This window comes from Vanellus vanellus, assembly GCF_965231255.1.
Source record: "Vanellus vanellus genome assembly, chromosome: 5".
Lineage (NCBI taxonomy): Eukaryota > Metazoa > Chordata > Aves > Charadriiformes > Charadriidae > Vanellus > Vanellus vanellus.
The window spans coordinates 82,236,770-82,524,447 of record NC_138910.1 but is presented as its reverse complement, the minus strand read 5'-3'; the positions used below and the strand labels follow the sequence as shown (position 1 = coordinate 82,524,447).

At 46.5% G+C, this 287,678-nt stretch overlaps 5 protein-coding genes across 5 annotated transcripts; 2 read left to right on the top strand and 3 right to left on the bottom strand.

Annotated features, from left to right (window-relative positions):
* Positions 1-47,329: 47,329 nt before the first annotated feature.
* On the bottom strand, positions 47,330-56,255 carry TYW3 (tRNA-yW synthesizing protein 3 homolog). The gene is made up of 6 exons (XM_082484492.1): positions 56,068-56,255; positions 55,873-55,953; positions 50,998-51,096; positions 50,081-50,152; positions 49,675-49,808; positions 47,330-48,804 (listed from the first exon to the last, which is right to left on the bottom strand). The coding sequence occupies exons 1-6, from the start codon at positions 56,239-56,241 to the stop codon at positions 48,582-48,584; spliced, it is 783 nt and encodes a 260-aa protein (XP_082340618.1). The 5' UTR covers positions 56,242-56,255; the 3' UTR covers positions 47,330-48,581.
* Positions 56,256-58,697: 2,442 nt separating this feature from the next.
* Positions 58,698-66,288, top strand: CRYZ (crystallin zeta). The gene is made up of 8 exons (XM_082484425.1): positions 58,698-58,817; positions 59,085-59,237; positions 60,944-61,107; positions 61,921-61,972; positions 64,252-64,401; positions 64,817-64,918; positions 65,012-65,107; positions 65,361-66,288. The coding sequence occupies exons 1-8, from the start codon at positions 58,707-58,709 to the stop codon at positions 65,520-65,522; spliced, it is 990 nt and encodes a 329-aa protein (XP_082340551.1). The 5' UTR covers positions 58,698-58,706; the 3' UTR covers positions 65,523-66,288.
* Positions 66,289-80,916: 14,628 nt separating this feature from the next.
* Positions 80,917-111,488, top strand: ERICH3 (glutamate rich 3; the record flags this gene model as incomplete). The annotated part of the gene is made up of 16 exons (XM_082484081.1): positions 80,917-81,077; positions 81,416-81,509; positions 82,919-83,044; positions 83,654-83,725; positions 85,533-85,661; positions 86,882-87,037; positions 88,306-88,524; positions 89,143-89,323; positions 90,789-90,975; positions 93,291-93,586; positions 96,026-96,247; positions 101,885-102,385; positions 107,951-108,097; positions 110,259-110,326; positions 110,735-111,112; positions 111,435-111,488. The coding sequence occupies 16 exons, from the start codon at positions 80,917-80,919 to the stop codon at positions 111,486-111,488; spliced, it is 2,991 nt and encodes a 996-aa protein (XP_082340207.1).
* An 8,857-nt stretch (positions 111,489-120,345) lies between these two features.
* On the bottom strand, positions 120,346-212,733 carry LOC309672917 (serine/threonine-protein kinase TNNI3K; the record flags this gene model as incomplete). Its single annotated transcript, XM_082484539.1, has 25 exons — positions 120,346-120,422; positions 124,468-124,547; positions 130,542-130,711; positions 132,326-132,385; positions 145,279-145,388; positions 150,214-150,346; positions 151,534-151,586; positions 153,034-153,086; positions 173,470-173,574; positions 173,941-174,135; positions 174,252-174,309; positions 174,395-174,487; positions 175,535-175,591; positions 176,818-176,904; positions 178,960-179,109; positions 179,754-179,848; positions 180,503-180,607; positions 180,699-180,843; positions 187,736-187,874; positions 189,358-189,456; positions 200,289-200,399; positions 203,883-203,980; positions 205,517-205,602; positions 211,964-212,072; positions 212,694-212,733. 25 exons carry the CDS (start codon positions 212,731-212,733, stop codon positions 120,346-120,348), a joined length of 2,508 nt encoding a protein of 835 aa, XP_082340665.1.
* Positions 212,734-223,867: 11,134 nt separating this feature from the next.
* Positions 223,868-228,720, bottom strand: FPGT (fucose-1-phosphate guanylyltransferase; the record flags this gene model as incomplete). The annotated part of the gene is made up of 4 exons (XM_082484540.1): positions 223,868-225,901; positions 226,725-226,817; positions 228,353-228,520; positions 228,642-228,720. 4 exons carry the CDS (start codon positions 228,718-228,720, stop codon positions 224,451-224,453), a joined length of 1,791 nt encoding a protein of 596 aa, XP_082340666.1. The 3' UTR covers positions 223,868-224,450.
* Between the last annotated feature and the right edge of the window lie 58,958 nt (positions 228,721-287,678).

Sequence of the window (287,678 nt, the reverse complement as noted above, 5' to 3'; positions counted from 1 at the left end):
CAACATGCAGCTCACTTTTATTGTCAGAGCATTTGAGCTACATACTCTTCTTAGGTTACACCCTCGCTTATGCCTTAAGTCCATATGATTTAGATAATAAGGGGTGTGAAATGACTCTTGTACTCAGTGAAATAGTTGTTTTGTTTTTTAAAGTCCCCTGGTTAGGGCCTCAAGATGGGATAAATTGTATTTCTGCTTCAGTGGCCAGAGGAACTTCAGAGACAAGTATCTTCATTAAAAATGATGTATTTATTAAGTTTCTATCAAATAGACATCTATTTATTTATAAATTGTACTTATATTTGTATTTACTTATAGTTATAAATTATATTTATTTATAATAGACCAGTCTATCAGACTGGTGTGTCTGTGGGTCTTGTAACGGGTGGCTGTTGTCCCTTGTGCTGGCGTTCCTGCGTTCTCCCTGAGGAGTTCTCTCGCTGTTTAGCTGGTGATAACCTGTCACTGAAGGTTAACAAACCACAAGCCTGAGCAGCATTTGTTGTAGGTGCTTTCACTCACACCAGCTGAACATTTACAGAAGGCTGTAAGCAGCCTATTACCCCAAAGAACTCTAATAGTCTAAGAATTGATTAACAGTTGATAGAAATGTTTTTAATTGTTTACCAGCTTTTATGAACTACTCATAAATGGAACTTCTGTATAAAGTCTGATTTATTTATTTTTTTAAACTCCCTAGAAGGAACTTAAAGTCCATATTTAGTGGGAACTGATACAGCATAGAAGCAACCGCAAGACAATAAAAATACAGTGATGTAAATTAAAAGCATGAAATCCTAGAATAGAGTGATTGTAGGGAAATATGGTATAACTATAGGAAAAAGCTAGGATTTGCCAGGAAAGGTTTCAGCTTTTGGTTCTAGGCTGATCTTCTATGTGCTGTGAGGAGTGTCGTCATGCAGAAAGTGGCATATTAAAATTGAGATATGGCTTAACTGAGTCTATAATGACCTACTGAACTTACAAGCTGCTGATCACCACGGGCAATTCCTTCTGTGTTTATTTCTGCTTCGGGCCACATCATATATCTGGGAGGAATATCTAGATATTTTCCCAAACTCTTATATTTGCTGTTACTCCTTCCAGTTGACAACCAGTGAATTCAAGTTGTGTGTGGTATCTATTCTTGTTCAAAATCAGTTGAAAAGCACTGAGGATTCTAAGTGGGACAACTCACTTGTTTAAAGCTGCCCATTGTAAGACCTTGCTGTATCAAGGCCAAGTAAGTCTAATGGTCTAATTTTGGCTGTATCACTTTACAGTTTAAGGGATTTGTTCTGCTGAGCTGTGTGATCGTCTGCTCCTCCTTCCTTTTTCCTTCCGCCTGCAGAACTCCCCTGCGCTCTTCTGTACATGCACATCAGCCTGTGCCGTGCTGCTCCACCATGGAGCTCCAGACAGCGCAGCCTGGGCTGCCTGCGGGATGAGCTGCAAGCCCATGGCTTTCTTCTGCCGCAGCTGGAGACCAAGGCGGCACCAGCACCTTCCTTTTTGGCAAGATTCATCAATATAAGGGGACTCTCTGGACTGTCAGGATGGAATTCTTCCTATGTTTCCAATTCTGTGATAGCAGAGGATGGCGCTTTTGACTTTGCGATGCTATTCGCATAGTTACTGACCTGTATAATTATTATTTGTGGTAAATATGGTTGGTGCCATTTTAAGATCCAGATAAGGACTAGGGCTTATTGTGCTGTGCACTTGACTGAATATATATAATAAAAAAAGATTTCCTTCTTCCAAAACCATAGCAAGGGAGACTGCAGGGGGTGCTTGAGATCATCTTTTCCAATCTTTCAAAAATATGCTCCCTTTTCCATTCTGGCCTTCCTTTGGGCTTCAAGACCCAATGCCCTGCAAATGCGTTCTGCACTCGTTAATGTTTTATGTTACTTGTAGGGCTGAGGAGTGACACTGAGTTGCTGATAATGATGCAAATATCAGTTGCCGATGCAACATATTACTTCAAACTCACTGTCTTCCCTTTGCCTTCTCTTGGAAGTGAGCTCTGCTCCTATCTGCTGTGGTTGCTGGAGGCTTTGGCAAGGAGTTCCGGGATGACTCACCAGAGGAGCAGCAGAAACAGAGAGAAAGCAGATGAGAGCTAGATGGCTCTTTTTTTTTTTTTTTTTTTTTTAAATATGAGTTTATATGAGAAATTGCTCTTTATCGGGCTGGGAGGGAAAGCAATGATTGGAATTGTGTCCTGTGGCTGACTTCAGTGCCTGCCCTTAGGCTAGTTACAAGGGAGGGGATTTGGTTTGAAGCAAGCCAAGGCTTCCCATCCAGCTGAGCTTTGTTATCCTCAGTAAGCGCTGGCTGTGTTGAGGTTTATTGGGGATGGCTCTTCATAGCCCTCCACACAATGTATCATACCTTCGTCATTTAAAGAAGGCATAAACCTCTATGTCTATAAGATTCTCTAATTCTGTGTGACTGTGAAGATCCAAGTCCTTAAAGAAAGGAGGTCTTGGGAATGAAGACCTGTCTGCAATACCGTTGAAGGTTTTTCAGTATCCATGAAGACCTGTGTGCAACATGTCCTTGAATGGACAACGTGTTGAAGGGCAACATCCTTGTCATCCCGGAGCATATGCTTAGCTGTTAAGGGGAATTTGCTGGTGTGGTCTGTGCCAGACAGCCTTCTGGGTGACTAGCCCTGTTTTTCTTGCTCTTCCTGGACGCATAAATGCAATTGTTAACTGCTGAAGATTTAAACTTTGTCCAAAAGTAATTATAAACAGCAGATATGTGATAGAGTAACACAAAAGCAAAGAAGAATAATTATTTATCTTTGCAAGTAAAATATACATCTGTGACACTAGGGATATGACCTATTTCACTCCTGGTGCAAGCCCTACAATTTAAATAAACAACACAACAGATGCATCTGGTCCCAAATCTTTCTATTTGTCACCAATGAAACAATGCGTATCCACAGTGCTTTCACTGTCGGCGTTTTCTGCCATTTCCATGCAACGATCCTTTCATGGTTAGTGCCTGCACACATCGAGACACAATAAAATCTTTCCTTAATGGGGGAAATTTGTAAATAGAAACAACCCAGCCAGGAAACAGCTTCTAAATATTAGGGAGCTCTCAGTCCCACTTGCGTGTCACATAAATAGGGGCCTTGAGTTTTACACACAGACGTGACCTGGCCAGCAGTGGTGTTGCAGTGGCAGCTGGTGGAAATCACCAACTCGGGCCAGTGAGACCCCTCTCGTTCTTCCACCCCTTGTGTTCTCTCCTAGAACTTGGTCTTGAAGTCAGTGGTTTTCAGTGTGCAGGAGAGCCAGCAAATTCAAAGCCGAAGTCTGGGAGCGGCAACCAGGAGCAGTTGGCTTGGGACTGACATGGTAGCAACTTCTCATCCCTGAGGGAGTGTGTGTGCACATGTTTATCTGGGATAGCATTGCACACTAACGACCTGGTGGCTATCACGAACAAAGGAGGGCTAATGTGTATCAAAACCAGAATTAGTCTGAGACTAAGTCATTTGGGGAAAGGATGATATAAAAGGCTTTACCGGGGTAGTGCCGGGTATCTGCTGTAGGCCCTCAGGGTTGGATTTGAAAACGGTGAGAGATCTCCCCAGTGTTATTAGAGAGATAAGTAGTACCAGTAATTGTATCATTATGGGAGACTCTTAACTTTCCAGATATAGATCAGAGAGCAAATGCTACTAATAATTACAGGGTCCAGATATTTCTGCTTGTGATGGTCTCTAGGTTTCTTTGTATGTGGAAGAGCTTTGTCATTTCTTTAAATCAAAAGTGTGAAATCTGTCTGGAATCTGTACGGCAGGCAGAGAAAACAGTATTGTGGGGAATGACTCCAGACTGAACTGGATAAATACCTGAAAAGGACACTATGAATAAGTAAAGAGCCTACAATGAAAAGAAAAAATATTAATTCAACAAAAAAGTTGCGCCTTAGAGATACAAAGTGCAAGATAAAGTGAAGATTACCAAAGGCTGTGTGAGCTACATTTTTATGAGGGAAATATAAAGTTTCTTCAATTGAGTCTGCACTGGGACTGGAAAATGAAGTAAAAGATAATTTAAAACATAATTTTTTTTAAACTTATTAATCATAAACTGATATCATAATAAACTAACACTTTGTCCAAGTTTCCCATAAATATTGTTTCAGCCTTGTGGGCAGATGCTGGATGGCTAACGAGACAAAAGGACAGGAAAAAGACCTGCATTAGAGAAGTCTTTGGTGGGTTGACCCCAGCCAGGAACTAAGCACCTACCAGCCTCTCGCTCACTCCTCACCCCGCAGCGGGACAGAGGAGAGAACCAGAAGGGCAAAAGCCAGGAAAATTAGAGGGTATAGATAAAGACAGTTTAAGTGAAGGGAGGATTAAAAAAAAAATTATATATATATACGATGCAAAGACAATCCCTTACCACCTCCCTCCAGCAGACTGATGGGCTGTACTTTAGTAAAACTGCCTGGCTGAGGCGGTGCTGTGTGACCAGAGACTAGTTAGTGGTTGTGGACCCCCAGGAAGAATGAGGAGGGGTGCAGAGGAGGTGGTCGATGGCTGCTTGCTTGTCAGCCAGGCCAAGGGAGCAGAAGAAACTTTACTTTGGAATGGATGATGGGATGGAAGGTGTGGAGGTAAATGACAAATGGGATAAAATACAGCATGAATTTAGCAAAGACAGGTCATCCCAGACCAGCATGATATCTTTTGATTAAACAAGGATCCTATTCCTTTGTCCATCCCCGGAGATATTAAAAATCCAAGTGGTCATGGGCCTGGGCAACTGGCTCTGGGTGGCCCTGCTTGAGCAAGGGGCTTGGTCCAGGTGATCTCCCGAGGTGCCTTCCAACTTGAACCAGTCTGCAGGTCTGTGAGAAGGACCATGCTTAGGGTAAGGCAGCGAGGTGGTCACTGGGCTGTATGTGCTGACCTGTCAGCCTCCTCGAAGGGCTGTGTTATCATCACTGAGATCTCCCAGAGGGACCGGTTGCCCCAGGGTGTGTAGGACTGTAATGGTCCCACACAACCAGAAATGGGCAGGCAGCCTCACGCAGAGTGGAGTTGTCACTGGTATCAGGAGGTTTTGCAGAAGGATGTGTGGGGTAGCACCTCACTCAGAAAACTAGTGTTACAGAGGATTTTGGTGACTCAGTTGCTGACATGTGTGACTCCTTCCAGCCCAGGTGCCAAGAGGTGCTGGGTGAAGTGTGTTCATGTCCCAAGTCTATATCTGAGCCCTTTTATGAAAGCGGAGCAAGAAATTAGCTAGAACTCTTTGAAATTATTTGTTCAAAATGGTTTTTTTGGAGGGAAACATCTTTCTTCCAATTTTTTCCTCCGTTAAAGTGCAAGTTTACACAGGGGATAGTCACTTGCAGTTAAGTTCTAGGGGTGTTACCACTGAGTGGAAAATGATTTCTCAAATGATTCAAAGATGGAATATCTTCTCCTTGGGTATTTCCAAGACCCCCCCAAAACTACTGAAGAAACATGTTCAAAGAAAATGAAAACTTTGCCACTTTTGTTCTTTCCCCCACCCCAGGAACTGAAAACAACCCTTGGCCAGGCACAGGCCTCTGCTATTGCCTGCTCTGGCATAACAACGCCACGCTCTTCCCCAAAGCACCGCCTTGAGCAGTAACGGTTACAGCAATGTCCAAAACCAGATGGTGGCATTGGAGCCTAAATGACTCACAACTGAAAAGCTTTAGTCTTAAATTCCTCCCTGATGTTACTCCATCAAAGCCAATTAATTTGGCCTCCTGAGCCAGCATCCTCCTAAACTTTGCCAAACCTCTTTGGCTTGTTAGTGTTGCTTGCAAATGGTTTTAGAACAAGCCCTCTTCCCACCCCTCCAGCCTTGTGGTCAGAGAGCATGGTCAGCAGGCAAAGACTTGGTATTAGGAAAAGAGCTGTCCCCACCGAGAAATCTGCACTCAGCCTGAAGATATTTTTTGTTATGTATTAACAGTGGGTCTGATAAAGGTGGAAAGTTTTTAGAGGCAAATATCTAATTTTTACATGTTTGAATTTGATACTTTTTGCTTGCATCAAATTTTGCCAGCTGTTACGAATGCTCTCTCCTCTGGCGAAGGGAAAGTAATACAGTGAGAAGACTAACTCGGCACACTGAGAAACTCTCACATGACTATCTTTTCTTAATTTTTTTTAAAGCAAATTTGCTGCTAGAACATGTATCTTTTCAGTAATTCCAGTATTTAAAAAAAATAAGAATCGCACTCACTGAGGTCCACAAACATTTGGCAGCAGAACTTCTGCTGAGATTAAGCAGCACTGGATGGCTCAGCAAACACCAGCCGGACAAGGTCCCATCTCTCCTGGTCACTGGTTCAGATCCAGACCACATCGACAATCACCAGCTGCTCTCCCTGGGGGAACACGGTGGAGCTACTCAATGTGGGCCAAGTGCTGCTGGGGAGTGGTCCTCCCACCTACAGCCCCCCCTGCTGCTAAGGCGGTCTTCAGTCTCGAGGGCAAGGCTGCGGGTTGGAAGGCGAGTGGGCTGAGAGAATCACGGGGAGGATTAGGCAAGTGTCAGAAGGGGTTGGAAAGCTCTCCCTGCCAGTATCACACTTTAAATTCATTATTTCCATTGTAGATGCTTTGGTAAGTACCAGTGTCCCACCCAAAGGGTGCTGTACAACTTCGTCTCACAGGCACGGAGAGAAACTGAGAAACTGTTCCCCCCCCCGGCTTTTTTACTTCCCACCCAGAAGTAACTCGAGTGAATTTCCTGGAGTTGCTCCAGTTAGAAATTGGAGAAATAGGAGAGTCTTTGTTTAACGCAGTTCTTCAGAAATGCCATTTCTTGTGGCTTATGTCACCTCACAGTGCCACATGACTCATCATGTAGTGTAGTAATACTATATTGATTGGAAATGTTTCTAACACTATAACGCTAAAGTCAAAGTAAAGTGGAAGAGAATGTGAAGGGCTTAACGCTGAACTTGTCTCCAGCCAGGCACGTGTGTGGGGTGAGGGTGTTTGTTCTTGCGCCCGGTATTTTTTTCCACAGGCTTCAGTTTGATTGTTCTTAGACTTTTAAGAAGCAGCAGTACCCTGCCAGGCATTTCAGGTGCTTTTCCCCTGTGTTCCAGGAAGGAATACAAAACCATAGCACTGGTGCCGAAGCAAACAACGGGCCGAAATGTTTTGGCAAGGAGTGATCCTTCCACCCAGAGAGCCAGGGCTCACGGTGGGGGGTCAGGTCTCTGCTGGTCTTGGTGCCCCTCGTATCTTTCTGTAATGCAATGCTGCATTTCCCTTGTGGAGGGGGAGAATGGCGTTACATCTGGTAATGATGTTATTCTTATTGCATTCGTGTGTTGCACTGCTGTACAGACCTTGAAAATATACATCCAGCCATCTGATCCAGCTTTTTTTTCACTATACACATTCACTTACTCTTGAGTTCTGAGGCATATTGACTTAATTCCCTCTGTTTTCTAATGCTGTGTGTGGTTTAATCACATCCCCAGGAAGAGGTGTAATTATTAAACCACAGGAAAGTTAATGACTGGTATTTGCTCTTCAGCATAACCCATTTTGGTGTCCGGGGTTTGGCACGTCATCCAATGGGAAAACCAGCTTGGGGACATAATCCTCAAACCACACATGATTTTCCAGTGATTTATACATCTTTCTCCCCCCCCCGCCCCCCGCATACTAGTTAGAACAATAGTTTTGCTGGTTATTTTAGAAAAGCATGTTTTCTCGATCAAGCTGTGCGGTGCTTACTGTGCAGCAGAAGGTAGTACCTGCTGAAAATTCTTCCCTGGAATTATCCCAGGGTTTATATGGGGGATGGGCATTTCACCATATGCAAAACTAGATTTTACATAAAATTTGCATACTTGTGTAAATGTTGCCTACAGTACTTGTCATTACACAAATGCATAATTCAGGGTTTTTTGTTAAATCAAGAGCTCCTAATGTACTTTTCTTATTATGTATAAAATCCCGAGGAAATTGGCTAACAATTGCTCAACATTTTCTTTACTGATGGGATTTCCTGGCAGTCTAGCAATAGCAGTTGGTTATTAGTAGCTCTGTGTATGTCTTATGAATTCTGTTTAACTAAAGATCCACTGAACTGTATCAAATTTTATATTGGTCATAAGGAAAGGAATAGAACCCCTTAGAAAACAGCATTTCTGCGTTTGGTTGGTATTTTATTTAGGAAATGATGATCTGGAATCAGATCTCTGCTTTTTGTCTATGAGGTTTGTTAAATTATAATAATAATAAAAGCTTAGAAACAGGGCCTGTTTAGTCATCTCTGTTAGTCCCCACACGAAGTTTGCAAACCAAACCAGAAACCTGTGAGCCAGGAGCACCTGAAGAGGTGCCGCCCCGATGCCATCGCCGCTGGCCTGGGGCTGAGCCTGCCCCTGCCCGTGCTCCGTCACCCACTCAAACCCGCAAACCAGGCGCTGGGGAAAGGCTTCATGTACGGAGCGTCGGGGAACAGCCAGGGTTTTGCTTTAGGGGTGAAGGAGACTCGTGCAGGGGTTGTGCTTTGTTTGTTAGGTGTGAAGTCCTAAGGTGAAGAGGGAAGGGCATACCGGTGATAGACAGTGTGTTCAGGGAATAATTGTGTGAAATCAGGGAAAACACCCATGGAATAAGGTGCTATTCTGTGTGAGTAAAGGAATCAGAACCACGATGAGTAACCTCAAAACAACCCTGCCTGTTTAAAGGGACTGGTTAATAGTTCTGGCAATGGAGGATTAGCAGTATTTTCTGGAGCAAAAATGGCCATGGAGCTGGATAAACTAGAATTCAACTGTGAAATTACTCAGTTGCACACCGACAGTTCTGCTTCTTGAGCATTTGTGAGACTTCTGCTCTAACTGTGCACGAAATTCACTTTCTCCCCTGTTTAAGATGTTTAGTCTGAGCTTTATATGGGACTGCTCTTAAAAACTACAGAAACTTTAACGGGCTGGTTCAGAGTTCACGCACAAATGACACTAGTGATGATCACTACATTTGCTTTAAGGACTGTTTCTGATTTAATATATTTCAGTTCGAGAACATCAAGATTCCTGATTTAAACTGGCCTTGAGGTCAAAAACAGGCTTTAAGCTTTTGCTTAAGAATTTATTGTTGTTTGTGCATCGAAGGGGGCATAAAGCCTTTCCACAACACAGTGGCAGACTCTACATGGTGTAAAGATTGCGTGTGGTCTGGACGCTGGAGACTCAAGCTTGGGCTAGAAACTCATCCTCCTGAACACCTCATCCACCTCCTCATCCCGGCAACTTAGTGAGGACAGGTGAAGCATCCCCATCACTAAAAGAATTTCCCCACCCTTTAGGTACAGGTGAATTGCATCAGTGAAGGTGGTCCTCAAAGGAGGTGCTGCTTCTGCCCATCCCCTTTGCCAGGGATGGGGGCCAAGAGAGCCGACAGGCAGTGAACCTGGCTGCACGCTGTCAGGGGTGTGAGGCGGTGCAGAATCCTAACTTGAGAAAATCAGGTGATTTCTCAATGAAAATGTGCATGGCACAGGAATTGCTTCCATGTTTTGGGAAAGATGAAATCTAGGAATGTGCTTTTGTTTTTCTGCAAATGGGGCTCAAAATAAAAGAATGTCTTTGGGGAGTAGGGAAGCAGTTGCTCAGTTAGAAAGTTTGAAACTTGTTTTTGAAGCAAGAGAACATATTGGTTTTTTTTTTCCACTCTATAAATAACTCTTGGCAGGCAGAAACAACCTTGATTGCATGAGATGAAGTAGAGCAACCAGCAGGCTCTACAGCAGAATAAATGGCACTGTGCCAAGAGCTTCATCAAATGAATAATAGCTTCCACTTGACAATCAGTAAAGTGCCTCTTCTCCTGTGGATTTAGTTTTTAATGATGATTAGAGAGGATGGGCCCCTAAAATTTCTCTGGTAGAAATGACCTCCTATTAATTTCTGTTACTTGAAATGCTGAATTTCAAAGCTATTTTACAGCTGCAAAACCAAAGGCACTGACATAAAGGAACTATTATCTTTGTAATTGTAGCAACAAGTACTAAATTTGTCATTGATTAACGCAGACTTTTTAACTTTATGATCCTTCTGTTGGCTATGTCCCTTACATAATGTTCTGAGCTTTCCAGATCGCTGTCCTTTGGAAGTAAAATGTTTGTTAGAGTGTGAAAGTAGATCTTGGAGACTAGAAACCCTTTCTACACTACTGCCTTTTTCTAATTTAATTCCGTCGTATGTTTTTTTCCAACATTTGGTATTGATCCTTGTGGGTAGCAAAGGGGGTGTTCCCGTGCGTGCCATGCTCCCCAGGTGTGTTCAGGGTGGATGTGCGTTCCCTGGGGGTGCCTCACAGACAGCCAGGATGAATGAGTAAACCCCGGTTGTCGTTTGCCCCGTGAACAAAGGGATCTTCCCTGCTCCACTGAGTAAAGAAACGCGGGGATTTTAATGCAAAAGGAGTTTAATTGCCTTGAAAACCTGGACCTGCAAACACATCCCATGCCTCCTTTCCTTGTTTTGTTTTGTTTTAAGCAAAGTTACCCTAATGCGGTTATGGCCTCCATGATGCTGTTTTAGGGGGGAGTTATAAGAAAGGCTGATTAGGTCTTACCTCTTGATTAAAACGTAGAAGCACATTACAGTCTTGTCTAGGCTTCTGTCCTTGGGCTGCTGCTGCTGCTGGTTTGGGATAACGTGCGCTGCACAGTGTTTAATAACACAGAGTAATTTTACAAAGCCATAAACCACTTTGCAAGATCACCCCAGTGTTTAAATGTCCTGGAGGTGCCCATGTCCTTGCTAGCAAGGAGCCAGAAGTGCTCTGTCGCCGTGTCAGCCTCTGCGCTGATGGGGCCAGCTGCCCTGTGCCTGCGCCCCTCGCCGGGGTTGGAGAGTGGGGCGCGGAGCCCCTTCTCCTGCCCTGCCTCCGGCTCGGAGCAGCCGTGGGGCTCCAGGCTCCATGGGGAGCCCGGCCCACCCGCAGTGCTCCCTGTGGGAAGGAGGGAACAGGAGAGATGAGAGTGAGAAAGAAGGAGCAAATATTAATTAATGGTCGTACAGCATAAGGCCGTGCTAAGTGAACAAAAGAAGCGCTTGAGGGAGGTAAAATAAACTTTCTTTTTTACATCCAAAAGGGGTTCTGGAGTGCTGTCTCCATGTGCCACGCTGTGACGGAGCATTAGCAGGCGATGAGGTAAGGAGCATTGTAATGGCAAGTTTTTGTCAGTGTAGGTACTCAGCCACATTACACGCAGGGATGTGAGTGGCTTGAGCATGTGCACCCTGAGCCCTCGGTGCTTGTCTGGATTGTGGTGACAGGAAGCTTCGACAGCTACTGATGGTACTTAGAATGCTGCAGGGAAAAAATTATGAGAAAAGACTTAAGGCAGTTACCCACACTTGTGGATGTAAAGTTAGGATGTGAGGAACCCCTGAAAATAAAAAAAATAAGGCAGTCAGTTGTAACCATTTGTTTAGAATACTATAAAATATTTTGTGATTAATTTCATTTTTTTGTTTTATTGCTTTATGTTACATTTTTACTATAAGTGATCACATTTTCATCGTAAAAAACTTGCTTTGAACAAAAAGTTGGACTTTTTCATTTAGACTATTGAAACTGGATTTTGAATTGGAAACTGGCAATTTGTCATAACCGACCTTTTTCCCTACATAAAAAATCAGTGTTGATGAATCAGCATATTTTTTAAATAAACATTTCTCTAAAAAGTCTTGGCAAGCAATATAGGTATACGGAGCAGAGCATGCAAGCAGAGATAGTAATTTGTTTCTGGAATGGGTCATTCTATATGCTTACCATGGGAGTTGTTGGGATTTTCTTCAGTTCTGCCATGAGTGAAAATTATTTTGCAAATCTTTTCTGTAGATACTTGTTCTGGCTGCCTTTGTTTGCTGCGCGATGTTGTGGGTTTTGCCAAGTGAACAAAATAGCTCAAACTAGGCATTTTGGAGTAAGAGCAAGCTCTGTTTGCACATTCAGCTGTAGGGAGTGTGAGCCTTGCTAACCTTGGTGGAGAAGGTGCTGTGTGTGCGGTGCCCACTGGTGCGGAGTTACACAGCATTTCTGTGGAGAGCAGTCTGCAGGGGACTGTGGCAGATGGGGTGAGGCGGTGGTTCCCCCGTGACGCCGGTGGCTGTAGGGGACTCTGGCTCTGCTGGGGGCCGCAGGGAGACTGGTGGAGAAGGGCTGAGCTCCATCGCTGGCGCGGGACAGGACAGGCAGCGTGGGGGTGGTGGGCTTGCTGAGGGCCGTGGGCACTGGAGGGGCTCGCGTGGCGGAGGGGCCAGGGCTCGGTGCTGTGTTTTCATTAGGACACAGCAGTCCTGCCAGCTGTTAACCACTGGCCTTGGCTTTCGGTTGCCTCTTTTCTACCCGCAGTCTCAGAGACTTCTGGAGACAGCTGGGCGGCTTGTAGGCACCCGGCAGTCGCTGTCTGCAACACTCAGAGGTGACATGGAGATGCCCAGAGCAGCATTCGCTATGACGAGTTTGCAACAAGGGGACTCGGTATCTTGGGATGGTGCATCCTCCCAGAAGCAGCTCTGCTCACTGGACTGCGGTCTGTGCCTCCACCCAGCATTTGCAATGGGGTTACAGTCTGTTTTTTTCTCCTTTAGCTACTGGGACCTGTATTAAACACTTGCACAATTATATTTTTATGATTATTGGTAGAAGCTGGCTTTCACTTAGCAAGTAGTGCCCTATCACTTCATCTAGAGTTCTCTCACAAATGATGTGTGATCAGCTAACGTGTTTAAATTACATTTCTATGCTATCAGATGTTTAACTCCGGGGAACTTTCACTAAAACTGATGGAGCTCTTATCAAGGTTTGGAGAACCCAATAGAATATCCAATGCTGACAACACTGAATTGCTTTTGTGAGATGCCACAACACTTAAAAAATCTTTTCCTGCTTTAAATTCATAGAAATATGGCACTGTCTTGGACACTGCTGTGCAGTGGCTGTTGATAAATACTTCTTTTACCACAGTGACTTGTGTGTGACCAGGGCAACACCAGGCAGCACGGAGACAGGAACGTAACCTTGGTTTGCGGTTGAAGGGCTAGGGAGGAAAGGAAGGCAAGCAGAGGCAACGGTGCATTCAGAAAATCAGGACTTGCTTTCTCAACAGGCAGAGGCTTCGTAGCACACCCCGTAGATCTACAAAGTTCATGCTCAAACAAGATGGTTGCAAGAAGAGTGCTTTTACAAAGTCCCTCCTAATGATAAATGTCCTTTGCATACTCATGCATCTTCAAGAAAATCCAGCATTTTATTTAGAAATTCATGACCCACTTGTCGTTTCTTTTTGCACCTTCATCAAAGAAGGACGTGCCAGTATTTACAGTGCAAATGTGGGCACTGTCGGGACACGCTTAGGAAGGCTGTGGCAGCCTAATGTTTGTGCTTTAATATAAAATCAAATATACCGGCGCTATCTCAAAGGCATTAGCATTGTCCATGGAAATTTAAAGCACTGTACATCTGTGAAAGCCAAGTGAGGTTGTGGATACCCTACCAGGGATGCTGCCAACACTGAGGAAAATTAATCTCAAATATGTTAAAGTTTGAGTTTATTGTTTCAAGTTATGAGTATAGCTTTAATTAAAGACAAAGATAAGAGCCGAAAGCACGTTAATGTGGCTTTAAACCGCACAAGAGTTTCCCCTGTGATTTTTTTCTGTTTAAGGTTAGTTGGATGAAATAATCAAAATACTCTGTAGGAATGATTAGCTTTAAAGTGTTTTATTCCAGTACTGTGGTTTGGATAATTTGTGTCAGCCTGGAACTCAGAAAGTGGTCAAATAGTTTATTGCAGGTATTAGGAATAAAAATCAGCTTTAGAAACCAAACCCTTGAGAAATTCTTGTGATTTTATCTTGTGGAAACTAATTGGACTAATTTGAAAAGCTTTATCACAAACATAGATGTATTTTATAGGTGGTCAAGTTTCAGAGATAATTTCTAATTTTTCACAAGAAATCCAACCCTTCTCTATGTCTTCACACTTTTTATAATCGTTAAGAACAACTGTAATTATTTTCCTTGAAGACTCAATTTCTAAGCGACCTTAAAGGAAAAAAAGCGATTGGTCAATTGTTTCAGAGACTTGTAAAGTCCTGAAGTTCTCTGAAATCTAAACAAGCAATACGAAGGAATCGAGAATTGAGCTTCCCACAACAATCTTCCAACATCTTCCTCAGCTGGAGACTGATACCCTGGGAAGTTCTGTGCTGCTGTGAGTTGTGCTGCAAAATAGAATTACAGTCTTGAGGTTCATTCTTTTCCTAACTACAGCTAATTTTCATGTTATGGAGCATATCCTTCTCAAACAGATGGTCTTAGTCCTATTTTATCAGCTGGAGATCAAGCCATGGAAATTTCAGAAGATCTGAATGCAAGTGGAACTGAATCTACAATTTTATTATTTTGGTTTTAGCATCTTTTCTACAGGTTTTATAGGTCTGAGCTACATTTAGCCACCAAAGTGAGAGACTTTCTTCTCAGGGAACGACATACGTGTTAACAAAATACAATCAAATGCTCCGTCAGAGTCTCTGCAAGGATCTGAAGGGCTGCTTGATCTTTTTTGATGCCTAAGACTTGTATTTCCTCTTAATAGGCAGATTTTTTCTTTGCAATACGCACAAGATCTTGACATTAGGAGAAATTCAACCAAGTACAACTAAAGACAGAAAGGAAAAATGTAGGGCCAGATCTTTGGATGCTGTTAATTAGCTTATTTCATTGACTTTGTTACAGCTTTTTGGCTGAGGGAGGTGGACTCTGGTGTATCTGTAACCCCGAGTGCCTACATCTGCCAGTGAATTAGCTGGCGATCTTAACTGAAATGAAAGCCACATTATTTATCCGTCTACTTTGGCATGACACCTCCACATCACTGTTCCAGAAGCACTTCAGAGGTGAACTGGCACACTGGAGAACTGTCTTTGTGCTTGAGGTGGGTGTGCCCTACATTAGCAGCGTCTCCTTCCTTGGCATGGCTGGAGGTGAATGCCACCCTTGCTGCTGAAAAGGGGACGAAGATTTGGCTTCACTGAATAAATGGCACCAAAGTCTTTGTTAACTTCAGCAGACTTTTGCTGGTCATGCAAAAGCTTCTTTTACAAGACTGCTTATGAATCTTGGCTTCTCCAGCGTTGGTATTCCTGAAAAAGTGCTTAAAAAGATGCTTAAACCTCATTGAGGATGGAGTTTAATCCTTGCCATTCACAAGCAATTACCTCTTGCTACAGGACAATTGCCTAAAATGTCCTAATAGTTTCCTGAAGTCAGTATGAATTTGTCTTGAACTGGTGAACTGCAAAGCCATAGTATCTAGCAAGAGGGACGGAACAACAATATTCCCGTGGAGCCCTGAGTAACAAATGAACATGTTCAGGGCTCTGCTTTGTTAATATGGGAGTAATAATAGATGTTCGTTGTGAAATTTAAGATCAGAACTTGCTGCCCTTGCTCTTGCTGTGGTAATCAAATGATTATATTTCCCCGGTATCATCATACCGATCTTCCAAAACGTGAAAGCAGTACATGATGCAGCTCAGTGACTCACCCCAAAGAAAACAATGCTTAATTATCTTTAATAAAAGCTGCATTTTTCAGGAAATTTAAGCCCCAGAACAGCCATGTTAAGGCAATATGGTATTTATCAGTGAACAAGGCCCCTTGTGGGGCACGTAAGTGTTTGCCACGATGTGTGGGGAAGAGCTGATTGATCCCTGACTGTCCGCATCCGTGGGTGGGTCTCCAGAGGGTGCTCAGCGCTGGCCACCCCTGATGCTGCCGAGTCCCCCATTTCATCCCTGTCTTTGCCCGTGTTTAGCTGTGTGAGAGCACAGACAGCAACAAGCACTTAAAGAACCCTACCCACTATAGAAAGCTGCAACCACTTGAAGACCTGCCAAAATTTAGGCTAATTATTTACTAATAAATTGCTAATTAATTAGATGGCAGAGGTATCTTTGAGGAAAAAAGTGTGTGTCCAGGACTCCCGCTGATAGCAGGGCTGTCACGAGCCGCGTTCTGCTCGCTGTGGCTGTGATGTGCGAGCACCTCTGTGAAAGGCTAGCGTGAGTCACCAGCTACCTGTCACTGCAGCCTTATTGTAAGGCTGCCCAAATGTCTAAGAAGTCCTCTGCCCGTTGCTCAGTCACACGTATGGATTGTTTGGTAGCAGCAATGCCTGTCCTCTTTGTGCTACAGACGAAGCTGATGTCTCCTGCTCACCAGACACAGGTGGTTCCTCTTGCCCCTGGGACTTCCCTTTGCCTGTCCCTGCACGGTACCATCCCCTGGCTCAGTAACGCGCTCACTGAGTGAAAAATATAGTAAACCCATAGTTTTTCCTGTTAACAGAGAAAGAACTCTGATGGTTTTTGCAGGTTAGGTTGACTGGAAATAATATGTCCCCAGTCTTCAAACAGCGCGTAGTCCTTGTCCCCAGGTACTCCTGAACTCACAGCTTCCTGGGCCGCTGTGGTCTGGGATGAAAGCACAACAAAAGTAAGAGGCACTGAGGTTACGCCCGTGATGCTGCTCACAAGGGCTGCAGGACTGGCGGTAGCCGCCGCTCTGCACTGGCGGCGGTGCGTACCCTGCTGGCCCTGCAGGATGGATAGGTGTTACCATGGGAGCGCCCTTCGGGGGAGTCAACCAGCGCGTACGTCCCTGTGCAAAACCAGAAAGCTGATTCCCAAAGTGCCCAAATCTTTCTCCTTGCTTTGGCACTGATTCTTAAGGCAGGGCACACGCTCCCCTCTTTGCTTCAATGGGACTTTACTATGTGATTAAGGTTAAGCACATGCTTAAGTCCTTTCGTGGGTTAGGAACCACTGAAAACAGTCAGAATGTCTTGTATAAGGGTGTGTAAGCCAAAAGGATGGTTGGCATGGCAACAGCTGAAAAATTCCCCCAGTGCAAAAAGGTGGAGAACAGTGAGGAGAGGAATGCTTCTTCCCACCTCGGCTGTGTAGCTGCTAGCTGCAGGCGTGCTCAGCCAGCCGCCTCCTCCTCCCAGCCAAACGTGCTCAGCTTTCTCCCCTCGCTCAGGGCTGGATGAATGGTCAGAGGCATCAGAGCCTCTCTTTCTTTTTGGCCGCTTTTGCTCATCACCGTGTTATATTAATGTAATCCCCAAGTGGACCAAATTTAGCCTTCACTCAGGAATTTTTTGTGTAATTGTTCCTGTCTATTAAGTTAATTGTATGCATTCGATCATGGTTTTGTCAATAGCCGTAGAAATATCCAGTGCAGCTCCCACAGGTTCTCAAGAAGACCACTATATGTCCTTCTCAACTGACAAGTTTACATGCTTTTTAAACATAGCTGTCATGGGTACATTTATCTTTGCCCAACAACATGTGTAGAATCATAGAATATCCTGAGCTGGAAGGGACCCATAAGGACCAGCGAGTCTAACTCCAGTCTCCACACAGGGCAACCTAAATGTTAAACCATGAATCTAAGAGCATTGTCCAAAGACTTAACACTGACAGGCTTGGGGCCATGACTGCTTCCCTGGGGAGCTTGTTCTGGTAACAACAATATTTTGCTTAGGGTGTTGGTTGATTTTGGTGAAAAGCTGTAATCCAGAAAATCACTGCAGCAAAGCTTTATCTAAGCAAAGCTTTACTTAAGTCTTAGATTTCTTTCTTTAACTTCTATCTCTCTGTAATATACTTTACACACACTAAAGGAATCTTTTATCAGTTTCATTTGCAGAGAATTTTTAAAAAGAGTGATTGAGGAGCCAGGTTTGCTTTAAAGACTGAGCCCCTGGGACAGCATTATTCACCCGGCCGTGTTCCTCTCCTGGCGGTAGGACGCAGTCTCCCGATAGTCTGGAGTGACAGGGTGACAGTGTGAGCCATCACCTTCTGAGAAGCACTTATGAGTTCTCCAGGATCCCTCTGCTCTCAAACAGGAAAGGTGGAAGAGATGTGCTGAGCCCTGTAGTTCATCTCTGCTGGGTTCAGGTGTGCATAGCTCCTTTCTGACATGGATTTTGTAATGCTGTGTGTGCACTATTGTGAATAACAACACAGTGTAAACTCATTTTCATTCCCACTGTTGAATCCATTTTTTTCTTTGTAGTGTGCTCTAGCAAAGATAAGCTTTTATGCTTGCATTGAGAAACACTCAGATAAAATCTCTCACAGCATTAGTAACTAATAAAATTGTTATTTTTTGTTGTTCTAAGTAGCAAGTATGCAATGCTCTGTGTTGGCATTAGGCAACTATTCTATAGGTAAGGTTGCAGCACTCAGGAGTATACAGCCTAATTCCTGGGGTTTAGAACCAATAGAAATAATTAGTGGTGATTGAGGTTGACTCTTTTGTTCAGCTGTTAATATTAACTTTTAACACTGAAGAGCAAATAGGGGCCTGGCAGTCAAAAATGCTGAATAAATTGAATTTTACGGGAGATGCCATGATGAACAATGCTATTGTGACCTTGCTGTTTATTGGGCTGGGTTTGCAATACCACAGTGTTTTGGAAAAATCATTTCCATATGAGTATTGGTGTGAGATTTTACTATCTGAACATAGCTTCCTCAGTTTGTCATGGGTTTCACTGCCATAGAGCTGTGAGTAGGAACTTATCTGTTTTCAATTGGTTGCCAGAATGCTCACATACTTAGAATTGATTTATTTTGTGGATATGAGGTTGCAGTTACGAAGTTTTATTGAATAGTCATCATCGGTAAAGAAAAAGCTCAGACACACTGCAGAGAGATTAAATACCTCTGAACCCATGGGCTTTGGTCTGACTGATGAAATAGAGAGCCGTCTTCTGTTGTCCCATGGAGAAGGGCCTGGGACACTCCGTTGTCAACCTGCTCGGAGCTCTCAGTTTCATACTGAGTGTTGTGGTGTAGGTGGTAATGGATGTTGGAATATTCTGAATAAGGTCAAAACCGCCCTTTGCCTTTCTTGCCACGGCCCTTCTTTAGAAGGAGCTGTGCTCCTTAGCCAGGGTACCACCGCACTGAAGGAGCTCTGTTCCTTAGCCATGGTACCACTGCACTGTGTGTCAGAGTAACCTGAGCTGGGCCACCGATGGTTACAGCTAGAGGGTAACTTAAAACATTTCTATGCCTCTGCTTTTCTGGTGTTTCTTGCTGGACTGTGTGTGCCTTTGGGCACAGGTTGGCTGTGGAGAATGGCCTTGTGTTTGGCCAACAGGCCAAAGGCTCTGGACATCAGAGTTCAGTCTCCTGCTGTGGCACGGCTTCCCGTGTGCCCTCGGGTAAATCATTCAGCTACTCCCTATGCCTCAATTCCTGTTCTGCAGAATGGTGCACAACCTTAACTCTTAGGGGTTTTATAAGGAAAAGTATACCAAATAGGGTGTGTTGTGCAGCTTCTATGGCAATGCAAAGTCCTGGAACCACTATCAGACCTCCCCTGGGTCCCCTGGGCGTTTTGCTTCTGCTGATGGTAGCAGGAGTTCACAGTCACTCAGCGCAGAGGAGAGGTTCACATTAACAACTGTGTATTTCTTACGCTCCCATTCATCTGTCATCTTTGCTCAGTCTCCCAGCATGATTAAGTCATCCAGGAATGGGTTGAAAGAGCTGGGTTTGCAATTAAAACGGGACCACATGGCTGAGTTTGCTTTTACCTGTTGCAGAACATGGAGCGCAGGGCATGTAAGACATGAATTGGATGCAAACGGCCAGGAGGAATTGAGTAATCGTGTTAGTGATACTGCCCGTAGCTCACTCACTGGCTTTTGATGCAGCTATGGGATTACCAGAGGATTGTTCGCCTCTCTGTGACTGTTGGGATCCTGGGATTTTGATGACATTTTCTTTCATTGTCTATTTCTCTTCTATTCATTTGTAAGAGCACATAATTTTTTAGTTTGTTTAAAGGAGTCCTAGTGATGTTTTTCCCCCAGATTCTTTCTCAAGGAATCAAAACTGAAAAGAATAGAGTCTTGACAGCATTTTGGCTCCAGTCTTTGGCAGGTATTGAGTAAAAATACGGTGTGAAAAGTGTAAGCTCACACTGTTTACATCTACAGTGAATAGCTGATAATGGATTGCAGTATTAGGCCAAGAGCTGGGTCCTGCCCTTGGGTCACACCAACCCCATGGGCCCTACAGTCTTGGGGCAGAGTGGCTGGAACGCTGCCCGGTGGAGAAGGACCTGGGGGTGTTGGTCAACAGCGGCTGAATATTAGCCCGCAGTGTGCCCAGGTGGCCAAGAAGGCCAAGAGCATGCTGGCCTGTATCAGGAACAGTGTGGCCAGCAGGACTGGGGCAGTGACCGTCCCCCTGTCCTCGGCACTGGTGAGGCCCCACCTCGAGTGCTGTGTTCAGTTTTGGGCCCCTCACAAAATGACAGACATTGAGGTGCTGGAGTGTGTCCAGAGAAGGGCAACGGAGCTGTGAGGGGTCTGGAGGACACGTCTGGTGAGGAGCGGCTGAGGGCCCTGGGGGTGTTCAGCCTGGAGAAGAGGAGGCCGAGGGGAGACCTTCTCGCTCTCTACAGCTCCCTGAAAGGAGGGGGTAGCGAGGGGGGGTCGGGCTCTGCTCCCAAGGAACAGGCGATGGGACAGGAGGGAACGGCCTCAAGTTGCCCCAGGGGAGGTTTAGGATGGATATTAGGAGAAATTTCTTCAGGGAAAGGGCTGCCCAGCACCGGCACAGGCTGCCCGGGACAGTGGTAGAGTCGCCATCCCTGGAGGTGTTTAACAGAGGGGCAGACGCGGTGCTGAGGGACGTGGGTTAGTGGTGGGTTTGGCAGGGGTGGGGTAATGGTTGGACTCGATGATCTTAAAGGTCTCTTCCAAAAAAAATGATTCTGTGATTCTATGAGTATCAGTTGCCGTTTGCAGTTCGAACTGCACCAATTGCAAATGTCTTACTGCTGGATTTTTCTGGGTTAGGTTTGGTTGGCGGATGTACAGGTACCTAGTAAGCTTTTCAGAAATGTCTGTAACTCCAGCTGGTATTTTCCTGGGTGAGCAACAGAAGCCTCAAGGTCATTCCTTATGGCATGTTTGTGTGTGCGGGTACTCCGTGCCCATGGCTGGTGCCTAGGTGGTGCCACGTGTGGTACCAGTGCCTGACAGGCGGTGAGGCTGCCCCGTCTCCCTGGGGTGGCCCTGGGGTTTCCCAGCTGGCACTGGCACTGCCCCATCCCAGCCAGTGACAGCAGCGACCCAGTGCTCAGGCCGACCCACAGGTTGTCCTCAGATAAGACTGTAATTTGGACATGCTTTGTAAGAGCTCAGCCTACCTCAAAGACCTCCTTGAGAAGTCTTGATACCTGATGCTTGCAAAGCAGCCACCCCACTCTGCTCTGAAGACATCTTCACAGAGCACCATGCTGGTGCAGGAGAACAGGATAAGGCTGAGGTGTCTGGTGCTGCGGTTGTTATTAGCATGTGTTTTACCTGCTGCTTTGGGTGTAACGCAGTCACCCTTTGAGAGTAAAGCTCAAGTTAAAAGGGCAACTGTAGTTTGAGGTATGGAAATATGGGCAAAATACAGCACCAAAAACATGGGGAATATATTTAAAGTCGCACAGAGAATCTACAGGAAAGTGAAAGACAGAAATCAACCCTCCCAAGTCCTGGGCCTCAGCTATAATCACAAACCTGTTTCACTCTCGTTTGCTTGTATCATCATCAGGAGCTGATTTATTAAAATCCCTGAAGACCACAGTGCTCCCTATAGCAAGAATGAGACAATGCAACAAACTATTGTCTGCTGTACTTGCCACAATCTGATATAATTGTTTGTGTTAGCATTTATGTTTATTTATATACCTAGGAAACTCTTTTTACAGTTTACTTTTGCTTGCTCCAGTTGTACATTCTCAGTCAAATAACTAAACCTCGATATCCCACTGGAAACCACCATCTATCCTCAGTTTACTCAAAGAATGACCTAAGTGTGAGGAGTGTTTTGGTATAGACCCCAGGCTCCGTCTCTGCGGCTGCGTACCTCGCTGCGGCTCCGGCAGTGCTCCAGGGTGGACGTAGGACTGTGTTGCGGGAACTCGGACAGGCGTGCTCCGTTACGGGTGTGCATTCGCTACCGATGGCACACAGATTTAAGCTAACATAGTGGAAGAATTCAGAGCCATCCTTGGTAATGTCAGACAAAAGATCAGTAAGATTTGCAGAACCAAAGAAGTATTTTTGTTTGTGAAACGTCCTTGTCTTGGTTTTGTCCTTAGTCGTTTTTCTGGTTATGAAGGAAGGCCATTGTGTTTTTCCCTTCGGAAGGACCCTGTGCTCAGGGAGAACGTTGGTCTGGGGGCTACATCATTGTGTTTGACAGCTTGTGATGTGTTGTTCTTTATGGACACGAGCAGCCGCTTTCTGAATCTACGCTGGAAGCATTTGTCACCCTGAGCCACGCTGGCAGCACCCTCCCCACAGGACTGCATGGCGTGTGAGGAGTATCGCCGTGTGGTTTTTGGAACTTGCTGCCTGGCGATTGCATCTGGACCTCGCCACCCTGCTGGCTACTGGCGGCAGCGAGGTGCCGGCCCCCCTGCACCTTGGGTTTGCTGGTGGTGGTCAAAGCCGGCCCTTGGCTTCTGCTCGCCTGGCAGCCCTTTTGTGCCCGGCGACCCTTGGGAAGTCACCCGCTCCCCCGGGGCGCTCCGCAGGCCCCGGGAGCAGAGCTGGGCAGAGCTGCTGGGCCAGGGCAGGTCCGGCCACACCAGAGTTTGGCCCCGCGGCCGCTCCGGGCTCTGATGCTCCAAAGAGCCAGCAAAGATTTTGTTGCTTTTTAATTATTTCAGCCATGGCTTTCATTTTCATTGGCAACAGTGGGTGACCCATGTTCAGATGCAGGGGGAAATAATTTTACAGAAAATACAAGCGCTGCTTTCACCTGGTCTGGAAGGAAGAAGGTGGCTGCCAGAAACAGCACAGAAATTAGCGAGATACCAAAGTCGTGAGGAATCGGCTTGTGTGGCTCCTTGGACAGCAACAGTGTCTTAAAATGTAGTTTGCACGAGCGGGGAACAGTTTACTCATTTCACAGAGAGGTCAGCACTGACCACGGGAGTCGTTTCTCTCTTGGGGCTGGTGCTCCCGAAGGAGGGCGGAATGTCACCCCCCACCATCGCTGGGGTGCTACCGATGGGGCTGCCAGCAGACCGCTCCTCCGTGGAGACGGGGGATGCTCTCCAGGGACACCCCTGGCCTGTGCTGGCGGCCCACCACCACCATTGCCCCTGCAGCGGGGACAGGAGAGCTTGTGCTGCGCAGCACCGAGGTGGCTCAGCAAGTCCCACTGCCAGGAGGGAGCCTGGCCCGGCCACGGGGCGCCGTGACTCCCCCCGACACCCCGAGACCCCGGCCAGGCAGGGGGGCTGTGGGGCTGTGGGGGCTGCCTGTGTCTGCCTGTGTCAGAGCAGAAAACAACTGGATTCAGGTTCAGAGACTTTCTTTTTTCCTTATTGGACTCAAAAACTGAAAAAAAGGAAGAAGAAAAAAATGTTTCGTTTTGGAAATTTTTTATGCTTTTGCCTAATGATAATGGTATTTATGAACATAGACCTGAAATTATTTGGCTGAACATTTTTCACACAACTCTAATATTTTAAGCTTGTATTAAAATGGAAACTGCTGAACAAACATTTCTGAAGTGCCACATCCGTAGCTGTGAAGAAGATCGACATCTTTTCCACAGAGAGGTAGTATTGCTTGCGCCTGTCATTTCAGATTTGACTTCTGATCTTTTAAAATGCATTTTTCCAATGAATTTGTGTGCTACTTCAATTTTCTATTGTCCACATTCATAATAGTAATTATAGTTCCAAACTATTATTATAATAGTAGTACAAAGAACTTGTGTTTACTGTCAACTGTAGGGAGAATCGCAGGCATATCTGATTTGAAACTCGCTGAAAATAATATGTCTCTAGATGACAAGTAGATCCAAAAAAGGTGGGTTTGGATTCAGCTGTTTGAGTAAGAACCTATGTTCAATTTCTTGTAATTCTTAATTTTCATATTGCTCATTTTGTATTTAATTTGTGAAAAAAATAATTTTATTTTCATCCTTACTACTTCATTTTTGCTACTTACTTCTGCCAAAGCCTAGCTTTTCGCTTGGGTGTTCTTCCAGGCCCCCGACTGCGCTGCCGGTGGAGGGGAGGGTCCGAGGAGGTGACCTGAGTCTGCTCAGGGACTGGGCATTTGCTATTTTTAATCACTCCAAGCTTCAGGAACTGTGTTTTTTTGGTTTTATTTTTGTTTTCACCGCGGCAGGGCAGAGCACCAGCTCACCTGGGCAGTCATCCTGCCCGTCCCTGTGTCTCATGCTGCAGCCGAGAGGCAGCGTGGGTTTGGGAGCGGTGCTGCTGGCAGTCGGCATTGCTGCTCGGCCGGGGCACGGGCACGCTGCTCTCCCGGGAGGCCGCGCTGTGCAGCTGGTGCCCATCGTGCCACCGCTGCTACCGGCTGTGCCGCAGTGGGTGGTGGCTGGACTCACCCTGTCCCTTCCTGGCGTGCAGAACACTCAGCCGCTGTCTGTCTGCGCCCCGAGCAGCAGCGCTGGGTTTATGGCTCAGGTGCTTTTCTCCTGGCAGCCTTGATGAGATCTTCAGCGCATGTAATGAGGATGTCGTCATCAACCAGTTCTCAATGCACCTGGAGCCTTCAGCTCTTTTTGGGTTCAGAGAAAGGGAACAAATAATTTTAGCCTTGGTGCTAGCTTCCAACAGGCAGTCCCAGCTGCAGAAGCAGGCCGGACAGGGAAGGTCATAGCTCAGTGGAAGCAGAATTGCCCCAAAAGCAAACAGAACAGTATTACAAGTGCAACTTTCTCCATATTTCAGTGCTGCCAGTGCTGAGCCAATGTAGGCGTATCTGCAAAAGCTGCTGGAGGTGACATTTCAGCTAAGCCCCCCACGTGGGGACCGCCTGTCCTGCTCAGAGCAGCGCCTGCTTCCCCTCCGTGTTTGTCAATCCTGGCCTGTCAAACACTCTGCAGAAAGCTCAGCTTCTTTGGCTTCTACTGACCAAGTCTCCGGGGACGAGGCTTCTCTCAGAAGAGGACCCTGCTGCCTCCAGGTCTTGACAGAGTTCCCTCTGCCCGGGGGGTGGCCACCCATCTTGGCTGGGGGGCACCTGCCAAGGTGAGGGGTTGAGTGCTGTGCCAGTAGTGGTGGGCACCCTGCCTTGATTCTTTGGTCCACTCACTGCAAACACTGGTGAGGACTATAAAGTCCTGACGTGGCTGGTCAGAGACACCAGGATTTTGGAGATCAGCTCTCATGCTACCCTTTCCCGAGATAAGGAAGGCTGACTGAGGATGTCTTCTGAGTTGGCAGGGTGAGAAGGCGCACGTTTGGGCGTACAAATCCCAGTTGCAGTTCAGCACAAAGGCACTGAGGAAATGTTACTGGACACATACTGGTGCTGTGCTCGCCTGGGGGTGTGCTGAGAGAAAGCGCGGAGCTACGGACTGCCGGGTTAGTCGTATGAAGTGACTGAAGGGCCGATGTGGCTGCAAAACATAGCGAATAAACTGTTCATGACACTAAAGACAAGGAAGAAGCCTGAGTTCAGAACCAAACATCTGAGGAGGGGTAAGGGGAAGGGAACGGTGGGCCAGCCACTCCTGAGAACATCGCCTTGGAACCCGGCTGTCCATGAAGTTACTTGACTGCACATTACTTTACAGGGTGTTACTCAACAGTGGCTACTGTTCAAAAGGAGAAACTGCAGCTGGTTTCTGGAGGAGAAACACATTCACATCTGATACTGGACAGGTAAAAACCCACTATGCAGTTCTACCAGTCTGATCCCAGGCTGAAGGTCTGGAGTTTCCTCCCTGTCTGGTTGCTGGAGGAGTACATTGATCCTCAGGCATGATGACAGTCTGATTCACTTTACATAAAAAGGAAAGTTAGACTTTTATGAAGTGTTTTAATTATCATCAGTAAAGCCCTTTGCTGCCACAGTGAAAGCCAGCTGGGGCCGTGCTTTGGGCTAGTTCTAGCCACAGCCAAGAGAGCCGGTACACAGGCAGAGTCATGAGCCCCAGGGAGAAGGGGATTTCTCAACCTCTGCCTCTCCCTTCTCAGTTCTTTATGTGGAATAGTTACACTTTCCAGAGTCGCAGTACTGAGCTGCGGCCAGGACCACTGATTTCCTTGACATCATTTTGTCCCAAGGTTAATAATATCCCACTTTTTTGTTTAAAACTACTAACAGCATTCTCTGTGTGCACTGGGACTTGGGTGTCTGAATTACAATGTCAACAGCCTCAGCTGTTGTACTTCTGTGGAATGAACTGTAGTTACCAGAACCCAAATTACTCCCTCCGCTTCTGCTTTTCCTCAGATCTCTCCTGCGCTGCCTTTCTTGAAAATTAATCTGCCGGTCCCTTCCGTGTTTCCTCAGAGCCCATTCCTGATGCTACTGTGGAAATGACTGTGTGAACTGGGGATGCTCACACAGCTGCTTTGTTTATTAATTAAAGTCAAATGACATAGGCTGCAGATAGTGAAGACAAATAATGATAATCATCAGGCTGTTCTTCTTTCCTTTCAACCATTTACTTCTGTCGATATTAAGAATTTGGGGCTTGGAGCTGAGACACCTTTGCTGTGCGGGGCTAGAACGAGCTGGCAGGTTTAGGGCACAGCACGGTTTGCCTTTGTTTTAGCTCAGTTTTGGAGATAGGTTTTGTATCTCCATATGCCACTTAGATTGATTTATCTTTGGTTGTTGCCTCTTGATTTTTTTAAAAGTTTCCACCTTCCTACTTTCTGACTATGTTTTGAAAACACACATGCCAGAAATTTTCCATGACAGAAAGTTCAAACTCAGTACAACGATTTCTTCTTGGAAAATGGTGTGCCCTGAAGATCAACAGACCTGGATGCCCATCAGTCAATGACAGGAGATAATTCCAGAGCTGGGGGGCTGAAAAACTCCATCTTCTGCCCCAGAATAGTTGAATTCAATGGCAATGAACAATGAGATGGTATGGAAATCCCAGGATCTCTCAGTGCCTGTGCTGTATAAGACCTTAATTAGATTAAAACTGAGTGAAGGCTGAGGGAAGATGTTTAGGGGAGTTAGGCTGAAATGAGTCTGCTATTGATATACGTACTTGAAGAAGCTATGCTGTTTAGATGACTTCGGTGAATGATAAACTTAGCTGAGAGATTTATAAAGATATATAAGAACATGTCTGGCACTTCAGAGTATCTGAAATTTCTACCCTGAATTTTTTATTGGTTCCAGCTCTAAAATAGTGCAAGCCATTTATATAACTCTCTGAACACTCTTGATATGGAGTAGCTATACATCCTCTTCCTAAACAACTCTGCATGAAAAGCGTTTTTCATTTGACTCTGCAAAGAGGCTGGAGAACTCCACAATGATACGTTGCAGACCCTTGAAAATTAGTGAAAGTGGAAAAAGAAAGGTAATGCAACAGTAAATCACAGATTCAAGGGGAGTGAGCTAGAATAGTAAATCCAAAATTATTGAATGAGGGTTCATTACTATGTGTTGTGAGTGCTGTGCGATTAAAGAATTGGGCCAGATTTCCTGTGGTATGCTGGCATAAATCACAATGATTGTGTCACAGCTATGTTAATATAATGCAAAGGAAAATGTGACCCTAGAAATGTTTATGATCAGGTGTTAGTAACTCAAAGGAAACAATCACATTGTGTGGCTTCCAACGACACAGAGCTCCTGGTGAAGTCAGCAATTAAAACTGGTGTGTCACTCCAAGGAATAACGTCTGTGGATGGGAGTGTCAGGGAGCAGCGAGGGCTCGGAGTACCTCATCCCGTTAGGTCTCTCTTGCATCAGGTCCCTGCTCCCAGCCCTGACAGGTATGCCTGGCAACACCACAGGGTTCAGTCCTTCAGCCGCAGACGAACAGTGAACATCCCAAGTGAGTTATGCAGAATGGCTCACCAAATACTGGCAGCATCTCTACAGCATTCATGGCAATCACAAGAGTTTGGAGAGCTTAGTTTTTGGTCATATCTCTGCTTTTCTATAGGATTGCAAAATTGCAGCAAGCTGTCCAGCACTTTTGCAAGTTTCTACATTAAATTGGATGATAATAAACCAAAATCTTTTAGGAGACCTGTGCATGTCAGTGCGTTTTTGTAGCAACATGCCTCCATACCTCCTGTTCCATCAATAATGGAATTTCAGCAAGTGGCTTTTAGCAACAGCAGTAATTCCTTGTGTCTGTAGGAAGCCCAGTGAACAAGAATATGCCACGCAATTGCAGACACCTGTGATCAGTAACGTCATCGATGTTACCTGGTTGGCTAAGGCATACAACGTTCCTATCGTACATCGCTTTCTCAGACCTGTGCAGGCAGCGGCTGCAGAGGCGCTCAGGCAATGTGTTTATTCGGTCGCTTTAGTTAACATCAGAAAGCTCTACTCACTGGGACAATCTACAACCATTATGAGGAATTTTCAGCCTTACTCACTGCACATTCTTTTAGAAGGATACAGGCTAGCAAACGGTTACTTTTCAGTCTGATATTAACCAGAAAAGCTGAAACCAAAGGTGAGAGAATGGATCTGTCAAAGTCTCAAAAGCAAAGATTCGTGTTTGCTTATGTTTCAACTCCCCGTGGAACAGTCAGTTTGTTGTGATCAGTAACTTCTGTTCATCTGATATCCTGAACCTTCTTGTTGAATCACTTTTCCTCTCTGATTTAGAGTTGCTAGTTCTTTTTTTGAGCTCAGGTTAACTCCAGCTGGCATTACATGCCACTGCGTATTATGTTAGAAGTTTGTTTAACTCCACACAGAAATCTGTGGTGACAGACTGAGCTCATTGCTTTCACCTGTTCTCCAGCCTGACACTTTGCTAGCTATTGGAGACCTATTTTTCAACAGGGATGGTGGATGCTACCAGAAGTTAAGGTATTTAAAGGGGAGAGTCAACAGTCTCATGCTGTGCCAGCTATGTGTACTGCCAAAGTAAACTATCATGTTAAAGGAAAATACATTCTAGACTTTTTTTTTTACATGTTATTTATTGACACTAGAAATGACCAGTACATTCAATGGTACAAAATACGGTGCTAAACTCTGCTCTTGTTTTCTTCTTAAAACACTCTGTGGCCCTTGTTCCTAAGGAAACTCTGCTGCTGTGCAGGTTTCATGTCTGACCTCTGCCTCCAGGTGCTCGCAGAACCAAGTGTTCAACACTGACCCTCGTTAATGCCAACAAGCGCTGCTGGCCAAGACCCCCATTCGAAGGGGAGGACGTACTCCTTTGTCTTTGAGGCTGTTAAAGGGCTGCATGGCTGAACAGATGCGGCCACATCTGCCCTCTGTGGCAGTGCCCGTCTTGAATGCAGCCCTGTGCTGTGACCGTGCTGCCAAAAAGCGGGGTGCAGCCCTTACTTCTCCATGGGGACTGCCAAAAAGGTTCTCGCACAGATCTTGTTGATGTGTGATTCAACACCACTGCTTTCCCTCTTTAGACCAGCAGCCTAAAAGCCCACACACTGCCTTTTGGCAGGACAGCCCCGTAGTGGGGCTCAGGCAGCCCCAGGCCGTAGGGAAATGTGTTGGGGTTCACATGCACTTACCCTCCTCAGGCCGAGACCACGCTGGTGTCTGTCTGCTGGGGATGGCCTGGGGGGCCGGGCACCGCCGGGCTGAGATGGGAATGCAGGGTGGTTAGAGGAAACTGGGCTCCTGCCCTCAGGGGAGGGCTCTGCGGTGCCCGTGGCTGGGAGGAGAGACCTGCAGCTGGGGAGTGGGAGGAACCTTTGATGGAGGGCCCGCAGGTGAGCCAGGCACCGCAGGGGAGCACAGCGTGCTTGTGTGCTGCTCACAGCATCTCTCTTTCATCTTCTCCAGACTGTTCACCGCTGCGTGCAAACAACTGTATTGGACTGGGACGGCTGACACTTCTCTCCTGCCCTTCCTGGAAGAGGATGTTTATGGTGCTGGTGGCCGCACGTGGGTAAGTCGTCCTCCGGAATGAGCTGAGTGGTCCTGGTGCCAAGCTCTCCCACCCAGCCCCATGAAGTGGTGTGTGCTCCAGCGGCGGCACGGAGCGCGCTCTGGCAGTGCTTCTCTGCTCAGGCGCAGTTCGTCCCCTCTGCTACCATGCCTTTTTTCAGCAAGGGGAATTGTCACTGTCTGGTCTGGATTTTACTTTTGTGTGAGGTTTCCAGTCTTGGGTAACCTGCCTGCTCCAAGAAGTTACAAGTGCTCTGTGTCTGTGGACGTGGTCGCACCCTTACCTGTGTGAGCTCTGCCTCACTGGCATGTATTTACAGGCAAAGTTCTTTAAATGCCAACTCTCACTGGTGAAACAGAATAACGACTTTCCCGAGTCATGCCAGCCAGAGTGCCACTGGCACCTACTGCAGTTGAGGGCCATAAATTAGCAAATGACACAACAAATAAACAAAGGTTAAGGGTGAAAACCTGGGCGCAGTGCGCGGTCTTGCTGAGCGTACCTGAGCCTGGGGATTGCCAGGCTTTTATGATGCAGTTTGGGTGGCTGCTTGAAAGCCTATAGTCCCGGAGAAAGGTGGAACCCCAGAAAGACAGACTTGTGTTCCGTGGGCCAACAGGCAGCGCTGACGATCCCAATGTGCAGCAGGACTTGATAGCTTCATCCCAGTGTGCTCCTCTGTGTGCACTCACGCAGACCAGGGATTTCTGCCTCTGTGCTCACCTTCCTGGCCTGACACTGCAGCGCTCAATGGGAAGAGCTGTGTGGAAAACAGATTTTCATTCTAAGGGGGGCAGAAAACTTGTTACTTAGTAATTTTTTGGGTCACTTCTCATGTCTTTGAACTTTGAACGTTTAGACACTGGCACAAGTGAATTTTTTTGTTATGACAAAAACGAATTGTGTAAAGGGAAAGTTGGAAAGTGGATTGGGCTTCCTTAATATGTAGAACACTGTCAGTGGAGAAAAAAGTGGAGGACACCAATCAATTTGGCATGTCTGACCATTTGAAGGAATGTCTTTAACAAAGAGCAGCTCAAGAGCTGTAACTGGATCACAGAAAACCCATAAGTCTTAAAATAGACTTCAGAAACTGGTTGAAAACAGCACAAGGACAAACTGACAAAGGACTACTGCCTCGACTGGTAGGCTTGAGGTGACAGTCTGGTTCTTGTTGCAGACAGGCCTTTAAATCCCAGAACTTCACCTCACTTGCTTAAACCATGGTAAACTATGATAAAAATGAGGTAACATATTAAAAATAGCTTTAATAGAGTGATTCTGGGGTAACACTGTTTTTCTTTATTTCTCTGGGCTGGATTGATGCAAATGGAAGCCCCTCTGATGGGCACCGTGCTGGCTATCTCCTCTGGGAGTGTGACGTGGCCTAGGAGCTGCAGAACTCCTGCTCTGCACGTGGCACTGTGTCCCCCCTGCACTGCCGAGCGCTCTGCTCTCGCTGCACGTGCAAGCGCCCAGCGGCCTCTCTGTGTGGTCAGCGTGGCGGTGCCACGGCCAGCGGGGCCTGGGGCAGGACAGGCGGATGAGCCGCCAGGGCTGTGATGTGACGGACGTTTCAGAAGCACGCTTCCCAAAGTCGAGTTGTAGCCAGCCGGCGTAGCAGCGCTGCTGGGCGAGAGCAGAGCCAGCAGCCAGCGTGCCGGCACTGAGGAGGAGGCGAGTCCCGAGCATTCCTACCTGCATCTCCTGGGTCACCGCCAGCCAGCAGGCACGGCCGGGGCATCGCCCTCCATCCCTTCGATGCAGTGTCCCTCTGCGTGGAGAGGCACCGGAGTCGCTGCGGGGGAGGGAGAATGCCACGGGGGTGGGAACCGGCTCTTGGGCCGTGGAGAAGGGCGTTTGACAGCCCTGGGACCTGTTCCTGGTGTCCCACGCTACTCCTTTATGCTGCCTAATGCAGAATAAAGTTGTCCTGCTGCCAGACCCATGAAGCAAAGGTGTGGGTATTTTTCCTGGGGAAGCGCCCAGAAGTTAGAGTTCGCAGTACCGGGCTTGTTGTTACCTTGGGTCCAGGAAAGCGTGTCAGCAACGTGCTTTTTGTTAAAGGAAGGTTTGCGCTTTGTGCCAGACTGCAAGACTATCTGTGTGGTGTGAGTCATTCCACCAGAAATAGACCCTAAATGACCAAAAGCTCGTTGCGCTGTGTCAGGAATAATGTTTGGACCGGAAACAGAGGTTTTTTGGCTTCAGCAGACAAAGTGAACCCCTTGTGAAAAGAATTTGCAATTTCAAGTGGAAAATGTGGAAGGAGGGAAGAATGTACAAATAATGCCAAGAAACAGACTCACTTCTCTGGCACAAAATACGAAGAAGTCTTTCCAACTGGTGGTGGGGGACCCAAAAGCAGCGCAGTGGTCCATAGTTAGTAAACCGAGTTGTCTTTTCATTCTGGTTAGTATGAGTAATTTTTAAGTAGATTTTGAGGACCCTTCAGTATGTTATAAAATCCCTTTTGGGTGACAAGAGCAAGAACAAAAAGCAGATTCTAAGTTTGTCAGAGGCATGTATTCATGTTTCGCTAGTGAAAACAAACAGAAGGGATAGTTCTTTGAACTTGGGTGTAGGTGTATACAATGAGCTCATGTAGATCCAGGTGCAGCCATTAAGGAAACATTTGATATTGCTAAGTTCCCTGAACTTCAAATGCCGGTACTTGTAGAAAGCGTGTTATTTAATGTAAGTGTAAATACCAGGCAAGAAAGGGAACTGCTTTTTATAGCTTGGGAAGTCATGTGCTTTCTCAACGATAAATACAATTAACTGTTTCATACACTTTGCACACAAGAAGAGGGTTTTAATGATGTAGAACCCGTGACATTATCCCTCTGTACACTGCTGATACATGAAACTGTGCAACAGTGCTCACCTACCAAAAGCCACGCTTGAACTGGCTTCTGCCTACGGAACATCCCCCCCAGTTCTGGGGCTGTTCCCAGCTGTTTCTTTGCAGAACTCATCTTGGTGATTTTCCTGCCTTCATGCCTTTGAACTCTGTCTTACAACCAGCTTAGGAAAGTGTCGAACTCACTCGGTGTGCCGGCCGGCAGCTGCTGGGCGGGAGGGAGCGGGACAGTGGCTGGCCGGCGCGGGGGCGGAGGTGGTCCTGGCTGGGACCCCCATAGCTGTGCCTGGGGAGGACCGACCGTGGCGGGGGCGGCTGCCGCAGGGGCTCGGCTCGTTTCTGTTAGCGTTAGGTTTCGGTGCGGTACAGCCAGTACACTCCCTGTAAGAAAAAGCTGATGGTTCATGTTCGTGAATGTGTTGAGAGCCAGTCTTGAATAAGAAAATTACTTTGGTTCAGGCTCAGCAAAATATTAGTACAGTATTAATAACGAAGACGGGCCTCCTCCTGCACTCCAAATTCATGTGTTTCAACACTGGAAAGCAATAATTCATATTCTTTTCACTGTTTTCTCTCCTTTTTAAAATTATTTCCAACTTTTAGCAGCCTCTAAAGTTGGGAAAGAATTAAGGCAGTAAAAGGTCTACCTTTGTAATGGGGTTAAGTGTTGGGGTCATCAGCATAGTTTAACGTGTTTGTGGGGGGAACTAAATGACAGATATCTGGTCAACAAAACTTTAGACTAAACTCTACTATCTGCAGATGTTTATCCTGTGAAATGCGGACACAAAATCTCTTCAGATTTTAAAGGCTGCATTTTACACTTCAGTTCCTCAGTTCCTAGTATTAAAGACAACTTCTCACAATTATTGCCTAAAATTCATACGTTCTCATCTTCATTGATATATTTAGGTCCTGAAGTGTATTGATCATATCTCTTAGGTTTCTTTGTGCAGGACTAGAAATAAATTACCCTAGGTCAAGTTCTGTTTATACAGTGGACTGTTCTTGCAGAATTACCTTCTTGACTTAATAGCTTCCTTTTGGATGACATTTCTGCCAGAAAGAAGACAAATTGTCTAAGGTCAGCATGCAGATCAGCTCAGAGTGTAGGAGGAAATTGTAGCGGATCAGCTAAATTGCAGCAGGTCTGGCCGGCAGCGTTGGGCAGCACGCCGCCGGTCAGCGCAGCGCCGTGGGAGCGCAGCCCCCCCGGCACAGCAAAGCGCAGCAGGAGCAGTTCAGCTTTTGAACGTTGTGGTGCGGTAGTTTGTCCAGTTCAGGCTGTTCTTGAGGTTGACGAATTTAACTGGTGTGGTGACAGTGGATTAGATCAGCATAGCTATCCTTTTAGCTTAATGTTGACATGTTCGGTGGTGCCCCAGACTCCTTGTATTAAACCTGGCAATTACCTGGCCGCATCTGTGGTCGCGTTTCTCTGTGAATGTTACATGGTGCAATTTTCCCTGCACCTTCCCTCCCACTCATTCCTGCAACCTTCTTTGAAAGTGTTGTCTTACAAATAGTTGGGAGCTGAAACCTCACAGCCGAGTCTGCTCTCGTAATTGCCCAATGGCTGTGATGTTGAATTTGTTTCCTGATGTGTAACATCAGGGGACAAGACTGAAGGACCTGATGCAGATCCCATAATCCAATGCTTGGTGAATTTGATGCTGGTCCATACGTGTGTGTATATATATATCTATGTACGTACTACAGAACACATTATGTTCTATGTAACATGTTATATAGAACATATTTTTTATATGTTATATAGATAACATAATTTGTTTTACATATATATAAGACCAGATAAATATGAGTTGATGGAGAATAGTTCTGCTGAAGTTAGTGGCTTTATATTGTATGAAATGTACGGTAAGAGAACAATCGGGGCTGCAGGCACTGACCAGAGCAGCACCAAACCCTCTGCGTTTTACAGATGTGCTTGAAAAGCTAAGCTAAATCTTGACTCCATGCCTGTCTCACGACAGATGCTGTTCATCGCGGCAGGGGTCAGCCGGTTTCTCTGTTGCCTTGCTTGTTGCCGCGCCTTCGCTCTATTTAACGTGAACCTCCAAAGCCCGTGCACGTGGGGGGGGACCTGAAGCACAACCGCGTCATATTTAAAACAATGGAGTTACCCTTTCCCTTTCAAATTCTTCTATTTATTCTGTGTTCTACAAGAGAAGAAATACAAAAGTCTCCTTTTAATTAAGCTCTTTATCCTTTGAAGTTATTTTGGATTTTTTTTTCACATTGGTGATGTAATTTATGTAAATAATCATCTATCTATGAAAGGAGTGTGTCTGTCAAAAGCTAAAATAAAAAACATCCGTCATTTTGAAGTGATTAACATTCTCCAGATGTTTAAATCATCAGATTTCAGGAGTTTCCCTTTGTTGTGATAATGATATAGTATCCAGAACAAGAATGTTTACTTTTTTCTATGGGTCAAACACAGATTTTTCACAATCCTATTAAAGCATGCAGTTTATTGTAATTGTATGTGCAGATGAAAGCATATGCAGTTATTATTATTTCCCTTAATTGTAAACTGCTGCTGGTAATTTTACTGTAAAGCTGAAACAAAAGGAGCGTACTTGAAAGGACCACCACTGGCCGCTTATGTGATCAATTTATAGATGTCAAGGTTGCACCGAGATGGTTATCCCTCTCTGCTAGGGGACCGGTGACACGCTACCACCCGGCAGCGCCCTCTCCCCCGCCCCTGCTTCGGGGGAGTTGCCTGGGCGTACAGTAGATGTAGCCGATAATGTTAAGTGACAGTTCTGAAACGTTGTAGTCAAATGTGTTCAGCTTTAGACTTCAGGGAGGAAGTAAAACGTGCATTCCTCTCTAATGCGATGGACCTCGTGGCTGATCAAGAGAGCTTTGCCCGTCCTCCGCCGGCCAGCTCGCTATGGTAACTGGAGCCACAAAGCCTTGCTGGAGGTCAAGGGGGGGTTTATAGTCAAGGAAAGTGGCTACACATGTACGAAATGGATCATTTCCTTTCCCTTCTGTAGTCCTTGCAGAGCAACACCCTTCGGTTCGTAAAACCAGCTAACGTACGAGACAAACGGATGGGTCTTGCGTGTTACCACGCTGGCGAACTTTCCTCAGAGCTGACAAAATCCACCTGGATAAAACTCTGACTGGGCTGCAAGATGATGGCAACTAGCTGATGTGTTTGTTTTTAACAAAACTTCTCTTGAAATATAAATTTTGAAAAGATTCCCTCGAAAAATAATAGATAGTTGTACCAGATAAATAACCCCTTTTTCTTCCCCAAGATTTCATTTGAGCTGAAATGTTAATGAAACCATTGTTCAAAGTCCTTCATTTTTTCAGTTGACACAAGGTTCTTGTCAAGCGAACAGATACACCCTGCAGGGATGTGGCTCAGGCAGCGACAACCTCCGCTCTCTGCCCTCCAGCACCCCCCCGCACAGGGCTCGTTTTAGCACCCCTCCGCTCAGCAGCTCCCGGCAGACTTTTCTTGGAAAGAGCCACAAACCTGTCAGAGCGATTTCTTCCTTGTCCCACCCAGAACTTGCGTTTCTCTAAGCTGTGCCTGGATGGGGTCCGCAAGGGGGAAGTGCAGCCGTGTGCCAATCTCGAGTGCGTGCTATGAAAAACATGCCTTTTCCCAAGCATTATCTCATCCCCCTCGCTGGCCTTGACACCGCTGGAAAGCGGAAGATCAGTGAAAGCTGCGTTTTGTGGAGGATGAGAAACCAGAATTTCTCTCTGTTTCTCTCCAGGGGGCCCCTTAAGACACATGATTAAGTCTCTAAAATGCTTGTCTATTTTTTTTAATCTGGCTCCTTGGATCTGATCTTCCCTCAGGCAAGGTGAAAGAGAAAGCTCACCAAAGTGCAGCTTTTTAAAGGTCTAAGCTGTCCTGAAGTAAGTTTTCTGCAGCATGCGACCTGTACAGGGTCATCAATGTACTTGCTTAGGATGGCCAAAATAATTTATTCAGGTCTTCAAGATTTATTTGCAAATAAAACGGCTTATTCCACCAGAGACTCGCTCTGCAGCCAAAGGGCTGAAATGGTGAGCCAGATCAGCCAAGGAGCTGAGATGCGCGGGGAGAAAAAATGTACACCCGTGGTCAAAGCTCCGAGTGCTGATCCTGGAGCGGCTGGAGAGAGGAGAAGGGTCATGGGATGGAGGGCAGCGTGGTGGCACGGGTGGGAGGGCGGCAGCTGGCCACAGCAGGGGAGGACCGGCAGGGGCATGGGGACAGCAGCAAGACAGGGCATGGGGAGACAGGGCGTCGAGCGGCGCTGGTGGAGCCGTCCTCTCCAAAGGGCTGGGGCTCTGCCCGGCAGCCCCGGCACACTCGATTCCCCACTGCTCCCCTGGGCAGCATGGTCCCCACCCCCACGCATGTGGCCTGGCAGCAGCCCTCTCGTCAGCAGATCCCTGTCTGCAGGGGAGTCTCTGCGTGGGCGAAGGCCGTGGCTAACCCTGGCCACGCCACCGAACCATCCTCGCCAAGCAGAGACTGCTGCAGGCGCTGGTGTGGGATGTGAGCAGCTCGCGTGGGATCATGCTCTCAAAGGAAGATGTAGGATTTGGACACCTGGTTTGCCTTATGTGTTGTGCAGTGTTGAGCGAAGCTGGCTGCCCTGTGGGGAGCGCTCGCCCCGCTCGCTGGGCACGCGGGGCAGTGGCCGGGAGTGGGGTGTCCCTGGCCGGCCACAGTGCCCAGGGCGGGCAGACCCCCGGGGTCTCAGGGCAGCACCGTGTGCCCGGGGGCAGTCCGGCAGAACCTGCCGCTCACTGCCAGCTCCCGTCGTTTTTCAGAAGTGCTGAGCAAAGCCCCTGACTGAGAAAGTCGGAGCCTGGGGCTTCTTCCCAACCGTGTTGCGACATTTTGATTGCTCTTGCGTTATTTTTGCCATGACAAACTTGCTGGTAATTTTAATTACCTTAGACAGGAGAGATGGACAAAGGGCAGCTCTTCTGGGTCATGTTTTGCATCATTTTCCATCTTTTTTTTTTTTCTCCAGTTCTGTTGGCTTGATTGCAATGGGCGCATTAGTGCAACCCCTGAAGCTAGCAATAGCGGGGCAGAGCTAGCTGTGGGTTCCCTGAGCCCTTGCCCACAGCGGAGACGGCCATGCCAGCGCCACCGCCTGGGGTCTGGCTCTCCATCCCCAGAGCTCCTGTGGGGCCCAGATGCTCCGCCAGCTTCCCTGGCACAAAACCCTCCCCACTAAGTGCGGCCGTGAGGAGCGGGTCAGACTCCTCACCCCGTCCAGTGTACCCGCACCCTCCCTAGAACCCCGTGTGCTTCAGAATGTATGTCATCAGCTATGCAAATGCGCCCGTTACAGACTAGGTGAGCCGCTCTGATGGGCAAGTGCGACTTGGCACGTGTATGCAGGTGGGATGGGTTTGGTTCTTAGCGCTGGGATCCACTGGGAATGAAACAGCTCTCACCTGGAGAGTTACATTAGCGCTGTCTAGCATAAATGAAGGATGAATTAAAGGCAAAGGCTCTCTTCTGTCCTTGTCCTACCTTGGTACGCTCACATAACGGTCCTGTGCAGCTCACTCTGGACTTGGTGCTAATTACAAATGTAAAAAGAATGCAGTGCAGTTTTTCTGAGTCTGTATTTTGAGTTTAAGCGTGGTTTGTAATGGAATGTAATTTTGCATGTACCATCCTGGTCAGAGACCTGCCTTTTTTTGTCACTGGTTAATGGTGTACCTGGTTGTGTCTTTCCGAGCTGGCTGCCCCGGGCTGGTGGCGCTGCTTTGCCCTCTGGCAGGTTCTGGGGCTCCTCGCCCACCCCCCAAAGTGCAAAGAGCATGAAGAGCACGCCGCCTTCCAAGCGCAGGGGGAACCCGGGGCTGGCGGGGCAAGGGTCTGGCCGGGGGCACCGGGAGCCCGTGGGGAGGACGGGCTGTGCTTGGGGGGTGCCAGAGGGGGCAAAGCCAGCGCTGCCGAGCCTCGGGAGGGAAGCGGGGGTCTGAGCCGTCACTGACCGCCGCCACAGAGACACCTTTGTGGGATGACCCTCCTGGGCAGCGGTGGTGCGCCGAGCAGCGATGCGCAGCGCGGGTCGCTGGACACCAGGGTCCCCTGTGGGTGGCTGGGCAGGACGCTGGGCAGCAGCATCGCCCTGGTCCCCCGGGAGGATGTGTCATTCAGGTTATATTGGCCCTCTCCCTGCCGCTGCACTGACACCTTTTGGGGGAAGGTGTGAGTTGGTGCTCGACGAGAGCACACTGTAAACACAGGTTGAAGAAAGCAAATAATTCTTGTCACTGCATTTTGGCTTCGCTGTGCATTCCCAGTGAGTCTGACTAACATGGCTTTTTCCTGGATAACGCTGAAACAGATTCTTCCCTTTTCTAAAGTAATTTCTTCTTGTGAGCCTTCCATTACCTCATTCACATGAGTTTGCTAATTGGGCTGAAATGTGAGCCCATGGTGGAGCTAATTTCCCCCTTGATATACTGGACCCTCCAAAATGATGGCTTTGGAAAACAAATGACTGCTGAACAGCGAGGGAGTTACAGACCTGCACTCAAATACCCGTTCTGCTGCGTTTCCAGTCTCTAGCACCCGGAAACTTCAGTTCTGTTATTTCTACCCTTCCTGTGCTCATGCACAGCAGCAAGCGCTGCCTTCCTCTCCAGCACGATGTTACATAGCACCAGCTGGCTCCTGCCCCCCAGCGCCTGGCGCACCGTTGCTGCCATGGACTGGGCAGTGTTTTGGTGTGAAACCGCTAGTTTTAGGGGTATGCCAGTGGGCCAGGGAAGAATGTTTCATTTGGTTGGTTGACATAGAGTTTCTGCCTGCAAACACACTCTGAAGCAAAATGCAGCTATTTCAGAGCAGTAGCAAAAAAATAAATACTTGTATTTGTTTGAAAGGTATTTGTGGCTCCGTACCAATGGGTGTATGTGTTTCTGACCCCGGAGAGCCTGTGGGCTCTGCGGGGCTGCCCCGCAGCGGGCCGTGCTGCCTGCTCCTGCCAGCTCTGCCCGGCCGCTGCCATGGGCAGTGGGCTGGAGCAGCCGGCGGTCTGTGGTGCTTGTTCCCTGCCCCAGGACCCCCTCAGCTGGGCTGCACACCTCTGGAGTGAATTTGGGAGGAGCTGCAAAACATGATCTGCCGGCAAAACAGATGATTTCTGGAAAGAAATGGTATAGATGGAAGTTCTTGGCTTGAATCTGTTTTTTGAGCAAACAAAACTCTGAAGGCCAGCACGTGGACACCCGGCAGGGCTTTTGGTTGACTTCAGTCATTTGAGCAAGTCACTTCGTCTCCGTTTCTCATGTAACTGCCGATTTGTTATGTGCTGTGGAGTCCAGGTGATGCCCCAGCCAGCTTCAGCAGTCTTCTTTCAACTTCAGACTTGGAATTAAAGTTCACACAATATTTTTATCCCCCCGCCTCACCTCCCTACCCCCCTCCCCCCCCCCAAAAAAAAAGGAGGGACGGGGAAAAAAAAGGAAAAAAAAAGGCAAGAAAAAGGGTGAGGAAGGAAAGGGGTGGGAGGAAAAAGGACAAACACAAAATGCAGTTCACTTAAAAATATCTCTGCTTGATGGCGGCTAAAAGGTGGCAGCTGTGCCAAAGTAGTGGACCCTAAATCGCTGAGCAAAAAAGAGCAGGGAAAGCTCTGATTGCTCCTGGTACAGTAGTGAATGTGCGCTCTCAGCCACAAATCAAGCAAGCTTAAAAAAAAAAAAAAGACTCAATCAAGGCAATAATGGCCTCCACTTCACAATCAGACAAGTGCTTCTACTTCAGAAATCCTACCATTTATGGCTGATTGCTAACCCTGGCCTCATTTCTAATCTAAAGGGCGAGTAATAATTTGGAAAAGGAATTATAACAACTTCCCAACCATTTGGTAAATCGTTATTATTTTAAAGGGGTGTTGGGAGGCTGTTGCTGTTTGTCAGATATTTTTTTCCTGCTGCTGCTCTACCACTTCCACCACACTGATTCTCGCCAATGTCACGCTGGAGGGAAAGTAACGTACAGTGGAAATACATAAGAAAGAAAAGCCCAGGGCGATACTCTGATCACAGGGCTTCAGCGTGTTACAAGTTTATATGCAGGCACACAAAGAGAGATGAAATGGCTCTTTCCCTTTGTTACCGCAGTGGTGCCCAGGGTCTTGCATCGGGGCTGGGGGCTGCGCCGAGCAGGCACGGGGACGCTGTTCCCACCCCGGGAGCTGCCGTGTGAGGTGCTTCGGGTGGGCAGCCTTCTGCCTTGGAACCTTCCCGAAGGAACGGGCAAGGGGCAGCGCTGCCCTCGCTGCCACGGGAGCACCCTCGCAGGTGGTGAGGGGCTCCCCGGGGAGGGTCTCTCCGCCCCAGCACTCGCCCTCCGTGCTCAGGGGCTGCCCAGCCTGAGGGAACCAACGCTTTGCTGTGCTAACCCTGCCGATGCTGCCTCCTTGCAGGCAGTGGAATGAGACAGTGTGCATCATTCAACCCCTGGGTTATATGCAAGTTATATTAGTCTAGAACCCTGATACCTTAATTGCATTTATTGCACCTCTTTTTCTGTTTCCAGCATGCAGAACCGCATATCTAAATATTTCTGTATTTATGTAAATATTTATTCCAACATCTGCAAGGCTGCTGTGATTTTCACACATGCATTTTCTAGGGAGCAAAGGCTGAAGGGGAGGGCGCAGACTGGCCGGGGTGCCACCCTTGCCCTGGGTCAGAAGACAGGATTTTGTCTGAGCGTCTGCCCTAAAAGACAACGTATTTAAGCCCACACGCAACGTGACACAGAGCAAGAAACCCAAGGGGGATCTGGGCACCGCTCCACCTGGGTTACCTAATCCTGTTGAAATCATGATAGTGTTTTGCTAATAGCAGGCATTTGTGATCAAAATACCTCTTATTTTAGTGATCGAGGACAAAACGGGATGCCATCATTTCCCTCGTGAATGTGATGTGTTTTGTGAAAGGGATGATCAGTATATTTTGGAGGATGGCAAAATTTCATTCACTGACTCAGGAGATAAATGCAGGCACGGCTTTAATGCAGCGTTACATGCCTCGTCTCTGGTTTGTGTTGTGAAGATGTCTGTTGCCACAGTTATTTAAGCCCATATTTTAAATATGATTTGAAGAGAGACTGATTCAAAAATTTTCAATGACCCAGTGAAATCTGAACTACTTATTGCAAGGCGGAAAGTATAATGCTTCAATCAAAATAACAACTTGGAATGTGTTTTATTAAATGGAGTTCATTTAATATTACCCTAGAGTGCTGTGTATTTGAAAGCACATTCTTGAATTTGAACTTTTGTATCGAGGTAATAGGAATGAGGGGAAAATGTTGGTTTGTAATATTGCACATTTTGGGCCAAATTCTGATCCCGCATAGAACTAGCCATGGTGTTCCTGCATATATTTTCCAAAAGCGGTGTGTCCTCGGGTCCTGTCTATCATTCCGAGGCGAAGAGGGTGCAGGGAAAAGACGGGGATTCTGCACAGAACTCTGCATAAATTCTGCTGTATTTTGCTTCCTCATCACTGCTATATTTCTGCAATATTTCTGAGGTGAGTGTATTTCCAGTGAGCGAAAACAAAACTAGGTTCAGCATCAGTGGAATGGAAGAAAATTCTGGCTAAAATATGCCAGTGAGGGATGAAAAATAATGGAAAAAAAGTAGATTATATGCGTAAACTGTGGGTGCATTTCACTTGTAAATATTCCTTGATTTTTGTCAGCAATGTTATGCAGAGATATTTAAATTAGTGGATTAGAAAAGAGCAGTTTAGCGTTGATACAGAATTGATGACAGCCGCGGAAAGCGACGGGGCCCGTGAGCGCCTCTGCCAGAGGCAGCTGGTGGCCGTGCCCGGCAGAGCAGGTTTCCCGGCCCCGCGGCTCGGGGGTGAAGGGACCCCCACGCTCGCAGGGCCCACGGGCGGGACAAGTCACGGCAACAGTCCTTCCCGAGAGCGGCCTCAGCCGAAGCGGCTCCGGGGCCACCGCGGCCCGTCCCGGCCCGTCCCGGCCGTCCCGTCCCGTCCCGCCCCGCCGCGGGCTGTGGGCGCCCCGCCGCGCCGCCCGGTGACCCGTCCGTGTCGCTCGGGAGTTCGCAGCCTCCGGAGTGGGAAAAGCGTCTTTTTCTCTCGCCGTGAACGTGCACCGCCTGTGCCGCGGGGGGACAGCGCGGCAGCACCCCCATCACACCTCACCCCCCCCCAAAATGAGCGCGGAGAACCGGGGCCGTTTCCGCGGAACGCGCCGAAAACGAGAACTGTCGGTTTGTGTGGGTTTGTCCCGCGCGGGCCCCCTCCGCTCGCCGCTCCGCCGCCACCTGCGGGGACATTCGGCGCCGGAGGGGTGACAGGCGTTCCCGGTCGCGACAAGCCCCGTCAGGGCGACACTCCACATTTTCCGGCTTTGCCGCTGCGTCCCGCGGGACTGCCGAGAACGTGTCACGCACCAAACCCGGACCCCGCGCGCGGATGCCGCCGGAAAGGCTCACCGGGGGGTCAGCCCGGGGGACCCCGCCCCACCGGGCCACCGGGCGGCAGCGGGGGCGAGCGGGCCCCGCAGGGGCGGGCAGCGCTGCCAGCTCCGCTCCGCTCCGCGCCGGGCGCGGGTCGCCGTGAGGCGGCCGAAGGCCCGGGCCCCGGCCCACGCGTGGAGGGGGGGGGGGGAAGGGTCCGGGCAGCCCCGGGGGGGCCCCGCGGGCAGCGGGGGTCGGGTCGGGCACGGCAGCCCCGGCCGGGCTCGGCGGCGTTCGGCGCCCCCGCTGCTGCCGCGGCCCCCGCCCGCCCCGCTCCGCTCCGCCCCGCCCCGCTCCCTGCGTGGGTCCCCGCGCGGGTCCGTGTCCCGCCGGGCAGCCCCGGGCGGCGGCACAAACCCGGAAAGTTTTGAAAACCGACGGGTGAGTGGAGGAGCAGAGCGAACATTTGCGAAGCGGCGCTGCCCCCGCCGCTGCGTTGGCGGTAACGGTAACGCCGCTGCAGAACGCACCGGAGAGGGGCGGGTTCGGAGGAACGAAAAAGGCCCTTCTTTTCTGCAGGGAGCGCACGGCGGCACGCGCGGAAATCGGCACACGCTCTCAGGTCAGGTTGTTCGGTCCCTCTCGCCGTCTGACAGCGGGCGGCACCGGGCGGATGGCCCCTGTCCCTGTCGCTGCGCGGCCCGCGGCGCCCCCACCCGCGGCCCCGCACACTCCGCGGCCGCGCGGGGAAACCGCCCCGGGACCGCCGCGAGGGGCCGCGCGGTGCCGCCCTGTAACCGGGAAACCGCCAGACTGTCCGCTTTCGGGAGGCTTCTTCAAAAAAGTCTAATTACAGTAACTAGAAAACTTGATTACAGCATTAGTCGAGGAAAGGGATTATGTTCGTTTTGATAAAAATTCAATTGGTTTGGAGAAGAATATTTCTCTTTTCATGGGGTCATGCAGAAAATGAATTTTTTTTTTTCTCAGTATAAAATTGACTGAAGTATTTTATCTGCTCAGTTACCATAAATAAACTGCACCCAGAAAGCAGAATAAAAGCTTAGGTGTAATTTCTATATGGAATTTGGATATTGTTCTGTCTTTAAAGAAGAGCAGAAGACACTCCGATCTCGCTGCCTAGATGGCCGCCTGCTGCTGTCACACCAGAGCTGGCAGCTTACCACAGGCATTCTTACAGGCTTTACTTTCTCTCGGCGTAAAGGAATTAAGCGGCAGCTAGGAACATTTGGGTACATGATTATTTTTTTTAAAGACTCAAATTTCCTTCCAAAAGTTCTTTTAAAAAATGCACAGGATGCTGCACCAGTGTTATTGTCAACTGTTGGCAGATCAGAAGTTAAACGTTCTCCTTAATATCACAGTATGTAAAATCAAATTGACAAGATATTGCAAAGTACTCCTGTGTTTTCAGAAACCAAAAGTACTGAAGACCTAAAGCTCCAGCACACAGTATATTTAATAGTACAAAGTTATTTTTTCATTTTACACAGTTGCATGTTGTTAAATGCATAGCAAGTTCAAGCAAAGCATTAGTAGGAGCAGTGGCTGAGAAGCCCTAAGCCGTCCTATCCCGAGAGTTTGAACTCCGTTTGTACATAATGCTTTCCGCTGCAATCGGATACTGCTACTGTTGGCCTCTTGTAAACTGATTTACCTACTTAAGTTTCAGAGGAAGAAGCTGTTTCCAGCAGACACTTGTGCTTGTGACATCTGTGATTTGCATGTATAGCATTATCCTGGCGAGTCGGTGAAGTGACCTCGGTGCTGAAGCGCCTGTGGCTGCCCTTTGCGAGCACAACCGGCTCATGCTTTGGCTCTGATTTGAGGAACGACAACTTAAAGTGATTTTCTGGTACGGATGCTAAAAATGACGCTCAGTCACTGGGGTGAATGAATACATCTGCCTCCCCAGAAACAACTGTGTGCAAAGTGAATGAAACTGATTTTACATGTTCCAATACTTTAACATAGCAAAAGCAAATATGAAAATCGGGCTGAAAATACCTTTTTTTTTTAAATTAAGTGGCTAAGCACACTTACAAAAGGTAAAGATCTGCCAATTTTTGGAATCTTGTTGCTTACCACTATTTTTTTCTGCTGCCCCAAACCCCAGAGCTACTGTCCATGAGGCTGCTGCCTCCTGTCGCGTGCAGCCTTTCTGTCCCTGGGGACGCCTGTGCTCTGCACCTGAATATTGCGTTTAAAGCAACCAGAATTAGTTATATGGGCTGGAAATAAAACACAGCTTGACAAAATTAATCTTAAAAGGGAGTTGTGAAGCCAGGGTGGAAAGCGGGTGTCCCCGGCCCGGGGGCAGTGCGGGACAGGGCGGTGCTGGGGCTCTGCATGGTCCCACACAGCTGCAGGACCAGCGGAACACCACCTCGGTGCCACCCCCAAACCTTCGGGGGGGGGTGGGTGTCAGAAAAGCCTCGTAAAAGCTGTTCAGTATGTGAAGCAGTGCAGTAACATGATTCCCTGCTCTTTCACTGAGAATCAAGTGACTGTTTATTTTTCTTGTTGAAGGGTCTTGTTTGGTTTTTTCGTATGAGGTTCCCAACAGTCTGCAATAATTGGCGTAACAGGTATAAAGTAACAAGAAGGCAGTAGTCAGGGTAACCTCTCTAGTTTACAACTGTCAAAAAATCTTCCTGAATTGCTATCATTTTGAAGAGGAATGTGGGATCATATCACACAGCAGTTTCTGACAAACTATATTTCCAAGAACACACAAATCCTGTACATGCTGTTACATACTGTAAGGGTTTGGGCCATTATTGTAGTGCTTGGATTGAATTAAAAAAAAAAAAGTAAAAGAAAAAATAAGCTTCCCCAAAAAATGAAGTAGTTGCACTGAATACCCTTTCCTCCCAATATGCAGCCCCACAGCGCTGCCCTTGAAAGCAAATGAAGTCCTGGTTTATGCACAAAATTAGTATCTGTGATCCCTCTCCTGCCCTACAGCGATGCGTTCATGGCTGCACAGCCGGAAGGTCGCCGTCTCGGAACGCCTGAACGGGCCTCCCCTGTCGCAGGTGTACAGACTCCATCTGGGGTTGAAGGCTGATGTGGTTCCTTTGTCTCTCTGCTTTTTCTGTGCTGAATTTTATCTTCCCGCACATGGGGCATGATCACAGTGCTGCAAAGTGTGTGGAACCCGCTCACAGTCGGTCCCGGCACCTGCGGTCACTGCAGTCATTGCCAGCAGAGCAGCGCCAGCCCTCCTTTGGGCTGCTGAAACATGGGGAATGGTTCCGACTGTTCTCAACAAACTCTCTGAATCCACTCCCTGCTTTTAAAAGCACCCACTGCCTCCTCTGCAGGCAGGAGCTGTGTGTCCGGTTGGTGAGGAGGGACCTGCGGGGGTGGTGGGACCCCCGCCAGCGGGGACGGGGACAGGGACAGCTGATGGGCTTTGCTGGGGCAGCTGGCCAGCGAGAGCCCCCCCCCCTGCTCTGAAGCGGCTGTTGCTGTTGGGTGATGGAGCTCTGGGGCTTTGGTTCAGCAAAAGGCAGTTGTGAAGGGCTATGGAAACTTGACTGCGAAGGACTGACAAGGTCTGCGGCAGAAGCCCCGTCCCCACGCACCGAGGAGCTGCTGTCACTGTGTCCTGCCGCGGGGACCCCTGGCTGCTCCCGCCTGCGTGCCTGCTGTCACATGGGCTGCAGGACTCTGGGTTTGCTGGCCCACATCCCCACTGTGGTGGCCCCCCCATGTCCCCATTGCTCGCTCTGATGGTGGCAGCCGCGTGGTGCTTGCCACACGCCTCCCAGCGAGCTGCTCTTCAGCTTAGAAATGGTCCCTTAAGCATTTGACACAACTGCAAACTTCTTGTGAGAAGGACGGAAGCACATTGGCCTCTCACTGTCCCAAGCCCCAGCCAGATGCTGAGCTCTCTCAGCACCAGCATGGAGGCAGGCACGCCAAACTGCTCAAGCTACAAGTTAGTAACACAAACAAGCAACACAAAAGGCTCAAATTTATTTTTTTTGGCATGCCTGCTACTGGAAACACAGCCTAACACGTCTTTCAGAATCTATTTAAAGCCCCCAATTACTTCTCCCTCTAGCTGCTACCTGGTATGCCAAATTTTTACAGTGGAATTAAAAGGTCCCCAAGACATAGGCTTATGTAATGGAAACGATGACAGTGCCTTACCTACGTGGACTGGGAGTTCCTGTACTGAACAAACCACGTCCTTCACTCAGGGGCTTGTCTTGCAGTGTCAGCCACCACTGGGTCATGGCAGGAAGGGCTCAGGATCCATTGCTGTTAAGGTTTATAAATTCACCATTTTTCTGAAAAATACACTACGCATATGGAGTGACTTTTCCAGTGGTGCAACACAGCAATGCCCAAATTATTGCACGGTGCTATGTTTAACACACATTCCACATCAGTGGTTCGCAGCTGGTATGAAGCCCATTACTGTACTCCTCGGCTGAGTGTCTGCCCCACAGCTGGAGCTGACGCTGGGCGCTGGCTGCGCAGAACGACACATCACTGAGCTAACGAACTGCCAGCGTACAGCCTTGGCTAAAGGATGCAAAGAAAGCCAATGCTTAACGGCTGTTGGCCAAGGCAAGCAGAACACATGAACACAGAGGGGCTGGAGCATGGAATGGAGTAAAGCGCAGGAAAACAGCACCAACCGCAGCCCAGCGCGACAGTCGGGAAGGATCCTGACGCACCCGCTGGAGCTGGTGTGGAGCAGTACGTAGCTTCTACTCCTCTCGCCTAACCTCTGCCCTGGGTACTGCTCTTTAGCTGACTAATACGTGGCTTTGCGTTGTTCTGAAAGGGAGCACACTATATTGGTGCACGCTGTTCCACAGACGGCCTACAGGATTAAAAATGTTCAAGGGTAACAACCCACTTGTTAGAGTTTCTCTGCTCTGCAAAAATCAGAAGGCCCATACCCAGCATTTGGAAGTGAAACACTTCCACCGAGAACACGAACAAAGGCTGCAGCAAACCAAACCGACTGACAAAGACTTAATTCAACAGTGCTGTTAAAAAAAACCCCAAAACATTCTAAGGTTTTGTTCTCCGTGCTTCGGTGGCATTAAACCTGTTCACAATTCTGCTTAATTAACTTTTTTCTACTAAATGTCCATGAAGTATTACTACTTAGAACAGAGCAGTACTTGTAGCTCTTACAAAGAGCATTACAACTATTATTCAGTTTGCCATTGGCTTTTGGATGCCTTCGTCTATATCGTGATTTCAGCAAAAATATCAAGGTTGCTTTCTGTATCATCCTCAGGCTCCAGTTCTTCATTGCGGTCCTGTGGAGAGGGGTGTACGTCTTGTTCTTTAACAGTCTTTCTCTTTCTTCTGCGAACATACACAGAGTGATTCTTCTCCACCTCCTCAGAAGGAGAGTTGGCAGCACTGACAGCAGTTTTCAAAGCTAACTCTAAGCTTTTGTAGAATCTAGAAAGAAACAATTGTGTAGTTATTATCTTTGTAGGTTTGCTCAGGATCTGCAGAACTATTCTGAGAAACTAATGCTTTTGTAATATAATTAAAACGTGCTAAGAGAAGAAAATTGCTACCAACATTGATGTATCAACACGTATCAGCCCACGTCCTTGTGTGTGCCATGCCACCTCCCTGTGTAACGCCTCTGTGTCAGAAATCAATTGGTGGCTGTACTCGCCTGCCATTAACACCCTGTTAATCTTACAGAAACTATAAAATGGTACCAGGTTAAACGGCTGACGAATGATAGCATTAATGATCAGATGGACTGCTACTATCAGCAATTACTTTTAACTTTAACAACTGCAGAGATTTTCAATGGACACATAAGAATAAACTGGTCTGAGGCCGTGCACATGTCTCCCCAGCGTCTTTCTGATTCTCACGCTCTCTGGCTCTTCTGCCCGGTCTGTGCCTCAGCTGGAAACAAGTGTAAAGACCCAAAGTGTGTGTAACCTTCCACCGCCTTCAGAAATCATCAGGTTTGGGAACTACACAAAGCACTTAATGGATTAAAGTGTGCACTGCGATCTGAATACTCCTGAAATGGTCACTGGTTAGAATAACAAATGCTGTTATCATTAGAGAAAGAAACTGAAGCTCTACTCGGTAACAAAGGCAGTCTACAAACTTATGTTGTTTATAGGTTTTTGTTTAAACAGTTTATAGTCTTCAGAGCTCAAAAAATTAAGTGAAATTGTATTTTAGACTTTGGGGGTGTTGTCTGGTTTTGGTTGGGTTTCTGTGTTTTTTTTTTTTTACATAACATCTCTCACTTTTGCATTTAGATGTCATGAACAGGATTGGTGCACTTTTACAAACCTGTCAATCCTCCTTATGTTTTCTTCCATTTTCTGATTAGCTACATGTACCAGAAACTCAATATATTCTTCAGAGACCATCAATTTCCCCTTGTGGCTCAATGGAACTTCTAAGCAATGACTGCTCCGGACAGCCTAAAAACACACACAGAAGGATTTCTCTAGAATAAAGATTTTTATTTTATGAAGGTCATTTAAATAACATGGGGAGTTCATTACAGAAAAAGAAATGATTATCCACACAATTGGTTAGTTTGCTGTCAGTTAGAGCAGAAACAAGCTACAGCATGCCCTGCGACAGCTGTCGAGCACTTTACAATTCAGATCTTGGCTCATAAAAAAATCAAGGTTAACAGTAACGATATGATTTTGTTACATTCCTTACAGGTAAGTAGAAAAGTCCTTACCATCATAATTTTTCCTCCTCTGCCAACTGTAATACCAGAGTTCCTGAACCCAGAATCGACAGCCACAGAATGCTGCAGAACAAATAAATGACTTAAACAGGTCTCATACACTTTCACAGCAAGAAATAATTATGGATAGGTTGCAATGCAGTGTATAATCTCAGTTTTGAAAAAAAAAAAAAAAAAAAAAATTGTTCAAAACCATCTCCCCAAATTAATGCAATAATAATTACATTAAAATGTCTTTAAGATCAAACTCATATAGTATCACAGATTGTGGTTGGTTCTCCAAGAACCACAGTCAGTCCTGATTGTCTCATCGTCCTCCCTTAGTGCAGATGGGACATGAACATCTCTCTGGGCACTGCGCTGTTTTGCCTTGAAGAGCGGGTAACCCTCTATAGAGTCGTGCAACGCTTTTATAGCTAAAAGTGCAGCAGTACTATGAAAGCAGCTCATCAACGCTCTTCTACATTAATGAAGGAGCAAACCCATCACTGTTACTTTGCGGAGTCAATCTGGAAAAGCAGAAGGCAAATGTACTACTCAGCTGAAACAGTGAAGCCAAACGGCCTGGCCAGTGGCAAAGCGACGTCTAAAAAACCATCACTTTCAGCCAGTGAAAGCAACCCAGGCTCAAACACCGGGAAAATTTTTTTACCAGGCAGCCTGCTTCAGCTCAAACACTGAATTGTAGTTGAGTAATTTTGTTTTCTAAAAAGCACAGCAAAATTGCTACTAAGTTTAAAGCTGTGTTTTCTTCATTAGCTTACTTTTACTACCCTAGTTGTTAAACATACAGCACATCTGGGACTGTTATGAAGAGCTAAAGCTTACTCGGGAGCCAATACTTTTACTTTTACAGCAAGGAATATTACAGAATGACAATGTAACATTGTAACTTGATGTAATTTCACCAGAAGCTGGGCATCTCGCAGCTCTTGACAGAGCACATGAAGAACAAACGGTTCAAACTTGAGCACAACGTCACCAGTGGCTTTCTGTAGTGCTGTCATCTGGAAAAGACACCAAAATTTCTATATTAATACTGCAAGTGTGTACTGTTACAAAAAAAAAAAAAAAGAAAGAAAATAATAGCTTGTGTGTGAAACAAGCATTAAGAGCGCAGCAAATGAGTTCCAAGCAATCAGGTTTGTTCAGCTGCTTTTGATTTTTCATTGCTCATAATACATAGAAATTCCATGGATTTCCATGATTCTCTTTGCTAAGCTGATTAGGTTTGATAGAAATTCATGCAAGATAAACTTTAAAAACTTGAAAAAGTGTGTTTCCCTGTTTAGTTCTTTGTACATTCACCCGAATCTATACAGTCAGTACAGCAAGGGCAGAGGACTGTTTTACTGCAATCAGATGAAACCTGAGCAAGTTTTTTTATTTTTTTTTTTTTTCTAAATGTTCTTTAAAATCAAAGACATTTAGTTTCTGAAGTACATTCCTCAAATTCAGAAAACTTTCTGGGGTTCAGCAGATTAAATTAATGGCCTAATACACTTGATCACATTTTTATCCTAGTTTAAATAATAATGCATAGTTTACTGTGTGAGTTATAAAGATAAAAAAAACACAAACCACATCAGCTTGAAATTAGAGGCATAAACCCACAAGACAAGAAAAAAACCAAACCAAACAAGTAACTTCAGAATTATAAAATCCAAGAAATCACCTTCAGACCCCTCAGTTCTGCTAGAAGACTGAGATGCCAGTGGTAATTTTTCCACGATTTGTGAGTGTGGAGAAGGCTACAAGACATTCTGCATGGCTTACTCTTACAATTTCTCCACTTTTCTATGCTATCTTTATGCAGAGAGATCTTAAGGGCTGACACTACTTTCTTCGACTCAGAAAGGTCGCTTTGAGGCAGTTATATTACTTATTTCATTGTATGATTACTTAATCATCATCGCCATTTGCCTGCCCTTCTTGTTTGCCTTCACTTGCTTAATTCACAGCACTAAAAAATTTGCTATGTTAACTTGAGAAATTTCCGCTGTTTTCCCATACTTTTTTGTTCTCTCTAGCTCTTCCCATCTTTCTTGTAAAATGAAAATATTCAACAGAATCCTCAGGAAATAATCAAATCCACATGCTTTTTTAAGACATGATGGCATAAAAGAAAACTGCTGAAGTAACGCTCTCTCCTTTCCTTTAAACATTGAAAAGTATTTAAATGTATTTATGCAGCATCTCCCCCATAAAGGTTCTTATTTTAAGTTGAAAGCAGGTCTTTCAGAATGGCTAAGTTTGTAATTTGTGCACCAGATTTTAAAACATGCCCAAGTAACCACAGCTGTGCTGGAGCTGATGAGAAACAGAAACCATCAGCGCTGCATAATGCGGTGTTGTACAGAAATACCGACACTAACTTATTTAGCATTTGCTCGGGCCTGGCAACGAGCAGTGTTGACAGAGCACTCCACTGAGGTGAGCTCACTGGTGTGAGCGCGGGCAGGGTCAAACCGCTGCCATATCCAAAGCGGGCTCTGCATCACACAAGGCAGGCTGCGCGCGCCGTGGCCCCACTCTGTGCAGTGGCTGCCCGGGCTGTGCCCATCTCCGCAGGAACACGGACACAGGCAGCAGCCGGCACTCACGGTGCACAACACCAGCTGGGACTGCCACGGGCACGTGTGTTCCTTCTCTGGGCATCTTTCCCTGCTCCCTTTCCAGAGGCTTTCCCACGCCTGAGCACTCTGTTCCAGCCACCGGAGCAACGCCTGATCCTGCTTCAGCAAAACCATCGGCATCCGAGTTGGGCGGACTGGTCTCTGACACAAGTATTATAACAGAGAATGCATTATTAGCTGCAAGCAGCATGTGCGATATTGCTGAGGGTGTTGCTAAAGGTTTCTGTTTCTCCAAAAAGGCTAAGTAATTTAGCAGATGCTCTAGAGGCAGTTTTTCAGTGAGAATACAACTAGTTACGAAAGTCATACTGACTGAAACCATCTATCCATGTCAGCACTGCCCCCAACCTGTCCTACAATACTTGTTTCCTTGAAAAGCTTATTCATGGAACAAAATTATTTTCAGTAAAGGTTTTTTATTATCTTACTGCAGCTAAATCATTAATTTCCTGCAAACTCAATTTAATAGGGAAATACTGAAAGTAATTTTCTATTAAGTCTACGCAGGCTCTGATTTGCTCCCAGTGAAGCTCATGGGAAAACTCCCAATGGGAATGGGATTTGACTCTTTAGAGATGAGGGGCCTAAGTCTAATTGCTGTCATGAAATGACAGAAAGTGCCTGTCAGTGATATGTAAAAAAGCTCACACAAATGAAACCCCCTCTATTCCAAATGCAGGAGCAATCGCTAGAGTGATACGAAGCAGAAAACAATGGGCTGTGTTTAACGACTGACCACAGCAGCATGTTTACCATAATGCAGAGAGCAGCCCTTGCTCTTGAAAGAGCGTCGTTGCTACTACGGCAAACGCTTTCCCTGCCACGGCACAGCTGCAGCCACGATCCCAGCTCCGCTAGCAGTTACGGTGCCATGAGGGCAGTGCACAGCCCACCGCGCTGGGCAAAACCTGCACAGGAGAGAGGGATGAGGTGCCCCCTCACTCACGAGATGTGCTGTCCTGACACTCACGCGGGACATTTGGAAGGTTTGTCAGCAATATGCCGCAGCAGCAGCTGACAGGTCTGTCAGATCTTACAGGTCCGTCCATACAGACATGTGGACAAAACTATGTGTGCACAGGTCTGGGTAGAAGCAAACACTCTGCACACGTGCATCTTAAAGTCTTCAATGGCAGCTGGCCCAATTCTGGTGTAGATACATCCCAAAATCCAAAGCTGAAGGTGGTCAAGACTCACACCAATAGTGTGTCAAGGAAAAAAATACACCACTTCAGTTTTACACTGTTGTGCAATTATGAAATTATATTTGTGTCACATCAATGACCTCGCAAAGAGGTACTTCGTAATACATGACGCTTTTTCTCTAAGCATTGGGAGGATAAAGGGATAAAAATAAATTGCAAAACAAATATCCCATGTTCATATAGTTGAGGTTAATAAATGCAGTGAGGACAAATGATCTGACAGCCAAAAAGCACAACACGCAGCATGCAAGATCCTGACTTCCCGTCTTGTTTCCTAAGTACTGCAGTAGCAAAGCTTTATTATACATTAGAATATATCAATTTAAAAATTAATCAAAGACCTTTTTCTTATACTTGCAATTCATGCATTTAAAAAAAGCCACTCTACCTGCTACAGGGAACAGGAAAAATCAAGAGTTTTAGTCTCGTAAAAGCCAGCAACAACCTCCTGTGTCCTACTCAGCCTGAAATTTGCCGACAGAAATTTCAGCACACTCTGCTTAGCTAGAACAAATACTGATGAAGACAAATACTTCGGAGGAGATTTTTTTGTGCATGTGTAAGACTGTATGCATATGGTAAAGTGAGCTATGAATTGAGTGAGAGAATTTTGACCTTGTAGCCACTTCTTTTTGGGACAAAGCAAAGAGATGTATGCAGAGAGCAGGCTATTTTCAACACATACTAAAAGAACTTCACTGTATATACATATATATTTTAATTTCAGGGGATTTTAAGATACTAAATTAAAAATGCAGCATAAGAGATTCACTGTTACACTAGTTTCAGGTGTCTGTAAACGAAAGGCTGTTAGCACAGCCAGCTGGGCTCCAGACAGTTTTATTTAAACTCCAGACGGTTTTAACCATCTTGAAGGAGTTACTACTTACAAAATGAACACGCTCGCTGGCATGCCTGCCTGAACACACCTACATTTAATGGAAACAAAGGGATTCATTTGGGTGCCTTCTGGAATGGCTGTCCAAAGCAACAAAGCAAGAACGGCCATAGCTTATGAAACAGTTAACGAGGACAACACAAAATATTTGTTAATCACAACCGACCCATTCTGAAAGAGGTATTCCAATTACTGTGTTAATGGTCATGTCAGGTTCGAGCTGTTGGAGAACGGGATAAAGGCCACATTATCCTGCATCTCTGTCCTGAGGGGACGTTGCTGCTTGAGTAACCACCTCAGGTGCTGCCTGACACAGAACTTCTGCCAGGCAGACGTGGAGCTTCAGGCAGCAACTGTACTGCGGTGTCAACAAGGAATATACGGTTGTCATTTAGCCCCGCACAGTCTGCCAGTGACTAGGTCAGCACTGTCCAGGCACCAGCAAGAAATTAGGCTTATTTTACTTTTGTATAGGAAAGCTTTTAAATCAAATCCCGTGTCCAGCTGATACCTTGCTGGCAATCCAACAAGAAAGGAAAACAAAGAGCAGATAAAAAGCTGCAGAGATGAAAAACACATGGCTATACTACTGGTAATCTTTCAGGAAAGGAAGATCACTTGCTTAGAGCAGCATCATCTCCGCTTACTCTGAACGAGGAGAGGGCTTCGACAAATAATAACCACCGTATATTAGATTTGCAGAAATCGTATGTTGAACAACAGGCTCCTGCGGTAGAAACAACTGTAATTACTGACTTCTTGTTGAGCTATTGTGATGTGGAGATTATTCAAGTTTCGTATCAGCTGCATTTACAACAGAGAATTTGGTATAAAGCTTAAAAGCATTCTCTTCCAAGCAGGTTTTGAGAATTTATTAAGTAGAAAACCTAAAGAAAAGTTTATTTTGAATTCGGAGCATCATTTCATCTAACAGGAATAAAAAACCCCTTAAAAATATCTTTGTATTTTACCCGACGCGTTTTCCACGACATTAGGAACACCGCATTAAATAAATACACAACTTGCGCCGCGTTATCCTCTTACCACATCGCCTTTGCCGCACAATTCGTGCGTTACCATGAGCCACGTGCAGTTTCCCTTGGCGATCTCCCCGCCGTTTACATCCTAGTAACGAAGAGACACGATTAAACGCGCACTACGCACAGGTGGATGCTGAATCTTGGGTTTTTTTTTAATATATAAAAAAAAAGGCCCCGCCTCAGCTCCCAGGCCCCTCACCGCGGGGCGGCCCTGCGCCAGCACCAGGCGGCCGGAGCAGGAGCTGGTGGTGCAGAACTGGGCTCTCCCGTTCAGAAGCTGCACGACGGCGACCACCCGTTCGTCCAAAGCGCCTTTCCTGCTGCCGTCCGCCCGCCTCAGCCGCTGGGCCTTGCGCTGAGGGAAGGCCGCCATGACAGGACGGCAGCCCGCCAGGGACAAACCTCCCCGCGGGGCGGGCGGGGGGAGGCGGAGACAGCCGGGGGCGGGGCGTGGCGACGTACGTCGCCACGCCCCGCCCCCGGCTGTCTCCGCCCCCCCGCCCGCCGCAGAGGTAAACGGTGAGCTGCCCGCCGGCCTCCGGGACTTGTCGTTGCCCCAGGCGGGACGGCCCTGCCGGCGGGAGCCTCGGGGCCTACGCCTACGCCTACGCCTACGCCTACGCCTACGCCTACGCCTACGCCTACGCCTACGCCTGCGGCGGCGGGAGGGGAGGGGAGGGGCGGGGCGGGGCGGGGCCTGGCCTGGCTGCGAGGGACGGGGTCTGGAGGCGAGTGGCGTGTCCGGGGCGGGGCTTGGTGGTGAGTGGCATAACCGGGGCGGGGCTTAGCGGTGAGTGGCGGGCCTGGGGCGGGGCTTGGCCGTGAGGGAAGCGTCCGCCTCGCCGGCGCTGAGGGAGCGGCGGTTCCGGTTCATCCTCTGCCGCGGTTGCCTTTTGCTGCCGAGCAGCCGGTGAGCCCCTCCGGAGCCCGGTCAGGCCCCTCTCGTCCGGCTGTGCCCCTGCTTGCGACGGAGGCGGAGCAGGCTCCGCTTCCCGGCCGCCCCGCGGCCTGGGCTGCCGCTCTCGGGTGGGGAGGGCCCCGACCAGCTTGGGGCCGCCGCGCTCCTCTCGCCTCCCCTGGGCCGCCGGGGCACTCGCAGGAGCCCGGCGTGGTGCTTAGCTGGACGCCGGCTGCCCGCGGCCTTCCCGGCCGCCTCTGGCCGCTTCCCCCTTCCCGCTTGAGGCGCTGCGGCTGCGCGCGCCCCGGCCGGTCTCTGCTGAGCGCGTCCCGAGGGGCCGCCGCGCTCGGGGAGGCTCATCGCGGGCTCCGCCGCTCTCGGGCCCCGCGGGGGCAGAGCCCGCCCGCAGGTCCCGCTGCCTGCCCTGCTCCCCCCTCCCAGCCCCGGAGCTCCGCCGGCCCCCGGTCGCTGTGTCCGAGGTCCCCCCGGTGAGAGGAGGGCCGCGCTCCGCCCCGGCCCCTGTGCCAGGGCACTGCCGCTCGGGGGCCGCCCGCGTTGCCTGGTCCCGCCCGTTGCCCCTCCGGCAGGCCGCGGGGCTGCCTCCCCTCGCCCGGGGAGGGCTCATCCGAGCCGTCGGGCACCGTGCTGCAGGGGCGTTTATTGGAGCCTACGGGTCCGGGTTTTTCCTGTGCAGAACAGAAGCCTTCTTTTAATTTGGTTTATCATCACTACATATAAGAATGACCTATACGTCAGAAATTACTTCGCAGTGTAGGCTTTCGTCATGTCCTAAGGGAAATGTTAGTAGTGTATATCGCTGTGACTGATACTCTTCCTGACTTGAACAAGGAACAAAAATGTGAAGCCGTACAGACTGTGTTAGTTAGGAGAAAAAAAAAAAATAGTGATTAAGTACTTTTAACTGTAATCATCTAGCGGAAAAAGTCTACCTCTGGCTGCTGCCCTAAAGTTCTTTAGCCGGAGTTGGCCAAACCCATGATCTCTTAGTGTATTTAAGGTTCCTGTATGCCTGTTTGCTGTCCTGTGGTTATTTGCTGGGTACCCGGTAAAGCTCTGTGTGAATCGATCAGATTCCTGGAAGAAGCGTGTCTAACTTTTCCTGTAGTAAGAGTAACTTGCTCATGGTATTTTTTTAGAATACCCCACAAATGAATGCAGTTGAAATATTTGCGGCTTCACGTGTTGATAAATTGTCATTGCTTCCGTTAACGCATGCAAAGCTGTGAGCTGCAGCAGCGGAGGGCTCTGGTTCTCTGGTGCACACAGCTGCCGTGGCAGAATCCAGCTGGAATTAAGGACTGGAATCTGGAATGTCTGCATTTCAGTTTTTCCTCACTTGTTTTAATGCCCTACGGTATCTTCTATTTTGATAGCTGATAAATAGTTTTTTGATAGCTGATAAATAGTTTTTTGATAGCTGATAAATAGTTTTTTGTTGCTTTTTCTATATATAAGTAAGCAGGAGCAGTGACTGGAATGTCACTTGGCTAGATTACCCAGTTAGCCAATGTACAACAGGCTATTTTGCCAGAATGTAGTAGTAAATTGTCGATGTTTTTTCCCTCAAAAAAAACCTGTGCATATCTGCATATGTGATAGCAGTGCAGCGTTCATAGGAGCTACTGTAGAAATACTTCTACATATAAGAGAATCACATGCAAATAATTCAACAGCCATAAAGTCCTGCAAAAATGGTAGGGTTAATTTTCTGCCTTTTGCAAGATTTGGGGGGAAAAAAAACCAAACCCAAACAAAACGAAGACCCCCCACCCCCCTCAATTTAAATCAGGAATGAAGCCCTATTTAATCAGTTGCTTTACAGGTGGTTATTTGATTTCTTTATTTTGAAGATGCAAAATAAATTATGAAGGCAATATAATATTACTGTTCCTCCTCTGCCCCCAGATATTCTGATCGCTATGGCAGCCACAAGAAAGGTGATGAGAGCTGTCAGAGTTCTTGAATTTGGTGGCCCTGAAGTGCTTAAACTCCAGTCAGATGTCTTAATTCCTGATCCAAAAGAAAATCAGGTATGTATGAATTCTATGAACTGAAATAATGATACTGAATGATAATAGGTACACTCAGAACAGAATGAAGAATACAAAACAAAGCTTTTAATCTTGAATAAATTGGCTATGTATTCCATATAAAAGATTCCCTGAAAATAGCTTCAGTTCAACACCAAGGTTTTGCTGACTCTGTTTAAGAATTTAGTTAAAATGTCATGGTGCTGTGCTGTGAATTCAAGCTTTAAATCTGTTTAATTACTGCTTAAGAAACATCTTTTCTTTTAGGTGTTAATTAAAGTCCATGCCTGTGGGGTAAATCCTGTTGAGACATATATTCGTTCTGGAAATTATGCTAGAAAACCAGCTTTACCCTATACTCCTGGCTCAGATGTGGCTGGTATAGTAGAAGGTGTTGGGGAACACGTGACTGCATTCAAGGTATTTATACGTTGGGTTTTAATTCATTATTGTTTATTGTATCCTCTTTGTGTGAGTGCTATACTACTGTTCCCGTTCTTATTGCTTATAATCCTGTAATCTATTTGGGGCGGGGGGGGGGAAAATCACCTTCATTGACTGGGAAAAGCCTGCAGCAAGATCATATTGGCAGTCCAATCTACAGAGTGAACTGTAGGGAATTCTTTAGTGCTGTTCATCTCCAAGAGCTAAAAGGTCTCAGAAGAGGCACTTCAGTTTGTGTCCTTAACGTGATGATGTCAGGTGTTCAAAAGTTGTGGTTCAGAACTATTTTTATGGCATTGCAGAAATAGTTGAAGTTGGATGCTTCCTGTTCGAGGTAGTAATTTCACACAGAACTGAAAAAATTTCTGTAAAGATATATATATATATTTTTTTTTAAATGGACATAGCTTTTATGTTACTGACTTATAGAACCCCATAAGTTACATATATGTTGTTAAAACTGCTCAAATACTTTATTATTCCAGTCTAGTAGTTTTACTTAGACTTTCTCAGGGGGAAAGTCTTGGGACAGGATAAGGCAATTAACAGTTTGCTAAAAGGTATCTACGAAATTTATTTGTTTTTTTCATCTGGTCTTTCTTTCAGGTCACTAGACTGTTAGTCTTGGACAAACATAAAAAAATGTAGTTAAAATTTTGTTGGAATTTCCTGACTTGTAATTCATGTAACTATTGTGGGAGAGATGAGAGATTTGGTTATCTAGAGAGAAGAATTATGTTTATTCATATTTTCTTATCAGTAATATGCTATATCTGCTGTGTGTGCTTTTTGTTTCTTGTGAAAATCGTGATGCTTTTTGCTTGAATGCAGGAGAGAGGCAATGAGATCGATATGTGCCACAGACAGACATCCAGAAAATGCTGAGTAGCCAAGGTCATTCACTGGTGTACTCATAATGCTTGAGAAACAGCTATGCTGATCTGCAGCCCTCTGCACAGTAGTTAATACCCGATGTCTGCAAACTGAACTGACATAGTGCACACGCTGTGTATTTATCGAGACCAACATGCAAATAGTAGAAAAATCAGAGCTCGGTGACTGTTAACGAATACCGACACCGGGCTTGTCGAGGGCTGGGTGCTGACCTGGCGCACGGCAGCTGGCGCAGTGCTCTGTGCAGGACTGGGGCGGCTGGGCACACCCGCACAGCACGCTGCCCAGCAGGGCATTGCCTCTGTCGCCTGCTCAACCCCTGCTTTGAGGATTCCCTGTTGAACTACAGCAGCCATATTTAGTTACCTTAGGGTATATTAAGTGTATATCTTTTTTTTTAAATGTTTCAACAAAAATGATTGAGAAATGTTTCTTTTGTGTTTGTAAAAGCTTGTCAGGTTTTGCATTTGAAATCTGTGGATGGATGTTCAGTGTTCAGGTTCATTAAGGTTAATAATAATGAGAGGGAAGGTTTTTGTGTTACACTGTAGAGCAGGGGTTATAATTATGATACTTAGATATAAGTCTATGAAATTATATGGTTTGTGTTGCGTTGACTGTATGTATTAGCACTTACGAAAATCTTCTCTGTGAAAAATATAACTGGTTATTTTTAATAGGAGAGCTGTTAGAAATAGCCTAAATTTCTGTGAACGGATTCTTAATGTATATTAAGAAAAGAATAAGGGAGATGATTAATTTCTGTATTTTCTTTCCCTCCTTTCTAGAAAGGTGACAGAGTTTTTACCACTGGTACGATCTCTGGAGGATATGCAGATTATACAGTTGCTGCTGCTAATAGTGTCTTCCCTTTGTCAGATAAATTGGACTTTAAGCAAGGAGCAGCGATTGGAATACCCTACTTCACTGCGTATCGTGCTCTTTTCCACAAGTAAGGTGCCAAATCTAAGTTTGTGTGTTTTGCTTTTGAATATTTAAAATGCTGAATCCTGTATTTTCAATGTCCTGGGGGGAGATCAATGAGTGGGAGGTGTTTAAAAACACTTGAGTTAAATTTGTTCTACTGATGGAATTGTCAGATAACTGTTGTCTAGAAGCTAGCAACTGTATTTTTTTGTTAAGTATTTCTTCTTAGGAGAACAGACCTGAAAGGCTTCCTCAATAAGTATCACATAACAAAATGTATAACTTTTTTTTAGTACTCACTGATATTTTAGCTAGGGAAGAAAACCAGGAATTGTTCTAATTTCTTAATTAAACTGACAATGTGCTGTAGAGCAGAGCCTCCTCTTTTCTTCATGAGCCTCTCTGCTGGAGAGACTCTGGGTGCACTCCTGTCTGTTGCCATAGGATGGGGTAACGGTCAAAGCCAGACTTCCATGTCAGCCAGGTGAGACCTTAGGGCTGGAAATCTGGTTTAGTTTGATAGAACAAATGATGCAAACTAGTGTTATTTATTTTAAGATCTGTGACAGGTGAAGATCTTGAACTGGGGTTCAGTACCAAGCTGTTACTTGCTGCTAGTTGCATGTTGACGTAATTGCATGTTACTTATGTTTGTAAATGATATGGTTTATTTTGCCTCCCTGTTTTCCCAAAGAGGCTGATTAGACCTGTTTAGCTGTAACGTAAATTGGAAATAATACTGTGTGAAAGGTGAGATTTGATGTCAGTATACACAATCTGATGCTTAATGATTATGTACTGCAATCCTAATGACAATATTTTCTGTTTTGCCATTCAGAGGGCGTGCCAAAGCGGGGGAAAGTGTGCTAGTGCATGGTGCCAGTGGGGGAGTAAGTATTTTGAGAAGGCAAGTTATTAGAAATTCTGTTTTCTGTCCTTGTATCTGATTTTGTCTGTGATATGATTTATGGTCACATTTATATCAATCAATAGATTAACAAAATTAGGTTCTTACTTCAGACACTTTAGGATCCTTTTTTCTTAGAGCAAACCCCGTTATTCCAAGTAACTATGAAACTGCATGAGTGATTGTGTAAGGCCCGTAATACAGAGGCTCACGTAATAAACACACTGCCGCAGTTGGAAATTGGTGCGGAAGCCTTATAACTGGTCTTTCTGCGATAAAACTAATAACAGAAAGCTGCAATTTTAAGATATGTACAAATTGTTCTCAGTTCTGAGTGTTAATCACCGGTGCATAGCAACTGTGTGTTTCTGGGATTTTTTTTACATATTAGCTATGAGTAGTGGCTGAGGGCCCTGGGGGTGTTCAGCCTGGAGAAGAGGAGGCCGAGGGGAGACCTTCTCGCTCTCTACAGCTCCCTGAAAGGAGGGGGTAGCGAGGGGGGGTCGGGCTCTGCTCCCAAGGAACAGGCGATGGGACAGGAGGGAACGGCCTCAAGTTGCCCCAGGGGAAGTTTAGGATGGATATTAGGAGAAATTTCTTCCTGGAAAGGGCTGTCAAGCACCAGCACAGGCTGCCCGGGGCAGCGGTGGAGTCGCCATCCCTGGAGGTGTTTAACAGAGGGGCAGACGCGGTGCTGAGGGACGGGGGTTAGTGGTGGGTTTGGCAGTGGTGGGGTAATGGTTGGACTCAATGATCTTAAAGGTCTCTTCCAACAAAAACGATTCTGTGATATAAATTCATGACTGAATACTATGTGAAACTGAAAATATAGTTTTCTTTTGTTTTACATGACTAGCTAACTTTAGATCTTGTTCACACAATATTCTAGTTTAATTTATCCCCTATACTCTGCACGTTGCTCAGCTTCTGCTGGTGCACCAAACAGCTGCTATAAACGGCCAAAGTTTCCTTAGTTATTTGGTGGACAGCAAAAAGGTGATTATGACAGTCTCATATGAGGAGGAATTCGGATTTCATTCTGAGATACTAGAATGACATTCAGCATCGTAACTTTTTTTTTTTTTTGAACTAAATGTAGTGGTTCTATTCTTACTTATTTTATCTTTCTTGAAAAGATATATTGCCTTTGGTTTGCAGAAGCATAGAATGCAAATCTGTTGTTCTGTGGACCTGTAAGCTTTGTTGTAGGAATATTTGTGGAAACAGTGAGATATGTATGGGTGTGAAGCACATACTGAATGTGATGAATGGTGTTTGTTTTTTCATTTAGTTGAAAACTGGTGATCTGCTACTGAGAAAACAAGGTCACATTTGGCAAACAGTTTGGGTAGATCCTGGCCAGACAGATTTTTTTTTTTTTTTTTTTTTTTTTTTGAGAAGCCTGTCCATTTATTTTGTGTTATTCATATGTACAGATTTAAATTGCAGAACCACAGGATGGAGTTTTCATAGTCACTTTTGTTTGTGTATTTATTTATTTGTTTGTTCCCCCCCATTACAAAGTGGGCATATCCTGGAGGAGGTGCCCAGCTGTGTGGCTGGTACAGTGGGCTGCCCAGCCTGTAGCCTCAGGAAGCTGCTCAGCTAGGACAGAATCCCAGGGAGGCATGGTACGTGTCAGCTGGTCCCTCGTTTTGATTTGCGTTCTGTCGCTGTGACACAAAGCAAACCCAAGAGATGGCATTGGTATGCCTCAAGTGAGCATTGGCTCCAATGTCAGATTTTTATGGAGGTGTCCCTCACCTCTGAACATCCTCTGAGGTGCAAAGCTGGTAAGAGATGCTGAGAATCTGGTTTCTAAAGATATCATTTAATCTGTTTGTGAAAGATGCGGAAATAGTGTTAATAAAATCTGTGCTTGCTGATTCTCTTTGCAATATATAATGCTGGTATCAATAGCAGGTGATTCTGTGAAGAGAAGAATTTCCTTGGCTTTGTATCAAATATATATGGCCCAACTTTAACAGTCAGACAACATTCTACATGGTTTTACATCAAATCCTGATAGCCATAAAAACCTACAGAACTTTACTGTGCCTCTGTAAATATCTTTTCCTTGTTTAAAGACTATTTGGCTATCTTTAAGATCCAAATTACTTATTGTGGTTAAAAAAATGTTGCCAGACCAACTTTATAAATGGGTAAGTTCCAAGTTGCTGTAGAATATGTAAAATTTAAAAGGCTAAGAGAGAAAGAGAAGAAAGACTCTTTTTGTCTTTTCTCTCCCCCTTCCCCCCTCAGGTGGGAATAGCAACGTGTCAGATCGCCAGAGCTTGTGGTTTAAAGGTTTTGGGTACAGCAGGAACTGAGGAAGGCATGAACATGGTTCTGAGAAATGGTGCTCACCAAGCATTTAATCACAGAGAAGCTAATTACATCGATAAAATTAAGGTAAGCATGTATCAAGGCTAGTTGGTGCAGAATGTATTTTTCTTACTAACAAAATGTGAGCAGTTGTTTACAGAAGTTTCTTAAAGCAGATTTATGCGGGAGCAATAGTGTAATGCCTTTTTCATTTCCACGCAAGGAAAAACTTTTCCAGGCTGGAAGAGCTGAGCTTTCTTCACCAGCAGTGGCATTCAGAAACTCTTGCATTCCAGCAAATTCCAATATGGTAGCATATCGTAATTCAACATATCAGAACATGCTGAAATTAAATTTATTAGCTGTCATCCTTAGTACACAGGCTGTATGAAAAATTTAAACAATTAACTATAAAATGTCTGTTATCTGTAGCATTTGAAATAAACAGTGGTACCCAAGCACTAATTGGAGTGATTTAAATAACGCATTATGTCCTGTATAGGAATACACAGGGATGGAAGGAATCAATATAATAATAGAAATGCTGTCTAACATCAATCTTGCTACTGACTTGCAACTGTTGTCCTATGCCGGAAGGGTGCTGGTGAGTATTTCTTGTCACTGACTTTAGTTTGTGCATTTCGCAATGCAATTCAACAGTTACAACTTGAACTATCTTTGAACTCATTTGTAACAGGTTGTGGGCTGTAGAGGTCCCATTGAGATAAATCCAAGAGACACTATGAGTAAAGAATGTAGCATAATTGGAGTTAGCCTGTTTCTTGCAACTGAGGTAAGAAACATTTTAATTTTAAAGAATGTTTTATTGGCTTATTCCAACACCTCTCTCCAGTTAAAATTGTTTGTAGGGATGAAAGCATAATTTCACTGCAACTCGTTTGTTCATTCCTTTACATTTTGATTTAAACTCAGAACATCATAACATATTTTTGGGTTGTGAAATTTGTTTTAACAATTGTATAAATAGTCAATACTCTTCTAAAATGTAAAGACCTTGTGGTAAATGCTGTCTTTATTGCATGCAGGAGGAGAGGCGTGAATGTGCAACAGCACTCCTCGATGGCATAGAAGTTGGCTGGCTGAAACCGATCGTAGGCTCTGAATACCCACTGGAGAAAGTAGTTAAGGCTCATGAAGACATTATTCATAGCAGTGGTGCTCGGGGAAAGATGGTGCTCCTTCCATAAAGTCTCTTTCCAGTAGCTGTTCCAACTGCACCTTTGCTTATGTGATTCATTGAATGTATGTTATGAAACATACTTTTGATCAGGTTTAGCAGTAACAACAAGTGCTAACTTACATTAATTAATTACATTAATTAATTAATCTCTTTTCTTTTTGTGATAAGCAGAGTTGTGTATACTTTAAAGTAATTTTTTTAGCTTTTTTGGCTGATGTGGAAATAATACATTTTCTCTGCTGGTGTGAGGAAAACTTTCTGTGCTGCAGGGGAAGCTAATGACCAGGAGAGAAGTTGGTATCGTGCTCTTTGTGACGCAGTGGTGAGGCCACTGTAGGTAGTGCAAAATGAAGTCTGCTTTTTTAGCAGATACGTGAAAGAATAGAACCAGCTATATGCCTATAACTAGGGCTCTGTAAATTCTTTAGCTGAAAAAATTGTCTTAGTCATCTTTTGTCATAATTTACTTGAAATAAAAGCTTTTACTCTCAAAATAGTTCACTTTCCAGCTCCAAAGATGGTCGAAGAATCTCTCAAATATGAACTGTTTGGAGGCAGAGGCAGTTTCATTTTGCTATGCCTGACTTAGTATTTGAGGTGAAAGTTTCCCGGTTAAGCTAAAGGGACCCTAACTCTAAAGCTGCACGCTAATATTTGCTACTTTGCAACTGATGGCATTGGCAGAAGCAGCTGACTCCTTCATGGTAAATGGCTGGGTAGTGAGGATTTCCATTCTTCCTGTCACCTTTATGAAATTTAAAGTCAACTGAATCCCTGGCTGCAATGAGGAAAAAAGAGCGGCTGCACTGCTTTCACGGGTACTGAAAACTCATGTTAGTTCATAAATGAATGTGTGTACATTGGTGACTCGTTCCAAATACAATCCAATTAAGAAAGGACAATTTCTTTGAGTGTAAAAACTGACAACATATCAAAAAACTGTTTGGTATTACAGGCACTTCCTTCTAATGATATAATTCTCTAATGAGCAGTGAAGTCATCACTTGCGGAAGAGTTTTCTCAACTTCAAGGATGAGCTCTTCTGTTGTCTTGAGCAAAAGTGAGTCCTTACTAAACAGAAACTTTTCAGAAGTATTTTTGTTTGTGAAGATTACTTACTTTTTAACATTCAATGTGGATTCATTTGGTTTTATACTATCATAAGTCCGCACACGGTCTCTGAATCTGTGTACAGTTTCCTCAGGGTGGCAGCTTCATCACACTACCATTTTCTAAGCTGTGATTTTTATTTTTTTTTTCTGAACAGACATTCATTTCTGCTGATGTTTTGCTTAATCTAAACTAAGAAAATAATTGGCAAAATCTTTTGAAATGTCTAGATTTCTCCTCTGTTTGTCATCCCTTGTTAAAATCTTAAGGTAAGAGAGGGCCCCACAACCTGTCTCTTTGTAAGCCTTTTGATCAGATCTTAACATTTTGCTTTAGTGCTTAAGTGACCACAATTGTTCTGTGTGTGGTTGGGAGAAATCAAATCCTGACACACTACTTGTCTCTAGAGCCTGAAATGGATTAGTTATTTTACCTGTATGTCCTCTAGGATCAATTGGCTCCTTTCAGAAAATTGGACACTCTTCACGTTGCACTTTTGCTGACGTTCGAGTGTCTCCATTGTACTTGGCAGATATGTTTAAAACAAACCAAAAACTTATGCCTCAATTATGGTTTTGCACAGTGGGGTTTTTTGTTTTGTGTTTTTTTTTTTATTAGAGTAATTAGAATTGAAATATTTTCCAAGCTTGTGGCCATGTTAACATATAAATACTATGGATACTAAAAAAAAGAGGTAGAAAATTGGTGACTTAAACAGAAAATGTTACAGGTGATAGCATCTGTCACCTATTAGATCCTTCTTGCCAAGTGACTTCCCCTTGGGGGAGACCAGGAATAGTTGGATCATTAGAACTGATGCAGTGCCAGCTGGTTTAAAATCTGTCTCAGAAAATACCAGGTCTTTCTGCTTGATTTTTCTCATGTGCATAGCTATGCAAAAAGATGCAAAATACTTGCTTGGAAATGAGATCACATGGCTTTACTTCCTCACGCTTCCCACGGGCGGTCTCAGTAGACCTGGAAGTGTGTCCCTGTGCTGTCACTGCTAAATGGATGGAAATGTTTGGGCACCTTGCTAATGGAAAATGGATGATTGATGGTAAGTGGTGGAAATCAAGAGAGAATTTTCTTTAGAGCTCTAGCAAAAAGACTATTTTTTTGTCATTGTAGTTGTTTTGAATAACCATAGTTGAAGTATCATGGATAGAATGGTTTGGGTTCGAAGGGACTTGCAAAGACCATCTAGTCCACCCCCCTGCCCTGGGCAGGGACACCTCCCAGCCCAGGTTGCTCCAAGCCCCGTCCAAGCTGGCCTTGAACACCTTCAGGGATGGGGCAGCCACAGTTTCTTTGGGCAACTTGCACCAGGGGCTCACCACCCTCACAGGCAAGAATTTCTTTCTTAGGTCCAACCTAAACCTACCCTCTTTCAGTTTAAGACCATTGCCCCTTGTCCTGTCAATACAGGCCTTGGTGAAAAGTCTTTCTCCGTCTTTCTTATAAGTCCCCTTTATATATTGAAAGGTGTTATAAGGTCTCCCTGGATGGAGCCTTTTCTTCTCCAGGCTGAACAACCCTGATTTTCTCAGCCTGTCTTTGTGGGAGAGGTGTTTGTTGAGTACATCAGCCTTTTCCATGTCGGTTGTCACCAGGTCTCCTGTCTTATTTACTGGAGGTGGTACATTTTCTTTAATCTTCTTTTTCTGGCCAGTGTATCTGTAAAGGCTCTTATTATTCTTTGCATCCTTCACCAAATTCAGCTCCAACCGTGCCTTGGCTTCCCTAATCCCATCCCTACACGTCTGGACACTGTCCTTATATTCTTCCCAGGACACCTGTGGAAGTATGTGTGCTCGTGCTACTTTGGCTAGCATAGTTAATGAGACTGTTGGGAGCTGTTCTTAGCCCAGGTGCACTTTGTTATCTTCTAACTTGAGAGAATGTGAGATAGAAAAATATCAATATTTAGTATTTAACTTTTTCATATTCTACATTGTAAAATTGATTCTAATGCTCGCACTCGCTTTTGGGTTAGCAGTCAGTGATGGGAGAGACTGGTGTCAGATCAAAGACAGGTGGCATCTGTCCTTCAGTTACACCTAGGTTAATGTTTTCTTTTTCTTAAAGGCACTCGGAAGGTCTCATTGGAGGGTGTTTTCATCATTTCTGTCAGCTGGGAACTGAGACTCAGGTCTGAGACGGGACATCCTGGAGACAGATATTGTGCAAACTATAGTGCGTTGGGGGAGGAAATTAGTATGCTTTTTCAAGAATGTGAACTTGGGAGCAATAACCAAGCACATAGCACAAAAAAGGAAAGAAGATCTTTACAGTGAGGCTTATGAAACAACTTCTATTAAAACTGATGAGAAAAGAGCAAGGTCTTATTGTCAAATGGGGCAGGAATGCTTTTCTTCTGCAAGGTTGAGTAATGAAGGAAGACTTTGTCCAGCACCAAGTTGGTCCCTGTGGAAGTGTATCTCCTGTGTTTTACACTAACTTATAGAATCATAGAATGGTTTAGGTTGGAAAGGACCTTGAAGATTGAGTTCCAACCCCCCTGCCATAGACAGGGACACCTCCCACCAGACCAGGTTGCCCAAGGCCATGTCCAGCCTGGCCTTGATCACCTCCAGGGATGGGGCCTCAACAACCTCTCTGGGCAACCTGTGCCAGTGCCTCACCACACTTAAAGTGAAAAATTTCTTCCTCATGTTCAATCTAAACCTGCCCTCTTCCAGTTTAAAGCCATTCCCCCTTGTCCTATCGCTACATGCCCCAGTAAAAAGTCCTTCCCCAGCTCTCCTGTAGGCCCCCTTTAGGTACTGGAAGGATGCAATAAGATCTCCCCGGAGCCTTCTCTTCTCCAGGCTGAACAGCCCCAACTCTTTCAGCCTGTCCTCCCAGCAGAGGGGATCCAGCCCTTAGATCATCCTTGTGGCTCTCCTCTGGACATGCTTCAGCAGGTCCATGTCCTTCTTATGTTGGGGACTCCAGAGCTGGAGGCAGTACTCCAGGTGGGGTCTCACGAGAGTGGAGTAGAGGGGCAGAATCGCCTCCTTTGACCTGCTGGCCACACTTCTGATGCAGCCCAGGATATGGTTGGCCTTCTGGGCTGCAGTCTCACACTGCCGGCTCATGTTGAGCTTCTCGTCAATCAGCACCCCCAGGTCCTTCTCCTCAGGGCTGCTCTCCATCCATTCCCCGCCCAGCCTGGAGTTGTGCTTGGGATTGCCCTGACCCAGAGGTAGGACCTTGCACTTGGCCTTGTTGAACTGCATGAGGTTGGCTTGGGCCCACCTCTCCAGCCTGTCCAGGTCCCTCTGGATGGCGTCCCTCCCCTCCAGTGTGTCTACTTCGCCAAACAGCTTGTTATTATCAGCAAACTTGCTGAGGGTGCACTCGACCCCACTGTCCATGTCGCCGACAAAGATGTTGAACAGTACAGGTCCCAGTACCGACCCCTGAAGAATGCCACTCGTCACTGCTCTCCACTTGGACATCGAGCTGTTGACAGCAACTCTTTGAGTGCAACCGTCCAGCCAGTTCTTTATCCACCGAGTGATCCATTTGTTGAATCCATGTCTCTCCAATTTAGGGACCAGGATAACTTCTTAGTAGATGGGGAAACCACTCCAAGTTCAAGATTCAGGTTTGCAATATCAGGCTTTTTCAGGTATGGAAAGGTCTCTTAATGCCATGTTAATTTTATTTGGGACTGCTACTCAAGTGATAATTTAAACTTAGAATGGAATAGTTTTTTTGGCATACCATAAATAGATACACATCTCTACAAAGACGTACGTACTTTCCCAAAAGTATTACTCAGCTAAATCTTGCTGAATTATTTGTATTGCTGGTGAGGGTGGATGATGTTAAGATGTTATAGCTTAAAGTCTCATTATTAAACACAGGACTAAAGGGATATGTTGGACCTCTGAGTTAAGTCCTCATTTCTTTCAAGCAGTTTGTCACATAATTGGTTTTGTGAACTTAAGCTCCACCTTCTAAAGCGGGTGGGCCATAGTACTGCTGCTTCTGTGCAAATGTAAATGTGAGGTTGTTTTGCTGTTATACTGAGTTGTTTAATTGTTTCTTCTTCTTATAGACCTGAAACCTACGGGTTGGTTTGCCAGGGTAGGGCATCGAGTGTTTCCGGTGTTAATGATTGCAGTAAGTGCTTCTGAAGATAGTTTCCAGGGCAGAGAAGGAGTAGGCAGGCTCAGCTGCAGCAAGGCATTAACTTGGCACCCACCGCCTCCTCTCCTCCCAGGGGCGGTGGGATCCTGTGCAGAGGAGCTGGTCTCCCTCTTGGCTGCGCTTCCCCTAGGAGCAGGGGGCTGCGTTTCTACTTAATCCCAACGTGAAGGTTTAAGAATGATGAAGGTAGCGCAAGCCATGTGGGTAGGTGGTTTTTCAGCTGATTATTCAGGTAAAAAATGTGATTGTTCCTGTTCGTTCAGGCAGAGCACAGTCTGAGGCAGTGGTGGCACGCAGGGAACCTGCGATGCTGCTTCACAGCACTGTCAGAAAAAGGAAATGATCTCTTAAGGTACTGAATAGCAGGTTAAGAGTAACAGTTAACGATGGATATCATTATGGAGATAATGTGTGTATAAAAAATATGCCTTTTCTTTATAAATTGTGTGTTTTAAAATATTTAATTTTTTAACTTGGCCTTTGGTTAGAGGGTATTACATGAGTGAGAGGCTTATGATTGACGACGACTCCTCTCTTGCTCAGCGCTGCCTCTGCGTTGTAGCTAACGCTCGGAGGTGAGATGCAGAGCTGAGTGTTCCTGCCTGCGCACGCGTCGCTGCTGTTAGCGAGGGTAGCGTTTGCCACGGGGCTTCTCGCCAGAAGATGTCAGAGTAGTTCTGTTTCTGACATTGCGGGCTTCTCCCTCCCGAGGTAACCCAGCAGAGTGACAGACTAACTTACACTGCTCTGTGAAGGGATGTAATATCGCGCATAAGTCTTTTGTCCATTGTTGGTGTATCATACAAACGGAAGAGCTTGTTTTAATTTTGGAAAAAGTGGTGTGAATAAAACTAATGACATAGCGCTGGACACACAGTGCAGGAGAAGCTGCAGTGGCTGCGGGCAGGAGATGCATTTAAAAGACCTGGATTGCGCTGCTGGTGTTGCCCCAGAAGCCCGGCCGGGCTGCGGCTGGGGGCTGTCACTGCTGTCCTGCTGGGGGTGGGGAGCAGCGGTTTGTCCATGGCTCAGATACAGCAGTCTGAACCTCGCGTGTGAGTGCAAACCCACCTTTGCCATCATGTGCCAGGGAGGGTGGTTGAGATGTTCATGGGTGTTCAGGCGGTGCACTCTGTCAGAGACACTGATGGGCAGTGGAGGGAAAATCACCTTGGCTGGGGAACTTCTGCAGCTGAGTAGCTTAGAGCTGTTATGTCACACTTCTGGGTAATCTTTCAGGTGTACCTGGTCTGTGCAAGCTGCCTGCCCAGAGAACCTGTCCACCTAGTGAATCCTTGGGCCAGCTTGCCTTTCAGGAGGCGCTGTCCCCTTGGCAGAGCGGAGAGGGTGGTGGAGGAGGAGGAGGACCACAGGCAACTGAATTAGGGCAGAATAATTATGTCAGGTTGGTTGGTTTTGCATAACTTGTTCCGATACGATCGGATGGGGTTCCCAAAGCAGTGGCTCCCAGTGGCAGCCTGCTCGGTGCTGCCATGGGGCTGGGAGAGGTTGTGGGGGCTCTGGGGTTCGTGCTGGCCTTGGTGTGCGCCGGCGGGGTTGGGGGCTCAGAGCGTGCTGTTGTGGGCACGTGCCACGCTCTGGGAACGGCTGCTGGGCGAGTTGTTTTGAAAAGCAGCTGCTGTTTGTTAATCTCATTGCGCCCCAAATAAACGCTGCCTACACTTTCTAGTCGTTAAAAGCATCCCCTCTCCTCTGTAACTGCGTGGTCCCGTGTGCGTTCCTGACTTCTTTGTGTGCTACAGCATGATACAATGAGTTAATGGGGCATTAATTACAGGCTCGGGAAGATGAAAAACCAAGAGGATATGATGTTCCTGATAGTCGCTTCCTTTACAGGAGGCAGTTCCACGCCAAGCGCAGGTAGATCCTGAGGCCGGAGCGAGGCCCCCCGCGCTGTGGGGGCAGGCGGGAGGGCTGTCCCCCCGCTGGCCGCGGCCGTGTATCCCCGGGGAGCGTCGCCCCGTGGGGACGGGCCGGGGCACGGCGGGGGGACCGCGCCTCCGCTGCCGGAGCGAACCCGGGGGTCGCCGGGACGCGTGCGTTGGAGCGTCCCTGTCGCTCGCAGGGCGGGGACGGTCGGGGGTGATGGTGCGCCCTCTCCCCTCCTGCTCGGTGTGGACGTTCGCGGGGCCGCCTTGTACCGGAACGCCTTCTCCGCCCCCGTCGGGCCCCGGCCGCTCGCCGCCGCCGCGGGGCACAGTCCGCCGCCGGGGCCCGGCGCGGGGGCGGGGAGGGAGCCCGGCCCGCCCCGCCGTGTCTTAGCGACGCGCGGGGACGCGGCCGTTACCGGCGGGCAGCGCCGGGCCCCGCACGACCCCCCCGCCGCCGCCATGAGCCGCCCGCAGGCCGGGTGAGTGGGGCGGGTCTCCGGGGGCCGCCTGCACCCCCCAGCTGGCCCGGGGGGGGGGGGGGGGAGGGCGCGGGGCCGCCGCGCAAACGGCCCCCCCGGTGTGCCCGCGACACCGCGGCCGGCCGGGAGCGGCGTGAGCGGGGGCTGCGCTCTGGGGACGGGTATGCGCGGGTGTAACGCCGTGACAGCAGTGGCACTGCACGGAGCGCCGCAGGCGGCCGGGGGGGCCCACGGCGTGTTCCTGCGCCCGGCGGCGGGCTGGGGGGGTGCGCTGCCCCTCGCAGCCCGGCGGTCCCGGTGCGGAGGTGGGCGAGTGCTCTGCGACCCGGGCCCCCCGCAGCCCCCCGCAGCCCGAAGCACTGCGTCCCGCCCACGGGCGGGAGGAGGCGCAGGGAATGGGGCCGCTGGCTTCGGGCGGTTCCCGGGGTCGATGTCCTGCTTGCGATGCGCAGGCTGCGAGTCCCCAAACCGCCCCAGGCGGTGCGAGTTACAGATGCCGAGGGGCTGAGGACTGTTACAGGTCCCCGTCTCTGTGACAAAATTTGACACGTCCTGTTTTGGTGGGTGATGTTCTGAATAAAGAAATAGCGACATAACTTGCTCATAGCCATATAACCCATCCGCAGCAGAGCAGGAGTCTTTTGGCTGCTGTCTAGTCTAGGCTTTCCACGTCCAGTTGTGTTCAAGACTGGAACAGCCGGTGGCCAGTGGTGGGGCAGCAGCTGCCTGTTGTCACAGGGGACTGCAGTGGGAAGAGTCAGCTTGCCGGTGTTACAGCCCTGTCTCCACACAACGCCAGAGCCTCCTGGTGTGGAGATGGGGTTGTGTTCCTGGCTTGTCGTCATCTTTCTCAGCGAGGGAGGAACGCAAGCGCGGCAGTCACTGGCCGCATTGACTTGGCTTGAGCTTAGAGGCACCAAACACAACGGGCGTTTGTGTTGAATAGTGTAATAAAGGCAGCGGCTACCTTCTGAATGCCTGTGCTGGTGAGCAGGCGACAAAATCCCATGATTCTCCATGATAGAATTGTGCCATCTTTGGATTCTGGGGCCCACAGGTGCCTGTTAGGCTGTTCCCAGCCAGGATTCACAAAGCCCTGACCTTCAGGACTCAATGCCGAATTCCAGTTCTGCAGAAAACCACTTTGCCGCCATCTGGTTCCTTCTCTGGAGCCCCTGACAGCGTTTTGTTTGGAAGCAGGATGCACCTGGTGGTGGCTGAGGAGGCTCCTTCGGGAGGGAACAGTGCCCGGGTACCTGGAGGGTCTCCTGGGAGTAGTCTGCCTTTGCTCCCGCAGGGAGCGCGCTGGGCGGGTGCCTCCGTTGGTGGTTGGCAGCCCGTGGTGAGGTTGGTTCTGCCTGATAGCTGGACGAGCCTGTCCTGTTGCGTCCCCAGCAGGAGCAGTGCAAGATCCAGCAGCTCGTTAGGGCGAGGAACGGTCTCCATCAGGGACAGGATGGTTTGTGCGACTGGAGGGGCAGCAAACTCCTGCTGTAACATATGCCCGGGGGCTGTAATTCCCTGTGACACTACCAGTCAGTAACTAAAGCTTTGGTGCTCTCTTAGATGATTTCTTTGGGGAGCAGTCACTGATTTCATTGCACTGTAAATTAACTCTGAGGATTTGCTTTACAAAACTAATGTAGGACACCTGCTGTGACTTTGTCCCGATATCCTTTCGAATGAGTAAGAGAGGTCTTAAAAATCATTGTGATACACAGCGCTGGCTCCAAACACAGTGCACTGTGTGCTGTAAGCTGACAAAACCCAGATACTGTTAATAAATAATAGTGGCAATGGTAATGCAGTGAAACTCCTGAGGGGTACAGAGTTCCAAGTGGACAGTTCCTTCTAAAAGGATTTTTACTAAATTTTTTACTAGGATTTTTACTAAAATCCTATTCCTCAGCTGTTGCGTGTTTTGTGCTTTGCACTGTCATCTGCACAGCTGGACTCCCCGCAGCTGCAGTTGTAGTCCTTCCTGGCTGTTTTGGACTGATGTGCTTTACTTTGGGCCTCAATATGGTTTTTTTTGAAGCAAAATAAATCGTGGCTCTTTTGGTTTCCGTGACTCCGTTCTGCTCGTCAATCTGTGTATTTGTACTTGCTTTTATTAATTTGCTGCTTTTGTTAATGGGGAAAAAAAGAAGCGTTGGCTCCAGTGACAGCAGTTTATTTTCCCGAACGGGCCGTGAAGGTGTTGCTGTGGGAGCGTAAATGGTACTGAAGCGTGAGCGGTACGCACCCGGGCTGCTGCATCCCTCCAGTGACTGGTCCGCAGTTGGGCGCTTCTCCCAGGTGCGGAGTTTCTCCAGGGTGTCCATGGAGAGCATGTACTCCACACGTGATGGTCCCTGCGTGCCCCGGGCAAGTCAGTCACCTGGCCTCGCTTCCTGCCCTTCTGGTGGTCCGGGAAGTCTTTGTGCTCAGGTGGCTGCAGGGATGAGAGTTACGGCTGGCCTCACCCGACGGGCGCGCTCCTTGGCACCTCCTCCCCACCACGCTACCTGACTCCAGGGGTTTGCTCTGCTTCCGTAGAACTGGTCAGTTAGGAAAATTCCCCTATTTACCTATACCTTTTATTTTTTCCTATGGTATATGGTCCCTCACTTTAAAACTCTAGTCAGGTGAGAAGCAGGGAGATTTTTGATGGTTGACTTTCTGCTTTTAGTCATTTGAAAAATGTAATCTCTAGTATAATGTAAAGTGTATTCTCATCTCTGATAGTAAGCAAGATAAAGATCATTTAGTAATAAAAAGTGGACGCCCATTGAAAAGTTATTGTTAAAGTAGGATGCCAGTGTTTCTCAGTGAGTCTGTAGTAACAGTGCTGTGTCTGGAACATCCCTGTTGAAGAACTGGAGGAGATTGCTTCATTTGAGTCAGTCTTGATTGGGCATGGATTTGGGGAACTTGGCTCAAGTTTAGATGCAAGTGAGGGAAGATTTTGAGCAAATTAATGAAAAAAAAAAATCAGGATCAAACTGCGTACATCCAAGCATTCTAAATAATCTTAAATATGAAATTACTGAACTAAGAGCGACATATAGTCGCTGGCTGTGATACCAGAGGAACAAATGTGATACTAATTTTGAGAAGAGCTTCAAAACCAGTCCTGGAAACTGCAGATCAGTTAGTCGAGCTTCTGTGCCAGGAAAATTGTCTGCAATTCTAATAAAGACCTAGAATTTGTAGAGAGAAGAACAAACAGGCAGAGAAAAAGGAGTCCCAGAAATATCCAGAAAAATGGGCTTTTTGGACTTGCTGCAATATGACCCTAATGAACATTTGGTATAGTACTGTTTAAGACTGATGCTTTTCCTTTGCTCTGTGTTTTTCTAACGTGCTTTTTTGTCAGTTTTGCACTTCTAGCTGTGGTAGAGGATTTAGAGGTGACATTTGTATATAGCTCTTAAATATTTAATTCTCTGGAAGAAAACTTATCAGACACGAACTTCTGTTACCCTTTGGTTGATGTTGTGTGCAGGAGCAGAGGAACAAATGGGACCAATGGTCTGCTTTGCTGAAGAGCATGTTTCTGACAGTCAAGTTAGGTCATTGATGATATTTCTCAAATAACTTGCTATTAGGAACCCCCCCAGAAGTCAGAGGCTGCATTATTCTGTGACGCTAACAACGAACCCACATCAGTGCGGCAGCGGTTCTGTTACTGTGTCTCTCTGAATAGTCTGCCTCTCTGTTTCATCCTTGTCGTAAGCAGCATTCTGCATTTTATCTCCAGGTGCGATCTGCAAGTCGGCAAAGGCGAAAGGCAGTTGTGGTGCCGAATGGGGCACGGTGCGGGGGTGCCGCTGGTGCCCTTCCCAGCATGGCACGCCTCCGTGCCACTGTCATCTGTGGGCGCACGGGAGCACACAAGTCTCGCTTGAAGCTCGGCCTTGACGATAAGTTGTGTGCTTTTGAGTGCACTGCACAGATTGCGTTTGAAGGGTCAGGTCTCACCCTGGCTGCCCTTGGGCTGGAAAGCGTGCCTGCACCCCGGCCGCTGCAGCACTGAGTGGGCCTGATCCCTGGTGTCGATGGGATGCTCCGGAGGGATTTGGGCCAAGCCCAAGCATGGTACCAGTATGGCCCACTCCCAGCTGAGCTGGCCTGAGGTCTCCAGGGGGAGGGTGAGCTGGTCAGCTGAAATAAGGAGGAGAGCTGGCAGAAACTCCAGGCGAGCGCAGGCTTGCAGGGCCAGCCCCTGGAGTCGCAGTCAGTGCCCGGGGGTTCTGCCTGGCTCTCTCCGGGCTGGTCTTCAGGTGGACGGAGGCGCCCCCCTGGGCAGAGAGCTCAGGCTTCCCCGGGCACTATGCCTCTGCCAAAGCCCAGTGGGTCCAGTGGCATTCTTCCCAATGGCTTAATGGGTTTTGATTCAGGCCCAAAACACTTCCTTATTTTCTCCAATACCCTTTTGAACTTTGAATTTAATTTGGCATTTTTGAGGACCAGCCTGTTCATAATTTAAATGAGAAAATACATGTACAGAGACTTTTTTGAAACTGAAGTTGCTATATCACTGTGCTCAGACAGGAGTTGCATTTTAACTAGTTATATGGTCCATGAAATATTAGATGGAAGGAAGTAAATGAAAAGGAATTGGATTGAGTTTCTCCTCTGCCTCCGTGTGCAATTGCCAGGTGATAAGTCAATACTTAGCACAGTTGATGTAATCTGGTGGTTTCAAATGCACATGCAAACAGTGGATTAAAAAAGTAAGGTAGAACAGTTGCTATAGTAGCAGTTGTTAATCAACACGCTTAACAGGGTAAGCTAAATTGTTTGTTTAAACTTTATTTATTGTTGGCAGGCTACCTGTGAGATTATTGTGAAACCCCAGGTAAAATTCCTGTAAATCCATGATCTCTGTTTTTTTTTAATTTCGTTTTTTTTTTATTTCTTTTTTTTTTTTAATTTATTGTTCTTTCTCTCCTTGAGTATACTTTTGTAACTCAGCCTAGACGTTTATCTTGAACTATCCCGTTGAAAGATATGTGGCAGAGGTACAGTGGCATTTAAATCTAAAGCCAAAGGAAACAAAGGAGATCAACCTCTTATTGTGTAATTAAAACATATCCTGCCTGGAGAGCCCAAAGGTGAGGCTGAACATATTATGCAATGTTTATCTGAGTGTATACAATTTACAAATGTGAATGGATTCAGAGTATTAAAAACGTAAGCCTGCTGTCACAGACTTTGTTATGCATCCTGTTTTCCAGAGGCTGAAGTAAGATAAGGTTGTACTAAACTATTTAAAAATATATCTGCTAATGATGGATGCTTCAGGTTTTGTGTTCAACTCTCATATCTTAGGTTCCGTTTTTGGAAGCTCTTTGGTAGCTGTGATGAGTTAGCTCTGTTAGCTTTCCAGAGATGCATGATGTTCCTTGGGTCGAGCAGGGGAGGGCCTTGCTTGGGTGTCTGCACGGTCTGGTTCTCCGTGTTTGTTTGCCTTACAGTTTTTCACCAATAAGTAGGAGAGAGATGCAATTTGTTCTCTTTGGATTGTCCAGTGTATGCATTAAAGACAATCTTTAGTCTATTGAGCTCTGCAGAGAGGGACCTGGGAGTCCTGGTGGACCACAAGATGCCCATGAGCCAGCAATGTGCCCTGGTGGCCCAGAAGGCCAATGGCATCCTGGGGGCATTAAAAAGAGCATGTCCAGCAGGTCGAGGGATGTCATCCCCCCCCTGCTCTGCCCTGGTGAGGCCGCATCTGGAGCACTCTGTCCAGTTCTGGGATCCCCAGCTCAAGAAAGACAAGGAACTACTGGAGAGAGTCCAGCAGAGGCTATGGAGATGCTCATGGGACTGGAGCATCTTGCTGCTGAGGAAAGGCTGTGAGCCCTGGGGCTGTTCAGCTGGAGAAGAGAAGGCTGAGAGGGGATCTCATCAATGCTGAGCAATGTCTCAAGGGTGGGTGGCAAGAGGTTGGGGCCAGACTCTTTTCAGTGATGCCCAGCAACAGGACAAGGGGCGATGGGCACAAACTGGAACATGGAAAATTCCATCTCAACGTAAGGAGGGACTTCTTTCCTCTGAGGGTGGCAGAGCACTGGCACAGGCTGCCCAGAGAGGTGGGGAGTCTCCCACTCTGGAGACATTCCAAACCCGCCTGGACGCCATCCTGCGTCCCTTCCAACCACTGCCAGTCTGTGATTCTGCGACTTGGGAACTGGAGAAGACTTGAGAGGTTCTTGCATTTACTATTGGGCCCATTTTTATTGCTCTGGATACAGAAGAGGACTCGTGCCCCCCTAGGTTAGGGGTCTTCAGAGGGCTAAAGATGAGCAGAAGGTAGTGTAGCCCAACTGTTCTGGCCACAGCAGCGGTGTTGTCCCAGGAGTCTGTTAGTCTGAACGGCACTCGGGAGCCGTCCTAGTACGGCTGCTTGGGCTCTCTAAAATTGTGGGAGCGCGGTGTGGCAAAAGGGATCTGGGTCTTTATCTTTGTCCTGCGCAGGCTGATGTCCACCAAGCGATGAGTTGTCTGGTGTCTGTGCTTCCTACTGCGGCGGGGCTGGGCTCCTGTGGGAGCCACTGTCACCACTCAGCTGTCCTCTGCTGCCCAGGTTGGGCGAGGGCTCCTTCCTGTCCTTCCAGCACAGCCTTCTCCCCTCAGAAAGACCGAGGCGGTGGGAAGGTGGCAGCTTGCCGAGTGCCGATATTCACGTGGAGACGAGTGTGCTTGCTGGCCATTTGCGCAAACTTTTTGGTTTCCTGCAGAGTACATTTGTTTTTTGATCACATAGAGTAGGTCTGATGATTTTTGGTAAAATGTAGTAGCTGTATTTAGGGAGGGGAAAAAAAGCATTCTCATCAATGCAAGTTTTACTTCAGACAAAGTGCTGCCATGGGGACAGCCAGCAAAAACATACTGCAGTGACATATTTACTCTGTAAATACCACAAAAGTTATGAATCTTGCCCTGTGCAAGTTCTGTGCAATTGAATTTATGAATATGTTTGTGGGGCAAGCGTTCCTGGCTGGTTATGTCAACAATGTTCTGGGGTCACTGTTGTGTGGTCCCCGAAATAGATGGGACAGTTCCTAATCCTGCTGTCATGGGTTTGTTTTCCTGAGTGGTTTGTGAGTTCTGTTGGTGTAAAGGCCAAATGGAGAGCTGGTTTTTGAAACAGTCTTTTTTGTTCCTGGTCAAATTACTGCTTGGGCAGGCAACATTTTAACAGATGCGTAGCTGAATCCTAATTAACGAAATGGGTCAAAACAGGAGGGAAGTCTTAAGCATATTCTTTGACACTTGAAATTGAAGTCACTTAGGGGGAAGTGCCATAAAGAAATGGATGAAAATGTGGATGCTGAAGGAGGCTTTGGCTGAAACACCAAATAAGTAGTCTTCATCAGAGCAAAGATTTGTACCCAAGTTAATGAGGTGTATGCTAACTCTCAAGCCAGTGAAAATACTATGGAAACAGCGTCCTGTCTTAAAAATATGTTCTGGTGCTAGCAGCTTCTGCTAACATACGTAGGCTGAAGAAAGCCATGCTTTATGTTAGGAAGCAGACAATAAAGGCAGAGAGCTGGCAGTGAAGCCACAGGAAAATTCCTTTGCGTAGGTAAAGTCAGATAAATGACATGGCTGGAGCCGGAGGTTGGGCTAGATGGCCTCCAGAGGTCCCTCCCAAGCCAAGTTGCTCTTACAGGCCTTTGCAAAAGCTGCCAGACACGCCGTGGCTCCGGCTCTATCACTAGTTTGGAGGCAGCAGAGGGAAGGGGATGCGGGCGGGAGGTGTGCCATGGTGCAGGAGCCATGGGACGTCTCCCTGGCGATGCACCGGGTACTCGTGCCCTTCCAGCAGGGCCCGTGGTGGCGCGGGCAGGGAGCCGGGTCCGTGTCAGGACCCCAGCCAGGAACCCAGCTCCAGGCGCCGTGCGGCACGACACTGACCTGCCGCAGGTCAGGCTCACTCTCTGAGGAGGCTGTGGCAGCAGTTGGTCCTGGAGAATACTTCCAGGGCCGGGCTCTGTTGGACCCTGTGCCTCGGTGCGGGTATGCCGTTCCACGCTGAGCTGCTCTGTCTTATGTAGCAGTCCCTTGGTTCTGATACCAGCCTTCCAGAGGCAAAAAGGTGCTGCTTCTACATAATCTAATGGGCATTTATCTGACAAAATGCTGGGTGTGATTCATCAAGACAGCATTGTGTGCAACCAGCTATTGGGTAAGTCTTCATGACCTAAGCTGTAATAATTTGGCTGACAAGGGGATTACATGCGTCTGTATTGATTTTATTTCAGATTTCTTGCAACCTACAATAGCCTTACAGACAAACACCTGGTTGGATATTTCAGCAATACCAGGATAAGACGACATCTTCAGAGATCGGGACTGGTGAGATTGAAAAGTTTCTTTTTCTGAGAAAAAAGGAATTCTTTGTTCTTTTAACATTGCACAAGTCAAACCACTGATGGTTCTGTTGTTTGTTTGTGAGAGGTGTGTGTTGTTGTTGGTAAGAATTCAACCAGCTAGCAAAATGCATGAAGTTATGCTGTGCCAGATTGAAGCCCCGCGATCATACTGAGGCTGAGGGTGGGTTTGTTTAATCCAAGTGTTTCCCACTGCATTATTGTCTACCGTTGGTCAGCGAGATATCGCAGGGACACAGGGCTGTGGTGCATGGGGCTGCGCTACTGGAGTCAAAATGACAGAAAGACAGGTAAAACCGAGCTCGGAGCTTGGCTCTGTGTGCCAGGTGGGTTTGAGGACACTGGTGACAGCTGAGGAAGCACCGTGGCTGGCCCTGAACGCGTTTCAGGATGTCGAGGCCCAAGGGCCACCTGGGCTATGAAGATGCTAGCGTGAGGGCTGCTGGTGGATGATGATTCCGCACGAGAAGCGGTGTGCTAACAGTCAACGTGGAGGACATATGCCATAGAACATCAACCTTGCATTTCCACTGCACCTTCTGTAATGCAGCGGTCATAATACTTGTCTGCCTGAAACCGGGAGCAGTGGCTGCCGCGGGTGGGTGATGGCTGCAAACACTGGAGAGCCTTGGCTTCGCCCTGCGCTCCTGCCCAGTGAGTTACCACCAATGGCGCTGTATCGCTGCACAGTTACGGTGATGGGAGAGTGTTTGTCAATCTGCTTGTATTTCACATCCAGGCAGAGAAAGATATGTCATGGAGGGGTTTTGATAAATTCAGAATGTTTTTATGTTTTTGCTCCATGTTTCTTTTTACTTGTGGGAGTTTGACTCTGCAAAATCTTTCAGTTTGCAAATGTACAGAATCACATTGATTCTCTTAGTTTTTTTTTTAAACTGTGAAATCCAAGCATCTTTGACTCTACTAGCTGTTTAAATAGCTTCAGTGCTATTTTTCAAAAGTCTTTAATGGAAAACTGCAGGATTTGGTGAATGTGCTGAGAATTTTTAAAAATACTTACGCACTCGTAGGTGTGACGGTTTAGCACAGGCAGACACAACCCTTACACGTAGAAAGGCAAGTATTTAATTTCCCTCCACTGGCTTGGGCGATGGCCCATGAAGAGTAAGGCTGAGCCTTCAACTGTTAGAGATGTGGCTGCTGCTCTCCTGCTCTCTTTGTTTGGCTGATGGGGCCCACAGGGTCAAAGAAACTACAATTCTGTGCTGGGAAGGTGAGTTCCAGCACCGTGGCACAAGCAGAGGTGGTGGCTAACTGGGAGGAAAAATTAGTCTTTCTGGGAAATTGCACTCTGTTTGAAAACATACTTTATTCTGTCTTCTCCTTATATTACATTATATTTCTTTATGGCAGATCTCAAAGAGTGGAAGAATAATATCTGAGAAAGAATACCGGCTAAATGCTATGAAGAGAGATCACCAAAGATATGTGCAGGAGTGCCTGGCTCGGGCCATATTTCATAAGGTCCTTGACATGGAGGTACGCGTTTACTAGGGAAGTGTAAGCTTTTTCAGAGACTGCCCTACTGACAGCCAGGGGCTGTGCCCTCGTACCAGACTGTTTTCTGTAGCTGTGCCCTCATACTCCCCTGAAAGGTGCTCTCCTGATGGGAAAAAGGACAATCTTTGTGCTTGACGTCCCCCACGTGAAACCTCCACTGGCCTCTAGTTGTTGAACTGTACTGTTGTTAGAACATACGCTGTCCTGGCTCACTTACTGCACTTCGGCAGTCGTCACAGCATGGGATGATATTCACAGGGCTAGTTTGCTTAAAACAATTCTGATCAAAACACAATAGTTTGAACATGGTTATATATCTTATCTGAGTACAAAATATGGGCACGTTCCTGTTATGTATCAAGAATGGAGTTGGTCCCTACAACTTTACGAATGCTCAGTTGTTCCCTTGCCAATGTTAATATACGCGGGTGTAATGCAAGTGGATTGAATCAACAGTAGTTTTATAATAGGGCTCTCTGAGGACCAGGGAGCAGGCGAGGGATAAGCAGAACAGCAGCAAGTGTTCTTAGATTCATTGACATCACATAATGTCCATTAATGAGGTTTCTCTTTCTCTTACATTGATAGCGTCATCATCAGCTGGAAATAAAAAGGAAACTTGAAAATTCCGTGAGGAAGGAGAGGGTGCAGAAAATCAAGGTAAGGCTGGAGAGCTACTGAGTGCTGATGGGACACGGCAGTTTTGCCCTGTGTTAAATAACAGCCATGAGTCGGGCCAGAGATTCATTGAGCCAAGTGTCCCGTCTCTGGTGTTCGTGGGAAAAGTGCAAGAAACAGGCAAGCAGAGGATGATCCTGCCCCAGGTTCCATCTCCTTTGTCTATCCAGCAGTTCAGGACCTTCCATTCATGCACATATTCCTTCTGAATCTACTTATTCATTTGGTTCTGCAGTGTGCTCGGTTGTAGAATTCAGTTATGAGTTTATGAAATGGGACTTCCTTGCATTTCTGCACAATAATTAATGTATCTGCTGTCTGATAGTTCTGTTCGATGCTCCATTGTTCTTGTTATGAAAAAAGTTGATAACCGTTCCCCTTTTCCAAAGCATTTGTGGTTTTACATACCTTTTTCGTATTCCTCTTCAGTTTTGCAAGCTGAAGACCCTCAGTGTATTGAATCTTTCCTACATGAGCCATTCCAGTCTTCTCACTGCTGTTGCCATTTTTTTTACCTTTTCTAGTTCTACTATTTCTGCTTTGAAATGGGGAACCAGAACTGGATGAATAATTTAAGATACGTGTTGCAGTTCTCCTAGTAATTCTAGACACGATCCGCTTTTGACTGCTGCTGGGCACTGAGCTCACGTGTTCAGCTCTTTGCCTCTCCATGTGGTATTTAGCAGAACCAGCATGTAAGTAATGAAAAGAGGTTTCGGAAGTCTTCACTCTGGTGTCTTGTGCGTAGAGCTTGATTCTGCAGTTGTTATAGTCATGGAAATCCCACAGAAGTCAATGGTTCTTCTCCCCATGAAGTCACGTGGACTCATATGGGAAAAGTTGTTGAGTATATTTCAGCCAAAATGAGAACATCTTATTTCTGTATTGGGAGCCTGCATACATCCAGAAGAATGCACGGAGAAGCTAGCTGCTTCTTTGAGCAGTTGAAAACCAATGTCAAATCTTTTTAATTTTAAATAATACATTTATGAGCAATTCATCAGGTAAAGAAAGGAGGAGATTTTCATGAAAACCACTGATCGCTATGGTAATGGCAGAGGCATTATTTACTGACCGAACTCCTGCTGGTAGAAAGTCGTCACAGTGGGAGCAGCGACTATGGCCCCCTGTCAAGGGATTCTGGACTTGGATAATTTTGGAACACAAACCAAAACTGCTTCCTCCCGTGAGAAGTGTAAGGGAGATGCCTGCAGATATGCGATCTGTGTCTTTGCTGTGATGCCACACTGGGACAGAGGAACCTGGCTGGAATTAGCAGTGTAATTTAATTCTCACCTCATACATTCAGTGAATTTGGCTGAGTGGCTGATCTAAAAGGAAAGGAGAAAGACAGATGACTGGGCAAGGGAGGATGAGAGACATAGCTGTCTCTTTCCAGAAGGGCAGTTGGCCCGGTGTGGAGCTTCTGAGAAGAAAAGGTGGAGAGGGGCAGCAGTCAGAGCAAGGAGGTGGCAGATGCACTCTAATTTAAAAAAGAAGGAGACCTTCAACCAAACCGAGCATTGGGAGATAGGCAGAAAGAGGCAGATGAATTGAATCTGGGGGGCCTGCAGCTGGAGAGGGGAGAACACGTGGAGATGGGAACACATCTCTTCCCTCGTCCCTCTCTCCTCCCCTTGATTTCCTTTCCTTCCTTAACCACGTGTTCCATTGGGGCTGGGCAATCTGGTTGTCATAAATGTCCGATGAAAGGCAGATGGAAGGCAAGCTCAAACGTTGCTGTTAATTGCCTTTAGTACCTCAGATACATATATTTCTGTTCTTTTAGGTGGAGCAATCCAGAAGATCAGTGGAAGGTGCTGGCCACATGCGCTCCCCACATCCACCACTTGGTCCAAGAAATCGTCATGGGCTCCATTCCTTAGTGGCTGGAGAACCCGCCGGTCGCTCGCAGCTGGTGAGTGTCACCACATACTGCATATTCTGTAACGTAAGCACACACGGCTGAAAGCCTGCGTGTAATCCTATGGCACCTGTGCTCAGCCTGGAGCATTGACTGCCCTGAGTGCTCCGGATTAAGGCCTCATCCTTCATCTCCTGAGGCTGATTACCTGTTTGCAGGATGGTCTCATGGAAGAAAAATCTCAAGAAGCTGATGTTGCAGGAGAGGCACATCAGAACTTACGAAAAAATAGCTTTGCTTATGATAAATCTGCTTTAACCTTTCCCTTTATCTGCCTTGCTGCCCAGGGTTAGGCCAGTGTCAGTACGTTAAGTCAATGAATACCGTGGCTGTAGGTAAGTTTAGGGATGTTGTAAAACCCTGCAAGCAATGGAGGGCTTTCAGAAAAGAGAGCTGAAGGGGTGCAGTAAGAGTAAAGCTCGTTGTGGAAGGCTGTACTTTGGAGCTCTGGCTCAGAAGCCTCTTACTCTCTGTGAACAGGCAGAGGAGGAATGTTAATGTACTGATACTGAAGGCAAAGGTCAAAATATGGTCTACTTTTAACCGGTTCTCCATTTCAATAACAATAATTGGTGCAGACTGAAGAGAGGCTTTCAGTGCTGAATGACCTTCTCTTCTCCTTCCCATACAGAGGGCCCCTGGACCTGTAGGTGGTTATAACGGTGGACGTCCGTCGCAGCAGCACCCGGCCAAGGAGCCTGCCTTTTCTAAGGTGCTGCGTTAACTTGGTTAACCAGTCTTTTTAGGCTTTAACATTTTAATTCTGAAGTGTATACAAGGAAAAGATGACATTAAAAAGTCAGGAAAATGCTGAGTCTTGAACAAAAACAGGCGTGCTTTTGTTGTGCCTTCTCTCACTGTCCATGTGCTGAAGTCACCAAAACACAGCACACTGCCACACGTTCTGTGAGTTCGTTATGTTTGCTTCAGGGCCACACTGTGAAGAGACAGTGGGAAAACCTAGATTTGTCCCCAGGAGTCATTTTGGATGCTGTGGTTTTTGGATGCTCAATCAGAGATGCCTAAAGGGTCTGGCTCCTCAGAGGCAGGCTAGAAAATTTCATTTCCTGAAGGTACCTGAGAATCACTCATCACTTCCAAATATCTTCTTCAGTGCTATTCTTTTTTTTTTCTTTTTCTTTTCTTTATGATGCTGCTCTGCACTGGAAACTATACACTGAGATTTTGTAGCTGTTTGCTTTTTGCTTTTCTAGACTTCCTGGCGACCAAATACAGCTCCAGGAAACATGCAGCGCCCGCTTCGCCTCCAGCCGCTTCGCAGCTGTGCTGCAGTGGGGTCTATACCAAAGGCTTCCAGCTCTAAACAAAAGTGCCACACACTTGAAAATAATCAGCAGTTTGCCAGTGAGGTGAGGCCGTATTTCATCCTGAAAATAATATAATTTTAGAGACAGCTTTAGAATACTGCTTTAGTACTGTAGTTCCCAGAACTGCCTACTGCAGGCAACATGCCTACCCAATGGTTATCAGCTTTTATTTAAACTCTCCTTTTTGACCTCTCTTTAATTTTCAAGACACTTTCTTATTGGCTCAATGCCCAGTTCTTGGTCACAGCCAGGAAAAATGTCGTGACTTCTCTTTCATAGTATAAAATCTCTCTGCACTAAAGTTTTCTGCCTCTGCATAGATTTTTCTGTTATGTAGAGAGGGAGGCAGCCACTTGGTTAACACCAGTTACTCAGGAATATTTTCAAACGGTCTTACAAGTTTTCATCTTCAGCTACAGCTGCCAAGTAGCAAAAAAAAATTGTTTTTTTCACCATTCCTCTTACTGAGTCACACTAGTGGGTTCAGAGAATGAGAGCTTTTTGGAGTAGCCAAATGTGATCTTGATATGTACGCAGTTACTTTCAGGTGAGATTTGGACTTGTCTTCTGTTCTAGAAAAACATAATGTAAATGGCTTTGTGTTAGGAGTTCCATGGGGCTGGAGGACTTTGGAATGGGGCTGTGACCTGTGTGAATAGCTCCCTTCTGCCGTGCATTTGCTCTGCATTGTGATGGTCATGACACTTTCTCTGCTGGCACTATCTGTTTCTACTCAAATTATGAGTGATTTAAGTGGTTTCTTTAATGCTCACTACTGACACAACAGCTAAATCAGATCTAGAGCGTGTACCATTTGCAGAATTTGTTCTCTAGAGATGTCTTGCCTGTCAGGGCCCTGGTTCTCTGAATTTCACCCTGAAGGAGGACTAAACCTCCACTACAAATGGGAAAGAAGCATTTTGAACCACATCTTGTATAATTGGTGCCAAACGATGTTGCTGTTGGAAGATTCTGGCTGCTTTGGAATTAGCTCGCCAGCTGAGAGCGCGCAGCAGTGCTGCGGGGCTGTGCAGCGTTCTGTCTGTGCGTGGTCAGAGCTCTGCAGGGTTGCAAGTTGTACCTGGTTTACAGTGTTGTATGTAGCATTCTGCCTCTTGCTTCGCAAATTAAAAGAAAGGGGTTTAGCACAGAGATGTTTTCATGACCAAAACTGCGAGTACCAAGTCAAGGAATTGTTCTAGAAGTACACGTGTTACTAAATGCAAAGAGCAGTCAAACCACGGTTAGTTCAATGTGCCCGGTAGCTATTTCGGCGTAACCTATTTAACCTGGTTAAAATGTCTTTGCAGGAGGAGAGGAGTGGGTTAAGACTTATGAATTCAATGGAATATGTGACCGGTGTATCTCCGTATCAACTCCCTGTCATTAACAGTCATATGATACCGGTGCCACCTCCTCCCCTGCAAAAAGGGGACAAGAGCGTAAATGCAGTGAGAAATGGGATGCCCAGAGGCAGACGATTTCGTCCCACCACTGCACCAAATGGCTTAGAGCAACTTTTAACAAAGGTAAGCTGTCTCTGCCTACTTCTCACTTTACGTGTAGGAATATTACCTTCCTCACTGATGTATTCGCCTAATGCTGAAAGAGGCGTGTTCCTAGTTTGCATAAAGATTCACTGAATTATTGAAAGGAAGAAAACTTGTAACTATTAAAGTATTTAACTGCCACCCATCTCTCTGTATACTAAAACATTTGAGGTTTTTCATCAGCTGGGGGGAAAAAATGGTGCTTGAACAGAAAAAAACATAGGAACTCCTATTTAAAGCCTTCTGTCTTCGTGAATCTGATCCCATCTCTGACCATATCTAGTACCAGAACTGCAGAGGAATATATGAAATGCCTTCAGCGTGTGAAAACTGTATCTGTTACACCATAGCTCCAGCCAGTTTTGACGCCTGTGAAGGAAATTGTAGGAACCCAGGACCGAGAGGGATGATATGGATCTTTAAACCTGATCCCTCCAATTTTGGGCTGTTCAATGCAGTGGATTTCAGTCCGAAATATTTTCCTGCCCTTCTGCATGTGACAAGGAGTGGAAGCCTCCAGTGTACATATGTATCTTTGTGTTCACCCTTTGTTAGAGTTGGAAGCTGAGTGCATTTTTTGTGTATTTCCTGCTGCAGAATTCTGGAGGATTCCCTAAGCCCTCGTTACGCAGCAACGCATTTGTTACCATGGTCTTTCTAGGAAAAAGTGTGCATTTATCTCACGATGGCGCTGATTACAGAGATGAAATCAAAGTCTATCAGCAGCATTGTGGAGGAGAAAACCTTTGTGTGTACAAAGGCAAGCTGTTGGAAGGAGGTGAGGATAAAGAGTCAAAGGGTTCATATTGATTCTGGCAACGGCTTTTTTTTTTTTTTTTGGCTAAAATGCTGATGGGATAGCAAAATGGTTTCAGCTGAGCTCAGTCAAGATATATGCATCCAGGGATTTTTATACCATCTGCCTCCACACTAAATCTGGATCTACTGTTTCATGGTTGAAAGTGAGGTTACAATTACTTTTGCAGATTAGGGTAGAATGAATTTAGAGAACAGATTTAACAAAATACTGCAGCTTAGATGAATTCTGTGTAGAGATGCATGCTTAATAAAGTAGTCGTAGCAGTAAACTGTCCTTAAATAGGGGTTTTCTGTTTCTGACTTGCTATAATAATACATCAGTGCATGTTGCTTATTATTCCAGAAGGAAGCGTACATAGTGGGAGCCCAGTTCCCATCTCTTTTACGTGACAGCGATTCCATCACACCAGTAAAAGGCGAATTGTGTTCTGGGAAATTGGGAAGAGGAGATGGCTGGGAGACTTTCACTTATGAGGAAGAGTGATCCCACAGATCGCACCCCTCATTCCAGCTCGCAGAACCCACGGCGTTTGCGTTCCCCTTTTCCCTGGGGTTGGGAGGGTGGTGCAGCGGCCCCTGCCCGTCAGCCTGGCCCCTGAGGTTATGGGCGCGCTGCAGTGCGCCCGCACATCTGCTTAGGGCCTTTGTCGCAGCCGTGTCCCGGCTGTGCGGAAGGTGTCCTCGAGGTGTGGAGCCCCATTCTCACCTGTGAGGGAACCTGCTGGAGTTCAGCGTGGGTTCTTCCCTGCGGCTGCGCGCTCGGTTCCCTTCGGAAGGACACTGTGACTTGTGGGTGAAGGAGGTATGACGCAGTGCCCCCCGGCACGGAGCTGGGTGCTCCTCAGGGCCATTAAGGTCTGGGTCCCAAATGGTGTCCTTGCAGAGTCGCCCAAAATGGCCCCAGAAAAAGCATCTTTGAGCAGCTCAGGGTTGCTCTGAGTACGACCGCATTAGTGTGGGCTCAGAGCTGCTAATACTGCAGCACGGCTGCAGCCTGCGAGGTGCTGTGCTGAGGAAGGCATTACCCTGCAGGAGCTCTAACGTACCGCTGCACTGCGCCACGGAGACACGCGCCGGGAATCCTAAACCTGTGCATAACGTGCGCTCCTGTAAGGCAAGCGGCAGAGTTAATTATTTTGAGACGGACTCTCTAGTCCCTGTTCCGCTGTAGCAGTGAGTGCCACGCTGCCGATGTGTTAGCTGGTCACGGGGGTGTCCAGTGTGGAACTCCTGGGTCGGAAAGAGACAACGATGTTGTGTGGGAAGGAGGAGGAGTTTTACCAACTTATTAACAGGTGAGAGCCAAAGTACCTGACCTCAGAGGGCTGGGTGCTTTGGAGGTGATGCAGATGAGGTACAATTGCAATAGGCTGACAGTAAAGCATAACCTTTTCCTTTGAACCCTCTCCTTTCTGTGATTACAGAGACCTTTCAGTTCGTCTCGAAGAGGCACCATGGTTTCCCATTCAGCCTCACCTTTTTTCTCAACGGGATGCAAGTGGACAGGTTGAGCTGTTGCTGTGAGTACAAACATCAGAAGCGTTCCAGGCTGGGAGGCAGACACGGACACTTCGGGTTTCTCGGTGTGGAGGGAGCATCTCCTTGCTACAGGTATGGAGACAAATACGCTTTGCTCACAAGGACGTAGCAGCCCACCCGCCACCCTGTGGGCAGTGTTTGCGCTGGATCTGTCAGTTTGTCAGGCAGCTCTTCCTCCGCAGCCGAGCAGGGAGGAATAGGTGTGGGGTGGTACACCTGTGCCACTGGCATGATTCTGGTGGAAGTGATAGCGAAATAAATATCAAGAGTGCTGCTGAGTTAACTGCAGTTTTCAGGGTTTGTTTTTGTGATTGTGAGAACAAGGTGATTTATTTTTGAGCTGCTCTGCCTCTAAGGTGAGAATCTGCTGTAATACCCCTGGCTGCGGAATGAGGCAGTATGGAATGTTAGCCATGTTTCACACAACGAATCTGGGCTGAAGGTTCTTGGTTTTGGGCAAAAGTCGGTGCTGTGAGCAACAGCTGTGGTTTTGCCAAGAAGCTTTAATTTTAATAAAATCTTCCTTCTGTGCGATTACTAAGTCATGCCAGACAAGTAAATTGCGCACATGGATAGTTTTAAAAGTTTTTTGTTCTCTTTGTAAGGAATTTTTAAAAGAGCAACAAGCAGTTGGAAGAACAGAACCTCCACAGAGCTATACTGTATTTTTTAGATAAGGACTGAATTCTAAGAAAAAAATTTCTATGTTATTGTACCATATTTTTTTTACTCCAATCTAACATTGAACATGATTTATGTAAATGTATTACTTAATAAGTTCAAAGTAGTGAAAAGCATCTGAATTCAGAATGGATATAGGGCTACAGAGTTTAAGAAATGCCCAAATCTCAGCTTTTGTGTGATTTCTAGAAACATTTGAAGTGAATTTTCTGAATTAATATAGTCTCCGGAAATTGGATAATGTCTTCCTGAGTCACCCCAACCTTCTGTCCACCTTCCACTCTTATTCTTAGTGATGCCTCTGTTTTCCTGTCTCTTGTCAGTCCAGCCAAACTTATCTGCTGACTAGAAAACATCTCCATTAACCAGATTCTCATTGTGAATTCCAACTATTTTCACATCTCCTTCAGGTCAAATGCAGTTGTATTTGTTTCCTGTTTTGAGTATGACACGCATTAAACATCTACTCTGATTCTGAGGAAAGATCCCAGCTGATTTTCCCTGTTGGGTTAAGGCTTTGGTTTGCAAGGAAGCGATGCCGCAGTGATTTCTTCACTGATGCTGTGATCCTTGCACAGAGTGTTCTGCTCTTGGTCCAGCATTTCTGCACAGTGGAAGTGCTTCAATATCTCAAAGGTCCCCGAAAAAAATACCACGAATATATAATTAAAAGGTGGGACTCTTTTCAGAAATGGTCACGTTTACATTTTGTGCCCTGAAAACGAAAGGATTTCTAGACTGAATGACTGTAGGATATCTCACAGTAGTTTGCAAACAGTTGGAATGTGACGGGAATTGCAGTCAAACCTTACATAAAAAAAGCAGCTTTTTTGGGGGAAAGGTTTTTAAGACAAAGTTGTCTGTGAAAAAAATATGGTTTTCCAGAGAGACTTGTAAAGTGAAAGTTGCAGTTTCAACCTCTGCTGGCAGACTTGAATCAGCGTAGGACACCCAGCACAGTGTCCCGGCACTCCTGGGTGGTGCAGGGGGATCTTCGTGGCTGCAGGTAACGTCAATCAGGAACAGGAGCTCTGGTCTCTTATGTGACCCTCCTGTCCGTAACACAGAGCGGCTGCCACACCACGTCATGCAAGAAGAGCAGTCTCAACAAGTCATTCAAAATGCTTTGTTTTCCCACTGTTTGGGGTTCTGTCTGGTAGGAAAAACAGAACAGAAACCGAAAATAATTCATTTTCAATCTCTATCTTCCCCCACAGTTACTAGACTCAGCAGACAAATTGAAAAAAAAAAACAAAAAAAAGGTCTTATCCAGCAAACCTGAGTTATTGCTTTACTGGGTGTTACAGCAGGAGCTGGGTCAGGCACACCTCTGACTTGGAGCTTCTCCACCTTTCTCAGTGATTGTATCTTCACAGATCATGCTTGGTGTAGCTTGAAATTAATGGACACATGATAATTTAGATTTTAATCTGTTTATACTTCAGTTGTCACCTTTAAGTGCAGGCCGTGTTACTCCCCTTCAAGAAGGAACTGCATCTGTGTTTGTGGAGCACTTGAGGATTTTAGGGTGCTTCTCCAAGTACGTCATTGTCAGTCACCTTGTTGTCTGAGTGGCAATGCAGAGGCAGATGGGGACCCGGTTTTACTGCCGATAATGACCTGAATAAGCTCACTGTGTCTGCTGCCCTTCCGTTGTTCACAGAAAGAAAAATGTGACACTTCCAATTCTTCTTGGTTTTTTATAGGTGCATTATAGCAATGGGTCTGGACAAAAAGCCATCCCCTCCCAAGAGAAAGATGGAGGACCTTGAGGAAAAGCATGTGGGTTCCTGGAGAGATGGAGTGCACAGTGAGCTAAGTAAAAGCAGTCTTCAGCAGAAATCACACAAAGATTCAGTGTTAGTCATCATACCAGGTCATGAAGTGAGTGTGGAAACTATTGAGGACAACATGGAGACTGGAGAGGAGCACAGAGAAGAAGAAAGGGAAAAACTATCTGATCATGAGCATGAAGATAGTCAGGAAGACACCGGTAAAAATGGTACAGTATTCCAAAGCACAAGTGGGGGATAAAAAATGGGCGGGGATGATTCTGGAGAAGGTATGGAACTGTGGGCTTCCAGCTTCGCCTGGAGCATTCTCTCTTAGGACACCTCGCATGTGAGAAATGTGGTGATGCCTGTGTCTGGGCAAGAAAATTAGTGGGTCTCCTTTCAGCCAGGAAACAGGATGAGAGGGTTTTGCAAGAGCCCAAAGTGAGTACGGAGGGTGTGAGAGGCTGAAGCGGGAGCCTGAGGTGGGTGGGAAAGCAGGAGGAAAGTGGGGGACAGTGAAGGGACAGCAGTGAAGAAGGAGAATGGCAGCAGGTGGAGGACAAGTAGAGCAGAAGTAAGAAGTGGGACTGGGTGTGGGTATGGAGAGTGTGTCTGAGGTGAGCTCTTGAGGGAGACAGGACGTCAGCATAAGGTTAATGGAGAGAAGACGGTGGCCACGGGGGCAGGAGGTGGAAAAGAGGAGGGAAGGTGGGAAGAGCTCATAGCAGCAAAATGTCAGCAAGGTTTGGCTGGTTTGAACTATTTCGGTCTTTTCTCCTCTCTGTTGCCAGTGGGAGTGCGATGCTTTGTTCACCTAAGGCTCTTCCCCGTCCCTTCTCCAGCACACTGCCCCAGGCGCTGCTTGCCCGACACCTGCCCAAACCTCCAGCTTCCTCGCTCGTCTGAGCGTTTGTTCCCTCTGCTCCAGCTCCCCCAGCTCCCCTTTGCTGCCTTCTCTGCTCTGAGCCCCCGGGCCATCGTCCTTCCCCTTTGCCGAACGCTCCCGTAGCCTGTTGTGTCCGCCCAACCTTGCCCTGGTGCTTCAGTCCCATCTCCTTTCTGTTGGCAGAGGTTTAAAAGGAAAGACCGGAGAGAGGCTGCCCTTGCTGAAAGTTTGCCCAAGGGGTGTTCCTTGCAGCAGACAAAGATAATATCTGTGGTATAAAAATGATGTGTGGCAGCTCCAACTGCACGCTCGGAGCGTGCCATTTGCCCAGTGCCACCTGAGGCCAGTCCCTGTTGCCACCAGGCTGCCGCTGCCCGTCCCTACAGGAAGAGACGGTGAGCGCGGCCCGAGCCTTCGCTCAGTCCTTATTATAGTGCCTTTTTCAGAGTAAGTCCAATTGAGAGAGAGATTTTAATTCCTACTTCCCACTCCTATTTTTACTTTCATAATTCTGCAGTGCCACTGCTCGGCTCCCTCGTTAGTCCCTGTGGATCGCGTCTGTGATTCATCAAGCCTTTTGCCTTCCAGGCGCTGGGCACCTTTCTGACAGTTACCTAAGGAGGCCTCACTTCCAGCAGCGCAGTTGGAATCTCAACTGATTTTTAATACAGAAGATAAATCTCCTTATTCCCTTAATTCTCATTGTCTGGGTAATTGTTTATTTGCCTAATTGGTTCTGCATCAGATACTCTTCATTTCTGTCCCTGGCATTCTGTCACTTCAGTACTTTAGAAGCGCTGATGGAAAGGAAAAGAGGTGAGCAGTAAAATCTGAAAGGTGAGAAAGGATGGCCAGGAGGGACAGCTGGTGTGTCAGCAGCGACAGCTCTCCTTCACAGCTGAGGTTTGTTGTCTCCGCTGCGTGCGCAGCGAGCTCGTGGGAGCAGTGGAGCTGCGGGATTTGAAATGGCAATCGGCGACAGCACTGTGCATGCTGGTGCCTGGGATTTTAAATAGCGCCGCCTTGGCCGGACGGGAAGGGTTCTCTAATGCGTATGCGTGAAGACAGTCTTTACCTGTAGATCTGAGCAGTTACCTGTCAAGTGTTACAACCTGTCGTGCGAGTAGCCTGGCGTGAAATCCAGACCTGGTGGTGTAAAAATGGTAGTTCTGCCATAAGCCTCATTTGTACAAGGATTTCACCTGGGACTTGAGGGAGCATCTTAGACCAGTGCAATAACAGACTGTTCCTCCGCAGCACCCTTTGGCTGGATTTCATTAATTCACTTAGTTTGTAAGCCACTTCTTTGCTAATTAGCCGTGTCAACCCACATTTATCTTACTTTGCGCTTCAATATATTGTCTTTCTCCAGCTTTCTCTATTGCTTGTATTTTTTTTTCCATCGCAACAAGTTTTTCTCCTGTAATAAGAGACTGTCTTGCATTTTATTTCTGAGTTTGCCCAGCTCTTAACTTTTCTAGTCCTTTCAGAGGCTAATGATTTTGTTTGTTTTGTTTTTAATGTATTAATCATACTTGGTGCATCATTCAGCAGCTTTACTGCATTTTTGCTGCTCTAGCTATGAAGAACATGATGCTTTTTTATGATAATGTGCTCTTATGATTTCTGTCTGTGGTCTTAGATTCTCTCATGGCTTTAAAAGGACCGAGCAAATGCAAAGGCAAAAGGAGATCAGCGAAGTTAACCTCTGTCTGCTTAAAAGGACTTTATCAGTTGTGAATTCCGTTTCCTGTCTCTCAGTGTGATTCTTTTATTTTAGAGTACGATGAAGATTTTGAAGAGGATGAAGACGTTAATGAAGGGGGACAGACTGGTGATCAAACGAATGGAACGTCAAAGTCAACCTCGGATGATAAACCCCATAATTTAGGCTCTGAAAAGGAGAGTAAAAGCTCCTCACAGAAGGCACTGCAGGACTCTGACAGTGAGAAGGATGAAAGTGATGGATATTCTGACAGTGACTCGGAGGATGATAAACAAGGTTAGTTTTTTTTCATGATGAGGCTTAGAGAAGTTGAGCTGCTGCGCGTTTTAGGTTTTGTGTGTGTCCAATACGTATATTGAGTCTGCATAGGAAAAAACATGCAATTCCTACTGAATTGGTAAAAGAGAGCTATTTTATCTGTTATAAATTCTACCTTCCATCACGGAAATCCAGCCACTGGTGGTGTAAGCGTGTGCCAGCTCACAGCAGACTGCTGAACTATTCAGTTGCGGAAATGGAGATGGAGCCAGTCAGCAAACGAGCTCCGAGTCCTCGGGGCAGCTCAGCACTTGATGCCAGTGGTCACCGACATCCGTGGAGCTGTGACCACTTACACCTGCGGAGCATATGCACCTTTAGCTGAGGATTCACCAGGAAACCCAGCACACCACCTTCTATTTTAGAAGTGCTGTCCTTAACGCCCCCGAATAATCTGAAGCTCAGCTCTGTCCCCTGGTCCATCACTGGCAGCCGGGCAGCCCGAGGGTCCCTCCCCAAGTCTGGCTGAGAGTCAGCAGGGGTCGGGGTCAGGAGGATGGTCTGCGATCCTTGATCCAAATGTAGGTGCAAAAGTGTGCAGTGAAGTGCCCGAAACCATTATTATTGTTAATTCAGAAAGATTAAACTGTTCTGGAATACGCTTTTGTAGAATAAGTAGCATTTTCTGCCATTCAGTTTTTCGGATCAGTGCTTATAATGCCTGGTGTTTTAATTATGGGCCTTCACGCAGTCCGAGCTGTGCATCTTCATAAATAATCCCCCAGAAAACTTGCAGGCAATTTCTCATTTATTAGATGAAGAATAGAATTCCGTTCACCACGTGGTGAATAAGTGGGAAGTGAAGTGCCTCTTCCTTCTGGCACGGTGTTTTATTTCTCTAACATTTCTCCTCTATGGCTTTGTTAGATCCTGACCTGACTTATGTGCCTCTCTCTTGTCATAATGTACCAGGATTTCTCCATTTACCTCTGTTTTAAAATTAATTATTTTATCTTCCTTACATTTGACAGTCCTATTGTGCAAACAGTTTCTCAAGTTAAATGGAAACATTACTTTCACATTTGTATTTCTAGGTGAATTAAAGAAAGGTAATACAGCTGTTTGTGAAAAAGTTGCAGCTGCAAGAAAGATCCAGACTTTTTATAGAAAGTACAAAATCCAACAGAAATTCAAATCAGGTTTGAGACATCCTTGCTTATAAAATCATTGCAGTGATCAAAAAGAATCAATTTTTGTTTTCTCACGATAATCGGAAATAGCTTGTGATTCATGAATAATCAGTGCAATTAAGCATTCTTTTCTGCTTGTTAGTGTGTGGCATTACCAACTTTTTTGTGACTTTGATTAGCTGCTTCTCAAGCTCGAAGGGTGTGTGTGGATGCGCAGGTGCGTATAGGTGAGCAGGGGACTGCAGGGCCCTTCATGGCTACCTATAGGTTAAGGCCTTCGATAGGGGCCGCCCTCACGCACCTTTGTACTGCGATGTAGTCGTGCTGCGTGCACCAAAACTCACTGATTCAATATGAATTTTTCTGTGATGAGGAGGAAGGCTGTTGGGAAGCCATCAAATCTTGACGTAGGGACATTTAAGCTCAGCAACGAATGCTGTAAAGCAGCCAGGCGTGGAGCCCATCAGCTGCGAGTGCGTGTCCCTTCCTATTTGCCGTGGCTTTGCTTCCTTCTCCCTTACTGCGGTAGCTCAGGACAGGCATTTAAATCATTGACATTCTCTGTGGTTTTAAAGAAGACAGGTTTAACCCTCTTTCTTAGCAGCTCCATCTGCTGCTTCTGTCTTTTCTGTCAGCACAGTACCACGGCGTCCATCGGTTATTGTGTCTCGTTTGGCAGTCAGTGGCAGGCGGGGGGTGTCCGGTGCTGGGCAGCGTTGCTGCCGTGGAAACGGGGGAAGCTGCTTTCAAAGAAGCTCAGGACTTGGAATCACTTCTCCCTTTGGCTCACGTGACCCTCTCCAGTGTGCCATGCACAGAATGCGCTCACAAACAGTGAGCAGTGGAGCCCGAACTGGCGCAGGGCATTTCCTTCTGCGTGAACAGGGAAGGAATTTGTTGTAGGAAAGGTTTGTCATCTCCCAAATGTCCATTCACTGTGTACCTGATGGTATCGGAGTCCTCATCTAGTTTTATCCAGATTTGGTTCCAATCTTTTAAAGAAAATGATAGCTTTTATTCATTGTTTTTAACCACTCTAGGCATTGATACGTTGAACACAAAATGCCTGTGATTTTTTATTCCTGATTCTTTTTTCTTGATTTTTGATATTTTCCCCTTTGTAATGAAACCTTTCTACTTTTTTTCCCCACCACTGATTAGAAGAGGTGGAGAGAAAGGATAAAAAGACCAACTGAGATGTAATAATAAATTTATGAAAAATAAGAATTCATTGGTAATTTTGAGGACAAGAAGAGCTTTCTCTTTGAATGAAGGACCCTTACTCTCTGAAAATAGTCTGCATAGAAACACTTCAAGCAACTTCAGTAGCAACCACTAGTTTCATTTTTTATTTTAAAGTCCCTAATAGGTATCAACAGTGGAAGACTTTTCTGGATATTAATTATTAAAAATAGTTGTCTTTAATTTAGCTCCATGGTTTTTAGTTATGCCTTTTTGCACATCCTTAAGCAGCTTTTTTCCCTTCTTTATGTTTACATTTACAAATTCTCCAAGACAGCATATCCCCCGCCTGAGCCACCATTTTCCCAAATCCTACGTAGTTGTTCTCTTATAACTGAATTCATATACCTCTTTAATATCCAACTCTTTTCCACTTACCTGAATTGCCGCTTCCCGAATGTATGTAGTTGTGTCAGAGAGATCTAGCAATTAATCTACGGTCTCAGGGGAAATGTCTGTAAAGGGGGTCCCTTCCTCAGCCCCTTAGATTTTCTAACGGTGGAGGAGTGGTACTCTGAGTGGGGTTCTTCAGCTGTGGTGGTAAGATTTCCCTGTACACCGTGTTTATCTGAACATGCTGTTCTGCATGGGCTACGGTTGTGGCACACGGATGGCACCTTTTCCTGGAGTCAGGCAGAGCACGCAGAAGTGCACCCCTCATGTCCTCAACGCTCTTTTCTGTGTGACAGAACCGAGGTTGGGGCCCCTGTGCAGATGTGTGCGAGATCCTCCAGCCCCCAGTGCTCTGCATGCCGAGGGCTGGGAACTGCGTGGGCGTCCTTGCCGGTGGAGGTCAGTGAGGATGTGTGATCCGGGAGCTGTAACCGATGGCGGCAAATCAAACCTGGGTCCTTCCCTCTTTGGTAGTGTAGATGTACCTGTAGTGCACGTTCAGAGTAGCCCTACTGCCGTCTCTGTCCTGTCATTAATGGTGCTGGTCCCTCGCAGATGGTTTTGGGAGTTGCGTGGCTGTTGTCTCTCTCAGCCCTAAGGTGTGCCCCGTTTCCCCGTGCTTTGAAACTGCCTTGCCCCCGGGCTGGCATGGCTCGCAGCAGGCAGGCAGCTCTCCAGCCCTCCGTTGCACAAACAGCCTGTGGCTCGGTCTCGGCAGTTAGCGATGTCCAGGTGAAAACTGTGGAGCTGTTATTCATAGGTCTCCTGGAGTCAGTCAACATGGACATTCGCCCGTTTGATCTAGTAAAACGGGTTTTTGTGGGAGGCGTTACTGGGGCATCGTGCTGGGGATGGTAACTCATTTTCTCTTGACTTGCAGAGGATAACAGAGCTGTGGTGGTATTTAGATCTGTTACCTACAGTTCAGCTATTGAATTTGTCTTTCGGCACATAAGTGATTTTGTTTACGAAGTTATTGAAGACCTGTGGCTGCAGTTAATGTCCGCGGCTGCTCAGAGCCCGGGAATCATCTGCTCCTCTGTGGTGTGGACGTACACAGTTAGGTGGCCAGCAGAACGGGTTCAGCTAAAACTTTTAGGGAAGTCCTGCTTCCAGCCTTGTTATTTTTTTTCTTCTTTCTTTTTTTGTATTGTTGTTAGGAGAATGTCTGAAGTGTAGGTGAATTTTTTGTAGTGTGTGAAATTTGTTTGATGCAGGTTGTCCCTACCTCACGGTGGTGTGGTGGTCACTGGTAGTGGGCGCTTCCTCCCTCTCGGGCTGCTAGAGGCAAACATGAGCCTGTGACCGCCTGGAGATTACCCACACTATGAGTTTCTGCGTAATTTAACTTTAATTGTTGCTAGCTTCAACTTTCAACTCCGTGTCACCTGAAGTTCCGTGTGCTTTGCACATGTAGTGTGCCTTGACTTCATCTGCTGAGCCGTGGACCTGTGACTTTTTTGAAGAACCCCTCCCTGGCTTTCCGTTCAGCACGCGCTCTCATCGCCGCTGCCCGGCTCTGGGAAGGTGGCAGCGGCAGGACGAGCGTACGCCTGAGCATCTTCCCCAGAGAGGCAGGCAGCTTCCTCACACCGCCAAAAAGTGGTGCTGGCAGGTGGAGTTGCACTCTGCCCCTTCTCCTTTGCTACTTTTAAGGAAAACTGAGGTGTTTTCTTGAATTGATAGTCTGGCATCTGTACAAGGCAGTCCAGTATTTTAGAGTTGCGCTTTCCGTTCAAAACACACCTTTGTTCTTGTTTTAAAATTAATGGGAGTAGGTGACATATTTTAGGGAAGTTTTTGCTTTCATATTTGAGGTTTTTTTAAAAGCAATCCTGCAAAGTTTTTGTAATACATCACGTATGAAAAGGATAATTTCAAATATTACAGAACACTGCAATGAGCCTTCCTCAGATCCGCGGAGGAAGACGAGGCGCAGAGGCTGCTGCACAACTGTGGCTGCAGGCACAGATTGGCTCCTGTGGCTCTGGGAGCAGCTGTGCAGGGACAGACCGTGGGTCCAAATTCTACCTCTTCCCTTTGACCAGCAGCAGATGCCCAGGGGAAAATATAAGAAAAGGCCAAGAATGCTGCGCTGCTTCTCCAGTGTGTCTTCCCACCCCTGCAGTGAGCGTCAGGGGTGGTCCCTCGTGCTTATTAGGCCTGACTGCATGTTTCTTCCTTGAGTTTGACTAGTCTCTTCTTGAACCCGTGCCAGCTTTGGACACCAGCAGTGCTGTGTAGCAGTAAGCTCATCTCTTCACCTAAATGTTAGATGAAGAACGATTGCTATTTTTTCCCCACAAATTTTCCATTTATGAATTTCATATGATGGTCCCTGTATGTTTTTTTTAGAGGAGACAGTGAACTTCATCTCCAGTTCAACTTGAATGGTTTACACATGATTTTGGAGACCTTTATCATATTCACTGAGATAACGGGCGTGCACTAAAGGACTGTTGCTGTGGTTGAAATCTTTTATAACATTGAGCTCAAGAAACTGCTCTAAAACCTGTCTGAGTCACATTTAGAGGTGCTTTTGGAGGTGTATTTCTGTGTGATTGGTGGAGCTAATCTGGTTAATTTCCATTATCAGAAAAAAAAATATGTTAAATGGCTTTGATTTTTAACACTTCGATACATCTATCTGGGCAATGTTCTTCTATTGCACTCATTGGAATTTTGTCATGATATTCTCAGATGGTGTAACCCAGAGACTGGTATCAGACAAGCGTCTGTCCCTTTGCGCAAAGCAAAGGCAACTAGTGGCCAATGAATGCAGATGTTTTGGTGACAAATACTAAAACAAAATTATGTTTGCTATTTCTAGAGAGGCGTCCTGCACACTCGCTCTCATCCGTCAGTACTCAGTACAACAGTGAAGATGATTCTCATGGTGAAACAATGGAAGACGATGTTAAGGGCAAAGAGGAGTATAATATCGAAAGGGCATCTGATAACGCAGCACATGCACAGTATGGAAATGAGAATGGGGAGAATAAACTGCTCGGGATGGAGGAAAATCAGGAAACTTTTACACTGGAAAGGGAAGGAATAGATGAAGCAGAAAAGGCAAAACCAGAAGATCTAACAGCAAGGGAAGATACTGGAATTTTTAATGGAGATATAATGGCAATACAGCATCAAAGCCCTAAAGTTAATGTGGAACTCGAACGGGCCGGGTCGGTAGAAAGTAACACAGGGGAAGATGGGGAGAGGAATGCAAGTACCAGGAGGGGTGATGGGGAGGAAAGTCTGGTGCCTTTGGCAAGCAGTATGACGGACGCGGAGGACAGCAGCGACGAGTCCGCTCGGAGTGACGACGGAGGTGGTGAGTATGGTCCCTCTGCACAGCTGTGAGTGACTAGTGCATGCGCGTGGTGCTGCGTTCGCCTTACACTAAGCCACGGTGCGCGCAGGCAGTGCGGCCGTGGGACTGTTTTCAAGCTGCGAGACTACCCTGTGCTGCTGCGAGCTAAGGAACCACCCAGAATGTAGCCCTGGCTTATTGCTTCTTTTCTGGCGTTTCCAGTGTTCTTTTTCACTCCAGTGTTTCCGGTGTTTCACTCCAGTGTTTCCAGTGTTCTTTTTCACTCCAGTAGCTGGGTTCCATGTATCATGCAATTATTGTAAAATCCATACAGGATTTATTACCTGTAAGGTCTCCGTATGCCAGACTGGGGGACTCTGTTTATAATACTGAATACTAGATTCAAAAAGAACACCAAAAATCACCATGGGAATCATGGTGAAGCAAATGAAGATCAAAAGTATGTCAGTTGAGTTGTGGTTGTGTTGTTTCACTCCATCATGGATTTATTGGCAAGGAGCAGATCAGTTAATTGTGTGACACCTCATTTTTACTGTTGATAAAACGGGCATCTTGCAGTGTCAGCCTTACCTCTGTGGGTAATGGGCAATTAATAAAAGGTTGGCCACACAAGCAAGGCTTTGCATTATTGTATCTGGGGAACAGGGAAAAAATGTAAGCCCTTGCTCTGCAGCGTCGTCAAGGTCACGGGAGAAATGTCTTGGATGCTGTTACATGAGGTGGGATAAAAGAATAGTTGTCTGTACTGGTGCTGATGTAAAGGAGAGCCACAAGCCAGGGCAGATGAAATTTCCAGTTGTCTCTCTGTCTGCTGGATTTGCAGTGGAATGTAGAATGCTTTTCCTTTATTTTGATAGAATTTTTTGGTTCTGTTTCTGTTGCTTCCTGTTCACTGCAGAGCATCTATCTAAGAGAGCCGTGTCTGGAATAAACAATACGAATGCTGGTGCTCGATGCTTTGCAAGCCTGTTGCTGCTGGGTTTCTTTGACTGTCTTGTGCATTGCTCTTGCTTTGCTATGCATCCAGAATTGAGGCAGTAAATACAATAACATACTATTCATTGAATAATGCTGAACTCTTCAAAGATGTTTGCTTCTGGAACCCCTCTCTTCACTTGTGTGAAAGAAACTTCAATTTAAGCACTTTCACCACTAGGCTCAGATGAGTTGAGCAAGCACGACTGAAGAAAGAATTAAAAACCTCAAGGACAGAATATTATTCTGCAATACAAAACCACGGAAAGATCAATCGAATGTGTCAAGTTAGTAATCGGGCACCGAGTTAGCTGAAGACAATAGTGGTGTTCTTTATCGGCATACATTCCTGTGTGCTTACGTTCAACACGCATGGTTCCATGGCTGGAGGTTTGAAGAGAGGTCCTCTGTCAAACGTAGAGAGATTATCAAATATGGAGAGATTGTCCGAATGTTATGTAGGTGACAGCGTTTACTTCTTGGTCAAGTCCTGCATCATCTCTGCGGCCAGGAGACTGGCTGAGGTTCAGGGACAGTGCAGATCAAAGAAGGACAAGAAAAATCATTGAATCATAAAAATTACAGATGGGAACAACTTCCTAAATTGCATACTGAATTTTCCCTGTCTACGTGGGGGTTGTCTAGGTAAATTTCATAGCAAATAAAGAATTGCCAAGAAACTGTGTAGAGCAATGAAAGAAAAAGATAATACCCCTTTTGAGATATAATGACTGTGGTGAAGAAATATTGTGGGGTAACAAAGGTCACATGGGAATCTTATCTCCTCTTAGCACAGTTGCTGCCATGGTAAAGATTCTAATTAAAAAAATTAAGGATGTCTACAGCCTTAAAGAAATGCCGGATGGTTACAAGCCCCTCTACTCCAGCCCTCCGAAAGGCTGAGGGCCAGCAGCCTGCAGAGGCGCCCGGAGGGCTGGAGGAGCTCAGTCCTTCACTGGGACTGCAGAATTGGTTCTCAGTCCGTTCTTGGGCTTCCCTGTTTTTTTCACATGAACTTCTCAGTGGGGCTGGTCATTCTCATCAGCCGTCCGGCCCGTGTTTGGGGGAGGCTGTCTCAGCCTGGTTTGGTTTTGCCCCGATGACACCTGTCGTGCTCTGCTTGGGACAGCATTTCTCCTGACCGGTGCCATCGTTAACAGTGCAGGACTAATTCACCGGAGAAAATCGTGTGTGCTGAAGAAAGCAAAAGGTGCAAAACGCTCCGCTGGGGTTGTCCAGTTGCAGGCTGAGTCTGGGCAAATCTCAACCGGTGGTGTGAGCGGCTCTGTCAGAAGCGTGGAGATCCCCGGGATGGGCTCCTGCTGCGCCGTGTCTGCGCTTGCTGTGCTCGTTGTGACAGGAGACGCTGCTGATCCGGAGGGAGGATGGCTGTGAGCAGTGTTTGTCACCCTCCCCCGAGCTCTGCGTCTTGACGGACTGTCAGTTCCCGGTTGTCAGCCCTTGCGCAGGCAGTACGCGGCGAAGAATGGGGACTGCAGCCTCAGGCCTATAATCGGGTCTACGTAAAATATGTGCACCACAGCTAGCAAAGCACGTGGCGTTTCAGCAGGTCGAAGAAAGGGCTGCCCGCACCTCTGCGTGAGGCAGCCAGGGCATGTCCTGGAGCAGAGAGCTGCCTGCCTTCTCCGCAGAGCCGAGACCTCAGAACCACTCGAGCAGGCTGCGCACTGTTGCCCAGAGACCCGTGTCAGGATCCTGGCTCCCAGGAGGAACCTTATAAATGCTCTCCCGGGACCTTCCCTGCTCAACTTCCATGCTCCCTCGCAGAGCGGATCTTAGAGCTTCACCCAGGTGAAGTGTGGCAGCGGGGAGCGAAGCCACCGCTGCCCTTCGGGACCTGTGGTACAGGCAAAAAGGCGTTTGTGCTGAGCCAGTGCCTTTTGCACTGCAGGCTGAAATGGTCTTTTAATTTTTTTTCTCACATTTCTGCTCAGAGCTGTGTGGGTGCAGGGTACTGATGGGGTAGGAAGGATGGGTGTAAGCAGAAAGTAGGAGGAACCACAGGAGGAAGAAGAAGAAAAAATAAAAACAAAAGTGGAAAAAAAAAAAAAAGAAGAAACACAACACATACAAGAGTGAGTAGAAAGAATCAAGAGCGTAGAAAAAAACGAACCTCATAGGAAAAGGTGAGAGAGCACAGGGTGCGCACTGGCAAGAGAGAGGCAGGGATTTGGGAAGAGAAGGGTGCGAGGCTGTCATAGGGAAGACTGTTAAGTCACTGCAAGCCAGTGGGACCAACACCTCTCCCACTCCTGGACCTTTTGGTGCCCTGGCTGAAGCAGCAGGCAGATTAAGTCCCGTACACACAGCTACATGTTTAAAAAAAAAAAAATCAGTCTCATAAGAGTTGATAGCCCTTTTTCTTAGCAAATGGCTGGAGGGAACATCCTGCCACATGCAAGGACGCGTGATCTCAATACACGGTGCCCAGAAGTGACAGTGATCCATAGAAGACCTGTTCGAACGCTTTGAGGAGACACAGTCTTTCTGTGGGTTAAGCAGGCAATTTGGATGAGACCAGTGGCCAGGTCCGTCAGTCTTATTGTGCTTATTTTTATGCAACCAGTTTTCTTCAAGCAGAGCTCCTAGTAGCTAACTTTGGACGTGCCCGACAGATCAGCCCAGAGGCACATCTCTGACAGCGGTTTGTGTCTCCCCGGGGCCAGAGAAGATGCTGTTCATGAACACGAGAGGCTCTGTTTTCTGAATTTCACTCATTTCACAGCTCTCCCCGCTGTTAGAAACAAACGCCTGCCCAGTCCTTTTGTCTCCGTTTATGGATCTGATGCCCACGAGTTTGTCTAGTGTGTTTTTGAACGTGCTGGTAGTGCCAGCCCCTCGGGCTCCTGCCGCAGCGGGCTCACTGCCTCTCTCCTGTCCATTCTCTATTAAGCCCAGTATTTTGGGTACCTTCATGGCATGCTCTACTGCAGAGTGGCCCAAAGTCAGACGGTTCCTTGCTGTGGGAGCATTAGCTTTTTACTTGTGGCTCCTTCTTTTTATTTTCAGAGAAATTGAAATGAGGTGTTGCTTGAAAGTCAAGATATCATACTGTGTAGCACCTCTTTGCGCTGTGAGTCACGATTTAGCCAGAAACATGTGGAGTGGTGTGTTGTGGTGATTGGTTTCAGTCTGTATTTTTGTAATAGAAGGCCAAGTCGGGATTCAGATCTTTTTTTCTCGCTGGCTGAAACCCTCCTCTACTCTCAGACAAAATGCTTTGTCTCAATGAAATGCCATAGGCTGATCCTGGGAAGATCATTGGTGAAGGTATCCAAAAGTGTCCGTGCTCTCACTGGCCCTTGACGTAGGACTTGTCTGTAGACATTCAGAAACTGAAACTTGGAACGAGTGTCTCCGCAGCACTTCCACCGCGTAGATGAAGCCAGCCAGTCTACTGCTTCATGTCCCGTACAGTAATACCATTGAGAAATGCCGCGAGTGTCTCCTTTAGGATCTGAAGGTTATGCTTGACATAAGTATGGCATACAAGCAGTTGTCGGAGTTCCTCCCTTTCGATCAAAGGCTGGATTGTTCCGAGCTGCGGAGGAGCAGTCTGAAACACCTGACCACTGGCACCATCCAGGCAGCAACAGGAATTAATGGAGTCTCAGGCACACAACCCAAACGAAAGCGGGCAGCTGGATCAGAGATGTGCCTGAGTGTCTGTGGTTCCGGAGGGACGCAGTACGCTGGCAGTAGAGGCCGTTCGGCAGTAAAACCAAGTGTGAGATTTCACTTTATTCTGTCAGTCCATACCAATGGCGAAGTGGCAAGCTCGTCGTGTAAAAGACTAAGCCAATAACTGCAACAGAAAAGGAAAGATACAGAAAACTGATGGAAGTTGAAGGGAGGAGCCTGGGTTGCTGGAGGGAAGAGCTCTCGGAGGCGATGCTGAGGGGGTTGGGCGGCGTACACAGCTGGAATACTGCGCATAAAGAAGTTGTTTAGTATTACTAACTTGGAAGCCATTCATGTAGTCATTCAGCAAGTCATAAAGCAAAACCAGAACGGATAGCACAATCTTAACAATAATGTCAAACATACGACTTGAATGTGAAGCATCTCAGTCATTGCAGTTACAGAGCAGAAAATACTTCCCCGCTTATTTATAGATAAGCGAGGCCTTCAGTCACTTATGGTAGTTTGGGGAACTGAGGAATCATAAGAACCGTAGTTGGGAGCTTAACACAGAACTATTTTTTTAAGTATTCATAGAACAATAATAACTTTATGTCTATAAAACACTGTTGTTGCTCGTATGTTGAACCCCCTCAGACTGCCTGACAAAAGCGGTCTCACTGTTGTGTGGAAATGTTGTGGGAGATTGCCGCTCCAAGTTTCAGCAGATGCTCCTGCATGATTTTTCCTTTGCATTTTTAATGGTTGTCCATTTGGTTTTAATCTACTTCAAAGAACTCTTGCTGGTGAAGCTTTACATGGCTCCAGTCGGGTCTGCCCTAATATTTCAAATTTTAGACCAAGCTGAGCTGGCTGGATGACTTCTACTCCCCTTTTGCTCTTTAATGGTTTCTCTTTCTTGCTTCTTCTTTTGTAACTTTGTGATAGTTTTTGCGGATTGCCAACCAGTCCAGGAGGAAATAGCAACGGCAATTGGAAACGATCACCGTGTGAGTTCTGAACCTGAACCTGATGATTCCCGTGCAGCAGAGGAAGAAGAGAACATAACAAGTACAGAGCGTGATGCCAGTGAAGGTGAGGCTGGCTGTCAAACAGGGACATGGATTAAATCTTATTCATCTGAAGTCTTTTTGTAGAAGTGTTTGCTCTTTCCTTTCTAGGCTATCAACCCCCCCTTGTGCTTTTCTTTCCTAATTTGTATAAAATCGGGTGATGACTAGCTGGCTTCTGTAGTCATGTATGATTAATGCTTTTTTGGCAGTTATAGTGGTCCTAGGTAAAGAATCCAGGCCGTGAAAGGTCTGGCTGCCAGTCAAGACGATAGCTGTGGGAAGTGGGAAGCTCCTGAGTTCTAGCGCGGCGCCTCCTTGGGAAGTGTGTAGTCAGGACAGGCAGGATGGGACCGGCAGACGAGGAGTGAAGCTGAACTGCAGACTCCATCTCCGTGCTGTACCCGGTTTGTCTCCCAAACTCACCTCCCTGTTAGCCGTTGGCATTATTGGCAGTGAGGACACTTCAGCTTGGTCTCGGTTCCCTCCAAGAACGTTTCTGGTCCTTGCAGCCCTGGCAGTTTATTGCTGGGGACTTGGTGTGCCGGAGAGAAGAGCCTTGCGTGTTGCAGAGGGGGTACTCACGCCAGCCACCTGCCGCGACAATGAGCCCGGTGACAGTAACCATTAAGATTCTGCGGCACAGCAGCAATGAGGCTGAAAAGAGAAGAAAACCATAGGTTAAACCTGGCTTCAGTCTGCACCGGTGCTCTTCCATTTACTTCTTCCATCCTCTGAGAGTCTAACAGCTGGCAGGAACAGGTCAGATAATGTTTTTAAATTGCTACTTGTGCACGGTCTTTGGCACATTAATCCAGGGTGTTCTAAGTTTTTTTCTGGTCAGCCGGGAGCCTTTGGATCTTCTTCCTCTCTGTAGTCTAAGAACTTAGTCTCTTAACGTTTGTTGTCTTCTTCCATCCAGAAGGTGTATACAGGAGGCTGGAGGTTCCTTCCCATCTCTGGTCTGTCAGTAATGGTCTCTTCCTCAGTAAATCTTTCTCGGATGAGCTTGTGTCTGCCTTGGTCTCATCAGCTGATGGGAAACAACTGTCTGTAACATTTAATTTCAAAGTCCAGTAGTCTTCACGTGGTGGTCCTCACGAGGATCCGTGTTTGTGATGCGCAGGCCAGGGCAGAGACCAGGTAGTTCCGGGGCAGTCTGACTTGTGTGTCAGTTGTCCTTGTTTGCTTCCCAGGCAGGTGGTCTTTGGAAAGCCTCAGTCTCCCGGCTGTTGACTTCTCAGGGTCACACAGTGCCTCATTTTGAATACTTTAATGCTGAAACAACTTCACGGTTGCCGTTATCGCTCCTGCCCAATGCGGGACCTCACTTGACAGAAGGGAATGCTTTGTAAGCAGCAGCCACAGTAAATTAACTCCTCTCTCTGCTAATGAAGCAGGTGAACATGTAGACTGTACCGTGCACAACACGGCATTTGGTTTCTTTTAGACAAAGTGAAAAAAGCATCTATTTTACAGGGAATGGCAAAATCCATTACATCAGACTCAGTCCAATATTCGCAGCTGGACAGTTCAGGCACTGTGCTTTTGTGGAGACAGTAACGTTTAACTCTGAGTTGGGATGACGGTTCGGGATGTTTTATTTCATTTTGTACCACCACTTCCATTGGATATTTTTAAAATGGTTACGTGGTACTGATTTTGATAGCGGGCCCGAGCCCTGCCCGATCCAGGAGGCAGGATTTTCAGTGCGAGTGCTGTAAAGATATGATAGTGATTGGTAACTGATTAATATACATATATGTATAAGTGAAGAAAAATTTTAAAGTATAAGGGACAGCAGGCTAGCAGTAACCAAAAGCAACAAACCTGATGCACCTATTTCTGAATTTTTTAATGTTGCTGTCGAGCTTACAGCTATTTGATACACACACCCGAGCTCGCTGCGAGGCAGGCAGGGAGAGCAGGCAGGGCAGGCAGAACTCTCGGAGTTGAAAGCTGGTCACGCATCAACAATTTCGCTTAAATGAGTTATGCCATATGCCAGAACGGCAGCACTGGAAGTGTAGTCAGGGCACAGGTGCAGCACGGCAGGTTTTCTTCTCATCACCATGCCCATGTCCCATTGCTTGGGAGAGATAGCATCTTTAATAATAAACCTGTAAAACAGCCCTAACATTAACACAGTTCTCAATAAAACTAATGTTTTGATTATTTCTTAATAGCACCAGATGGACCTTTCTTGGCAGAAGGAGCACAAGCACTTGACACGGAGAAGGCGGCGGAAGAAGTGGTAGGGGAAGGGCCGATGGCAGGGGAGAGACGAGCCCTGGGGGAGGACGACCTTGCTGCGGAGGGAGGAGATACTGGCGCTGAAGAGGCAGGAGAAGAAGTGGCATGGGCAGGAGATTTGCTGCCTAAGGAAGACACAGCAGCTGTGCTGCGGGCAGAGGGACAGCTTGCGGTGGAGGGAGCTGCACCTGAGGAGAGCGCCGTGGCAGAAGAAGATCCCAAAGGAAAGGGGACAGGGAAGGGAACGGAGCCAGGCACAGAGGTGGCACCTGGGGAGCAGGAGGGGGGGATGGAGGGGAGGGAGAGCGAGGCAGCACTGGGAGAGGAGCCGGCAGGGGCACGGCGAGGCGGGGAGGAGGACGGAGCAGGGTCCAAGGAGGTGGCTGTGGAGGTCCCTGGGGGAGAGGAGGTGGCTGCGGAGGTCCCTGGGGGAGAGGAGGCTGTGGAGCAGACCTCCGAGGCAGAGGAGGCTGTGGGAGCCACAGGGCTGGCGGTGAAGGAGGTGGTGTGCGAGGCGGTGGCTGAGGCAGAGGAGGCTGTGGAGGAAGGAGGTTTCGCAGGGAATGGTGTTGTGGCAGGTGCCGTGTCGGAGGGAGAGGAGGCTGTGGAGGACACCCGCTTGGCAGAAGAAGGGGTTGCCAGGGCAGTTGGCCCTGGAGGAAGAGAGCCTGTGGAAGAGGCCATTTCTGAAGGGGAGGAGGCTGTGGGGAAGCCCGGGGCTCCCCCGGAAACATTAGGGGATATGACCGTTTGCACAGGAGAAGCAATGCTTGGAGGAGAAGACTTTGTAAAGCCAAATGTGTGTTCCCAACTGCAAGTGTCAGGGGAAGGGGGGACGGAGATGGGGAAAGCTGCCATAGGAGCAGCAACTTCTGAGACTGGCGCGGCACCGGAGGTAGAAGGGAACTCTCTCCTGAGGGCTGGGGACGCGGCAGAGGCGGCTGCGGAGCCTGGCACGGGTCCCCTGCAGCAAGTAGCCCCTGGGTTAGAGGCACTGGTGGATGCTGGAGGGGATCCCATAAGCAAAGGGTCTTCTCAGTTGGAGACCACAAAAGCGGAGGAGGAGGAGGGCTCAGCAGAAGTGCTTTTGAGTGGAAACCCATCTCTAGTCAGCAAAGCAGAGGCAGAGTGTGCAACGGAAGCAAAACCTGCAGGAGGGGTGATGGCGGTGTCTGCGGGGACAGGCAGAGCGGGGTCAGGAGGTGGAGAGGAGGTCGTGGGTGGAGCAGCAGGTCCGCGGGAGCTGGCGGCGGGGATGGAGGGGCTGCTGGCGTGGGCTAAAGAGAGGGGGAAGGAGAGGGCTCCTGGTGATGCCTGGGGTGAAGCAGCGCTGCCTGCCCCGGTGCTGTGTGTGCACCGGGCAGGCGAGGCAGGGGTGGTGGCCATTGCGGTGGTGGGTGGCCACGCTGGGCCAGGGGCCATGGCTGAGGGGGAGGCGGCGCTGGCTGGGGATGGCAGGGCATCCCCACGGCATGGAGAACCGTGTGGAGCGATGTCCCTCGGGGAGCAGCTGATTGCAGACCTCCCCCCGAGCACCCCTGCGCTGGGGCACAGGGCAGCGGAGCCGAGCGGGAGAGGGTCCACAGGAGACGAGGGGCTGTGCCCGCGCACACAGCCGCAGCTGGCAGCGTCCGGCACGGGGACAACTGGGGACAAGGACGGGCCACAGGAGGGGACAGAGCAGGCGGCAGTGAAGGCTGAGGGGGGACAGCCAGGCCTCTGCGAAAACACCGGGGAGAGAGAGGTAGCGGGTGTCTCGGAGGGTGCACGGGGTGTTCCCGGGTTCAGGGAGCAGAGGAAGGACAGTCCTGCTGGAGGGAGCCCCGATGCCCCGGGACCCGCCGACGCGGGTGAGAGGAGCCGCAGTCCCCGTGGGGTGAGTCCTGTGCGCGTCGGCCGCTGCCCCTGCGCCCCCTCGGCTCCCCAGAGGGGTCCCTCCCAGGAGCAGAGGGTGCACCACTTTGTCCCGTTTCTTATACTTTCCTTAAGTATCTGCTGCTGGTAGCTGGGGTAAGGGGCGAGAAATCCTTCTGGGTGGCAGCTTCTGCCTTCTTTCCTGTTCCCAAAATCTCGTTGCAAATCTCTGCTGTGGTGCTGACGCTCGCAGCCCCGCGCTCCTCTCGCCCCTCGCACCACACAGAGCAGCTCCCAACACCCCACGTGCCGCCCCTCTGCCCGGCACTGGGGGAGCGGGTGACGCTCCGGGTCGATGGCAGCACTCTGCTTCTCTGGTGACTCTGGTGTCTGCTTGTGGGAAACCTGTTACAGCGGTATCTCAGTAGATAAAGGTTTAGCACATTTTCTGTAAAGCGAACATTTTTCTCGTTGTTTCCTAGGATGTTGCAAACCCAGATGCAGTTGTCGTGCCCTCGGTGCAGCCCCAGGATGGGGAAGAAACTCTCCTCTGAGCATTTTCTGCAACTCCTTCAGTGCTGTGTCCCGCAACATTTACACAAATCGCTGTAGGTTTGTGCCGGTTGGGATGCTCACTCCTCCTTTGTTTTACTCCACGGCTACCCCAACCGTCTGCCATGGTTTACTGGAGCAGCTTCTCAGCGTGCAGCAGACAACTGAAATAGCCCATATATGCCACCCAGGAAACAGCACTTCTTCGGAATTGTGAAGATGATAATTGCAAGGATTGTTCCACAGCTGTCATGCTTGTTCTTCCCAAAACACGTAAAAATATTGGACTGGCTGAACCTCCCCTCCTACCCTCGGCATCCTGCGCTTCTGCGGGCGGAGGGGGGGGCGGGCTGCGGGTGGGTGTGCTGTACGTGTTCCTGCGGACAACAAGTGTGTCTGTACCGCGTGCCCGTGTTTGAGTGTGTCTGTGTCTGCGTCCTGACTGTGTTTTTCTGCGCGTCGTTTGCCTTTCTGAACTGCAGACTTTTCACTGCGTGTCGCAGCAGTGTCTTCGTTGCTGTGCGTTGCTCGCGCACAGTAGTGCTTTGGTCCTGATGAGGGCATCGGGGGGTGCCCGGCGGAGCCGCGGCTGACGGGGGAACGGTGGCCTGGCACGGGGGTTTTAGCGCCGGGGCTGCCTCCGCCCCCCGGAAAGGGCTGTTCTGCCCTGACGCCAGGGGAGTGCAACTGGGCTGTCAGGGAAACGGAGCTAAAACGAGCGGGAGTTGAGTGGATTGTTACTGTAAGTCACTTACAGTCAATATACATGGGATAGGAAATTTAAACGTGACCAAGTAATTCGAGTTTGTTCCCTCCTGTAGCAAAGACGGCTGCGTTTGTATTTCCAGCCTGGAGACCGGGAAGTGCTTGAAAGGGAAAAGTAGACAAAAAAGACGAACAACAGCTTTACGGTCCTCAGCAGTTTAAATGAAAGCATTGCATCAGGTGATCCTGAGTGCTGCAGTGCAAATGTTTATTCTGTGCAAGATATGCAATATTTGCTTAAGAGCACATATTTGACTTTTGACCACTCAGCAATGGTCTTTTCCTTTTAACCAGGGAATGTCCACAAAATCAGGAGCAGCTGATTCACTGGACCAAGACACTTTCACTTTCATTGTTGCTCAACATAAAAAAAGTGCAGTAAACAGATAATCAGTGTTTACATACAATACAGTTGAATACACCCGGTATGTGAAGTGTTCAGAATTTAAATTCCTGCTAACGACCTTCTCCAGAGGTTTGTTTTTTCTGCATATATACGCACGCCTGCACGGTTACTTGGGTCTATAAAAAAACATGTAAAAGTCTGTGTAGTTCCTTAAACCTTTGCAAATGATTTCATTGCAAGAATAACACCCGCCAGCCGAGCAGGGGCTAGGCTCGGCGTCGCTCTCTGCTTTCGAACTGAAGGACTCGCGTTGGGTTATTTGTGCCGCTAAAACCGCATGATGCGGATACCTGTGCAAAGCAAATGCCTGTGGCGTGGGGGCACGGCTGTACCTTTCCAAACTCACGCTCGTGCATGTGGGCAGCAGTTCAGGTGCTGTAGGTGAGCACAGGCAGAGGGAGGCGGGCAGGGGTTTGCCTTGGCAGGGGGTCCCTGGCAGCGCCGGGATTAACGCCACGGCTGTGCTTGAGCAGGTCCTGGACCACTCCGGCTGCTTTGTCATTCAGCTGCGTTGGGAGCGCAGGGTGACAGCCAACAACCGGAGAGGTAAGCGGTGCGGTTCATTTGTCGCAGGCACGTGCCGGAGTGACCTGCAGAGCGTCTCAAAGCACTCCGAACAAACACTGGTGCTCTGCAAATGGCGCACCGGGAGTGGGGTCCCCACTCCGACGCGGGCTCTGGGTGGTGGTGCGGGAGCTGCAGCCTGGCAGGAGCCCCGGGCGGACCCCCTCTGCCTGGGGGACATGTCCCCTTCGGGCTGCCACCCTGCCCCAGCGCCTCCTTTCAATGCCCAAAGCGCGACGGGAGTGCAGCGCGGAGGCGGAGGGCTGAGCCCCGGGCAGCGCCGCGACTGGGACAGGCAGTGCCGGGGCTGGCAGCCCTCTCTCAGGCAGCTTCTCTTGGAGCAGCCTCTCGCCAGCCGCTGGCCTCCGCTCCAGCCCTGCAGCCAGGAGGAGGGTCCTTCCCTGTGCGTGGAAGCTTCCTTTAGTGAGACCCGGCATTCAGAGCATGCTGCGGATGGTTAAGTGGCCGTGTGAGTTTGCAGCAGCAGCCGCTGACTCAACCGGGTCCACTTCAGCCTTTTAGAGGAGGTGGCGAGAGCTGGTAACCGCGAGGCCGCTGACCTCCCGAGGCGCTCCGGCGCTGCAGGAGACCCGCGGCACCGGGGGAGTCCCAGACGAACAGTGCAGTAGTGATTGCAAGGAACTGGAAAGCTGACAATTCAGTATTTAAAATAGTTAAAATAGTTATAAATGGCACTTGTGCCTATGATTTTAACAATTAGGGAAATGAATCCTTTGGTTAGGAACATGCTGACTCATACAGGGTCTTCTATTGCTCTAAAAACCCCTCACTCCAAATACTCTGCTTTTATATACTGATAGAAAAAAAAAAAATCCAATTTCCCAAGAACACTGTGTAATTTCTGAGCTCCTACCATATTGATGAGGTCATCTGTTTTCTCTTACGTGTGTTTGAGAGCCACATCTACAGGATAGATACAGGTGAGGTTTATCTGCGGTGTGGAGAGAGCCCTCCCCCCCTGGGCAGCGCTCCCCGCGAGGAACCGCAGGGTTCCCCCGCTCACCTCGTCCCTCTCCGGCTGTGCGCACTGGCCGTGCCACGGCAGCGCCAGACTCCTGCCTGGGGTGCTGCGTGCCTGTTCACCGCTCTGGGGCCTTCAAGGCAACTCACCTCCAAAATGGTCAGAGGACTTTGAACCAGGTATGGAATTGAGCTGAATTTGCCAATTTTGGCTTCAGAGAACTCTTTGACTCCACTCCCTCCCCCCCCCCCCCCCCCCGGTGTGGCTGTCATAGCGGTACCATTTGTGTAGTTTCGAACCATGGGGATGGCTGCAGCCATGAAAAAATGTAGGTGGCACTTATGGAAAAAGAAGATGTGCACCAAAAAAAAAGAGAGACTAATTATTAAACAACATATGTGAGAAAAGCAAACTATCTAAGAGTGTTGCCACTGGCAAGACTCATTTTTGGCTCATCACAAAGGCGTTTTTAACTCCCTGAGCTGTCAGGCATTCTCGGTAGCTTGTCACTGGCTGCTGGTGGCTGTGCCTCAGAGGTGCCGTCGCTGCCTCACACGGCTGAAATCATCCCGCGTGCCCTTGCGTGGGCTGAACAGATGCCTTTCACCAGCTGGAAGACACGGCAGCCGCGTGCGGCATGGGAAAGGCTGTTGGGAGCGCAGGTCCTGGCAGCGGGCGCCCCGCCAGCGGCACCGCGGGCAGGGCTGTGAGCTGGCAGCCGTCGCGGGGAGCGCCGCAGTGGGGAGCGCCGCATGGGCATCTCTTAAACAACCGCTCGCACTCCCGGTGGGTTTCCCTGCCGGGGAATTTTCTGCGGTGTTTTGTGGGCTCAGCCACATCGGTGAAGTGGGGCCGTCGCTGTGCCCGCCTGGCGGGGCTGTGCCAGCCCAGCCTGCCCCGTGGCGCCGCCCTGCCTTGGGCTCGCTGGAGCTGCCCGGGGCCGCCCCGCAGGGCTCCGCCTCCGGCCCCATGGGCTGCCCCGGGCCAGGTCCCGGCGGGCACAGGCCTGCCCCCCCCCGGGCTCGCGGCACCGCACTCGCTCCTGGTTGCGGTGCAAACCCTTGTTTGGTTTGAAACAAACCGGTGTCCATCTAGATCATCTGTTACTGGTGTGTTAAACAATTTGAAACGTTGCCACAGCTACCAGGCACCGGCTGGTCTTAAGATCAGGGTAAGAATCCTCGGAGTGCCTCAGTCTTTATGACCATTTCAGTGTGTTGGGCTTCTCTGGGAACAGCACTACCTGGTTCCATTCCCACAAACAACTTTAGAGCACGTGCTATTCAGTAATTTACATTTTTAAGAGTTTTCATTTGTATTAATAACGGATCACTCCTATGAAACACGCTTTCCCCCGAAGCCTGATGTTTCTTCTATGGGGACCAATTAACTAAGACATTGTTTTCTTCAAGGAGCCAGTAATTTTAATTATGAGTAAAATTATTTGCAAGCAGTTGGCCTTGTAAAGAACTTTCTCAACTATAAATGTTTTGCCTTTAAAAGCGTTCTGGTTTTTTTTTTTTGTTTTTTTTTTTTTTTTTTTGTTGTTTCTGCGTGGCCACTTCTGCCACGTCCTGGGGAAGCGCTCAGAGATCCCACCGAGGGAGTGCGCAGAGGTGTTAGCGCACATGAAATCTGCTCACCTTCCTCTGTCTTCTCTTCTCTCCTCCAGTTTAGCCTCTGGGTTCCAGGTACAGCTGCTGTATTAATGAAGAGTCACCGTATGATTTAAGTGATCTTTAGAAAGACAGTGCAGAGGTGTTTTTAAGAAGAAGTTCCTGTTGAAAAGGAAACAATGCTGGAACTGATTTTTCAGACATGACAGTGGACCCTTTCCACCCTGTTCGTGTCTCGTGCACTGGCCGGGGCAAAAACCGAGGAGTGAGCTCCGATCTCTCTCCACCCCTCCCTTCTCCAGCTTATTCCCTCCCTGTGCTTCAGTAGCTCTACCACATGAACCATCCGGGCAATTAGAGACTCGGGTAGGGAATTTTCATCAGTGTCCCAAATGCACCTTCTCCTGTCTGCTCTGCACGGCTCTCCTCAAAGCACACCTCGGGCCAGAGGCGCTTTTACTTCTGGAAACAATATGACGTATTTCCTCCAGCTGCAGAGAACTCTGGGTGTTTTGGTGCGGTTGACAACGTGGATGTTGGATTGTCATAGTGGAAGGACAACAGACTCTCCGAGCTCAGCGTGTGTTGGTGATGTCGCGTTTGAGCTGGAGGGTGTGAGCACCAGAGCCAGAACTGTTTGTTAGAATGAACTGGAATTTGCTCAGGGGACACCTCCTTTTGTTCCCCGGTGATTTATCCAAGTGGGCAGAATACTAATTTCACTGTGGTTTACACTCTTTCTCTGCTTTCAGGATCCCAAAATGGGAAATGATGGAGGAGGACGTTTTTAACCTGAACGCATTCTGGCTGTTTGCACTTTGCGGCGCAGCGCTGCGTGCCCCGGGCTGGGGTGCTGCCGCGTTCCTGTGTCTCCTGCCTCCTTGGCTAAGCCTGGTGGAGCCATAAACTCCACAAATTCTATAGCCATAAACTCCACAAATTCTATAGCCATAATGGGAAATACTCCTGCCAGACAAGGCATTTACAAAATAACAAAGTTAATCATCAGTTTGAAAAGTAACCAGGATGTTTGAGAAAGACTGAAGCTTCCTCCTGCTCCTTTTTATTAAATCTCTTCGCAATTTGACAGCATTGCCCCTGTTGGGACATTCACTTATTGCTAAAGCTTTGCAAAGACCGGGGGGGGGGGGCAGTTTGCTATGGATTTTTCTGGAGGTGTGTTCGGAGCAAACAGTCATCATCCCTGAAAGCCGTGGCAGTGCCCGGGGAAGAAGAGTGGCTGCCAACACCTCCCTTCCCGGCCTGAGCAGCGCTTAGTCCCCCGAAACGCTGGTCTGCGTTTCTGCATGCTGCACTCATGCTTTCTTTTTTTGCTGCCGTGATGCGTGGGTGGGAGTCGGGGTAATGACAACACTGTGTGAATGTCAGTGTCAGAGCTGCTGGAGCTCTGCCGCAAAGAGGAGCGTGCGCCAGAGAGGGTGGCGAAAGCGAGCGCGGCGCCCTGCGAGGCCCCTCGCCGCGGCGTACGGGTGTGTTTCTCGGCGTGCCGAGGAGGCAGCTCCGCATTAGCGTGCGGTGGGGGCGCAGAGCCTGCGCTGGACCCCAGAGCTGGTGCTGCTGTGGACGGCGCTCACCGAGCGGCCCCTCGCCCCGGTGGGATGGTTTCCCAGCTCTGCTGCTCACAGGGGTCGGGGGACTTCATGCAGCGTCCGACACGTCCTCCAGTGAGCTGCGGCCCTGACCTTTCTTCTACCACGTGTGGTGGCCCCACAGGCTGCTGGTGTAAACGAGAGTGGAATGGGACGCAAAACAGGGCAGGAATGACCCCGGGTGGTACCAGGGGCTGACAGCAGATCTGCAGCGCCTGACGTACAGCTTTATTTCCTTTTCTCCCCCATTGCATTTTCCAGAAAGTAAAACAAAACAAATGATAAAACACGTGTAAACGGTGATAAGTGAAATCTTCCCTGTTTTTATTGCTTCAGGATTGTGAAAGTAACGACGCGCACGGGAGATGTGAGTTGGCAGAGGCTACTGCCTGTGTACGGTCCGTGTGTGCCACACTGCATGACGCCGCATCGCGGACCCCGTCAGGGATCAGAGTTGTAAGAAACCAACATCCTGAAAAATATCCACAGAGCGACACGCGGCAACTGTGAGTGCGGATTTCTGCTCAGCCGGTAAAGCAGCTGTGGCTTTGAACCCAGTTAAGGAATAGTATTACAGCAGGGTCACTTGCAGCTAAATTTTGCTGATTTGAAAAAAGACCCCAGAAAATAACAGCATAAGGAACTCAGTAATTGCTTCTAGAAGAAGAGTTCGAGTTCTCCTGCCCCTCCTCCCTCCTTTTTTTTGTTTAATTCCCTGTGCTGGGATGCTGTTGCAAAGCCTGACCACGGCTCTCCTCTGGCTCAGCCCGCGCCAGATGGCACTCTGCCGCAGGTTTGCTTCAAGTCAGAAACGCGACTTTCACTGTGTGGAGATTGACATGTTTGGGACACAATTCTGCATATTTTCCTTCTGGTTTAAAGGTTGTTTTGGAATACCTGTGTTGCTTTCTGTAAGCAAATGTCTGAGCGAAAGCTTACACTCTTTGGGGAAATGGGTCACAAACCAACACAAGGAAGTGGATAAGACAACACAAATGTTTGGGAGAGTACAATGAAGACGGCCGCCCAAACATCTCTTTATTCTCAGCAAGCGGGAAAGCATCCAAAGACGGGGGCTCTGAAGGGCTGCAGCCGTGGGCTGCTGTCCTGGGGGGCTGCGCGAGCCCGTGGCGCAGAGAACGGGCCATGGGACATGTCTGGGATTGCGGAGAACTCGGAAGGGAAACCAGACCTGGTTCAGGAGGTGGGAGTAGCAGCAGCTTCGCCTCCACCGTGCTGGGGAGTGACCGGCTGCTCCTCCGCTCCAGGGGGACCGGGCGGGCGGCTCCCTGGCCGGGGGGGCTGCTACCCCACGCCTTAGCGCAGCCCAAGGTAACGCAACTTGCCTTGGAGCTCTGAAACTGTGACACGTGCAGTTTTACTTTCGTCTCTTCAGATTATTAATGCTCAGGATGAAAGTGCAGCATTCCTTGTGGGCTTTCACTTTGTTAAAGAACAGATGCACACCACCAAACCCCAACGCCTCAAGCAGGTCAGCAGGGAGAGATGCTGGCGCAGAGCTTATGACAGGGACATTTGCCATCAACAAATAAAGCTGTTCGGTTTAGGGACTCTGGTGTGACACGTGGTGCCAGGGAGCTACGCTGGTACGGTGAGACGCGTCGCTGCGGGTTGAGGACGAGTGTCTCCGCGGGTGGAAGGTCTGTGCCATCAGCTGCTTTCTTCAAAGCTGCCGCTGCTGCTGCAGGAGTGAAACCTCATGGTGCTCATGGGGTCCGACACGTAGCCTGCAAGATGCAGAGAGACGTTCATGTGTGGCACCGCATAGCAGCGCTTCGCCCCACCCTCCCCTGCGGGAACCGCGTCAGCACAGTAACGCGCGTATCGGTTTGAGATCGAGAGGCACAGAGCACGCTGACCCCTCTCTGCTGCCTCCAAACTGCCGTTCCCTGTCATCTGCTGAGGAAAAGCTTAAATGGGAAGTAAACAGATCCCCTCATTCATGCAGTGAATTGACAATAATCAAACACAGAGAAGCTTTGGTGACTGATACAAAACCACAAATGTCAATGTTTTAATAACACAGTGGAAGTTTGCCATTAAAAAAAAAGTATCGTTTTGCCCTTTCAACTAGAGCTTCAGAGAGCTCAAAATAAGCTTGCCGATCAGTGTTTTTAAAACATTTTAATTCTACACTACAAACCAGAAAACAACTGCTTTTGTCAGCACTGTATTTCCCATGAGCTGCTCCAACCGTGCCAAAGAAACAGAAAGAAAGTTGGGAAACTTTGATGGTTGTTGCAGGAGCGTCATGAGCTTGTCTGAGCGCTGCGGCAAGCGAGGAGAAGCCCAAGTCAAAGTTAAACTCTGTGTTTACGCCTGTCTTAAGTTTTAGAAGCCATACAAATTTCTTTGGGCATGGTACATCTGTCCCGTGTGACTTCACTGCTTTCAAGGTGCTGTTTAACCCGTAATTTGCGGAACTTCCCATGAAGTGTGGGGCCTTTGCTTTTGCTGAAGAAGTCAGAGCTGTGTTTATCTGTAGAATTTCTATTTTCAAATACACTCAATGAAGAAAATTGTTCACTGTCACAAAGGCTCTTGCAGGAATGGGAGGAGGGTGCTTTTGGGGCTTTTACTGAGAAAGGAAAACAGTGAATGTATTCTCTGTTGTTTACAGACTGCAAGCGCAAATGAGGATAATGGAAAACATTAGGCAAAAAGCAAACAAAGAAAAAAGATCAAAATGGACATGAACAGGGAGAGACAGCAGAGAAATTGGTTTATGTGGCATAAATAAAGAGTGCAAATATTTGCAGTCATTAGACCAAGCACTCGAGTAAGAAAGGGCTCGGGGCTCTCCGGCTCCTGCTGTGCCGCTGTGCGCGGCAGTGGCTCGGTTGCTCCGCAGACCCCGCAGCCCGCGATGCCGTCAGAGCGAGCGGTGCTGGGCTGCGGAGCACGGCGGGGCCTCCAGAGCTCCGCAACAGGAGACGGGGACGCTGCTCTTCCTGGAGATACTCATCCCGGTGACACTGCAGGACTCAACCTGGAGCTGCAGCACCCTGTTGGCGTGAAGCATGTGGCGAGGAGTAGCCTTTCCACTCCTGCCGTGTCTCGCAGACAGGACCATGACTGCCTCTGTGCCGCCCCGGCTTTTCACACCCTCCCCTGCGTTAGCGCAAGGCTCGGCTTGGCCAGCTCGGGGCTGCGCCACACCACCCTCCGGCTGTCCTGACCAGCGACGTGGAGGGCTGGCGGGGGCCACCTCCCGTCCCCCTCGCACGCCGTGGTTCCCTTCTGCAGAAACTATAATTCCAGGAACAGGTGTGTTTGAAAATAAACCCTGAGGTCTCGTGAGTGGAGGCTGAGATCACTCCTTAGTCCCACAGGTTAAATGCAGCCACGGAGAGGCTCTTCTCCCCCAGCCCTTCATTCCCTCCTCTCCCTTTTTAATACAGACTTGAGAAACCCTCTCCAGCCTCCCCTGGATGGTCTCACTCTAGGAGGTCCCTAAACATTGCTGGTTTGTTCCTGTTTTCTTCCTCATCGAATGTTCCGGTCGCAGGATGCCCGATGGGAGCTGTGCCCCGAGCAACTGCTCTCTGCAGCTGTGGAATCTGCACATGATGTGTAACAGCAAAGTTTTGTTCTTTTTGAAGTTTCAAAGGTCATTACCTCACTAACTTGTTATGACTTTGAGGCTGCTGTTTGTTAGCACTGTACTCAGTAAATATTTATGTGACCAGGTTTTCTCTTTTTCTCACCCAATGTGCTCAGTTCAGGGGAGGGGAGGGAGTGCGAGAGTCATGCTGAGGCCAGTGAAAAACAGCAAAGACAATGAGTTGATGAGCTTCAGCTATGTGCTTCAGGCAGAGCAAACCACTGAGTTCTCCTGGTGACAAACCGGGTTGGGAAGTGGCAGAAAAGCGCGAGCAGATGCCAGGAGAGGAGTGAGAAGGCCCCAGGGACAGCAGCAGGCTCTGAAGGACGATGGCAACACCGTAAAGTCAACATATGTAAGTGCAGAGCATACAGGAGAACTTATGTTTTCCTTGTACGTACTCAGCAAGGGTGTCTCAGAGAAACTGAGGCAGTTCAGAACACCTCTGCCCACAGCGAGCAGAGACCCCTCCTGCGGGGTGCTCCGGTGGCAGCGACCGTGCTGTACCCCTCTCCTTAGAAGTCTGTGTTGTCCCCCCAAGGCCAGCCCTGCTCCTCGGTGCTGAGGATGCGCTGTTGTTCTCCGTGTCAGCCTCACGTCTCCTGCCGGTTTTGTTTGCCTCCTTTCTCCATCACAGGCCAAGGTCTGAGAGGAGTGTTTATGAGAAAAACCTCTACCCAGTTTTCGGAGCAGACCCGGCCGGCACAGGCAGTGCCAAAGCCGCATCCTTTGCCAGCTCCGTGGCGCTTTTGTAAGAGTGTGTCAGAGTCCGGTCTGGCATCTGGTGTTGCCAGGTGTCCTGCACTGCTCTGGTAGGGTCATCCCTCTAGCAATGGTTTCAGAGAACACCTTCTTGCATTGCTTGGTCTCCAGGGCTCCCTGGACTTCCACACCTCTCCGGGGGTGATGAGATCCAGAACACCTGCACAGCTCTGGGCGGATGGTGGAAGCGTGGTCTGCGGTGCTGCCATCGGGCAAAGGTCGCCGCAGATGCTGTGCTGATGTTTGCTGAGCAAACAGCAGTGGTGGCGGACAGGCCCTGGCCGTGTGTCGGCACTGGAACGTGGCAGCGATGTCCTGCTCATATGGCCCTGGAGCAGCTCAGGAGGTTGAGGTCAGCAGATCAGCTGGTGGTGGTGGCAGGGGCAGCACCCACTCAGGATTTGCCGTCCCCCCTCAGCGTCGCTGCACAGAGTTATGGGCTGTGCTGCGCTGCTCTTTCACACCCGAGCACTGAACACGTCCTGCCCTGGCAGCACACGCTGGCAGCGGCCTCCCCGCAGCGGCGGGTCCATCAAGGAGGCGGCAGCGGAGGCTCATGTGGATGGAGATGGGCACCAAGGTGAGACTTGGAGTCTGACCTCCGGCTCCACACCAAGGAAGAAGGATTTACCTGAGCTGTCTGAATCCGCTCCGCCTCACACCACCCTGTTGCCAACTACATTTTTGTACACTCTTTCTTTTAAGGTTTTATTTACACATTATGCTGCTGGGCTAAAGACTGCTCTAAGCTGATAACCATTTTGTGCTTGGGAAACCGTCAAGAAACGGCCAGTGAGTTATCAGCCGTTTAGAAAGGGTGGGCGGGAAACAGCTCCGGAGGAGGTGCCGGCAGGACGAGACCTCAGCAAAGGATGTTTGGCAAGAGAGGATGGTTGAACACAGGCGCTGGGAAATGCTGGAAAGCTGCTGGTGTGGCAGTGCCTAAACTGACACCCGAATGCAGAAGGACAGAAAGGCAGGAAGGCAAGCGGCAGAAGCAGTCGGGACATGTCTGTGCTGGAGGGGAGCAGGGCGAAGGGACGCCCTCTGAGAGAGGACTGCGAAGGGCGTTGTGTCATTTTATGCTCCTGTGGTGCTCCAGAAACGGGACTGCCTTGACCACTTTGTGCAGGAGCAGCCTTGAGGATCTAACGCCACATCTTCTCCTTATTCACAGATCCACACACGAGACAGCAAGGACGCTCCCAACTCCGAAGTGCCCGGGGCGCATGTGCAGTGAACGCAGCCGAGCGCTGCCCGGGGTGAGACCGCGCTGGCGGACCACAACCAGCAGCCTCCGCTCAGCCTCGGTTTTCTCGTGGGACTTTTTGGTACCTCAGGAGGCTGTAGCTCTGCACTGGTTAAACACACCACGACGCTCAGAGGAGTATTCTGCATTAACTCACCGTTTTTGTCGATTGGTGGGTACTGGAAGTTTCTTCTCATGTCATCCAAAGACAGTCCCTGAGGAGGGTGTTGCCCAGTGCTGCAGATTAGACAGGAGGTGGCAGGTTAGGTAAGACTGGTAAGGTCACATCTCCATACCATGAGAACTTTTTCTACAGGGTTGGAAGGAAAGGGCAGTAACATGAAATACATCAGCCTGATGCCCAGCCACTGGCATCTGCAGTAAACAAAACGCAAGGAAAAGTTATGAAGCAAGAACATGAATCACATACATACTCTCATTTCATCCATTCTCAAAGTAACTTCCCTCAAATATACTGTTTTGGGCTTCACAATTGCTTGCAGGTTGCTATTTTAGAAGCAATTCCAGGCATCAATCTGGGATCATTGTAGTGTATTCTATGCATCACTGCTAACAGATTCCTGCAAATAAGTTTCTGTGGCATGGAGGATCCCTGAATTATCTTCCAGTCATTGACCAAACCCACTGTCCTGCCAACGCGTTATTTATCCCCCATCCTAAGGAGCCACCACTGTCCTCGACCAGCTCTGCACGGATTCCAGGCAGACAGAAACCAAGCACACACAAAACCAAGAAGCCCAAACTGTTGTCATTTAGCCCTTAGTTCATTTATTTCCCAGGAGCTGCCAAAGGGATAAAGCAAGGGATAACAGTTACAGTGACACAGCCGGTGGCACGGGGAAGCAGAATAACACACACAGGTGCTTCAGAACAGTTTAGATATGATGGAGAGCCCACGTCTGTCCGACCCCATGTGATACTTGACTGGGGGAAAAGAACCTGAGAGTGCTGTGCTTTCATTCGGCGTGCCCTCACTGCGCGCGCACCTAAACCTTGAGAAACCTTCTAACTGCAAATACCATCAGCCACGGTTCTCGGGCTCTGACGCTTTTCACGGTGCAGGCAGAAGGCACAGTACTAAAAAGAGCTTTGAATCAACTTACTTAGATGCTGTGATTATTATTTACCTCAAAACATATTTAAAAAAAAGGTCTGTCACCACTAGACTATCTCAACAGTGTATTCACAGCTTCTGGCTTCTATTGAGGAGCCACGAAAATGCTCTTTCTGGTGGTCTCTTTGTGCAGTTTTGACAAGATAATAGGATTAGGTTTGCCAAATTCCACTAACTGTGAAGTAACGTGACATCAGCTTCACTTACTTTTCAAATATTTTCACTGGCAAAACTGATCAATTTTACTTTTCAACCTCGAAAATGTGAAGTCATGAAACTCAGTGCATCGTCCAAGCAGCAGAACAGGAAGCACGGATGCCAGCTGGCAACGGCAGGACATAGGCTGTTGTTTCGGGTTTCTCTGGGGCTCGTCTGCTTTTCTGCCCCAAACACAACCATTACTCTGGCCCTGATGCAGCGCTGGGAGGCTCAGGACGGGTCCTGCGGCTCTGCCTTTCTCAGCTGCTTTAGGGCACATCTTTAGGAAGGAGGGACGGACGTGGGTTCCCTATAGTGATGGTGCCTGTCGGTGCCTGGAGCGGCACCATGGCCTGCGGGAGGAGGCCGGGCAGCTGCCTGGCAGGCTGGAGGTAAAGTTTAACAAGAATTGGGAGTACCCTGAAGGTGCAGGGAAAGCTCAACCGGTACCTCTGGAATATTGTTTCTACCCAGCTTTTCACTGTCCCGTCCTCCTCCGCACTGCTCCTGACTTCACTCTCCTGGCACCATTCACCCCTTTCCCACTCTGCTGCCCGCCGTCCCAAAGAGCTGTCCCTCCTCTGCGCCACGTGGCTCCTCCACCACCACCCATGCACCCACCCAGCCGCTCGCCCCGCTGCCAGCGCAGCCGCCGCTGCCCCGGCCCTCGCCTGCATGTCGGGGACGGACAGCCCTTCGAGGGCCGACCCGCAGTGCTGTGGAACGTACACACTTACTGTATCACTTGCATTATTGAAGCTTATTCATAATTAAGGACCTGGCCTGTCACTAATTACAGCCGGCGATCTGAGCGCGCCAGCCTCTGCAGGACGAGACCTGAGACAGGAGTGACCCGCGGTGGGGACCGTCTCTCCTGCTGGCCTGGAGGGACAGTGCCCAGCCCGGGACGGGGCCTTTCCAGGGCAGACCCGCGCCATGGCCCACGGGTCCGGGCTGGGCTGTGCCATCCCACCCGGCTGCAGCTCCACAGCCCCAGCCCCGGCAGCGCTGCCCCGGGGCCCAATCCTGCCCCGGTCCACAACCTGCTCATGGGGAGCAGAAGGAGATGATGGGTGGCACTGCTGCTGGGGACCACCTCCTGCAAAGAGCCGCGGACAGACGGGCTGCCAGCCAGCGGGACAGACGAGTGACCACCCCACTCGCCCAGGACAGGAGCTGGTGCGTGCTGGTGGATGGGGACCTGTGCTGCCTGCATGGTGGGGTCTGTGCTGTGCAGCCACACTAGGGCACCTACAGCTCATGCTGCTCAGCAGGATGCTGCTCCTGCACACAGGACAGATGTGCACACAGCTGGCGGCAGCTCGCGTGTCCAGCTGGTGAGCGAGGCTCTGCCTGCACACACGCAGCAGCGGCTTCATGGCAGAGAGAGCGACGTTTGCTGCACGATCCCTCTGTTCCGCACAGAGAGGGAATGCTTTTGGAACACTACAGCGTACCAGGACACACAGACACGCAGTCGCTAGTTGCGGCCACCTGTAGCACAGGCTGAAGAGGAGCCTCTGCCAAAACCCTCAGACGTGTTATATCACTGGGCAAAGGTACAACGAGAGGACACTCCAAATGTTTCTGACTTGGCATAATTGAGAGCTACTTAAACAAGAAAAGACTATTCTTTTGCAAATGATGTCCTTGGACTCTCTGGGAAATGGCAAAGGTGTAAAGAAGTAGAAAATCCACAGTTAAAGCTTCTACACGGTGACGAGTTGCCACGTCAAGCTGTCCTGTCAGAGAGACAATGAAAAAGCACTGCTATTGCATTTCATTCATCGCGAGGCTCCTGCATCGCCGGAGCGCGATCTGACGCTAAAGTTACAGCGCAAGAAACAAACAAACAACTTCAGTGCCACGGCTGTGTAACCCCATGTGTGGTACATGGAGGCTTCATCAGACTAATTGCTTCTGCCATGGAGCGGAGTTGCGTGTTGCGGTGTTTCACAGGACGTGAAGTAGTTGGGCAGATGGAAACAGGAGGCAGCCCGGGAAACATAGTCCAGCTGGGGAAAACCCAGCTGCCCTCTGAAAATGCCCACGCTTACAAAAATGAAACCCGAAGAAACAACTGTCATTAGTAAGAGAAGTCATTAATCATCTCAATGTGTTGTATATTGAAAAACTACTGAAACTGTGGAAACCGTTCCCTTTTCATTGAGTGTTGTGCCTCTGGGCGAAGCTTTCTGGGTGCTATTTATAGATTTGAGTGTTGTTAGATTGTGTGGCGGAGCATTTGATAGAGGAATCCACCTTTAAATACCCGCTGGGGTGACAGAGGGGTCCCTTTTGGTGGGCTAACGAGCCTCAGCGCTGCCCGGGGAACACTGAACTACAGTGGGAAGTGCCCCTTCTCTCTCTCTGGTGTCTGCACTAACCCAGATGTGTCACTCATTAATTTCATGCAAATCTATTACACTCAACAGCAAAATCCGGCCCTTTACAGAAAATACAGCTGAGACTGCCTTCATCCTGACCTCAGTGCCCACCTCCAGCAGCACGGGACAAAAGCGATGCAATTACGCAATTTATAGGATATCGCATTTTGCCAGATGAGCATTTCGGGTCTGATCTGTATTTTCATGTGAAAGATGTCAGTGTCTGCCTGCAGGTGTTTGCCTTCTGCCTCTCCAGACGAGTCCCTGAACAGGCAAAGCATCGATGCATTGTGCCTCTCCATTCCAGCTCCCCGTTTTGGCCGGTTGTATTTCTGCCTCTGCGCATCCCGGGTACCAGGGAGGTGTCGGGAGGGCAGAGCTCTGCTGTTACTGCCTCTGACTGCTGAGTGGTGCTAAAGGGTAAAGTTTAGACTGAGTGCACCGCTTCCCTGGCAGACACTAAGAGCACCATTTCATTTTCACTGTACTCTGGCTGCCCGTGGGACAGAGATGGGAGATCGCTAAATTTGCCCTCAGAACCAGGTGTCCCAAGTGGGAGGGCCGACTGCCTCAGATATTAACTTAATGGTACAATAACATAGAGAACCCACGTGACTTTGCCTTAAAATCATCAGGAGTTCTTCTTATCCTTCTATGGTCATGAATTGAACAATAGGCAATTTTTAGGAGGGACTCTGGTAGGAACAGACCCAGCAATGCTGACTCCCACCAGTCTCCGGAGGCTGAGCTCCTTTTCCTCTTCCTGAAGGAAAAGGGACTCAGCATTTGTACCTCCTGCCCCTGTACCTGCTGGGACAGCCCGCTTTCTCTCTGTCTGTCCCTGCCCGTCTCAGCACGGATGCCGTCCCCTGCCGGGAGCGCAGCCTGGGGTCTGCGATGGGCACAGGTGACGGCACCCGCTGGCGGCGCTCTCTCCTGGTACCGCACCACCATCCTCCAGCAGCGCAGCCCACTTCATTCACTCAACCCCATCACAGACCAAGATGGAAAAACCAAAAACTAAAGTTCAGACCTGAGAAACACAACATCAAAAATGGCATTTTCAGTTACTTCGCTTTTCTGCCGCAGCTGCTCTCTGGGGTCGCTGGTCTCTCCCCGTGTTTTGTCTCCATCACAGGCTCTTACGGGCAGGGACCTGTCTGTTCTTCCCATCCGTAAAACTCCCTCTCACTAAATAAACTCCACTGATACCAAGAATCTCACAGAGGTGAGGGAATGTTAGAAAATAGTTTTGAGATACTCGGTCAGACACACACTATACACTCCACAAAGAGGACATATACATACTAATGTATCAGGGAACAAAATTTCTTATACATAATGACCATACTGGCATTTCAATGTGAACTTTCTTCCCAAATTTGCTTATTTCTAGGATTTTCAGATGGCTCTTCCCAAGTGCTCCCCGTTCCTCCTAACCAGAAGGACACGCCTGTATTTTGGCAGAGATAACAAGCTGTGCCTGGGATATGAGGCAGCAAATACACTTACCACGTTTCTGCCGGGCTTGGACTTCTGCTGGGTGAGGTGAGCTCACTGGGTAACTCCGGCCCCTTACAAGGACCAGCAAATCCTGCCCTCCTGTTGTGGAGTGACGCACTAACACAACCTTCTCCATTTTCAGACAATACCTAGAGGTTATGCTGGCTCCAGCATAACAAACTGGTCTGTCAAACCCCAAAAAGCTCCTCCAGGAGTCAGCTTCCCTAAATGGCATTATTTCACAGAAGTAACTGTGTGAGCAGTTCTCCGAGGGTGAGCAGTGCCCACGCCGTGAAGGAGACTCGTAAGGCTCTGTGCTACAGTGCCACCTGATGCCTCCAGCCATGTCATTTGGTATGAAGTGCTGCCCATGGGCTAACCTGGATTTGCCATCCCGTCACGGATGCCATGCACTGGAATAGTTTTTGCTTTGTTTTTTTTCCCAAAGAAAAACGTGCCCTTTATCTTTTCTTTGGTGAAATGTTTCAAATGGAAAACACGTTGTGATATAAACACTGGCCTTCCCAGACCTGCCAGCAGGTAGTGAAGGTACATCCATCTAGTGACCACATGCCTCCAGCCCCTTGGATGGGCAATCATCTGTCTTTTGTTTCATGCGATAAAGCAGTGGTACTCTGTGCAGAACCCGTGCACGGCAGGGCTTGATTTTCTACTATTTTTATGTTGCTCATAGTGAAAAATGCAAATGCTTAGCTGTTGTCTTGGCAGCAGGACGGCTTCCACAGCATTCGATAACCTAAACACCCTGTGCTACGGCAGTTACAGGGAAGACGGGACTGCAGAGGTGCTTTGCCCGCCTGGCCCTGGCAGCGGACCAGCCCCGGGGTGCATTTCCACCACCGGCTCCCCACGCAGCCGCAGCCGCAGCCACATCCCTGGTGGGGCACAGTCCCTGCTGCAGGCACGGGAGCCAGGCAGTCTTGGGGAGGACCCTCCTGTCCCTTCCAGACCGGGGCTCTCCTCGGCCCTGCCATCACGGGTACGTACCTCTGTGACCAGACAGCATAAGCTCGTGCGTTCAAGGCGTATTCCAATTCAAACCGACTGCGCAGCGCCGCAACGTGACTACGGCCAGGACCTCCCCGTGCAACGAGACAGTCCGAAGATGAGGAGGGAGACAGAGAGCCACTGCTATTGCTGGAGGCTGGAGACATTAACTGGATTAAAAAATAAGAAGGCACCGTTAGTACATATTTACAAGTCTTTCCTCAGCTCTTTCTCATAATTTGTGTCCCGCATTTCCGTTACAGTTTGGCTGAAAAAAGCAGTGCCTCCTGACTTTGATCAGCTGAGGAGAACCAGACGCTGCCTGCCAAAAGAGCAGTCAATTCATCATTGCCTGGAGTTTTCAAACTGGGGTTGGATGCCTCTCCAGAAGACATGGTTTAGCTCAGCCATGAGTTGTTCAGCTCGCGAGCATTCGCCGTGCAGCTGAGAGCCATCGCTGCCTCCCCAGCGGGAGCCACCGGCTGAGACTTTCCCATCTGCGCTAGAAAGGTGGCAGAGCTGCCTGACCACAGCGGTCCCGTCTGAGCATCCCAGGGCCAGAATTCAGACCGAGGGGGCATTACAAATGCAGGGCTAGAGCATCAACACGTGTGTTTACACATATGGACCAACCACACGACACGGGTACCTGCAGCAGCAGACACCCCGACGTGCTGGCACAAAAGGTCCCTGCCACTCCTGCTTCAGAGATACTTAAAAGGAGCAGAAATGATTTGCTGAGAGAGGAGAAAAGAGAGGAAACAGAGTGAGGTGGAGAGAGAAAAGACTCCGCCGTCATCCTTCATTGGCCGCAGCACTTAACTTAGTAGAGATCTTCTTCCTTAAAGCTCCTCTCAAACAAGGCTCTGCCCTGCACGCAGTGGAGCTTCGGGCTAACTCCCCAGCTAAATAATGCTTTCTTATTTTCTTTTTGTATGTAAGCTCTTGCCCCAGATTTCTTCCCACATGCACTGCTGCCTATGTATCACAGAAGTCAGGTCTCCCATGAGATGACACAGTTTCTGTGATATAGGGCTTCACGTTCTTTTTCCACTTAATAGCTTCCACCTCCGCACAGAGCAGCCAGCTGCAGTCAGGGCACGAAGAACTGGAATAGATTGTGGGTGTCTTTTCTGACCCTTAAGCTCAAGAGCAGTGATCCATTTTAAAAGCAGTTGTGTTTTTTTTTTTTTTTTTTTTCTTTTTAAATCTTACATGCATGCACACATACAAACACACAGAGAAAATATAATTTCAGGAATTGTGGCCCTGAATCATTTACTTTCTGTTTGACCACTTACAGCAGGCTGAAGGCTGTGCCGTCCGTCTGTGTCACGGCCACAGTCCAAGGCAGGAATTGCCTTCACATTTATCCTTCTTATGCTTTCTCTTTTTACCTTTCTCCCAAGGGTCTTGGCCAGTTTGTCTTTCTTCTGTTTAAACCAGCAGTCTTGAATGGGATGAATGGGAACACAGATTCTGCCCCGGGCTGCTGTGAAGCGCATCCCCCCGGCGCTGGTCGCGCTCTCTTCAGTGTCCCTCTCTGAGCAGCCCCTGGCACTCCCGGCAGCCTCTGGTCCCTGCCTCCTCCTCCCGGCCCCCGCACAAACCACGACTGACATCGCGCCCTAAGACCACAGCGTGTCGGCTGCCCACGGGACCGGGCAGCCCCGGCAGCTCGCGGGCTCCGAAGCCACCGCTTCCCTCAGCTGGTCCTCTCCCCACTTGTGTTCCCGACCTGCGGCACAGCCACAGGCACCGCGCAGTGGAAATAAGGCCCTTACCTCAATATTGCACAGACATTCTTCTAATTTTGTGACCACTTCTGAGAACTCTGGTCTCCCCTGTGAGCACAACAGGAAAAGCAGAGCTGTGTTAAAAACAGACGGGGGGCATGTCTTCTGTGATTAAACTGACTCATGGATATGGGATGAATCACACCTCCCCTCCGTTTCCCTTTCTCCGAATTTCATGGCATTGCTTTCAGTCTGCTTGGGAATCTGATGGGAATTGCAAGTTCAGTACTAAGCTATGAAACTAAGAGGTGTGTGGATAAAAACTTTAACTGCATTATTCTTCTCTTTTTCCATAACAATTGGATTTAAGCTAATAACGACTAGATCATAAGATTACAAAAATACTAACAACAAATCCTCGGCTCTGCTGTACATTAGGTGTGGTTCCTCCTTGTCTGTAAACAAGCCTTTGACCACAGCAGCAGCGGTGAAGAGCAGCGGACAAGCACTCACGGCCACTCTTGTCCTTCTCTCACTGATGTACTCACACCACCGAACATGCGCCGCCTCCGCAGCGCTGCCCACCGCCTGCCCGGCCCCTTCCCGGACACGCGGCTCCATCTCTGCGTGCTTTGTGCGGCGGAAGAGTCTGTGGAGGCCGTGCGAGGGAGGGGGTCAGGGCACTGAGGGGGATGACAAGTACCCCTCCCTGTTACTGCGGGTCAGTGGCCCGTTCCAGTTCACAGCAGAGCCTTCCCAGGGAAGTCCAGGCTTAACTCAAGTGCTGCATGCAATGGTGTTTGAGAGAGGGACCGGGAATACCTTAATTAAGTAACTGTTAAACAAACTCCTCACTCCCATCACCACATCTTCCTCCACAAGATTGCCTGCCAGAGGTGGGCATAATTGCGGAGCTTTAGGACAAAGTCCTACAGCCCTCACATCTACGAGCGACAGCAGAAGGATAATGCACACAAACAAGACTTCAGGTTTTGGCCCTTTGTGTAAATAGGTCTTAATTGCTTTTCTGTCTCAAAAGGGTAAGAAAGAAAATGACCGGTCCCTTTAAGCTCCATAGTCCTGTCCCTGTCTGCAGTTACACGGGGAAGGGAGGGAGAAAAGCGTGTTTATTGGTGTCCACAGCAGTGTCTGGGCTGATACTGCTCCTGGTGGTAGTGGCTTAAGGCAGTGAGACAGTCCCATCCTGCTCCTGCCTCTGGCCACCAGCGCTCCCCCGGCGCGACAGGATCAATTCCCCTTCTGAACGATGCTGTGATTCCGTGAAGAGGAGCTGTGATGGGCCGGTCTGTGGAGAGCCGGGGCATAGCCCTCCGCCGATTTCTCCTGACCTCCACCAGCCTTCCTCTGAGGGTGAAAGCTGTGGTGAGAGGCAGTCCCCTGGGCGCCTCCTTCCTCAGCCGGTCTTTAAAGCCTTCTGCTCATCTGACGACTTCAACCCTCTGCCACAGGCTGCCAGCCCCCACGCTGAGACACTCCCCTTGAAACCACGCTCTGGAGGGACCCTGTCCCACCAGGACCTCAGCCTCCAGTAAGCACGGCTACGAGTTACATACGCCGAGGAACGTGTTGGGGAACACTACCACGGCAAAAGCACCTTCTGAACGCGGAGCCCTTCCCAGGGACAAGGAGTCCTCAGAGTGGCTCTTCTTTAGCCAGGGAAGGCTGGTGGGAAGGAGGGAGATCCCACCTGATGGCTGGGCAGAAACTTCATTGTGAGGTGATTTCAGTGGTTCCTTTTATAAAGGATTCTGTTACAAAGCAGTATATGATGGCATTAGAGCATCCCTGAGCTCTGCTCTACAAAGTGTTGAAGAAATACTGCATTAATTGCACCTGATAAACTCTGTCACCCTCAGTGGAACTTGACTGGAGCCCATTGGATTAGCCCAGCGGACACCATGGAAGAGCCGACTGTAACATTAGAGTTGTACTTAATAAAGCTAAAACAATGTTTATTTTCTTTAAAGAACTAAGCCCCAGGTACTGTGGCAATACTTTGACTCTAATTAAAGCTTACAAATTAAAATCCTAATGAAAAATGCTGCTTAAGAGACACTGTCTAATTTTCTACTCATCAGTTTGCCTTTGGAAACAACTACTGTCAAAAGTTTCTGGAAAACAGATGGCCAAGTACCTAATAAACAGCAACAGTGACATGACAGGGGGGAACGAGCTTTCTGTTGGGGTGAACCCCGAAAGAAATGAAAGACAAATAAAAGGATAAGTTTTTAAATTGGGAGACGTTTCATAGACATCCAGCAAAATCCATACAGATATACTCCATTTTGTTGCCCCCTCCCCCCTCTTTTTTTTTTTTTTCACTGAGCAAACCTCTTGGACACTCACTGAGCCCCCAAATTCACCATTTTCCCCTAACAAATAACCTCTCATAAGTAAATGCCTTTGTTTATGCATCTACAGTGAGATGCTGTAAAATGGACATGGATGTGGTGATACTTTTAATCTTTTAGATATTTTGCTCATTCTGCTTGTTGCCGTGTTTCCCTGACAGCGTTCTGTCCCTCCTCTCGAGTGGGCTGCTCAGGAGACATCACCGTGTCACGGACTGTTGTACACAGGAGAGAACTGAGAGACATCGAAAGAACTGCTTGTTGATGCCGGCAGTGAACATACAGCAGAACGGTGGGTTTGCGTTGGCAGTCTCGGGACCGGCCGGTGGCTGCCCAGCAAACCTTGACGTGCTGACGAGGGGCTGATAACGCTGCTTTACTGTTCTCTGCCCAGTGGCCCTCCTGAAAGCATTCCAGGGCCCTCAGAAGTAACTCAAAGCCTCTCTTACCGAGAACGGTAGCAAAACACCTTTAATAAAGCTCAGTTTAATAAGTTTTTGCCCACAGCTTGTGTGAATTTCAAGCCGTCCACTGGCCTATTGAGCTACCAATTGCCTTATAATTCCACCATGCAGCTCGAAAACATGAGCAAGACGAAGCGATGTTGGAGTGATACTGATGAGTAACGAAGCACATTAGAATTCTAAAAAGATGTTTTCTTTCTGTTGGGGCTAAATGAGCTGTGGAAAAGCTAACAAGATACAGTGACTATATCCATTACATAGTGCTTGCCTAAGTCAACAATTTAATATGACATCTTACTAATAAATTTAAACAGAATGCGAGTTACGTGCTGATGATTATTAGCAGCTACTTTATAGTTACATGGAAAACAAGCCAAACACGTCCCGCCCCCCCCCTAACATTAGCACATAAAGTATCACAGTATCACAGTATGCTAGGGATTGGAAGGGACCTCAAAAGATCATCTAGTCCAATCCCCCTGTCGGAGCAGGAACACCTAGATGAGGTTGCACAGGAAGGCGTCCAGGCGAGTTCTGAATGTCTCCAGAGAAGGAGACTCCACAACCTCCCTGGGCAGCCTGTTCCAGTGCTCTGTCACCCTCACTGAGAAGAAGTTTCTTCTCAAATTTAAGTGGAACCTCTTGTGTTCCAGCTTGAATCCATTACCCCTTGTCCTATCATTGGTCGCTACTGAGAAGAGCCTGGCTCCATCCTCATGACATTCCCCCTTTATATATTTATAAACGCTAATAAGATCACCCCTCAGTCTCCTCTTCTCCAAACTAAAGAGACCCAGCTCCCTCAGTCTTTCCTCATAAGGGAGATGCTCCACTCCCTTAATCATCTTAGTTGCCCTACGCTGGACTCTCTCCAGCAGCTCTCTGTCCTTCTTGAACTGAGGGGCCCAGAACTGGACACAATATTCCAGATGCGGTCTCACCAGGGCAGAGTAGAGGGGAAGGAGGACCTCTCTCGATCTGTTAACCACCCCCCTTCTAATACAGCCCAGGATGCCATTGGCCTTCTTGGCCACAAGGGCACAGTGCTGGCTCATGGTCATCCTGCTGAGTGCAAAGACAAGAGCATATTCAAGAATCCAGGAAACACTATAACAATAAACAAACTGGTGATAAAATAAACTAGCTACACCCTGCACTGCAAACACATTTTATCTGCAATTCTCACACCGATATATTATGCACATAACCAGTGAGGCACACCGCAGTCCATCGGTTGCCCAAAGTCACACTGTCTTGGTAGAGCACTTAAGCACATACTGTGGTTCCCTAAACAAGTAAGAAAGCTCTCAAGTATCCAGGACACGGCCAGGTTTGGGCACATGAGAACCCGTCTTTCTGAGCCAGGCTAACCACAAAAGGGACTCCAGGGCACAAATCCAGGGCTCCGTTTCCAGTAGGAAATTCAAAGTCAGAGTGTCTGGTTTAGCAATATGAAGCTGTAGTATGAAACAAGGCCTCCTGTAACACCAGAAAATTACACAGGTTCCCAAATCTGCCCCCATTCATCAGAAATGAAACTTCCATGTTGTTCAATGAAGACCTCGAATGCCAGCATAGCACCAGAAAACCACCAACCAACCAAAGTTTCCAAACCCAAAGCCTACCCCTGCAATGTGTTTCCTAAAGCAGCTGCCCCACTTTGTGGAACATTTCCTAAGCAAACTGAATTTCCAGTCTCCAGAGTATACTTCTTGACTTTTCAGACAGTTTAGAGCCATGTGCAAAAACAGCCGTGCAAGCGCCGCAGCGGCATGTACAAAGTTGGCATTGTGGAGCACTCCGGGTCCCTTGCCTGGCCGACACACAGAAGCAGAGAAAGGACCTACCCATCTCCATAGTCCTCTGTGCGAGAAATGTTTCATGGAGATGGCATTCATCTGGCTGCTTTCCCTTTTCCATCACCAAGGAACACTGTCAAAGCCCAGAAGTTTTGACCAAACCCGTCATTCTTATGCTCTACAGATGCCAGAAGACCACCACTGTCAGTAGGACAGCCCCGACTCCCCTGAGCCAGCACAGGCGCCCACGCTCCCATACCTGTATCTTCATGTGCGAATACATGGATCTGCATATAGTCCATCCAGCTGGGAGATACAGCTGGGATGTAGCGTCAGAAAAGTGCTGGTTATCAACCCTACTTTGGAAGATTTGGCCCTCAATATCAAGGCAGAGATATAAGGACGAAGGTTAGTTAGGGGAGGGTCACTGTAACCCTCTGCCACGGATGGTCTCAAGCACCATTAGCTTCTTGAGGTGGCTGCAGGGTTTTCTCTCCTCGAATCCCACTTTACACTTGTCACCTACATTTCCCTCTGCTGCTGAAGCGCAGGAACACTTGTTCCTGTGTGCTGTCCCTCACTTCTGTGCAGCTGCCAAAAGCCACCCGTGAACATACCCTCTTTCATCTCATAGCATAAAACCCTGCCTGCAGCCATCCACTGCCGGAAGCCAAACCGCCTCCGGCTGAGATCTCACGCGAGCTCTTGGGCTCAGAAGGGTTAGGCATAGTCCGTGCTTGGCCAAGGACCGCTGGGAAGAAAACCAGCATGACAGCCCTTCTTGGAGCCCAATGGTTGTTTTCTTAGCTTCTTTAAAGTCTTCCTATTGCCTGGGTTAATCACGGGTTTGCATTTATTATTGCGGCTCATGCAGCCTTTGACCCCTGAGGCTTGCTTATTCTCTCTCTCCAGACAGCAGGACCAGTTCTGAGTTTTCAAAAGCACAGTATTTCATCTTTTATCTTCTACACTGTCGTCATGTGTTTCCAGTGAGCTCTGTCTTCTGCAGATGTGGCTCCCCTGTCTTTGGCTAAACCAGCTCTACTAAGCCATGTGTCAGTAATCGAAACTGTCATCTTTGCAAGACAGTGAAGAAATTTTCTGGTGGAGCCATTCTTCAAAACAGCAGGGAAATTCTGGTCTGCTGTTACGGCACCTACAACGCTAACAACCCTGCCGGGAGGCAGACAGGCGCTAGTGACAAACTCGGCTCAGCATAAGTGTGAAGCTTGGCAAAGTCTACGTGGCCTCAGTCACGTGTGAACCAAGTTGTTCTCGTGTGCAGTTACTCAGAATGCATCATCATCTGGAGCAAGTCTGAGGGGTCACCATTGGGTGATTAATGGTAGGGACTAACGGGGTCTCTGTGCTGCCGCAGAACGTGCCTGCAGAGCTGCCACGGCTAGGTCTCCAACGGGCCGCTCCGCCAACTCCTGCCCAGTGTTGCACCATGGGGTGTGTGCACCGTACCGCCTGTGCAATCGTACCGCACACGACCTTATCCTTATTATCCTCTCTTGATTTCCAACCACTGTAGAGTAGAAAAGAACTACAATAGTATCTTCAAATGTCTATTTTCCTTTCCCTGGAAACTTGACCAAGGTAGAGCAAGTGAACACACCTCAGAAAACTCCAGATGCATCCCAGAGAGAACATGAGCCAAGAAATGACCTCACTACAGGATCCTGTAACCGCTGCTTGGCTCAGGAAAATGAAAAAACAGCCATGTCTATGGTCGGGTCTGACAAAGAAATGTGCCGCTTCCTACAGGAAAAGAGGCCTCATGCAATGCTGAAGGCAAACAGAACGTCCGTACGCCTACGGACATCACTTAGGAGCATTCGGAGGGACACCAATCACAAGAGGAGTGGCTCATTCTCACACCTCGAGTGCAGGTTGATGGAGTTGTGCTCTCAAGAGCTTTACCAAAACGTGCCTGTGAATGATGAAGGCCCTGAAAGAGGATTTCTATGTTACTAACCCAAGCAGTCTGCGCCCGGGGGGAGATTTACAGATACAGCACTGCGTGACCGTTCAGAGGCTGATAAAGGTGGATTTTCTTTTAGAAGAGACCAGAGAGGACTTCAAGGTAAAAATCAGAATGAAATTCGAAACCCACAAGGAAGAATAGAGTTTGATTTTCCATCGTTGTGCATTTAATGAGGACATATCTGAGTGAGTCAGTGGACATAAGCAAAATTCAGGGGCACATTACACCTCCTGTACCCTGGTACACGAGGCTATAAAAAAAACTAAAGTAGTGATGAACAGGTCAAAACAGGAGATTGTCATGGTTTCCTAACCATGCAGTCAGGCTAGAAGTAAAACCTATAGAGGACAATATTGGACTAATGAGGTAGGGACAGGAAAGTAGTTGGTTTGACTGAACAGCAGAGGGACAGTACAAACCTCAAGGTTTTCCTACTCTATCCTTCAGAAAGCTGATGGACATTTTTAATCAGCAACAAAGCTATCTTTAAAAAACCCCTCACACTCACTCAGATTACTCACACACGCACAGTACTCCCGGGTAACAGTATGCCATTAAGGTCAGCGGCATTTGAATAACTTTAACACTAGAGGGGTTATCTTTAAAATAATGCAATACTATCACAGCATCCTGCACTACTCTCTGCAGAAGGGACCACGAAGGGATCCTCTACCTTCTTAAGAACAGAAGCAAGAAATGTGCCCTGGTTTTATAACTGGGATTATGGAGCAGATTAGAAACTTCTGCTAGAGAGATGTATTTTTTTTTCTTTAAGTGCTTTTAAAAGGAACCCAGATAATACACCGAACCACATTACTTTGAATTTCAAGGCAGTTTCAAAATCAAGGGTTTATGTTAGTGAAAACAATTTCTGCTAGAGAAAAGAATCTGGTTTGCATCAGCACCTCGGAGGCAAGACTTTCTTCCATTCCACATCTCTCCTCCTGTGCTCCTCCTTGGTTCTTCTCTCTGGCTCCCCAGACAGGGTCTGCCTTCTTTGAGCAACCCCCCCACCCAAAAGGTTCCCTTCTCAAGAAAATTGTACCAATGTTAAACCATTCTGAAAAGTTTGTACCTTCCTAGCACACAAAAAGAAGAGAGTCAGACAGACTGTTCTTGCAGCCTTTTCACTGCATTGCACATCTTTTCTGGGTGCCACATAGAGCTGACTGTCATCTGTCACCCTCCAGCACCCCCAGATTCCCCGTTCTGGGTTCACAGAGCGGCACAACAGCACCCAGCCCACTGCCGTGACTTCCTTGGCACCACCACCACCAGCTCTTTCCCCTTGGCACTCGGGTGGGGAGGAGGGGGAGGAGGGGGAGAAGGAGGAGAAAGAGGAGGAGGAGGAGGAGCAGAGGACATCCCTCCCTGCTGGAGCTGCTTCGGTGGAGCGAGCGGGGAAGCGTGCCCAGCGCTGCCTCCTGCCCCAGTCACCAGTGACCGCTCCTCTGCCATGAGAGCTCTCTTCCGAAAGCACTGACACGGCAGTATCTTGTCAAAAACATCCTTAACATTTACAAGGAGTTTTTTAAAAAAAGAAAGTAAACGCTCCATCCAGCTGCAGACTAGAGATCTTTTACAAATCTGGTGCTTACGAGTCCAAGTCCTTTCAATCAGGTTATGCTCCCAAATCTTTTTTTCATGGTGAGACACAGCCCTTTCTGAAAAAGTTGCCTTTGATGTCATTCCCTTTCTTTCCAAAGACAGTACCAGGTTGGTCCAATCCATCACCCCAGACTGTGAGCTGGTGCAAGTAGGAAAAAGTTAGGGAAAATCCCCCCCAACTCAGCCCCCCCAAACCCCCACATACAGATGCCAAAAGAGCTATATGGAAGATACGGCAGTACCTGCTCTGTCTGCCATTCAGTCCATCTCACGGATCAAACTTTGTTATTTGACTTAAATAACTACATAAAGCAAAAGTTTAGCCAAAGCTTTCTCATCAGCTTGAATCTTCATAGTTTCCCCTAGGCAGTACCTTTGTCTGGGACTGTTGGAGGACCCCTAACACCCGCACAGTCGCAGCGAGAGCCACCGAGAGCCAGCAGAGTCACGGTGCATCCTTACGCAGTCCTCTGCGCACTGGGCAGCAATGGGATCGAAATGCTGCATTCCTGCACCCGCCTCACCCCCACTCCTGGCTCCCAGTGATGCTGATATCTCTGGATTGCAGGAAAGGCTTTAAAACTAAATCAGTTAATTTATTGGGCATTATAAAATGTGGCCATAACATGAGAGTGTTCTAAGGTGATAACATCTTATCCTTCCTGGACTAAGGTGTTAGCTAAATGGTTGATGTTATGCTGCAACTGGAAAGGCTTTTCTGCACAACTAGATAAGCATCCCAAACAGCTATTTAATTGGTGTAATAAAAATACTACTCCTTGTACTAAATTCCATTTTATTGTTTAGCAGACTTTGGGAATGACACATTTAGCAGAATATGTGACATCCTTGCAAAGGAGATGATACTTCAAAAGTGTTTAACAATTGAAGCATGGCAGTCTCCATCAAAACCAGAAGACAGCTTAAAACTTCACAGGCAAAAGCATTTCATTGCCACCCACCACCAGTATCTCTGGTGCCACAGAATCAAAGGAATGTGGTATGCAAAAGACATTACCAGTTTGCAGATCACAATGCGATGATCAACGTGGACTGCCAGAAAAAGGCAAAAATGTTTCTTTGCTACTAGGAAACAGTCTTACCTGCAAACAGAGGAACCGTGATAGGTTCCAGGATTATTCTACAGGAAAAAGGACCATAACGGTGGAGAAAAACAAGAACAAAAATCAGTAGCAGAACAACAGAAGTGTACTTAATGGCGAAGAGTTTCCCTTATCGGCTGGAGTCAAGAGAAGATGAATGTCAAAGCCCGGTAGCTTTTATGTACGTAAGCTAGCAAAGGGGATGGCTGCTACCACTGGCTCCTATGAGACAGGATCACAGGAAAAGCAATCGCAAACCATCGGCATCCCACCCAAAATGATTACTTGTGAAACCAGAAGACACAGGAGTTCAGAAACAATAAACGGGAAAGGGAAATAGTCTCCATTCAGGATCTTCCTGGAAATCAAAACTGGGTGAGAGAAGATGAAGCCAAATGGAAAAGTAAAATGAAAATAAGGGGATATGACTTGTTCCTTATAAAATGTAATTTGCATCCAAGATCAGAATCCAGCCAGGTGGACTGTCCTGTAGTGAACAGCTGGAATAGAAAGTCAGTCACTGGCACAAGGAATTGCTGAATGAAATCCTGAGAAAACCGCCAGTGGCTTTGAAAATACAACTGATGAAAGCAGAAAGAAAAATAAAGCAGGTATTTCACATAAGCACCAATAAGCCCACCAACACTCATGAAGCAAAAAAGATTTACTCCAAAAGTGTTGCTCTACAGGTTGTGACAAGCAGCCAGCACCTGGCGGCAAAACCACAGGAACTGCCATTACTACTGTAAATGTTGTTAGACGCTAGAAAATTGTCGGGAGTCTGCAGTGTCTTGGTGGTGGCTGGTTATCGTCCTTCCCACAATATTTCTGGCATAAGATGACTGAAGAGTCCAAAGGCAGAAGTTCTAAAGAACAACGCCACCTTACCTCTGTCCTCATCCCCCGAGGCTCTAACAAGTGTCTCTCCTGTTTTCAATCCTGAATTGCAGAATTTATTTCCCACAGAGGGAAACGAAAATGATGCGATAAATTACATGTGCAGAGACAGTTAGAAAAAGAAAGAATGCCAATTCTTCTCCGGGTCTCACTAATGAGACAGGAGTGGTAAAGAACTCGGAAGAAAAAATCCCAGCATTGAATTGGGTAGAGAGCGAGGGCTAGTTTTTGAAAATACACCACAATACTTCAGAAAAGGCCAAATCCAGAGCAAAAAGGTAGCTATAGTAGGAACATCAAGGATATGGGAAGCACAGGAAAACATTCGTGAAGAGGCCCGCCTGTTCTAAATCCTTAATTCAGCTGCTGGGGCCCAGGGTTCTGCAAAGAATGGTACAATTTCAACACAAATGAACGCTGCTCCCTGTTAGAGTTGCCAAGTATATACTCAAATATTCCGGTTAACTGGCGGTTAACTAGAAGTAAAAATAAGAAACTGATATTGCAGACAACTGCACAGGTCTGATAACACTGGAGAGGATGGAACAAAACTAGAGAAAAGAGGAAATACAATGCCACTTAATGAAAATTATTTCGATGTTGAAAACATTGTTTTTCAGACACACAAATAGTCTCAGATACCAAAACAGAAAATATGCTACAAATTCTGGACACTGTGAAGAGCAAGACGTACCAACACTATAAACACGTGCCAAGTTACACCTAGTGCAGCCAATATCCTCAGTCCGACAGAAAGTGGCAATAGATCACTGGGCAGTGAGACCAGTCTTCAAATTAACAGTGTGGCGCATGCAGAAGACACGCAGGTTTGCAAGACGTTAAAAACAATCAACCTTATCAAGACAACAATGAACTCAAAGAAGCTGAAATGCCATTGGAAGAACACAAAGAGGCTTTGTTACCAGAATTAGGAGATGGTAATTTTGAGGCAGAAAATGAGGTGCCTTTAATTCCTTGCAGAATAAATGAAGCTGAAAACGCCACTACAAAAGCTATACCATCTGCCGAATATGCTAATGCATCATCTTTGGAGGTGAAAAAAAGTGAGGAAGAACCCATCATGCCACTGGTCTTTTTCTTTCCTCAAACCTACAAACTGCCCTGTCTTTCCTGAAACTTATTAGCATCATTGTGGTGGGAAATTTCAACAAGTCCAAAAACATAAACCAGTTTTTGATAAAAGTATCAGAAAAAATTAAAGGTAATTCAGCTTAAGTAATTTTACTCAATTAGCTCATAGTGGTTTTGGTAATGGGAAGAATCAGACAGGAACCACATCTGGTTGCGTCAGAGCCAAACAGAACAACACAGAATATAAGCGAGAGGAAGATAAACCTGGAAAGTTCACTGACTGGAGTAGCCAGTGGTGTTTATGACCTGGAACGTACTGCATGAATTTAATTTAGTGTAAAAATTTATATTTACGGTTCTCGAACCCATGTCTGCTCTCTGTAATGTACAAGTTGCAGCGCTTCAAACGTTTCTGTGCTCGACTTATTACTGTTCACTTAACGGAAAGTGGAAAATCTTTTTTTATACCTGCATCTATGAAATTCTGTCTTAAATTCACATTGCTTGCTAAGTTTTCTGGTCTTCTTTCCCTCACAAAGCACAGGTACCTGCTGAAACCCCGACAGCTCCTGGAGGTAGGGAGGGTCGGTTGGCTCTCCCCGGGACGGGCGCCCCTCCGCCCGCAGCCCGCGCCGAGAGCCCTGGGTGGCCATCCCATAACCAGCCCCTGCGTGCTCTCCAAATGGCGCTACAGCTGCCACTCCGATACTAGATTTTAACCCAGAAGGAGTTCTGAGCAGATCCAAAGTATTCTTCACCCTTTGTTTCCTTAACTTGCAAACCTGTGGGTCTGAAAATTTATCTCGGAAAGACGACCTCGTGAGGACAGCCTCTGGGACCAGGCAGTGTGTCCGCACTGGTCTTACCTACTCTGCATTTGAGAGGAGAAAAATATATTGCTTTGAAAGCAAGAAACACAGTGATAAGTAAATATATATATTAAGTGGTTTTTCATGGAATGCAAACATACAAGATCAGTATGCAGAGTTTATCTTAGAGCAGCTTAAGAAAAAAAATACAAAACGGTGAGAGTTTTTGGGTATTATGAACTGAAAGCAGCTGCCATGAAGAAGAAAGAGGCCCCAGACTGATCCTTATTTCTCTCAGAAACCGGATTTCTCATAACTTCTGGCCGTGCGTCCTACCCCCAGCTGTTCCTGAAGAGGGACTGCAGCAATGTGCCAGAAACGCCAGAGGACTTCTCATTGCCTTCAGGTCATTCTGTGTTCTACACACCTCCTGTGCTTGCATCCTGGCAGTGCCGCAGGGAGCAGCCTCAGGACACGGTGTAAAAGTTGTCAGAAGTTTACACACTTCCAGGCTCCTCTGTGTGATTGTACAGATTTTACTTTTCATGTGGAAAAAAAAATCAAGAATTCGTAGAAAACACCTACAAAAGTCCGAGCAGTAAGCATTTTTCTACTCATTCAATAACAACTCAAGTCATAATTGAAGTTACAGAATTACTTATAGTTTCATTGAATGGCGAAACGTTAATTTACTTTCCTCCTCAATTCACCAGCTCTTCCTGATGTACAGCATTATCCGTCTCAGGGCTTTCGGCAATGGCACTTCCCTGGCAGACGGGGCTCTTGGGGAAGCCGTGAGCCGTCAGACAGACGCTCGGCCCAAGCAGAAGCGCCCGATTTTGGGCTGCGCGCGGCGGGGGCACTCACCTCGGGACAGGCGTTCCAGCCCCTCATCAGCAGGGCGGAGATGGGCTTGGGGATGGAGTACCCGATGGGCGGGCGGACGTGGTGGTACGCCATGTCGGCCGCCGCCGCCGCTGCAAGTGAACAGCCCGACAGAAACCTGTCAGCAGCCAGCAATCACACGTCTGCACAGGAAAACACAACCGATTTCCCCCCAAAACACACCCCGGCAGGTACAGAAACGCAGGACCATTAAGCTGTAGCTTAAAAGAGGCTTTCCAACCCACGGTATTTGTAAAGAGAGCTAAGGCTGTCCATAATTTAGCTTAAACCCTAAAAAAAAAAGCAAAAAAAGCGCACACCTTTGGGGGAAGAAAGAGTTAAATGAGTTAACCTTCAACTCAATTTAAAAAAAAAAAAAAATTGTCCTCACTGTTAAAGCAGGGTGACAGGTATACTCCAGTTGCAGATAAGTTGGTAACAGACTTAAAATAACCCACGGCTAGTTCTGTTACAGTCTAAGACAAAATTAATGCTAAGTGTTTCTTTAGTAAAAATCTAGTGAGCGCCTTTTTATAAGTGCAAGCCACTACTGACTGAGACAAAATTGCCAAAACATTTTCCTAATTGGGTTTACACGGTCAGTGAATGCAAAGACATGGTTAATCCCTCTCATTCCTTTTCAGCAAAATTTTCTCAAGTCAGAAAAAATGTATTTTTAGCTCATATCAAAAGCTAAGTAAAATCCTTTGTTCGCCTGACACTTTGAAATGAGGTGATCAGAGTCTATGGGATATGAGGGAACTGTAAGGTTGCAACCATGAGGTTGCAGCAAGAATGGTCGAATTTTTTTTAACCATATCCCATTCTCATCACAGTATTCATCATAAGAATAGATTAATTTCAGCCATTGTCTGTCCTCATTGCAGCTTTTTTCTGCATAATGATGTTTCAGAACGTTAATATCAGATAAATCCTGTGATAGTGTAACTATATGTAGACAGGAGGGGCAAACACAGTTTGCCTAATTGTGATCCCACTCCGACAAGGTTTTGAAGCCGTGCCTCAGGTCCTGCCGGAGTCACCTTTTGCCCAGCAGACACCAGGAGAAGAGGGCAAACGCAGATCGGATTAAGATAGCAATGAGAAGTGCTCCATTTTCTTCTGCCAAAGGTAATGTAAGTGACGTATTACCTGTTGGTAAAAGAATCTCATCTTACCAAATTAGTAGGATTTATTCCATCAGTTTAATGGGGTCAGGATTAGAAAAAGAAGGGGAAAAGCACACTGTGTGCCTCTATACACTTCTATAATACTTTTTAAAGTTTGTTTGTGTCACTACAGTTTGGGGTCCCCTTTCACCGTCAGCAGGCATTTTCATCAGCTAAAATAATACATCTGTTTAGAAGTATTTTAGAATGGCTGAAGTAAATGACAAGAATCCATTCTTCTCAAAAATGAGCAAAATGAAAAAAAGTTTGAGCGGTCCCAAAACTCTGAACTTAGTGATGGTTTCCAGCTCTGCTATGTGATATCCCTGAACCTCCGAGTGTTTTCTGGTTTGACTGGTTGGTCAGATCCTGCCTTTCCTCTGGGTCGGAGCGACTGTACGCCAGGAGAGGAATCAATGCCAACCTACCTACAAAAGCGTTATTTCAATTTGTTCTCGCTTATGGATCAGGGGAACAACTGCAGTAACTGCAGAATGGTGATCAACACCTGTATTGGATACCCGTATGTTTATAATCACAAAATGCCTTTTTCTTGCACAATTGTCATCTTTGTGTTATTTTTATGCCTGCTCGTCAACACAACGGCTTCCTGAACCCGCTGCAGTGCGACCTGGGCCTTAATAACGTCATGATCTGATAACGACACAATTAATTATCAGCTGGCTGCCTAATTGCTATATTTGAAGTATAGGCAAACTCTAGACTGTAAAAAGCTCAGCAAAGATGTAATCTCTATGTGTAATAAATATTAAGTTTTGCATGTTCCAGTTACTTCCCAGAACCATCACTTCTAGGCGTTTGCACCTTGTCTATTTTGCAGGAGGTTGTTGAGCACATGCAGTTGGTTTCCTCGCTAACCAGAAGACACGTGGCAGCCTTCGGTTCCAGAGGGTGTGGCCTCAACAAGCGTTGTGTTTGACGTAATGATGAAGTGATTTAATTGGGATAAGCAGCTGTTCCAATAGACAGTCTATTTGATAAATTAAGTAGCGACTTTGATTCAATACCCATTAAAATGTTTATTCCTATTCATCAAACAGAAATCTGATGACTGGATCTCTCATTAAGCATAGAATATACCCTTTTATATTTGGATACTGCACTAGTGCAGCAGAGAATGTGGAATTGCCTTTAATGGAACGATTACTTTTCTTTAAATGGGTGACATCTAGTTTTTGTTATAATAAAATTTTATAATCATATTGTCTTTTCAACACCTAATTATTTCAATGAACTTCACCAAAATGGCTTCCCGGACCTCTCAGCCTGCACAAAGGTAACTATAAACCAGAAAAAGTCAGTGATGTGTAATTAGAGTCAGTGTTCTGCAGATAACAGACAAAATTTTCATAAAGAAAATCCCTCACCTTGAAATACACACTTCAAGAAGAGTATGGGATTTGCATTTAACTGAATAGTCATTGTCTGAACAGATGTCTCAAATGTGGGACTTTTATATAGGCTATAAAACTTACAACACCCTCAAAGCTGCTTTTTGCAGAATATATATAAATCAGAAGCAGACATTCAATATCTTTTCTCTGTGTGTAAATATATCTTTCACAAGCAGAACAGGCTGAGGTACCACAGAACTAGGAACTAGTTGTAAACCATGACGGTGGCATCTGAAAAATCTCCTGCTTCGTGACCTTGTACAAAGTCTCTGTTTCCTTATCCACGGAAGGGGAAAAGGACAGCTCGGCCACTGAGAGGACCAAAATGAGGTGCGAGGTGGGCTGGCTTTAAGGAGAACACACCTGGATCAAACCTGAGCATTGCAGAAAACCGCATCCCCCCGTTTGTGGGCACCAACATGGTCTTTGGAAAATGCGCTTTATAATAGGATTCAAACAGGCTGCTGGCGACCTGGAGGTAAGGAAGGGCTCGTCTCTACAGTGGAGCACCAGGAAAGAGCCCTTCCTGAGGCACAGTGTCTCGGCAAAGAAAGATGGGACAGAAAACGCTTCTCTTCCAAGCTGCAGAAACAAAAATCCAGCCAGCCCAGGCAAGTCAGGAAAAGGGGACCTTATCATTCAGCTGACATTTGGGGGCGAAAAAAAAAAAGGGGGTGGGGGTGCGTGGAGAGAGAAACAGTACTCCTCTGCCTTTTTTTAATGCCTTTTATTTCATCTGTGGTGCTCCCAGTGAGCTTTAACTCCTCTTGAGTCTTCCAGTCCTATCTAAACCATGATTTGAACAGAGTAAAACGGTTAATTCAGAATTAACTGTGATTAATGTTAGAAGTGGGAACCTTATAGAAGATGGGTGATGCTGTACTAGACCTGCACCCAGGGATGTATGGTTCGATCTTCACTTAAAGGGCCATGAAGCCAGTGGAAAAGGAACACAAACACCAAAATGGTTCGGAACTGAAACTCAGGTTCACAGCTAAAGGTGTTTTATTTCTAGAACCTAAAGTGGAATTGAGTCAGATATTTGGCTTCTGCATCACTTCAGCAGTTAGAAATAGAGATGAGAACCAGCTAATACAGCGCAGAAGGTCAGATGCAAAGCTGGCACATTAATTGCCAATGATATTCATGAGAGCCGCCTTTTGCACGTGAGAGGCTGACCTTCTGAACATCACACAGGCATCCAAAGGAGTTTAACGGAGGTATAATCTCAAAATAGCAGAAAAATGAATCTTTATTTAACAATTCCCCCAACAGAAACAAAACAAAACAAAAAAACCAAGGAAGGAATCAATAAGTAAAACTTTGCATGTGTCAGAAATTACTTTGAAAAGACAAGGACAATGCCCTAATGAGAAAAATACTAAATGAAATCTAATGTATTTGAGGCATTTATAAGGCAGTTGACGTAATAAGGGAACAGCGTATCTATAAGCACCTGAGAAACAGAATTAGACATACAGACACATAGACATATAAGCACCGAAGGACTACTCATTGTCACTGATGTTTATATTCTGCTTGGGCATAAACATTCGGATGAACTAAGAACAATTCACCTTTTTTCAAGGTCAGAATGCTGTCGCAGGCCACGCTTCCTCCAAACATCCGAACATCTATTTGAAATCCATCTGACAAACTTTGCACATCTCTTCCCCCAGCAACTCTTCTCTTTGTACCCCAAACCCAGTTAAAACCCAAGAAAAGGTCCCCCACGCTGCACAGCCGTTCCGGTGGCTGGAGGGAGATGTCCGAGGCCGTCTCTGGCGCGGAGAGCGCCGCACAGCAGCATGGCCACAGACCCACCTCCCCCCGCAGGACAGACTGCAGCAGCTGGGCTCGATGGCACGGGGGTCCAAACCCTCTCGTTACCTGCGCTACCCCTCAGCATGTCCTGCGGCGCTCCCACCCTCTAACGATTCCTGGCAGACACGAAGGGGTCAAAACCTCAGGGAGGGCAGTCCTGGAAACGTTGGGTAGCTGTTCTACCCCACACCGGTTTGCAGGTGCTTTCTTGAGCTACACAGGAATACGCTCACAGGGGAGATGTCTCCAACATCAACGTGAGAGACTAAAGGTCTACAATTAGAGTGACTCATTCATAGTCCTAGAACTGGATAAGGAATTTTAAGTTATGTAGATCTGTAGCGAGTAATATATGCGATTATAGTGGGACAGTTCTGTGCTTTTCACTGAATGCATAATATTAGCACTTCATAACAGCAAACTTCAGTAAAACACTGGCTAATGTTACACAGTGTAGCTACTTCTCTAATTCAGAAAAAATTTAAATATTAGTTCATTGAGCATCTTACCTGGTTTCAGGTGAGCAAATGGAATTTCACCTGTTAACAGCTCCCAGAGGCACAAAGCATAACTGAAAACATCAGCTTTTATGGTGTACCTCGTACACTGGGTGAACACCTCGGGGGCCATCCAGCGTAGGTTCTGCGCATCAGGAAACATCAATAACACATTAACAGCATTTACTTCTTCATCTATGTATCTCGTTTTCCTTTCTTTTCTCATCTCCTTGCCTCCACTGCTCTATAAAATAACTGTAAAATTTGCCAGGAAAAATTTTCACCTAGCTTGCAAAGTCTGGGCAGCGTATTATTTCACATTACACGTAACAGCATTAATATGGTAGCTGTCTCAAGCCCACAAAGCCAGACTGATCAGGCTTTAAACACAAGCTTAGTGCCAGAATAAAAGCAGAGCACCCAGCCTCAGAGTCTGGAGACCACATCACGAGGTCTGGGCATGCGCATAATGCCAATTAACTACTACTCCAGCTGGTAGATGGTAAATCTGACGACAACCGCACTGGGTTGGCTGCTCCTCTCTTGGGACCTCTCTGCAGACAGCCAGTTCTGAGGCTGCTTCACAACCCACCAGCCGCTCACTGGAGTGAGGGGCTCAGGGGGGTTTGCAGGTCGCTTGCACCTCAGTGACTTCATCTATGTTCTTTACAAGAGAGCCCTTCCCAGTGAGACCTCATCAAACCCCAGCAGGAACCAGCTCTGCAGCAGCAGCGCTTGCTCCTCACACAGGGAGTGCAGATTACGTTTCGTTAAAGAGATGATTGCCAAACCCTGGTCGTAGCATCACCCATCCTGTTCTGCAATTAGTCGTTATGATGATGCAAACTGTCGTGAGCATGGAGTGACACACGAATGCATCTGGACTAAAATTGATGAAGACAACAATACTGTCTTGTAAAGCTGACTCTCTGGGAGCAACAGCCTTGTAATGGAGAAAAGAACTCTGAAGGAAAATCAGTGTTGAATAACCAATTCCCTATTAGAAAGAGGAACCACCTGCCAGTAACGTGTATGTGAGTGGGGAAGGGTGGACTGAAAAAATGACACTTTACTAAGGATTTTGAAGGCAGCAGAGCTCTAAAGACAACCCTATAAAACATTATCTTTTGTTGCAGATATTATATATTCACTCATTTCTGCCATTAAGGAGGCTTAAAGGGAAAAAAAAAAAACACAAAGAAACATTAAGATAGATAAAATACTATACCAGTTCATCTTTTCCAACAAAAATATTTCTAATGTAATTTTCTCCTAAATTGAGTCTGCCTGTATGTTTCATGCTAATGAAGTGCTACAAAACAAGAGACAAACCCCAGGTTGTTTTGTCATGTTGTCTTCATCCAGGGACTGCAAAAATCTAGATTCTGAAACACACAGAACAACAACAACAAAAAATTACTGTCAGGCCCATACAGGCATCCGCCTTATTATACAAAAGTCTTGGTAAAGTCTTTTGTTTGTTTGGTTGGGCTTTTGTTTGTTTGTTTGTTTGTTTGTGGGTTTTTGTTTGTTTGTTTGTTTGTTTGTTTGTTTGTTTTTAATAACTCTGGGGGTTTGAGAGTCCAGGAGAACTGTAATAGCTGTTTTCCAGCAAGGATGTGTACAAACAATGAGGCTTCTGAAACCTGCACACCAAATCGGCCCTGGCATAAATCTACAAAGCTCCATGGACATTAGTAGCAGTTTACAGCAGCTGAGGATGCAGCTCAGAATTTGTGACCTCATGGTTTTTTGTACTGGTTAATATAACTGCATCTAGATTTACAGCGGACGCTCACCGAGCCCCGCATTGAAATGCAACCCCACAGCAGCCTGGCAGTCGTCTTTGGTGCCAGAAAAGCAGCCCACCTAATAGTGACAAGATCTTGCCTGAATATAGTGACGGTGATATATGCTACATTTTGCGATACATACATGAGTCCCCAGGCAGGACTCAGACGCCTTTGACATATCAGCAGAATACAGGGCAGCGTGCTTCTGTGTGCGTAAGAGTTGTCAGCAACGCCCCAGAGAAGCAGCTCCTCCCACGCGGTCCCACCTTGTGCCACCTCCCTTCTTCGGCAGCACGGGTGACAGCAGGTCCAGGCCAGCACTGGGTCCCTCACGGGTACGGCCGTGCTGCCACCACCCTCCTCCTACGGTAAGCTGATGTTCACACATCTCTGCTGATCGCATCTGTGGCGACATTGCCCAGTGACAGTGGCCATGCCTCAGGCCAGCAGTTCCTGAGGAGTTAGGTCAAACCAGCTCCCTAAACCCCCTCCCTGCCCCGACAGGCATGCCTTCCCGTGGAGCCTGGCTGTTAAACAACAGGACAACGCACGAAACGCAGATTCATAAAGTATCATCAAGTCTAGTTTTCAACACACAGTCACTAAGGTCCATAACTGCAATAACGGGTCACATTCTGCTCTTTTACCTAAACCGAAAGAAACCTGTCCTATTGCCATGGGGCGGCAGGCAGACTTGCACAGTAACACCACCCCCGATCCTGAGCTCTTGCCGTGAAAGAGGGGGGCACATCTTCTATTACGTTTTCACTCAACTTCTTCCTCTAACTTGTTGCCAGAACTTACTCAAACTGAGACACATCCATCGCACCACTATCCGGGCTTCCTTCTCGGAGCAACGGTGGGGTACTCCGCAGCGCCTCCTGACCCCGCGGGGACGCGCAGCAGGGCTATTCGCAGCCCTATAAGCCTATTGTGTCCTCAAATAAAGAGCAACTTCCACAGCGTTTTCTTAGTCAGTGCATGTTTAGTTTTAGAGACTCTGAGGTTAATTTATAAATGTTTCATAAAAACTCCTTACCTCCGAAATCAGCAACAACTGCATGACCATCCTCATACAGGAGAATATTGTGACTGGGAAAAAAAAATTATAGGTAATTGTTTAGTAGTGTCCTAAAGATGGTGAAAATGTTACAGTTTTTGGTTCACAGCTAAACTCTCGAGGAGTTCAAATCACCTGCTTAAGTAGAGAAATGTCTATAGATAAACCACTTTTAGCTACATCTCATACCTGTTATAAAGTACAGATTAACTCTGAGAAGGCAAATCCAATAGCTGCATAAATGAGAATGTCAGTTTCGAATCCATACTAGAGCAAAACAATTCCTGTAATTAGTTATAGATCAAGTATAACAGCTTTATTCGATATGTGCACCGAATTAAAGTGATGAAGTGAAAAAGATGGTATTTGAATATAAACACGGTGATGGCCTTTAAAATTACATGGACTGATTCTTTTCTCTTTTAAGACTTACTTAAGTGTAAATTCATAGTGGTAATTCCAAATTTATGCCGATATACAGAAGGGAAGGAACAGACCTGAAGAGTCCGTACAGAATGGATCACTAGAAGCCGTAAGAAACCCATTAAGCTGGGAAAAAGAATGATGACACAATGGTAAGTCCTGTTCAATTTAATAACCATACTTAATGCAAACGCTACTTTCATGAGACAAAGGTACATAATTTCTTAAAAAAAACTCCCTTTGCTGATGAAACGAAGACACATGACTCATGCTGTAGCTTATCTCAGTGTCTGGGACGAAAGCTTCTCCCTGCTGGCACTACTGGGATTTGCCAGTCGCTGGAGGTGCGATTCCAGCTCTGCCCTCCCCGTGTTCCCGTTCTGCGGTGCCCCTTTTTGTAGCGCCGTAGAGAGCGGGCAGAGCGCAGCTGACGATCTGTGCTGTTACTTTGGACCTGACCTGGCTCTCAGGTAGAGTGCCAGATTTCCACCCGCTTAAAAAGTCAGGAGCACTTAGGAATTTTTTACCGTTTCACCTTATTGTCCGTGAAATGCGCATCCCTTGTCATTGTTTGATGGGCGCAATCACGAGCACAAAGTATTGTTCATTAGTGGACAGCAAAAGATCCACATTTTGCATTTGTCCTTAAAAATTACACTTGCAAAAATTACAGTGCATTTTGACTGTGGTAGTGGAACCTCTTGGTGGCATCTCCTCCCAGAGCTGCCTAGGGTGAAATCGGCGTCCCTGGGGACGGGTGGCCACAAGCAGGAGCGGCAGGGAGGCAGGGCTTGGGGCGATGCTGGTGCCCTGTGCCCAGCGGAGCCCGCGCTGCTCAGGACGGCAGCCGGAGCCGCGGTGTAGCCGAGCGGGATTCCACCGGCAGGAACGCCATGCGGCCCAGGGCCTGGGAAACGCGGGAGGCACTGTGTGAGGGCGGCGGAGCCGCCCTGCCTCTGTCCCCGGTCTCTGCCCACCCTGAGCCCCGACCCCGCGGCTGCAGCCACAACTGCCGCTGCACCGCCGAAAATGCCCCATTTCAGGAATACTGCACCAGGGGGGCTCAGGGTCACGTCTTCTAACTGAACTGCACACAGCAAGGAATCCCAGGAAAATGTGATTTTCCTGTTAGACGTGTATGTTAGATTTTTATTTCAGTATAAAGTCTTTATCTTTGCCCCAGACAGTTTCTGGAGTTAGGAAGAAAGGAATAAATGCAGGAAAATTCTTGTTTGGTCAGCACATGCACGGGGCAATCTCTGTCAGGACACGTAGAGATCAGAGAAATCATTATCAAAGATAATTACTTGTACTGACACCTATCAAAGTGTTTTGATTTCTGTGAAATCTTTGAAACCATAGCAACCGCAGGCCTCCGTGAATTTAAAGGATTGGATAACCAGCACTTTACCTTAGACTGTCAGCAGAGATATTTGGAGGCTTAAAGTTAAATCTACCGGATTTGTCCTAAAACTACTAGAACCAAAGAGGTGAATTATGAGATTTGTGTGGTGGTTTAAACCCATTTACTTAAGGTAATGTGAAGCAAATTCAGCCTTATTTACATATTATTTGTTCAAAGACAGTGAAGCATATGGAAAATGTCTGGGAGGAAATCCAACCCTATGGACGCATTCTTTCTATTAATTAGCACATTTGAAAAAAATAAGCTTCCAAGTATGAACAAAACAACCACAAAAAGATTTCTACATAAGACTATAAATATTTCTTATCCATTTTATAAAAGTGTCATCTTGTGAGCAGGTAGGCAGGAGAGCTGCAAACCAATCTACACCGAACCGAACCAAACCGAACCGAACCAAACCAAACCAAACCAGAGTATTTGTAACACTGAAACTGCTCTGGGGGGATGCTCAGCCTGAACATCCCTAGGGGCAGGATAAGTCTCCTGGGCAGACTGCTATCACAACATACCGATGTTTTCAGCTGAGGATTGGTGTTCTTGTGCAGGAGTACAGGTATGTGTTTGGTACAGCTGTAGCAGCTCACCTGCAACTCGCTCAGGAATCTTTCACGTGGGGTGGCTTTTAGAAATGCCCTCAGTTGACTTGGAAATTGATGTTTGAAACAATACATGATGACAAAATAAAATGTTGAGGGTGAGTCTCCATAAACTTTACTGCTTAGGCAGAATAGAAATAAGAAGAAACTCTGGCTGTGTAGGAACTTATGGTGGGAAAACCCCATCCCTATGTATTTGGCATTTCCAAGGAGACTTCAGTTCAATTAATATATGAGGGGACTTGGAACCATTCCCAGGATCGATGGGTCTCTGTCTATACATACCTCAGCAGTTGGAGAATATCAGCGTACAGAGCTGTGGCACTATTCCAACCCGTGCAGGGGGGAAGCGGGTGCGCTGTGCTCCGCGGCGGCTGGCATTTACAACGAGTACCCAACTTATGTTTTCGATGAAGAGGGAAGAATTTCTTCCTCAGAGCACTATATAGAGCTCGAAACAACGGCTCCTCTAAAGTCACTGCAATTACTGCACCTTGATTGAAACTCCTGTCTCTGGAGCCTCACTTCTCCGGCATCGCTCGGCAGTTGGATGGCGGTTGCCCACAGAAGGGTACCCTGGGTTCCTGAGGTCGAGACCTCTGTCGAGAGGGAGGGCTTTGGAGGAAGGGAGTGTGCCAGAATGTGTAGCGCAAACGTCAGCTCCATCAAAGGCGGAAACCCCGAGTTGGGATGAATTTTATTTACATTTAAGAGCCGAGGTTCTGAGACCCTGCCAGTTGCATTCAAGTTAGAAACAGTGTTGTAAAGGTGCCCATATGTACATAGCGTACAGTGGGGACACTGGATTCTCTGCCTGTCCAGGCACTGCTGAAATCCCTGTTCTCCGAGAATTTAATTTACTTTTCATTTGATAATGATGATGTCTAACCCTAAAAGAAGGCAGCACTGTGTTCTCCCTGAAGCTATCAACGTACTACAGTACTTGAGCAAGTGACTTTCAAGCTCTTGGGTCTGTCTCCCCGATGAATGTAGTATGGGAAAAGGTTCAGAGCTATAGGGCAGCTGGAACTTACTTCCCTCCAAAAAGGATATGGTAGAACTCTCTCATTCAGAGATATCTCATTCCTTAATAGGTAGTGAAAGGATATTGCCAAGAACTCAAATAGCGGTAATCTCTTGACTCTGCCATAACCCACAGTTTGCGCGTAAACAAATAGCCATCAGATTAAGAACAACATCAGTCTATAACAAACTGAACGTAAGCTTTCCGGCTCTGCCTCAGCTCTTAGTTATCACTTTGCAATTTCGTTAATAAAAAAAAAAAAAACAAACTGAAAAAAACAAAAATGAGATTTCATTTCTTAAGTAAGCAGCAATAGATAATTGAAATTTACAGAGGAGTTTCAAAGTGAGTGTCTAATTACAGTCAGGTTTTCATATCATCTTTGTCTCTGTAATATACCTCATCTCTCACCATGTCCGTTTCTAAGAGAAAGGTGGGAATTGCAGAGATGCTTTTCTATAGCCGGCTGACAGAACAGACAGCACTTTGCTCCTCGCTGCATCATTTTTCAAGATCATATTTGCAGGAGAGAGCGGTCCCAGATCTACACGGCTTTTCACAGGAGCAAACCCTGACCTTGGCAGCCATCCAGCAGCGCCAGCGGCCGAGGCGCCATGGCCCCAGCCCGGGGCTGCCCTGGGCGAGCGGGGCCATTCCCCCGCCGCGCTGGAGCACTGCCCTCCGCCTTTGAGAGCTAGCCAAGTGGCTTAACGGCATTGGGCTCACAAGCAAACTCCTTTCAAAAGCTCTGTAAGGTGACGAAGAAAGCCAGCCGCAAAAATAGATACGTGTATAAAGAAAAGTGATCAAGGAATAAGAACTGAGTGCTTAGTGGCGCTGCAGTACTTTCACTGAGGACTTGTGTAATTTCAGACGCACCTGCAAGCACTGTGCCTCAGCCCCGGAGACCATCCCAGGCTGATGGGTCGGGGAGGCAGCGCGAACCCGTGTCTCACAGTGCGTTCAAGAGGCTGCAAGAGCACAACCCGCTTTCTGCGTGCTCACCGGTGTGTATGCATTGGCTTCCAGGGTGGCTAACACGTGGGGGCGGAGCTGGGCACCTCTGCAGCGCAGCAACATCTGTTCTAGTTTGAGCAAAGCAGTCCAGAGAGCCTGGCTGTGTCTGCAGCGAGCTCTGCTCGCCGCTGGAGCAGACTGCGGAAGGGGCATCCTGTGCCATTATTCCAGAGAGTTTTAACTGCCACTCACCAGTGAAACAAAATTTGCTAAGCACTAATTTCCTGAAAAATTAAGAAAAGGGACACTAAAATACACAAACATGATTGTCCAAAATGGGAATTCTGGTTTCCATTTTAGCTGGGGGAATATTTGCTTTGATAATCTTTGCACTGCCTACTCTTCGCTTCAACAAGCAGTGCGGTTCCCACCACCGCTCACCATGTTCTCTCCTCGGCATTCTGGCCCCGGCCGAGAAACCTGACTGCTAACAAGGTCTGGAAGCGAGGATCGTGTCTTTGAGCACAGCCGCGTCTTGCCTGGGCTGCATGCCTGCTAGCTTAGGGAGCGTTCTGACTTCTGAAGGTCAGCAGTAGGGCAGGGTAATTCTTGGCCGTGTTTCTGCTTGGTTTTGAGCTCAGATCTAACGGGCAAATCACAGCCCATTCACTGCTTTCCCAAATGAGCCTGGAGGGGCTTGTTTGCCAGAAGCTGAATCTCTGGCAAAACAGCTTGATGTAGCACTTAATATCTGACACATAACTTTACTTGGAAGGTTCAGATAGCTTCTTTTGGTGGTAGAAGTGTTCACAAACAGTTACCTCATTGGTGTTGCTATTTCAGCAGTTTGTAGCTCAGTGGCAAACGTAAACCTGGGCTGAGCTGTGGTTTGCCAAAGGCCATCCACATGGGCAGAAGGTGAAAAAAATCTACCTCTTCTTATTTCTACTGCTGGCCTGCCTGGGATAGACATACGTATATCTGTTGGTCACGATGGTGGCCTAAGCAATGTTAACGTATAACTTCATAACCACAGAATTATTGATAATTTTAATTAATCAAATGCAACTAAGTAAGAGGAATTATTTACTGAGAGTCAGGGTTTTCCTCCACAATAAAGATGCGAAGAGAAACGACAGAAGCCAACTTACAATGTGACATTTAAACCAAGATAGGATGGGGATTTCAGAATGAGACAACAGGGAACAAAGCTGCAATGGCCTTTAGGGACTACAGCGTTGATCTGGTCTGAGATCCCACCTAACACAGGACATTTCACTCCTCTAAATTCCTGCTCCGGTGTAAGAATTGTGGCTGAACCAGATCATGTGTTTTGGAAAAAGAAGACGCGTTCCTCCTTGGTGAGACAGTTACTCGTCTCTGATGTTGAAGGAGCCAAAAGGCTGTTGGACTGCACTGGCATAATCTTCTAAAGGGCTATGACATAACCCGCACCAGTAAAACGTAGCCCTCCCTGGAAGGCTGTTGGCTTGCTTTGCCCAGCACGTGCATTAGATTTGTAACTCATAGTACATCTGCAACTGACATGTCACCACAACGATCTACAAAACAGAATTCCTCTAATCGACTGTGGTCGGAAAGTGTAAAAAGCTCATGCAGAGTACATGCACAGTCTCTCAGGCAATCTGCTACTTACACCTATTTTAAAGATACTCCAGACAGTTTGTATCATCTTCTCAACCCCCATTATCTCAACACAACTACCTAAGAAGAACACAGCAGCACAAGAGGGACAAGAAGCTCAAGGACTTCTTGCCGATTTTCTGCTACCCACTGATATTTATCTGTAAAATGCGTATGCTTAAGTGTTAGAATTATTAACAAAAGGACCCTGGGATGGAGGCATTTGCAGAAAATTGATAACATACAGAGACTAGGTTAACGTCCCAAGAAAAATTAAGCCTTGAAGCTCTTGGAAATAAACTCATTTAGCAGAGCGGGTTGGGAAATAAGCCCAGGTGTTTCTGGAAATTTTCAAGATTGCAACTTCTGGTTTTGTCTTGAATTATATGGAAATCAGGCATTTCATAATGTGCTGTGCAAAGAAAATGACATTTTCTCTCCTGTAAGAAACTAAACAGCCTGACTGAAGCGTTGCATTCTGAATTTACCCTCTAAGCTGGCCTACCTTAGAAACTACGATAAATCGAGGAGCCCACATCCTTCAACTATCAGATAACTGCATGTAAAAAGGAAGATTTTGGTAATTCCCAGGAATAATGCCATGAACTTCGTGCCTTGCTGAGAACAAACCCAAACCATAACTTCTCATAGGAAATACTTCAGACGGAAAGTTTCCCGTCAGCCCTACCAGGCTTTATACGCAGACTGGGCACTAGAGGGGGCGCCGGGCACGGCTTGTGAGCACGGCACTTCCTCTCTGGAGTTTCTTCCATTGTGGCTCTCTGTGATATGGATCAGTTATGCCCTTTGGCAGCACTTGTTTTACCTTAAATGCACATGTTAATTCTGCAGAGATAATTCAAATTATATTTACTTTGCCAAAAGTATAGAGAAAGAGAGCAAACAGTCACAGAGGGTGGGAAATGTTGGAGGAGATAATACTTTCTTTTTGCCGACTGTGTTATCTTACATAGCACTACAAATTAAGATAGTTTTGTATGTTTCTTGTGCTTGTCAGTATGTTGTGGAACTAAACCATTTGGGATTAATAGTCTTTATCAGGTATTCATCCCCCTTTTTTGATCTTATTTTATTTTTATGTGCCCAATCCTTAACAGACCAAAAAAGGAATAAGACAGACAGAAAGAAAGGAGAGATCCCTTTTCCCCTCTCACAGTCTTTTAATCCCCAGTGAATGGCAGCGAGTACTAAATCAAATCAGTTTCTTTGACATTCTTGGGTACATCTCTCAAAGACAGACGTGTTCCCTGGTCATTTAGGAGACACTACTGGTTTTATGAGCACTGTGACACTGCAAATACAGCTTAGCGAATCTTCAAAACCTTCATCTTGAAAATCTAGCTTTCTCCTAATATCAGTCCCCATTTCATGGCTTTTGACTGGACTGCGGAATTGAAATTACAGCTGTTGGCAGCAGTCCTTCCTCTTCTGCGGTACTTCTTTACGGAGGGATAGAGAAGCAAAGGATTGAAGCTCTGTCAATCAAAATGACCAAAGTTGAATCTAGTCCAAAATGCCTCCTCTTCTGTGTTTTGCGAGGGGCTCAGCCTAATCTACTGGTAGGTTTTGCCATGTGAAATGACATATTCTGCCAGAGATAAGGTTTGAAGCCAGCTTTGTGTACAGTTACTAAATTTCATAGAGGCATTTCATTTTGAAGTCAGTCTGACTTTGGGGAGGGTTTTGGGCTAGATGGTCTTGGAGGTCCCTCCCAACTTAACTGGTCTATGATGTTATTAACCGTAACTTTCCAGGGGTCTCCCTTTAATCTCTCAGCATGCAAGCAGCTCTTTATGCAACAAACTGCATAGGGATTTGCTAAGGGAATTCATTAACTACCCAAGCATTGAGTAAACACCTATATGCATATTTATACAACTACGGGCTTTTGCTTCTGTGGATCCAGAAATGCCTTTCGAATGCACTTACTTCCTGCTCCTCTTCGTCTTCATACTACATTGAGCATAGAACACGATGTGTCTTTTTACTACAATGCCGACACATTTGACAGCCTATAGTTATCAGAACTGAATTGTTCCCTCCCCATATACAAATACTTTTTAGCTACTCACGCTCAGCGCTGGCTATAGAAAAACTCTTCTTTTCATGCCAGCATAGCAAGTATGAGCCCTTTTGCAGAAGGTAATGAACCAACGACAAAGAGCCAGCTTCTGTCTCTTGGCTCTGCAGGCTGGAAGCGCCAGGCCAGCGACTTCAGAGGTCTTTCTCAGAAATGAGAGGATGCATTCAGCGTAAGAGAATCTTGGTGCAGTCTGTGCACTACTGCTTGAGATATTCCATAGCCATAGTTTTCTTACGCACCATAAAGAAAGACCGTTGCATTCTTAGGATTGCGGTATTTTCACGCTGCCATCCACCTGAACCACAGGACTTGGGAAAACTCCTGGTGTGACTCATGTTCACAAGGTTTGATGGAGTTGTTTATAATTTGGAAAGCTGAACACAAACACGTAACATTTATTTAATATAACAAAATTGAGGTCACTAAGGAGTTAGGAACATAAGCCATACTCACAACACTATGTGACCTCAAATTGGATTTGGGGTTTACAGAGGCTAAAAACTAAGGTGAGCACCTACACTGTCATCACTAGGACAAAAACCACAAAGCTTGTCTTAAGAGAGAGAATACAGCGGTTTTGGAAGGCACCTACTTTACATCGAGAGAATAAAAGTCCTGTGACAATCCAAGGGAAGGGGAAGAGGCCAGTCAGTAGATGTTGGCAGATCCAGGGCACTTGCAACTGTTCAAGTGAAGGTAAACTTTGAGAAGATTGATAGATTATTGGTTCCTTAAAGACTCGAATACATAGTGGTGTTCCAGCCAAAATGTGTGCACTAGTCAAGCAAAGTTACGGCCCCGCTATACATACCAGACTCTGAAACGTTTGTTCGAACAGCAGAGGACTGGGCTTGGTGACTCACTTACTGTCTCACAGTCCTGAGCTGAGCAATGACTAAAATAATTCTTTTTGGTTGTATTATCTGCAGAGTGGGATGAACAAGAGACTAAGCACGGTGTTTGAGAAATGCCCCTCATTTTTCTCATATGAGAAAAATGTTGTGCTTTCATTCCTGGCTGTGTAGAAACAGACTATTTTGAATCTAAGTTTGTTTTTCAGTCTTCAGAACTATTTCAGGTTCATGTCTTGTTCAACAAGACACTCTCAATTGAAGGTTTTTTAGAAAAGCAGCTAACCATTCTGTGATTACGTGAACTGTAAGATATGAGGGTTTGGGAAACCATAGTTTGAGGTCAGTAAATTGCAAAAAACATAGGGAATAGTTTTCAAGTAAGGATAGCTACTAGTTAGACTAAAAGGTGATCTGATTCACTTCACTCTATTTACAGCTTCTGAGATCCTTTATTCTTAACCTCGCAGGGGATCATTGCAACATCAATGCGAAATTATAAATGGTTGTATCCTGCAATGGGCATTGATTCCAGGGGATATTACTCTATACAAAGTTCTGATGTGAGCCGTAGTACTTATTGATTTCATCAGTGTCCAAATTACTTTTCTTGTAATATTGACTTTTTTCTGCAAAAGCATATACATGTGAGCAGAACAGTCTTCACATTAAAGGGTCTGCCTTTCAAAACAGTTAAAAACATTTCTGTGCTGCCCTACCGAACCCTGAGCAGTGTTTCTGAAGCACGTGTTGCCAGAGCGAGCGCAGCAGAGGAAGCAGGCTGAATGAATCGTGAGCCAGTGCCTGTCCTTTGGCTCCTGGACAGGGCTTCCACCGAGCTCTCTGCAAACTGAGGTTTTCAGCACCTCTCCTAACGGCGGGGCTTGTTCAGGTGTAGAAATACGGCTTTAATAGTTTAACACAACACAGCCTGACTTAAAACCCTTGCAGTGGTTCCCTGCGCTCTTCTATTTATAGAAATCTAAACCCCAGAAGATCGGTGCACCATAAACATAAAAGTAATTTCTCAAAATGCTGAGATAGGGCCCGAGCTGAGTGACGGTTTCTCAGCTGCCTTCAGAGGATGGGGCAGTTGGGACACGCGGGTGGGGGGGCTCAGGAGGGCCCATGGAGGGGACCCAGAGCAGCGCAGATGCAGACAGATGTTGTTTTCCCTGGGGGAGAGGGGTCGGCGTGGGGCCGTGCGTGTGTCGGTGCAACGCTGTGCGCAGTGCGCTCTGCCCTGCCAGCAAACTGCTTGGCTCAGGTGTTCTTCATTGCCAGCAGCCACAGCGCGGGGACAGTCCTGCCTGTCTGCTCCTGCGGGGAGGCACGTCCGGCACAGTTCCACAGCAGCGCTTCGCTTCCCTGCCATCCATAGCAGGTTCGGGTTTGCCTGCGGTCGGGGCACTGCCTCTTGACCTCCGCTCTCTCCCCTCCCTCCTGCCCGCTCCCCGTCTCACCCCGGCATCATACGCCGGCCAGCAAGGGAGTCCGCTCCTCCCTCCCGTGGCCGTAGGGAACGGGATTGCTCCTCCTTATCCCTTTCTACTGTTCTCATTGCTCCACCAATTTTTATTCTAGGTAAATGTGTGGCTGTGCCCAAACCTGAAAGGCACCATTTTAACATACCCGTCATCTTTGTAGGGAGAGACAGCAAAGGGCAGACAGCTCACCAGAGGAGTCTGTGGTTGACATGAAGACTCAGGTACTTCATGGCTGGCTTTTTTTGTGTTTGGTTTGGGCTTGGTTTGGTTGGGTTTTTTTGTTTTTGTTTGTTTGTTTGTTTTTTTTTTTCTCCAAAGGAATCCCTCTAAAGAAAAGCTCCTGACATGAAGGATGCCCCAGCCGGGACTCCCATCCACACTGTCCTGAAGCCGGGGCGCTCTCTCCTGTCTCTGTGCCTCACGGGGCAGCACCCTCTCTCCTGGGTCCCAGCCAGGGGCAGCTCACCAGAAGGGCTATTCCCGGGGAAAACCGGTGGCACCGAGAGCAGCAGAGAGCAGGAGAGGCGCGGTGCTGCCGGATCAGTGTCACTGAGCAGGGGCCTGAAGTCAAAGGTAGGTGCAAGCGATGCTTTCCTCAGCTGTGCCCTCCCCGGCCCCGAGAGCCGCCATCCCCGGCAGTCCCTCGCCGGGCAGCGGGCACAGGCTGTCCCTCGCGCTGCTGACGCGCACACTGAAGCACACTGGTTACGTGCGGCATGTGCCTTTGAATTTGTGATTTTAAAACAACCATTACCAAGGCAGAGGCATGCAGTGCTCTGTCAGTCACCCCCAAAAGAAGTAAACACGCGCTCAGTGAAGAGGGAGGGAGCGTGGTTATGGTGCAGGACGTACAGCAGAGCTAACATTTATTTCTGCGATCTCTAAAAGGGCTCAGTAAAATTCATTTATTGTGACAGAACAGTAACAATGGATCAAAATTCATTATTAGGCTGGAAGGATGTCTGGAGATGTAAGTTTTTCTTTCAAACTTTGAAAAAGCGTTATGGATCTCAGTTTTCTGGGAGAGACTCTGTAGTAAGTACATAAAACGGAAAACGGAAGGCACACTTGTGAAGAACAGATACCAGGAATTAACAAAGCCGAAGCTTTGATTATTTTTCTTTGTTTGTTTCTATGTTTGATCAAGATGAAGCACAGCCAGCAGCCAAGCGAAAAAGGAGCGGGGTGTGTGTGTTCTAAGCAAAACATTACATTTACCCCAATTTGGAAAGATGAACTCAAGTATGTCAAGATTTTGTGAAGTCAGTAACACTGAGGTAGTGATGCAGCACGATGCAGTACAAATTAGGATTATTTAGAAGGTATCTGTGACACTCTAATCAGCAGGGAAGGATCTCCATGCCTAAGAGGAGTTGAAATATCTTTAAATGTGGGGTTTAGGAGAGTGAGAGCCAGGCCAGAGAGCCGCTGCTGCGAGCACGTGTTGGCAGCCAGGCTGCCCTGAGCGGGGTCAGCTCCGCGCAGGGATGCGGCCCCTCGTATCTCCACAGTGCCACCGCACGAGTCTTCCGTCCTAACAGATCCACAGCTTAGGAACCAGCCTACTTTTCCAGGCAGCTCAGGAATAGGCTGAAGTGTGGTGAATATCATTTTTTCTAGGACAAAATGAAAATCCCGAGCTTTTACACACCAATTTGTTTGTTTTTCGAACCGCTGTGATACTATCACTGAATGCAAATACATATTCTGCAGGGCCAAGATATCTGCCATGGGTGCTAGCAACCAGAAAGGCTGAAAAGAGCTGGAGTAATATGTCCCCACTTCCACGCTTAACTAGGTCTGGCTGGAGATCTGCCTGAAAGAGCGAGACGCTGTTCGATTACTGGCACACTTGCTACGGAGAAGAGGAGGTTCTGTACCTGGTACAGAAACTTGATGAGAAAGAAAACCTTTAAAAAGACCTGGAAAAGTAAGCTATTGCCACATTGACAATCTTTTACAGCTCTATAAAAGTTGGACAGAACCAAGCTTAGGGAGAAAGACAAAATACTTGCTATTGAAATGTTTGCTAGTGAAAGACATGTACTATAGCCGGGATGCCGTATAAGAATATAGATCATGACCATGCAGGCAAAATATCTTTTGGCTATTGCAAAATGTCATTTAGAAGGAAAAGTGTATATAGAATCTATTGAAAATTGATTTACTGATTCAAGGAAGCTATTGCAATTGATTTAATTTTCAGAAAGAACACACTAGAGGAAGCAGAGAACATCACCAGTTGCATGCACGAAATGAAAAACAAGGCTTTTAGAAATTAGCATCACAAACACAGATTTTCAAACAAACTGGGAACGTGGGGAAAGATTCACAAAATGCTTTAGCGAGGTGAAAAGCTTCCAGGAACTCTGAAGATCAACATTTTCATACACCAGTCACTCTGCCTTCACGGCACATGGCTTTTGAAGGGCTGAACAAATTACAACATAAAGGCTTATGAATGTGGACACAACAATGCTTACATGATATTTATCAAAATGTTGACCGATCCAAGTAAATTCAGGAGAGTGAAAAGTCTATGAAAAAAAGAAATTGAAAAGTTGGCAATGGCTTACATGATGAAGGGAAAACGAAAGTAATATTGGTGGTCTCAACAAAAAAGCATAACTTGCCCATATTCAAGCTGTAGATACGAGCAAGAACAGTCGAGTGAGGAACACAAATTTCACCAGATAATAGTTTTTAAGACAGAAAAAAATTAAGCTCTCCCAACCAGGACTCCTGCAAATCACTGTCTTCAAGATTTCTAGTGTCACCTAAACCCAAACCTTGGGATGATAAATTTAATCATAAAAGTGTAGTGGGTTCATACAATGTAGCCGTGACTCTTTTAGTTTATATTTAATCTGATTTTAGCTCCCATATATACTTTCCATCAAAATATTTAAGAGATTTGAATGTGACATGTAGAATTGTTTTGAGACGCCCACGTGATGTCAAATGAAACTATTAACCAAATGCAAGGCTAAACTAGAGAGACTCTTGAAGGCTGTACCCTGGGTTGAATGTAGGCACACGAGTCATACAAAACTACAGACTTTTCCGTGGTCTTGGTTCAAATTTGACCTCTGTCAGTAGGGACAAAAATGATCACCATTTCTCAGCGTGACTAACATGTACTAAGCCCTATCGTCAACTTCAGTCTGCCCAAGAATTGTACAGACCTTGAATAAACCCAACTTGACAACACGCACAGTCAAGACCCGGGTTGACCGTTGTTGTGGAGAAGCCCAGAAATCAATAAGCAGACCCTTTCACCCTTCACCCTTTCCAGGCATGGCATGCATCAGCCGTTCTGACAAAACAATGGCGAAATGCCCACCTTGGTGCTGAGTGTACGGACATACCTGAAAGCAGAAGGTAGTCCCTGGAAGGGTTTTGTCAGTCTGGTAGCACCAGGGAACACTACAGTTACTGATTTTTCTTTTCTAAAGTAAAAAAATATAACCCACAGAAACAAGGCTTGGCAGGTACAGCTCACAAACGCTATTATTGCCTCAATGGCACTTGGAAATTTGAAAACCGCAGACGAGAAAGGAACTGTTAAGCCTCTGTTTTGAGAAATACAGCAAGAGAAACCTGATCTGATCTGATCTGAGCTGACAGAAGGTTAATAACGAGTTCAGCAGAATCGGAAATTAATTGTCTTCTGTTAAAGCGACGCACAGTTTCAAATGGTGAGACCAAGCATCATTCTCTTCACGAAACCGTGGAAGGAAAAAGCTGAGAAAAGAACGAGAAGTGTGTAATCATCCCGGCTTTCACAAAAGCGAGTAGTTCCGCGGGCCTGGCAGATGCAAGGGCTTCTCCCTCTCAGGGCAAGGGACCGGCGAAGCACATTCAGCGCGTGTCCCTTTCCCAGAGAACAGGGCCGTGAAAAGATCCGTCTACCTTTAACACACTGTGGGTTTAATGAAAGGCAACTCTATTTTAAGATTTCATAAGGGATTTTATAACAAAGAGGAGTTGCAGACACCATCCCCATTACCACCAGGCTTCCATCCTCCCTTTCATCTTTCTCACTAAGCCAGCGCTCAGAAACTTTTACAGACGGGTAGAGCCATCAAATGAAGGTTAGTCGCTCAAAGGCTTGGTCCAACCATGTTCAGCTGTTACGGCTTAAATTAAATTGATACTAAAATGGTCTCTTTTTTATTAAAGTGCTATAATCATTGTGGCTACAATCCTTCACCACGGTATAAGTAGTAATAAGCTGATACGTGTCACCATTGCTGATAGCTGTCAGAACTTCTTTTTCCAGAACTGGAAAGCAAAATAAAACTCCCAATTATTCTCAAAATGGAAGGATAACCCCTTTTCCAGGGTAGAGACATGAAAGATTCATTTTCTTCTCTGTTCTGTCAAGCCATATTGCAGATTTATTTAATGCATTATGTGCATCGAATTAGATTTCCGAACTCACAAAGAGGGTTACAAGCTATGTGAAAATTTGAGGTAAAATTTTAAGGCTCCTGTGAAGCCACTGGGAAAACTTAACACAAGAGGGTCAGAATTTCACTCTTGGTCTTTCTCTTCAGTTGTTGTAAAGATTTTCATGTAGTAATTATGCCTGTGGGCTGACTGGGACTCGTGCTGAAAACACGACTTCTGCTCTCACACTAAAGTTTCAGAAGTTAAGCTACTCTCAGCACCACACATCAACCGCACTGATGTCCCTGTAGCAAATTATCTTTTGACCCTCACAAATATGATTTGGTAAAAGTTCGGTGAGGCAATGATATGCTTTTTGGCTCTCTTGCGAGATGCTGCTTTGGGTTTTCTTTTGTGGAAAACATTATTTAAAATCCTTCAGTGCAGAACAATTTTTCTAACAGCCAGTAGTGACAAGGCATGAAGCTGAACCATAAGGTTTGGATCTTTGCTGTCCTGAAACAGTTACACGGACTGCAGCACCCAGACCCGGGCGCTCGGCTTGCATCACAACTGAGGCGAGAACTGCAGCTTCAAAAGAAAGCATCTTCCTCTGAGCCCCACTCTTGGGTGGCCCAAAAGCAAGCTGTGAAGGGATGCAGGTACGTGAAGACTCCGTGAGAAGCTGGAGGATGTGTGGAGTCAGAGCCAGCGGGGTGAGGAGAAGGGAACCTTGAGCGCAAGGAGGAGAAGAGCTGGTGGACATGGGTGGGATGCAATGGAGAAATGAGGCAAGTACCACCATGGGAAAAAAAAAGAAGAGGTAGTAAGAAGACATTCTTTCAGCCTGTCTGTTTTGTAGGTTGAGATCCAGGTTGCTCTCTGCAGAGCAAACCCCGGGGAATCCACCTGATACTTTAAAAACTGGACGCTCACTAATAAGGTCTGGCCTAAACAGCTTTTTCTGTGCCACTTCCAAAGGCCTCTAGGGCTGGTGGAGCCATGTCGCTGTTATCAACAGCTCTTTTTTCTTTTTTTTGAGAAAGAAAGGTTAATGTAGGAAAGCTCTGCCCAGTGCCAAGCTTTTCCTCACAATTTAACGTACTGAACATTTGCAGGATCAGCAGTTTCTCTCTGCTCGTAATCCAGACTTTGCCGTACAAGACGGACTAGGATCCATCTGTCAAACAAGTAAAGGTATCTTGTTAGAAACTGTTGGCAATCCTGACTTGGGCTAAAACAGAAGAACTGAAATTCCGTCTCAATACTCAGGATTTATGAGGGATGCCTTGTAACGGCAGAAGAGGTGACAGTCAAAGGCGGAAAGCTGTTTGGTCAGAGCTGTGCACACCTATGTGTGAGAGGAAAGCCCAACCAGCCCCGGGTCAAGGCATGCGCCTTTTGCATTAACGGGCTAGCAGAATGAAAAACCATGTTTTGCCTTTAGCAAAAGGCGACATTTTCATCTAAAAACTCACAGTCGCATAGAGTTAGGAATTTCACCACCCCTCACTGAAATATGCACACCCTGAGACTATTTTTGTTGCTAGAAAAGCAAGAACAGGTTTTCTCTGCGCACACCAAGGAGTCAGTGCTTCGCTCGGGAGTCACCAAAGCAGCTGAGTGAGGGCACAGTCCTGCACTAGATTCTAGATCTTAGAAGTGATCCACTCAGAGATGCTTTTATCTGTAACAAATGGGCCAAACAAACTTGCAGGAAAAGAGTTAAAGCAAAAAAGACAAAACAAACAAAGAAAAGGAAAATAAATAATGAAAGAAAGTGACAAGGTGTTGTTCGAAAGCACAGTGCTATGCTGAAAATAAACTGAGAATTCTCAAATGGAAAATTAAAAAAAACCAACCAGATTAAACAAGTATTTGTGTCCATCCTTCCAGGAGAGTAGAAGAAAGTATTTTCCTGTGTGGGAAATCCAATCAACAAGGACAGAAACCAATGAATTAAGTGTTCAGCATTTCATCATTACAGTTATTAACAAATTAGAGAGTCTTCATAATGACAAGATGTCAGGCCCGAGCACACGCTGCATTGAGCAAACACAGTGACACTGGGAGACAGAAACTGAAGAAGCCTTAGCTGACACAGTCAAAAGCTGGCTAAATTCAGGACACAGCCCTGAAGACTAGAAAACACCAGGAAATTAGAGACCAGACGTCTCCCTGCCAGTCGCTCAACGCTGTTATAAGGGGATCAAGAGGTGCAACGTCTGCCGCAGTGAAGCAGCGCCTGGTCCGGAGCAGCGCCGGCTGCGGGGGAGCCCCCTGCCCGCCGACCCCCGGGGAGCCCCGCGGCCGCTGCTGCCCGGCGCACGAGGTGCCGCCGAGGGGCACGGGGTGTTTCAGGGAGCGCTTGCTGCCCGCCTCGGCTCTGTGGGCGAGGGTGAGAGTGGAGATGTCTCTGCCCACCCGATTGCAATGTGGAGAGCCCGAACGCTGCTCAGGAGAAACATTCCCATGGGATCAGCTTGTGCTGCGGTGGGCATCGCTCACAGACCACAGCTAGAGCACGCAGGTTGTGCTTTCCCTTCTAAGATTTCCCTGAATCGTGAATTCCTTCTGAATCGCTCAGAACTGGTTACTGCAAAGCTTTGCAGTCAAACCACCTGATAATGAGTTCTAATTAGTTCAAAACATATTAGAAGAGAATTTGAATTGTGCTTAAGAGTTTGACTGTCCTAATATCTCCTGCTAATTAATGGGACTGTTCGAACAAGTGATGTTATGGACTGTTTCATTTTGCATTGGCTCAGAACATTTTACGGAGCTTAACATTATTGAATAAAAATCGGGGAACAGACATTTCTTGTCAACAAAATTTTACCTGCTCATATGAAGATGAAACTAAATTTTTCATTCTTATTTTTTGAGATCCATTTCATAGAATCACAGAATAATTTTGGTTGGAAGAGACCTTTAAGATCATCAAGTCCAACCATTAATCCACTACTGCCAAACCCACCACTAACCCACGTCCCTCAGCACCGCGTCTGCCCCTCTGTTAAACACCTCCAGGGATGGCGATTCCACTGCTGCCCCGGGCAGCCTGTGCTGGTGCTGGGCAGCCCTTTCCGGGAAGAAATTTCTCCTAATATCCATCCTAAACCTCCCCTGGGGCAGCGTTCCAGCCACTCTGCCCCAAGGCTGTAGCGCCCATGGGGTTGGTGTGACCCAAGGGCAGGACCCGGCACTTGGCCTTGTTGAACCTCATACAACCAGCTACAGTAAAATTGCAGAATATGGCTTATATTAATATACGTAAATTAAGCTGCCATATAGTCAATATACAGTGATAAATATAACACAACAGCAATATCCTTCTAAACATCATACATTTATCATATCCATACAGGAACTCCATATCTGCACCTAAAATTTGCAGTTATATATAAAGCAGAATTTGTGCCAATATTGCTAACCTAGGACATATAAATCCCAGAAGACTGCCTTGAAGTGATATGGTTTGTAAGACTGCATTTTTAAGACTAAAATAAAGAAATGTGGAGTTTCTTTTGCATTAGTGATCTGATTTTCTTCTGCAGTCTGCAACGTTATTTTTTCTTTCGTATCCACAAATAGAGTTATTCTGTCATTTTAAAAATGTGGCTTCAAGAGTAGGTACATATTTTTGAAAATACCCTTTTGAACCCAAACTTCATGGGAACTAAGAGAGAATTCAAAGCATTATTATAATAATCATGCCTCGCTCTCAAATTTGTCACTATGGGCCACTGCCAGAGAAAAGACACTGGGTTCAGTGGGCTTCAGCTTGCACTGCTGTGACTGCTGTTATACATATCTGCACTTTGTGTCCTTGTTACGCTTCAAATCCCAAGAAACCCCACATTTATAAAGGACAAACGCTACAGTTGGGTCCCTCCCTTCATAGGTGTCCTTTGTAGAGCTGTCAGTGTAGGTACACTTACAGCAAGAAAACAGAACCTTTCCCGTGTGCTGTCGTCTTGGAGACACCAACAACAATGTCCAGGAAATTGCTGCAGCCTCATATTTTTTTCAATATTTCATACCAGAACCCTGAACTGGGCACAGTCTCACAATCAGTTTACTTCTTTACTCAGCAAAGGGAAAAATCCAGCTCCTTTTTCAAAAGAGTGCATGTCTTTCACAAGGAATGTTTCACTGAAGCTATCAGTGTCACTAAGAAATGAAAACTTACAGCAAGATGGAGGAAAATGTTATTTATTATATCACCCCACCTCTATAGGACTGGTCACTTGAGATATAAACAGAATGAACGTTCCTGTGATTTTTCTAAAAACAAGTCGTTAAGCTAGTGGAAAATGAAGAGGTGTATGTCTGACGCTGAAGAAAACCCATTTTATAACTCACTCCAGCCTACTTGTAAAGAATTCTTTCTGTACCAGCTTTCTTGTCACCATGCTCCTATATATGAAAGAGCTATTTCCAAGCAAACTACTGCAGCTAAATAGTGCAACAGCTGTTCAGCACTAACTTTGTTCACCTGGTTGCTCTTCTTTAAATATGCCTATAGGTAATTTTGGTTAGTCCCCTTCCAAAGCAGAAGTTAGTGCACAATGACTAGTCTGAGTGATTTCTGATGTAGACATGACACCAAAAAATTCTGTTCAGTAAGGAAGATGTTTCTGGCTTCTAACAAAGACTGAACATAGGTGGGACAGATGCGAGAAAATACTAGGCTGTAGCAGTCGCATCCTTCATTGACAGTTACATTTCGGCAAATGTGACTCATAGTGGTTTGTATAAAAACTCTGAGTTTTTTTCACTCCAGTTTCATTTCCAGAAGGAAATCTGGATAACCGACTCATGTAGACTCTCTCCTACTTCTCTGCCAGTGGCACTGTCAGCTGACTCCTGGGCCGAGATTTACCTACTGAACCTCTCTGAGTGTCAGCTTTGGGCTCTTAGTCTAAACTGGATGGCTACTCCCCTCCCCGGAACAACAAAGGCTCATCCAAGGTTCCTCCTTTCTCAAGGCAGGCACCTAAAACATGCGGGAGGGATCGCCTCCTGGAAGTTTTTCACATTTCTGCAGCAACCTTAGGGGGACTAGTGACTAGTTTAAATCAGGCACTTAATTCTTAGAGGGGCAAAAGTAGGTGAAATTAATTAGTTAATGTTTTGGATTAAAAAAATTTTACCGAGGAAATCTATTAGACAGCATAAACTGTAAAAAGGCTATCCCACAGGACTAATGTATGCAAATAGGGTACAAATATTTTGCAAATTTCAGATAAGATATCTGCCAGTGAAATGATTGTAAGCACCAAGTTGACGACTGTCTATTAAGTCCTTCAACTAAAATGTATTAAAGCCTCCAGTGAATGTGAAAGCATCATGCCTCAGTTCCCCAGTCCAACCGATGCAAGCAGACCTTCCTCCAGGCTCCATCAGTGTTAATGAGGTACTGCACAGTTACAAGAGTCTGCAAGTACAGGTGAGACTGCCGTGAGGCTTCGTATTCCCAGAATTTTTAGGGTAAAGAAAGAAACTTACCTGTTCAAATCACGATGTATGATTGGTTGTGTGAGATTGTGGAGGTACTCCATGCCTTTGGCAACATCTACAGCAATGATTAATTTAGACTGCAGATCAAGAGTTCTATATTTTGAAAAAAAAAAATACTCAAAGTTAATAAACAGACAAGAATTATCTGTAAATTGCTTTTCTCTGTGAATCATGGAACCTTTAAAATGGTTTTAAATACAAAATGATGCTATATAATCTATGTAGTGTAAAAATATATATGTACATAATATATAATGTAAAATAATGACTAAATAACAATTTTGTGATTACTTATTAATTTCCCTTGTACACCAAATAATCTGAATCAAAGCTAAAATTTTTCTACTGTGTTACTTTCTCTATTGTTTTATATTGAAATGAATAATGTTTACATCAGCATAGGTTTACTAGTCTTCCGAATTCCGTACCACAAGCCCAAGCGGAGAAGGAGAGGAATACCTCTTCTGTTCATGAAGCAGGGAGAAGAGCGATCCTCCGGAAATATACTGAGTGACTATAGCAAATTGACTTGGGTCATCTAAGCAAGCTCCCACAAACTGGATCACACATGGGTGATTCAGTCGGCAGAGAATGGAAACTTCACGGCAGAACATGTCCACATCAGATTTGGAGCAGTAGGTATTGGCTCGATAGCTTAGAATTTACACAAGAGAAAACAGTAAAGTAAAAATATAATAAAGTATGGGGTTTTTTTAATACTTCAAACTAGGTAATTAACCAAACAAGATGGAAAGGTCCGACAAACTTACCGTTTGATTGCGACAATTTTATTTCTGCATCGTCCCTTATATACTTTTCCAAAAGACCCTGAAATAGTTTAAAGTAAATAAGCACAAAGATACTTATTATGAATATCAGACATTTAAAACAGATGCATTCTTATTGCTGGTACCTGAGCCGATAATCTCATGGAACTCTATTTCAGAGAGCTGAAGATGGAAATGTGATGGCAAACCAGCACGGAGGAGAAGAACATCTGCCTTTTCTGCAAAAGAAAACACTTATCCTATTTGTAAAATGCAGGGTCATGGAGAAGGACAGAATATACGCTTTTAACTTCACAAAACCATTGCACAGTAAAAGCTGATTTTCCTTCTGTAAATTGGTTGACTGGTAATCCTGTTCCCTTTTCTTTCGGTAACCACAGCAAACCCCAGTAACAGACAAATACTTGCAACACTACTGTTGCCTTGGGCATCCGTGGCTTTAAAATCTTATCGCTGATGAACACTGTCCCATAAGCATATTCTGCCTGTATCATGTGATGGTCGCATAAAATTCTTTATGCAGAGAATTAGTTCCCTTTTTTCTGTGTAGCTAGTGCTCATTATTGATGCAGGGGATGTTATTCCAGATCTGACCGACTCTTGAGTGACATGTGGAACCTAAATTTTGCAACTTAATTTAGTTAGCAAACATCTCTACCTTGTTGATCTTGTTGGTTTATTACTATAACGTTTATCAGAATATTTGTAAATGGAACATTTCAATGCTGCTGTGTAAAGGATGTAAGGATTTGATTATATCCAGAGTGAATATTTGAAGTGGAAAATTGAAAGCACCACAAAAAATGAAATATTTTAGAGTACAAATGTCCATCTGAATGTTCCATCTATATGTGTTTCAGCTTAAAACAAATTATTTTTGGACAGAATTTTTGTTGTAAAGATAATACAGGCATTTTACAGTAGAATTCAATAAAATATTTGTTTGCATTCATGGATATGTGTGTATTTCATTTGTGCTAATTCACAATCACATCCTTTTCTCCAAAGAAATAAAAATAAATATACTTTTTAAAGTAAATGAAAATAAGATTAATACAGGATTTATCATGATGCTGAGCAACAAAGCTAAGTATATAGTTTCCTAAAATTATCCTAGGTATATAGCTGCTGCTTATGCACATCACTACATTTCTGAACAATGAAAATTCCAGGAATAATGAATCTTGCATAGTATGTTTAGGCTGACAAACACCTTGGGTAAAAAGAGCATAGAAGTTCAAGTTTTCCCTTGCCATTGAGAATACCTTTAGTCATGCTTTTAATCTTTCCCAGCGGGGATGGCACTGACACGTAGGAACCATCTGAAATAGAAGAACAGAAGGAATTTTATGGACACTACAAGCATCTGTACTGATAAATTAATGAGGCAATGATTGTTTAAAGAATGAATACTAAAGGCGTGGAAATACACGTAAGCCCACAAAGACATATGATTGTGACATTATATTGCTGAGTTCTTGAAAGCAATTTGTATACAGCTTCACTAAACGCTGCAGAATGATACTGACTTTCACTGGTGTTAAAGGCAGCCAACATAGCCTTTTAGATCAGCTAGATTTTGTAAAGGAACTCAGACCAGATACACAAATTCTGACAACTGGCCTGCAAGCATATTGCACTGTTTAGTTCACTGACCAGATTTTCCAAAAGACCTCAGCTTTCTCCATATAACAAATATGCCATCTCTTGTTTTTCTGCTTAAGTGGGAGGTGAGTTCTTTTAACAATTGGCATTAAAAAAATCTGTCTGGGTGTGCTGATTGATTACCAAAATAAATTTCCAGTACCCGAAAAACTTAGTCCCCTAAGGTTTACACACGTGAGGGACACTAAACCTAAACCTGCAACAGGTCAAACTATGTAGGAAGCAGATTGGTCCTGTGGCAGACGGTAGGGTTCCTCCCGGTTCCACGGCAGGAGGAGTCACTGACCTGGACAAGCCACCACGTGTAACGTATTCACCCTGTCTGTAGGCAGCATTCTCTACACACGGCAAAGTGTTCTGTTTATCTAACTGCACGTGTTAACGTCCTTCTTGGCACTTGTCATTCACTTGCCAATACAAATGAGTATTTTTGTAGCAAAAAGGGTAATTAATTTTTCCTAAGGGGGAATTAGACGTCCAAAGATACCAAAAAATATGAAGGTGACTGAGTGTAGAAATATATCAAATGTCAGTAATCAAAGACACATCAGAGCTAAACAACACAAAGAGAATGGCTAAGCAAGGCATTAAGGATGTAAAAAGGTATGAGTAATGATTACTAGGGATTGATCTTCATCTCACAGCTTTTAGCTTTTCTTTCTAGGGAGTAATACAAAGTGACAACTCTATTTTAAGATAAAGGAAGAATTTTGACATAAGTAAAGGGTACCTGGAAAATGGAGTTTCTCATGACACTAATTTTCTTTGTGCCAGACAGAATTGATCCAAAACTCCCTGACACCCGTGGAACATTCCCAGAGACTTCAGCAGGCTTTGGATCAGACCCTTCGGTTAGAGAATAAAGCGATTTCTCAGACCATACCTCCTCCAGGTTGTGAGTATTCATTACAGGGTGATTCGTCTTGAGGTCTCTTATAATGCTTCAGAAGGGTCACAATGGCATCATGACCTAAGAAAGAAACAGAAATATAAGGATTTGCAGGTAAATGCGATAGTGGTTTGTGGTTGCCTTTTTTTTTTTTTTTTTAAATTGATTTATACAAAATCAGGGGATTTTTAAAACAATGTACAATGTGCCTATAAAACATAAACAGACACACTGGCACTAATCTGAAACATACTATGATTCTTAACTACAGAAAGATAAGGAAATACCTGCTAATAAAAAAAAGCATGTTATTTTCATGAGTCCACCTAATGCTAAAATGTGATATATGGCAATAGAAAAAACCCTGCTACAGAAATCCTACAGTGAAAGTTGACAATAGTCTTCAATAGGCATTACAAGGACAACCAGTGGCTGAAAATATTTCATTCCTGGTGTCCGAAACTGGACACAATTAGTGCACTATATTGCTGCAGACAGTGCTACACTCATCGTTCTCCTTTGCAAGGAACCAGAAGAGAGCAGTGTACGCACAGCACACATGCTCTCGGATGCTAGCAGCACAAAGCTCTGCTTGGCAACATTCCAAATTCTTTTCTAAACCTTTCAAAGATGCGTTTTCCCTCATCAATTTCATACAGAGTATTTTGCCAATATCAGGTTTTTGAAATGCCTTTGAAACTCGTAGTTTTACTATATTACAGTAATTCTCATAATAAATAGTACTGCAATGCTTTTGGAGGCAGGGGAACGTCCCAGAATCCCTCAACTTTTTCCCCCATCCCCTAGAAAACACACAGGAAAGAGCATTTTTGGGTTGCTGATTTGTGCTCGCTGTCAAGAGCTGGGCTCAGCGCTGCTTCTTGGGACACCCGGCTGATGGGAAACGTTCCTGTCTGCTGCCTATGAAGACGAGAGCGGGCAAGGAGAGGGGGAGAAGATGCGCATTTGTACTGAGGTCATGATGACTGGATCGGGTACCAAATGCTATCTACCGTGTCCTGCTTCTTCTGTTGCAAAGTTTGTTGGCATTTCTTTAAGGGTGTTTTTCACTAATACCCGAATGAGTACAAACTTTTTGGCTTGTAATAAGCCAGGGAAAGACCACCTGTTATGGAAAGGTTGTTTGCTAGATCTTCTAGGGTCCTGCAAAAAGCTTACAACTCCGACTCTTGAGGGGGCTCGAGGAAACGGAGGCTTTTCTTTTGACTCGCATCCTGTTATCAGAAGCTGCCTTCTGCAGGAAAGAAGTCCTGCTGACTCACCAGGCTGCCGGGGGCATGAGCTCACACCAGAGTCTCAGCACAATGGAACAATTCTTTAAAACACAGGCGTTTAAATCAAGGACAGCTTTTTACAGGCAGCAGCTTTCTGGACATCAAAATGCAGGGGATGATTGAACTAAATGTTTCGAGTGTTGTCACTACCATTAACATGAATGCTAACCCAAAGAAGATGATGGTCGCTTCTTTACCAAAGCAACGAAGAGACAGCTAAATACCCTTCGACAGTCCATGGGGGTGCAACCGCAACCCCAGGAAGAATAAACTGAAGGGTGTCCCACATAAATCCGTGGCGCTCGAACACTGATGAAATCCATAAGTGGATGCAAGCACCAAAAACTTTTTCAGGAAGAAATAAAGCTTTTTATTTGCGTGGAGTCAAAAACAAGACAGAAAACTGACACATTGCTGTACATATAGGACAGTATAACAGGAACCATGGAAAATGCCTTGCTTTGATCCATATTTACAAGAATTTAAGACTACTGGCTCTGATTCATTGCTCCTTGTAATGGCTCCTTCAGTAATAAAATTAAAACTCCTCGTGCACATACCAGAGGGAGAAATAGGCTTTTCTGAGCAGGCTGTGTATTTTCTATTTTAGCAGCACATAAATACTCCTGTCTTTGAGTTTGTTTTGAATTAAGCTGATGTTTAACAGAGCATCTGAGAAGATAAAGGAAGGGGCTGGTTTTTATAACCCTTCATGCCAGGAACTGGAAAGCAGATGGTGAGAGCTCTTAGTCTACAGGGACTGAGGGGTTATTTTGTACAGTTCTCTCCTTCCTGTACTGTTCTTATGGATTTTGTAGCAGAAAATAGAAAATTGAAATACCTTTCTCATAAGCCCACATCAAACAGGTCTGCTCATCCTTTTCTCCACTGGACCTGCTGGGATCACAAGCTACCAGATTCATATCAGCGCCATTATCCAGTAAAAACTGTACAAGTCGAATATGACCATGGTAGCAAGCACAGTGTAATCCTAGAACATCAGAGAAGCATGGTAAGCACAACTGTCAGAACATCATGATAAGGCTTGCAGCAACAACTATAAAGCACAAATTGATTTCCTCGATAAAGGAATATATTATAAAAAAATACCTGAGGCAATAGGTGCAAATAAAATATTAACACTGCAAGAACCAATCTGTTACCTGCTACACAACATGTCAGCATTTACTCTTCCGCCTGCAAATCACATTTAACAACTTTGTACGGGAGGAAAAGCAAGTAGAAACAAAGAAGGCTCTTTTTTCATTCCCTACAGTAAGGATGTGGAGGTGTGTGGCCCTTCAGACGCTATGTCCTACATGCCCAGTCCCTAGCAGAACAATACTCGGGCCCACTTCTTAAACTGCTTAGAAACCTAACCATGGGACAATCATTTTACATCAGGTTTTGTTACTCGTATACAAGCTAACGAGCCTGACATATCCTCACAAAACTCTTATCACTTCTATGCCTGCCTGCAAACCTATTTCAAATAAGTTGAGATCTGTCCTAAAGGTAATTGGATGCTGATCATCAAATTATCATGGGAATTACCCTGGAAATCCTGATTGTGTATATAGCTTCCAAATTTTTTGGTGCTGGTGCACTCATCCACAAGAAGGATGATGATGTTACCTGTATGTCCATCTCTTCCCTGGTGATTGATGCTTACAACATTCTGGTCAAGAAGAAATTTTACAAGTTCTATGTTCTTTCCATAGGTGCAAGCACTGCAAAAATAAAGGGGAAAGTGAATGCTATAGTCCATAAAAGGACAAATACTTTGGGTAGCCAAAAATTTAAAAAGAATTGCATAGAGATAAAAATGTAGCAATAGAATAAAGGATCTTTAGAAATGTGCAAATGCATGATTAATCCACCAAAGCATGTTCATTTCTGTCATTTCAGAAACATTCCAATTATTCTTGAATAAATTAATTTTGCACAGCTATGCGAAATTAATGCAGTCTGTTTTGCAAAGTGCCTCTTAAACAACACTTTACAAACTTACAGCATCATCACCAAACTATTCTGACACCTCGTTTCTAATTTAGAATATCTAGACTCCAGCAGAATTCTAGGCAGAACAGGCTCCAAACTCAGCTTCCAAACTGGACAGAAAGAGAACCTGTTATTCATACACACGTTGACAAACCTTTCTACCTTTCTCTTTCTCGCTTGCTCTCTCTCTATTCACTGTCTGGTGCCACCTCTTACTTCACGTCCTCTCCTGTATCTCCAGATACACACTTACCCTCCAGCCTGAGCTCACTGCTTGCTTGGTTTCTCATTTGGCTGTTGGGGAGACATCTGTTATTTTGGGTGTTGTATTACATGCATGTCTAAGTGGAATTCTATCGATAACGGTGTTTTAAACATCTCACCTGTGGAAAGCTGTTTCACTGAATATATTTTCTTTAGTGAGACTTTCTGTTCCGGAGAGCTGAATTATTTCCTTGACAACTTCAAACTTTCCATTGTAACACGCGCTGAAGATGAAGTCAGTAAAGAGTTGTTAACAACACCGGCTTTCTCATCAGGCCCAACCCGTGTAAAAGAGAGCTGCTCCGTGTGACTCACAGATGTAAAGGTGTGTCTCCATAGATGTTCACCACGTGGGGCTGAACTTCAAAGCTGCTCTGCAGTAGGAACTTTACAATTTCATGGTGTCCAAATCGACAGCAGAAGTGCAGAGGAACGTGATCTTCGTTGTCCTGAGCATTCACTGTCATTTGATCCAGAAAGAGACCAAAGGAAATATTTTATACTTAACATAGATTATTTTGGATATTTAGTGACACTTTATGCGTTGTGCATATATGTTATAAAATCTCCTACAAAAATATTTATGGTCCTATTTCTTTAGAATTGAAATTTCTGTGAGCTTTCATATATCAAAACTACATTACTCAGTGTCATCTCTAGTGTACTGTTAAGATGACTTTTTGCTTTCTCCAAGTAGCAGGTGAATTGAATGTTTCCATGTAGCTTTCCATGAATGAGTCGCGAGTTATAAATGACCCTTAGAAAGAACAACTGCTGTCAGTGTGTTACAGTGTGAGGCAAAAGTAAGATATGTAGTTGCTATATGTAAGAAAACGATTGACTGAGTTATTCCAAATGCATGGAACAACAGTTATTAATTACACACACTAGGAAGAAACATACTTCATTGTTGGTCTTAGGAATGGAAAATCCAGTTGATTTTAAGGTTTATGTTAGTTCCTTGAGTAGCAGAATCAAGGAGTCTTGATACAGTTATACAGTTACAAAAAAGAAATTTAAACAAAATAAAGGAGACATAATAAGGATATGTTTTTCACAGTCACTTAGAATATAAATACATAAAAGGCAAGAAAGGAAGAGGAGATTCATTCAAACTTCTGGATTACCAATGTTTTCATTTTGCTCAACATCTCTCTTCACCTGCAAGGATGATTACATATGCCCTTCACATATTTAAGAAGATTAGCGCATTCTTTGACATAACATTAAACTATAAAAGAAAGGCCAAAATTAGAGACATTGTGGGGCAGGAATGGTATTTATCTCTGTTGGTTCAACATAATTTCATCCGGGAAACAAACAATGTGAGTTCCAACGGTATTGTTTTGTTTAAGAGATTTGCCCTTTTCAGTGCTTTATGTCACAAAAACATGCATATGTTGCACACAACTTAAATAAATATATCAAATAGAAGTCCTTTTTTTTCCTAAATTTCTGAAGACCAATTCTTGTATCCTTCTACCTGCAAAAACAGTTGCTTTAATCAACACACAACAGCGTAAGATTAAAAGCAAAAGAAAACCGAAACTAATTTACTCTAAATACCTCTCAAATAAGCATATGTACACGAAGGATTTGCATTTGATGTGATTTCTTAAGCTCCTGGCTAGCTCATATTCTCAGACATTTTGGGTGAAATAATAGGGTTGTTGTAGAATAGTCAGTATTAGCAAGTAATGAGGGAATTTCAAAAATTCATCGATTCAATTGGCTTTTAGTAAGACCAAGATTCATTCTTGAAGATTTGCAAAGCACTTGGAAACCAGTCAGTAAGTGATCTGTTACGTCAAAATGCTGTTTCAGTTAGTTTGCAGAAGCAAATTCACATTTCTGAAACCATCTAATTTTGGCTGCTCTCGTTTCAGTGTAGCAAGCAGTAATACTGCATGCTTCTTATCATGGGCTTCTCTTTAAAAATGATTCTGTAATAGAACAATATAAACCCAACAAGTCTTGAGAATAGTTCTTATCAAGTGAACGGCGCGAGACTAGGGCTGCATGTCTACTGATAACAGAACCACGACTGGGAACCTGCCTGGCATCGAGGCCAGGATCACAGAACTGCTGGTATCTACCAATAGCAGCAACCTGTCCCCCAGGGAGCTGCCCCTGGAAGATCCGCGACCCAGGCAGGGCTTGTTTGAGACTGACAGTTAGCCAGGGAGCCTTCTGCATGTTTCCAGGGTAGGCAATTGCATTCCAGCACCTGGGAACCTTCTTAGGCATGCCTGAAATGGGTATGGATTTACCTGGCCGGCTCTTTCTTAGTCCACCCAGTAGCAAGCAGAGAAGAGAGTGGGCAAGGCTCTAGGCAGACTTCTCCATTGGTACAGAGACATACAAATACTGTTTCGATTATCCAAAAAAGGTCTTTAGTCGCTTTGAAAAGAGAGCGTGTGTTTCTGTGATTCTTAGTGTATTTCTTTCTATGTTTAAAGATAGAATAGCCATAACTGGTTGATATCATAAGGGAGAGCACTGACAAATCCAGTCCATTTTGTGCAATATTTAGTTCTCAGTTTGGTCTGGCACCAGATCTTTGAGACAGTTTACAATAAATTAATAGACTTCTAAGGAATAATCTGTCTCCAAACTTGTACTACACAGGCTTTTAAGCACAACTTTGACAAATATCTCAGGAAAAATTATTTCCTATAGCTGAGTCTCCTTGGGACAAAGTGTAAACCAAACACATTCTGAGGTTCTGTCTTCTCTTGATTCTCTGTGAGCAGAAAGAACAATCAAAATTAAAATAAATCTCTTTTAAAACTTTTCTGAAGTAATGCTGAATGCTCACAGAAATGGACAGTCCTTTAAAATGAGCTGAACTTATAACTTCACTGATGTCTAGTGACAGATAGTTCCAAAGATGAATTCCGTTTCAGGCCAAAAAAAAAGAAAAAAAGGAATTTCTGTAACTTACATTAAGCCTGTGGCCTGCAAATTTCATTAACGGCTCCCACTAACGTTCCTAGCAGTCTTATATTAAAAGGAGTAAAGAAAATGAAACTGCTTTATTTCTCTATTCCAAAAGAATTCATCACTTTATAGATTTGTGTGACATGTTAGCCTTTATTTTTTATTATGATGTGGTACCAGACACAGATTCATTCTGAAGTGCAATAAATAAGAGGGAAATAAATGTCAAAGTTTTATAATAATAAATGTCAGCGTTTTAGAACCCACAGAATGGCCTGAAGGACACCAGGGGTCTCACGGCCACGAGCTTCTACAGCACAACGAGGTGTAAGGTGGAGCAAGGAGGGAGACATAGATCTTCTTTGTTTATGCAGTTGGAAATAATGCCAAATACTTGCAAGCCGTCTCCTTTGCCCCTGGAAGGATATCTAACTACAACACGGGGTGATGGCTTTTGTTTTAATTGATGGCTTTTTGATTTCTAAATGAAACATGACAGGTAAACTAGAATATTGTCTAAGAAGAATTCCAGAGTCAAGGCAAAACTAAATCAGTCAAAAAAACTTCAGAATGGAGTTATGGCAAAAAAGTACATCGTATCGATTCAGGAATTACTAAATAAGAGTACAGGACAGTTCTTCAAATTGAGATTTTTAAGTATTTTTATATTAAATTGAGGATAGATAGTGCAACTGTCATGGCAGTCAGAAATGGAACATAAAAAAAAAAGCGGAACATACTGACAATTCTGAATTACCATTACTTCTTAAAAAGCCCCACCTTTCATTCGCCCATTTCTTTTTCTGCCAGAGCGTTAGGACACCAGCAGAAGTGTGGCCGTACAATCAGGCCAGCTGATAACACAACAACAGGCGAAAACCACAGCTCTTTATTTTCAGTAATCAAGTTTACCTTCCTTCATGTAAGTGGCAGGTGAGACTGAGAAACAACAAACAGTTAGGTGACTTGGACTTTGGTTCAGAAGTCCTGAGACCCAAACACATACCCTTCTGATACCTAAAGGGCTCGACAGCACACCCCTCACGCTCAGGACCATAGCCAGGCTACTGCTAAAACCAGCGAGTCACCTGGATCTAACACGTGGTGCTGAATATTCATTCTTAGAAACTGTACAGAGAAAAGATAGGTGTGGACGTAGTGAAGCTACAAGAAAAGCAAGAAGGAGACAAAAGGAGTTCAGTCCGATGAAATGAGGAAAGAGAATGGCTATTTAGGAATACTGATGGTTTCTCATTGTAATGAACTTCCTTTTCTACTTTACTTGAAGAAAAAAAAACCCTTCTCTTTGCTTTGTTTATTACAATTATCCTAGAAAAAATCTACCAGATTACAAGAATGAATCAAAAACTGTGAAGTGATACTTTGTACCCCAATTATTGCTACATTCTAACATTTGGATGTTCTAAAATATAAAAATGAACTGGACAGAATAAATAATGCAAGTTGGTAGCAATCATATTGACTCAGTAATGCAAAAAAAAATCTCTACGGGTTTGAAAGGTGTGAAAAAAGAAAGAAGGGCATAGAAGTTGTTAAAAACAGAAATGAGAAATTCCACACTAAATCAGTTTGTAAAAATCTCAAGATAGTTAAGGCACTTTAAATGACAGCAGCTTGTAATGGCACGCTGGTCTTTGAGATATAATAATGAGCTTAAAATTATTTTGGAGCTGAAAGGAATCTGATCAATACCTCAAGAAATATGCTTGAAAGACCTTATGTGATTTCTGAAAATACAGAGAATTCACTTAGTCCTTCCCTACAGTGTTTATGTTAAGACAAATTCTGAGATCAGCATCTGGAGAACCGACTGTACTTGCAACATATTGGTTTTATATACATGCATATGTAAAATATGAACATTTGTGATGATATATACATGGGCAATACATTTCTTTTATATGTTTTTCTTATATGCTGTGGTTGGGCTGAAGAACAACTTTGGCTATTGTTAGACTGCAAATGTCGCTATATTTCAGCAGTGTTCTGACCTTTTCACTCTGATTCAGTGGCCACTGTTTTTCTTCAGTTGCCATGGCCTCAGAGCTGATCAACGAGTCAGTCAGGTTATGTTAAAAGAAACAGTTCAAGTTTGTGACACCAATTACTGGTCTGCGCAGAATACTGCTAAAATTTCTTCAGGTTATTTTGCCAATTAGTTTCATTCCTAGGCATTTAAGAGTTGTTCCTCTGCTGCTATATTTATACCAAGTTTCAAATTGTGCTACTTTGTGAGTAAAAGACTTCCTGCTTCCAGTCTTCTTTTTTTTTTTTTTTTCCCAAGGCTGAAGATTCCGAATCTAAAGAAAAGAGTCTGAAACAGTGTCCCAGATTCTTTTCCTTTTGGAATAAACTATCTAACTGTTAGAGAACCTCCCACTGCCTTGTTATGGTGAGTGAACGTCTATTCTTTTCCCTCACTTTATTATAATTATATCAGTTCAGTGCACACACACCGAGACTGAAACATCAAGAGCTCACTATTGAAAAAAGTACTTACAAAGCTGAGTCATGCTGTTTCCCTCCACGCTTTTTTTACTGCGCAAGTAGGATGTGTGTACTGTAGGCAAGGCTCACAGAGAATATGGTAAATTTATACTGTTAAAATCTAGCAGAGAAAACGAAATTGGGGAGAAACACAGTCTTAGTGCCACCAGCAGAGTAGGAAGAAGGGCATACGAACGATGCTGCTTTTGGCACTAGTGGGCATACTGAGCATGAAGAAGCCTCATGGGCTCTCGTCCCTGCTGTAACAGCTGTTCAGGAATGGCAGTGCTTCACAGAGTCGGCACCGAGGACTGTAGGCTTGAGAGCACAGAACTTGAGCAAAATGACCACTCCACTGTCCTCTCCTGGGGTATTGACCGGGTGAGATTAGGAAAGAACTGAGCCTGGCAATTTAACGTGCTTTCAATGTGGCTGTACAGCACCACTGTTCCACCTTCCCCTGTTACGCTCTATCGGCTTGAATTCATGAGTAGCTATGTACATCGACTGGAACCAGACATCGTGTAGGATACCAGATCGAGAAGCAGCAACTGAAGAATGTTGATAACTTCTTGTTCTTTCTATAACATGCAGCATTCTTGCAGCAAAGGTGTTCTTTTTTTTTCTTTGTTTCTTGTTTTTCCAGCTCTGCTTTTCCAAGATCAAATTGTGATATCCCTAGGCAAAATCCTAACCCCATTGAAATTAATGGAGTTTTTCCATAGACTTCACATGGACCAAGGTTTTACCTTGTAGATATAAGTTAACAAGAGTAATGATGTGGTTCAAAGATGTATTCAAGAGCATTACTTTTGCAAGTAGTTTATTGTTCCTTTTCAAAAAACTTTTTTTTCTCTTCTTCTGAGGATAAGAAATTAATTTCCAAATAACTTTAATGTTGTTTAGTATGTAAGAACCTCTGCATTAATATGTATAACATGCATAAAATGTGACCCCTAAGTTTTAGCATTGATAAGACTTTGTAGGATGCGGCCACAAGTGGGTATGCACATGCCTGTGATCAAGTGTCACGGCGATGGAAAAGTAAGGCTGGAGTGTGGTACGCCTTGTGCCTTCTACATTGCTGGAACAGCATAAGGAGAGGGAACAGAGGAGCAAGCGTAAGAATTCAGCAGTACTATTACTTGCATGCTAATATTAATTACAATGGAAAAGAATTTCAATTGCAGCACATGCAAAAAATACAGCACTGAACTGTAATGTTATAGTCTTACTGGCATCAGCATGAGATCACCTGTAAACAGAATGCACAGATTCCGAACTTTCATAGAATACCAGAAGGATGCTAACAGACTTTTGTATCTGTCCAACCCACTATGTCTCTCACACACAAACTTTCTCTTATAGAAGATGTCTCACAATGAAGCGTATAAAGCTTGTGTAGCGTAACGAAGCATGTGCTAAAAAGATTCCATTTTCTGTGGAATTGTTTGTGACCCATTTGCAATTTCTCATCTGAATTATTTTAAATTACTTGCTCTATAATTTTGACTTAAAATCCTTCATCTGTATCTCATTTCCCAGGAGTTCACTATGCATTGAAGTAATTTTGATTGGAGATACATACCCCACGGCTGCATGTCCTCTCATTGGATGAGTGTCTCAATAGTAAGCTACCCCTGTATATTAATCTTAATTTTGTTTCTGCTGCTGTTTTTCACCTCTAACTTATTAATGGAAACAGAATACAGGTAAGATGACAAACCAAGCATACTTAAGAAGTGAAAAAAACTCTCCCACTATTATTTTTTTGTTTCAGTTGCCAAAGGCAATACACAAACACACCCCAAGTATGTGTTAGGAAGCTGAATTCAAGATTCCAGGGCTGACACTGTTTATAAAATACAACGTTAAAGTTATTTTTTTAAGATATTTTTTCTTACCATCAGCTTTGCTTCCCTCTTCCATCAAAAGCTTTGTAATGTTGAGAAAGCCTTTGGCAGAAGCCAGATGGAGAGGTCTGTCTCCAACTTCACCACTTGCATTCACATCAGCTCCGAACTTCAGTAAGAGGTGGGTTACCTAAATATTTCATCAAGGCTCATTAAAATATCACATGAAAATAAATCTTTTGACAAAATCTGGTAGAATATTGCATTGGGTAATAATGTATGCGGGCATCTCTTTAAAGTGAAAACAGGGAGAGGAGAGTCAATAGAAAACTCATTTTTAAGTTACATATCTATAAAAATATTAACATTTCCAAAAGCGAGTGCTCATTCTCTAAAATGTTATGCACGGTAAAGCGCCAGACACAAGACGCATGTATTTGTTTAACTGACCAGTGAGCATAATAAAGCAAATGCCCTCAAAGTCCGCAAGTGTCAGAGCCCTAGCTCGCTTTCCGAACACTGCCTCTTATCACAAGAGCACCATATGTGCTTTTAGCACAATTTCACAAGACTGTGACTATTTGTTCAGAAGCGGCTTATGGCAAATAAGCAAACTAATCTCTCAGCCCAACATGCAAGGAGTTTCTCAATGTTACTGCATGATGAGGCGCATATATATGAAGAGACAGATCTCAGGAACACACCCGTGGTTCACTCCCTGGCTGTCACTCAGCCACACAAGGAGAGCATTTTCAATCATCTGTGCATCTGGACTCTGTTATTTCAAAAGCTTTTCCTACAACTACCCCTCAAGGAACTTGAAGTAACATGTCACTGAAATGAAAAATATACTCTACCTATAGGTCACCCTTCGAAACTTGAAAATATCCCAGAATACATGCTTTCAGCCAAAGAAACGTCTAGGAAATGACTTCCATAAGCCAAAATAGGCTCATTATTACATTTCACATAACAGGGCTATTCAAGGCAAATGACTGGACTTCTAGATTAACCGTATGTCGATTATACTCCAGCAAAAGAAAGAGAATTGGGAAGTTCGATGCCAGCTTTGGTCAGAACTTCGCATGATGTTTCAGTAAGTCTGTGATCTGTGTGAACGAAGCAAGCACAGCTGGACTTGTCATGCGCACAGCACCTCATGAACATCCTGCTCTCTAAATTATCGTTGTTTCCATTAACTTAAAAGCGGCTACAATTTAGTTTGTGAATTCTAAGGAAAAACCAATAGATTTGCCATTTAGTTATTACAGGGAAGTGACGTTCACTTCCTTGGAGAGGTTTAAGAAAGTATACGCCCATTTCTTATGCAAGCTCTGAAATGTGGGATGAAGAAACACCTCAAATGAAACATGCCTTTGGGTTCGAGTCTGTTTATAGAATACCAAAGCTAATGAGACAATCTTTTCCTTCAAGAGGTCTAGAGGGGAAGATACCAATTTTTGCTGAGGTCCAGCACAGAAGATTAAAATGTAGACAATTCCTGTTGATATTCAGACTCTGAGAGCTCCCAGAGATTGACTCACAAGCATAACTTCAGAATGTGAGGCCTTTTCAGGGCCTTCTGGAACGTAATGCAAAAATGTCTAACACTAAACATATCATGGCTTCACTGTTCCACTTCTCAGCTTTCTGAAATTCTCCCATTTAGTTACCTGTTCATGGCCATAATACGCAGCAATATGCAACGGGGTGAAAAAAACTGCGTCCTGAACATTCACATAAGCTCCATGCTGCAAAAGAATATCAACAGCCTGGAAGGACACAAACAGAGCATTCCGATCAGAAGCACTATATACGCGTGGTCAGCTAGTGAAACAAGATTTCACAACCTTGCATCACCAGCTCAAAAAAAGCAAAAAGCCCCAAACAAGCAAGCTATAAAGGTGAAGAACTGAGTACAACATGTAAAAGTGATTAACTTACAGTACTTTAACTGAACACTGAATGTCACCAATGCTTCATAAATAAACCTGAAAATGTGTTTGACAGTAAAAAGACTGCTTTATGAGGTAAAAGGCACAGAAATGACTGTCTGGAGTTTCTCAGAATAACCTTTAATTTTCTTTTAACCATTATGAACAAAGAGCAGTAAACCTATCAGAGTTGTTAGAAGCGGAAAAAAACCCACAAACCCAAATGAAAGATCCTTTTAAATGTAAATGTGTGAAGGTAAATCCTCAAGCATAATTCCCTCAGCATGTAAAGATTTCTTGGTGTTTTAGAAGATAATAGCCCTTTGGCTTCAATAAATAAACCTAAGTGTTTTCTTTCAAATTTCCACTTTTTTGGGCTTTCAGGAGGCCAATGTTTTCCTGGACAGCTATGAATTATCAAACGTTGGCTTTCTGAATAGCTGTCAAAATAGAAGTCTGAATGAAACCACTTTGGGTTAACATTTGAAGCCTAGAGGCTGCTCATTTTTTTGAAGCACAAGGGGGTCTTTATGCACGCTAAGGGGCTTGTGCCATGGATTATTTGAGTAGTTCTACATTTCATTTAGATGAATGCTAATTTTTGAGTCTAATGATGATGAAAGATGCTGGACTGTGACTCACCCACCCTACAGTGAGCAACTGGGAAACACCTCCCCGGCAATTGGAAGAAACGACAAAGAAGGGGAAATGGCCAGCTTTGACGCTATGCTATTTACACCTGCACCTCCCCATTGAGACTTCCACTGACGATGCCAATTAATGCCAACTGCGACGATGCATATTTCTGTCAACTGCTGTCTAAGCTGAGACCACCAAATCGTTTCACACGTGCAACAATGGGGCCCGTCATTTGAATCCATGTCATTCTCAAGTACTCGGAGAATGCAAACCTGTTACCAAGCAACATTAGCGTACAGGGATTATTTCTTTACACAATTAAAATTGAAATACATTTTTTCCATGGGACTGCCTGAATACATTTTCTGTGTAAGGTCCTTTCCCTGCCATATTCAAGTATGTCTATTCCCCATTAGTTTTAGCCATTTCAGGATGATACCAGCGGTGAGCCTGCCCTGGAAGCAGCACTGCAGCGCCGATTGTCTCTTTGGAACCCAAGAGCTTCAACAGGCCCAGCACATTATAGGAGGCACCCAGGTGTTGGAAGGACTAAGCCCTTCCATTGAAGACAGGCTGGAGGAGGTGAGGATTGCTTTGTTCCTATGGCATTATTCTTCAGCACCTCTCTGAGTGCAAATGATGAGAAGTGTTGGCCATTTGTACCCAATACTATTTTCCAGAAGCTAGAAGTATCCTGGGAGAGTGCTAGGCAGGGACAGGCACAATTCTGATGTGAATGGGATAAGCAGTGAGCATTGTCTATGAGTTAGATCACAAACAAGCCCCACAAATGCTGATGCTTGTCTTTGGCTGCTGTGGTGGTGCTCCAGAGACACATGAGTTCCAAGCATGGGGCAAGGGAGAAGGCGAGAGCTGGCCCGATGGAGAATACTCCTGAATGACGGCAATCCTGGTGACGAACAGCATCCCAAGCAGCCATAGCCAGACCCGGCGCATGATACAGAATCATATAACCACCGAGGTTGGAAGGTAGCTCTGGAGATTGTCCAGTCCAATGCCTCTACATAAAGCAGCATCTCCTAGAGCCGGTGTCTCAGGGCCATGTCCAGTCTGGTTTTGAATATCGTCCAGTGTCTAAGAATGGGGACTCCACAACCACCCTGGAAACCTGTTCCAGTGTTTGAGCACCTTCGCAGTAAAAAAGCCTTTTCTTCTGTTTAAATGGCATGTCCTTGATTTCAATTTGTGCCCATTGCCATCCATCCTGTCACTGGACACCTCTGAGAAGAGTCTGGCTCCCTCTTCTTTACTCCCCCCCTCGGGTATTTGTACACATTGATAAGATACCACCACAGCCTTCTCTGCTCCAGGCTGAACAATCCCAGCTCTGCCAGCTTCTCCTCCTATGTCAGATGCTGCAATTCATGAACCATCTTCACAGTCATTTGCTGGACCCACTCCAGTGTATCCATGTGTCTCTTCTCTGGGAGCCCAGCATGGCACACAGTACTCCAGGTGCCACCTCACCAGTACTGAACAGAGGGGAATAATCACCTCCCTCAACCTGCCGGCAGCACTCTTCCCAGTGCAGCCCAGGATGGCTTTTACTGCGAGGGCACATTGCTAGTTCATATTCAGCTTGTTGTCGACCAGGACTCCTAGGTCCACTTCTGCAAAGCTGCCTTCCAGCTGGTCAGCCCCCAAGGGAAAGTAAAGTTCACATTTGAAAGGAATATTGACAATGAATCATAGAAAGACTGAGGTTGGAAGGGTCCTCTGGAGGTGTCTAGTCCCCCTTCCTGATCAAAGCAAGGACAAATTTCAAAGATCAGGTTGCTCAGGGCCTTGTCCAGTTGAATTTTGATTATTTCCAAGGGTGTAGGTTCTGCATCCTCCCCGGAAAAGTTTCAGTGCTGCACCACTCTCATTGTGAACCCTTCATCCCCTTTATATATAGCCAGAATTTCCCTTGCTAAATCTCATGTCTGTTGACATCCTTTTGCTGTGCATCCTGTTGCTATAGTTCTTGAAGAAAAGCTTGACTGCATAAAAAAAATCTTATGAAAGGTCTCCCGAGGTCTGTAGAGAGGCTGCCTACCCATATATCAGCTGAAGAACAGCTCAGTAACAGCCTTGGCACAGGTACTTACTGGTCGGGTGTTAATGTCTTCAGGTGGTAAATAAAGAACACGCTCAGTTACTGGTTGGTTAATACAAACGACTGCCTCTGTTGTGCATCCCACGTCCAGACAATTTTCAGCATACTAGTAGCTTGGTGGACCAGAGGTGGGGAACGCAGGGCCAGACAGTCTGTGATTTAATGGCTTGGTCACTTCAGAATGATTCATCTTAGACATTTTCCAGCAAACTACTATCATGAAACTGAATTTGGAGCTGTTGGCTCTGAAAAGAGATGTCTGGACTTGTAGCTTTTACAAGAATATGGTTGAAACTTCTTTGGATTAGTTTGTTTTTAATTTAGGCGTGCAACTGTGAGGCACACACTCAGGGATGTGACCACAGCTCCGATTCTCCTTAATCTCTTTGGAAGCTGGAATTCAAAATTTAGATCCATCTACAAGCTTCAAGGTGGATCTTCTCAATGATAAACATAAAGCTAGATGAATTTTGATACATTTTTCTAGGCTGTAGAAATGGCAACCGTGCTAGCTACTTGTGATCTCCTGATAAAAAGAATTTTGTGAGTCATATTAAGCAAACTCCACTCAACTGTAAAAGATGAGAGGGGTACAAAGACAATCTTGATAGTTCCACAAACAAGCTATCTTTCTAAGAAAGAAAACGGAATCTTGGAAAACACTGAAAGTTGTCATAGGCATTACAAGTAGGTGAGTATGCTGGAGCAATGTATAAGGAAAAAAATTACTTCAGAAAGCAAGGGGAAAATTTCTGATGCAAAAAGAGCTTTAAATTCTTACATAAAGTCCAAAAAATATTTTTATCCTCAGGAGACATCTAACTATGACTAAAAGTGCAGCTCCTAACCTATGGGAAATGTTCAAGCTGCAGAGAAAGCAGCTCTTGCTGACTTTATTCAATGGGGCAAGGGGGCAACAGAAGGGAGAACTGCAATGGTCAGCTAAGGTCCAGTCAACATCACAGCCCGGAGGGAAGGGAAGGGAAGAGAGGGGAGAGGAGGGGAGGGGAGGGGAGGGGAGGGGAGAGGAGAGATCTTTAACCTCTCAATGCCTCAATGTGGCTGCGTATAGTCAGCAGAGATTTACCGAAGGTAAGTTTTGCCTAACCAACCTGACTGTCCTCCATGATAACATGACTGGAATTTTGGGTGAGGGGAGAACAGTGGATGCCCTTTACTGTGACGTCAGCATGGTCTTAAACACTGTCTCCCAAATATTCTTGTAGCGAAGCTGAGACCTTACGGTCTGGATGGGTGCAAAGCTAGGTGGGTGGAAAAGTGCTAAGATGATGGGGCTTGGAGTGTAGCAGTTAAAAAGTTGTACTTTGCCTCGGGGCTGGTATCAAGTTGAGTACTACAGGGCTCTGTACTGGGCCCTGTCCTGTTTGATGCCTTTAGCAACAGTCCTGGAGGCAGCAGTGGAGTGCACCCTTGTCATGTTAGCAGAGGACATCTAATTATGCCCTCGGTACACCTCAGGGTGGGGCTGCCATCCACAGGGACCCAGACGGGCTGGAGGAAGGGACAGACATGACCCATACAAAGTTCAACAACAACAAACACAAATCCTCTACTGCGACAGCACAGGCTGTGGGAGCCTGGCTGGGGAGCAGCTCTGCTGGAAAGGACCTCGGGACCCTGATGGACAGAGGGCTGAACGTGGGCCAGCAGCACGGCACGGCAGCAGAGGCGGCCGGCAGCTTCCTGGGCTGGCTCACAGGGGCAGAGGCAGGAGAATGAGGGAAACAACTGCTCCCTTTTTCCTTGCATAACCAATTTTTAATTCAAAATGATACTTTGAATACTTTGAACAATAGTCTTACTTTGTAATTTTTCTTAAAATTCTCTTATGAAACATTTATTCAGAAGCTTTTTGAACGTTCAAGTCAATTATGTTCACTTCAGAGACAATTAATTAGGCTACTCCGAAGGTTAGAAGGAGTCAACAAAATAAAACATAGGACAGACGACATAAAGACTTTGTCTTTTGGACAAGGGCAAGGGATAAGAAATCCTCTAAGAAAATAAAATCAATGATTATTGACTTTTTAGCAGGTGAAATTTAAATGAGAAGGCAACTTCAAAAATTAAGGCCTTTGCACCAGTGCTAGCCTCTGTACACCTTACACTGAAATATCTAAAGAGCCTGTCATGATTTTCAGAGTTCTTTTATTAATTAAGCTATTAAAATAAAAATATAATTAGTGGCAAGCATTTGCCTAATTCCCTCCAATTTAGCAAATGTAGATATGATCAGTCATATCCTGCAAAGTGTCTTTGCATTAAGTTATTGTAACTTCTAACTCTCTGTGTACCTGTAAGAATTTTAGAACCACCTCTATCAGACTGAATTAAGAAACTGCTAAAGGGGGTTCTGAATGTTTTAAATACAACTTGCTGATGAATGTACAATTAATTCTCTTTCTTAGGAAAATATCTACTGAAATATTTAATATATGCTCTTCTGTAAGACGTGAGGATAGACATCACACCAGCAATAAGCTTTTGCATGTTCTTTTATCTTAGCTGTTCAAGCCAGATGAAACACAGGTCACAGATAAATCATTCATGAAAGATACAGGTACTGGTGTCTTGAAACAAAACGCTCTCCCCAGGATTGCTTTTGCTACAGGGTAGCCAAAGAATGGTTGGTTTATTTTATATATTTTGCTGATATTGGTAGATGCTAAACACAGAATAGTTTAAATGTTTTTGTGCAATATTACTAAAAGATAACTGTTCTGGACAAAGAGGTCACTGTGAATTTAACAATACCATAGTTTTAAAACGTTGCATTTACTTTGACTTCTTCTAGCTTAAAAATGGGTCTCACGTACACTTGCTGCACAGGACATTCTTGGGGAGAAAGCACAGCTGGAGAAGCGTGTTGTCCAAGTTTGTCACTGTTTGCAGACATCAGCTCCATCAGCTTAAGGCAAGCTGCTTTACTGAGCCACAACTCGAAGCTTTTTCACTTGAGTTTGCTGAACACCCTGTGTTCCCATTCGTGGGCTGTAAAAGGCTTCCTACTCTTCATTCAATCTGGGCGGTTGTTTGGTAGCTATTAAAAATAGCTATTGAATTCAAAACTCATGAGTTGCAGTCCTCTTTGTCACTGGCTGGAGCCTCAGACAGGCAAATTGTGAGGATCTTTGCTTCCCCTTTATCTTACAGGTGTGTAGCCACATATATTGATGCCATGTGAATACCATTTCTGCGTTCCTGGTTCTAGAATGATTCTGAAAATGTCTGAAAAATTGGTGTCAGATAAAACAAAGGGCTGGGAAGATGCAGCACTAGCATAAAACGCAGGGAACGAAAGAAGAAAATGGGGACTTTGTGAACCATTTAAATAGGCTCGCACAAATTTAATGTTTCAAGGCTTTTTAAATCATTTGAACCTACTCCTATTATTAGCAAAATTCCAGTGAAGACAGGAGGTGGCAAACATGCTGATGTAACATATGACTTGTAAATGAAAAGGGATTTATTACTGTAGAAAATCTGTAAGATGGGACTAACTGCCTTGTCCCCAACAGGCCCTTGCTACAAACACATTCACACTTCAGATTCTCAGCTTTGCACATTGCAAAAATTAAGTAGCACTGGTTCATTCTGCCTGCAACCCTCTGTCCAGTTCACACATCCATAGATGTTATAATCTCAGAACGACAACTTTAATTTACAAAATGAAATAGGCAATGATACTGGTTTTCCAGTGCAGTAGTACTGGACGACACATAAATGTGTATGAGACGCATGCATTATTTATTTAGCAATGACCTCCCTGGGCTGGAAACATATAATGTTTTCAAAATAGCAGACTTAATGAGAGGTTTATTAAACTTATTTGGTGATGCTTCTAATATGTTTATCAGCTTATTTTATGATTTTTCATTAATTTTTCATTCTTCCCATTGAGAACGGCAATTTCCATTAATAGATAAAATAAGCAAACAGCATAGTTTTGGTGAAGTAAAATACTGCACTGTCATACAGCAGATGAAATATTTATACACCACACTGACTCAAATGAGTTGGAACGTCCCATTGATGCTGATGCTCTCCAGTATCCTGATTTCAGAGTACTACTGATCACTCTAGTGGTTTCAGGTGTGGTGGCGAGTGAAAGCCATAGACTGACTCTTCAGGGAAATGGGGAACAAAGCAATTTTTTCCCCAGTTCTCTCTGTCTTTCTTTTAAATATGGTCAGGCCTCTTCTGCAGCAAAAGACCATTGCATAGATTGGTGTGTATACCTCTCCTATTTATTTATTTAATGGTATAAATAATTATTTATCTTATTGGAATTAGGAAGATGACCAAAAATATATTTTCTCTTTCTTAAATTTATTCTATTTTTTAGGCGGTTTGAAAAAATTATTCCATGTTGCCATGAACATTAATGAAATTGTGGACAAAATAAGCTATTTAATCTAGCAGAGGAGCTTCTCAGCTGACTGAAAATTTCAAAGCTATACAAAGAAGGAAAGAAAAAGCTTGCACTTCGACTATAAATCTTCAGTCTCCGGGCCAGCAGATGAACCGAATGAGTTATATACAGTCCCACTCCATCTATGGAGAATACTTCTGATAAAGATCTGATCATTCCCAAGAAATAAGGTGCTTTTCAAAACCACTCACAATAAATTATTTCTTATCACATTAATGGTCTTATCCTTGTTGGATTCTGAGCACCCTTATTTTTCAATAACCTCAGGAGGAGCTAAAGACATGAGACGAATAGCAGGCCTTCCTCTGACATTTGCAAGACAAGGCCCAGACATTTAAAAAATTACTTGGAACCCCAATGGGGAGAACAGTGGTTTGTATTTTCCACAGAGGAAACAGTAAATACGTACTTCGTAAAAGTGGAAAAGATCATTAAAGAGTTAAGACTCGGGTTAATATCTCCATTAGAATTATTCCACAGAACAATTAGATATTGCGGTTCCTTATCTGATTTTTAGTTATAGGTTTATAGGTTATACAAGGGAGGATTTCCATTAAGCTCATAAAAAGAGCTGTGTGTGTACTTGCAGGGAGTGTCACGATGCCGTGTGAGCTCAGGGATGTAATGCTGCAACGCAAACACCCCCATCCCCGCTCACTCTCAGCCTCGCCAGTGGGCACGCACACCGAGGAGCCTCCGGCGTTCTTCCACCTGGAGAGCTGACCTTCAGACAGAAATGGTTAGCTTGCCCCGCTAACGTGCTTCCTCACTCACCGGCTTAAACAGATGCTACGGATTAATGTGTCCCCTGGTCACTGTTGGAGTTGCTGACTGAAACACTGAAGACTAACAGCTTTTTAATTGAGTTCTTTGGTGTGACCACCCGTAAATTGTTTTAACCTTCTTTAGTTCAACCTTCTTTCGTTTAACCTTCTTCACACACACGGAATCTCTAGGTAATGCAAGGTTGTCACCAACTGTATCTTTATGCATCCTGTCTTTATCAAGAAGTGCAAATGTACCTGTTGGATTTAAATAATTTTGGAACCAGTTTGGAGGCTGCAATGTAAAGCTAAATTCTCCAGTATCCTTTGTTGTCCGTGGTGGGCCACAAGTCTGGGAAAGGTCCCAGCAGACAAAGTATACAGACAGCCCCCAACACAAATACATATACACAGACATAGACATATATATATACATATATGTATACATATACACATAGGCTATCTATATAGTCCTTAAGAGGGTGAAACAAGATAATGTGTATTTCCATTAGACATGGGGAGAAGTTTTACATTGACACAACTTCTTTCCTCATGTGACTTACCATGTACTCATTATACTAACTGGCGCTAAAGCTGTTGCTCCAGTACATCTCTGCCTCCTTCACTCTCACAATTAAGCAGGCTTTTGCAGCCAAGCTGTACCAGAACACTTACTAAGGGTATACCGTTCTCGCTGGCACTTGCAAAGGTGCTTGCATGCAAGCTGTTCAGAGCTGGGTTTGCAAAGCGTGGCTTGTTTCTCCCAGTGAGTGCTTTACTCTCGGTATGGTTATTTGTACCAGTGTCCACAGACTCCAAAGAACTTTGAGCCCTGCAATGCCTACTGTGATGTTAGGTACTGCCTCTGCCTATGTATACATGCAGTTAACACACAAGGTGAAATACTCAAAGGTATTACATGCAAAAATTTGCAAAGAGTGCCTGGCGCATTTTCAAAAGCTTCAAAGTAATCCAGATATGTAATTAACTTCATTGCAAATTTGAATCCTGACTGAAAATTCCAGTAGGGATCTGTCGGCATCTTTGAAAGCCTAAATAAAACAGAAAATCTGGCATCTTGTTACTGGCCCAGAGATCCGAATATTTTCTTCAGAACAAAAAGAAACAGTAAGTCAAAGAAAATCTAAACTGCATAAATGAAGAAGTATCACCTCTCCTCAGCTGACCTTCAGTGGCTAGCCTCATAGTTTCTCAGACCAGGTATTTAAATGTTGGCAGAGTTCTTGACACAGTATAGAAAATTTCTAAAGAGTTATTATTTCCCCAACAAAATTGTCTGTTTGAAAGGAAATGTTTTTCCTCTCTTTCAATATATAATTAGGTAACTATTTCTATATGCATATGTGTAGCAAATAGTTTGTGTGTGTATGTGTATAAGCTGGTTGACTGAAAATGTGGCAGAAGAGATGGCTTTCTTTACATCAATAAGCCCAGTGACTGCTTTAACTTGGGAGTTCATGAGACAAGTCTTGCCATGCACAAACATGGAGGTTCTTTTCTGTTGAAAACTGCACATGTGCTTTGTTCATCATCCAGCCAAACTTTTAAACTTGAAGTGAATTTATAAGTCTAAGACAAATGGCTAAATTCACAGCTTAAAGGCAAGTATTAATATCAGCTGTATTTCCTCCTTTGTACTTAATTATTTTTTCATGCATTTGTTGCTGATTATCTCTCTTTAAAGAATTCTGATGTTTCTGTCTCAGTAAATTAGTCCAGCACTCTGTATAAGTTAAAACTTTTACTCAAGTAGAGGACAAAATCTTTGATTGCTTAATGGACCCAAAGGAGATAAAAAGCAAAGTATCTGAATTCATGAGTACGTTTACAGTCATAAACCCTTCATTACCAAGGTAATTTTGCACACCCAGTACTTTAAGAGAGTAAAAAAAATAAATAAATTACACTGAGTGAGCTGTTGCCAGGGTGACAGAAATGAGATGATGTGTGAAATGACTGAACTGAGGTGGTAAATGATAAGAAAACAGATTCATGACTGACAGGGAAGGGTCTGATTTATAGGCATCTAGGGAATCTCATCCCTCTCTTCCTTCCTCTGCTCCCCAGAGTGATAAGTCTCCAACCCATAGGAGAGTTATCAATATGGATCCTTGAGATGCATGCTAGACTTACCCTGACAACAGTTTTCTCTGCACTAATCTTAAGTATAAAATGGCTCTAAACTGAGAACCTCTGTCCCTTTCTGAAGTAAAAATCACAGAGCTGTGAAGCAGAGCCCGTGACACCTAGAAAAGTGGAAAAATCTCTTTTACTGTGCTTCCTTCACACTCAGAAGGACAGTATTTGGAAGCCTTGCTCCATATCCAGGTTCAGAAATTCTGACATATATCAGTCAGTGTGTTTCATCATGTAGCTACCGGTCAACATTTCTGCTATTTAGAAAACAATGCCATTTACTGCCAAGACTTTAAAGACATTTATATAAAGGTAAGATGTGTACAAACAGATCTATGTCCTTTGTGCATGTTGTTCAATGTAGGAATGCACAGATGTGGTTTTCCCAAAACATACAAAACAGTAAATGAAACTTAGCTGTACTGAACAAATTCTGAGTTCTGTTTTGAAAGGCATCAATCTGAAATCTAAAATCAAATTATCTGCTAATATTAGCACTCACTTATATGATTTCTTGCACAGAAAAAGAGAACCATACCTTATGATGACCAGCGATTGTGGCAATGTGAAGGGCTGTCAAAGCTCCGTACCCAACTTGCTGAATGTCAGCTCCACCATGCAGCAGCGCTGTTACCAGTTCTGCATTGTCCTAAAAGGCACACATTTAAAGCATGTTATTTCTGGGACACGGCTCTAACAATTGCAGGGAGGGAGCCAAAGAGAGCTGTACATGCCTAGGTCTCCCCAGCTATTGCACTGCTGCATTTCAAGAAAAGGGGCTGACCATGGCCGCAGGAGCACGAGTGCAAGGAAAGGAGTGGAGAGAAGATTTGTCCCGGGCACCAGAACTCTCTCTTTTGCTATACTAATGCCTGCAACTTTAAAACCAGTCCCTATTCTGATTTTACGATGTCTTTAAAGATCTCTCAGTCTCCAAGCCATTATTAAGTGCTCACACAAACTGTTTAAATGTCAAAACATTTCAGTACCTAACATAGAAGAAAGGCATCTGAGGAGGTCCCAGGATAAATATATAGTATATATGCCGAATTCTGAACTGTGAGCTTAGTTTTCATATAATTTCACTTCTTTCCTGTTAAACACACAATTTTTGCTACAACTTCTTCCAGGTGTAACAACAGCAATGGGCAATGTCAAATGATTTTAATAAAAATAAGGTAGAGAAACACATTAAGAGTCATAATGCCCAGGCAAGATGATGATTAATAAATTCTCCTTTACAAACAGTGAAATTAAACACAGAGTGAAATGCTTTGTTTGGGGACATGGGCAGAACTCGCAGAGAAAACAGGCCATCTTTCTCACCCTCACTTGTTCTCACTGCACCAGCTAGAGCTACCATAATTTTCACTTGTGGGGGATCTGCCTTCCATCATCCAGCCCAGAGATGAGCCTTGTCCAATTAATTTTCATTGTTTCCTAAGAAGAAATGCACATAACACAGGGGCAAGAGATGCTAAAAGCCCCAAATGTCCTTATTGTTCTCTACCTCTTCAAAGCAGACACTAAAAGAAGGGTGAGAATGAACCAATGCCAGAGAAGCAGCAGTTAAAATACATCTGTGAAAGCACATTTGTTCATATTGAAATGGTTTTCTTATTTTCAGGAAATATTAGGAATTTCTTTTTGATAATAATGGATAAAATAAAAGTTAATATCACTTTTCCTACCAAATAGTTTTAGATCTTGAGGCGTGGTACTTCCTTGCATAATGGATTGGGTATTATGCAGCCTGCGAAGACAGGCTGAGTTTGAATCATCTTGAAATGTTCTGTTGTAATTAGAGACTCAGTCCAGTTCACTATTATGAAATGCCACAAAATATGCAGATTATAGATAAGAAGAAATCAAGGCGTTTTGCAAGAAGTTTCTCTGTCTCAATCTACATTGCTTTATTGTTTCTGAGATATCTCTAGGCTCCTTTATATTTTACTTAGAAAAGAACTATAATACAACAAAAGCTGTCATTGGGTAACTCTCAGTAAATCTTAAAGTCTTAAAATGTCACTTATGGGAGAAATGTTATATTGCATTTTATTTTACATCCCAAAATTCACACTAGTTTGCTTAGCTTCATGCAACCTGGAAAAGATATTGGATATTGTATCACATGACTTGAGTGATTAAATAAGTTGCTGATATAGCTTTTTGCCTAAGTGGATGTGAGAGATTTATCAACTTTACAGTGCAGGGAAAACAGACAAAACAAGATTTGACAGCAAAATGAAAACTATTCCCAAGTAATGAAAACATCCTAAAAATCTGTTATAAAAGTCCTATTAAACAAAGAATTCTTTTTTTTCAACTAAATTAATAATTGGAAACCATTCACCAGGATTAACATTAAAGAAAGGCAGAGAAATTCTTCTAGGCAATTGGCTAATTATGCAACATTGCACATGGGGGAAAGTTTCTTTTATGGTTGCTGTAAACCATCACTTCATTCTGTGATGTATAAGATTTGATTGTTGTCATCATATTACAGCTTGCGTATCTAAATGGTACCAGTAGTTGTAAAACTAAACTAACACAGAAATTACAAGATGTAATGCAAGATATAGCAAGTGCTCACGGTATATTAACTAGGAGAGGAAAGTAGCTTATGGTGCAGATACACAGAGTTTAGCCATGGAGCTGCAGAGCATAAGGCATCCGCAGCATCCACAGCATATCATAACTTTTAGGTATCTGGCTGCACGATTCAGTCTTCAGCCCAGTTAATGACCAGCTCTCTACACACACCTGGGGCAAATTCAGAGTTCCAGTGATGGGATTCATGAAATCCAGTGTTTGGAGCAGGAAATTGGCTTAGCTTGTCCATAGCAAACACTGGAAATAGGGGGGTGTCTTTCTTCCCATCTTTAGACAAAATTACAAAAGCTGCTGCTTGCATCTCTTTTTTCTTTCCACTCCTATTCACCTTTACAACAGCTAAAACACTGGGGGTTGAGTGTCTTCCTTGCACAAATAATGCTCATGACTGTATGCTGTGTGTCTCAGGCAATGTGGTCATCGCTGAACCCGTGTTAGGCTTTCCCTTCACTCTCCCTGTTCCCATGCCCCCCTGTTCATTTCCACAGGAAAGCTGGTTGCATGCTCGCTCCAGGACAGCTGTAGCCCGCTGACTGGCACTGGGAGTTTGAATTCTCCCCAAAAGAGACTTTAGTCTTCTCTATGGACAAATATTGTAATTACCAGTTTATTAACTAATAGAAGGCAAACCATCTCCTCTTCCACAGGTGCGCTTTTGGAGGAGAATGACCATGACTGTGATGATTCCTGCTGCGTTTAGAATTGGGTATTTGGATTAAAGACCATCTACCACATCTGTGTCCTCCTGCAAGACAGTGAGGAATGCCACTTATGGATCAAGAGTGGCACACAGGTGCCAACTTACTTAACCTTCTATCAGTTTTGAACATACAGCAAATCAGAATGGTATCTGCCATGAGAGCTTTGCAGAAGAAAGAGACTGTTATGACCTTGTGGCACCTATGGGACATATAAGGGCTGAACATTACAGTCTAGAACGTAAACTCCTAAATTTGATCTGGGTTCCTTCTAAAAAGCTAAGTGCTTCTGAGGCTATCTACACATGGATTAAGTTTCTAAGATGCTCCATCTCAAAATAAGAATCATAAAAATTCTTTAGGAAAATACTATCTTTGTCCACTTTATTCCTTGCTACTGCTATTGTTGAGTCTTAAAAGAGAAATACAATAGTGAAGAAAATTAATATTGGAGCTGAATGTGGAACTTGGGGAGAAACAACAAAAAAGAAACAAAAAAGAGGGAAACTGTAACATAAAATCCTTTGAGATTTTTTCTATTAATAGCTATAATAATAAAAAGAACAGTCCTCTATCTTGAGTTTCATTGCATGATTTAATCAATATTTCTAAAGCAATATCATATCCTGATGGATGACATTGAAAAAGCACATGCTGATTTCCTGTGCATGGGCTCTTTATAGGTCATTCTCCTATGCACTGTAAATGTGAAATGTATATTTTCACCAGAAGTAGCAACTAGAGATCTCAACTAGATAGTTCAGACAAATAAACTGCTCAGTTCTGATTTCTTTTCATCAGTTCTATTCAAACCAATTTACCTTATAAGCTGCCAAGTGCAGAGCTGTAAATCCATTTCTTGTTAATCTGGATGGGCGCAGTCCTTTTAGCATAAGAGTTCTAATATGTGATTTGTTACCTTTAGGATGAAAATTGGAAAACAACATAATTCATAGAAAAGAATGTACAGATGAAGTAAGAAACTTCTGTGTGAGTTTGAAAGCAAAGAGAAATAGGTTGCTTATCTGCTGACCTGAGGCAAGTCATAAAATGTATCTCATGAAAGCTCCAAATGGAATTAGGCACCATCTCCTTATCCACTGGACAGTAACAGATCTGGCCATGTACTGACTCACTGTTTGGTCACACTTTAGTAAGGATTTGTTAAGGATAGTTGAACTTCTAAAGAAGCAAACTGCTCTCTTAACATCCAGACCATGCCGCAAAGGACTTTACAAACTAGCAGGTGCTTCCAGAATCTCTGGTTTCTCAGACACTTAACTCTTCTGCCCTTTCAGAACAGAAGCCCTGCTCTCCCTCTGTACACAACATTACTACAGGGACAGTGGTTTTGAGGGATGCTAGTGCATATAAGCATGGGCAAGTAGCTTTACTGCCACCTTTCTGACGCACAGTGATGATCTCAAAAATGTATCTGCCTTCTGAATACTTCTGACGGTAATCAAGGACAATGTCAGATCTAATAGCTTCTCTCCCTCCTTCAAGTGTTCCCACACTGTACCTAATTCATTAACATTGCATGTTTTCTTAAACTTCCTCTCTGCAACCCCACCAATCGCTCTAATGTTACCAGGTACTGATGTCATCTCTGGATTTGATCTTGCGCTCTCTGAAATTAAGTGTAATTTGAGCAGTGCAGGATCAGGTCCTCCTTCATGATAGCATCTAAGATGGAGCAAATGGTTTATGCATGTTATTATTAGGTACTTTGCAGAGCTAAAAGCTTAGGGTAAAATTCTCTTTGCCTCTTTCAACCAATTTCTGCTGAAAATTGTATAACAAGTGCAAAGTGTGTGCATGAACTAATGACTCACTATGTGGATAACAGAGCAGCAACGTGGATCGGAGTGGAAAATTCCACCATTAGTGTGTTTTTATGAGGATCCCAGAAGACATCTTGCACTCTTCTTTTATGTACTCTGATTTGCTATCTGCAAAAATCCTATCAGCTGATTTGAGTTATTCTTCTTTTAATCACCATGAAATAAAAGATAGGTATTTTCATTATACTGGAAAAATAGATGTTGTATGTATGGCAAATGATTGCCAAAACTAGCTCCCTGGCCTGAAGTCTATGCCATGTACAGAAAACAGAAATGTAGAGCAACACTGTATGATGAGTATGGATTGATTGACTAATATGTATAGCAAGTAATTTCGAATTAGTTGAATCCCTGTGGTAAAACATGCTACATTATCAACCACAACTTTCTTGGAGTGAAGAATCAGCTATAATGGGGCTCAATGTAACTTGATTCAACACCCTTGGCATTAGAGTTGAGAGTAATGCTTACAGACGCTTATCCAACTGTCAACATGGACAACACAGAAAGAAATTCACTCAAAATATGATCTTCCTGACAGTTATTAGACAGAACAAATCCGTAGCCATGCAAATAAAATGTTTAAAGAACATCATATTTCAAATACATACCCCCGCATATGCAACATAAATGAAGAAGAGAGAGCCCATTTTCTGTGCGGTAATTTAAATTGACTTTGCAGAAGGCTTCATCAGAGCTGAAAAAAGAGATTTTACAGATGATTACTGTTTTCGTCCTTTAGCACAGTTTCTTTCATTTGGAAAAAAAAAAAAAACCAAAACAAAACAGAAATCTCAATATAATTTTTTTTTTGAGACACAGGGCTTATTTTATACCCACTTACACTCTGTAAATCTAGGAATACTTTACTGATAACAAGTGAGTAGTCCAGATTTATTGTTTTCTGAACAATCCTGCTATTCAGTCACAGTATATACATTCTAAAATCAGCTAAATTAGAGAAAAAAAGAGGAAATACTCTTTAGAAATATAAATACAGAACTCAGAGGGTTGTGATCAGCAGCACAGAGTCTAGTTGGAGGCCTGTAACCAGTGGTGTCCCCCAGGGGTCAATACTCGGTCCAATTTTGTTTAATATATTCATTAATGACCTGGATGAGGGGACAGAGTGTATCCTCAGCAAGTTTGCTGATGATACCAAACTGGGTGGGGTGGCTGACACCCCAGAGGGCCGTGCTGCCATCCAGCTTGACCTGGACAGGCTGGAGAGCTGGGCAGAGAAGAACCTAATGAGCTTCAACAAAAGCAAGTGCAAGGTCCTGCACCTGGGGAGGAAGAATGCTAGGCACCAGTACAGGTTAGGGGCGGACCTGCTGGGAAGCAGCTCGGAGGAGAAGGATCTGGGGGTCGTGGTAGACAGTAAATTATCCATGGCCCAGCAATGTGCCCTTGTCGCCAAAAAGGCCAATGGAATCCTGGGCTGCATAGAGAAGAGTGTGGCCAGTAGGTCGAGGGAGGTCATTCTCCCCCTCTACTCTGCACTGGTGAGGCCACAACTGGAATACTGTGTCCAGTTCTGGGCTCCCCAGTTCAAGAGGGACAGGGAACTGCTGGAGCGAGTCCAGTGAAGGGCAACTAAGATGATTAAGGGCTTGGAGCATCTCCCGTATGAGGAAAGGTGGAGAGCGCTGGGACTCTTTGGCCTGGAGAAGAGAAGGCTGAGGGGAGACCTTATTATGGCGTACAAGTATCTAAAGGGTGGGTTGAAGGAGGATGGAGCCAGGCTCTTTTCAATAGTTCCAAGTGACAGGACGAGGGGCAATGGGCACAAGTTAGAACACAGGAAGTTCCGTTCAAATACACAGAAAAACTTCTTTACGGTTCGGGTGCCAGAGCACTGGCACAGGCTGCCCAGGGAGGGGGGGAGTCCCCTTCTCTGGAGGTTTTCAAGACCCGCCTGGATGCAGTCCTGAGGGATGTGCTCCAGGCAATCCTGCTTTGGCAGGGGAGTTGGACTAGATGATCTCTAGAGATCCCTTCCAACTCTGAAAATTCTGTGATTCTGTGATTCTGTGAAATAATCCATACAAAACCAGTTTCTTTATTGATACAATAATAACTAAGAAATATTTTAAAAATCTATGTATTTGTTCTAAAATGATGAGCAGGACATGCACAGAACTAGAGGCAAAAAAGCCAAGTCAAAAGAATGACCAGAAAAAGCATTTCAGAAAATAAGTTTATCTTCCCCAAATGAGATCATAGAAACACTATACAATCCATGAGTGGAAACATTTAGATGAAAACTCTCCAGAAGCACATACACAGCAGGAAGGTAACCAAAGCACAGACAAAAAATTGGCAATGATGAAAAGAAAAATGTTTCTAAATCATTCTGAGGAATGAAGTAGTCTTTCCAGAAGTCACATTTCTGGATTTGCAGTTCTAACAGCACACTAAGCCCAAAGAAGACCTATGAGGGTCTGCACTCTGAGAGGACAGGACAGGACAGGACAGGAGGGGCTGGAGCGTGGCAGGGGCGAACCGTGCCAGGACGGGACTCTCTCCTCTGCTCACAACACCCGTTGCTGGCCGTGCTGTTAAGGCATCAGAAGGAGCACAGCCCCTTAAGCTCAGCAGGCTGGTGTGCTTTTATAGCTCTGCTTTGGTTTATCGCACTGGAATGTGATATATTAAAACAGAATTTTAAAATAATTTATAGATCCTCATTTTGACTTCCCATTAGCTTGTCACCAAATATTTCTGATTTTGATATAAACAATTAAAATATTACAGTTTGTACTCACAGCCTACTAAGGAAAGGCGTGTTTGCACTTAAAATTCTCAGACAACTAAATGTCACTTACGTATTGTGACACTGACAAAATGAAACTCAATTTAATGTTTCATTTTCTGCCACATTTTTGGTACAGTGTCACATTTTTATACAGCTTAATGATTTCATAGTGCTTTCTAGGCCACACAAGGATGAAATGAATAATTAAAATGAAGTAATTGTTATTAATACATTTCTAATATAATAACTCTTAAAAAGGATCCATACCAAGCTTGACTCATTAAAAGACATTCAGAATATGTATTTGATGCTCTGTTCTTTATGAGAGCAGGGTGACCTCTCATAGCTAGAGCTATACCCACCTCTGCTCATAGGTCCTGTCTAAATACACATTATAGCTTTACTTGAAAAACTCCTGAATGCCTGAAGTGTCACATTTATTTTTTAAACAGCGAAGAGAGCCTCTGAAAAGTGTGAAGGAAAGCGATCACTCTATTTTTACTCTACAGATTGATAAATGATTACCATACTTGAACATTTTAGCTTCTGTCCTTGAGTGTCATGGGTTTCCTTTAGCACAGATTGGCTTGTTACTGCTCTGTCAAACATTCTAAGTTACTGCTCTGTCAACATTTGTTGACAATTAAATACACATAGCAATTAATATTTCTGTGGACAATGCTGATTTTGGTCTGTCAATAGAAGTTTGGGTTTTTTTCCATTCAGTATCAGTATAATAATAATAATCATGGTTTAGCAGAACACTTGGATTCGTATATCTATAAATCCATTCTGAGTGAGTAGCACTATTAAACAGTTACAAAGGCAGAGAAAGCCGGAGGCCTGTCTTTGCTTCTATTCTCTTAGTTAAGCCTATCCTAAAAGAAATCCTGCTCGTTCAATGTGCGCTATCATTCTAAACCAGGAATAAGTCCTGTGCTTTCATATTGGTTTTTATGAAGTGTGACAAAATTAATTTGGGAACAGAATTTTTTTCTGGCTTTCATTTTGAAATAAATAATTTTAACTTCCAGAATTTGAAACTGTCGTTTCCAGTTTAGTGGAGTGGTCTGAGAGCTATTACACTGCAAAGTGAGCCATTGTAAGGCTCGGAGCGTGTTCTTTAGAGGGCAGGCTCCCGGACAGACCTGCTCCGTGCCGCGGCACCCAGCGCCCTGACCCCTGCAACCGCTCGGGCAGCAGCGGTCGGAGGAGCACCCATGCAGCAGTGCAGGGGGCGCGCGCCTCCAGGGGTGTCCCTCTGCGGAAGAAAATGGTGCTCTGAACTACAGACATACAAAGTATTGTGCTGGTAAGTAAATAATTTAGTGATTCTAACTCCAATGAAAGGACATTGTAATTAAATATTAAATACATACAAATTAAATATTAAATACATAAAATTTAAATATATTCCTTGTGAGAAATTTTGGCAATTTTTTTCTCATGAAAATTAGCTTTTTGGAAAATACTTGCTCTGTCAGAAAGACCATTCCGATGGAAACTCCTGACCACCTCCTGTCAATACTGAGTGGTTTATGTTCAGGAACAGCGCATGATTTGAAAAAGATATGGGCCTGATAAAAATAGAGCATAGTATTTTTTTATAAATGAAAAAATTGAACTTATTTTGCCAAAACTGTGTGCCTCAATAGGTTAATTCTTACATTAGTCAAGATTTTCATATGTGTTCCTCAGAAGATGGGCATCACACGCTAAGGAAGCCCATTCTTTTATGTCCTAAACATAAACTGCTTCTGTGTGGAACATTTTTTTCACACATTATAGTCACATTTACTTTTGTTTGGTGACAGCCCCTCATCTGGCACTTCCACTTTACTATTGTGGAAAAAGTTTTGCTCAGTAAAAATAAAATCTCATTCTTCAAACATGTTTTATCTTTGTGCAATTCTTCTCTGACATGCTGTGATTAATGATAGTGATATAAGGCTCAGCTATTCTTCAGATTTTCCTTCAGGGGCAATTGAGGGAAAAATAAATTTCAGGAATTCTGGGAAACCAGCCCTTTTAGTTAACTTGTCTTTGCTGTAACACGTCGGCTGTGCCTGGGTGTACACACCACACATACTGATGCACGGCCGTGACTGCATGAGGGATGGGCTGCTTTGTTCGAAGGATGAACTCTGCAAGTCTCAAAATCACAGAACATTATTCTGCTGTAAAGTCATGTCTCCTGCTCCAATTTTTGTCTTTAGAATGACATTAAATATTCATATGCCTAGCACTTAATGTATGGTTAAGAATCCGGGTTTTACCATTTTAGCTATATACTAAAATTTTCCTCTTCTCCCATTTTGAAAAATAATAATATAAAGTTTCAGTTTGTTTTATTAATTATATTCAATTTTAGTATGATCTGACTTCTTATAAACTGGCAAAATTTTAATGTTTTTGTGGGGAAATATTGCAAGGAAAGTTTTATATATTAAAAGCTGTGATTAAAGGGCCTATACTGCAAATGAAAACTAGCTCAAATGACTACTCTCAGGGCCCAGTTTTATCTAGCTGTCCTCGCAATTCCTTTCTGAAGACATAATTGCATGTTTTAGGGAAATGAAATTCTGACTTTTTATTTTGAGGGTGGTCTTTTTAGGAAACCATTGCACTAAGAGCTCTGAGATACTGGAATAGTATAGGGACAACTTTTATCCCAGAAGTGACAGGTTTACTTTTCACCATTGCAACTCTTGGTTTTGGTTTGTTTTTTTTTTTTTTTTTTCCTATGGCACTGGACAATTTACCCCTTGAACTGTGCATGGCTTTCCTAGGAGTAAAACCGGGATGCTGACAGTTCTTTCCTCTGCTAGGCTTCGTCACTTTTGTCCTATTTATGTTCCAAATCTTTCAGAGCAGGGACTTGAACAGCCACTTATTTCATTTCCGTCAGACAAATTACCTTCTTTGACTTAGCTTCCGACAAGCATCTGGTTTTTCAGTTCTAAATTTTTTAAATAAATGGATTTGTTTTAACAATGGGTAAACTGTTAATTCCTTTGCTACTTCAGAGAAATCTTCTGAAAATAACCACTGCTGCTGTCCAAAAGTTTTTCATATAGTCGAGACAGACTGATTTTGAACACAGGCCGTATCTGGATTTTACACACTCACAAAACCTGACTGATTTCATTACCCATGGGTAAGGCAGCTTTGGGAAATGAAATCACTGGCTGGTTCCTCAAGCCTGACTGCAAAAAAAAAGCGCCTTTCCAGTGGAATGTAACCAGTATCATCAATTCCCACTCCATCCATGGAAAAGAGCAGTGCTCTTTATCTAAGAAGTTGAATTTAGGTGACATCTTAATGAGACTGACATGGAGCAGTAAGATAGATTGATAAACTGAACTGCCAAAGGTCTGCTAATCTTGAAGTTAAATTTTTCTTTATTCTTATGCCTAATGCAGGAATTAAGCACTTTTACCATATACTCAGTTGTCTTGCTTACCTAAAATAAAGAGTACTCTGGCTCCAATTTGTTAAGATACTTAGTTTTACTACTAAACAGGCTTAAAATGAGGCAAGTACTGAAGTACTTTACTGGATCACAGCCCAAGTGGTCAGCTTATTGCAGTGAAAGCCCAATGTCGTCTTCCACTTCACAGGCTCAGTGACAATTATGTTAGCTGAAAGTGAGCATGATAAATAATTTATGTGACCAGTTTGGCTTTATTGAGGTTGTGATCTATTCCTGATTAGAATCCCCTATTTTTTCAAGTGACTTTGATGTCTGAAATTATTTACCTGGTCATTTTCTTAACTTATTCACAGTCAATGAGGCGGGTGTTTTCTGTATTTGGGCTTTTCAATTAATGAACATGTCAGTATGTTACTTGGTTGGGTGAACTTGGTTGATAGCATATGCTGTCCTGAGACAGTGATTACAATCATGAATTTGAAATCCACTTTCAGAAGATAATCTTCTTTTGGGTCTATTTAAAATTTGTTACTTCAGCAATGTTTCTGTCTGAAGAAAGACATTAGTGAAACTGAAAAGTACCCAACAAAATTAGACATCCTGTTAAAGCTAATTAATTTACAAAAATATACAGATGTTTGTTGTAAAATATTGGCATTAATAATTAACAGCCACTAATTTTGGTACTATGCTGTGGGACTCTGGCCAAGAACTGTAATGACACATTCCCAAAAATAGATGTTAAAGAACATGCGTTCCATACATGAGACACTCCTTCCATAAGAAAACACCCGAAACTGAAAATACTATTTAATAGCAAATACTCATTTGAAAGAAATTAATAAACAAGTTTCCAGAATATTTTACCTAAAAACATGCTTCAGTTCTGTCATCTCCTTCTCTTTGATTTGCAGATCATCTTCTAATCGTTCTATGATTATGGCATATGATTCACTCACTTTCTTCTTCCATTCATCTAACAACAAAAAACCCCGAACCATAAAACACTTCAAAACATATCAAATCGGGAACTCAAATCATAATGTCCCAGTAACCAAAGCACTTGATTTTTAAATATACAATTGTACACTGTTTCATATATATTTCTATTAAAGTATTAAGACTATTAAACTGTTCTTGCTGCAATAATTATAGGCACATATATACTGATTTCATAGACAACTAATACATATGAATCCTTATCATAAATATTTTGAACAATACCTTGAACAAGAGACAACTTAACCATTAGGTTGCATTTGTTAGCTCTTACTTCCTAAATCTTAGCATAGACACACAGCACAAAAAAGTAGGAAGTTTAAAGGTTTTTCTAATGAAGTATGAGTGAAATCAACACAATAATTTCAGTTAATATGATCTTACATGATTGCATAAAGAAATTTAGTTCACTAGCTTTTTCTTTTACAGACTGTACATGCGATTTGGTTTAAGCTATTCTTCTTGTAAACCAAGAACAATACAATACCTTACCCTTGAACTCAAGAGTAAATTAGCAATGAGTTATTTCCTGAAATATCATTTGCATCTTATAGATGGATGTGTGGTACATTGCATTTAAAAAAGCAACATTAATTACCAGTGCAAGTTTGGGTTGGTCTAGATTTGTAATTTCCCATTTGTCCAATATATCTTCTTTGTTTCAGCAAAGTTCTTGCAGTAATATGATTCCTTGTTCAAGAGCAGTGACAGTCCTACTGAAAAATACTTTTGATAGTCTCTGGCTAAAAATAAACCCTGTGCCAAATGGAATGTCATGCAACAATGACACGGAGCAAAACTGCCTGTGCTGTCAACTGTAAAAAAATAATAAAGGTACCTAATCAGCTTGTTTAAAAACCTACTGTCTATTTCAACAGAAACATTTGCTTTCATCTGTTGAATACCTAAAACTGGTGGGAAGTGGGTAATTTGGCAGCTTGCTACCGATTTTGTAGAGAAAAAGGATTTTAAGAAGCTGAATCCCAAGCATGCTTTCAGGTTCCCCAAGAAGTGGTGGGGGTCCTCAGTCTGGAGAGGCCAGAGATGATCTCAGCTCCTAACGTGAAGATGAATCCCAAGACAGGGGATGGCTTTGGAGCTTCTGGGGACTTCATCTGGGGACTTTACTTAGGAAGTGCAAATTGTGTCACATCAGAGAGTACTGACTTTTTGCAGTTTGGCAATATTTGTACATATTTTTATGCCAGGGAAGTCCCGGTGAATTAGGCTAGGAAATGAGCTGGCTGTCAGGAGTTCATTACATTCACTTTGTGTGCAGAACCTCCGCAGAGATTCGCCCTCCTGGCCTCAGCAGGCAGCAGCAGCTCAGCTGGCTGAGCCGGCCGTCGGACTGCTCGCGACCCGCTTGTGAAGGATGGGACCTGGGCTGGGCACCGCTTACAAAGATGGGAGGAGATGCCTGAGGTCGTTTTGCTCCTGCTCCGGGCAAGGTTTCTCTAGAGATGAATGAAGACACAATCAAGCTGCTTTGTTCATATTTCAAGCAGACCATGCACAAGACAGCTGAGGACCAGGATCTGCACAGATATGTAACTAAATCCTGTGCTCAGTGTAATTTGTCCTGTTAGTATTTTATCTTGGATCCACTGTCACCGTAACGTAATAAAACCCCCATGATCTGGCTCACTGGAAGGGTGAACGGAGCAAACTGGGCTCTGTGTGTGTACGCATACATGCAAACAAATTACGACAAAATTTATCTAGACTGTGTGCAGAGGTACATTCCTGTGCGAGTCTGTGCTACACAACTGTGAAAGGTTGGTTAGTAGCAAAATAACACTGCTTTTCCCTCACACAAACTGCATCTCCATTAATCTGGTTAGCACGGATCTATCTGCTTATCTCTTGTCTACCCTTTTCATATCCATTTCCCTGCGTTTTCTATCAAATGGAACTACTTTACACATATTGTCCCAGCCAATTACGGGATTCATGCTGGTTTCTCTATGTGTGTCTTCTCCTCCTTTTAGTGTTTTGTGTTTTTTTTTTAAATTTTTATTTATTTATCTGGTATACATATATGTGTACAAATACGTATACATAAATATTTATATGTTTTTATATATACTTTAATATATTTAAAGTGTGTTGATTGACCTTGGCAGCTGTTCTGTGTGTAAGTTCTTAGTTTTCTCAGTTAAGGATTCAGGCAGGAAGGTATATTAATACAACACACATATATAAAATCTTCAACATGCTGCATCCCATTGTAAACAAACTTGCACTCCTGTGATAGTTCCTGACACGGCATGAGCTCATCCGTTTATTTGAACTGATTTACACATAAAACCAAGGATGTATTTCAGAAGACTTTGAACTGCTTTGACAATATGCCCTGTGATATTCAACCAAATATTTGCAAAAAGGCACCAGCCTCGTAACTGATCCTCTACATCTAGTTGCCAAGCAACTGGAAGAGCTGGAAATGCAGCTCCGAGACGGGTATCTCCTCTCCCACTGCTTTTATTAGCTGAGGGCTGTTTGTTTTCCTTCAAATGTCTGAAATGCAGCCGTAGCTGTGCAGTCAAAGACAAGTGTTTTAGCTGTCTCTCCCCCTCTGCTAGAGAGTTCTGGGGTAAGAAGGCCTGCCAGGACACGCTCGCTGCAGCACACACCTCCCTGGGCAGCCCGGGCCCCGTCAGGAACTCAGCAATGGGCGTACTTTGTCTTTACATTGCAGTGGAGCTGCCTGAACCTCTTTTCACCCATTCACGCAGAAGAGCATTAATCATACTAGGATTTTTACCTCTGATTGTCAAATAAGAAAGACCAGCATTTCTCTTCATAGCCCGTGCTTTTAGGAGCTGCTCTGAAATAAGGGCCTGCAGCTGGACCTGCTGGGGTCCCGGCTCTGACACAGGGTGTCTCAGCACCATCGTAGCAGAGCAGCGCTTGGGCAGGTATTTGCACTCCCACAGCATTTACGCAGCCTCTGCTGCAGATGTTGCTAACTCAGTTCTACCATAGAATCACAGAATTGTCTAGGTTGGAAGGGATCTTTAAGATCATTGAGTCCAGCCGTTAACCTCACACTGACAAGCCACTGCTAAACCATGTCCCTTAGCACCACAGCTGCCTGTCTTTTAAATACCTCCAGGGACGGCGACTCCACCGCTGCCCTGGGTAACGCGTTCCAATGCTTGATGACTGTCGTGGTTTAGGCCAAATCCACCACTGGGGACCCGAGGGACCCCAGACGGGACCGACAGATGCTCCCCTCTACCCCTCTACAAAGAGAGAGGCAGAGGAGGAAAAAGAGACTTACGAGTTTAGAAGAAACTAAACTACTTTAATGAAATATTAATAATAAAATAAAAAGAAATAATGAAAAATATATACAAAACTGTATCAAGCTCCCGAGATGACAATCACGTCACCGGCTGGCACTGGGGCAGTCCCAGGCTGGACTCAGTGACGGACGGGAACTGGATTCCGGATCTGGAGTCAGGATTGGGATCACAGACAGACAGAGTCCTCCTCAGACGTCGGCCATTGAAGGAAGAGCCCGTGACCCTTTGATCCCTCAGCTTTTATACTGAGCATGAGGCAGATGGGATGGAATACCCTGTTGGTCAGTTTGGGGTCACCTGTCCTGTCCGCTCCTTCCTCCAGGTGGGACCCCACTATGCTTTTCCGCTTCCGACCCTCCAACGGGGCAAATAACAAAGTTGGTTGGCCTTGGCTGTTATGACAATAAGTGTAAGCAGGAGCCTCTCTGCATACCATGCCTGGGCATCGGCTATAAACAATTGGTCTTATCACTCAGAGAGAGTGAACATTGTCTGCACAATATGCAGTTAATTTCAGTTGTTAGAAGAGGCCCAGCTAAGAAGCGAAGTTAGTGAACAAAATTGGTTCTGTTTTACCTCAAACCAGGACAATGACCCTTTCAGTAAAAAAATTCTTCTTAATATCCAATCTAAACTTCCCCTGGTGCAACTTGAAGCGATTTCTTCTTGTTCTATCCCCTGTCACTTGACAGAACAGGTCGACCCCCACCTCTCTGCAATCTCCTTTCAGGGAGCTGTAGAGAGCGAGAAGGTCTCTCCTCGGCCTCCTCTTCTCCAGGCTGAACCCCCCCAGGGCCCTCAGCCGCTCCTCACCAGACGTGTCCTCCAGACCCCTCACAGCTCCGCTGCCCTTCTCTGGACACGCTCCAGCGCCTCAATGTCCTTCTTGTGGTGAGGGGCCCAAAACTGAACACAGCACTCGAGGTGGGGCCTCACCAGGGCCGAGGACAGGGGGACGGTCACTGCCCCAGTCCTGCTGGCCACACTGTTCCTGACACAGGCCAGGGTATCAGTTCTCAGGCATCTGAGCCAGCCTTCCCCTGTCCACCACGCACGTGTACGCAGCACCGCATTATGCCCTCTGCTCGGCAGCAGAGCAGCAAGGAAGCTGCTCCAGCACCCATCACCTGGCCCGGCCGGGCCTTCAGGAGCGCTGTGCCTCCCCCTCGCACCATCCTGCTTCCATCCGCCTCCCCGCACCGCCGGGTGGCCCTCAGCGCTGCCTCACGCCAGGGACAGAGGGTGTCGGGAGCGCTGTGTGGTGCCATTGCCCGCCCTCAGCAAACCTCCTCTGCAGCCACCGCTGTGGGGACCCACTGGTGCGCAGCCACCTCCTGGGACAGCATGTCTTGTGGGGACCGTTGGCACGGCATCTCCACAGGCAGGAGATACATGTTTTATTTCTCACTTTGCCACTATTGTGTCACATGATCTGGGTAAAAGCAGTGCATTTTTCACCAGAATGATAAAAACAGTAATCATATTTTCCTTTTTTGTGGAAGTCTTGAGATTTATGAAAGAAACAATCAAGGCATGTTGCATGTAACCCTCTCCCCTCCGAGCCCCTGAACTTACCAGGATGGATGGTGTGGCTTGATTTCCTCATGTTTCTCTATCCTCACCAGGCTTAACCCCATGGAGCCGCTGATAGCGATGCTGCCACTCAGCCTGGGCCAGCTGGGGGAGAGCCGGGTACTGCGGAGGGCGTGATGGTACCCCCACCATGCTGGGGGACTCGCCATGGCGGTGACTTAGCTGCTCCATGCACGTTAGGACTTCAGAAGGGCTTGGCTTCAGCCTGCCGTCACTGAGGTGTTGGGATGCGCAGTACAATCCAAACTGAAAGTCTGTCAGTTTAGGTAAAAACCGCAGGATAGCCTGAAACAGGCCTGTGATAGCCCCTCGGCCCCGGGAGCCCCCCTCTTCTGTCTGGGTTTGGTGCTGCAGCTCCCGCTCCCTTCAGGGAACCCCCGGGGCTGTTGTCAGCACCCAGAGGGTGCCATGCAGCACCATGCTGTCCTGCTCCCTTGGCTGATGTGGAACTGCCTGCAGGCAGGAGAGCAGGGAAAAAGCGTTCTGCAAAGCTGAAAGAGAAGTGAGGCAAGGTGAGGCAAAGCAAGGAGCATGAAGGTGAGATGAAGAGCGGCGAGGTGAGGCGTGCTGAGGCGAGGCACAGGAGCACTGAGGTGAGGTGCCATAAACTGAGGAGAGGCGCCATGAGCGGAGGCGAGGCCCAGAGCAGCGAGGTGAGATACATGGTGGGAAGCTGTGAGGCGAGGCACAGAGCAGCGAGGCGAGGAGTGGTGAGATGAGGTGAGGAGAGGCCTGGTGAGACACAGTGAGGTGAGAAGAGGTGCACTGAGATAGTGTGAGGCAAGGTGCAGCACAATGAGGCATGGAGGAGAGGTGCGGCACCGTGAGGTGAGGCACGGTGACAGGAGGAGAGGTGCAGCACCATGAGGTGAGGCACGGTGACAGGAGGAGAGGTGCAGCACCATGAGGTGAGGCACGGTGACAGGAGGAGAGGTGCAGCACCATGAGGTGAGGCACGGTGACAGGAGGAGAGGTGCGGCACCATGAGGTGAGGCACGGTGACAGGAGGAGAGGTGCGGCACCATGAGGTGAGGCACGGTGACAGGAGGAGAGGTGCGGCACCATGAGGTGAGGCACGGTGACAGGAGGAGAGGTGCAGCACCGATACTGTGGCTGTAACTGGAGGTGGAGTTCAGCAGGTCTAAGGGCCGTGGAAAACCGCTTGAAGAAGTGGGACGCTCCAGCAGCACTGAGGGGGAGGGGGAGTGATGACTCACAGCAGGGAGTGAAATGCCAGGAAAAAAAATCCAGAATTGACAAAACAGGTTTTGGCACTCCTTGCAGCCCGAAGAACAGGACTTTTCTTCCATCTAGACCAAGCCAACTCTGACAGAAATAGGACCCGGACAGTCCTGAGTAATGTGCTCTGGGCAATCCTGCTTTGGCAGGGGAGTTGGACTAGATGATCTCTAGAGGTCCCTTCCAACTCTGAAAATTCTGTGATTCTGTGATTCTGTGACAGACTCCATAGCCCAAGAAATGCTCTGTTCATTTCTGCACAGCAAATGCACTTTAGTACAACCGCTTCATAAAGTAAGAGCCTTAAATTTCCATGATGAGAGCGAGACAAAATGATTTGCTTTAAAAGAAGTAAATACCTTGCATATTATTTATATTCTAGTACAATCTACTTTATGAAAAAATATAAAAAATAAGTCACCGGTTTATATACCACATTTTTATTCACTCTTTGCAAACATTTGTATGGGTGAAGATGCATTCATATGGACACTCAGGGAAGACCATTGGCAACTACAGCACAAGAGGATAATTCAGTCAGTCAGCAAAGTCAACATCACTGCTTTGTTCATCATGAAAGCAACTTTCAGGTGAATTCTTGAAGCATTCATATCATAGGCTCTGTGAAGCGGTTGCAAAATAATTGAAACTGGGAGGCGGGGGAAGGCAAAAATTAATAATTGCAGAGCCTGTTTGCAGATCACTTGCAAACAGAAAAGAAAGAACGAACGGCACTGACGACTATGTTAGGCCAGTTCTAATTAACATCTATACAAGTAGCACTAAAATGTCAAGAGCAATGTTTTTCAGTGAGTAAAGTCTTCAGATGTAATGTTTACAGACTACTGAGCTGTACAAATTTTTTTGATTAATTTTTTAGAAGTTTTATTGCAGTTTTATGTTTGGAATGTGCAGCTGTCATGTCCAATCTTACAAGAGAAACACGTGAAAAATTCTTTTCCCTTTTCTGGTTTTAAATGTCCTTTACAGGGAGGCTTTACAGGATTAAGTCTTCTGAAATGATCTTTATTTCAAATTAATTAGAACATGTTCATATCTATCATTTACTTCGAGGGGCTGTAAGTTGCTCCTATACTTTTCAATGTCATTCTGGTAACATTCAGGTAAGTCACAGAAAATGAAAAGGGCGTTAAAAAAAATGCATTTTTACGAAAATAAAGTACAAGAAATGAGTATAAGGAACTCTAGCCCATATAAGGAAATGGGCGTTTACAACAGCTTCTTTGCGGCAGTGGATTAAAAGAAGTCTACAGAAGAATAGTACTGCTATTTTTGTCCTCACAATACTACAGTGGCATTTGCACAGGGATTAATTTTCCACGTGTGCAGAGAGGATAAAATGAAGCTGTTGCATCAGAGATTTAGGAACGGGAAGAGGCTGGAACCACTGAGCTCCAGTACAGACAAGCTCCCTGTCCAAGTCAAGAACATTTCTACACAGATCCAAATGATTGTTGGAGCTTTCTTTCATCAGTTCCCCAAATCCTTCTGGCACAGACATCTTTCAGCTGCTCATTTTTATTTCAGCTGCCTTCCCTTGTGTTCTTTTTTAAGTGCCCAATTTCTCAGATTTCAATTTCCTGCCTAAAAGGTTACTGAAATAATCCTCCTCTCTCAGATTTCATAGTGTAATATATACAGTATGGCTAAATCTCTGTTCATTATAGCATGCTCTCAAAGCATTGAGGGAAATCATTAAGATGATGTTCATTATGAGCCCTGTTATTGCACTACACAGCAAAACTAATTAAATAAAGAAAGCTGACATGAATAAAATCATTAAACACTCATCTTGGCTTTATTTGAGATTGTACCAGCCTGAGTTGCGTTTCAGGACAGACAGAGCCAGGCAACGATCTAGAGGCCCATACAAAAACCGCATCCATCTAGGAAACTCAATAAGCCTTAATCCAAATCAAACTCCAAATTTCCATAAATGCCTCTTGTTCTTAGACAGTCCTATCTGACTGTCATTTCAGTGTTGCATCCTTTATTACTCAGGCTGGAGGAAAATCATGGGCCATGATGGTCTTTTTTTCAGAATCTGATACTAGAAACCAGCAACCCTGTAATTACTATTATATTGCTGTTAAATTTTACTGTGTGGTCTTGCACAAGTCTCTCAGTTTCCTTGGGACAAGTTTATCCCAGCTGGTTGCATGAGAAAATTGTTGTCATCTACCTTAACAGCAGACTGTGAAAGATAAGCTGAAGTTTGTAAAAAGCAATACGAATAAAATACATACACACATTGCATATATCAAACTTAGATTATTATTGTCAGGAAGTCTCCAGTCTGAAGTATTTTTTATTTTAATAAGATTTGATCACACTATAACATAGCCCCTGTTTTAAGGACTAGAATTTGTTACAGCTAAAAAACATGCACACTTCATAAATAGCTGCAATACATACAGCAAAGAGTTCTCTCATGACTAAATAGAGATGTTATTTTTCAAATGTGTCATCAAGGTGCCATACAAATACTTGCTTCTCTGTCATCTCCTCTCTCTCTCCCCAGTATCATTGTGTTAGCTCAAAAATGACGTTACACCCCACTACAGACTAACTGTTCTGGCCACTTCCGTGCTCTGCAGCGCAGCACTTGCCTCGCCGGCAGATCCCAGCTCAGCCAGTGCCTGGCAGAACACGACAGGCTGCCCAGAAAGGACCAGCGAAGGCTTGGCAGCGCACGCAGGTTACAAGACTCGCTCTCAGGATACACCACAGCTCTGCAGCTCTTGTTCTTCCTCACTTCACAGATTCCTATCCCTGGCGGACTCTAGAAACCTTTACTCCCTCAACATGCTTGCCAGGGGCAAAATTCTGGCCCCTGCTTAAATCAAAAGCAAAACTCCTAGTGACTTCAGTCAAATAGGGTGTTCATTCCAGGTTTTCAGATTTTATTCTGAAGCTGATGCAACAGAATCAACAAAACTAGCTACTTTCTGTAGCCACGTTTCAGCATTTAAAACTCACAAAAAAAGCCTGCAGAAAAATATGCCTCATATCTACCAAATCCTTTCAACAAAATTCATCAAAGTGCAATGGATGTATATTTTAATTTTTAAATTCCACCAGCCTTGACAGATGGATGCCTGGATTGCCAATACCATTATCAATCTTTATGTGCTAGCATTCTCTATGGCACGGTCCGTTTTCTCTGCATAGTTCCATAAACTTTCTAATCTCGTACTTCACAATGATAATTTTACTGATAGTAAGAAAGACCACAAAGGATTATGGACACATTAGAAATTTAATGGGCAAATATGCGCTTCCCGTGGCTCAGTGGAAGCTAGTGGAAGCTTATATATAAAAGTGTTTATTCCTAAGCGTGAACATGCACACACATAACCCTATATGATACGAAAACATACAAGAAAATAATTAATAGAGCTCTGTATTAAATATATTTTTTACTGTTTCTAATAAAATATTACATTAAACTTGATTGTAGTTCAAAAATGAAGAATATTACAAATCCAGATATTTCAATACCTGTGGAATAAATTCATTATGCCTGATGACACTACCTATGGCTAATATTGACCAAAATCCACTTTCTAAAATTTAAGACAAAATTATTTAGTGTAAAAGGAAGGCATGGAGTGGCATAAAGACTTAAAGCAGTCTAATGTTTCTTACTGAGTAAATAAAATCTATGCTTATTCCATTACAAAAGATTTTTTTTTTTTAAGTTCTTTGCCTCAAGATCTAAATGTTTTATTTCCTAACAGGGCAATTCATTGACAGGCTCCTAAAACCTGTTAAATGAGAATGGACCATACATGCTTCACAGGTTTGCAAAAAAAAAAAAGGTACCTTAGGCCTTTATTCAAAGGTTAAGAAAATATTTCTAGCTCCTCACTGAAGTGTTTAGCCACAAGCTATTCAACCCAGTCACATATTTTAAGAGCTATAAATGAAGCAGTGTCTGACCACACATTTGGAGTGTGGTCAGACACCATTTGTTTAAGCTATAGCTGCACTGGGCTGTGCTCTACAAACTGCATAGGAGAAGATCATGAACAGGAACAATTTTGTGTTCTGAGGTGTGCCGACATGCAGCTCCTTTGCACACTGCCGAAAGCACAGCCACGCTCTCTGGGGCCATGGGCAAAGAATACTCGCAGCAAGTCTTTACAGAAGTTTTCCTCATTTAGATCCCTGACAGCAGGACCAAGCGCAGAAGTGTTACTGCCCCCGGTGAGAAAGACACTGCTGAGCTTTCCAGCAGTCATCTGTGAATGGTGTAGTCTGGGGTTTTTATGAGTGTTTACTGTTTGCAAGTGCCAGGCTGCTCTGGGGACCCCACGGAGCACCTGCCAGGCTGACACCACTTACCACAAGAGTGTGAGCCCGGGTTTACGGTCAGCCCTGCAGGCTGCCGAGGGTAAGGGGTTACCAGTGGAGATCACTGCCCTGTCAAACCAACAGTCACTCTCCAACACAGTACGTCAGACAGACAGAATTTTCTTGCCCATCCTGGTTGCAGCTGAGCCAGCATGTCGGAGCAGCCCAGGGCAGGGCAGGCAGGACAGCAGCACACCAGGAAAGAAAATCTGAGAGAGAAATACTCCAATACCTCTGACCTTTCGTTGCACAGCTGGCGGACTGACAGAGCCTGAGGCAGCCTGCTGACCCAGGTGCCAGGCATGGTAGTTTAAGACTATGACCAGGATTCCACTCCTCTGCTTTTTTTTTTTTTCTTAGAAGAATGCAGCTTCCAAGACCATAGCAACTGCTATTTGATCAGGTCTACCCCAACGCTTTCCAAAAGCCATTCAGACAGTATGCTTTTCCTCATTCTTTTTTCCCATTACTTTTGTGTCAGAAGCAAATCCATTTTCTATTTATATCCAGACTGCTTTCAGTAATGAAATCAATACATGGTACTTAGGGAATTTAGAATAAATGCAATTGTAACAGTTAAAGTGAATAATCATGTTAAAAGAATGCAACTTCATTTCACTGTTACCAAACATCCAGAAAGCTCGTCTAGCAGTAGAGCAATCATCAGGGACATCTTTTCAGAACAAAGTTTGGTCTCCAACTGAAGATGCAAAGTCTATGTCAAACATTTGTTTTTCCCAGAACATTCTGTATACTCTAGCCATAGATGACTAGGAGGCAAATAGGACAGCAAACAGGATGACACACAAACCACAATTTCATGCTCCATGTTCTAGAACTCTTTACTTTGTGACTTTATGTATTCGTCTTGGACCTTAATGTTCTCAAATCTACTGCTGTTTCCATTGTAAAACTAATATATTATAATGACTTTTAAAACCTTGTTGAAAACATGTTGAAGATTGCGCATTTCTGAAGATGTGCATCGTGCTCGCTATAGTTAACCTCCTTGCTGTTACTTACTCCACTGGTCTCCATCAGGATGAAGCATCGCTCCAAGGACTCTGACAGTTCAGTTTAGAGAAATATGAAATGTAGGTTTTCATGTGGCACACGTCAGAAATCTGTGGATAACAAAAAGCTGGTTGCTGACAATCAAACTACCAGCTTCCAAACGAGTAACAGTAAAAAAAAAAAAAATTGGTAGGTTTTGACCCCAATATTCATAGTCACAAAGGAAAGAATGATCTCTCAAGCAAATTTTATTCCTCTGATGAAAACCAAGAAAGTATAAAAAATTTACAAAATAAAAAAAATAGTGAAAGAAAAAGATTAATGCTTAAGACAGGATATCTTGATTTAAGAAGTACTTTTAATAAATTTATCTCCACCTATTCAGAACACTACTGTAAAAGGCTGCATGAAAAGACAGGACCAGAAGTTATTGCTATATCATTCCATGTTGCTGAGCTAATGTTCTACTTTCAAAAACTTCCACAGCAGTTTTCAGTCAAATTTCTCATTAATTTGTTCTGTATTATATTCTTACTGACAAAGACTACAAAACATAACAACATGCACCTCAAGAAAAGTCACTAATTAGCATTTTCTGAGATCTGAAATATTTCATTCTTTCATCAAAAGAATAGTTTATCTGCATTTGCTGCATTATTAATGTGATGCTACAACAACATTGTTCATGCAATTTCATTATTTCTACTTCAATGAAATCAGAGAAAAGATCTGTGTACTTTTTTTCTTATGATTTTTACAAGATGGGAAGTAATCGATCATCCACAAATGAAACCAGGAAATTTGTTCAAGGACTGTTCATTCTACAAATCAGACCTCTCTTCTCGTCTTTGTAAACGGATTTCATCATAAATTTGTTTCCTAAACTTCAACATGTCTTGTACATCTTTGTAGGTGAGCATTTCTGCAACAGACAAGAGCTTAAAGCCATTCAATTTAAAAGCTGACATATGCTGCACAGAATCTAACATTTTTAACGACACTCTAACTGATTCACTTAAAGTGGAACAAACAGGAAAAATCCTAGCAGTCCACAACCCGAAACGTGTGTTCTCCCCGGAGAAGAGCTGGTCTGAAACCTTTACACCCCAGAGGCCCAAGCATGCCAGTAAGCTGACTCCAAAAAACTGGAGTGAATGTATATCTGACAACAATTTCACACTCTTCTTCAAGTCATCTTCTACACTAAACGCCATACTTACGTACTTTACTTGATCATTAATTTTTATACTCAATGAACTCAGAAAACAGTTTGAGGGAACATCTACTTTTAAACTTATGTGCGATCCACTAATAATGCTGTTCTTCCCTACTGAGACTTCAGGCCCAATTCTAGAGTATTCAATAATAGATCCAGGCCCTATAAAACAGCCGGGCTCGAGTATGCTTTGAATGACGCTTGCCGATCGATCCAAGGGCTCAGCTTTCTCAGAAAGGGTGCTAAAAGCCACAGGCAGTAAGTCAAGCTCAAATTTCAGTTTGCTATCAGATGTAAAATGAAACAAATACTCTTGTGTAGTTCCAATGTGGTAGAACTTGGAGTTGTTCAAGACTATAACATTAAGCGCGGTTCCTTTCAGAAGAGAGTATAGCTTCTGCCGTACTTCTATTAACCGTGATTCCTCCTGTGTGACGTTACTTGTATTTTTTGTGTAATCTTGAGTGGCTCCAGGTCCCAGGGCCTGGAGGAAGTCACCATATGCATCAATTTCACAGCAAAGAGTGCCCATCTGCTTGTAAAACATCAGTAATTGCTTTGCAACGCTATGATCCATGTAAAATATACTGTCTGTATACACACACTCCGCGTCCATTTCTGAGTCACTGTGGTCTCCAGAGGAACTTAGCTGAGAAGAATTCCCTCTTAGGCATACTGCGCCACACTGGCGCATCGTCTCAACATCAGGCTTGTGCAGGAAATGATGGCAAGACGTGTATTCAAGTCCTCCTTTTCCTGAAAAAACGGATGGATCTAGAACAAACACACCGTGAGTGGTCCCAACTGTCAAATCCGAAGGGTGAGCTAACGCGGTAAATCCAGGTTTATCGAATGTGACAGTTTCTTTAAGTCCAGTGCTGTAAAGTTCTATGTCATCCGAACACGTAATGAGAATTCCTGGCTTCATGTGACTGGGGAAATCAATGTACATGGCGAGCTTCAGATCCAGCATCTGGTAAACGGGATCGCCAAGAGGCAAAGCTGTGAAAATCTTTCCCAGGGCACTTGCGTTTGGTAAACGTTGACTGTAACCACCTTGAAGAAAAAGACATTTTTAATTATACAGAGACACTGTAAATAAGTAACCAAAAACTAAACCTATACAGGCATTTTACATCTACACAAAGGTATAAAAACCCCCAGCTTGGTCATATACCAAGTACTCCTCAAAAAATGACAGATGTAAAAAAATCATCAATCCTTCTTCTTCAAGCATTTCTCAAAGCAGATATGACCTTATGTCCAAAATTTAGCATGCCTTAAACAGCTTAGATTAAAATTGTGTTTGATTTCATTACCTTTAGTTTGCTTCAGAGCTGGAATAGGGACCGCTTGTCTATGACTAAAGGGAAGAAAGCAAAGGACGCCTGCTTTTCGCTTAAAAAACCAAAATGCCCTGCCTGGAATTTTAAGTCAGAGATGAGTCAACTAAGCAGTGGTTTGGTCCGGTGACTTCTGATTGCCTGGTTTCTTTCTCCTCTGCAAAACTGATGCCCCTTTTGGCAGTGTTCTGACCAACGGGACAAGGCAGCAGGTATTCACTCTGCCTGCAGTCGGAGGGCCACGCTCCTTATATGGGTATTTCAAGGCAGAAGCTTAATTCAGATACTCTGAATTACACTTTCTCCTCCACTGTTTCATCGAACAACTTAAGTGCTGGGAAGAAATGCTTAAGTGAGAGCTGTATCTCCTAAATATCAATCTCAAATCAAATACCAGATGAGCTACATTTGGGATTAATTTTCTGAGGGAACTGTATTTCACAACTCTGATTCCTTCTCTGCCATTGTATTATTTTTAGCAAAAAAAAAGGGGGGGGGCATACAATTTTAGAGTGTGGAATGTAAAACAGCATTACCAGAGTGAATTAGCAGCACAATAAAAGAAGTCCATTTATCACCATACAGATCTTCCAGGCATCGAAGAACGTGAAGCGTTGATCCACCATTTCCTAAAGAAAAAATATTTTAGTGTCTGCTGAAAAGGGCACCAATAATATCCACACTGACAGGTGAAGTGCACTGGGATCTGTTGCTGCGGCGAGTGATCGGGAAGTGTTTTAAGCACTGCCTTCTGCTGCAGAAAATAAGTTGTCGTTTATTTTTTAAGTCCTTATGACTGCCCAGGTGATCTTTTAAACAAACTGAGCGTCAAGAGACGCACAGATACCTATCTGAAATTTCCTAAACCGGTTCTGACAGAACAGTCTGTCTGCTGTTGATAAAATCACGTGAGGATGATGGACGGTCCCTGTGGAAGCCTCATGCGCTCAGAGCGGAGGGCATCTTGAGCAGACAGCTCAGGGGAAAACACCCTCCCAGCCATGCTCCAAGTGGCCCCGGCATTGGAAGGACTTCACCATTTCAAGAGGCCATACCTTAACCAAAAAACAGAGCTCCAGTAGGAAACAAGTCACAGAAAAGTTCACCAATGCCTCGAAGCAAGCGTTCAAAAGTGCTGTGGACATTTACAACATGGTAATGAGGAAAAACATTTGGGATACGAGGAAATAGTTTGGGATATTCTTATGTGCTCCTACAACTTAAAATTGCTAAATTCCTGAAAATTAATCTCTGCCTATTATTCTGTACTGCAGGCAGACTACTGAGAACGGGTACCTCTTTCATCAGTCAGCTGGACTTAAGAATTATGGGAAGATATTATGGACAGTCAGACAACTTTCTTCTAGGTTTTTTCTGTGCGTTGGGTAATATATTAAAACACATTCGAATTGTTTAAACCATCAGGTTAAGGTAAGTAGTATGAATTTACAAAAAACACAAGTTAGATATTCTGTATTCCATAGGATACACTTAGAGGAGCCACGTAGTACTGCCAACAGGCGCTCAGTCAAAGCCACCACGGTGGAGTCCCCGATGTTACACGGGAAGCGTAATGGCCAAAATTAACTTATGTTAAGTCCCAAAAGCAGCCGACCCATGATGTGAGCCGCTGCACAACTGAATCACAACTACACGCTCTTTAGCTGCAGTCTACATTTGTGGCGTAATTAATGCTTCAGACTTTAGCAGCATTTTGGGGTCCTTTCATCGCAGAGGACAGCTGTCACCGCACACGAGCACAAAGCCTGTTTCTGCCTGATCGAAAATGAGCGTAATTATGTGAGTGTATTATACGAGTACACACGTATTAAATGAACGTGAGGTAGATCAAGGCCGTAGGACTGGTGCGACCACACGGCGGGTGCTGTGCCGTTCCTCGCGGCAGCGGTGCCGCTGTGGCCGCGCGGGCGGGCGGGAGGCGGCCGGGAGGGGCGGCGCGCTCCACGCCGGGCCCCGCACACCCGCGGGCCTCCCGCCAGCCCCCGGCCCTGCCCTGCCCTGCCCTGCCCTGCCCTGCCCGGCCCGACCCGGCCGGAGAGGAGCGGCCTGCCCGGGCACGGCCCCCCCGCTCCACCCGCCCGGGCCGGACCTGTCGCCGGTCGCCGCGGGAGCGCGGGCCCAGCCGAGGCGAAGGAGTGCCCACCGATTTTCGGTCCCGGCGGATCCACGAAGACATGGTAGCGGGTCCCCAGCGGCAGCTCCCTCCTGCCCAGCTTCTCCGCCAGCTGCTGCCGGTAGGCGCGCGCCTGCTCCGCGTCGGCGGCCGTCACCGCCACCACGTCCCAGAACTCGCCGGGGCGGGCGGCCTTCCCTGCGGGCACAGCGGGCCCCGCGTCAGGCCGCGGACCGAGGCCTCCCGGGGCCGGGCCGCGCCCGCCCGCCCCGCCGGGCCGGGCCCCCGCCGCCTCCCCGCCCGCCCCGGCCCACCCCACCTCTGAGGGCCGCGAACCGCGCCAGCCGCCGCCCCGTGGCCTCCCGCCGCGCCGCGCTCCGCTCGCCCGCCGCCGGCATGGCCGCGCCGCCCGCCGGGGCCGGGACCCGGCGCCGCCGCCGCGCCCGACCCGGAAGAGCCGGGCGGGGAGCTGGAGCCGGGGCGGGGCGAGGGCCGCCTCAGGCGGCGGCGGGGGCCCGGTGCTCGGGGCGGCCCCGCGGCGCTGGCGCGGAGGGGCAGGGCTGGGCCGGGCTGTGCGGAGGAGGGCTCTCCCGGCGGGGCGAGCCCGTGGGTGAAGGCCTGGTGTGTGCCGCCCCCGCGATCCGTTCTGTTCTTATTGCCCTTTTTTGATTTTTAATAGCAGGGGGTCACCGCGTGCCCGGGTCCGGCGGCGGCAGAAGCGGGTTCCGCTCAGAAGGCGGCCACAGGCCCCCGCCGGCCGCCCCCGCCCCGCGCTCGCCGCTCGCGCCCCTTCACCTGCGCGCGGTCGGCCTCGGGGTGCCGGGGGCAAACGGGGCATCCCAAGGAAAGAAGTTTCTTTTGAGTTATGCAGATCGTTAAAAAACACATTGGCACATACAGGCTTGCGTTTGGAGGCGCTTCGGTGCCCGGGAGCGCGGGTGCCGTGCTGTGCCGGGGGCTGTGCGTGGGCACGGCGCGTCGGGCCAGGCTGAGGCCGCAGCCGCCGGAGCGAGTAGGGCGAGTTAGTTGGCTAGTTGGGCAATCTAATTAGGAATGGAGTCCTAATTGCAGGTGAACTAGTGCGCTGAAGTCTTCCCTGTCCATAGCGGGCCTGCGGCACTGCCCGGCCCTCCCCGGCGTACCCGCTGGGCGGGTTTGGGTTTGATGGATTGATCCTACCGGGATTTGCCGCAGGTTCTTGTATTGTGTGTAATTATCTGACATCTGCTCGCAGTATTCACACCGCTCAAAGTTTTTCCCGCTGCAGTCCTTTGCCCTGGATATTGTGATTTTTGATCTGTGGACTTCATCTGTCTGACTGCATTTGGGGTCTGCTGAGACTACGCGTGTACCAAATACAAACAGATGAAAATGAAAGGAAGGTTTGTCTTGATAAGATCCCATTATGCATAAACCTTACAATAAGAGGTAGCTGTAAAAGCACTGTAGGAGCTACTGAAAAAAAGAATTTACAAAGTTAAAAAAAGTTACCAAAAAATCCATGGTTTTTTATGATTGTAAACCGCAGACAGAGAAGATAAGAGAAAAAAAAGATGAATACTTCACTGCTGCTTTATCGGTTTGAGACTTTCCTGTGATGCACGTGCTAACAGCCGTAACCACAAAGGTCTGTTTGATCCTTCCTTGCGTTCTCAACTGACTAATAAGGAACATAGTCCTGGTTGTTGAAACTATACTTTCCCCTTTTGCAGTGAGTTTTCAGTGTTGACAACAACCCTGTTGACCTCAATGAGAAGTTGTTCCTGTGTCCTGAGTCCAACTTTAAAGCTGTAAGGTTTAGTTACAACAGGTGAAGCTTTGATGCTTTTTCCGTGCTTTTTTTTAAAAAAAAAAACCCTGTTTTCCCCTTTCTTACCTGCTGACTACTGTAGCGTTAGTGATGAATCCTGTCAATTGACTCCCTTTCATGAACCCAATTAGCAACTGCATCACCCCGATTACATTACAAAGTGCTCTAGACATTAAGCAAACATTTCCTATGTTAATTCAGAAGAATGAGTGATTCTTAGCAAAGCTGGGAGCCATACGAACCAGCAGGTTTTCCTGTGTCCCGTTCCTTACGAGCGATTTGTTTGCCAAGGGAGAATTCCTAGCTTTCTGAGTCGGAAAAAAGGAATTGAAGTTGGGAAATCATTTTGTTGTCTTGTAGTAGATTGTCCCTTATTAATTGTGCTCTTCTTAATCTCTCTCTGACTCGTCTGTCTTAAGACATTGTATATGTTAAATACAGTTTGAGAGGTGTCTTTTATAACTCATATATTTCTCTCAGTAGTGACACGGTTTTCACAGTGTGATTAAAAATACATGCTAATTTACAAGTCATTTAGGAAACTACTAGAGATACAAAGTAATTAATGGTTTACTGACAATAATACTAATTTCCTTTTAACTGCAGCAAGTCTTTGAAGCTGTAATTGGGACCCTAATGCTTGCAATGAAATATTGCTGCAGTTCAACAGAATTTTTGTTTTGAACTTTTCATCATTAGCCATTCCTAATGCATACGTTTCTGTTTGCACTCTCTAAGATAATCCAAGGCTAGAATAATTACTGAATCCAACCATTCATGGTAATAACTTCTTTTAAAATTATTTCCGTTGGACGGTTATTCGTATTTCTAATAGTAATATTTTAGAATCGCTTAACCTGATAGTTGATTCCAGGAAATAATAGATTTTCATCAATACTGCCTTGCTCCGTGCCCCAAAATGTCAAACAATACCTAATGTAATGTTGGCGATTCATTAGTCTCGGTGGCAGAGCCAGTAAACCACTCCAGGAAATACATTTTGTCTGTGCGATGAAAGCAGAGGTGTTCACCCTCACCTTGGTGAAGAGTCCCAGGAGAGCTTTTGTGAGAGCCAAACTATTTATACTGGTATTCAACTGAAGTGTAAATCCCCAAATTGAGCTTTTCTATGGAGATTGTGGTTGCAAAATAGCAGCAAACGGGTACTACGTTGTTGGGTGCTGCAGAAAGCTGCCTCGCCTCCCAGCGGGTCAGGCGGTTGGCGTAAGCAGCTGCGGTACAGCCGGGGGCTGCCCCCCGTGCCGGGTGGAGGCGAGGGGTTAATACGCCACTCCTGGTGTGTGGGAATGAACACTGGGTTGAGTAAATAAAATGCGAGTGTTTCGGGATCATGCCAGTAGTTAGTAAAGTACTTTCTGGGACCCTTTGGAGTGCAATGCGCGGTATACAAAGTGTTGTTGGCACAACTGTATTTCTTACTTAAACAATTAGTGCCACTGGAGTGTGTTCTACCCTGGGCGCGTATGGTATTTCATTAGTAGTGTTGTAACAAACACCTGGATATTTTCTTTGGTTATTTGAAATTCTCCTTTTAAAGCTGAACACATAGCCTTTTATCTAGCCTTTGTATTCTTCTTTTCCTGGATCTCTGAGGGCTGAATCGAAGAAGAGGGCTTATCACGAAGAAGTTAACTGAACATCTTGTTTCTACTTCAAAAAATCTGATCTGTGAATGTCGGCAAACTATTGATCAAAGTCTGGTGTAAAAAAGTTAGAAGGCCCGGTGGTAGTTCAGTTAAATGGGCTCTATCTGAAGAGTGTGGGGCATTTGCAGTAGTTTTTTCACTTAAAATATGCATCCTCTCCAATAGTCGTGTTGTCAGTATCGATTCATTTGGTGGTGTGCTGGAGCTCCGTGCACATCAGGTAAATAATAATACTTTGGGAAGATGCAAAATCAAAGCTGATTAGTCTTTAGACGTGGGTAATTGTATTTCTCAGAAGCAATATGTATTTTGAATAAAGTATGGTTTCTTCACAGAGGAAACTCTTTTGACTGAGTGTATTCGGTTTTTTCCTAGGAACGGGTGGTTACAGCTTGGGCTCACAGAATTTTTGCCATTTGTGATAAAAAGGCAAGTGTTTTTCCCACGCCTGCCCTGCTGTTTGGTGAGAAGGCTGATACCAGGAGTGTCAGTGCTTGAGGTCTCCCTTCCTTTGTAAAGGAGCGGAAGGGATGACGGTGGCAACTCGGTTACTTACACGTGAATTCAAGATTTTTCAGTATTGAAATGGATTTGGCTTAAGGGCTGTAGTTTGAAAAAAAAAATAATCTTTGCTCTACAGAGAAAATGGTAAAACAACTTCTTGTGAGTATTTTGTACGTATTTTAAATGACATAAATAAACAATAGGAAAAGTCTGTTTGACGGCTTACATATTGTAAGTTGGTAATGATTTATTGTTCCTACTGCGCATTGAAGTGCTTCATCTGTCTCTCTGTAAATGGCTAAAACAGACGGCATCTGCTGCTTCTCTATCCCCAAACTTACTCGGAAGGTTTTTGTGTAGATATTTGGTATACGTTTTCCAGTTCTTGGTTTTAATCTACTGTTAATCTGCTATTTAATCTTTCAGTTCATGGAGCAAAAGCTGAACTTTAATCTGCAATTTCACATTTGGCCTTCTGAGCTCTATATGTGCTGGAGATAAAATGAGACAGAACAAGCCAGAAACAGAAAAATTCGGCAATGCCGCTTCGGAATTTTGGATCAGGTTGTTCAATGTAATGGATGATTTGCAGTAAGTGTGGGTTTGTTGGATGTGTAAAAAGCCGGTGCTGTGCTGAATGGCTGAGAGAGCACCTGCTGCTTCAGAGCTGCTACGGCGAGCCCCGAGTCTGGCGTGGTTCAGCCCTTGGCTAGTCCCTAAATTGGCTTCTGTTTTTCCCAGTACTGGACTGGCCCGGATATGGTGGTTTATGATCTTAGGTGTTAATAAATTACATTTTTCTGAAGAATGAATTTTCATCATTATTTCAGATAGGGCATCTTCCAGGTCCAGTGTTTTGGGAAGGCATGGAGGAATTAAGTCTGCTATATCTTCATGATAATGAAACTGGAAAAACGGCTAATGTGCACTCATTATCTTTCAGTCCTAATCTGATAGGCCTCACCTTGTTTGGTACTCCACTGAGCCTGAAAATAGCCTCCAGGCATATTGTTGTTAACGGCATTTTCTCCCTCAAAGCACTGGGTTACTGTGTAATTTCTGATGAGGAAATAGTTGGGAGATGGAAACTGCCTGACAGGTAGAAGTGTTTTCTCCATTGTCTTCTCCCGAAGCCCCTCCTGGTGCTGGAGAGGTAAGCCAGCTCACGGCACGCTGTTCTCTAAACGGCTCCCTTGTGAGGATGTTTTTCCTAGTTGCGTGACTCTTGTTTGATTAGAGAGTCATTAGCACAATATTTTATTGAACTGTGTTCAGTGCAGTAGGCTCCGGGATCCGTTACTGAAAAGGTTCGTTTAATGTGTGCAGAATGTTTTTTTAAGGTGCAGTGGAACTGCACGGTATCTTTTTTTTTTTTTTCAGAACGAAACATGTATGTGTTACGAACAACGCCGAACTGAATACAAGTAGTGCACTTTGGTCACGCTGAGTTCCTACTTCCTCTGTCCCTCGTGTCTGTGAGCACCTCCTGGTGCACCCTGGGGCTGCACAGACGGGAGACCATACGCGACCTCTTTCTGCGCCCTAAACCGGTTGCGCCTCCCAGTTGGAGCTTTTTGCAGACCTTGCGCTGGGTTCCCGTGCCGGGGGCTCTTTCTGGGTCCAAGGGCACAGTGCGTGCCTCGCTGCGTGCGCGAGAGCCGCGGGTAGAGCCGGGGGTCGCGCTGAGCGGGGCGCGTCCCCGAGGCTGCTCCGCCGCGTGGCCTGCGCTTGCCTGCGGCGGGAGGGCCAGGCGAGCTGGGGACCGCGCTCTGGCCCTGGGGCACACGGCGCCCGCAGAGACCTCTCAGAACTCTTATGTAATGCTTCGTCTCTGCTTACTTAACGGGACAAGAAATACGCAGACGCAGAGAGAGAGGAAGGCTGTGATTGACTGCTTCCTGGGGCTTCCTTCTGACTCTGGACCGCGCTGTCCCCTCTGTCTGTGCTTTCCTTGCCTGCTGTCCCGGGAAGTCCGCTCAGCGCGCCTTTTCTCACCTTGGCTACATTGGCAGCGAAACGAAATATTTCTTGTTTACTGCAAAGTCATACTAATTTATTTTCTTCTACATTCAAGGCTTTCCACTGGGCTTTTTAAAACTCCCCCCTTTATTCTTTGTGTGAGTCCTTTCTAAACGTTTTCATTATCATTTCTGTTACTTTGTCTTTGGGGAGCCCAAGTCCTTTGCCTGAAAGCAGATAGGGAAAAACTCATTCTCCTGCTTCTAACCGTTCTCTAAGCCTGGTAGTTATTGTAAAATATTTTCCATTTTCTAGGCCAGTGGGCATATGATAAATCTTTCATCAAAACTGTCTACCTGGAGACATTTTGCGATAAAGCTATTTTTTTATTACAAATGTTCATCAAAATCCATGACTTAAATCCAGACAGGCTCTCACATTACTGTTTGCGCACAGGACAATATTTTTCATAGGCTATTTGTAAATTGTTCGTTGCCTTGGTGACTAAGGATAGCAAAGACACCGCCAAAAACATTTAAACTGCTTTTTAAAATTTCTGACCGTATTTTTGTAAATGATCACTCAATTTTACTCAGGTCCTTTTTGATATAACCAAGCTATTACTTATGGAAATAATTTCAAGGGCCTGTTAATAGTCAATCATTATTTAACCTATACAGTTTTAAATACGCTATTGATTTAAAAAGTAATACTTTCAAAAGTAAAAAAAAAAGCACGAAAAATTCTGTGCATAGACCAGACCGTGCTTTTACTTAACAAGGCATAATTTCCTTTTACAGGTTATGTAAATCCACTAATGTTATGAGATATGTAGGTTGCTGTTATTAGCTTTTCCCAAAGTATAGTAACGTGAGATACTACCTCAAAATAAAAAATACAGCATGACTGTACTGCGAGCCAGAACATTGGGTCTGCACAGCTGTGAACTTGGTGTCCTTCGTACCGTACGTTTTCAAGGACGTTGTATTAGAACTCTGTGTATTAGAATTCTATGCACGCTGCATTCAGCAAGATATTTCTTTTGTAATTGAGGGGGAACTTTCAGAGTCGCAGCATTTGTTTACTAATATATTTAGTTTAATTTGTTAAAATCAGGTGAACGGCAGAAAACAAGTACTGTAAACAGCATCTCTGCTGCAGATAAAATCATTACTGCAGTTTCATTTTATCTCTTACATTGTTAAGAACTCGATTGTATTTCATTGTGATGATGTAAAGTAACTTCATTTGCATATAAACCTGCCCGTACTTCATAACTACAAGAGCAATCACTCCAGTAACAGTACTAAAAAGCAGAAAGTATGTATTTATATATATAGATTTGCTATCTATATTATTCGGTTGGATGACTTTATCAAAAAGTTTGTGTATCAGGATTTTAGTGTTTTGGCAGATCCCAATGCTGAAACTATTTACTGAAGTTCTGCAGACTTCACGTGCTTTTACTGTGTGATGAAGCCAATAGATGTTAACAGATGCAGTTCTGTTGGTCAAAACATTTCTTCATTCAAGCCGGGGTTGTTAAGGCAGAGTAGTGCACGGTGACTCGGTGGGTGACCCGGTCTATGTTGTGGCTTTCTCCCTAGCTTGTCTGTTTAGCCGTGCTTTTACCAGGTACGACCAACTGTGCTCTTCCCCGCCGTTGCCTGTGTCCTTGGTTGGCGTCCGTGCCCTGGGCCTGGGGGCGTTCCGCGGTCTCTTGGCAGTTTGACGTATAGTTCTTGTCTTACTATTTTCACGAAGTAGGCTATTTTCTTGCAGCTTTCTAGCACCAGGTTGTACCTTATGCTGCTTCTTTACCACCTCTGCTGTCTCATGTAAGAAAGTGCTAATGGAACATCAGAGTATTTGTATTCTTCCAAAGGGGGAAGTGAGGGGCTGAGTGCATTTGGGAGAATTTACTTTTAATTCTCACAAGCTCTGGCAACCTGTAATGTGTTTATGCGCTTTTCCTTGGAATGAAAGCGTGTTCTCGGGAACCATCGAGGCAGCAATGTGGAGAACACCCGTGGAGGCAGTGGAATATCCAGTTACTCAACGTTGTTCAACGTAGACAAGAAAAGATTGGTTTTGGGGATAGATCTGTCCTTCCCTCCCCCAAATAGGTGGTGGTTTAAGTGTAGCCTTAGCTTTGGTTGCCAAGTTTTTGCAGAACTGTAGTTTCAAGCCCAGTAGAGTCATTTTTGGCGCTGAGCTTTCCGCAGTGAGGGCTATGGTCTGTGGGGTCCATCCTGCAGAGGTGGCTGCGCTCCCTTTAGGTGGTGTCGTGTTTGCTTTATGTCTGGGTGAAAGCTCTTGGGGTTATTGTTCCCAGATGAAGACTTGCCTCTTGGGTGATCTTGGGAAGCATTCCCTGTTCACGATTGGTGCTATAATTGGATCTTTTTGCTATTTTTTTTATTTCTGCAGGTCACATTCCTTTCCAGAGGATGGTTTTTTATTTGTATTCTGTCCATCAGAATTTTAATCAAGACAGACGGAGGATCGTGGCGTTACTTTTCTGCCTGTTGGTCCTTCTTATTTCAGTTTGTTTCGGAGGCATTTTAGTCTATTTTTACTTAGTGGATAAATAAAAAAGATTAAAAAAATTCTGTGCCCCAGTGATAGTGTTCCCGAACTACCAAGCCTGTGAAGAGTGACAGTGTCTGTATTATTTTGAAAGATCAAGTTTTTCCTCTGGGAAAGTGACATTTTCTCATTCTGGCTGCATAATTAAAGCCGGTCTCGGGACACTGATGCTGTGGGTATGCAGAGCAGCGCGCTGCCTTCGGGGAGAGCTGATGGGGCTGGTCATTGGGCACTGTGCTGTGCCTCGGGGGCCGGTGGGGTACCTGGGGAACCCCGCGAGGTCCCTTCGGTCTCTCAGAAGCTGCGTCTGAAATGACGGGAGAGGGGTTTGCTCACGCTGTTTGATGCGCAGTGTCTGAAGAGCCTTAGTCTTCCTTAGCAGAGGTGGGCCACCTCTGCTTCACTAACCAGCCCTTAACAGTGTCTTCTGGGTGTCTGAGGGGAAAAAGCGTTAAAACGGGGAAATAACATCTCCAGAATTTTCTGTTCCTCTGTAGTGGGCTGCCTAATTTGCCTTCTTATTTTGAATAATTCTGGAGTTACGGTAACTTTGTATCCAAGCAATCCAGAACAAAACAGTCTGTGATTTTTATTAACTTGTGATCAGTAACGTGGAGGATAAAGCACCACGGCCGCGTGGCTGGAGGGTGAGCGCTGCGCAAGGCTGGTGGTGACTTCAGTGGCGCTGGGTGGCCCTGTAAGGTGGGGGCTGCGGGCAGGTCCTCCCTGGGCCGCTTGCTGCGGGGCGAGCTGGCCCGGAGTAGTCCTGCGCGGCACGGCCGAGCGCCCGCTCGCTGCTGGCTGTGGGATGAACCGCGTGCAGGGCAGGGCAAGGCAGCGCCGCGGGAACAGCGCGGCATCCCCTTGGCCCACCGGGCAGCCTGTGTGGCGGGGGTGGGAGGCGCTGGGGAGGCCCCGGAGGGTGCAGCGGTGAGTCGGAGGGTGAGCAGGAGGGTGACGGGAGGAGGGCGAGCTGGAGCGGGTCTGCGGGAGAGGCAGGGGAGAAAGCGGAGAGCATGGCGCGGCAGCAGGAGCGGTGGAAGCGGCAGCAGGAGATGCAGCTCCACAGGGCAGAATGGCGGCTGCAAAGCGCATCGAGAGGGTGATTTATCAAACACCGTTATGGTGGTGTGGGGCGGTGAAAGGAGAAGAATGCTGCCTTGCTTTCACCTTTTGCTGGGAGGTGGTGCGTGTGCTGCTGTCATTCCAAGGAGGACACGGGCTTGGCTCTTGCCAGCCCTGTCTGGTGCCTGATCCCAAATACTCTGACGGGCACAGGGCCCACTGCTGTACACTGGGAGTTCTGGGTTCTTAAAACGGAGAGCGGGATTAAATATGATCATTGCCACAGTGGCAAAGCTTGCACATTTTCCTGCGAATTGGACACAAAACACATTGTCTTATTTATTCCAGCAGCCGAGCGGTGTTTGTTACAAAGCAAGAAGGCTCCTCGTCTTGCAGACTCTTCTGTCCGAGTCCCCTGTGGTCGCTCCGGGAGAGAGGGGAGATGGCGCCGATGCCCGATGGTTTTCAGGCAGAGGTGAGCAGCTGTAATGCCTAAACACAGCTGTGCTCTTAAACGAATAGCTGTTCCAAGCAGGGACCTCTAACATTTTTGTTCTTCATGCTTATGCATTTTACGTGTTTTTATTGCCATATTACATATTACCATAAAAACCTCGGTGTCTCCATAATGGCTTGAAAACTGGTTCATTATTATGTTTAGATGAAGTCCTTTGCAGATAAGGGTTTGTCAATCTTTTTGAAGTACTGTACATTACATTCTAAAAATTACATACTTATTCTTTATACTTACTGAATATTAACTATGACTAGCAAGGGTTTCCTTGAAATTTGGAGATCTCTTCCAGGTAACGTTTCATATGATTAAACTCTTCCTTTCGTAACAGACCAAAGTCAAAGCTTTCAGGACAAAAAAAATATTTTTATAAAAAGCATCCTAATTTTTCCATTTCTGATACATTAAAATCAGTCTCCATGTTTAAGCAAGGAGTACCCATGTAAAATTAATTTACAGTGACTGATGCTCCTTCAGCAACACAGCCAGATTTGTATTAAACCAAAGACAAGCCTGGTACCACGTCCTTCTCATTTTCGAGTGCCAGCTGCACGAGAAGAGGAGTAAGAAATTTTGTGAAAAATTGTAATTCTAGAATTTAACTTATTCTCGTATGCTAAACACCTGGAAACACCCGCCCACGCCATACCTGGCAAGCCGTGTTTAACGCGTGGCACGTTACAGACCTGTCCGCCGGCGGCAGCGTGGCAGTGGCACCAGGGGAGTGTCGCGGCGGGACGGCCGCTCTGCAGTCCCGGCAGCCGTGGCCGGGGGAGCGGAGGCGGCGCTTGCCTGTGCCCACTGCCGTGCCGCGCTCGCGTCCCGCCCGTCCTCAGGCAGCATTGTGTATTCCTTGAAGACCGGTCTTTTGCCCACTTTTGGATTTAGCATGGGTTTAAATGGGGTTGTGTTTGCCTGTTTTGCACTGCGGGAAACCGAGTGGGAATCTCCAGTCTCCTTTCTGACCCTTACAGGGTTTATTTGAGCGCTTGTTTCAATGGGCATTTGTATTTCGTTTATTCCTTATGGATATTTGTGATCTTCATTAGAATGCTTCTCTGTGCCTTATATAATTTCTTTTTTCCATAAGTGAACTTTTCCCTCACCACATCTTTTCTAGTTGGCGTAACCAGTACTGAACAGTGTTCTTAGTCAAAATATACAATTGACCTTAGAAGTGTTACTGTATCAAATTTAATTTCTTTGGCACTCATTTATTACATATTATTGTTACATTTTTTCATTGATGGTGCACTGTTTCCCTTCGTGATTTTATGGGCATTTTAGAAATCCATGAAGTTTATCAATAACAGACCATATTATCAGAACATATCAACATTATCAATGTATTCCTGTAAATGTGCATTATTTTGCATTTGTCAGCACTGAATTTCACCAGCTGCTGTTTGTTCATTTGCTGACCTCTGCGAGTTCCTCTAAAGATCCTCCAGACTGTGTTGTCTCATTAGTTTCATGAGATGCACTTTTTGCCATTTCACAAAGTGATAGTTGTTAAAGATGGTTAATAACTCCTCCTTCGAGGTCTGGAGAGCGTGCCCCGAGTCACACCGCCCGGGCTCGCTAGTGCGCTGCCCTGTTAAAATGCCCGCAGAGAGCAAGGAGGCATTTTGCTTTCTGCTCAGAAACCTGGCTGCTTTGCCCACGATGTACGGGACCGTTTGTTTCTGGTTTAGTTTCAGTCATGTCATTTGGCACTGAAATGGGGCTCACTAGTGGTCCTTAATTTGCAGGATTACTGCTGGCACCTTAAAAAGACACGTGGCTTTTACTGCACACCGGCACTCCTACATCGCCACCGATTTTAAACGGGAGTATTTTCTGTTGGCATCTCACCCCTGGGCTTAAACATCCTTCAAAGAACCCCAGAGTTAATAGTGCAGTTCTGCCCTGGCCTACCTGGCGTGAGGTCCTCTTCTGGATTTCGGTGGGAGAATCCACTCTGTGCGTGTGGTGAACCGTGGACGAGGGTGGAAGGTGCATAAATACAGCTTTGGGTTTTTGTGACAGTGAGATCAAGTAAATTTGGGACCAGTGAGCAGGAAGATCTCCTCTCCCTGCCTGACGATGGTGCTACAGTGCTGTGGGAAAATTCGCCCCCGTTGATGGTACGTCATGGGTTCAGTTCTCGTTATCGCGGCCATCGTCTCTTGGGCTGTGTCTCTATGAGACTATATCTAATGCTGTTCAAGTGAGAATAAATATGTAACTCGTTATACCTAAGTAGGACTGTTGATTGTAAATAGGTAAAGAGAGGGAAGACTCGATCATGTTTACCAGAATACTGTATTATTCATGTTAACATCCATAAAAAGAAAGTAAACTACACGACAGGTCAAGCAGTAGCCCCGGGACAGATTCCCCTTTTCAGCAGACAGGTTCCCCTTAGGAGAAGGCTGTGCCATCCCTCCTTTGGCCGGGTCTACCTTCGACTGATGGAAGGTGCCCTTCCTGTAGCCTGGTCTCTTTGGTGGTGGTGGAGCCAGTCCGTCCAGCCCAGCTTGGCAGGCGTCTTGCCCCAAGGATCTGAGAAGACGCTCAAGTTTGTACTGACTCTGCATATATCTCTGCATATTGTATACGAAAAAATCCTTCATTGTTCGGCCACCTTGCTGAGATATGTTAAATAAGCTTTGAGGAGTTTAAATATGGATTTTCCTAAATTTCCTGAAATTTCAGACTAGATACTTCACTAACATTAAATAAACATTTCAGTACGGTGGTTCACTTAATTTCAGCTGCAACAAAAGAATTAACTCTGCTTTATTCCAGTTTTGAGTTCTACCTACTTCTTTATATACTGTGAAATAGTCACAAAGGTGGTTTTTACAGTAGAATTCCTTTGCCTGAACTTCCACTGTGGAGACGTTACGTCAGAGATGAAGATAAAGGAATTAACAGTCAAAGCACACCTTCAGTGTGCGATAGGAAAAACTTTATGTACCACATCATTAAAGCAGAACAGAACACTGAGGGTGAAAAGCATTCGTCTGGGAAACAAGTGGGTGCACTATTCAAAACATTTTTTTCTAAGAAAAATGAACTCTGCAAACAGAAGAAAGAACCATTTTAAGAATTCTGGGAAAGTCTGATAAAAACAGAGACTACATATAGGAAATTGTCGCAGAATCACAGACTGGTCAAGGTTGGTAGAGACCTGTGGAGGTCATCTGGTCCACCCCCCCCCTGCCCAAGCAGGACCACCCAGAGCTGGTTGCCCGGGACCACGTCCAGATGGGTTCTGAACACCCCTAAGGATGGAGACTCCACCACCTCCCTGGTGGCTCTCGGTCACCCTCACACTGAAAAGTGTTTCCTGCGCGTCAGTTTGTGCCCGTGGCCTCTGGCCCTGTCCCGGGGCACCACTGGGAAGAGCCTCCGACCTCTCGGCATCCTCCCTGCGGGTGGATGGCACCCCCCGAGCCTGCTCTGCTGCCGGCTGGGCAGCCCCGGCTCTCCCAGCCTCTCCTCCCAGAGAGATGCTCCGCTCCCTTCAGCCTCTCGGCGGCCCTTCGCTGGATTCTCTCCAGTATGTCCACAGCTCTTGTACTGGGCAGCCCAGCACTGCAGGGGTGGCCCCACCAGTGCTGGGCAGAGGGAAAGGACCACCTGCCTCCACCTGCTGGTGGCGCTCCCCCTAATACATCCCTGGACACGGCTGACTTCCTTACTGTGATGTTGAGGTATGACACACACAGGAGCTAGAGGTAGCTCTCTAGGATTAAGTGCTGTATTTGTGCATGGGAGGTGTGGCGCCGTGCCAAGTCCACGGGCCTTCGCATGTCCTGGTGCTTGACAGCAAGTTCTTGAAGAAGGGGTGGGGGACTGGAGGCAGAGGGGGCTGAGAGGGTGGGGGTGCTGCAGGGGCTGGCTTTGGGGTGATCGTTGTTGTACTGTTCCTGCCGTATGGTCCCATTGCTGCTGCAACTGAAACGCGGGTGTGTATTGTGTAGGTTGTGTATTATCTATTGCTGCGTCCCTCGGGCACCTCTGCGCCTACAGCGCTGCGCTGCTGCCGCGGGGGCTCCCTGCCACGGGGCACGAGGCGCGCGTTGAGATGCCCCATCTTTTATGATGCTTAAATAGGAACTGCTGTACTGTCTTAGCGCTATCGAGTGTAAAGAGCATTAGAAAATCCACTTTTATGAATAGAAGAAAAAGTTTGCTTCCTTTTTAGATATCGCTGTTCTGATTTTCTGCCTTTCCAACACCTTTTTGCCCTTTACAGTGTCAGTGTAGGATGGTATTGTCCTACTCTTCTCAGTTAGTATAATTTCCACCTCAGAGAACAGAACTAGGATTTTTTTTTTCTTTTAAAGTTTAAAAATAACAAAATTATACCATGTAGGCCATATGGCAGAACAAGGAGGTGAGAAAGATGAAGGGAATTTCAGAGCAAGAGGGTTGGTGGAATTGTTGGATTGGGTCCTTTTTCTTTTCCGTAGGTGATTTATCTACAGCATCACTGTTCCTTCTTTAAATGGGCTTATAGTCTACAATTTTAATTTCATAATGACTTTCATAAAGAAAATTCCTGCTGTAATGGGCAGTGAGGTTATGATTAATTTTGAATTAACAGTGCTGATTATTTGAAGCTGAAAAGCAAACTTTATGAAGAGGTGGATTCAGCTGTTGTTTCTGGGAACCAACTAGTCAATGACAGACACAATAAAGTAAGCACTTAGGCAGTCTTTGGAGTTTGGGTTTTCTCTTGTCAGGTGTCCTTCCAGAGGAAGCACGTTATGTTGCTTTCCACCACTCCAAAAAGTACAGAAAACTCCACAGAGCATTTCTTCCAAATCTTTGATAATTATGAAATATCTGACCTTAATATAGGAGAGTTTTCATTAGGACTTTGCTCTTTCTTTCCCTAGATTCTTTTCACGAGGTTTAACAAGTATGTGATGAAGTACGAGAGGGGCAAATTTGGGCATTATTCTAATGAGTTGGTCCGTGGCTTCAGTAGATGAGGCTCTAAGAGTCCATTGAGTGACTGCAAGGTTTCACCTGCCCGTTGCCTTGCTCTTAGCCTGCTGGTGGTGCCATACGTGCTGCAGCTGGAGCGGGTCCTGCTTGACTAACCTGATCTCCTGTGACAAGGTGACCCACTTAGTGGATGAGGGAAAGGCTGTGGATATTACCTGGACTTTAATAAAGCCTTTGTCACCATTTCCCACAGCCTTCTCCTGGAGAAACTGGCTGCTCATGGCTTGGATGGGCGTACGCTTCGCTGGGTAAAGAACTGGCTGGAGAGTGGTGGTGAATAGAGTGAAATCCAGTTGGTGGCTGGTCACACGTGGTGTTCCCCAGGGCTCAGTGTTGGGGCCGGTTCTCTTTAATATCTTTAGTAATGACCTGGGCGAGGGGATTGAGTGCACCCTCAGTAAGTTTGCAGAAGACACCAAGTTGGGTGGGAGTGTCGATCTGGTGGAGGGTAGGATGGCTCTACAGATGGATCTGGCCAGGCTGGATCAATGGGCTGAGGCCAGTGGTGTGAGGTTCAACCAGGCCAAGTGCCCGGTCCTGCCCTTGGGTCACACCAACCCCATGGGTGCTACAGCTTTGGGGCAGAGTGGCTGGAACGCTGCCTGGTGGAGAAGGACCTGGGGGAGTTGGTTGATAGTGGCTGAACATGAGCCCGCAGTGTGCCCAGGTGGCCAAGAACGCCAAGAGCATGCTGGCCTGTATCAGGAACAGTGTGGCCAGCAGGACTGGGGCAGTGACTGTCCCCTGTCCTCAGCACTGGTGAGGCCCCACCTCAAGTGCTGTGTTCAGTTTTGGGCTCCTCACAACAAGACAGACATTGAGGCACTGGAGCGTGTCCAGAGAAGGGCAACGGAGCTGTGAGGGGTCTGGAGGACACGTCTGGTGAGGAGCGGCTGAGGGCCCTGGGGGTGTTCAGCCTGGAGAAGAGGAGGCCGAGGGGAGACCTTCTCGCTCTCTACAGCTCCCTGAAAGGAGGGGGTAGCGAGGGGGGGTCGGGCTCTGCTCCCACGGAACAGGTGATGGGACAGGAGGGAACGGCCTCAAGTTGCCCCAGGGGAGGTCTAGGATGGATATTAGGAGAAATTTCTTCACAGAAAGGGCTGCCCAGCACCGGCACAGGCTGCCCGGGGCAGCGGTAGAGTCGCCACCCCTGGGGGTGTTCAACAGAGGGGCAGACGCGGTGCTGAGGGACGTGGGTTTGGCAGTGTTGGGTTAATGGTTGGACTCGGTGATCTTCAAGGTCTCTTCAAACCAAAACGATTCTGTGAGATTCTAACCAAGATGATTCTGTGATTCTATGTTTCTATGATTCTGTGACAGTTGTGCTGATGGTTATAAAACATACAGCCGTAGTTACACAAATGTTGGAAAGATGATAATGATTATCCTTTCAGTTGCAAAAAGTACTTTCTAATTGTGCTTAGTTCTTCTTAATACCCATCCTCATATTCATGCTTGATGTGTGTCATATCATGCATCATCTTCCAGGATAATAGAAAACTGTCATTAGACATTAGGGAGGTGCTTGGATATGTACTGCAAATCGCAGTTAGTAGAACCATGCTAGCGAGGGTGTGAGCGAAGCCGTTAGGAGTTTATACATCACTTTGGAAGTATTGATGTTAGCTAGTCCCTCGCTCGGTGGTCTTGCTGACCTTCGTCCCTTCTGCAGCCCCAGGGGCTCCTCACCGCTCTGTGTCCCTGGTGCTGGTGGCTCCGCAGGGACGAGATGGTGGAGTTGGGGTTTCCCTGTCTGCAGCACGGCATCTCTCTTCGTGGGAGCCCGGAGATTGTGCCGCTGTCCCTGCCCCAGTGCCAGTATACGCAGCGGGGACGGTTCCTCCCCAGGACTGCTCCTTGGCCAGCTCGGCACTCCCAGTTCCCACCCCTGCCCTGGGCAGGAGCACATCCCGCAGGGATCCCGGTGCCCAGAGCGGAAGAGCTAATCCTTTTTAATCTAGCCTTGACTAATTATTCGCACTACCTCCAAAGTCCTGTCAGTGGAAGGTACACAAAGCGGGCAGAAGGAGGGTGTGTTGTAGCTTTTGGAGCGCTGTCGTTCGTTTGTATTGCTTTTTATTACGGCACGTGAAGAGAAGAACCAGGGCTTTATAGCAGTCTTAGGAACAGAACACTTGTTTTGCAAACAAAATCCCTGGCAAAAATAACTCACATTCTTGTATATAGGCATGCTGTGAAAATTTTCCTCGTAAATAAAGTAAAATAGTAAAATTTTAGTCTGGTTTATATTGGGATTATAAAACCAGGAAAATTGGATTTTAAGTATGAATATAGTAGATGGAATATACATTTTCACATAAATCTGACGCATAGTTTCAAGGGAAATACTGGAAGAACTATTGTACCAGTAGAGAAGGAATGCATTTCAAGTATGGACATGCAGAAACATCATTTGTAGTATGATCTTCTACTTGTTTACAGTTCTATGCAGTGTATTTTGCATCGTCAGAAGATTTTTTAAAAATGTCTTTAAAAAAGCAGCTACTGTAGGAAGTTGTGAAACTTTCAGGAAATTATCCAGTTTTACCTCCTTTGTTTGTAGAGTTTAGGGTCCAGACGTGGTGTGTGAGAGGCTCAGTCTGGCGCCGGGGGAGCAGAGCTTTCCCGTGGAGCCACGGTGCAGTCCCAGCAGCACGGCTGAGCGGGCAGGGTGGGGGACAGGGTGGCGCGGGATGGAGAGGACAACCTCTTCAAGTCATATTTCCAAGGACTAGGGTATTCAATGCAACACAGCAAGGCACTGACTTGTCTTGCGCAATAAATCTGCTGTCAGCGAATACTGAATTCTAATAAAAAATGAGAATTTTTGTAATTGGACATTTTTGTATTCCAAATACTGGATTTAGCGCTATGTTGTTTTCTTCACGGATCCCCTGAAAATGGAGCACATTGATACAGAGAAACAGACAGAGTGGAATTTGGCCTTCGCAGCTGCCCAAAGCCGTCGCGGCAGCGAGGGGTGAGCTGGCGTCCCCGCAGGCGAGCGGGCTGCCCGCGGCGCCCTACGCGTCTTGTTTTCGCAGTCCTTCTGCTCCGCGGGCCGATGCCGGACACCACCCGCTTCGCTGCGCAAAGAGCGATTTCGCTGGAGTGTGCGGATCTGGAAGGTTTGGCCCATTTCATTTTGCTGATAATGCCACGCAGGGAGTGAACAATCGGGGCTGCGCGGGGTTACGCAAACATAAGTGGACACGGGGAAAGGCAGACGGTGTTTTCAAGAGTTTCTTGAAGAGAAACAATGCGGGATGCAGAGAACATGTGGAGAAGAGGTCTTGAGAGCTGAAAGAGCTTTACAACAGCATCAAATGAAAAGATCAAGGTTATTGAAAATGTGAGGCAAAGGCGTACTGGGTTCTTAGAAGCGAGAAACAAACCCCATTTGAGTGTTCATTAGGTCAAGACTTCAGTGCTTGAGGTGTTGCTTTGAGACAGGTTTGGTTGAGGCTCAACGGATGGAGGAAATGTGAAGATACCATAAAGAAAAGACAAAGAACTGTTGAAGAAAATAGAGAACAAATGAAGAAATATTAGCAGTTGATAAAGAATTTTAAGGATGTCTCTTAACATTCCATACTGTAAATGTGAATATATTGCACAAGAGGAGATTGCGTTTGTGTACTTAAATACATCTGTACTCTTGATGGATATTTTCAGTAGGTACTTGTTTGCTGAATAAACCGAATGACAGACAAATCATACCCAGCTTCACAAACAGGTCAAAATTTGGATTGTAGTCTTGTAAAGAAAAAGTCTTCTAAAATAAAAAGTACAAACCCAAAAGAAACGTAATGTTTTCTACTCCTCTTGTAACCCGGAAGAGTGAGATGACCTCGGGGCTCGGGTAGCTCCTGCCGTTACGTCCGTGCTCGGTGGTGAGCAGTAGCGAAGGGCTGGGCGACGCAGGCTCTGCAGGTCCCGCTCCCGCGGCGCTGCCGGGCAGGGGAGGGGAGGGGAGGGGAGGGGAGGGGAGGGGAGGGGAGGGGAGGGGAGCCGCCGCGCTTTGCCCCCGCTGCCGAGGGCTGCAGGGCCGCAGCTTCGCCCAGGAATGGAGCGGTGCTTCGCTCTTTCCTTCGCATAGTGAATATTTGTACTCTGCCGCACTGCTGCTGCCAAAAATACTTGCGTAGTCACATCTGGCTTAGGTCAGAGCCAAGCACTGCAGTCCACTTGTGAGTTGCACAGCACGCCGTTAAATTGAACGCTGAATTGAAATAAGTGATGCCAAACTTTAAGTGGTTCCTAACTTACACTATTTTGGGTGTGAAAAAAAATGAATCGAGCATGTCACTGTGTATTTTGGAGTATATCCTGGTTCATCTGGGACTTGTTCTGGTCTTGAACCAGAAAGCTTAACTTTTTAAAATGAATGCTAAAAGTCAATTACCTAATACGCTTTTACTCTATACCCAGAAATTGCTTTTTTATGATTTTATTTGTAGGTATTATTTTCAAAGGCACTTTACAAGTTGCCATTTGCTGTGAAAATTGACTTAAAAATAAACATGAAGTTCCATGTTTGTTGGATCCGAGACGAGATAATCCATTTCCATTCTGTGTTTCATTGGTGTTTGTAAAAGTTCTGTAGGATGAAGTAAGTTACAGCTGTCTCACGGATTCCTTGGTTTATGACCTCCGTGTCACCGAGGCCCATCAACTGCGCTCTTTTGATTTACACTTGTGATGAATAGTAAATTAATAAATGATGCACAAAGTGTAATTGAGTGCTGCTCACTCCCCTTAAGGTGTTTATTCTTCAGGCCCAGCGAGATCAGAGAGAATAACGGTGTTGCAGAAGATGAATCAATTAGAGAGAGACACGTGAGCCGACGGGGAAGGTGGGTTTGTCTGGCTCGGCCAGGAGGTGGGGAGGAGGGGACGAGGTGCTGCTCTGCGAGAGCCTTTGGGGAGCGTTCCTGCCGCGGCTGGAAGGTACTATGGGCAGCTCACCTGGAGAGGGGGTCGATCACTTGAAGTCGCTAAGTCGGACTGGATGGGTGTCTCTGCAGTAGTCAGCCGGAAATTATGGGCTTCATATGGGAATCGCAGAATGAAAATTGGTTATGTTATCTGGAAGGTCAGCCTGGGCAACTGTAATAGCGTCTTTCTGGCTGTGAAGTCAGCAAATGGGTGATGCCTGGTGTGGTCACAGGCGCCAGGGGTAGGGTTCTGACTGCAGGCGGTTGCCGCTCGGAGGAGGATCCCCTTTGGGCAGGTTTCTCCCACCGCTGCCTTTATCCCTAGACAGAGGAATTATTTCACTAACTGCTGTGCTAGGGTATAATACGTTAATTAAAACAAGCACAAACATTTATTTCCAAGCGTGATTGTCCCACATATAATGAACCCCAATCCTATCAAATTGCGTTTCTCTCCAGCAGGAGCAGCAGGAGCAGCAGTAACCCGGGCTCCCAGTGGAACGCGCGGGGTCACTGATGCCTCGGATGGAACATGTTCAAACTCTGAGTATTTATGGAAATGCTGAAATTTCATGTCCCTCCTCTAATTTGAACTCAGCTCTCACATAGACACAATGAAAATGTGCTCATTCTTAGAAATTATAGAACTGTAACACTAGACCCGCTCTTCATACGTACCCGCATGAAAAAAATTAAAAAATTAACCACCACACTGTAGTCTCTGATTTAGCTCAGATTTGTCTGCAGTCCCACCCAGAGCAGTAAATGTCTGGTATTTCAGATTGAATGGTGTGGCATTAAATATTTACATTGATAAGTACTTAGAACTAGATTTTTAATACTGCATAATACTGGGAGGAATTGCCTGCGTCGTCACGGTGGTGAAGGATAAACGGGGCCTTGAGCGGAGCTGTGCTGTGCCATGCCGGGGCTGTGCCTGCGCCTGTGCCTGGGGCTTGACCGTGCTGTGCCAGGGCTGTGCCCGTGTCTGGGGCTCGGTGGTGCCGTGCCGGGGCTGTGCCCGTGCCCGGGGCTCAGTGGTGCCGTGCCGGGGCTGTGCCCGTGCCCAGGGCTTGGCGGTGCCGTGCCGGGGCTGTGCCTGTGCCCGGGGCTCAGTGGTGCCGTGCCAGGGCTGTGTCCGTGCCCGGGGCTTGGCAGTGCCGTGCCGGGGCTGTGCCTGTGCCCGGGGCTCAGTGGTGCCCGGCGTCGCTCCCCACCAGGGACATGTTTTCCACTTCCCTCTGCCGGTTCTGCTGCAGTAATCTTTTCCCGGCCGCAAGCTGCCATTGATGCGTCCTCTCCTTCCAGTAGTTCCCCCTCTATTTTCATACACATTACTTAACACTTTGGGTTCATTTTGCATCAGTTGTTTGTGTGTCTGTGTCACTGTGGAAATGCACCTGATGCGTGTTGGTGGCCACGCTGCAGGAGTCCTCCTCTGGGCCCAGATCAAATCATGGAATAACAACTTCTATGTATTGTTATTAGTGTTAACACCACTGGTTGTATTATAAAAAAGGGAATATGGTTCAGAATATTTGTCTGTAAATAGCCTTTTCCCCAAAAGATTAGTCTTATGGGGTAGAAACAATTAATTTTTTAGCAATACATAATTTGGTTAGGAAAAGCTTTCACAAAAATAGCGATAATATATTTTATAAAAGTCATGTATTAGACAAATGTTAAATATTTTACAAGTGCATTGGCTGTGCCTGAAACTTCTTTGCTGTGCTTACTTACCAGTTGAAGGTAATATCTGTAATTTATTGGAGAAAAAGCAATTGAAATACTCAGCATAAGATAAATGATCTTTTTAGCTGAAGTATAGAGTCCGTAATTACAGTATGAACAGATTAGGAAAAATAACATTCCATCATATCTCCTGTTCAGCATTTACAGAAATCCTGGGTATTTATTTAATATTTAAATAGCCCATCTCCCAGCGTGTTTTCATTGTTTGATGTGGTCGAGCAGTTCTCTGACACCCTTCATCATTCATCTAGATTATTTTTGCAAGCATACAATATTTTAAAACTCTGTCTTTTTATCTGGTGAGTATTTTTATCCAGGCATTCTGCTAAACTGCCAATGAGTCCTACGGGCCAATATGTTTAAATTAAACATATATTAATACCCGTTATAAATAAAAAAACCCCAACAACAGAAAAAGTGCCGCTATGTATATGAAAATGAATATAAAGCTCTACGTTCAGTAATGGGTTAGGAATAGGCTGCCTTCCCCGTTCCTTGGCCTCGGCGAGCCGGCGGGAGGCGAGGGGGGTCGAGCTGGGGCAGGGGATGTGCTGGTCCAGCGGCTTCGGGGGCTCTGGGAGGGGTTTGGCAGGGCAGTGCCGCGAGGGCACCTCCAGCTGCCGGCCAGTCCCCAGCCCTGCGCGGTCCCTGCGGCCTCGCTGGTGCCATCGTGGCCCTGGGGCGGCTCGGCCGGGAGCCAGGGACCGTGGGCTGTAACCTGCGCCCTGGCACTGCCCCGTCTGGTGTGTCCCACCGCTGCAGGGCCTCGCCATTGCCTCCTGATCCTCCATCTCCTCTGCTGCTCCCGCCCTCCCTGGGACGCCGTGGTAGCGCCGTGAAGGTGCCGCAGGTGCCCATGTCCCTGTGTGTCTGACCGTGGGCGTTGTTTTGCTCTGGATGTGCCATTTTCGTCCTGCGAGCGCGCCCTCTGCCTCGGCGGTGGGCCGGGGTCGGGCTGAGCTGGCAGCACAGACGCCTCCTCCTCCACGGGAGCATCCTTCGCCGCCTGGCCGTGGGAGAGTTTCTAGCCCACGAGACCTCTCCACCCGAGCAGGAGCTCGGCCGATGGGGACCGCGGAGCAGCGCGGGTCGGTGAGCTGGTGGCAGCGGCGCAGGTTTGTACAAGGGCTTTCCATAACGTGGTTTCTGGAAGCGAAGGGTTCGGTGCCGTCTCTTGTCTTCTGCGGTGATCGCGTCCCCTTGCCGTGCTGCAGGTGTGGTGCCGGTGCCGCTGTCAGTGCTGGTGCCGGTGCCTGCTCCGCTGCAGACGCCGCCATGGCAGCTCACGGAGAGAAAGGACGCAGGTGGGGGCCCCTGGACGGGGCCGTGGGCCCTGCTCTCACCCGCCTCGCGCTGTGGGAGGGCCAGGGGGTCTCACCACGGTTCCAGCTGCATCTGAACCAGTGAGGGCCTCCGCAGCACAGCCCTGGTTCTCGGGAGAGTTTGTGGCTCCCGGAGGGGCGGGGGTGCAGCTGGGCGAGTGTCCCCGTTACCTCCTTCGTTCCAGGTTCACGGGCTGACCTGCTGCCCACGGGAACGGGGATGTGAAATCAGATGCCACTGAGTGGCTTTATCTGTGAATACGAAGTTGCTTACAACTTCATGAAGGACAGGCAAAGTTAATTTTCAGTGAAAAATAAATAGTTGTAACCTTAAGTCAGTTTTTTTAATCCTACAGTTTGATAGTGCAAGCCAGAAAAACCTTTCCCCGGTGCGTCCTGCATCAGGTCACCTTGGCCTTCAGCTCCTCCCGGGCTCTGATCCCCCGGTGGTGACCAACTACGGGTGGTGACGCCTCGGGGGCGAGGGATGGCGATGGCGGCGGTTCGGTGGCTGCCGGGGGAGCGGAGGCCGGGGCAGTGTGGTGGGTGCCCGCGGACACGGCCCCAGGCCACCGTGTCGGGTTTGCTGGGTTTTGGCCGTCCCTGGAGCGCTGTCCTGAGGGAGGGGCAGGCAGTTATGTCGGTTTGTTTGGCTGAGCCGCGCTGTTTGGTGGCACCAGAGCTGTCTGCCGTCTGTCGCAGAGGAGGGCAGCGAGGGCAGGGCTCGGGGGGGAGGACCCGGTGGGGTCGCCCGCAGGGGGGTTCCTTCTCCAGTGCACCGCGCTCATGCGGGATTTGTGTGAGATTTGCGTTGTCCTTCCCGTTGCTCGCAAAGGGAGTGGGAGGTACAGCGTGTGACGGACTGAGCTCTGCAGGACCCCCCGTGTTCGGAGAAAATGGATCCCTGTGCTTTGCTAGTTAATAGCTACTCGCTCGTGGCAGTTTTCTTGGTCATATTTTTCCTTGAATTGTTCAGACAACAGTTTCTTTTCATCTTCTCAGTAAATCAAGTTACCTGGTAAGGATATTTTAAAGCTCAATCATGCCTGGTTTGTTCCAGCTGTCCAACGCTGCAAGGCGAATTCCCTTTTTAAAGCGCGTTAGGCCAAACGCTGGCCGGGGCCCTGCTTCCGTTAGTCCACCTTCTGTCTCTGCCTGTTGCCTTCTTCAGCATAAGAGGATTTGTTGCGCGCTTTGAGATTCCCGTGCCACCGGTGCTAACCTCCGTGTGCGTTGCGTTAAACTGGTCGGCGCTCTCCCACTGCGCACCCCACAGCTGAGACCCTCTCGGTGTCTCTCCTGTCGGGCATCGCCATCGCCGTGCCGTCGGCCGGTCTCTTGGTGCCCCGTCGCATTGGGCTGCGTACGTAACATTCCCAGATTCCTTCAAAACAAATCTGCCACCGATACTTTGACCTGAATAACCTCTATAATCACCTAGCTGGGGGTACTCAGCAGTGAGTAAAGTGAAGGACTTCTTTTACTTCCCTTTGTACTTTTCTGTCTTTGTACCTCATCCGCTATTGTTTCCTTCCCAAATTTATTTGACAGAGATTATTCCATTTCTTTCCCGGTGCTGTCCTTTAACAGATATACTGAATTTGCAGATGTAGACAACTATTATTTCTGTACGCACTTTTTACTAGTTTAATACCTTGTGCTTTTTTAAATGTTCATTTCTTGACGTTATTGCCATGTCTTTTCTGTCCTCCGTATATTCTCTAGTTCTAGTTCAATAGTACTTTTATCCAGCATCAAAAAAGCTGCCTTGTCTTAACGGGAAGGGCCGTGTGGGTGCTGCAGTCTGGGCGCCCCCAGGCTGGCCGGGCGGCCGCGGTGGTAACGCCCGAATCCCACCTAACTCCTGACTTACGAAAAGCTCCGATATGTATTCCAGGAAAAAAATGTAATTGGCCTATTTGTCCTCAATAGGGACAAGTAAAAACGTGCAGAAGGTGCAGCGAGCAAGAGCCTCTGCAGTGAGTTCTGCTCCCCGTACGGGACAAACCAACCATTGAGGTGTATTAGGGAATTTTTTTGTTTATTTTTCACTGTTTTAAATCTAGCCTTATAGATGTGCTTAATGTTAATCCACAGAGTCAGGCAGAGCAACTGGAGGGAAGTAAAATTGATCCCCTGCCAAGGTTTTTGGGGAAAAAACATTTAAATTTTGCTTGATGAAGTTCCACTTTCCAGTAGATGGCAGCATATATTCAGTCTTTATTTAAAAAAAAAAAAAGAAAGAAATCTTTAGAAAGTGTGAAGGAAATGCTTACAGAAGTCCAAAATACATTCTTTACAATGTTGTTTACAAGTATCTATTTTTGATAACTATTGGTCCTAATGTTAATAAATCCTTTTAGAAATTGCTGTCGAGACGCACACCGTGGGAGCTCAATGGGGAGAATTCAGTGAAGCGTGCAGTAGGTGGAAGAGTCTCCGTTTCTGACTGTAGGGTATTTTTTGGGCCTGAAACACAAAGGAGAAGGACAGGGGTGCGGGGCTGGCTTTTCCCGCAGGAAGGCGAAGGCCTCCGAGCCCCTCTTTCCTCTGACAGTGCCGCCCCCGCCGGGGCTGGAGTCACGTTCCCGGAGGCCAAGCGCACCTTGAGCATTTCTCACTCATCTCCGTAGCCCTCGCTGCGGGGCAGGCTCACGCCAGCCCAGGCCGTGGCTGCTGGGTGCCGCGCGTGGCGCTGCGCATCGCCGGCTGCGGGGAGCGGCCGTGGCGGCTGCGGCTCAGCCACGGGGCTCTCCCGGCCGTGGGCACCGCGAGCGAGGGCGGCTGTGGGCACCGCCGCGGCACGCTGACCCTGTGGCGATCCAGCCGCTCGGCTGCCGCCCTGCGGGGAAACGGGGGGTGTTGTACACGTCTCGAGTGCTCTGTGTTCTCTGGATGTACTCCCTGAAAAGTGATGCTAATGCAGGAAGACATGAGGGATTATTTTGTACTGCTCTTGGCAGCGCTTTCAATATTCTTATTTTCTGTTTATTGCCAGCACTTTGCTTTTCCCTTTTCAATACTGTACTTTTTTGCTTTAATGCATGGCTTTTGTTTCTGTTCACTTATTTATTATAAATACATTATTCTGCTACTGGTTGCACTAATGTCTTTTGGGGACTTTTTCTTTCAAAGATAGGGAAGGAAAGAGGGAAAGAAAAAAGTTTTTCTTCTGCTTTTGGGGCTGGTCAGTGCTGCTCACAGAATGGGCTGATTGGCAGCTTCTTTTATGAGAGACTTCTTCAAAAAACCACACATCGTACCGCTGCCTGTCAGCGACTGACTTTTGAGGCTCCAGGAAAGCTACCCAGATACCACAGTGGGCACTTGATTTTCCACAGATCGGTGCTGGTGGAGGAGGTCACTTGCGCTGGACGGGGTGACCTGGACAGGCTGGAGAGCTGGGCAGAGAAGAACCTAATGAGGTTCAACAAAAGCAAGTGCAAGGTCCTGCACCTGGGGAGGAAGAACGCTGGGCACCAGTACAGGTTAGGGGCGGACCTGCTGGGAAGCAGCTCGGAGGAGAAGGATCTGGGGGTCGTGGTAGACAGTAAATTATCCATGGCCCAGCAATGTGCCCTTGTTGCCAAAAAGGCCAATGGAATCCTGGGCTGCATAGGGAAGAGTGTGGCCAGTAGGTCGAGGGAGGTCATTCTCCCCCTCTGCTCTGCACTGGTGAGGCCACAACTGGAATACTGTGTCCAGTTTTGGGCTCCCCAGTTCAAGAGGGACAGGGAACTGCTGGAGCGAGTCCAGCGAAGGGCAACTAAGATGATTGAGGGCTTGGAGCACCTCCCTTATGAGGAAAGGCTGAGAGCGCTGGGACTCTTTAGCCTGGAGAAGAGAAGGCTGAGGGGAGACCTTATTATGGCGTACAAGTATCTAAAGGGTGGGCTGAAGGAGGATGGAGCCAGGCTCTTTTCAATGGTTCCCAGTGACAGGACGAGGGGCAATGGGCACAAGTTGGAACAAGGAAGTTCCGTTCAAATACACAGAAACACTTCTTTACGGTTCGGGTGGCAGAGCACGGGCACAGGCTGCCCAGGGAGGTTGTGGGGTCCCCTTCTCTGGAGGTTTTCAAGACCCGCCTGGATGCAGTCCTGAGGGATGTGCTCCGGGCAATCCTGCTTTGGCAGGGGAGTGGGGCTGGATGGTCTCTAGAGGTCCCTTCCAACTCTGAAACTCTGTGATTCCGTGATTCTGGGTGCGGGTGCCCAAACTGACGCCACAGCTGCTGCATGTCCAGCGCCTTGATCATGGGAAGCTGCCGCCGCGCGCAGGTGCTGGCAGGTCTCTTGCGGCGAGCTCACCCGCTTCACCTGTCAAGACCCCATGGGTGTGGGTTCATCCCCACCATTCCCAACGGTCCCAGCACAAGTCCAGCCTGAGCTTGTCTTGCCGGACAATGGAAGCCGAACGGGTGCAGCACCCCTCTTGTCCAGCGGTCTGTTACCCCCAGCCGTAGGTGACGCAGCCATTGGAGACAGCGCCTCGCTCTCCTGCGCCTGCGGGGCCGCCTGCACCGGTGCTCCGAACCACTCTGCCTTCCTGAACCCTGGAGACGTGCTTGCAGGGCAGGTGAGGTGGCTCAGGTTTTGAGAGGATGGAGAAACGAGGCAGGGACAAATGTTTGTGTCGGCAGGATGCAATGGTTAGGGTTGATATACTGCGGCTGCTTAATACCTGGCCTGGGGAGTTAGAGGCAGCTTGTGTCTTTATTGTTTGTTTTTATTTTATAGCTTTTGGCAGATACCCAGAGAACTGGATGAGTCCCCTTCTTTGTTTTCTCCTGTTACAAAAAAAAACCAACAACCCTACGCTGTGCACCACTGTGTATATAAACATAAAAAATAGCCTCTGACACACCGCGGTGCTCTGTTTCTGCAGGAATGCGCTATACTTCTCGTGGGAACCGGGGAAGTATTGTCACCTCCTGCGCAGGAGTGGGGAGTGAAACCCCAGGACATCCCGGCCCTTCTGCAGTCCATAAGTGGTTTGTCTCCCCTCGGAGACACCCGGGCTCCGGCACAACCAGGGGGTCGGCGCCCCGCGTTCGAGCTGGGTTGTTATCCACAACCATCTCCTCTGTGTATTTGTTACTGGAGAGCACCTGACAGAGAGAAGTGATGAACTCTGCACAAGGGTGAGGGGGTTTAGGTGATATAAGCGCATTTCTGTGTTCAGTTACCGTGAACTCACATTCCTCCCTAAGATATTGGAATTCTGTGAGCAGCACAGCCTGAATAAATCTCAACATTTTCATGACATTTCTCAAAGAGTTGCAAGTTTTCACTGGCACTTAGACCAGTAAATGTCTGCATTGGTGGGGTTTTTTATAAAAAGAGTCAAGGTGTTTACCCCAGCTGTGGTTCTAGAGGCTTTTGACTCTCTTGTACATTAAGCAGAGAATTCTCATTTTCTTTTTTGTTTTTTAAATCCACTGCTAGAATTCAAGACAACTAAAGCAGGACCTTCCGACCAAGGGACTTGACGGGGGGTGGCAGTGAACTGTGCCATGGAGTCACCCGTTCCTCCCGGGCTGGCTTCAGGCACAGGCGCAGTGTGGGTACCACAGATGCTGCTGAGGACCCGCCAATGAAGTGATCTTCTTTCATCTTCATCCATCCTCGGGAAAGGCTCGGGGCAGGAGGGTTCCCTGCTGGCTGGAGGTGCTTGGAGAAATCTCATGCGTGTATGAAACGTACCAATGCACACCTAAACAAATAGGTGACATGTTTGATATACATACATGTACATAGGTACAGATACCTATGCACACACATGCTAGCTGCCGTCCCCCCACGTTTGAGGCCCTCCTGCCGGGGTCCTGCTGTCCCTGTACTTGGAGGGACCCCAGGCCTTACGGCCTGTTCTGCCCACTTCCCTCTGTATGAGCAGCATGAAACAAGTGGTCCGTTACGGTGCTAAACAGCCTGTGCTGCGTGGTTTGGTGTGCCCACCGGCAGTGCGAATGTGCAGGGCGTGTGGACGGGCTCCCAGTAAGCCACACCGCCCTTCGCCGCTGCGTACGATGGGGAGCAGCATGGAGCGGTCCTCCTGTGGTGGGCGGAGTGTGGCATGATGCTCTTGCTCTTCTCCATCTCTGTTGTCCCCAAGGGTCTCTGGCAGACAAAGCGGTGAGGTGCACTTTACGTACCTGTCTGTAGGGGATGTTGCCCTCGCGCTGTCAGGACTCCCACTGGCTGCCGGAGTCGGCTCCTGCCCGATGGGCTTCTGCAGCCCGCGGAGCCAGCGGGCAGCGTACTGTACGTGGCAGATAAGCCAGGCTCTCGCTGAACTCTTCTTGAGCAATTTCTCTAATGTATTAGGCATAAACAATCTTTCTTTCAGAGTCAGGCATGCATGTCTCATTCTAATTATTTTTGTCCCCTCTAACCCGTTTTTGTTCAAGTTGTTGCCACAAGCAGTGGTGATAATATTCTCTTTCCATTGTTACTATAGAGAGGGGATCTGCTATAATTATTGCTTCAACTGAGTTTTCTTCATTGAAAATGTTAAAATATCAGTGGATGCATGATAATGGATTTGTACGTCTACCAAATATACCATTTTCAGGCCAGGCAGAGATGCTCCTTCCGTCTCCCGGTGCTCGCACTGTGGCGGGTGTGCAGGTCAGGATGCGGGCACGCGGGGGGCGCGGGCGGGGGAGGAGGCGTGAGACACAGCACAGGCGGGTGCTGCTGCACCAGCCACAGCAGCACGTGACGTGCTGCATCCTCCGTGTGCGCACAAAGAGCTGCAGTGCTCATTGTCCTCTTGAGAGAGGCTGATTTCTCAGGCGCTGTCGTTAGCCAGCGGCAGGTAGCTCACCTCCGCCGCTGCGCCTCGCCACAGGCACTGCGTTCACACCCCCAGAAATCATCTGAGGAAACAGTGCTCCAGCAGCGCTGGCTGCTCGGTGGTCGAGCCATCTCCCGGGTAAAGCTGTCCCAGTGCTTGTGCTACTTGGCGCGATGGGATTTAAAACCATGGGCGTTGCTTACAGCCGGGCTGTACCACCGGGCAGTTATGGTGCGATGTTTACAGGGCTGCAGCGGAGCTCTGGTGTGTGTGAGGTGTGTGTGAGGTGTGTGCGAGGTGTGTGCATCCCAGACCCGGCCTGGCACGATGCTATTGGGAGTGCTATCTGCTTTCAAATACAACTAACCTGAAAGCTGGGTTCGCTCGCTGCCGGCATGGAGAGGGCTGATGTGAGGTTCCGTCCCAGCCTGTGACGCTGTAAGCAGTCGCGGGTGTGTGCAGGGGACGACAGCTGAACGCGGGCGGCAGCGGCAGAGAGGAGGTGCTGGTGTGGGTCGGGCAGTCAAGTTGCTGCTTTGGTGAGGCTGCAGAAGCAAAACGTGAGCAAAGAGAGGCACAAAAGCCGTGGGCCAAACTGTCATTCGATGGCATTCATTTTATGCTGGGGTTAGGGCTTGGACCTTGAAAATCCATTTTTCTCCCTTCAGAGTCCCCTTGTTTCTGGCTACAGAAAATGTTAAGAGACCTCTGCTAGGAAACTGAAGCACTGCCCATTAATTGCCACCAAAATTGCTGTGGAGCAATGCTACCCTCACCTTTGCTGCCTCAGCATAGGCAGCAACAGCTCGAGAGCAGGAGGTAGTGCAGGTTTTCTGTGCATCTCCATGGGATGGTGCTGCGGGGCCGGGGCTTTAGCACATGGTCATCTTGTTCCACCCCCTGCCCCGGGCAGGGACACCTCCCCCCAGCCCAGGTTGCTCCCAGCCCCGTCCAACCTGGCTTTGAACACCTCCAGGGATGGGGCAGCCACAGCTCCTCGGGGCACCCTGCGCCAGGGGCTCACCACCCCCACAGCCGAGAGTTTCTTCCTCAGATCTCATCTAAATCTCCCCTCTTCCAGTTTGAAGCCATTCCCCCTCATCCTATCACTCCATGCCCTTGGAAAAAGTCCCCCCCCCAGCTCTCCTGGAGCCCCTTTAGGCACTGGAAGGGGCTCTGAGGTCTCCCCGCAGCCTTCTCTTCTCCAGGCTGACCCCCCCACCTCTCCCAGCCTGTCCTCCCAGCAGAGGGGCTCCAGCCCTCCCAGCATCTCCTGGGCCTCCTCTGGCCCCGCTCCAACAGCTCTGTGTCCTTCTGCTGTGGGGACCCCCCGAGCTGGAGGCAGCACTGCGGGGGGGTCTCCCCAGAGCAGAGCGCAGCAGAGGGGCACAATCCCCCCCTCGACATTGCCCTGGGCTCAGCGTGTCAGCTGCTCCGTGTCTGCAGCATGAGCCATGGTAAGATCTTTCCTCCTCGTTATTCGCTGCGTGGGGTGTTACATGGTCACCCAGCTGACTAATGGGAAGACGTGGCTTATCTTTTCCTCTTGTAACCGGTTTCCAGTGTGCCCCAGTCACAGTTAAAGGCCAGACCAGAAGCTCCTGTGCTTTTCCCACAAGCCCAGGCGGATGGTGAAGCCGTTATCTGAGACTTGCTGAGGCGCAGCCCGAGTTGCAGCTCAGGAGCCTTCGTGGTGTGTGGGGCACTTCTTTAAGCACGTGGGTTTCGCGGGAGGACTCTGTGCACGCGTTTCTGTAAACGGGGCTCCGGAGGAAATGAGATTGAAACCACGATACGCTCTGTTCATCTCGGGCTTTTCCAGAGGGCTTTTGAAGCTCCCGACTAACCCAGAGAAACCGTGAAAGAAGGATGGAAGTGTTTACGACGCTCAAGCGCCTGCTCTCGGAAGCAGGAAGGAAGCTGGGTGGGTGACCTCAGCTCAGCCAAATGCGGGTATGTTTATCTTCTGATGAAATGAGACCCAAACCCATGCACAGTCTCAGCCCCTTTCAAACTTCTTGGCGAACCTCCTGTTTATTTGCAAAAGAATTCATGTTGCTCTTGTGTGACCAAGAGTGGAAAGCTGCCCGCTCTGTACTGGTGGCCACAGGGAAGACATGCGGAAACACTCGCATGGCAGCTACTTTTCCCTTTAATAAAAGAAAAAAAGTAGAAAGAATTACAAATAATTCTCTCTTTTCCTAGCCCTGTCTTTAATAAAAGTCTAATGAAACTATGTCAAAATGGGTGAGTAACTGTTAGATGTATAATTAAACCTTCCTGGGTAATGTGGGGCACTGCAAGATCAAATGAATTATGAGATTTCCCTTCTGGATATATTACCTTACTGAAAGCTGTCAATATTTTTTAACAAGAAAGACTGAAAGGATGTGGGTTTTTCAAAGAAAGGGAAAGTTATAAGCTACTTAGCTCTCTAATGTTACCTCTAAAAGAAAGAAAGTGAAGTCTATAAAGAGATATTATTGGTTGCGTTGGCACCTGAGAACAGGCCATATCTTGAGCTGACTGGATACAGTATTTCTTAAGTGTTTTGTTGTTGTTGTTCCGAGCCCTTTGTTTACAAGTGCGTTGCCAAGAGTTAGTCCTGTAATGGTTTCTGGTTAATAGGAAGATGAAGAATGTGATTGGTGGCATTTCAGAGGCAAACAATGGGTGCTTGATTTTGCCCTCTTTGGCACAGCCTTACGGAAAGAAGAAATAGGGATGAGGAGCCCTTCACAGCCGGGGAAGGAAGTGAGGCTCGGGAAGACTTTTGAATGCGGCTCTAACAGATTCCAGACACTGCAAGAGAGCAAAACAGCTTCTAAAGTGCAGGGAAAAATAAATATTTTTAAAGGATTTCAATGTATTTAACATAAAACATTGATTTTTAAGAGTCTAATTATTACAATCATTGAAAGACCATGATTATCACGAAAAGGCTATTATCAGGAATGAAATGCTAAAAACAAATGGTATATATTAAATAGGATCATACATATTTCATAAAACATATTATACTGCAAAATAAGTTGTCACGTAGCCATGGCAATGACTTTTAAGTTACCCTTTTTGATGCCTTAATGCACGGCTCCGCATGTGTTAGTGTCAAGGCCCCGAGCGTGCCCAGCCCTCCAGAGCTGCCGCTGAGAGCGGGTATGACGGGCCGTCACACGCCCAGCCGGTCCCCTGCGCGCACGAGCGCTGGGTGCGGGCACAGGACACGTCCCTCCGAGCGGTGGGGGTTCAGACAGGAGCTGCACGTGTGCACAGTGTGGCCGTGTTTTGGCTCCCAGAGCTGGCTGGGAGTGGCTGGCGGCCGCTCGGCCCCGCGGTGGCCCCGGGCGCTCGCCCCTGCCGGGTGGTCCCCTCGCCTCCCTGGGGCCGGGCTGGCCGCCCCGCGGGCCTCCCTGGCGGGGCCGGGACCGGGGCCGCTGCCCTGAGCACTGCCGCCCCGGGTTGCCCTGGCCCGGCTCCACACAGCCCGGCCGCCGCCTGGCTGCCTGCGCCGTGCAGCGGTGAAAAAAACCGAAAGGAGTAAATTTTCTTGCCAGTGAATATTCAATAATTTGGTGCCTCCTAAGCTTAACTTGCAATACTGGGTTTTCCGTAGAGTTCCCAGTACAAGGCGTTTAAGCTTCAGATGCACGTGCCTGGATCTCACAAACCACAGGCGAATGGCTTTATTAGGACATAGATTGTCTGCACTGCTAAATGCCCCCTCGCTGAGAACATTTTCAGAGCATAATTAAAATATAAAGGCCAATATTGACTTCTCAATTAAGTGCAAGGCCAGGATAGGTAGGAATGGTCTTATTGTAGGCAATGGGGCTACTCCGCATCGTCTTTTTCCTGCATTGCACATCTGGCTGCAACAACTTTTTTTTAAAAAAATGGGGGTTCTGAAATGTATTTGTGCATTTGAAGTTCATAATATTTTTATAGATATCCTCTTCCTTTTTTATTTTATGTCTGTCCCTTTTTATTTTGAGTGTTTTCTTTGATTTTTGTGTCAAAGAGCTGATAGGTACAGCACGTCTGATAAGATCCCACTGAGATTAAAATAAATTCTGTTTTGTGGTACAGAAGAGAACAGTTTTTACATATCAGATCTCATAAAAGCAGAAGAATTGTGTGCGTGGTGGGTGCTGAACTCTCATTTACCCTCTCATTATATCGGCTGGAAGGGAAGGCAGGCAGTGCTCAGCCCTGGCGCTGCAGAGGGCATTGGACGGCTTTTATCACCGCGTTTAAACACAGAGCCATTTCTTTTGTCACAAACACTCCCCCACCGCTGAGGGGCCGGAGATGTAATTATCCATGCGAAGTTCTTCACGACGGCGTGGAATTCCTTGTGAACAACCTCTCCTATGTCACACCAGGTTGGTTTTGCTCTCTGGGCTTTCCCCGTTCCCCCCCGGCCGGGGCCGGTATTTGAGCTCCTGTGGCACGGCGGTGGTCGGTGGAGAGACCCGCGGGAGCGAGCAGACAGTGTTCCCCGAGAGGAGGGCTCCAGGGCGAGGAGCTGTCGCCAAAATACAGCCTGGAAAACGGCCGTCTGTCTGGGCTGGGACACAGCTCAGCAAACAGCTTTCGGGCGCAGAGTTGCATAGGCCCGGCTGCATCAAGTAGGGCAGTTTCTTGTTTCTTTCTAAATATTTCAACATAAAGCATCGTGCTCTTCCTTTTTTTACGGGTACGGCATGTTCTGCTTCTGTGCTTGTGTGGCTTTTCAATAGGCATTTTAGGAAAATATCCCAGATTGTGCCCTCGTTCTTCACTTACACATCAATTAACACGTTCAAGGCCAGGCTTTGTGTCCTCGCCTGCCGGGGCTTAAAACGGGTCCCTCCGAGGACGTTCCTGCAGGGCCCCCGGCACAGCCGGAGAGGGGGCTGCCCCCGCGGCGGCGGGAGGCTGCTCCGGGCAGGAGGGGGTGGGCGCGGGAGGGCACAGGAGGGGAGTGCCAAGTGCGGTTTTGTGAAATGCAGCTCCGTTTATGTTAATTCATCAAAACAGTCAGTGTAGCATGGACCACTTCTTCTGTTGGTGGTTCTCCAGCAGCGTCTTTCTTCCCCTCTCCCCCGACCCCCCAAATCCTTCACTTTCTTGATCAAAAATATTCTTCTTCAAATTCCTCCAAAATAAGCATTTCCACAGCTTCTCTTAACTCATTCCTCCAAAGCAGTACACTCACAGGATTTGTTTGCTAATTCTTCGCCCCCGGCTCCTCTGGGGTGACGTGCGTGGTGCTGGCACACTGATGTTAGCACTGCCCGGGTCTGCCGAGCCGCGAGCTGCCATGGAGCAGCGGAGCCCAAGTCCAGCACTGAGCACTTTGGGGCGAGCTCCCACCTGAGCCAGCGCTCACCACGGGGACGTGTGCCAGGAGGAACGCGGGGTGTCATCCAGGATCCCCCCCGGGGGCTGCATCTGCGTGCCCCTGCTGGCGTCGGTCGGCATGCTCCTCCAGGGCTGAGCAGAGAGAAAAAAAGATAAAAGCCACCAGAATCTGCCTGCTCTCCATCTAGCGTCTGTGCCTCGCACGGGCTGCCGTCACTAACTCCAGGTGACCAGACCCAAGGCTCAGAGCCGGGAGAAAACAGAGTGGTTCCAAGTGTGTGAGTGCACCTGAGGGAGGAGTTCAGGCGGGAGCTGAGCTGAGAGTGAAGAAAGTTATTTCGGTTCATTTTTGTTGTCAGCTTTGCTTTGGTTGTAGGCTTTTTGAGGACTGTAGGTGGCACAGTGTTATGCCACTGCAGCAATCGCGGTGTCTTTCTACACCCAAACGGCACACCCTGCGCGTGGGGCAATACTGCAGTCATGTCATCGCTACCACCAGCAGAATGCCTTCAACAAGCTTCAAGGTGACACCGTAGTCACTCAGAAATTACACAGATGTGTTACATAGTGACATTCATGTCATCCGGATACAATGGTGACATTAGCATCTAATTATCTCGTAGTCAATTTGACATCAGTCACGTCCTGTATATCATGTATCGTACCACCTTGCCTAACTGAATCTCCCAGGGACATTCAGTAAGTTCGGATCACCAGGAATTCACATGATTGAGGAAGCGTTCAATAAATTTGATAGGCGTCGCAGCGCTGAACTGCGTTTTGAGCGACAGGGCGCTTTGCTGCCGTAAGGCCTGGACGGACAGGGAGGCTCATGACGGTGAAAATGAGTGGAGAGGAAAAGGAGAAGCTTGGACGTGGAAGACCGGAGAGGAAGAGCGTTACGGCCGTCTGGCCTCCGGAGCCAGCCAGCACGCCGGGACCTGGTGTCTGCTGGACGCGGCAGCAGCCCGGCCGGCGTGGGGCAGAGGAGTGAGCTGTGCCGGGAGGACGATCCCGGTGATTAGCCCAGTGCAATTACAGCTGACCTGACTTAAATCTGTTCAGCTTCTTCCTATTGTTAGGGCATCACTAATTTCTCATCAGCAGCAGCTGCAGCCGGGGTTGTCACGGCGTTATTGTGTGAGACGGCGAAACTTAGCTTGTAGGAGCAGAGGAGAGGGTGATCATTACTGTCATTGCCGAAGACTGATCGTTCCATCCAGACATCTGACACATCGCTGAGGTTGGTCAAGTAATAGGAGAAAACAGTGAGTAATATATTCCACAAAAATTCCAACGTGAGCGAGATAAACGATCCGCATTGAATGATTCGGCCAGTTATGCACTCCTGAAGGCTTCAAATTCTGCTCTCCTGTGAGACGCTCATTGTCTCCGAAATGGGGGAATTTTATTGAATAATATTGAGCTGTTCTGTAGGAGCGTGCACACTGCTCTAAAACAATACTGCTGTTGGTACTAATAAGCACTCCTGAAGAAGAGCGGTGATGTTAGGGTTCTGGGAGTCTCGCCACCAGAATGCTTTCCTCTATTTAATTAGGTAACAGTCAACATATTCAGAAATAATGTCCCTCCCTTAAGAACCATTCGTTGTAAGTGTCAAGTTTTCTGTTTCTCAATTACCCTTTTTTCAGAAAGCATTTCTGATTTTGATTGATCTTCAGTTGTTATTAATGCCTTCCTGGCTGTTTTATCCAGAAATAAGAACTATAAATTCATATCCCTCAGTGTAATCGTACCTGTATGACAAACCCATCACAGGAAACAAAACCAAAGGAAATGAATGTGTCTTTACATCTCAGTATTATTCAAATGAGTTCTTACTTTTCTTTTTTTTATGGGTGACCTGGTTTGGGGATAGTTTTACGCATGTTTATTGTGTAGGTAATCACACCTAAATATTATCTCCTTGCTTAGCACTATGGGTCACTTAAGGTAATTGCAAAACTTAGTTTTAATGACATGGTTAGTAATGAATTGCGTTGGCTACCCAGAGCAGTTGTCCTAATGTTATCAGTCAGCTGCTTAGATATTCACAGGGGAAATCTTATCGTTATTCACAGAGACAGGGAAACAAACATTAAATTTAATTGCACTACCGAGCACCAGAGTCATAATCTTTATATGACAGTTAATGCTTTCATTACTTATCAATTCACTTATTATGTTACTCTTTCAAAAAGCTGAGCATCTAACAAATAGAAGTAGATCTTTTTCTTCTACATATGTAAAGACAGATAAATGACGGAAAGTATGATTGAATAAGTATACGGAATAATTTTATTTTATATGAATAGTTTTACTAACTGCTGATGGCATCTTTATATATCTTGTTAAAAACATTTCCCTTTCAAATTAAAAAAAAAAGGTTTCATCCATTTTATGTAGGCCTTGTTTCAACAAAGCCTGCAGTACCTCATTAGACTTGGGCGGTTCCTAAAGCACATCCTTTTCCAGAAGCATTCTCAGGCACAGACCTAGTTCACCCAGCGGGGAATCCTACACGCACGATTGGCATTACGTACGTGAGCAATCCTGTCTATGTCAACAGTGCTATTTTTCTACATGTCGAGAATTAGTCGTGTCCTTCAGCACCATCCTGACTGTTTTCCTTGAACGCTCCTCATTAAACGCTTGTTTAAATGTTTGGAAGAATCGGGGCTATAAGAATCAAAAACCGGCAAGAAAGTCATGAAGTCATACTGAAGTTTTGATGCTACTTTAATGAGTTTCATGAAGTTCTTGCCTGCAGTTATTTTATGTAGAAACAAGCTGTAGTTCCAAACTAGTGTTGCCAAAGAGCTGCTGATATCTGATTTTTTTAGTTGTCATACTATATCTGATAATAAAAACATAGCCCCTGGTTGGTCAGTCTGTGCGGACAGCTAGAAGTGGCTGGTGGCGTGCGCGCAGTGACGCCCGTAACTCGGGGCAGTCCGTAAGGCACACAACATTGCTGCGGTGCGGTTGCAGTAGTTGCCTTCAGTGCAGCCTAGCGCCTAGGGGACATAACGCAAGGAGTGCTTCAAAATTGCTGTCTGATATCGGGGAAGAAATTAGATTTGGCCAAATATTCTGCTGCCCATTCAGACGTGCATGATTGATAGAGGCAAATCCAAACAAAAAAAATGTAGCGTCTTATCAAGTTGGCTGCCCAGTGCTGGGGGGGACAGGTGATGGCTGAGCTTCTCTGTTTCATGCTGGTGTCAGAAGAGCTATGTCCATAGTTTCGCCTTTAATTAAAACCGGGGGTAGTTTAATTCCTTCCCTGCAATGGTATTGGAGATGTATCCAACTGCAGGCAGAGTACATGCCATCCTTCTTCCGATTCAGTAATTCTCGCTATGCACCTCTACTCAAGCTCTGGAACCAGGAGTCTTCAGCAGTCTAAGGTTTTAGTGTGTTTTTAAATGATTATGGTGCTGGTAGTAATGCTTTCATGTGCGGTAAGAAGGAGATGAACATTAAAATAGTCAGGTTAAGTGGCACAATAATTGAACCTGCTAACAAATGGGGGGGAAACCCTTTTTATAATAATTTCTTTGCTTTGCATAATATTTGAGTCTAAAGCAAACAGTTTTTTTCAGCGTGCTGTTGATGTGTGTATACTCGATGTGCCATGTTAATAAAGCACATGAAAATTGAATAATCGGCAGGTTGTCCTCTTAACACACAGGCTTGCCATTACCCAGAGTGTGCACAGCAAATGAAGAGTTCAATAATTCATAAACAGTGCTTTGTACTTGGCAGAATTGAGGAAGTGAAGGTAATCCTACCTTATAATGCAAGATCGCCCCAAAGTAAAGCCCTTTAGGAAGAACAAACCTTGATAAACAAGAAGTGTCTGGAGCCACTGATCTTTTTCTTTCAGACAGACAGATCCTCTGTTATTACTTTCCCCACTTGTTTGATCGTTATGGCTTGCATTGCTCACTTCAGGCCCAGCATCCTCCCGGCATGCCAAGATTTTGTTCCTACGTTCACTTTCGCTGTGCTCCTGCTGCCACTTTGCAGGCGCTGGGCGATCTGCCCCCTGGCCTGCATGAGCCCACGCGGATGATGGCTCTCCCACTACCTCTGCCCATTTACGTGCTCTTTGTGCCCCTCAGTCCAGGGTACCACAGTGCATTCAGAGAGGTGACGCTCCGTTTCAAGGGTGGCTCGGAGCTGCTGCCAAGGGAGGAGCAGTGGAGATGGGGACGGATCCCCGTGGGGATGCGGTGTCCTCCGGCTGCCGGATGCCCGGGGACCCGCCGCTGTCCTGCCTCCTCCCCCTGCCGCACCACCGCCGTCAGGACTGTGCTCCGAAACACACTGCCACTGTGTAATCGCTTGCCCATCTGATTTATGTTTCTGCGCCTTATCCAGCAGTGCAGCTACCTCTTGGCACCTCGGCATTGCCATTTCCATCCTCCCCGTTACTGCCTGTGGATGCTGAAATGCACAAACAACTTAGTAAAATCACTTTCTTCGTGCAGGATCCAATGTGTTTCTGTCATTTTTAATACAGCACCCAATTTACAATCTTCAGCACATTTATGAAGCAGCAAAACAATAACAAATTACCAACCTCATTTATTTTGTTGCATAGTTTGTTTTGTAATTATCGAATGATGGGGGTGGCTGAATGGCAGGACTGGCTTTAGGGCTCCCTTGGTGTGTGTCTGTCTCGGGAGCGGTAAGTGCTTCCCACGGGACGTCGGGTGTTGAGTAACCCCCGGGGAAGGGCCGGCACAGCCATTGGGGTGTCTCTGGGTGGAAGGAGGGCCGGCCACGCTGTTTCCTTTCATGTCGCTTTGGGTGAATCACCCCTCAATCATGAATCACAGAAGCACAGAATGTCTTAGGTTGGAAGGGACTTTTAAAGGCCATCTAGTCCGCCCCCCTGCCCTGGGCAGGGCCACCTCCCCCCAGCCCAGGTCGCTCCCAGCCCCGTCCAACCCGGCCTTGAACACCTCCAGGGATGGGGCAGCCACAGCTTCTCGGGGCAACCTGCGCCAGGGGCTCACCACCCCTACAGACAAGAATTTCTTCCTCATATCTCATTTAAATCTCCCCTCATCCAGTTTGAAGCCATTCCCCCTCATCCTTTCGCTACATGCCCTTGTAAAGTCTCTCCCCAGCTCTGGTGGCCCCGCGGCTGTTGGCCTTTGGTGGCAATGGCCGCCCTGGCCCAGCGCTCTGGCAGCGCTTGGGGCTGTGGAGAAACCAGCGTCCTCCCCTCATCCTTCCCCTGGGCGGCACCAGGACATGGCAATGCCCTGCCCGGGCCCTCGGCCTTCCCCCAGCCCACAGCAGCGCCGCAGCCGGCCCTCGGGCGGCTGAGGGGAGGGAGAAGGTGGCAGTGGTCACGCTGCCGGGGGAGCCGCATGGCGCAGCTCCAGGCGCTGCCCACCGAAACAGCTTTGCTGTAACAACCAGCGCCTCCATGGCGGAGGGTCGAGGCTTCCCTCACGGCCTTTGCGGAGCACTGGGCTTTCCTCAGCTCCTGCGGCCGTGCTGTGCCAGCACCAGCCCACGGGGGGGATGGCCGGGGCCTGGCCCCTCTGCGGCTGCCCACCACCCGCCCCGCACCACGCGCTCCACTCCAGGGATCCCAACTGGTTTTAAATTGTGGAGCAATGGGGACAATTATAGCAGAGTAGATGGTGTATGATTTTTCCTACCAAAATGGCGCTACTGAGGCAGCATGACTTATGGGTGCTGTACTTTGTGCATTGACTTTTAATTTACAGGATTTAAACGTGCCTCTTAATTGTGCGTAAGATTTATGAATGCAGTGTTAAATTGCACGTCTGGGAGGTTTTTTTTTTAAATAACAAAATGTATATTGCTGAGCTTTTCTGAAGTTTACAAAATACTTATCTATAGATCTATCAGTTCCCTACCAAAAGCCGGCCAGCCTGGTGGTGCGAATCATCCGTCTGGGTGCGGTGCTGAGGGAAAATGCCCCCATTAACAATTAACGTAGATTACTTAATGCATAAACTTTCCTAGGCAGAACTAATGTAGCTTTTCTTTGGCTTAGTCAGCCATTTTTCAGTCTCCGTTCCGGGGAGCCCCGGGGTTTGCTTGCAAAGCGAATCCAGGAGCAGCGCGCTGTCGGCAGCCGAGCTCTGCTCCGCCGGGTCGGCGGCGTCTCCCTCCGGCAGGGTTGGGTGCCCGCAGGTCCCGGGGGCTGACACCTGCCACTTCACTGCATGTAATTTGTAAGAGAATTAAGTTTAAGACAACCGGGGGAATTTTACTTCTGAGTATGTGTCCACTCAAAGACACAATGATGTTTAAGTAATTTGCTCTAGATTCACAACTCCTGTTAATTTAGATGGGCTTTTGCCAAGCGCCTTCTTGAAGAAGAGCACATTAGTGTGGGCAGGTGTTGAGTTTGCTCGTGTTTTGTCCGCAGGGCATTTGCTGCCAGGAAGAAGTTTCCACCACTTAATACGGCTATGGGAAATATTTCTGCATGTGTGACTGCGGGGCTTGTGTTCCCCCCTCCTCGTGGCGTTGCCTTTTCAGAGCCGGTGGCTGCTGGAGGAGGGAGTCCCTGACGTGCTATTGCCGACTGCGCCAGCAGGTCAACAGACGCCCAGCACGGGGCAGCTGGTTGGACCCTGCTGCCTCCAACCCTCCAACCCCTCCTCTACTCACCGTCTTGCCGGGTTCATAACGCCGTGCTTACAGACTGAGAGGAGTACGGCCCCCCCGGGACACGCTGCTGAAAGCAGGGCTGCAGACTCCGTGGCCGTGGTGGAGGAGAGGTGACTCCGAGCAGGTGAAACAGGAGCTCAGGGGCACGCTGAGCTGCCCCGGGGAGGTCCCACCGCGCTGGCCGAGGCACATCGCGTGAGAGCCGAAGGGGGCCCGTGTCGGCGCCCGGGGGGATCGGCGGGTACCGGAGCAGAAGAGCAGACCCAGCCTGCCGGTCAAACGGGCAACACGTAAGGAAAAAAGCCACATGTCTTGATTTTAACTGTCATATTTTGTTAATGAGTGTTACTATTGGATTCCTCAGCAAAATGCTTCTCCAGGCTTAATGAAATTTGCAGCCTGGCCATGATTTAAGCCTGGTTTGTAAGTGACGCTAAAGGTTATGTGGTTAAACAGTTGCTGCATCCTGTATATTGCCAATGATAACTGAGACCGTAAAAGAAAACACAAGCAATACCTACATTAATGAGCAAATGAATTTGCTCTGCCTGTGCTAATATTGATTTTTTTCCTTTGCTTTTTGCAAATCCTGGCTAATGAAGTTCCTGGCAAGTGTGCTTGCCAAAAAAGAAAATTTTGGTCAAATGTTGTAGAATTTTGATGGCATGTAAAATGAAGGTTTAGATCCCAGAGTATATTTGCTAGAACCCAATTCTGAAGTTCATCTTGCCAAGAAAAATATGAAATATTGTCTGACTTGCTTGCAAACAGGCAGCAGACAAAATTACTTCCAGGATGTATTCACTGAATGGCTTAAAACGCCCTAACGGAGAACTGCGGTCTCCGAGGCAAAGGCTGTTGAATAGTTAGAACAGTTACTTGCTATATTTTATTTACTTAACTCCCAGTGGACACCGTGACCTCTTAGCATTTCACAACTGAACATAGCTCAGGAGCTTCTGCTGTAATACTCAGTGCTTAAAGTCAAGCTGAGAGAAAATCTTGTTTAATTATAGCAGTGGTACGGCCCATCTCCTCCGTGGCCGAGTGACTAGAAGGCAATGACGTGATGGATGCATGTCCAACAGGGCCGTATCAGCTAGTTGGTTACCCGTACATCTCCTCCCTCCCCTAGAGGTCCTAGCAATAGTCACTGCGACTCTTGTCTCGCCGCTGGCCGGGAGCAGCAGGAGTGGGAGGCTGTAGTGTAGGTGTCCGGCACTTTTCCACAGCGCCCCTCAAGCCCTGTGCCGAGAGGGCAATGGTGTTACTCCCATCCTTTCCAGATGGGAAAAATGGAGCAGCAGAGCCTGTGGCTAGAGGCAGACATGGTCAGGGTCTGAATGGGCCTCTGTTGCCTTTGATGTCATTTGAGTTATTTTAATTTTAAGCTAATTTTTTATATTGTCAGACTCAATATCATCAGTGTCGCTACCACGCCTATCTGCAGCAAGGCCATCGCTGCTGCTGACACCGTGGTCATGGTGTCACTGCTGATAATTTAAGTCTGACATTGGAAAGATTAATTTACTATGAAAATGACCCTCGGGAGACTAGTTCAGACGCAGGATGAATCATATTTGAAAAATTGGATGGCTCATTGTTTCAGAAGTTCCAATTAACTTTTTCTAACCGTCAAAAGTAGTGGATAGAGATACATCATGGCTGCCCGTTTCATTCCAATGGGATGGCCGTGAGGAGACCAAACCCCCTTTTACTCTTCTGTGGTAGGCGGGATGACTTCTCTGTTATGCCGGAGCTGAATCAGACTCTTTCCATCTCACGCATTTTCACCATGAAGGCTGAAAAAATATGTCTTGGATAAATCTGGAACGAAGTTTTTTTCAAACATTTTTTGATCTTTTTCTGGAAAACCTGACAACCAAATATTTGTGCAAATCTTTTCCTGCTCTTTGTGAGCTCATGTCAGATACTCGATCTGATCACATCCTCATAGCTGCCTGTGGTAGAAGATGGAGCAGAATCAGAAGAAAGAGTAAGTTCTTTGTGTAGCCCTTGCTGGTAGAGGAGTGTTTATCATATCTAATGATGTTGACCTTTACTGTAGACCATCTCCAGCCAGAGGTCTATGAAGCAGTTTCCTTCTGAAAAACATTTGCACAGTGCCCCTGTTATAGTGGGTGGTGATACGGACAATTAAGAGTAGAAAAATTTTAGAATATTGCTTTAGAAGTGCACTGTTAGGAGAATTGCCAGCTCTGCACAGCCCTCCAGCGGTGCACGTTCACTGGCTGATTGCCAGAGACTGTTTGGTACCTGTGAGGCTGGCGACAGGAGAAATTAAACCAAACTTATTTTTTACATCTGTAACTTGCTAAGTTTTCTGATAACTTATCTGCCTTTTTTATCTTCTGACATTATTCTCATTTTCCTCACCGTTTCTTGTGATGACACCCTTCATCCAATATCCTATAAAATATGATAATACAAAAGTCTCGAGACGTGGAGGCTATCAGAACACCCAGCAGCGACCCTAACTAGGAATTTCTGCCACTTGAGCTTTTTTGTCTTACTATTTTGACCAGTTGTATATGCCCTAGCAGCTTCTTACTTCAGGCAATTTTGTGTCTCAGCTATGCAGAAAAAGCTGGGATGTCTCTGAGAGATGTTTGAGGTGAGCGAATGCGCCTGCTTGCACGTGAAAGGTGTAGGAAGAGGAGGAGGAGGATAGGACACAACCGGCAGCATGAATTCAGTCTGGTAGTCTGCTGGCAGTAGGTCAAAAGAAAAGAAAAATGTGTTTCCCTCTTTATTTTCTTGAATCCTGTTTGTGAAGTGGGGTCATGCCTCCAAAACACATTCCTTACATATTTTCGGTCTAAGGCTTTGGGTGCTCAGAGCTCTTCTGCAGCAGATCTCCAGAGCCCGGTCTACTTTTCTCTGCCGAAAGGCACCTGCCTGCATCCTTGGCTCAACGCTGTTAACTGTCCAAACCATCATCTGAACATTAATAATGGATTCTGAGTAAGCTCTCCAGACCAGTGATATAACTGCAGAAAAAAAACCATATAACCATTTTTTCCATACACTTTCCTCTCTCTGTTCTCCCAGGATCAAAAAGCGTGAGCTCAGCTCGGTGCAATTTGAGTGCTGGCCCGAAGGCGCGTTCATGCAGGGCTGCCGAGGAGTTTTCTAGTACGGCCTGCTGAGTTGGGTTTGTCAGAGCTGAGGTTGGTTTCGCAAATCCTCTCCTCCTCTGTGAATTGCCATCTTTGTTGAGGGAAGTCAATAACGGAAAACGGTAATTTCTGAGTTCAGGTGCCAAAGTGCCAAGGTGTTCAGGTGACAAGAAGCAGGTTCCTTTCGCTGGGAGGTCTCTGGTGCGAAATCCGTCGCTTGAGAAGGAGCGCTGGGTCGGGTCTGTGCCTAGCCGGGATAACTAGCGTCTCTGCTGCTGAGTTACTCAAGGATATACAATTAAAGGGAGCTCTGAGCGTGCTCTCCCCAGGACGGCTCTCCCCCACCTCGCCTCCGTCCTCCCGCACAGCTGCAGTTCAGACTTCGGGCTCCGGCTCCTCCTCACATCGCTGCTAATCAGCGAGGTACCAGTGGTGCCAGCGCTGTCAGCCGTGCCTGCAGGCTCGCCTCTGCCTGCCGGTTCTGGGGCGTCCGTGGGATTTTTGTTTCATTTCGTATGTAAAAGCTCTGTCTTGAATGTGTATGGTTGAAAGCTTCCTGATGGCTCTTGCTTGGAAACTTGGCACTGATGAAGTTGGAGGACAGACAACTCATGCATTAGGTTTCGTAGAACAGCTTTCTTGTTTGAAAAGAAAAAAAACCAACCAAAACCTACATTCACAAAAAAGCATTTGGTAGCGTGTGTCAAACCCATCTGCACATGTAAAACACCAAAGGGAGGTGAAAACTGTTATTAAAATGTAAATGCCAAAATTCTGTAATAGATGGGAGATTCAAATGACCTTGTTTCAGCAATAACCATCCATATGATTCCCAATCTATCAGTCGATGCGTACAAAACCCACATCTCATTCGGCAGAGGCGAGCTCTGGCCGCCGTTTGGGGCCACCTTGTGCCCAGTGCCTGGGCTACTCGCATCCACCGCTCCGTGAGCAGACTGCGGGCCGGCAGCCAAGAGATGTCACTGACCTTCCAAGTTCATTTGCTTCTATTCACTAATGCAACTCAATTTTGAGTGCAGCTTTTCCTCGGCCATCTTCTGTGGAATTTTATCCGAGCTTTTGTATGGGTGTGTTAAACAAAGGCAGACATCTCTTGTCGCTGAGACATTGTCTAAAAGATGATAGGCTCCTGACGGTGCCCACTAGGATTTTCTCAAAGCTTACTTTTTTCTGGAAATATGCTTAATTCTTAGTAATATTAGTATTTTCATCACCTTCAGTTTAAGCTGGGCATCCAGGTAGTTTGAAAGTCTGTCTGAGTGGTTGTGAGCATGTATTTATACCCCAAACTCCTCAGAAGCCAGGCCTTTAAACGTTGCCATGCCGGATGACAGTGGTAAGTCCCCGAATGGATCGTTTGTCTCCTCGTGGTTGCGGTGCCTCGGCCGGTGGCCCGGGCCGGCTCTGCGCGTGCCGTCGGGGCTGGGAAAGAGGGCAGCGCTGCAGCGGCCGGGGCGTGAGAGCTGCCGGGTGCCTGGGGCTCGGGGAGGTCTGGAGAAGTTCCTCCCGGGCTGGGGATCATCGTCTGCGTCGCTGTCTGCTAGACTGAGACGCTGTTGTAGAAGGTCTTTGATCTTGGCGCCTTTTTAGATTTCTTACTGTCAAAATAGCTGCTGCCCGTGGGGAGCGTGGGAACCAGGCACCGTGCAGCAACAGCAACGCGAGTACTCGCAGCGAAGATATTAGTGGACAATGTAATAAGCGAGCGAGCAAATGAATACCTCGGGCCATTTATCATGAGCCAGATACGCAGGCAGAGCTCTCTGTGGCTCTGTTAAAGAGAAAAATAGCTCCATGACAACTTGTCTATCAGTGTCAAGGAGACTCTCTAATTTACTGACGTCTGGAGATAGCTGCCTCTGGGGGAAGGCAGATCGTGGTTATCTGCTCGGGCAGCAGCCAACGCGCAGAGCATGCTGTGCGCTGTATTGAACGGCGCTGGTAGCGCTGAGGCGGAGGAAGAGCCTTGCCCAGTACATGCGGTGCCGAACATACCTTTCTTGAAGATGACTCTGGAGATCTGCCCAGATGGTGTACTACAGCCATTTCTCCAATGAACCAATTAGCATTTGAGCAGGCAGTGTGCATGGTTGCTAGCACTTTCTCACTGGGTCTAGTATTGGGATTTTACTACTTTACTTAAAAAAAAAAACTATTGGCTGCTACCAGCGAGCTGGCGAGGGCAAAATCCAGCACCTGTGTTGTGAGATACTGCGAGGCGGGAGGACGGGCCCCGGCGTGCTGCCCCGCAGCGTGTACCCGGGCAGGAGCGCGGCTGGGCGCCCGTGCTGTGCGGCGCAGGAGGTGGTCCGTGTCGGCACGCGGCCAAGCAGACACGGACGAGTGGGAAAGAGAGTGGTTCAGTTTACGTTCACCTTTGATTAAAAGGCTGTTTGGAAGACGTTGTGAAAGGGTGGGAACGTACTTGGAAGTTGTTTTGGACTGACAGGTAATGGTGGCGTGTTTATAGGTACAGATGGGGGAAAAATCAACCACAAAGGAAACTCAATTTTATTTATCATTAATTTTGACTTGCTTCAGCAGATGTTTCCTGGAAACTGCTTTAACCTGCTTAATTTGTCTCTGTGTAATGGCCAGCAGATAGCCTCGATTAAGAGGCTGGTTAGTAAGTTCTTTAATGACTTTCAGTAGTTTTAGTGTTTATTGCTGATACAGGATGCTGAGTCCGGGGAGTTGGGATTTAAATCGTAAGATCCAAACCACGTCACAGTTACTTGTACACAGTGAATTTCCTACTCCTCTGTTTCCCTTCTTGGCTGTGTGGAAAGTTGTCAGATATTTGCTGCATATGATCTTAAATTCCAAAGTGCTCAAAAGGGTTTTGAAAGGTGTGATGCCACCCGCTGCCCCGGCGGCAGGGCAGGAGGGTCCCTTGGCCCCCCCTGGGTACTGGGCTCGGGGAGCTACTCGGGCCGAACCGCGGGCGGCAGCGGTCCCTCACCAGGGACGAAGGTAAAGCGTTAAGACCAACAAGCTGCCTTCTCCTGTTGGGCTGTTTCTTGCAGCGCCTCTCGTCAAGAAGTTTACAATAGCAAAGACGATGCGGTAAAGCCTCGTGTTCGCACGTGTGTGTCAACGGGTGTGTTACACACGGCCTTGCGGGTGTCTGGTATGTACACACTCGTTTCGAAATACTTCAAATACAGTAACTTATCCATACAATACTGCTTACGTTATCAGGGCAAACGGCAAAACTGTGGCTGTTGCATTGACTGTGCATCCCCTCACGTTTTGCCAGCATCACCCCTATTGACCCGTCCCGTCTGGGACTGGCCTGAACGTTCGCGGACAACCCAGAAGCGTCCACACGCTTCCCCCAGGGCCGGGCAGCGTTGCCCCCCGCAGGCACCCGGGCACCGCGGGACGCCTCTTCCTCTCCCGCCCTGCGGAGGGGTTTGTAAAATGCACCAAGTCCTAAATGAGCAGATCCCATTTTGGGGTTTGTGGTGTGGATGAAAGGGAAGTTCCTTGAAGAATGTTACTGGAAATACCCCTCTGAGACGCCTCGGGCTCGGCGGGCCGCGGACGAGGCAGGCGGGGCTTTGCGGTGCCAGCAGCGCGCAGCAGAGGCCCCGGGGCAGCCGGCTCTGCTGGAGCACAGCAAGGGGAATGGCGCTCCTTCAGGGAAAAACCATTTCCATCGCTATTTTCTGCGCTGCGAGGAATTCTGAGGTGCAAACCTGTTTTTCTTTACTCTTTTTTCTTTTTCTCTGAAAGAAGGAGAATGAAGTAGTTGAGAAAGATGTGAAATGAAGTTAAAAAATAATGCTGAAAGAAAAGATTAATGTGCTCTCTTGAATGTATATATTCAAACCAGAATGCTTTGACATCACTGAATTGTTTTGTTTAATTTTTATTTTTCTGCAGCCTAAATATTTCCCTTTGTTCGTATGAATGACATTGTGAGCAGAAAAGTTTCAGCGGAATATTTCCAAACAAGGCAGAACATAGGGACAAAGCACTAATATTTCAGTGTCTCGCAGTGCTATTCTCTTGGTTTTTTCGGGAGCTGACCGTGCGCACAGCAACGCACAGGTTGGTGGATAGAAAAGAATGAGTAATCTGGACTGTGGTCAAAATTATTAGTGGGATTAAGCGGAGCATTGACTGGGTTTCCCTCCTCACTGTGCCCCAGCTTGGCTTCAGTTTCCCTATCTGCAAAACAAATACCTTATTTTTGCTTTCTTCCTCCTCCCAGGTGTGATTCATGCCTCTTGCTCAGGCTGGGATAAATTTGGTGGTAAAACCCGCGAATCATTATTAGGAAGGAGGATGACACAGTCTGTGTCCCAGAAATCTTGCAGTCAGAAACTGTGAGGTGAGAGCACTGTCGTGCAAAGACGTGCTGGTGAGCCTCAATTATCGGCCTGCTTTCTGGGGAATTTTACTGCCTTGTCCTTCTTCTCGATAGTTTTGTGTTTCTCTGAACAAGTCCTGGCAAGTACCATGAAAGCTTTTGCCCCTTGCAGTGAAATAATGGAAGATTTTTTCCATTGCAGTATTTTATGAGAGCATAAAATTTCATGACATTTATGGAAGTCGGTGCCACGAAGCAGGTGGCTTGTTAGCCTTTATTTTATTTTACTAGACTCATTTGTACACATATAATATTAAATCTTTGTCATAAGTTTGTGAATTGTGCTGAGATACTGCCTGATATTGCTGTCGGAGGAGCCTGAGGCATCTCTGTTGATGGTGACTAAGCAAGCAGGCAGGTATCTAGCCTGGGTTTTGGTGTAGTGTTGGAATGCTCCGTATCGGACAGGAGCGAAGGCCGTAAGAGCGCAGAGCAGCCGTGGGGCCAGAGAGCGGCGGGCTGCCGCTGGTGGCTCGCGTGTAGACTTGGCCAGCGGGTTCAGCTCCTCTCTTCGGTCTGTTCGTGTTCCACCTGATTACAGGCGCGCTGCAAGCCGGAACCGAGCGGGGAAGGTATTTCCTTGGGACCTGTACAACGCCGCGGTAGCTCGCCTAGCAGCTCTGGTGGTAGGCACGCAGAGAAATAAGGCGAAGAAAGGCACATGACCCTGACAGTCCTGGCTCTGGATTGCCTTCTCATCCAGATGTTCCCCTGGTGCTGCCGGGTGCTGGTTTAGCAGCAGCACAGCCCACTGTGCACCTCTCTCTCTGCAGGTTGTCTTCAGCACGCGCCAGCAAAGACCTTTTGAAAGATACTCCACTCTCACACTCGCCAGCCGGAGGGGTTTGTAAAGCTCCTGGGTGAAAGGGGGCATCTGGCGCTCTTCGTGCAGAAGGCAGTTGCCCGGTCATTGTTTGCCATGGTCAGACGGTTACTGTGGGTGTCCCGCACTACAGCCAAACCTGTATTTATGCCCCCCCCGGTACTTACAGCCCCCTGCTTTAGGGGGTCACCGGTGTTAATGGCTGATGAAGTCTCACTCCCCGGGAAATGCCCATCTTTTGCGTAATCCCTCCCCCTGCAGCAGGCAGCCGCCTGCCCGCCGCGCTCTGGCAGCCGCGCTCTGGCCGCCGGTGGCCTGCCGGGCGGTGGGATGCATTGCAGTCAGCGTGGCGAGGCAGCTCCAGGGGCACCGCTCCGCGCCGGCACATTACTGTGTAACGGGTTTTCAAGCCGTTGACTTTTACATTGCAAACAAAGTCTTTTTATTTGACCTTTTAAATGCTCTGTTGCAAAACGCAGAGGAAGTGCAGTGACAGCACCTATGTGGAAATTGCTTTCATGCTGGTTTTTGGTGTACTTTGGCCCATTACAGTGGTTACAGACGTTTCTTTTATTATTTTTTTCTTTCTTTTTTTTTTTTTTCGTAAGGGGTGGTTTCCTACAGTGTCCGTTATTAACATGTTTAGCTCTAATCCATTAATGGCATCCCTGGCTGTATTCCCAGCAGATACATCTCTGAGGCTGGAAGCGGTGACAGGCTCATCATCTCAAAGATGCATGTTCCAGCCCTCCCGCCCGCCTTCCCTGCTTCCCTGCAAGCCCGGCACACGTGCCAGCAGGAACTTTTCTCCTGGCACCTCTTCTAGCACAACTGATTAACTTTTCACTTTGAGCCACCTCGCTTCCCGCGCGCTGCACACAGCCTGAGGGCTGTTTTCTGTCACCGTGTCTGAGCGCTGACCGGGGGAGCCGTCCTGCCTGTGTCTTCCCTGGCTGTGCGCCTGGAGCCACGGAGAGACCGGGCTGGGAAGGGCTGCTCCGGCAAAGCGCGTATGTGCACGCTTAATGGAACTGCTCTGCTGCTTAAAAAGGGGTAAGGTCAAACGCTGGATCAGCGCCGTGCTTTGCCCAGCGACAAGCTGCCGGGGAAGGGTTTAGATTTATTCAGATGCAAGAGCTCACCGTGTCCTTGCTTCTGCCTGTGGTCTTTGGTCGCAGCTTTTCCCCTGGACCTCCAGCGTGGGTTTTTGAGCAGCCACCCTCTTCCCGCTGTCCCTGGGACACAAGGGTTGTGAAGTGGGTGCCTGCAGACTCCAACATGGCAGTCACTCCTCCTGCGAAACGCCAGGCTGGCTAACTAAAGCCAGGGCTTAAAGGGAAAAGTGAGAATAGAGCCAGACCTTTCCGTGGGGCTGGCTGGGAAAGCAGAATCCCCTTTCACATGGCTCGGGGTGGTGAGAGTCATGTCCGTTCAGCTCTGGGGCGGTGAGACCTCGGGCACCCCGCAGAGGGGAAGGAGGAGGGGAGAAAACTGGAGCGGGCGTTCTGCTAGAGCGTCGCTGGGGATGAAGAAAACCTGGGCTCAGTTCTGTATTTTGAAACAATTTTATATCCTGATTCTGAACTTTGTTCCACACCAAGGCTCAACTGCATGTTCACAGAGTTACTCATCTCCCATCGTCTATGAAAAATGAATTATTAACTGGGACTAAGAGACACTGACTCCATAGCCTTCTCGCTCCAGGACTCGCCCCGGCTGCAGGGATGCACCCCGAAGCAGAGCGCGCGGGGCACTGGGCCGCTGGGCTCCCTCCTCTCCCGCGGGAGGTGACGCAGCGGCGCTCTCTCACTTGCTGCCTCTGAGCAGCCGTTCCTGGGACGAGCTTCGGCTTTGGCGTGCCAGCCCGGCTGCCCCGCGTGAGCTCCCTGCGTAGTCAGGAGCGTGCCAGGCAGCTCCGGCGCTCGCCCACCCCTCGCTCGGCCGCGGCCGTGTGAGGCCCTGGGGGAGTTGGCAGCAGCACCCGCTGAGCCGGTGCGCCTCCAAGGCTTATTAATGAGCGCTCGGCCGGGCACGGGCCGGGGGGGTTCTCTGTGCCGCAGCAGAGTGACAACAGCTGCCAGGAATCCCACTCTGGGGGGGCATTTCAAAGAAATATAAACTAAGTTTGCAAAGGGAGATGCAACTTAACACGATCTGACAGATGTATTTGCACTAGTAGCATTACATTGTATTCTGTGCTTATTTCCACCAGACGTGAAAGGAAATGGGAGATCTTGGCCAAGAGATTAGGAGCGTGGCCACATTGTCTGAGCAGCTATTTTCCCCTCACCATGCTCATCCAAGTTCTCCGGCCAGACCATAATCTTAATTAGTTAGGTGGGTATGATCCAGGAACAAATGCTCAGCGTGAAGTTAAGCTGCTATTGCTAAGCCCAGGCTTGGACAATGCCATTCCGTGTGGTGGATGTGTGGCTGCTGAGCGTGAGCTGTGGTGTGGCCGCGGCGGCAAGCCCGCACGCCCGGGGTCTGTCCCTGCCACCACCTGGCGGGTACGGACAGCAAACTGCTCCCTTTTTGCCTTGGGCTTTCTGGTAGATTAAGCCTTGGTTTCTCAGGTCACCGGTAAAACTTCAGGCAGTAAAATACCCGGTGTTTGGCTATTAACTAGGTATTGAATATTTCAGCTGAGTGGTATTAAAACGCTTAAACAGCAGTAAAGTAATACGAGGCATCATTTTGCCTATAGATAGTCGTGGTAGACTGAGACTGAATTCAGGTCTTCATTAGGACTTCAATTTTTCCTGTAAATGATGACAATGAATAACATTTGCAGCTTCTGTTTCAGTTCTCAGGTAGGAGTTGTGTGTATTTTTTCCAACTATACCAGAAGTCAACTATTCATTGACGTATTAAAATGCGGTATTCCCCCTGCAAATCTTGCCGCCCTTGGCCAGCCCGATTGCCCCAGCAGCACCGCGGCTGTTTGCCGTGGGCGTGCAGGGGCAGCGGCCTCTTGTGCCGTGCCCTGGATGCACAGGGACCTCCTGGTTCTTCCGGCTTCTCTGTGCCGGGGGTTGTCGTTTGTTTTGTGGTAAGGCTGGCGGTGACACTCGCTTGTGTTCCATGTTTCATAGCATCAGAGAATCAGAGAATCGCTGAGGTTGGAGGGGACCTTTAAGATCATCAAGTCCAACCATTACCCTACACTGACAAAACCACTTCTAAACCACGTCCCCAAGTACCACCTCTGCCCTTTTTTTCAACACCTCCAGGGGTGGCGAATCCACCCCCTCCCTGGGCAGCCTCTTCCAACGTTTGATAACCCTTTCAGTGAAAAAATGTTTCCTAATATCCAGTCTAAACCTCATCTGACATAACTTGAACCCATTTCCTCTCGTCCTATCACTTGTTACCAGGGGGAAGAGCTCAGCCCCCACCTCTCTACCCCCTCCTTTCAGGTACTTGTAGAGGGTGGTAAGGTCTCCCCTCAGCCTCCTCTTCTCCAGGCTGAACACCCCCAGGGCCCTCAGTCGTTCCTCATAAGATTTGTCCTCCAGACCATATTTAGTGGGAACGCTGCTTGCACGGAGAGTGCAGCCAAAGTTGTTTGAAAGGAATAGTTATTTTGAGGGCCTCCATTTCTAAAAAAATAAAATAAAATAAAATAATATACTGAGAAATGACATACTGAAAAAGTTGCAAGTTGTCCACACAAAGTGGTCAGTCATTTTTGGAAATCTCGACCAGCGATATTTTGGCTTGTTCCGTTTACACATATCAGTGCTGTATCCAGCACTGTGGATACAGTGCGGTGACCACTAAGAATTAAGTCAATTCGCAAATGTGTAGAAAACTCAGCCAAGGGGAAGAATCAGTCCTTACACCAGCCGTAAAAAGGTGTTGATTTATTTATCTGTATCATCACTCAAAGGATGTCACCACAATCACATTTAAAGTATTAAATAGATTGTGGCTGAAAATTACATTTTAGGCAGCTGAGGCAAGCTTTTCTGGTAAAAAAGTAAAATAAAACAAACACAGGAAAGAAGCTCGGGGAGAAAGAGGCACAGGAAAGCAGTAAATCTGCAAAACAGGAGGGTGAAGCACGCTGTCTGAAATATCTCACTTGAGATTTATGGTGAACAGTAGTGAAGTAGTGACGAAACAAGGCACTCAGTCTTCAGCTGACTTCACTTGTGTTTAATGATTCTCCTCGGACTACAGGATGAGACCTTAGTGATCTTAGAGTGTAGCTAAAAATTCACCTCAGTTATTTATTCTCGAGCCTCTTTCGGTCTGGCAAGCTTGAGCGGGGAGTCGTGCCGCGGCGCGGGGGGGACCTGGAGGCGAAGCCCCGCTTGGACCCGCTCTTCAGTGGTTCCAGCTGCGGCGCTGAGCACAAAATGCAGCGTCTGCACGGGCGCTGCTGGCGGAACGGCCAACAGGGAATTGCAGTAATCCCATCTAGCTGCTACTAAACCGTGCAACTGCTTTCGGAACAGCGAGGGAGCAGGCCGGATTTAATCCAGGAAACGCGTAGAAGACAGCAAAAGGTTGTTTCAGGTGCATTTTAACATGCGAGGCTCTTACCTCTCTTAACAAACGTAACTCCCTCACTTTTGGCGGCTGTGTAGCGTGGATGTAATAATCTCTAGAAATGTGCTTTGAGTAAATGGTTATTTTCAAGGATAAGAGAAAGAAACCAGCCCTTGGGTTATGGTCAGGATTTTGGTTTTGCCAGTCAGAGCTCCTCTTCCGCTAAAACGTCATAAACAATCTTTTCAGCTGCAGACGGGCCTGTCAAGAGACGTAGGTAAAGCTGTGGAGCACCGGGCGGAATGGCACACACTGACTGTCCCCCAGGCTGACCTTGTGAAAAGGTACCGCTGACGTACCTATGACAAGTTTTTACAGAAAGGGTTTTTTTTGTAATTGTTACATCAACACCTACGATCACTGTAGCGGAAGAGACACCCAGAAGGATTGATTTCTTCTGCAGGTTTGGAGTCTCCTTATCGTGAGCACTTAACACTGAACTTTCTGTCTCCGCTTCTCAGTAGGGCCCTCGCTGTGCCGCTCGCCCGTTGAGTCCCTCCCTGCGTCCCACGGGCCAGCGTCCGGCAGAGAGCTGAGCGCGTGGGCGAGAGCTCTGCTGCTCTGCAGCCTGAGTTAGTATTCCCTCAGTTTTTAAAATAATGTTACAGGGAAGGTGAAAGTCATTTTTTTCAGTAGGGAAATGGGATGATAAGGCAATAAAAGTGGTGACGAGGCCTGTTACAAATTGTGGCATAACGTGTACATGGAATAACCTTAACTAAACATGCCAAAGTTGGTTGTTCTGAGTGGAGGCCGAAGGTCAGGAATATACTGCAAACGATTCGTCTCTCCGGGGTACAGCCCTGGGGCCCGGCCAGCCCTGCGCACCAACGCGGAAGCACCTTCCCGTGGTGATGCTGGTGTGGGCCTGGCTGAAGCCCCACCTCTGGGGTGGCGGCTGGCCCTGGGTAGGAGCTGCGTGCCCGGCACGCACAGTCGGAGCAGTCAACGCAAGAGTGAAACGGGACGGGTGACCTCTCCCCATCCCTGGAGGTATTTAAGGGTGGTGTAGATACAGTGCTGAGGGACGTGGGTTAGTGGTGGGCTGTCAGTGTTGGGGTGATGAGTGGACTGGATGACCTTACAGGTCTTTGCCAATCCAGGAGATGCTGTGAATCTGTGATAAAGCAGGAGAGGACAAAGGCATGTCTGGTCATTAAGTCCGAGCTTTATAATTGTTCTAAAACCCAACTTTTTGCTTGGGCCAAATTACAAGGATTATTTGTAAGAACCGACTGACAGCCCGGTAAATCAATTTTGATTTGCTCTGGAAGAGCATTGATAAGGACACATTATCTATGGGGAGCTCTCAAAACACGTGTATGCGGGTGTGTATAGAGTAGCGCCAAAGAGAGCGGGCATGTGTTCACGGCTACGAGCGAGGCAGCCAATTCCTGCCACAAGTCCTGGGAATCGGCAGCACTTTGTCTGCCATCGCGTGGCCTCGTCAGCCTTGGGCGCATGGGGAACGGCTGTGGGACTTCTCTGTGGCCGTGCCCGAGCGCCCCAGAAGGAGCCCTGGGTCTGGAAAAGGATGCTGTGCAAGGTCTGCAGCTCGGTGCTATTTTTGCTTGTTTATCTGGTCAGCGCCAGCCTATTTTGTGGGCAGCTTGTGCTTGTCTCAAGGTATTTGGATTTGATAATCTGATCAGTGCCAGTCCGTTCTTGGCTTCTCTGTCCACCTGCTGACTCCCTTGTGTTACCCTTCTGGTGCTCCATCCATCTGTTAAGAATTTACTTACAAAATGCATTAAAATAAATCACTATGATTTTATGTGCATAGGGATCCTGTTTCCAGCATTTCAAAAATCCTAATAAATAACCGTGTCTGTTAGTAACAGTATCATAAAGTCTCGTATTTTACCATTAGTGATTTACAGGGAATGCCATGATGTTTAGGAAACAGCCTTTTAACATTCAAATTTGGTGGTTTTCAGAATTCATTTTATACTTTGCTGTCTGGTAGTGCAGGTTTTCAGACCAGGTGCATGTGCTGAACACTATTATCAAAGAAATATATTCAGAGGCAGAGTACAACAACAGCTTCCATCGAATTATTGCTTGACTGTAAAGAAGACCACAGCTGAGACCTGGGGCAATGGAAGTGCTATGAATCCGGGCATTTTTAGGTTTGGGGCTATTGATTTTTCCATGGGGGAGGATGGGACGACCCTGCAAGGAAAGCAGACCATCTTCCATCCTCTGCAGAAACTGATCTGAGCATTGTTTGTACCAACATGTATCCTGCGATAGCTGAGGGAACCTGAAAGAGCTGACGGCACCAGCCAGCGCCGGTCAGGCAGCGCCGTGGGACCGGGCACTGGCTGAGCCCCTGCCAGTCACGGGGCTGGAGCTTATGGGGGAGATAAGTGAGGTTCAAACCGCCTTCCTAACCTGCCGTGGAGCTCCCCTGAGCTTCAGGAGCAGCGCCTGATGGGACGACCACTGAAGGCGTAGCTCTATAACCATCAAACCGTTGAAGACACAGGAGAGGAGAAAGACTTGCTGGAGGCAAGGTGGAGACGGATCGCAGACATGCTGGCATGTGGGAGCTGCTGGAGGGCCGCGGCGAGGCTTCGCAGCCAAGTGGCTCTGGTTGTAGAGTCGTAGACTCATAGAAGCATTTTGGATTGGAAGAGACCTTAAGATCATCGAGTCCAACCATTAATCCACCACTGCCAAACCCACCACTAACCCACGTTCCTCAGCACTGCATCTGTCCCTCTATTAAACACCTTCAGGGATGGCGATTCCACCGCTGCCCCGGGCAGCCTGTGCCAGTGCTGGGCAGACCTTTCTGGGAAGAAATTTCTCCTAATATCCATCCTAAACCTCCCCTGGGGCAACTTGAGGCCCAGTTCCCTCCTGTCCTACCGCCTGTTCCTTGGGAGCAGAGACCGACCCCCTCCTGTCAGGGAGCTGTAGAGAGTGTCCCCCCGGGCTCCTGCCGCTCGTCGCCACCGAGCGCCCAGCCGTTCCCGGGGGACTGACCCTGAAGGGGACTGCTGAATACAGCACAGTCGATGCCATTTTATCTTCTTCTGGAATGCTTGTGAGCTGTAGTTTATTTAAATGAAGCCTTTATCTGTAACATATCAGCTAAAGACATAATGATATAGGAAAAGAAGGGTGGCTTGGCTGATAGAGGCGTTAAAATCTTTTAATGTTATGTCCCAGATAGTGAGTAATGTGATATAAAAAGATTCTAATGCGTTCAGCAAAGCCAAACGCAGCAAGACCTGAACAAACCCCAGAGGACACCAAGACAACCAAGCTAAAATATAGGTCAATGTTTTCAAATTTGGTGTAAGTTCTTTTGGTCTAATTAATCTATATCTACCAATATGTTAATGAGAGGGAGACACAGAAAGCCGACTGCAGCTGTAAAGGTCTCCAGGGCTGAAAGAAAACAGTCCCAGCTTGTGGCTAATTATTTTTTCCTTAAAATTTATACCCTGAAAGATAAGCAAACATGGTGTTTATTTGACCTGTGCGCCTTGTACCAGACTTTTTTTCCAGATACTGTTCTTTAAAGCAGCAATTCAACTGACAGAAAAAGAGAAGAAAACGCAGCAGAAAACACAGCAGCCCAACGATGAAGGAAGGGGATGAACACGGCTTGAAGTTGCAGCAGTCGCTGCACGAAGATGTTCATCACCCTTGTCGGTGGCCACGCGCGGCGCGGGCTGTTTCCAGCCCTGCTGGTTCCCCTCAGGGGTCCCACGCAACTGCTGGGAGCGCGCTGCTGGAGGGGCTCTCAGCTTTGCTGTACGAGCTGCCTCTGCCGCCTGGTCCCAGGGAGTAAGGCGTGGCCACGGCACCCCGGGGCGGCCGTCTGCAGCCTTTGCCCATCCTCTGGGCTCGGCCGGCCCCTGGCGCCCGCAGGCCTGCAGCGGCGTCAGCCTCGGCATGGGGCTGTGCCGGGCAGGGGGCACTGGGGGGCGCGTACCGCGGCCGGCGCGTCGCCCCTCGCACGTGGGGAGCGCGTCGGCCGTTATCCAGTGCTCTGGTTACCCCTGCCTCATTCACAGCCGTGACACCCCTCACCAAGGTAAGCTGTGGTCCTCGGGGAGCTCTCAGGATGTCTGATTTATGCAAGAGCCTGTAATAAACTTACGACAGTTATTTCTGTAGCTAATGGAATGTAAAAATTCAGATAGCATACGTTAATACTGATAAGCAAAATCTCTGATAAGAACACCCCTCACCACCGAATAGGAGAATGCCGCTGTGGCTGCTCTGGTGCCTCTGCCCCTTGCTGGCAGCGAGGAGCTTCCCTGAAAGGTGAATTTGTGGCACAGAAGTTGACTACCGGCACTGAAGGTGTCCATCACTTGACGTAGGCCTTGTTCTCCCCAAGGTGTTAAGGTGGGTGTGCCCATGTACAGTGACTCCCTTTAACCTAAGATGAGGCAAAGAAGGGGACCTGTCTGATTTACATGGTGTTGCGTCTTTGGGAAACGAATTTAGAAGATAGGATGCCCCATCAGCGCTGCTGGCT

Bases quoted from the DNA above. Each gene is read 5' to 3' on its own strand.
- TYW3 (XM_082484492.1), bottom strand. From the start codon at position 56,241: ATGGCGGCCTTCCCTCAGCGCAAGGCCCAGCGGCTGAGGCGGGCGGAC. The intron at 51,097-55,872 runs GTAAGAGGATAA...TGTCTTTTCCAG, and splicing joins TGTGCGGCAAAGGCGATGTG to ATGACAGCACTACAGAAAGC. The intron at 49,809-50,080 runs GTAAGGACTTTT...GTGTGTTTTTAG, and splicing joins GAGGAGGAAAAATTATGATG to GCTGTCCGGAGCAGTCATTG.
- CRYZ (XM_082484425.1), top strand. From the start codon at position 58,707: ATGGCAGCCACAAGAAAGGTGATGAGAGCTGTCAGAGTTCTTGAATTT. The intron at 61,973-64,251 runs GTAAGTATTTTG...TTCCCCCCTCAG, and splicing joins TGCATGGTGCCAGTGGGGGA to GTGGGAATAGCAACGTGTCA. The intron at 64,919-65,011 runs GTGAGTATTTCT...CATTTGTAACAG, and splicing joins CCTATGCCGGAAGGGTGCTG to GTTGTGGGCTGTAGAGGTCC.